General features: G+C 40.3%; 3 protein-coding genes across 7 annotated transcripts; 2 read left to right on the top strand and 1 right to left on the bottom strand.

The window, feature by feature from the left end:
* The first annotated feature begins 14,196 nt into the window (after window positions 1–14,196).
* On the top strand, window positions 14,197–39,372 carry RTCA (RNA 3'-terminal phosphate cyclase). Of its 3 annotated transcripts, XM_047725608.1 has the most exons (11): window positions 14,197–14,461; window positions 14,550–14,650; window positions 16,432–16,575; window positions 21,944–22,067; window positions 22,465–22,523; window positions 23,880–24,021; window positions 24,621–24,745; window positions 26,707–26,765; window positions 33,443–33,537; window positions 35,756–35,860; window positions 39,014–39,372. In XM_047725608.1, exons 1-11 carry the CDS (start codon window positions 14,417–14,419, stop codon window positions 39,113–39,115), a joined length of 1,101 nt encoding a protein of 366 aa, XP_047581564.1. In that variant the 5' UTR covers window positions 14,197–14,416; the 3' UTR covers window positions 39,116–39,372. The 3 variants fall into 3 exon arrangements, with proteins under 3 accessions (XP_047581564.1, XP_047581566.1, XP_047581565.1); XM_047725610.1 differs by lacking the exon at window positions 14,197–14,461 and having other exon boundaries at window positions 16,417–16,575; XM_047725609.1 differs by lacking the exon at window positions 14,197–14,461 and having other exon boundaries at window positions 16,354–16,575.
* A 7,967-nt stretch (window positions 39,373–47,339) lies between these two features.
* LOC125098885 (S-phase kinase-associated protein 1-like) lies at window positions 47,340–48,170 on the bottom strand. Its single transcript, XM_047728111.1, has one exon. It carries the CDS (start codon window positions 48,133–48,135, stop codon window positions 47,731–47,733), a length of 405 nt encoding a protein of 134 aa, XP_047584067.1. The 5' UTR covers window positions 48,136–48,170; the 3' UTR covers window positions 47,340–47,730.
* Window positions 48,171–62,893: 14,723 nt separating this feature from the next.
* On the top strand, window positions 62,894–237,868 carry CDC14A (cell division cycle 14A). Of its 3 annotated transcripts, XM_047725779.1 has the most exons (16): window positions 80,393–81,032; window positions 81,834–81,924; window positions 102,710–102,785; window positions 109,001–109,045; window positions 117,268–117,360; window positions 146,782–146,861; window positions 165,062–165,128; window positions 168,581–168,643; window positions 181,778–181,865; window positions 189,665–189,895; window positions 198,148–198,286; window positions 219,550–219,709; window positions 231,158–231,273; window positions 233,065–233,112; window positions 235,322–235,444; window positions 236,137–237,868. In XM_047725779.1, the coding sequence occupies exons 1-16, from the start codon at window positions 80,984–80,986 to the stop codon at window positions 236,585–236,587; spliced, it is 1,920 nt and encodes a 639-aa protein (XP_047581735.1). In that variant the 5' UTR covers window positions 80,393–80,983; the 3' UTR covers window positions 236,588–237,868. The 3 variants fall into 3 exon arrangements, with proteins under 3 accessions (XP_047581737.1, XP_047581735.1, XP_047581738.1); XM_047725781.1 differs by lacking the exons at window positions 80,393–81,032; window positions 109,001–109,045 and adding an exon at window positions 62,894–63,018; XM_047725782.1 differs by lacking the exon at window positions 109,001–109,045 and having other exon boundaries at window positions 80,396–81,032; window positions 236,137–237,866.
* The last annotated feature ends 26,610 nt before the right edge of the window (window positions 237,869–264,478 follow it).

Below are 264,478 nucleotides of genomic sequence, written 5' to 3'. Positions count from 1 at the left end.
TTTCATACGTGTAGTAGAAATGGAGACTGTTAAGGGAGCAAAAAGGAAGACTATTACTCGGAGAGAGTTATGGTGAAGACCTGATGAGTAGGAAAATACCCGCTTTCAGCTTGTATCGTACCCGCCTTGATTACAGAAAATGCGACATTTCCAAACTTTGCAGCAAGGCTCTGTACCACTAATCGAGTCACAAATCTATGCTGGAATCCTACCCAGTGACTGGTATTCTTTACTCCCATTGAGGGTTCTTGGTGACCGAAATTGCCTTTTCAATTTTTTTGTCCTACAGAAGATAAAGGTTACCCTAACGTCTGAAATAAAGATACTAACATTATCTTTTCTTCTTAGAGAATGTTGTCAGATGCAGCTGCCCAGCGTATACAATATATATCACAGACATATATAACCTTGATTTACTTGGCTCTTGGAGAATGTCAAATTCAGGTCAAGTTGATTGGGGGGGAAATATGAGATCAGAGTTTTAACAGTCAATCTTTCTCAGAGCAACTAGGATAATAATTACTAGAAACTGCCAGGATGACATTTGCATGGTTTTTGCCCTCTAGATGAGAAATAAAATCTGTACAGATGTCTAAAGCATTAAAGCCCAAAATATGGGAACAAAGAAATTTTAAATCCTCAATATTCAAGGTTAGTGACTGGAACAAATTCTCTGTTATTTCACAAATTTGCTAATATTACCCAAACTCACACTTTTTTTTTTTTTGCTTTTCAGTATATTTCACATACAAACTATTGTAAGCAATACATTCGAATCATTACTTTTATTTTATTTAATTTTTTTTTTTAAGATTTCATTCATTCACTTGACAGACAGAGATCACAAGTAGGCAGAGAGGCAGACAGAGAGAGAGGAAGGGAAGCTGGATCCCTGCTGAGCAGAGAGCCAGATGTGGGGCTCGATCCCAGGACCCTGAGATCATGACCGGAGCCAAAGGCAGAGGTTTTAACGTATTGAGCCACCCAGGTGCCCCGAATCATTACTTTTAGAACAATATCTGAAAAGTCAGAAGAACTTTAATTTTTTAAACTTTCCAATTAACAAAACATTTTATAAGCACTGTTTATTTGATATTCCCAGTAGTGTGTGTGTGTTTTAAAAAGAAGATGTGGGCAGGGGGTGCGGGGGCGCCTGGGTGGCTCAGTTGGGCTCTCTGCTCGGCGGGGAGCCTGCTTCCCCTCTCTCTCTGCTTGCCTCTCTGCCTACTTGTGATCTCTATCTGTAAATAAATAAATAAAATCTTAAAAAAAAAAAGAAGAAGATGTGGAGTGCCTGGTGGCTCAATGGGTTGAGCCTATGTCTTTGGCTCAGGTCATGATCTCAGGGTCCTGGGATCAAGCCCCACATCGGCTCTCTGTTCAGTGGGGAGCCTGTGTCCCCCTCTCTCTGCCTGCCTCTCTGCCTACTTGTGATCTCGCTCTCTGTTAAATAAATAAAAAATCTTTAATAAATAAATAAATAAATAAAAAGAAGATGTAATAGCTGTGACTTTGAAGTGAATTATTTTCTTCCCAGGGCCCGTATACCACCTTCTTCCTCTTAACTTTCCCTTTATTTATTTTTTTAAGGATTTTATTTATTTATTTGACAGAGAGAGACACAGTGAGAGAGGGAATACAAGCAGGGGGAGTGGGAGAGGGAGAAGGAGGCTTCCCTCTGAGCAGGGAGCCCGATGTAGGGCTTGACCCCAGGACTCTGGGATCATGACCCGAGTCGAAGGCAGATGCTTAACAACTGAGCCACCCAGGTGCCCCAACATCTCCTTTTCTAATCAAACATTTGGGGTCATAAATTTCTCTCATGGCACAGCTTTAAGCTGCAGCCCATAATTTTGGTGTGTTGTGTTTTCATGACCTGAGCTGAAGACAGACACTTAACGACTGAGCCACCCAGGCACCCCTTAACTTATCCTTTAATTTTACCTTCTTCCAAGAAAATACTTGATCATTCTTTTCTTTTACCCTCTTTTGACCTCAATGGATTGAGTCCACATTCAGTATTGTGTGTGTCCTTATCTTTCACCATCAACTGTTATGCCACCTACATACTAGTTAATCCATTTGCTTGAGTTCAAAAGAACCCTTTTCCTAATTAATAAATAACTGATTATGACCCATCAGTTCCACTGCTAGGTATCTACCCAAGAGAAATGAAAACATATGTCCACACAAAGACCAGTACAAGAATAATGGCAATAGCATTGTTTTTAATAACCCCAAACTAGAAACAGTCCAAATACTCTTCAACAGGTGAACAGATGAACAAAATGTGGTATATTCACATAATAAAATATTATTTATCCTTAAAAATGACTGAAACACTTGTACATCTGTGGCATGGATGGACCTCAAGAATATTATGGGAAGTAAAGGAAGCCAGATCTGAAAGGTCATACATTGCATGATTCTATTCATATGAAATGTCCAAAGAAAACAATCTACAGAGACAGAGCAGATTAGTGGTTGTGTGGGCCTGAGAATAGGAGTGGGAAATGGCAAATGACTGGGAATGGGAAAAAGCTTTTTATGGTAGTGGAAATTTCCTATTACCAGATTGTGGTGATGGTTGCAGAACTATAAAATGTACTAAAAATCATTGAATTACATACTTAAAACAAGTGAATTTTATGGTATATAGCTCAATGAAGCTGTTAAAATTTGTGTTACATAGTATATTTACAAAGAATAATGTAACATATCAGTAAGTCGCACATAGTAACAAAAACCTGGAGCCCATAACCCAATTTATTTATTTATTTATTTTAGATTTTATTTATTTATTTGACAGAGAGAGATCACAAGTAGATGGAGAGGCAGGAAGAGAGAGAGAGAGAGAGAGAGAGGGAAGCAGGCTCTCCGCTGAGCAGAGAGCCCGATGCGGGACTCGATCCCAGGACCCTGAGATCATGACCTGAGCCGAAGGCAGCGGCTCAACCCACTGAGCCACCCAGGCGCCCCCCATAACCCAATTTAAGAAATAAAAGCATTTCTATTCTGGTGAAGGTCACACTGTCTCCTCCTCCTCTTAACCCCTCCTCGCACTGGAGGTAAATTATCCTGCATGTGTGTATAGCATAACTTTGTTTCCATATGTTATATATGAATCTCCAACAATATCTTGCTTACCTTTGCTTATTTTTGAGTTTTATAAAAATGTCATCAAATTGTATCTTTCTGCAACTAGCTTTTATGTCTGTACCACAATTTATTTATCCATTCTCTGTGCAGTGAACATTTGTGGTATTTCCAGTTCTTTTCTATTGCTATTACAACTATTACCACTACTGCTGCTACATACATTCTTTTCTCCTGGTACATGTGCAAGAGTTTCTTTAGGGCAGTGCGTCTCAGATTTAATGAACATTCATATCATCTGGGGATCTTGTCAAAATGCAGATTCCCATTCAATAGATCTGGTTGAGGCCCGAAATTCTGCATTCCTAACAAGCTGTAGGTGATACAGTTGCTATTAGTTAGCCAATTACACTTTGATTAGTGAGACCAGGATATATGCTTAAAAATAGAATTGTGGAGGGGCACATGGCAGGCTCAGGTGGTGGAGCTCTTGATCTCAGGGTTGTGAGTTCAAGCCCCTTGTTGAAGGGAGAGATTACTAAAACAGACAAACAAACTTAAAAAAATGGAATTGTGGAAACTTGGATTATACTTACCCCCCCCTTTTTTTAATTTTGAGAGAGAGCACGAGTGGGGAGAGGGGAGAGGAAATCTTAAGCAAGCTCCATGTTCAGCACCTACCCGAACACAGGGCTGGATCTCACGACCCTGAGATCATGACCTGAGCCAAACTGAAGATTGGCTGCTTGACCAACTGAGCCACAAAGGCACCCCAAGATTATACCTACCTTTAACTTTACCCAATATAGTGCTATATTGTTTCCCAATATGATCATGCAAAATACACGGAAGCTATTAAGAGATTACCCATTGTTTCTGATTTGATATTGTCGCACTAAAACCAAATTAATATTTTTCCCAACATAGTAGTTGTAAAATGGTATCATGTTCTTAATTTGAATTTCCTGATTGTTAATAAGGTCAACACATTTTCATATATTTATCAATCATTCTTAAAGTGCCTGCTCATGTTTTTAGCTTTTTTTTCCCCACTATCGTGTGTATGTCTTTCTCTAGATGATTTGTGTGGAAGTTCTTTATATATTTTAGATTGTAATGTTTTTTCATTTATTTGTGTTTTTGGTATCTTTTTCCTTGTCTTTACTCTTTTATAAGAGTCTTTGGTGTACAGAGTTCCTCCTTTTAACATGGTTGAATGTATCTGTTTGTTTGTTTGTTTGTTTGTTTTTTCCTGTATGGTTAGTGCTTTTTCTGTCTTAAGAAATACTTCTCAATTGGAGTAGCTGGGTGGCTCAGTCAGTTAAGCCTCCAACTCTTGATTTGAGCTCATAATCTCAGGGTCCTGGGATTGAGCCCCATGTCAGGCATTGCACTCAGCATGAAGTCTACTTGTCCTTCCTCTGCTACAACTCCACTCACTCTTTCAAATGAATAAATAAATAAAATCTTTAAAAGAAAAAAAAAAGAAATGCTTCCTTATCCAAAGTTCTGAAGACAATCTGCTATATATTTCCTTCACATTTAAGTCATTGTTGGTTTTGTAATTTTAAACTTGAAATATCATTCACATACCATGAAACTCGCCCCTTTAAAGTATATAATTCAATGATTTTTAGTATATTCATAAACTTGTGTAACCATTACCACTATCTAATTTCAGAACATTTTCATCACCACAATGTGAAACTTCATACCCATTAACAATAAATTCCCATTCTGGAATTCCACCCCAAGCTCCTGACAACTACTAATCTATTTCCTATCTCCACAAATTTGCTTATTCAGTCATTTCATTTCATATAAATGTAATCATACAATATGTGTTCTTTTATGAGTGGCTTCTTTAATTTAGCATAATGTTCTTGAGGTTCATCTATATTACACATTTATCAGTATTTTATTCCTTTTAATAGCTCAATAATATTTCATCGTATAGATATAGTACATTTTTGTTTATCCACTCATCAGTTGATAGACATTTGGGTTGTTTCTGTTTTGGAACTACTGTGAATAATAATGCTATGAACATTCTTGTACAAGGTTTTTTTTCTACTTTTTTTTTTCTTGTACAAATTTTTGTGTGGACATAGGTTTTCATTTTTCTTGGGTATATATCTGACTGGAATTGCTAGGTAGGATGATAACCCTATGCTTAACTTTATGAGGAACTGTCAGACTGTTTTCCAAGTGACTGCACCATTTTACATCCCCATTAGCAGTGTAGGAAGGTTCTGGTTCAATGCCCTCACCAACACTTGTTATTACTGGTCTTTTATTTTAATGTCATGCTAGTGGGATGTGAACTGTTATTTCATTGGGGTTTTCATTTGCATTTCCCAATGACAAGTGATGTTAAGCATCTTTTCATGTGCTTATTAGCCATTTGAAGAAATGTGTATTCAAATCCGTTATGCATTTTAAAGTGGGTTATCTTTTTATTTTTATTTATTTTTTTTTAAAGATTTTATTTATTTATTTGACAGAGAGATCACAAGCAGGCAGAGAGGCAGGCAGAGAGAGAGGAGGAAGCAGGCTCCCTGCTGAGCAGAGAGCCCGATGCGGGGCCTGATCCCAGGACTCTGAGAAGACAGCGGCTTAACCCACTGAGCCACCCAGGTGCCCCTATCTTTTTATTTTTGAGTTGTAAGCATTCTTTATATATTCTAGATACTACACTCTTCACAGATATATGATTTATAAGTATTTTCTCCCATTCTGTAGTTTGTCTTTTCACTTTCTTGATGGTATCTCTGAAGCACAAAAGTTTTTAATTTTAATTAATTAAAGTTCAATTTAATTATTTTTTTAATTGTTGGGGCTTTTGGTTTCTCAGAAACCATTAACTAATCCAAGGTCAATGAAGATTTATATCCATGTTTTAAGAGTTTTATAGTTGTAGGGGTTTGCTCAGTTAGATCATGCAACTCTTGATCTCAGGGTCATGAATTTGAGCCCCACGTTGGTTGTAGAGATTAAGTAAATAAAAATAAACCTTAAAAAAAAGAGTTCTGGGGTGCCTGGGTGGCTCAGTGGGTTAAAGCCTCTGTCTTCGGCTCAGGTCATGATCCCAGGGTCCTGGGATAGAGCCCCGCATTGGGCTTTCTGCTCAGCAGGGAGCCTGCTTCCTCCTCTCTCTCTCTGCCTGCCTCTCTGCCTACTTGTAATCTCTGTCTGTAAAAAAAAAAAGAGTTCTACAGTTTTAGTAGATTTAAGGCTTTGATCCATTTTGAGTTAATGTTTGTACATAGTGTAAGATAGTTAAGTCTTTAAAACATCTTGAAATAGTTTTTATGTATGCTGTGAGATAGAAATCCAATTCCATTTTTTCCTTATGGTTAACCCATTGTTCCAGCTTCATAAACTGAGGAGTTTCTCTTTTTCCAAAGATCTGCCATCTCATCAGCTTAGAAATCCACTTCTGGGCACTATTTGTCTGTCACTACGCCAATCTCACATTATCTTAATTACTTAGAAATTCAGGATTTTGAGATGACAGGTGCCTTCATCCTCATTCTTTTTAAAGTTATTCTTGCCTTTTTGTTCTTTCATATAAATTTGAGAATCTGCAAATCTATCTCTTTAAAAAAGGCCCCCAGGGGCATTTGATTGGAATTTTCATTGAAACTATGTTTTCAATAATATAGTCCATTATCTTTTTCTTGTAAATCTTGCTAGACTTCCATCATCTGTTGAAATGAAGCCATGATGTGGGCATTCTTATCTTGTTACTAATTTTAAAAGGAAGATGTCTAATGTTTTACTATTACTTACTATTAAGAAGAATGAAATTTACTGTAAGGTTTTCCAGATGCCCTTAATCAGTTAAGGGAGTTTACATTTATTTCTAGTTTTGACCTTGTTTAACCATGAATTATTTTAAATAGATCTTGATTTTTTTTCAAATGTTTTCTCTTCATTTATTGATGAAATCTTAAGTTTTTGATAGATCATCATAACATTTTTCTAATGTGAAACTAATCTTCATTCCTAACTTGGTCATAATATATAGTATTTTATAAACATTGTTGGATTTATTTGTTAATATTTTCATTGATACTGGTACATTTAAATCAATCAATTAATTAATTTTAAAAGATTTTATTTGTTTATCTGAGAGACAGAGAGAGCATGAGAAAGAGAGAACATGAGCAAGGGTGTGGGAGAAACAGACGCTCCACTGAGCAGGGAGCCCAACATGGGGCTCAATCTCAGGACCCTGAGATCATGACCTGAGCCAAAGGCAGACAATTAACCAACTGAGCCACCCAGGTACCCCTAAATTTATAAATAAAACTGGCCTATAATTTTTCTTTCCCATGTCATCTTTCTTTGGTTTTGGTATCAACGTCAAAAGAGGCTTGGGGCACATGCACCCCAATGTTTACAGCAGCATTATCAACAAGAGCCAAACTATGGAAAGAGCCCAAATGTCCATCAATTGATGAATGGATAAATCTTCTATATATTGGTACATATATACAATGGAATATTACTCAGCTATCAAAGAGACTGAAATCTTGCCATTTACAATGACATGGAGCTAGAGTGTATCATGCTAAGCAAAATAATTCAGAAAAAAAATACTGCATGATTTCACTCATATGTGGAATTTAAAAAACAAAAACACATGAACATATTGGAAGAAAAAAAAGAGAGGGAGAGAAAGGGAGTGAAGCAAACCATAAGGGACTCTTAATGATAGAGAACAAACTGAGGGTTGATGAAGGAAAGTAGGTGGGGAATGGGCTAAATGGATGATGGGTATTAAGGAGGGCACTTGTTTATGATGAGCACTGGGTGTTATATGTAAGTGCTGAATCACTAAATAAAATAAATAAATAAAATATTTTTAAAAGAAACAAAACAAAAACAAAGTCATATTTGTAAAAAGAATTGGGGTGTCTTACTTCTTTTTCATATTACCTGGTAGAACTTATATGAATTCATGGTCTGTTCTCTATATATGAATATCATCTGTTCCCAGAAAATTTGGATATCTTGTCAGTAGAACACTCTGACTGCCTTTCCTGTTTCACTCTCTCTCCTTGAGTTCAGTTAAATTTCTTAAACAGTTATAGTATAAGTAGGTCTCTATATTACTTCTCCTTCTGTTCTTTTTTTTCAAGATTTTATTTTTGAGAAAGTGCACCAAGTGGCAGGGAGGGGCACAGAGAGAAAGAGAAGCAGACTCTCTGCTGAGCTCAATGTGGGGCTTGATCCTAGAACCCAGGACCCTAGGACTCTGGGATCATGACCTGAACTGAAGGCAGACCTTAACAGACTGAGCCATCCAGGTGCCCTGTTCCTTCTTCTTCTTCTTCCTTTTTTTTTGATCATACGAATTCTCAATAGTCTCATTTATATTAGAGATTCTTTATATTTTTACAGTTTGTTTCAACCAAGATCCAAAAAACTACCACTATTTGTTTTCCCTACACAATTTGCTTGTTGAAGAAAATGGGTTTATCTCTTGAGCCAGTTTTAGTAAGTTATATTTTTCAAAGAATTTGTCTATATCATTTAAGTTTCAAGTTAATGGGCAAAAGTTGTTCAGAGTATTCTCCTGCTTTAAAAAAAAAAAAAAAAAAAAAAAAAAGGTCTGGGAAGCCTGCGTGGCTCATTATTAAGCGTCTGCCTTCAACTCAGGTCATGATCCCAGGGTCCTGGGATTGAGTCCCACATGGGGCTCCCCGCTCAGTAGGAAGCCTGCTTCTCCCTCTCCCTCTACCTGCTACTCCCTCCCCACCACCCAGCTTGTGCGCTCTCTCTCTCTCTGTTAAATAAACAAATACAATCTTTAAAAAAAAAAGATCTGTTGTATCTGTAATTATGTGCTCTCTTTTCTTTTTAGATATTGTGCATTTGTACTTGCTTTTCTTGATCAGTCTTTTAAGAAGTTTGTCAATTTTATCAGCTTAAGGAACTAATTTATTTTGTAGTTTATTAATTTCTGCCTTTGTCTTTATTAGCTCCTTTCTATTGACTGATTTTTTAATTCTTTTTCTGACTTCTTAAGTCAATTTTCAGTCTTTATTCCTTAATAATAGTAATATCTAATGAAAAAATTCTTTTGAAGTACTAGTTTCATTGCATTCTTTAGATTTTTGGGTCACCTTTAAGTATTTTAACATTTTTTTATTATCATCTCTTCAATTACCTATGATTTATTTACAAGTGTTTGTACATTTTTAAACGTACTTGTTCTTTGCTTGTTGTTTTGTTTGACCTCTTTGGAATGAATTTCTAACAAAATTACATTTTGGTTAGAAAATGTCACCTGTAGATACAAGTTTTTTGGACATTGTTTAGATTTGCTTTTTGACTTAGTCATTTTTATAAATGTTTTATGAGTTCTTTAAGAAAATATATAATCTATAATAATTGACTGAAGAATATATATATGGAAATATATATGTATATATCATTGCCATTAAATCACACTTATTTGTTGTTTTGTTCAAATCATCCTTATCTTTTCTAAATTTTCACCTGCTTGATCTAGGGCTTACAAAGTTTTGAAGAGTTATATTTTCCTGGTGAATTCAACCTTTTATTTTGTAGCTACCTTTTTTTGTTGTCAATGATAATGCTTTATGTATTAAATCTAATTTATCATTAATATAGCTATATCATCTTTCTTTTAAAAGTTGGCATTTATGGGGGCGTCTGGGTGGCTCAGTCATTAGGTATCTGCCTTCGGCTCGGGTCATGATCCCGGGGTCCTGGGTTCGAGCCCCGCATTGGGCTCCCTGCTCCGCGGGGAGCCTTCTTCTCCATCTCCCACTCTCCCTGCTTCTGTTTCCTCTCTCACTGTATCCCTCTCTGTCAAATAAATAAATAAAAAAAAAATCTTTAAAAAAAAAAGTTGGTATTTATCTGGTACATCCTTCCATCTTTTTTATTTTCAACTTCTCATGATCCTCAATATTTTAAGTGCATCTCTTATAAATGGATTTTTAAAAAAAGGTTTTATTTATTTATTTGTCAGAGAGAGAGAATACAGCAGAGGGAGCAGCAGGCAGAGAAAGAAGCAGGACCCCACTGGGCAAGGAGCCCGAGGTGGGGCTCTATCCCAGGACCCTGGGATCATGACCTGAGCAGAAGGCAATCGCTTAACTGACTGAGCCAACCAGGAGCCCCTGGAATTTCTTTTTAAAAGATTTTATTTATTTATTTGAGAGAGAGAGAGAGAGAGAGAGAGCACATGAATGAGGGTTGGGGAGGGATAGAGGGAGAGGCAGACCCCCTCCCAGGACCTGGAGATCATGACCTATGCCAAAGGCAGATCCACTGAGCCACCCAGGTGCCCCAAATGGATTATTTTTTAAAATACCAATCTCTGGCTTTCAACCAGAAAATTACTTTACGTTTTACTTTTATTAGTTGTATACATGAACGCATTTCTACTTTCTTGCTTTAGTGCTTTCTTTATATCCTGCTTTTTTATGCTGATTCAATTTTTCTTTTTTTAAAAACAGAAGTGTGTTTTCCACTTAGTTCATTCTTCCTTTCAGCTCGTTTAGAAGTTATATACAATGTTACTTTATTGATTACCCTTGAATTTTAACTTGATACTTACCTTTAAAAAATATATATTTTATGAGAGAGAGAGCATGGGAGGACACGAGGTAGAGGAAGGAACAGAAGGAGAAGGACAAGCAGACTTCCCACCAGGCAGGGAGCCAGTCCCAGGACTGAGATCATCATGACCTGAGCCAAAGGCAAATGTTTAACCAATTGAGCCACCCAGACACCCTGTTTGCATACTTACCTTAAAGTCTTTAATCAATTTATGTTTTAACTCTATGCCCAAAGAAGATCTTAGAATTCTTTAACTTTAGTCATCCACCTCTTGACTTACACTGACACTTTTGCTGTCTGGTGTTATTTTATGTAATGCTTTTTTAGATAAACTGATATGTTTATAATTTCTTTTTCATTTTTCTTCTTACATATCAGACTTTCCCTCTGAGTCAATTTTTCCTTTTTCCTTTTTTTCTTTTTTAAAGATTTTATTTATTCATTTGACAGAGCGAGACACAGCAAGAGAGGGAACACAAGTAGGGGGAGTGGGAGAGGGAGAAGCAGGCTTCCTGCTGAGCAGGGAGCCCGATGGGGGGCTGGATCCCAGACCCTGGGAGCATGACCCCAGCCGAAGGCAGACACTTAACGAATGAGCCACCCAGCCACCCTAATTTTTCTTTTTTAAAGTTTTTTGTTTTTGTTTTTAATTTAACAGATCAAGAGAGCGTGCACAAGCAGGGAGAGCAGCAGGGAGAGGGAGAGTGAGAAGCAGTTTTCCCACTGAGTGGGGAGCCCGATGATGCAGGGCTTGATTCGAGGACACTGAAATCATGACCTCAGCAGAAGGCAGAGGCTTACCAAACTAAGCCACCCAGGTGTCCCTGATATTATTTTTCTTTTCTGAAGTACATCCTCTACTAAGTATCTTAAACTCCGTTTCTATGTATCTGGAAACTATTTTCTTCATCTCATTCTCATTCTTGAAAGACAATTTTGCTGATGACTCAATTCTATGTTGATGGTTACTTTTTTGTCAGCATTCTGAAGATATGAATCTATTGTCTTTTTTTTCCTTTTTTTTTTTTTTTAATATAAGTTCTATGCCCAATATGGGGCTTGAACTCATGACCCTGAGAGCAAGAGTCCCATACCCTACCCACTGAGCCAGAAGCCTCCCAATCCATTATCTTTTCTACTTCCATTGTTCTCTTGAGGAATTTGTTGTGGGCTTAAGTGTCTTTTCTCTGTAGATAATTGCGAAGACCCAGGATCTAACCCAACTATACCACTTGTTATGTCACCTTGGCATGTCTTTTGATTCCCTAGGCCTCAGATTCTTCTTTTTTTTTTTTTTTTAAGATTTTATTTATTTGACAGAGATCACAAGTAGGCAGAGAGGTAGGCAGAGAGAGAGAAGGGGAAGCAGGCTCTCTGCTCAGCAGAGATGCGGGTCTTGATCCCAGGACCCTGAGATCATGACCTGAGCTGAAGGCAGAGGCTTTAACCCACTGAGCCACCCAGGCACCCTAGGCCTCAGATTCTTGTTGGCCAAATGGATACAGTAACATCGACCTCACAGCTTCTAGTGAACATTAGTACAGATAATGTATATGAAAGCATTATATAAATGCTTACTATTACTTACTCTTGTCTGGCTAGTTTCTCCATTATCTTACCATCTTGTTCACTTCCTCCTACAACTGGAAGTAGTTAGAATGAGACGAATGGATCAGAGGCAGGATTTCATAGCAAAGTTAGGAATGAAGACCAAGGATCCTGAGAAAGTTAAGTTTCTACAATAGGATCTAAGATGTCAAATAGGAGTAGAGCTTTACTATTCCATCCCCACTGCTACTGCCTTTCTTCAAATTCTTATTATCTCTTGGGACACCTGGCTGGCTCAGTTGGTTAAGCTTTTGACTCAAGATTTGGCTCAGGTCACGATATCAGGGTCCAGGGGTTGAGCCCCTGCCATCAGCTCTGCACTTATCAGGGAATCTGCTTGAGATTCTCTCTCTCCTCCACCTGCCCCTCCCTCTGCTCTGTGCTTACACACACACACACACACACACACACTCACACTCAATCTCTCTCTCCTTTTCAAATAAATCTTTAAAAACAAAAACAAAGACCCACCTTTCTACACTTGATCTCAGTCAAAAGGCCGAGAAGTGATCCCACCTTTCTTTAAAAAAAAAAATTCTTATTATCTCTTGTCTAGATTATTACACCATTGTCATTTTTCTCTTCAGCCTCTTAGCCCTATTTACCCACCATGCATTGTCAAAATCAACATTCTAAAATGCAAACATGACTACTTCCCTGATTAATGTCTTATGGCTAGTTCCTGATATTACAGTGTCTCAGATTTGGTTAAGTATACAGAGTATGTGTTCCCAGAACATATCTGTCACAAAAGTGGCAGAATAATCTCTTAGGATGAGTTATTAGGATTAGGAAACAATGGTAGTTACATCAGATCACCCAGGTTCATGTTCCAGTCTTCTAGTTAACAACTGTGTGGACTTGCAGCAAATTTTTAACATATGCAGTTGTAAAGCAGAGGTAAAAACACTAAGTACTTCAACAGGTTGTGAATGCATGCAGTGCATGGCACTCAAGTAAATGCCTAATGAATGTTGTCTGTTATTATTGTGGTTTACCATATTCTAATTTCTGTGCCCTCCTATTTAACTCTAAGATTAGTATATGCTAAATATTATTTATATTACCAGAGTATAACGCAGTAAATGATTACTTCTCAGTGTCCTAAATATACCACCAGTAACCTCATGGTTGAAGCTGCCTTACTCTTCTTTGCTTATCTAGAGGCTTGCATATCATGGGATACTCAGTTCCTGCAGGAACTAGCCACAAGCACAATCAAGAAGCTGACTGTTTTTTTCTGCCATCGTCTGAGGTGAATGACGTTAGTTCAACTGTCATGAACTTGCCCTTGCTCTTGGACAAGGTAACGTAACTAGTTTTTTAGAACATTATATCACTGATTCCAATTCTGCCCTTTCCCACCCACCCCCAAATAAATCATGCTTCAGAAGAGAAAAAGAACGCTATTACTACGACTACTACTACAATACTACTACTACTACTACTACTACTACTACTACTACTACTACACTATTACTACTACTACACACAACCCTGTGACCAATGACGGGCTCACAGGTATTAAAGGGCCATCTGCAGAAGAGGCAAACCCGACCAGGGAGAAGGTGGTCTATGCATTGCAGGATCCAGACCTTTCATCCAGCTTCAGCTCTAAAATTCGTCAGCTCTGGAAACAGCAGCATCCTTGAGAAAAGAGATAAACACAGATGTTTGCAGAAGCCCGCGAGACAACCGGAGAATCTGGTTTGAGTTTCTTCAGTTTGCGTGTTTTGCCGTGCTAGGGGGCTGGTGTTTTCAAGCGACGAATCTACTGCGGAGCCCCAGGGTGCCTGCCAGGCCGCCGCCGCCTAGCCGGGAGAGTGTCTGATTTGACGGCATCTTTTGGGCACCGCCTTTATAAGCGCCGTGGCGCGCACGCGTACTGCCGCTGGGCCCGGAGATCCCGGGTCCCCGCGCGGAGTGTCAGGGTTTGTTTCAGCTGCTTCCGGTTTCCCGGGAGCCGGCGCAGCTTTCGTGCTTCCGCAAGCCCCCGCGGGCCCAAGCGGGGTCGGAAGTTTCGGAGCTGCGGGGCCGGGGCGAGCATCTTTTCTTCCTCCCATTCCGGCAGAGGCCTTGTCGCTGCGGGCCGGACCGCAGGGCGCCCCCGATGGCGGCTCAGCTGGTGGAGGTGGACGGCGGGATCATGGAAGGCGTGAGTGCCGGGCAGGGCCGGTGGCGGAGGGAAGCGAGCTTCCCCGTCTGATGTTTTTTCTCTCCTCTCCCACCCACACCCTTGGCAGGGCGGCCAGATCCTGAGGGTGTCTACAGCTCTGAGCTGTCTCCTGGGCCTCCCTTTGCGGGTACAGAAGATCCGAGCCGGCCGCAGCACGCCTGGCCTGAGGTGAATCGGGGCGCTGGGGGGCGGGGCCGCGGGACTAGGGGGTGCGGGTGAGCGAGCGCCAGGCAGGGGAGGGGGACGGGCTTCTGTTTCGGGGCCTGGGGTTTGGGTCGCCCTGTGTGGCTGGGGAATTGGCAGCCCGGGTGTGACGCTTGTTAGAACCGGCCCCAAGGTTGAGGAATTTGAAGCCAGCCTCAATGATCCGGGGCACCACGCTCCAGCTGGGGCGTTTAGCGGTAGTAGGGGCTGTGCGGTCTTGACAGCCTGAAGGGGCAAATTGAGAAAATAGGCCCGCGTTCATTCTATATAGCTAAAGTTCTCTAGTCTCCTGATGAGTTGTCTTTTAAATGTTTTCTCCCGTCATTGGGCTTATTAAGTACCTGGAGAGGTTGCGGCAAAGGGCAAGAGGGTTCAGGACAGCACAGCCGGGAGGGCGGTAGGAAACCCCACTTTTTAACCAGTGTATTCTCTGCTGCTGCACATTTCAGAATCCTAGCTCAGGCAAGGACCCTAACATATTATTCTAGCTTACATTCAGACCTCTAAGAAGTTACGCGTACAATCAGAATTACCAGTTGTGGACAAGGAACCAAGTTGACCCTTGAACTTGTTTCGTTCTGCCTGCAAAACCAAGCAGGTCATAGCTAAGTTTCAGGCATAGGCACCTATTAGAAGGGGACCCAGGTTGAAGCCAAACTGATTCCTTTGGACATTGTAATAGATGAGCAATCTCTTGGTCTTTTATTTTATCCACATTCCATTTTGAAATTATTAAAAGGCAATTATTAATGTGTGCAAACATTAATTACCTTATTCATACCAGTTGTTTGCAGCAATCAATTTCACCAGAAGGAAAATCCAATTTATTAAGAATGTGTTAGGTACTTCATTAGTTTGCTAGAGCTGCCATAATACCAGACTGGGTAGCCTAAACAACAGAAATTTATTTTTCTCACTGTTTTGAAGCCTGCAGGTCCAAGATCAAGGTGCTGGCAGGGCTGGTTTTCTCTGAGGGCCATATGGGAAGATTCTTTCCAGCCTCTCTTCTTGGGTTGGAGATGGCCTCACTCTTGCTGCCTCTTCACATGGTCATCCTTGTGTGCATGTGTACCCCTGATGTCTCTGTATGTCCTAATCTCTTTTTATAAAGATACCACAGAGAATAGATTAGGGCTTACCCTAACTGCTTCTTTCTTTTCTTTTCTTTTTTTAAGGTTTTATGTTTAAGTAATCTCTACATCCAACATGGGGCTTGATTTAACAACCCTAAGATCAAGAGTCCCATGCTGTACTGACTCAGCCAGCCAGCTAGCCAGCCAGCTGTCCCCCATCTTTTTTTAACTTAATCACCTCCTTAAAGGCCCTAACGCCAAATAGAGTCAGAATCTGAGGTATTAGGAGTCAGGGTTTCAACATAAGAATTTTGGAGGAACACCATTCAGCCCATAACAGGTTCCATAGATTATTCAATGACATGCAAGTGAGATTGGTGGCCCTGGGATAGGTTTTCAGCTTTCCTCTCTGTATACTTCTCATTTGCAACAATGCATCGATGTATGTGCTTTTAGCTAAAGTAAGTGGTTTGGAAGGAACCAAATGATGCCTTCAAGCAGGTAGTCTGGGTCCCTAAAAACTCAAAAGAAGCTCTGACACTGAAGATATGGCACTTGTTGTGGTTAGACCTTGCTCTTTTCTTGCCATTGCAGTTTTATAAATGGGTCATAAAATGTGGGGCTATAGGCAGTCTGAATACACACGTTTTGATGCAGTATTATGACCTGAAGGCCTCAACATTTATCTGGACTGGAAATGATTCGAGATTTGTGTGGTGGGCAATTGGAGGGAGCAGAAATCGGCTCAACAGAAATAATATTTACACCAGAGAAGATTAAAGGTGGAATCCACACAGCAGATACCAAGACAGCAGGGTATGTATCACTTATCTTCCACTAAAGTATGGGTTTTAGGGTTAGACCTGGATTCAGGTGCAGGTACCACCTACCATTACTAGACAAGTTGCTTAACTTCTTTGGGCTTTAACTTCTTCACTTTTATTTTTTTATTTTTTTTTTTAAGATTTTATTTATTTATTTGACAGACAGAGATCACAAGTAGGCAGAGAGGCAGGCTTTCTGCTGAGCAGAGAGCCCAATGCAGGGCTCGATCCCAGAACCCTGGGATCATAACCTGAGCTGAAGGCAGAGGCTTAACCCACTGAGCCACCCAGGCACCCCACTTCTTCACTTTTAAAATGGAGATAAAACACTAACCTTTTAGGGACAGAAATGATGTAGTTTTGGGTATCTAATTGCTTATTAATTTTTAAATCTAGAATTTTCCTTTGTGCATGGTATAGCCTGTTTGTTTCTTTTTATTATTTAGAAATGGACTGTGGGAAAATGACCAAGTTTTTATGCTCTGTATTAAGAGTAGTTTTTGCATTGTATGTAGCCTATCTAGTTCTTGGCTTGCTGCTATTTATGGACCATATTCTACTATTAGTCTAGGTATTTTTGTTGTCTTTTAATAGATACTTATGCTACCCTGTTTAGAAATGTTTAGATCTGATCTTGGGGTCCCCCCTTTGGAAAATGGATATTTAACAATTAAATTGAGCCTTTATCCTTTTCCAAGAATTCCTCCTTTTATTGATAACACACAGAGAGCACATTTTTTTGTTTTCTGAGTTATTTGGCTGATTGCTATTGTAAACCGTATTGTTTTACCAAAATCCTATTTTTACTGGGAAATTTGATAAAACAAGAACTAGTAATGTAAACCTGATGCTACTTTGTATCAGAAACTGTTTTAATAGATTTTGATTATTTTAGTTTATGAAAATGTTTAGTGGGCACCTAGGTGACTTAGTCGGTTAAGTGGTTAAGCATCTGCCTTCGGTTCAGGTCATGATCTCAGAGTCCCGGGAAGAAGCCCTGAATCAGGCTTCCTTCTCAGTGGGGAGCCTGCTTCTCCCTTGCCTTCTGCCCCCCCTTCACCCTCCACCCCCACCCTATGCTCTCTCTCTCGCTCTCACAAATAAATAAAATCTTAAAAAAAAAAAAAGAAAATATTTAGTGATAAGTGAGACTTGAGTATGGTGTGAATAGACCTCTGTGAAAAGAGACCTGCTGCCAGGCCTAAGGTGAGGTTTTCTGACTGAGAACTTTCTAAGGAGATTAAGGAATTTTGAGGTATCTTTATTTATAGCCAGCATGTTATTTTGGATATTCTCCTGTATAGGAAGGGGGGAAGTTAGATAGTTAACCAACTATGTAAAGATTAAAACAGAATTACAGAATTTTGAAGCTGCAAGAAGGAAAATAGAAACCATCTATTTCCAGTTCTTCCTCCACTTTGTGAATGAGAGAATAAAGAGCCTCTGGGGTTGAGTGATTTACCCAATGTCATGGAGTCAGGGACAGAACTAGATTAGAATGTAGGCCTTCTGGCTTCTAATCCACTAGACTATATGGGAAATGAGTTTAAAGTTGCAAATCCAGCTCCATTCATGAGACTTAAACTAAGCTTTTTCCTAGCAAGAAATGTATCTTACTTATTCACATTCTAACATTTTTATCTTACACTGTGATTATAGTACCATGTGTTTTCTCAGGTGTCTACCCTTGTTTTTGCAATTTCTTACTCTCCTCTAATTTCTTTTTTTTAAGCTTTATTTATTTATTTATTTATTTGAGAAAGAGATGGAGAGAGCAAGATCGCATGGTGGGGAGGGGCAGAGGGAGAGGGAGAGGCAGACTCTCCGCTGAGCATGGAGCCCAGTACAGGGCTAGAGCTCAATACAGGGCTCGATCCCAGGATCATGACCTGAGCCTAAGGCAGACACTTAACCAGCTGAGCCACCCAGGTGTCCCTGAGGTTTTCTTTACTATTCTTAGAATCTGATTTTATCTGTGGAGAGGGGAAAACACTTTAAATTTCGGAGTCCTCAGAGGGAATAAACACTGAGAAATTAAGTAGTGTTAACCTTATGGTTTGCTATAAACTAAACATTTCCAGGTTTTTTCACTTGCTCCTCACTTAACTCCTTAAGAACAGGGATTATGTTGTATATGTTTTCTCTTATAATACCTAATATGTTACGCAGTCAGTAAATGAAATGCATTGTCAGTGACAGAAACTGTTTATTTCAGTACATGTGCGTTGTTAACATGAGAAGGTTAAGTAAAGGTCTGTCTTTTGGTATTAGAGGCTATGTCTAATCTGTACCACAATCTGTATGAATGTGACAGCTCATGTAGATAATCTGACCAAGGGTTTCATTTTATAAAATACTGCATATTCTAGAATTAATTCATGTGATTTCTCACATTATTTTACTATAATGACCAGAGGTGAGTTACAGCAAGGATTATTTCCTTTAAACTTACTTCAATGTAAATTAGTCAGCTGTCAGTCTTTGTAAAAGATTATTCTGTCATATCATAAACTCCAGGATGGTAAGTACTGTATCTTGATATCTGGAACAATGCCTTGTGCATGGTAGAGATTCAGATGTAATTATTTAAGTATTTCTCGACCTCGGCCTTGATTTGTGTGTGTAACTATTTGTCATTGTAGAAAAGTTATTACAATTTAATTGACTCTGTTTTCTTCGCTGTATTTTTAGGCTTTAGCTATATTAAATGGATTTTCATAGATCGCACTTTCAAGAATCCTTTTATAAAAACTATAAGAACAGTTTTATTTAAAAAAATTCTTTTTTTACTTCTATGTAACTTAAAGATTACTTGACTAATGAGGTAGATTCAAACCTAGATTTGCTGATCATTTAAGGCCCGTTCCTTCTGTGAAATACTGTCTTTCCTTTTATTTATTTATTTGAGAGAGAATGAGAGAGAGCAAGCATGAGAGGGGGAAGGTCAGAGGTAGAAACAGACCTCCCCACTGAGCAGGAAGCCTGATGCGGTACTTGATTGTGGTACTCCAGTATCATGACCTGAGCTGAAGACATTCGCTCAACCAACTGAGCCACCCAGGTGCCCCAGAAATGCTGTCTTTAAGATTCAGGATTTCCTTAGTTACTGAGGTGTTTTGGTTTTTGTTTTTGTTTTTTAAGTAAGCTCTAGAGATACCTGGGTAGCTTAGTCAGTTTCGCATCTGCCTGGGGTCGTGGGATTGAGCCCCACATCAGGCTCCTTGCTCAGCAGGGAGTCTCCTTCTCCCTCTGCCTGCCGTTCCCCCTGCTTGTGCTCTCTCTCTCTCTCTGACAAATAAGTCTTTAAAAAAAAAATAAAGCAAGATCTACGCCTAGTATGGGGGTTGAACTCATGACCCTGAGATCAAGAGTTGCATGTTTCCAAGAACCATAAGATACCTGGGAATAAACCTAACCAAAGAGGTAAAGGATCTGTACTCATGGAACTACAGAACACTCATGAAAGAAATTGAAGAAGACACAAAAAGATGGAAGACCATTCCATGCTCTAGGATCAGAAGAATAAACATTGTTAAAATGTCTATACTGCCTAGAGCAATCTATACTTTTAATGCCATTCCGATCAAAATTTCACCGGTATTTTTCAAAGAGCTGGAGCAAATAATCCTAAATCCTAAATCCTGGAATGAGAAGAGACCCCGATTTGCTAAGGAAATGTTGAAAAAGAAAAACAAAACTGGGGGCATCACATTACCTGATTTCAAGCTTTACTACAAAGCTGTGATCACCAAGTCAGCATGGTACTAGCATAAAAACAGACACATAGACCAGTGGAACAGAGTAGAGAGCCCAGATATGGACCCTCAACTCTATGGTCAAATAATCTTCAACAAAGCAGGAAAAAATACCCAGTGGAAAAAAGACAGTCTCTTTATTAAATGATGCTGGGAAAATTGGACAGCTATATGTAGAAGAATGAAACTCGACCATTCTCTTACACCATACACAAAGATAAATTCGAAATGGATAAAAGACCTCAACGTGAGACAGGAATCCATCAGAATTCTAGAGGAGAACATAGGTAGTAACCTCTTCGATATCAACCACAGCAACTTCTTTCAAGATATGTCTCCAAAGGCAAAGGAAACAAAAGTGAAAATGAACTTTTGGGACTTCATCAAGATCAAAAGCTTTTGCACAGCAAAGGAAACAGTCATCAAAACAAAAAGGCAACCTACAGAATGGAAGAAGATATTCACAAATGACAGTACAGACAAAAGGTTGATATCCAGGATCTACAAAGAACTTAAACTCAACACGCACAAAACAGATAATCACGTCAAAAAATGGGCAGAAGACATGAACAGACACTTCTCCAATGAAGACATACAAATGGCTATCAGACACATGAAGAAATGTTCATCATCACTAGCCATCAGGGAAATTTAAATTAAAACCACACTGAGATACCACCTTATACCAGTTAGAATGGCCAAAATTAGCAAGACAGGAAACAACGTGTGTTGGAGAGGGTGTGGAGAAAGGGGAACCCTCTTCCACTGTTGGTGGGAATGCAAGTTGGTACAGCCATTTTGGAAAACAGTGTGGAGATTCCTCACGAAATTAAAAATAGAGATTCCCTATGACCCAGCAATTGCACTACTGGGTATTTACCCCAAAGATACAGATGTAGTGAAAAGAAGGGCCATCTGTACCCCAATGTTTATAGCAGCAATGGCCACGGTCGCTAAACTGTGGAAAGAATCAAGATGCCCTTCAACGGATGAATGGATAAGGACGATGTGGTCCATATACACTATGGAGTATTATGCCTCCATCAGAAAGGATGAATACCCAACTTTGTATCAACATGGATGGGACTGGAAGAGATTATGCTGAGTGAGATAAGTCAAGCAGAGAGATTCAGTTTATCATATGGTTTCACTTATTTGTGGAGCATAACAAATAACATGGAGGACATGGGGAGATGGAGAGGAGAAGGGAGTTGAGGGAAATTGGAAGGGGAGATGAACCGTGAGAGACTGGACTATGAAAAACAATCTGAGGGTTTTGAAGGGGCGGGGGGTGGGAGGTCAGGGGAGCCAGGTGGTGGGTAATATAGAGGGCACGTATTACATGGAGCACTTGGTGTGGTGCATAAACAGTGAATTCTGTTACACTGAAAAGAAATAAAAAAAAAAAAAAAGAATTGCATGCTTTACTGTCTGAGCCAGCCAAGTGTGCCCCCTCTTTTTTAATGGGGTGTTTTTAAACTTTAGACTTGTGGTTACATACCTGCCTTCCCAGTTGTCTGTGCTCGGCTCATTTTGATGTGTAGTAACACCATGTTCTTGAGACTTTAAAAAGAAAATGTGGCTAATCCTGTTTTGCCTTCTTAGGAGTGTGTGCCTCTTGATGCAGGTCTCAATGCCCTGTGTTCTCTTTGCTGCTTCTCCATCAGAGCTTCGTTTAAAAGGTGGAACTAATGCTGAAATGGCACCACAGATTGATTACACAGCTATGGTAAGGGCCTTTGTTGTTGATGAACTGAGATGATCTCTCATGTATTCTTCTGAATCTCTATCCTCTATTTAATATATCCTGAGTGGTTTGTGTGCATACCTGTTCATTTCTTCATGGTGTCTAGTTCTTTTGTGGGAGAGGGTAATGGATTGTGTTTAGATTTTGTGTTGTATTCTTAGAACAGTGTAGATAGTGAACAATTAAATGTTAAACTTTTAATTTTGGTTTACATATCAGTTATTTTATTTGAAAAATAGAACTCTCCTATGTATTTTTGTATCAATATTTATCCATAGTGCCTTCTTGCCAGCTCAGTGCAGAGCACTTTTGTTTAATAAATATGCGTGTTGAATCAGTGAGTATTTGTGGTTTAAGTAACAATAAACTGATTTTTCAGGTTTTCAAGCCAATTGTGGAAAAATTTGGTTTCAAATTTAATTGTGATATTAAAATGAGGTAAGTTACGTATTTGTTAGCCCTTCGACCCACTATTTATACTTAAAATTGTGAGAAAGTGAGACATTAGAGAATTATTCTGGACCCCACTACTTCTTGTAGTAATTAGGAAATAGAGTTTATAGGAAATAATTGTGCTTCCTGGGCTTAAAAACAGAAAGCAGCAGGGGGGCATGGGGACTTGAAAGCAGCCACATATGGTCTTTGCTTGTTTCTAGGGAGAAATATTTTCAAGGGAATCGCTACACTGAGGGACCTTCACATCTGGTGTTATCCATGCTCAGCACAGACTGAGTACTTTCTGTGTGCAGAAGGTGGATTAAGCATGGCAGGGTCATAAAAGGGACTCTCCTCCACAATGCAAATCAGTCATTTTCCAAAGAACACATTGATTTTTCAGATTTTTTCTCTCCAAGGCTTCCCTTCTGCCACATAAAAACAAGGCCAGATTTCTTCATGAGGCATTTAAGTGTGCTACAGTCTTGGTCCTTTGTTCCAGTTTACCTTTCTAGCTTCATTCCCTGCACCCCCATGCCCCATGTATTCTAACACACATTTACTTGCTCTTTAAACCTACTCTGCCTTTGGGTTTTCATTTCTTTGTTCATGTTTTTCCTTTCCTGCTCTCTTAAAAACTAGAAATCCTTTATTTTTTCATAGTGTAACCTGTAATTTCTTGCGTGAATTGTCCATGAGTGTTTCTCTGTTGGAATTCATATTTGTACCTCTCTTGTGGTCTTTTTTACAGCCTGGTGTGGTCTAGTATGTTGTCTGTGTGGCCATGTATTTATCAGATGGGGAGATCCTTGTGGATAGGAGCTCTGTTACTCTCTTCTTTATGTTGCCAGTGTCCTCTGTAGAATAAAGTGACACTCAGTATTTGAGTTACAATTTTGTTAGTGTTTACCTACTTCAGTATTCATCATATATTACTGAGGACCTCCACCTTGCCAGATGTTATTTTAGGGCTCTGGAATATAGCAGGAACAAAACAGACAAGGTGCTGCTGTCAAGGAGCTTATATTCTAAAACAGCACGGTCAAAAAGAACTTTCTACATTGAGGGAAATGTTCCCTATCTGCCCAATATAGTAGTCACTAGCCACATACGACTGTTGAGCACTTGAAATGTGGCCAGTGTGACTTGGGAGCTGAATTTTAAATTACATTTAAATTTAAATGGTCACATGCAGTCTGTGGCTACCATATTGGACAGTACAGACCCAAAACATTACTTGGAAATTTCAAACATGAACTCTATGTTTGGAAATCATTCACGTGTTATTTTGTTGTAAATGTTTAGCTTTATTTTTGTTGTACAAGCAGTTTATGTGAGTGTTTGTTATACTTTCTGTAGGGGCTACTACCCAAAAGGGGGTGGTGAAGTGATTGTCCGAATGTCACCAGTTAAACAGTTGAATCCAATAAATTTAACTGACCGTGGCTCTGTGACTAAAATATATGGAAGAGCTTTTGTTGCTGGTGTTTTGCCATTTAAAGTAAGTTGTCTGGAAGTGTATGTGGGTTTTGGTATTACGTCATATAAATTTTGAAATTATTGAAAGCACTCAATTTTTTTTTTGAAGATTTTATTTTTAAATACTCTGTATGCTGAACATGAGCTAGAACTTAAACACTTGAGATTGAGAGTTGCATGCTCCAGTCCATGGGGTGCCTGGATGGCTTAGTTGGTTAAGTGTCTGCCTTTGGCTCAGGTCATGATCCCAGGGTCTTGGGATTGAGTCCCTCATTGGGCTCCCTGCTCAGTGGGAAACCTGCTTCTCCCTCTCCCTCTATGCTCTGTTTCTCATTCTCTCTCCAGTAAATAAATAAAATCTTAAAAAAAAAAAAGAAAAAAAGAGTTGCATTCTTTACTGACTGAGCCAGCCAGGTCCCCCTAAAGCACATAATTTTTTAATAGATTTTTTTTCATTAAAAATTTTTCCTAAATATCTATGCTCTTTACTCTTGAAAGTCTAGTTTTTATATAATGCACATAAAAGTTATTAATTATTGTGTGTTCCTTTGAAGGCTTGAAAATAATTGTCAAAATAATCATTAATTTCTTTTATTCTATTTTTCTGTCTTGCCACAATAGGTAGCAAAAGATATGGCAGCGGCTGCTGTAAGATGCATCAGAAAGGAGATTAGGGATCTTTATGTTAACATCCAGCCTGTTCAGGAACCTAAAGACCAAGCCTTTGGCAATGGAAATGGAATAATGTGAGACAATACACTTTTTCCTGGGTACTGATTGAGAGCTCTGAAATAATTATCCTGTTTAAGTGAAAGATCTGTAGTTTTTAGTTTTTCTGTTGAAATAGTACAGTTTTAAAAAGGCATATTTTTACAGACATTCCTACCTAAAACAGCAGTATGATGAATTAAGACCATTATTTTATTCAGAATTTTCCTCTGGGTATGGTTTGCTTTTCATTACATTGTAAGAGTTCTTTCACTCTTAAGATGGCTCTTAAACTAATCAGAAGTTAGTCTTTGAAGCTGATCCTAAGAGAGACGTTTCCAGTTGTTTTTCTGTACCTCAAATGTGAAGTCCATTGACATGTAAATGTTAGATCTGGCAAAGATCTATTTAGAAAATAATTATATTAATTTAATTAGGAGTTATTGATTTAAATATAAAAATGCTTTAATTTTTTGAAGTATGAGAGTGTCTCTTGTGGATAAAAAGTATCTTTCAGAGTTTCTATTAAAGGATTTAAATGCATGTCATACATTTGATAGTTCTATCTAAAAACTATAAAACAGGGTATTTGGGTGGCTGAGTGGGTTAAGCATCTGCCTTTGACTGAGGTCATGATCCCAGGGTCCTGGGATGGAGCCCTGCATCAGGCTCCCTGCTCGTTGGAACGCCTGCTTCTCCCTGTCTCTCTGCTGCTGCTCCTGTTTATGCGCGCTCTCTCTCTCTCAAATAAATAAAATCTTAAAAAAAAAAAAGTAAAAACTAAAGCAAAACCAAACATCTCTGTAGAAAGATCTTTCCTTTTTTTAATTGAAGTGTGGTTGGCATTGAGGTGTATAATATAGTGATTTGACAGTATGTTATGTTTTGCTCACCATGAATGCAGCTTCCATCTGTCACCTTATGATGCCGTTACAGTACCATGGACTGTATTCCCTATGCTGTGCCTTTCATCCCTGTGGCTTACTCATTCCATAACTGGAAACCCTGTATCTCCCACTCCCCTTCTCCCATTTTGCCCATCCCCCATCCCTTCCCCTTTGACAACCCTCAGTTTGTCCTGTATTTATGGATCTGTTTGAGCTTTTGTTTTTTAGATTCCACATATAAGTGAAATTGTGTGGTATTTGTCTCTCTTTGACTTATTTCACTTGGCACACAAATGGCAAGATCTCATTTTTTATGTCTGAGTAGTACTCTATTGTGTATATACATACCACATCTTTAGCTATTCCTCTATTAATGGACACTTGAGTTGCTACTGGCTTTTATTGGTAGATATATACTTATTGCCCTTTTGTTAACTGTTTTCTGGTTGTTTTTGTAGTCCTCTGTTTCTTTCGTGTTCTTCTCTTGCTCCCTTTGTGATTGATGACTTTTGGGTAGTGTTCTTTCTCTTGGTGTTTTCTTTATTTTCTGTGTACCAATATTTTAGTTTTGTGGTTTCCATGAGGTTCATATAAAACATCCTAATTATATAGCAGTCTATATTAAGGGAGTGGGAGAGCCTGAGTGGGGAGAGAGGCAGAGGAAGGGGGAGAGAGAGATCCCAAGCATACTCTGCCCTGAGCTTAGAGCCCCATATAGAGCTTGATCTCCTGACCCTGAGTTGGTGACTGAAATCAAGAGTCGGATGCTCAATGCACTGAGCCACCCAGGCGCCGCTCATAAAATACTTTATAGTATAATAGAAATGGTATCTTTTATTGTGGATGGCAGAACTTCAAGGAGAGTCATTCCTTGCATGTGAAACGGTTAGAATCTTGTGTGACTTCTTGTCGGAAGTGCTGAAGGATACTGATGCTCTGATGAAGTTGGACTATGCTAGTTGTGCTGCTCCCTATATGAAGAATTTCACTTTTGCAATTTATTAGATAGATCTAATTCTACATACTTAATAATCACTATTCCACTGTATTGTATTTGCATGTAATTTTAGAATATACCATAGATAGTAATACTTTTTTTTTTTCCTATATAGCATTATTGCTGAGACATCCACCGGCTGTTTGTTTGCTGGATCATCGCTTGGTAAACGAGGTACAGATAAATGAATGGGGGTCCACAATTTCCAGTGCTAGTGTAAAACTTTTCAATTATCTGTTAGGATTTGAATGTTATAGCATGATTGATGGTAAGTGTAAAAGGATATGGTTAATAGATTATGCTTTAGAGTCAGTTAGACTTTCAGTCTTTCTGCCAACTTTATACTTAGAAAAATTTCAAAGTTATAGAAAAGTTGAACAGCTAATGAACATCCATCCGCTGTTCTCCAAGATTTACCAGTAGTGAACTTTTAGCTACAAGTTTGTGAATTTCTGAACTATTTCAATGTAAGTTGCAGATACTGTCTTACCCTTGAATACCGTAGCATGGATGTCCAGAGAGTAATACCTAAGTAATCACAATAGCATTTTACACCCAGAGAATTTGTCTGTTATATTCAGATATAACCAGTTGTTTCCAAAATATTTTTTACAGCAGTGTTTTGTTTTTTTGACCACTCAGCTAATTGGTCATGTCTACTTAATTTCTTTTCTTTTCTTTTTTTTTTTAATTTTTAAATTTTTTATTAACATATAATGTATTATTAGCCCCAGGGGTACAGGTCTGTGAATCTCTATACTTAGTTTCTTTCCTACTACAGAATAGTTTCACCTTGCTTTTTCTTTCATGATACTGACATTTTGAAAAGTCCAGGCCATTTTCTTATAGGATTTCCCACAATTTGGATTTGTCTGATTGTCTCATGATTAGATATATTCAGGTGAAACATGAATTTATATTTAGTAGGAATAGGTGCATTCCATTGTATCATAACAGGGTAGGTGATAATGTCAGTTTGTCTTTTATTGATAAAGCTGGCTGTGATCACTTGGTTAAAACAATGTCTTCCAGGTCTGTTGGCTATAAATCCTTTCCCTTTTTAAAAGTAATAAAGTCATCTGGGATAATACTTTGAGACCATTTGATTATCTTATTCCTCTACAGCTTTCATGCAGTGGTTTTAGTGTCTATTGGTGAATCTTCCCTGCATTAGTTATTACATTGGTGATTTCAAAAAACTGAATACTTTTGTGAAAGGGAAGTGTAGTTAAGATTTAGTATATTTGGGAGAGGAGATATGTGTATACATTGGATTGTAATATTTGAAGTTACTTTTGCCACTGAGGTCACTTCTAGTTGGACTCCTTCTTACTTGTGTGGTAGCTGCTTACTTTATCGCTACTTTGTAGATCTTTAAAAGGTACTTCACCTGGGCGCCTGGGTGGCTCAGTGAGTTAAGCCTCTGCCTTCAGCTCAGGTCATGATCTCAGGGTGCTGGGATTGAGCCCCACATCAGGCTCTCTGCTCAGTATGAGCCTGCTTCCCCGCCTCTCTCTGCCTGCCTCTTGTGATCTCTCTCTCCGTCAATAAATAAGTAAAATCTTAAAAAAAAAACCAAACGGTACTTACCCTTGCAGTTCTGTTTATCCACATTTATTACTGCCAAAAATAAAAAGTTTCAGGTAAATCTTAGTCTGCTCACTTGGTAGATATAGATACCAGTTGGGTATCAGATCTTATCAACATAATGGAATAAGTAAAATCATAATGACATAATGAATATGACATAACTGAATTCTATTTAAAACTGTGCTATATAAAGTGTGATTGGTGGACCAGCAGCGTATCAGCATCATCTTGGAATTTGTTTGAAATACAAGTTTGGGGGTTTATTTCATACCTATCGAATTAAAATCTCTGGAAGTTGGGCCCAAGAATCTGTTTTAACAAGCTCACTGGAGCCATCAGAAAAGATGAATACCCAACTTTTGTATCAACATGGATAGGACTGGAGGAGATTATGCTGAGTGAAATAAGTCAAGCAGTGAGAGTCAATTATCATATGGTTTTACTTATTTGTGGAGCATAAGGAATAACACGGAGGACATTGGGAGATGGAGAGGAGAAGGGTGTTGGGGGAAATCGAAGGGGGAGACAAACCATGAAAGACTGGACTCTGAGAAACAAACAGGGTTTTAAAGGGGAGGGAGTGGGGGTATGGGTGAGCCTGGCAGTGGATATTAAGGAGGGCACGTATTGCATGGAGCACTTGGTGTTATGCGCAAGCAATGAATCATGGAACACTACATCAAAAACCAACGATGTGTTGTATGGTGACTAACATAACACAATAAAAAATAAGTAAGTAAATAAATTTGGAAAAAAAAACAAGCTCACTGGATACTTCTGATGTACAATGAAGTTTGAGAAGTAGTGATCAAAAATACATTTAGAGTATGCTAATTACTTGTTAGATATGGGGAGGAATCAATATGGATAGTGAACCACATTGATTCTTCCCTGTACCTAACAGTCTTGAGAAAGCAAAGATAATGGAAAATATAAAGCAGGGACTAGAAGCCCATGTTATACGTGATAAGTGCTAGACAGGCATTGGGTAGAATATGACTTCATTGGGTACCAAGATGTGCCAGGTAGTGTATTCTATGGTCATGGTGGAAGAGCCACTGTCCTGCTTCCTGGCTTAGTCTGGCAGAGGAGACAGGACAGTATGATTTTGCTATTCCCAAACACAGGGGAAGAACAGCTAATTCTCCTTTGGGGGCTGATTGACTCCAAATATGGCTTCTGCCATTCAGCGATCCTCGAAAGGGTTCTGTAGATAAGTGGAAATTAGCCAGATGACAAAGTGAGCTAAGGAGGAAGGACATGGGACAGTGCTGACATAAAAGAGTTGTATTCTCTGTTTGGGCAGTACAACCAAGTATGACAGGTATAGGAGTGGGGGAGTGGAGATGAGGTTAGAGAGATTAACAGAGGCCAGATGTTGAAGCACTTCATAGGCCGTGGAAAGGACTTTGAGTTTCATCATGAAAACATAAAGATTTTACAGAGGAATGTAATATCAGATCTTTAGAAAGATAATTCTGATAGATATGTGGATGATAAGAAGAAAACCATTTTGGAGGCAGGAGGACAAGACTGTTATAGCTGTTCAGGTCAGAAATGGTGAGGGCCTATATGAAGGAAAGTGGTGACTGGGACTAGAGAAGGGAGTTCCAAAAACAAGGGTATTAGGACTGAGAGTAGATATTTGGTGACCAGTTGCATATGGGAAGTGAGGAAGGCTAGCTTGGCTAACTGAAAACACAAATTGTGATATAGGAGGTGGAGTTAGTTTGCCAGCGTAGATGATAGTTTTAGATATGTTGCATTGAGATTGTAAAGCGACTAGTACTCTGTTATCAGCAACACCTAGAATGAACTTTTCCAGTCAGCTCTGAAAAATGTCTACTATTCCATCAACACTTTTCCTTACTTCGTCATATGAGACCACTTATACTTTGAAGTTGTCTTTGGACAATACAGTTTCAGAGTGCACAGTACTTATTTCTAGAGTTATAACAGAAGGAGGGAATAGATGATAGGGCAACATACTTGCTCAGAGTGACTGACTCCTGCTGGTGCTCTCCCTTGTTTCCTAGCAGGCATAGATGTTAAATGAGATGTCATTAGTTAATGTCAAGGCAGCTTGGGGTCTTATCGCTCAGCCTAGGTTGCGTATATATTTAAGGATGTCAGAGAGAATGTCGTAGCTTGCATTGTTCCCCTTCATTTCTGATGGAGAAAATGTCCCCTTTCATTTCTGACTGAAATTAACCAGAACATTACCAGACCCTGAACGCTAACGTCTAAGAGTTATTACCTGAAGCAACATTAGCTGCTTGTCCATGCCGTTGGTTGTGGTAGGAACAGTAACCTGTGAACTAGTCATTTTTCACTGTCTCAGTCACTAAAACTAATTTGATCTTCATTTCCTTATCTATTGAGTGAGAGACTTAGCCTGGAGAATCTCTCAAGTCCTTCCAGCTATAACATTCTCTGATGTTGTAACAAAAGTGAGGTTTGGTTTTGTGTGAGAGTCCTGGGGCTTTGGATGGAGGCATTGTATTTTAACAGAGCACCAGACTGAGAATGAGAGGACGGAATATTCAGTCCTGCCATGATTCTGCATGGCAACTCTGGGCTCTCCTTTTCTGAAAAATGAGATTGGACCACTAGCTGTATGTGAGGACCTCTTCCAACTTTATATGATGGCAGTATGGACGGGATATATTTTGTCTTTACATTGTTGTGTATTCTTTGCTTGCTCTTGTCTTTCAGTTAGTTATGTTCTTTAAACGTTTTTTTCTTAATTTTTATTTATTTTTTTTTAGAGGGAGAGAGAGAGTGAGTGGGGGAGAGGGGCAGAGGGAAAGGGAGAGAGAGAATCTTAAGCTATATGCTCCATCTCACAACCCTGAGATCATGACTTGTGCTGAAATCAAGAGTCGGACGCTTAGCCGCCTGAGCTGCCCAGGTGCTGCTCAGTTATGTTCTTTGCTGTGGTGGCACAATGGTCAGCTAAGATGACTTGTGCCTCTGGTTATCAGTCCCTGTTTCCTGCATGTGGAAATTGCCCAGGTTAGAGTAAGCACTTTCCTTCCCTCCTTCAGTTTATGTGGTAATTCATGGCATCCCTCTAATGTCCTAAAATCAATCCTTTGACCTTCTCTTTTTAATCTATAACCATTTTGTAATATTGTCCTTTTTATAAGCTAGAAAACACCCAAATCATTGAATGCAAATTTTAATTTGCTGTTACAAACCATCAAAATTGAGACCTTTTTAAGAAATACCCAAAATACCAGATGATTATTTGTCCATAGAAAAACATTAACATTTCAGAGGAAATTAGGATTTTGCTCTTTTGTGTGGAATAGTACTAATAAGCAGATTTCTCATATATTCTTCATTTTGTTGAGTTGCCACAGACCTCTAGTAATAGCTGGTAATGATGTAAATCCACTTGTACCGTTATTCACTATCAAGGCAGCTGGGTGAGAGGGAGTGTGAACGGCTCTGGGAAATACTTCACCGCTTGGCAGAGAAATCTTAGCCCATCTGCTGCTCACTAATACTGCCAAGCCAGAAATTCTTTCCTTCTCCCTCATCCTCTGTGCAAATTTTAGCCATTCTTCAAGAACTCACGTTGAGTCCTTTATGCTCCATGAAACATTCTCTAATTGTTCTAGAAGCTATAGTCTTTTCCTTTTCTGAACTTTCATTGGGGATATTGTTTATACCTTACAGTTTAGTACCTGCTTATCCTCTGATTCTCTAATATATGAGTATTTTCTTATGTTGCCTTACCAAAGGAACCAGTTACTATTACTTAGTGGTGGGACACACATACTAGGTACTCAGTATTGACTTATTATTAATAGTTTATTATGAACCAGTCACGGTAATATGTGCTTTATAAATATTACCTCTAATACCTGCAACAGCTTTGCCACTTTTATCATCTCCATTTCCATCTCCACTTGGAAGAGGAAAGAGAAGAGGTTGAGTAGTTGAGATTCATACCACATGTTCCAAGTCACTTCATTCAGTTATGTACTTGACTGATGGATATTGTGAAGATATTTATTATAGTAACCATTGTAAGGAAAAACAGTTAAAATATTGAAAATTCCACTTTTCTGGGAAATCTTACTGAGGCATATATGTAGTCAAATGAATTTCCAAATATAAAATAGAAATAAAAACTAACCACATTCTCATGCCTTAAAAGACATTTTTATTTGTAGCCAGGGGCTTCTTCTGGTTTAAAGTAAATACTTTAAAAGAATCATTTGAGGGGCACCTGGGTGGCTCAGTTGGGTAAGCAGCTGACTCTTGATTTCAGCTTGGGTCATGATCTCAGGGTCCTGGGATCCAGTCCTGGGTCAGGCTCTGTGCCCAGCAGGGAGTCTGCTTGAGGATTCTCTCCCTCTCTCCCTCTGCACCTCCCCCTGCTCATTCTTTCTTTCTCTGAAATAAATATACAAATCTTAAAAAAAAAAATCATTTGATATTCTACTACTTTTGACAGCCTTATTTTGTATTTAGCGTTGTATAAAGATTTGGGGCATGTGGAGAAGCAGGGAGTAGGGGATGGCAATAAATATTCTGTCTTATTTTCAAAATAAGATAATGTCTGTTTAAGTCTTAAAGGAATAAAATTTTACAATATTTAATATGAGAATTTTTTTTGATATGAGAATTTTTGTCTGTTCTTCCTTAGATGAAAATTAATTCTGACTTTTAAAAAATTCTTTAATTCTAATAGAATTGCCTGCAGACTAATTATAATACATATAAACTGCAAATTTTAAATTTGAAGTTGAGGCATAGCATTATGGGATCATAACTTGGTTATAAATTGGTTTCACAATTAGTACTTTTTTTTTTTTATTTTTTAAAGATTTATTTATTTATTTTGAGAGAGAGTGTACAAACAGGAGGGGCAGAGGAGAAAGAGATGCAATCTCCAGCAGACTCCATGTTGAGTGCAGAGCCCCATGTGACCCCGAGATCATGACCTAAGCTAAAACCAAGAGTCAGACACTTAACCAACTGATCCACCCAGTCGCCCCTCATAATTAGTACTTTTAAAACAGGGCCAAAGCAGCCTGGTTTTTCCTCCACTAGGTTCATTTAAAGATACAAATGATTTGCCTGTGCTAAGCTCCCAGAAGACTAAGTATTTTAAAGGTCTTATCCTAAAAATTGCATTGGGTGAATGTAGAGGCCTAAAAAAATGTTACACCAGTGCTAACTGGGATATATTAATTCAACTTTTTGCCTCTTCATGATTTAGTTTTTTCCCATCGTGTCTGTCATAGGTGTAAATGCGGACAAGGTCGGAATTGAAGCTGCTGAAATGCTCTTAGCAAATCTCAGACACGGTGGCGCTGTGGATGAGTATCTGCAGGACCAGGTAAGCATGCTCACAGGAGAGAGACCTTGTAGATCCGGAACTTCATCATCATCATCCTCTCCAGTAAAAAGCAAGTGGTGCTTTTCCATCCACAGATTGTTTGGGCAGCGCTTCAGCCAGTCTTCTTAAACTAGTCAGACTGTCTGCACCAAGTTGGCTTAAGGTACTGGGTAGCATTTCCGTCAGCTGCTTTGTCTCAGCATGGACTGTAATGGTGGTAAAGTGTTCGCTGCCAGCGATGCCTGAACTTTGGGGTTGTTAAAGTGGATCACTGTTCCTTGGTTTGTGAACATATTCACTTCAATACTAGCGATAGTATTTACCCCTAACTTCTTTAAGGAGAACTGAAGTTTTTTATCATCTGCTGTAGGGGTTTTATGAACCACCCTCTTCTTTCGATGAGCAGTTCCTTTCCCACCAATGCGCACTTGTGCTTGCAGTTTGGCGAGTTTCTCCTGGTTCATGATAGTTTGTTTCATCTTGTTGGAGCGGAAGTGGGACTGCGTGGGGAACTAGGGTTGGAGCTCAGGGGTCTCAGGTAGACCAGCTGAGATTAGGTCTGAATATAAATTTTAATCATTGACTTTTGAAGACTAATTGGCATGTCCTAGTTCCAGTTTTTAAATATTCTGGAATTAACATACCTCACATTTCAGTTTTCAGCTTGACCTGGCTACAGCATTTGGCCCAACGGGTCGCTCTTTCCTTCTTGAAATATTTTCCTCACTTGCTTTCTTTTTTTAATTTTTAAATTTTTTAGAGTCGGTGGTGGGTGCAGAGGGAGAGGGAAAGAATCTTAAGCAGGCCCACGCCCAGGACAGAGCCCGACACAGGGCTGGATCTCACAACCCTGAGATCATGATCTGAGCCAAAATCAGGAGTTGTATGCTAAACCAACTGAGCCACCCAGGCACCCCTCTCACTTGCTCCCTGAAACATTATTATCTTTCTTTTCTCCCTGGCTGTGTATTCTAGTCTTTTTGCTAGTTTGTTATTACTATTGTTTTCATCTTCCCAACTTCTAAATTTTGGAGAATCCCTAGGCTCAGGCTCATGCATCTTTTCTGTATCTGTATTTACTTCCTCAGTTGTTTCGTCCCATGTCACAGCTTACGTACCATCTGTATACAAACAACTCCCAAATTTATGTCATTGGCTCAGGCTTTTCTCCTTAACTCCAAATTCATATCCCTTGCGCCTGTCAGTATTTCCATTTGGATGTGTCATAGACCTCTGAAACTTAACATATCTGCTTATATGGAGAGATACTGGTGAATGTTTCCAAGTAAGATCTTTTTATGGTCCACTGTCTTGATAGATTTTCTTTTTTTCTACCACACTTTTTTCTCCTTAATCTCAAATCAGCAATCTGTATTTAAAAATATACTCTTCAGGATTTCTTAACCAGTTTCTTCTTTTCTTTCTTTCTTTTTTTTTTAAAGATTTATTTTTAAGTAATCTACACTCAGCGTGGGGATTGAACTCACAACCCCAAGATCAAGAGTTGAATGCTCCTCTGACTGAGCCAGCCGGGCGCCACCCCCCACCCACTGCTTTAACTAGTTTCTTAAGACAATTACCCTTGTTTCTAGTCTCTTCTTACCCTGGTGTACTCTATACTCCCAGTAATTCTGTATTAGTGTATTTATTTACCTGTTAAAATGTAATTTTAGAGAGTGGAAGAAGTTTGTCATATTCCAGCTTGTAGAGACAGTTGGTCTGATTAAATAGATTAGCTTTTAACTCTATATTTTATTCTTTTTTTTTTTATTTAAATATTTTTTTTTATTTATTTATTTGACAGAGAGAGATCACAAGTAGATGGAAAGGCAGGCAGAGAGAGAGAGAGAGAGGGAAGCAGGCTCCCTGCTGAGCAGAGAGCCCGATGCGGGCCTCGATCCCAGGACCCTGAGATCATGACCTGAGCCGAAGGCAGCGGCTTAACCCACTGAGCCACCCAGGCGCCCAACTCTATATTTTATTCTTAAACAGTAATTTTAGCAAACCTATGTTAATGACTGCTGCTAAGCATTTCTGTATGATATCATAGACTGCAGGTGACACAGGTTTTTTTATCATCTTCAGAATGATAATAGAAGTAGAAATTATTTTAGCTCTTTTGATTTCTAATAGTATTTTTATGTGGTAAGGAGTAGAATTTTAACTCCAAATACTAGTAAACGTGCGAAATTTTTCTTCTTTGTTCTTTTTTTAATAGCTGATCATTTTCATGGCATTAGCCTGTGGAGTTTCCAGAATAAAAACAGGACCAGTTACACTCCATACACAAACGGCTATCCATTTTGCTGAACAACTAGCAAAGGTGAGTATTCCATTAGCGAGAGTAATTGATTTTTATTGTAGCCAGTTTTGAGTCAGGTTGTAATAGACAGAAAATTTAATGATTATCATAATTGGTGTCACTCACCTAGTACTTCCTGTGTGGCAGACATTGAGCTAACTCAGCAATTTACTTCATCATCTTATTCTGCATAAGCACTTTATTATTTATTTAAAGATTTTATTTCTTTATTTGAGAGAGAAAGAGAGAGCGAGTGAGCACAGGCAGGGGGAAAGGCAGAGGGAGAGGAAGAAACAGGCTCCCCACTGAGCAGAGAGCCCAATGCGGGGCTCGATCCCAGGACCTTGAGTTCATGACCTGAGCCAAGGCAGAGGCTTAACTGACTAAGCCACCCAGGCACCCCATATTTACTTATTTGTAAGGTTTCATTTACTTATTAGAAAGAGCCAAGAGCTAGGGAGAGGGACAGAGGGAGAAGGAGAATCTTAAGCAGTCTCCCCGCCAAGTGTGGAGCCCGACGTGGGGCTCAATCCCAGGACCCCAAGATCACAACGTGAGCCGAAATCAAGAATCAGATGCTCATGAGCCATCCAGGTGCACCTCTGCATAACCATTTTAGATGGCTGTTTTTTATTACTCCCATTTTCCATGTGAATAAAGTAAGGCAGAGGGATTCAATTAATTGCTCAAGACTGTATAGTTTCTTAGTGGCAGAACTGCACTTTGATGTATGCCAGGAAGGCATACATCAGAGCCCACATGTGGTATAGCCTTACAGAGTAAAGATGTTTTGGTGAGAACTATGAAATCAAATCATAGGGGATTTATAATTGGTCATAAACTTAAATATTTATATAATAATTTAAATGTTTCATTTTCTTGTGATTCTGTGGTAGAATGGAATATTTGCTGAAATTTTCATACCAGTCCTCTTAACTTTTGTTAAGACTAGATTTACAGTTTTTTGTGAAATAAGATTTAGTATTGTATCTTTTTTAAAAAAGTGACTTTTATTGTACCTTTTTTAAAAAAGTGACTAACATGTTAAATCTCACCTGGAACTAATATAATTTCTTTATAGAAAATTTGGAAAATAAGGGGAAAAAAGTGCCATAATTCCCTTTTGCTAGTAAAACCACTGTTGACCTTTAGGTATTTTCCCCTGAAAAGTGTTTTCTCTTTGTACTTTTTTTTACACTTAATGCACACAGCTTCATTTCTTGCCTTTTCCAGTAACTTTGCATAGTTCCATTTTGCTATATATAGTCTTTGTAATTTCATAAAGTGATATAAAATTTATAAGTCAGAATTTTATGAAGGTGCTGACCTTAAGTAGTTTTAAAAATTATAAATCACACTGTTTTTAAAAAAAGCCACTGTAAACGTGTACTAAGCACAAAGTCACTGTTACCCTACTCCCTCCAGTTTATTTGTACGATTTTTAATAACATGGGGGCATAGATAAGGGGCACCTGGGTGGCACAGTCCGTTAAGCTTCCGACGCTTGGTTTTGGCTCAGGTTTTGATCTCACGGTTGTGAGATCGAGCCCCACATCAGACTCTGCACTCAGTATAGAGTCTGCTTGAGATTCTCTTTCCCTCTCCCTCTGCCCCTCCTGCTTGTGCTCTTTCTCTCTCTCTGTTTCTAAAATAAATAAATAAAATAAATAAAATAATAATTAAAATAAAATAAATAAATAAGTTTTTTAAAAAAGAAAAAAGCTTGGATAAATTTTGGTTCAGTTGTAGGAAAAGGCTAATAGGAATTAAAAGCAAATTATATTTGATATCAAGAGATCGTTAGCTGTATTTTTTATTTTTCCATTAATGCTGTATTTCCATAATGCTGTATTTCCATTAATGCTGTCTTTCTTTGTGGACTATGATCTCCTTGAGAGTAGGGACCAAGTTGTATTCATTTGATCTTCTGTTTTATAGTACTTTGCATGTAATAGGCGCTGACATGTTATTTGAAGTGAGTACCCAGTGAAAAGTACTGTGACCTGGCATTTATAGCTCTGGTTTCTTTTTAGCTTTGGTGTCTTTTAACTGAGGGACATTGGGTGAGCTGCTTTGCCTTTCAGTGCCTCTGTGCAGATAATTGATCTGTAAAATCAGAGACTGGTGCATAGTCCCTTAAGACTCCTTCCAGCTCTAAATTTTTGTAGTTTTCAATATGTTTATATATAGGTTAGAAATGGTTTCCTTGACTGTTCCTATGTTTCATGTTTATATAATGCTTACAGTGTGAAGAAATATTTATGCATATGTAGTTACATAAATAATTTGGCTATATAGCTCAGAATTCAGTGTATTCTTTCAGCAATAATTTTCAGTATTACTGTGTATCAGTACACTGCCACATAAGACTAAAACTGGAATAATTTGTGAATATTATTATTTAACAGGGCCCCAGAGTGATGGTTTTCAAATGGTGTTTCATAGACTCCTAAGGTTTTAGGCACCCTTGAAATCCCTTTGCTACAAATTAAACCCACTCAGTTGTTTTGATTTTAATTGTTTTGTTAGAATGAACACAGTAGCTTTAAAAAAAAAATGTTTCCAGAATACAGTAATGGAGATTGTATATTTCAAAGCCAAACTTGAATTCGTTAACAAGTCAAAAATAACACTGTTAAGCCAGTAAAGATGAAGAGCCTCCCCCCACCTTCCTTCTCTGAACTAGATTTTTTTTGAATAGCATACTTAGGGAATAAAATTGGCAAGAAAAATTTGAGGGAAATTGAAAACTTGATACTTGACAAAATAAGAGAAGTATAAATGCTTCAGTGCCCCGTTTTAGAAAAAATTTAGGAAGTAGGTAGTGAAGGTATGTTACAGTTAACAGTTGAGATTTTAAAAATGATTATTGCCTAGCCTACAGACATCCTGGGATTTTGATTCAGTGGTTACGGAGTGGCTATACATTCTGGCAGGCTATACATTCTGACAGAACTGCACAAGCATTATTTCTGAACAAGAGTCATGGTTCTGGAGCAAAATATTTTATATCCAGACTACTGAATTTCTCATGAGTCATTTGATCTTTGTGCCTCTAGCTGCTTCAATAAAATGAGTTAGATATTAATTACCTGACTTTTTAAGTAGGATTTGTGGGCTCTCCTTTCATCCCTCCTCATATTAATTATATACTAAACACTTCTCTGGTTTCAGGCTAAATTCTCTGTGAAGAAATCAGAAGATGAAGAAGATGCATCTAAAGACACTTATATTATTGAATGCCAAGGAATTGGAATGACAAATCCATATCTATAGGGTATTTGCCTTTTAAATAATACCTCAATGATTTATTGCACTAATCCATAAATACTAGAAAATAATGAATAAGAAGTAACTTATTAAAGAACCTGACATAAGCATGGAGATGAAGTACAGAGTGTTGTAGATTTGCTGAGAATTCTCCATCAAATTAATCTTACTTTGACTATCTCCTGAGATAAGGACAAGGAAATAAAAGAGCTGATGGATGTGTATGATAGCTGATTTCAGTATTAAAGTATTGAAATAGAACATTCATTCCACCTGAAGTGTGTTTTTCTTCTTATATAATAGATTAAGTCAGGGATGTAGATTTGGTCTGTAATTTGGATCTCGTTCTAATCACTTTACCAGAACATTAATTAAAGTATGATGAGGCAACTTTTTGCACAAGTACTTATTGTGTCAACAATAACATTTAATAAGCACTTTCTCAAATTATGTGTACCTTCTTTACAACGGACATTTGGTAAATATTGATTTTGAATCTGTGGAATGTTTTAAAATCTAACAATGAGGATTGCAAAATTTGAACCCTAGTAAATTTGTCCAAATTTTCAGCCTTGGTATGTTTTTGTTTGGCTTTCAAAACATTCAACAGACTCAAAATCTAATTAAAAAATAATAGAGCACCTTTAGAACATAGTGTGCCTTTCATCACACTTTATTATCTTACACCTAGTTGGCTTCCTCACTGAGATTATTTCCTGGTTGCCGCAGGCAGTTGAGGTTGTGACTTAGATGACACTGGTTTGGTGTTATCAGCTAACTATGCTGTCCTGTAATACAGTGAGGAAGTCTTTTAAACTTGGTTCTGTTTTGGACTTTATCCAGGGAGGATTAAAACAGAGTCCAAGATATGGATCCCGGGGATGGTATTATAATACTTTCAGAAAGTGCTGAATTAGTCTGTAGAGAACAGTGTAATGAAAAACATTACTCCGGTGTATATAATCATGATTATGATATCGGTGATTTGTGTGGCTTCAGATGGTTGGGTTGAATTTGCTCTGAAGATGTGATGATGGTATCACTTGCTGATTATGTTGTCATGAAGTAGATGAATTTTATGAGCTCATCTCTATAACAAATGAGATGTGGAGTGTCTTTCTATGTTAGAGTAAAACTGTACTTTTAGTGTAGTTTTCGGAGAGATTGTGATAAATTTAATGGGTCTTTAGGGTAACATGACCCTTGCTGCTTCTGGCAAGGCATGTGGCAGGGTTAAATAGGAGGCTGGAACACAGAAATTGGGAATTTTGGAGGCTCCTGGTTGGCTCAGTCTGTTAAGCGACTGCCTTTGGCTCAGATCATGATTCCCTGGGTCCTAGGATGGAGCCCCATGTCAGGGTCCCTGCTTAGCAGGAAGTCTGCTTCTCCCTCTCCCTCTACTCCTGTTCTCTCTTGAGCGCCCACTCTCTCTGTCTCTCAGATAAATAAAATCTTAAAAAAAATGAAATTAGGAATTTTGTAATGAGAGATTTAAGGTCAGCTGTGTACATGATGAGTTTATGATTAATCTTGGCTTCAATGCGTCACTGTTTTTGAGCCTCAGCTCGGGTAAAATGAAGGTTGGACTGCAAAGAAATTTTTGCAATGTCCTAGAAGTGATTTGAATTTCTATTTATTTTTCCCAAAGAAAATTATTTTTCTCTTTTTTCCCCACTCTCATTGTTGGTTTTATTTTTTTTCTTTTATAATCTTAATAATGCTATGTGCATTTTCTTTACTAACTCTGTTTGTTGTTGTCAATCACTCTACCTTTGTAATTTAATTTCTGTTGTTGTCTTGATGCCTTCCTGTTTTACCTATTTATTTATTTAAAGTTTATTTATGTTTTTAGTTCTCTCTACACCCAACATGGGGCTCAAACTCAGGACCCCGAGTCAAACATGTTCTTCCCAATAAGCTAGCCAGGTGCCCCCTTCTTGTTCTTTTTATATTTACTTTGCTTATATGCTATTATTCACTATCCATTAAGCTCCTGCAATGTGCTAGTCATAGTGCTAGGCAGGGCTGGCAGTAATGTTGGGGAAGACAGACTGTTGTCCCTGAGTTGGAAGTTGTATTACTGTTTCTACTTCTGTGTTTTAAAGTCTCTTTCAGATATTTCTTTTTTCTGTTTTTTAAGACCTCTTAATACAAGTAATTTTGTTGATTTGGTGCTATATGTACAGTGGTCGTCAAGAATATTTTTTAAACCAGTAGCCTTCAAGTGGCTTGAAGTTTCACAGAGCCTTCCCATGAATTTCAAGTTTGGAGATGACAGTAGTTTTTTATTTCTAAATTTCTCTGTTAAAATACATACTTCCACCTAAAATTGAGTTGCCTGCTGTCAAAGAAGGACTTTGCAGGTTCTCCTTTTTAGCTTATTTCTCAAAACTACCATTTAACTCTTTACAAAAGAAAAGTGTATTTTTTAAATCCATCCTATTTTTACAACAGTGCATTCCCCAGAGTATAAGAAAATCTCCAAGGTACCAAATAAAGGGACAATTTGAAATATTAGTCTCTGAAAATCCTATTCAAACTAAGATATAAACTTGCATCTTATTTTATATAGTTGCATGATTTTAAGTAAGGAGGTGAAAGCAGCAGTATTTACTTCCTATAAATCAACCTTACATCTTTAAATAAAACATTTTTCTGATTGTTAGGAGAAATATTTTCATTAGCTTTGCTAGAGGCTACTAGAAAGTTTAAATCTGTTTTTTTGTTTTTTTAAACTTTGGGAGTTTATTGCTTAGTAGGAATTATCAGTTACTTCTTTGCTTTCTATTCATTCCTACCATATGGAGTGTATTTTAGCATCTCTACATTTTTAACATTCTGGAAACATGCTCATAATTATTAATATATAGATTTTTAGCTCCACACTTGCTCAGTAACCTGTTTTGCAATTGATTTCTGGTGAGCTCTGCTTCATCTCAGTACCACAGATACATGTTCTAATTTTTTAAAAAAGAGCTTCAATCTGGAGTGCCTGTTTGGCTCAGTCGATAGAGCATGTATCTTGGGGTTGTGAGTTCAAGCCTCACATTGGGCATAGAGCTTACTTTAAAAAAAAAAACAAAACAAAGCCAGCACCAGGGAGCCTGGGTGGCTCAGTCAGTTGAGTGTATGACTCTTGATTTAGGCTCAGGTTATGATCTCAGGATGGTGAGACCAAGCCCTGAGTCGGCTTTGTGCTGAGTATCAAGCCTGCTTGGGATTCTTTCTCCCTCTCCCTCTGCCCCTCCCTCCTCTCTCTCTCTCTCTCTTTCTCTCAAATAAATAAATCTTTATTTTTCATTTATTTAGTTTTATCTTACTGATTTATTTGAGAAAATGAGACAGAGAGAAAAGTGCATGAGTAGGAGGAGGGGCAGAGGGAGAGGGAGAAGGAGGTTCTGTGCTGAGCTATAATCCTAATTCAGGATTCTATCCCAGGACCCCAGGATCAGACCTGAGCTGAAGGCAGATGCTTAAGTGACTGAGCCACCTAGGAGGCCCTAAATAAATCTTAAAAACAAACAAACAAAAAAATCTAGCAATCAATCTCATTAAGAGATCTACATCCATTAAATTTTACTTTTACATTCAAAACACATTTGTAAGGCTTATCTTTATAGTAATATGAATTGTAATTAATCAAGCCAGGATAAATTTAAAACACTTTTAAGAGTCTTTTGTTCTCTGAATGTTTTAAAGCAATGCAAATTAATATGCATATTTTTATTGCAGAGAAATAGGACAAGGTAAACCTTTAAGCATAAAAATATAAAATTATGAGAGAATTGGAATGTGTTTCTTTTATTGGAGATAGTGGATATCAGTCCAGTGGACAAATTTGAAAGTGATGGAATAGTTTTATTTGAAAATGGCCATATTTATAAAATGAAATGAGATTTTTTTGCTATAACTATTGAAACTTAGGATGAAAAATTTTGATGCCCCGGTAATTGGTAAAAGATTATTTCTCTGTATATCTGTGAGGGTATTTCCAGAAGAGATTAGCATCTGATTTGGTGAACTGAGTAAAGCAGAGGGTCCTTCCCAGTGTGGCAGGCCTTATCTAACCCACTGAAGACCTGAATAGAACAACAACAATAGAACAACAATAGAAGGTTGAATTCCCTCTCTGCCTAACTGTTGGCCCCAGGTCATCAATCTTCTCCTGTCCTTAGCGCTCTTAGTCTTTAGGTCTTCTTGTCCGGACTGAAATCTCCACCATTGGCTCTTTAGCTCAGGCCTTTGAACTACACCACTGGCTTTCGGGGGTCCCCAGTGTGCAGATGGCAGATTGTGGGACTTCTCAGCCTCCATCAATCTCTCTCTTTCTCCTTTGTACATGTGTGTATAAGTTTCTCTGGAGAACCCTGACTAATACAACTGGTGTCACCAGAGCCTGTGAGTTTGAAGGAGGTATTCTCTTGGAGCTGATGATCAGATTTCTTAAGAAGGGGTACATTTTAGCTGGTGATGAGATGGCAGGAGCATTGCAGCTGGTAGACTCTCAAGGAGAAGGATGCCCCCAGACAGGTGCCCACGGCTTGGCCCTGCAGGTGAGGGAGCACAGTGGGGCGAATATTCCTGCTGCCAAGGAGGCACTGCAGACTATGTGGCAGGGCCGCTGTTGCTGGAGCAAGCCTGACAGGAACTAGAAGGAAGAGTTTTTTCCTCTCATCTGTCTTCCATGCTCCACCCAGTTTTCCCTTTTGTGGAACCAAACCAGAAGCCAGTGGGCATAGGAGTCTGGAAATTATATAATTTACATACAAAAACAGAGTTGGATAGAGCTTTGAAAGGTATACTTGGAGCTGAGAGACCTTAAATAGCAAGATCTATCATTTTGGTCATTCATTATCCATTTACGTGTTTCTGTCTTACAACAACATTAATGTCTTTTTGCTTTTGCGTAGCAAGATACAACCATCCCTTTTACCAAGTTTTTTCCATCTTTTTCCTCAGAAAAGAGGCCCAAAGTCCCAGCAGTCACCATAGCAGTCTCTGAGTAGTGTTATTTTCTATTTTATTGAATCACATCTGAATATTCTATAACATATAGAGTAAATTGTAAAGTTAACCACCAAGAGTACTCCTTATTCAAACTAAAGAGGAGAAGTAAGTAAATATACGTCAGTATGTACGTGACAAACAAGGAAGAACATTTCCATAACTTCTACAGTCCTGTGTGCTCATGCCTGCTATACACTCTGTTCCCTTAACCCTCAAAGGGCACGGCAGCCAGTCGGGGCTTTGTTCCTGGTGGAGGTCATCCAAACCCCACCCTCCTTCCCAAAGGGTCTAAAACTTTTTGGTCTGTCTCATGTATTGCTGTAGTTTTACCATAGCTTTTACTACTACTGGGTTAGAGAATACTCTGAGTGCCTCAGAGAAGGTCTTGGGCTCCAGACATTGTCCTTCTGTGTGTCTAGTGTCAGAGCAGCCACTCAGTTTACCCTTAGTAATTGGGACCAATTGCCCCAGCAAAAGCAATGATCCCTCCTTAGTTATTTCCATAGCAAGTGAAGCTCTCCGTGGCCAGTGAAATTCTCATTTTCCAATTCTTTGGTGCCATTGTTGCAACCTCTGGCGGAAGCATTTTTCTCTGGGGGATGAAAACCTCTAACCCAGCAACAATCAGAGTTTCAGGGATGGGAAACAAAATTTGGGAGATTATAATGGACCATGATACTGGGGGAGCCGCTCTCTCTACTTCTTTTTATCCACATATCCTGGCTGTGGAAGGAAGAGTGTCCCATATTTGTCTCTGGTCCCAAGAATAGCCCACGTTCTATGGGATAGTACTCGAACTTTTCAGAGTGTTTTTTCCCAACTGGCACTGTAACTGAATCTTCAGCTCTGTTGCATCTGAGGGATGTCATACCTGGCAAGACCAGCACACTCTATGGGAGAGGTGAGTTCCCTGATCAGAAGCAGTATCGCGTAAAACATGCGTAAGTCCTCAGATAGCCATTATATTTATCTTTTGCTGGATCACAGACTGTTTCAAAACTTAACAGCTTAAAACAACAAACATTATTTCATAATTTTTGTTTGTCAGGCACATAGGATCAGCCTAACAGGGTTGGTTCTGGCTCATGGTATCTCATGAGTTTGCAGTCAAGCCAAGCCACTGGGTGGAGCTACAGGCATCTCAAGACTGGCATGGAGTTACATACTCACTTTCAACCTCACTCATGGTTGTTGGCAGGCTTCAAACAGGGCTTCATTCAATTCCTTGCCATGCCACATGGGCCTTCTTCCCACAGGACTTCTCACAACAAGGCAGCTTGTTTTCTCCATATGAGTGGAGAGAGAGAGGAAGCAAGGGAGAGCGAGCAGAGGAAAGCTCCCCAAATGGAAGCCAAAGTCTTTATAACCTAATCGCAGGAGTGCTATCCCCTCATTTCAGCCCTATTCTATTAATGAAAAGCAAAGCCATTAGTCCAGGGGATACCGAAGGTGCCAGGATGATTCAAGGGCATGGAAAGCGGGAGGTGGGGATCATTGGAGGCCATTTTAGAGGCTACCTACAAAAGTCATGCTACCAGAAACCCCGGCTGTTAGGGTTTTGGAATAGATAACTACTTTTTCAGAAACCACTCTTGGTTTGCTACTGGGCCCTGGTAGAGACTGAACTGATCTGGGACATTTGGAGATCATGTAACCTAAGCTAAGATGAACTGGGTGTTTCCTGACCCACCAAGATACAAGGTTGGTTGACAGTATCAGCAATCCAACATCAAGTAGAGACGGCATAAATGAGATTAGATGCACAGTGAGGCTAGCTCCTGAATAGAAGCTCGTTGCATGAGAGCTGATTCAGCCTCCTGCACACCTACACTTGCTACATGGCTGTCTCTTTCCCCAACCTATGACCTTGAAGGGGGGTAGGTAGTTTCTGAGGAAGAAAAAGCTAAAGCCTCATTTACAGGTAGTTTTGCACAATGTGTTGGCATCATCTTGAAGCAGCATCTCAGCCCCATTCTGCAGTGGTCCAGTGATGCAGTATTGATGGGAGATCCTCCCAGCGCACAGAACTTGGAGCAATGTGTTTGATTGTCTGAACTGAGAGATGGCCAGAAGAATCGGTAAACTGATCGTGGACAGTGATTGGCAATTTGGCTGAAATGTTGGGAACTCAGAAAACAAAGATATGGCAGATGGTAGCAAAAAAGATAAAGGGAGAGGCACATGGACAAGACTTTCAGAATGACCATAATGTGTGAAAAAAAAAATCGTGCCCCACGTGGATAGTATGCAAGAGAGCATCCACAGTGAGGAGACTTTCAGTACCCGGGCAGACAGAGTGAACTTGTCTGTGTATGACAGTCAGCATATTTCTGCAGTTGCCTTAGTGCTTGCTCGGAAGCCACAATGGTGAGGGTGAGGTGAAACATGGGCCTCGCCAGAGCTGGGCCAGCCATCCTCACTGCTGAGTGACTGACCTACCGAGAGCAGAAACTGACACTGGGCCCTCTAGACCGCGCCTTTACCCCAGAAAGACCAGAAAACCACCTCGTGGCAGGTGGATCACAATGGAGGCAGCACTTTGTCCTCACTTGGAAGAACTTACTCAGGTGTGGATTTGCCTTCCCCGACCACAACGCTTCTGCCAGTATAACTGTCTCTGTACTAATGGAAGTTTGACAAAATATTGCTTCGGACCAATAAGTCGTCCTTACATTAGGAAAAGGCAGCTTTCTTTAAAGAAGGAAAAAAAGAAAAAGAAGAAAGGAAGAAAAGAAAGAGAAAAACGAGAAGGTAATATGTCAAAATGTTAAACTGTCTAATGGGAATTAGGGTAGTATGTATGTATATATATATATACACATATATATATGCTATTTGTTTCAATTTTTTCCTTTTTTCCATGTGATGTATCTGGAATAATACATTGAAATAAATTATAAAGGTCACTGAAGATTTTTTTTTTTGATTATTTGTCTTTTTTAATCGAAAAGCTGACAGACTGGCTAGTTACATTTCCCCCCGAACCACAAATTTAGTAGTAACTCGGTTTCTAGCCAACATATTCAAAGCTGAGAATTAAAAATGCAAAAACAAGTCCTTAGATCCAATTAAGGGAGCCCTGCTACATACAGGCTAATCAATACCAGTGGTACTCCTTGACTCCAGGAAGCTGGAAGACACCCTAATAATCCCACTCAAAACATTTACCTCAAGTAGCCTTTTTCCAGTTTCCAACTCATGAATAAAGATAATACGTTGTTAATTCTATTTCAGAAAACTTTTTTTCAACTTGTTTTATTTACAATGCCAACTTTTAAAAGGTCATTAAACTAAAGTTAACTAGACAATAAACTAGGCAGAAATCGCTTTACAAAGAGAGGGAAAGCCCAAAATGCCACCTTCTACAGAGAACTCACAGTTCAGGTTTATTTAGAGCAAAGAAAAAAAACTTTTGATCGTACTAGAAGAAACTCAGCCATAAGTTTGGAATCTGTACTCAAACTACACATGCGAGGAGGACAATATTCTGCTTAAACAACTGATTTGCTGCTGCCATTTGTCTACTGTTTGTCTAATATTAACAATTATAAACAGAGCAGTGCAACTAGTATTTGGAACAATCCTTACAGTGTTACAGTGTCAGGCATAACATTTCACTTCTCTTCACACCACTGGTTCTCTTTGCGTACCTGGGCTTCCTCTTCTTCAGTAAAGTCATTTTTGATATTGAAGGTCTTGCGGATCTCCTCAGGAGTTTTCCCCTTGATCATATTGGCAACAGTCTTGCATGTTACATCAAGCAAACCTTTGATGTCTAAGTAGTTCGCAGCCAGAATAAGTTCAAACAGTGTTCCTTGGTCAACTTTCAGGAATTCTTGGTCCCAAACAGGGATATCATCTGTCCGCTTTTCTTTGTTCTCATCATCCTCAGGAGGAGGGGGGTCATCCTTGTGGTGGGTGCACCACTGAATGACCTTTTTTAATATTGCTGCATTAACATTTGGTAGAGGAACTGGATCATCATCTCCTTCATCGTCCATTCCCAAATCTTCCAACATGGTCTTGATAGTCACAGACTATTTGGCGATTTCAACATCAACTTCAAATATCTCTCCATCGGAACTCTGCAACTTAATTGAAGGCGTGGTGCTCGGTCTCAGGCCGACTGCGGGTCGGAGGCTGATAAAAACACAGCGGCCTCGGGAACGTGGAGAGAAAAAAGGAGAACAAGGCCACTACGCTGAAGATATTTTTTAAACTGCATTCCTGAAAGATTGGTTTCCCGACTAAGAAAGGATTGGTTGGAGGCTACTCTATTTTAATCCTGATTTCAGTTCTCCTGTTTTCAGGCCACCCAGACCCAGACTGCTGCAGTCGGAGCTAATGATATTTCTCTACAATCTTAATGATTCTCAAACTTCTGTGAACATAAGCATCTTCAAGGAGACATAAAATGCGAACTCCCAGTTCACCCCCCTGTTCTGGAAATTGGGTAATTCTGGGAGGGACCTAGGAAACTATATATGGTTGACCCTTGAACAACTCAGGTTTGAACTGCACAAGATATTTTTCAATAAATACAGGACTAAAAATGCATTTTGTTTTCCTTATTATTTTCTTAATACCATTTTCTATAGCTTACCTTATCGCAAGTATATGATACATATAACATAAAAAGTATTTGTTAATTGACTATTTCTGTTATCAGCAAGGCTTCTGGTCAACAGTAGGCTATTAGTAGTCAAATTTTTGGGAAATCAAAGTTATACATGGATCTTTGACTGCATAGGAGGGAGCCAGTGTCCCTAACCCCATTCCCACCCCTGTTGTTCAAAAGTTAACTATATTTTTTAAAGGTTTATTTAATTTTTATAATTTATTTATGAGAGAGAGAGAGAGCAAGCAGGGGGCGCAGCAAAGGGAGAGGGAGAAGCAGGTTCCCTGCCAAGCAGGGAACCTGATGTGGGGCTCGATCCCAGGACCCTGAGATCATGACCTGAGCTGAAGGCAGACACTTAAGTGAGTGAGCCACCCAGGAGCCCCAAAATTTTTTTTTTTAAGGATTTTATTTATTTCTTTGTGAGAGAGGGAGGGAGAGGGAGAGAGATAATAATAAAAAATAATTTATTTTTAATAAATAAATATTAATTATATGTGGGTGGGAGGGAAAGGGAGACTGACATCAAGCTGACTCCACAGGGAGCTAGATGTGGGGCCCGATCCCACAACGGCAAGGACCTGAGCTGAAACCAAACCAGCTGAGCTGCCCAGGTACCCTAAAAGTTAACAGTATTTTTAAAAGGGGCCCCAGTGAGTGATCCCTATTTAGGTGGTTCCCATAATATGGTTTAAAGGACACTGCTTTGGATTTACAGGAGGCTCCAAGGCTGAGGAAAATCTGGGAAGAATTCAAGTAGGACTGAGGGGAAATACAGGTGCAAGTTGTTATTCTGTTGTCAACAGGATCAGATTCCAGAAACACAACCCAAAATCCTTTTTGCCTTTGGTTAGCATTTATTCAAAATGTACGCGTCATTGCACTCACATTACCACTCTAGTATACAGAACAGGTCTCTATCTGCATGAGAAAGGCTACACAACAGAATGGGTGCTGGTGTCAGATTGCTCTTTCATGACCCTATCACAGCTCCCTCCAAAACTGGCGGAGACAAGCAGATCGGAGTTTGAACACTAGCTTCATCATTCTTCATTGTTACTTTTGGGTGAAATGACTAAGCCCTCAGAGCCTTGGCTTTTCCATGGGAAAAATATCTTTGAGCTTTTTTAGAAGTATGACTTAAGTTGAAATATGTAATCATTCTAGCCTTAAGTTCTTATATAGAATAAAGAAGACAAGAACCTCCGATATTCTCTTCAGCTCTAAAATTCTTTGTATGTTTTACTAGGATCCTGTTTCTGTCATAAACTAAGTGAAAACATGCAGGTGATACTTGCAGAAAACATAAAATCACAATGTTGAGGTAAAGGTCATGAAAATAATTCTGTTTCCTTGGGTAGAAAATTTTAAAATAACCAGTATATTCCTCAATTGAATGATGATGGATAAGGCAATGATTACTGAAGGTGAAGTGAGACTTCATGGCGAACATGAAGGGTTTCCCCAACTGAAGGCAGTCTTTGGGGCCTGCCCCCTAAGGACTGCTTATCAGATGAATTCTGTGAATGTCCTCAGGGGACTTCCTGTCATGGAAAAAGAGTGTCCAGTGATGAGAAACTGGAGTTCTGTCACAGGGACCCTGAAGTTAGTGGCTCCAAAGTGGGGTATATGAAGAGCTGATGACGCTAAATTCCTAAGGAGCCTTTGAGCTAAATAAAATAGGGCATGGCGTCTCATCTCACTCCTGATGTGTCTCAGATTTCCCTTCCTTGCTGTCACCACCAGAGAATACAAAGCGGAAAGATTTTCCTGTCAAGGACCAGGGTCCTGGAATCCAGCCTTTTCCCGCTCTCCCTTACTCTCCTGGCACCCACCTTGTCCACTCCAACACACACTGTTCAGATTTATGTAGACAACTGGCATTTATCGCATAGTGGGGATTCTGAAGTACAAACAAGCCATAGCTGAGATTTTTTGTCTCAAGTGCACTTCGTATCATTCAGTTGGCTTTGTATGGTTATTAAACCTCCCAGTTATGCATGCTGGCCAAACAGACTCCCAGGCTTAAAGTATTCAGCAGAGGGGCGCCTGGGTGGCTCAGTGGGTTAAGCCGCTGCCTTCGGCTCAGGTCATGATCCCCGGTCCTGGGTTCGAGCCCCACATCGGGCTTTCTGCTCAGCAGGGAGCCTGCTTCCTCCTCTCTCTCTGCCTGCCTCTCTGCCTACTTGTGATTTCTCTCTGCTAAATAAATAAATAAAATCTTTAAAAAAAAATAAATAAAGTATTCAGCAGAGAGTCTTTTTGGCGGTCCACTTAGCCAAGTGGTCTCTATGAGGACCCCGCCTTTGGGAGTATGGTTGTTCTGATGGCCCTTTTGCCCTTTCCATACCGTGTGCCTTTCTGGGTTTTTTTGTTTTGTTTAAGATTTTATTTATTTATTTGACAAACAGAGATCACAAGTAGGCAGAGAGGCATGCAGAGAGAGAGAGGAGGAAGCAGGCTCCCCGCAGAGCAGAGAGCCTGATGCAGGGCTCGGTCCCAAGACCCCAGGATCATGACCTGAGCCGAAGGCAGAGGCTTTAACCCACTGAGCCACCCAGGCACCCCTGCCTTTCTGTTTTGTGGAAGACTTCTTTCTCCTCACTCTGAGAGGTAGCAGATAGATGGCATCACTGAGTCAAGGAGAAACAGAGTGAGTACGTAAGCCAGGTTCAAGAAAAGGCCAGGAATGAAGTGCAGTAGAGAATGGTGAGCTACTCTCGAATCACATAGTGAGAAAGACTTTGTGAGAGTCAGGGGTCATGGAGCAGTTACAGGTTAAGCCAGGAGGGCACGCAGGAAACCACACAGACAAGAAGACCTAGAAACTGAGCTGAAGTCTACTGCAGAAAGGAAGCACCATATAGTGTTTTCTTTTTGTTATCTCATGGCATTCTTGCTGAATGAGGGACCTAGTTGACATGCTCTGCCCGACAGGCTGATCCAAAGCAAGGCTGAAAAACATACCCTGCCCTCTCTGAGAGAATTGATTCCATCCTGTTTGTGATCCAGATCTGTACCATTATTAATTCTAATACTGTGTCTGTAGATTCCTTTGTCATATTATCATATGTCATATTGTCTGCGAGTAGGGGAAATGCCTCCTTCCTAATCCCTTTTACCATTATGTTTTAAGCAATCATCTGTTGAAAAAGGATTAGCATGAATCTGGTTATAAAATGAATAATAAAGAATTCGAGACTTCTGCTATAAGGCTCCATCAATGTAGACAACTGCTTTCTTTCTTTTTTAAGTTAACTATTTTTTTTTAAGATTTTATTTATTTATTTGACAGACAGAGATCACAAGTAGGCAGAGAGGCAGACAGATAGAGAGAGAGGTGGAAGCAGCCTCCCTGCAGAACACAGAGCCCGATGTGGGGCTCGATCCCAGGACACTGGGACCATGACCTGAGCCGAAGGCAGAGGCTTTAACCCACTGAGCCACCCAGGCGCCCCAAGTTAACTATTTTTTTTTAAAGACTTTACTTATTTATTTGTCAGAGAGAGAGAGAGAGAGAGAGAATGCACAAGTGGGGAGCAGCATGCAGAGGAAGAAGCAGGCTCCCTGACCCAGGACCCTGGGATCATGACCTTAGCTGAAGGCAGACGCTTAACCGACTGAGCCACCCAGGCATCCTGCCAACTATATTTGCTCACATCTACCAAGATGAAGATCATGAATGGTCATGAACTTGTAGCCTAAAAGGTTCTTTAATAATTAGGTCTTGAAGACTGTAATTTCTGGTTCTGTGAAGTCTCTTTGAAGTTATTAAGGCAAACTTAATTTATTAATTTATTAATATTAAGGCAAACTTTGAAGGTTATTAAGTTATTAAGGCAAACTAACACATTTCCCATAAAAGAGAAGCAGAGCCTGTATATTTATTTAGTATGTATGTATGTGTTAATTTAGTTAGTTAGTTTTAGACAGAGTGCATGCGCACAGAGGGTAGAAGCAGGGGCAGAGGGAGAGGGAGAGAGAGAATTTCAAACAGACTCTGCTCTGAGCTCAGAGTCCGACTGGCCTCCATCTCATGACCCTGGGATCATGACTGGAACCAAAATCAAGAGTTGGACACTTAACCACCTGAAACACCCACGGTGCCCCAGAAGTCTTTATAAATTGGGACCAAAGTCTTAAAAAGATAAGGTTTATTGATCTTTCCATTTTCTTTATCCCCAGGTGGCTGCTGAATCAGAGCCTAAGCTTCTAGCCCTACCTAAAGTGGATATTTTGACATTTTAAATGTATCTTCTCTCCAGCAAGCAGGACTCTAGTTCTTTGACTCTACCAGTTGAGGGGCTGCTTAAGTTGGGAAGAGGCAGGGGAAGAGAATCAGGGAAACAAGCTAGGGTGGGCAGGGCAAGTGTAGCTGGAAAGCAACTCTGAGTTGTGGTGAAGATGGAGCGAAAGCAAACAGTGAGGATGCTGACTTTTCCATAAGCATTAAATTTGGGGAAAACAGCAAAATATAACAAAATACAAAAATAAACTCATCCATGGTTCAACCACCACCAGGACTTAACATTTTTTTTTTTAAGATTATTTATTTATTTATTTATTTGACAGAGAGAGATCACAAGTAGATGGAGAGGCAGGCAGAGAGAGAGAGAGAGGGAAGCAGGCTTCTTGCTGAGCAGAGAGCCCGATGTGGGACTCGATCCCAGGACCCTGAGATCATGACCTGAGCCGAAGGCAGCGGCTTAACCCACTGAGCCACCCAGGCGCCCCAGGACTTAACATTTTTATAGGAGTATTAAAATAGAGATGGATAAGTAAACATTTTTAAAAATAAAATTGGGATCATAGTCAATATAGTTGTGTCTAACCCCTCCCACCCCCACTTCATTTATAAACCTTGAACATTTCCTCATGGAAGTATACATTCCTTAAAAATGTTGTATTCAGAGATGCCTGGGTGCCTCAGTTGGTTAAGTGTCTGCCTTTGGCTCAGGTCATGATTCCAGGGTCTTGGGATCGAACTCCGCATTGGGCTCCCTGCTCAGTGGAGAGCCTGCTTCTCCCTCTCCCTCTGCCTGCTGCTCCGCCTACTTGTGCTCTCTATCAAATAAGTAAATAAATCTTTTTTTTTAAAGATTTTATTTATTTATTTGGCAGAGAGAGATCACAAGTAGGCATAGAGGCAGGCAGAAAGAGAAGGGGAAGCAGGCTCCCTGCTGAGCAGAGAGCCCAATGTGGGGCTCGATCCCAGGACTCTGGAATCATGACCTGAGCCAAAGGCAAAGGCTTAACCCACTGAGCCACCCAGGCACCCCGTAAAGAAATCTTTTTAAAAAATGCCTTCAAATCCAATAATCCAGACCAGAACCAGAGTTCACCAAACAGGACCAAGGTGACATCTAGGCCACAGAAGAGTCTAATTCCCTCGGGGTAAGCAGGACTAGAAAAGATACCAGAGTAGCAGGGATGAAGGCTGTATTGTTGTTCAGTTGACATGGAGTCTTCCCAGGCCCCACCCCAAGATGTTGTAAGAAACTGGAGCCGCTCCTTGAAAAGAGACTCTGTGTCCTTGTCTGTCCTCTGGGTTTACTCTTCCCCGAATGAAAGTCCTAGACCTGAGACAAAGGCACAGCTTTTCAGGTAAGGAAAGAGAAAACAAGGAATAAGATAAAAGAGGAAAAGAATAAGGTGATGTTGAGGGAAAAGAGAAGTAAGGAAAGGACCACTGTAGAGGAGAGGGTGAAGGCCACCCTGTAGACTTTTTGCTTATTGTTTGCTGTAAGAAAAGCAGGTGACAATGAGAAGAATCTTGCTAACCACTGGAAAACTGGGTGGTTTTGCTCATTCTGACTTAGTTACAGAGTCTGCCCTAGAAACTTGAACAGGAAAAATCATCTTTCCTTCATGTAAATGGGAGGCAGACTACAGTCATTGAGTCATAATGGCAAGTAATGATTCTCATTTCTCGTGTCCAAGTCTGCCTTCTTTCTATAGGAACAACCCTATATTTTCAGTCATCAGCTCTGCATTTTCATTTTAGTATGCTGCTTCAAATGCAATTTGAATAAAATTAAATACATTGTCCTACCTCTGTCCATCTTCCCTAATTTTTACATTTTATAGTTTTTTTTCACTTAAAAAGACATATCTTAAATCATAAGAGACTCTAAATCTCAGGAAACAAACTGAGGGTTGCTGGGGGATGAGTTGGCTGGGTGATGGACATTGGGGAGGGTATGTGCTATGGTGAGCGCTGTGAATTGTGTAAGACTGATGAATCACAGACCTGTACCCCTGAAACAAATAATACATTATTAGTAAAAAAAAAAAAAAAGACATGTCTTATATATCTGTGTTGCAGCTAGATGCTATGTGAGGCACAGGCTAAGGAGAAGCCTCTCTGGTCTCGGGATTTACAGCCAGTTGGTGGGGGCATGGTGAGTGACTGGAGAGACACCGTAGAAGTCAAGCCACTGAAGTGTAGTTATGCTGTGGGACCAGAAATTATCCTGAACTTCTGAATATAATCCACCAATTAACATCTTCCTCTCCATCTCTCAGCTCTAGTCTGAGCCCTGAACACTTTGGCCTGGATAACAACATGGCTTTTCTTTTCTTTTCTTTTCTTTTTTAAGATTTTATTTATTTATTTGTCAGAGAGAGAGAGGGAGAGAGAGCAAGCACAGGCAGACAGAATGGCAGGCAGAGGCAGAGGGAGAAGCAGGCTCCCTGATGAGCAAGGAGCCTGATGTGGGACTCGATCCCAGGACGCTGGGAACATGACCTGAGCCAAAGGCAGCTGCTTAACCAACTGAGCCACCCAGGCATCCCCAACATGGCTTTTCTGATGGTGTCTCTGTCTCTGAGTTTTCCTCTCAATCCAACCCAGCACCACTGCCGAACTAGTCTGTACACAGCTTTCAACAACCTCAGTGAGTGTGGAATCAAGTTTATATTTTTCCACCAGTTCTTGAAAGCTTTGTGACTTAGCTTCATCAAAGCCAGCCCAAGACTTTCTGTCTTGTCATTGTGGTATCTTCTATGCCCTTAGAAAATAGTATTGAAGACTTGCCAGGAAGAATGACGATTGAGATGAAGCCATTGGATTTTGCAGCAATGAAATTATTGGTAACTTCCCAAAGTAAAATATGTTTATAATGATTGTTTCAAAAGCCATTAACAGGTGTTTTAAAAAAGTGAGGGATCAAGAAAGAGATGCACAGATTGTAAACTGTGCTAGGAATTTTGGCTGTGAAATAAGAAGGAAACTGTTGTTAAGTGTTTTGGTCATCAATAATGAACACTATATTCAATACAAAGCCTAGAGGACTTTTTAATGAAATGTTTCTCTTCTTCCTGTCACATATAATATATCCAATTTGGGGTCAAACTTCTTGTGATTAAAAATGGCTTTCAGAAAATGTAGCTACAAAATAAAGTTAATACTAATGTAAGTAATAAAAATATAAAACACTTAGGAGTACCTGGCTGAGTCAGTAGAGCATGTGACTCTTGATCTCAGGGTTGTGAGTTCAAGTTCCACATTGGGTGTGGAGATTATAAATAAACAAATAAATAAAACACTTAAATGGTGCTTACTATATGCCAAGAAACTTTCTTAGTGTTTTACATGTATTAACTTATGTAATTCTCACAATTGTAAGAATTGTAAGAAATTAAGAAATAGATTAATTAACTTGCCCAAGGCCACATAACTAGTAAATAGCTATGATCCAAACCTAGATGGTGTGGCTCTATAAGCCAGGCTCTTGATTACTTCACAGTACTGCTAAGATTCAGTTTACCTTCCTGCATTCCTCTGATCCTCTCAAGGCATGGTCTGTGCATAGTGTTCTTGGTCAATGAAGCCTTAGGAGCTCAGGAATGAGTTCAAGTTCCCTAAGCTTTTCATGCTTAGGTGTATATATAGAGTGCTTTTATATTGTCTTGCATGACTAACTGTTATTTTGGATGAAATTGAAAGAAGTTGACCAAGAGCCCATGGAAAACCTGAACAGAAGTGATTTCTGGGGCTGACTTAGGTAGACATAAGTTGTAAAAGGAGATTTTGCTTAGATGCCTTCCTCCTTCCCTGGTAACTTTGCGTCCCAAACCAGTGCCAGACTGTGGGGTCCTAGCATAAGACGGTTCTTTTTTTTAAGTGTGAGCTCTACTGGGCTCAAAGTCATGACCCTGAGATCAAGAGTCACATGTTCCACTGACTGAGCCAGCCAGGTGCCTCTGACAATTATTCTTGAATGTTGAGAGATCTCAGCAGAGGATAGTGCCACCTATTATTATGCCTTCACAAGAGTATTTTGGAGAAAAGAAGATTTTCTGGTAAGGATCAGCACACCTTTCCCCTCAGGTAGGAACACAAAGGAGTCTAGAAGTTGGATAGATTCAACTCTAAAGAAAAGAAAAAATAACAGGTTATTTCACTGAATTCTGTACTAGTTTCCATCCTAGCAGGGATCTGAAAGGACCATGGGTTTGAGAACTTCTTGGATTTCCTAATCTTTTTAACACTCTCAATGTTTTTTGTTTGTTTAACTTTGGCATTTTCCTCTCAATTTCCCTAATGTTAACAGTAAAATCCTTATAAATAGAAAGTTCTTGTGTTTTTCTTTGAGGGCAGCAAGGTGGAGATAGGCAGAGAGACCACAGTCAATTCCAAATTTTGTGCCATGTGATAGGATCTTAAGAAATAGTGTAGAGAATGTCTGCAGACAGGGTCCAGTGCAGGGTAAACATGACAAGCACTGAAAAATTCTCTGAATCTAAGAAGGAGCTAAGATGGAGGGGTAGAAAGATGGTCATGGAATTTGACTTGCTATTAAAAATAGCATAAAAAGAACATACAAGTCAAATTCATATGGAGAATGCCTAAGGAAAGTGTGGTACACTCATACAGTAGAATAGTATATAGCAGGAAAAGGAATAACCAATGAATTACTGCTATATGGACAAATATCAAAACAGCTCTTGAGTTGAGAAGGCAAGTCACAGAGACATACATCCAGTGTAATTCCCTTTATGAACGTTTCAAAAACATGCAAAACTATACTTTTATTTTATTGGGCTACAATAAATCCGAAATTAATGGGAGAACTCAATTTTTAGAAAAGTGACTGTTCTGGTATAGAGGGGGGAAGAAAAAATAAAGTGCACAGAATGGGTTTCCAAAGTGCTGGTGATTTCTATGACTTAAGCTTGGTGGTAGGCACATGAAATTTTGCATTGTTATTCTAGAAAATATACACAGAAGTCATTATGTGTATGATATACACATAATGTATACACATTATCTGTATATAAATAAATATATTTATATAAAAATATAATGTTTATATCATAGGGGCATCTGGGTGGCTCAGTGGGTTAAAGCCTCTGCCTCTGGCTCAGGTCGTGACCTCAGGGTCCTGGGATCGAGCCCTGCATCGGGCTCTCTGCTTGGCAGGGAGCCTGTTTCCCCTCTCTCCCTGCCTGTCTCTCTGCCTACTTGTGATCTCTGTCTGTCAAATAAATAAATAAAAATCTTTTTTAAAAATATGTTTATATTATATATGTAATGTCTTTCGTAATAGATTTCACAATAACAGAAAGGATTACTCTGGTAGTTATGTGGAAGAGATTAATAGACTCAAGGAGACAAGTAAAGCCGTTGATGCAATAGCGATAAAAAAGGACAACAAAGGTCACATCCTTTTTGAGATAGAATTAAGGACTTCGAATTAACTGGATGTGGGAGGTTGGAAGAAAAGAAAAATTTGACGATAATTCAATTTTTGAGCTTGTGAGACTATAAATTTTTAGAAATTAACAGAAAATTTCTGAAAGGGTAGTTATGAACTAGCAACAATGTTCTTTTCTTTTCTTTTTTAAAGATTTTTTTTAATTTGAGAGAGAGCGTGTGAGCAGGGGTGGGGAGGTGGTGATGGTGCACAGGGACGGGCAGAAGGAGAGGGAGAAGCAGACTCCGCTGAGCAGGGAACCCCAAGCGGGCTCTAACCCAGAACCCTGAGATCATAACCTGAGCCCAAGGCAGACACTTAACTGACTAAGCCCCCCAGACACCCCAACAACAATATTACTTTCATTGGAGAAGTGAATGGTTCCAGGCAGGGAAGAAGGGAAACGTCCTTTTTTTCACTGTCTCTCTAGAATTCTGAACCACAGTTGTGTATTACTTGTTCTGTAGTAGCAGTATGATGATGGAAATGACTCTGCCTGTGTTCTGTGATCCACTGATGAATTAAGGTAAACAGTAAACCTTTTGTATTTACTCTAAGTCAGGGTGGGAGTGAGGTCTGACCACCTTCTGGTCAAGGGCTGACTCTTGCTGAGGTAAAACATGCGTGCTAGCGTAGTGCCTTCAGTAGGGCTATGGGTGGGCAGTCATCGTGATCGACGTGTTTGGTACAGCATCACAGAGAAAATGTAAATACTCCCAAGGCATTCCTTGTGGCTGCAATAGCACCATTGAAAGGTTATGAGTAGAGGCTGGTCCTTGACATTCTCTTACCTGCCCTTTCTGTGTTTTTTCCTATCAGGATCCTCTCCTGAATATATACATGTTAGCTGGTCCTCAGTAAACTGCTGACTGATAAAGCCTTAAAAACACAGAAAGGGCAGGTAAGAGCATGTCAAGGACCAGCCTCTACTCATACTCCAAAGTGTTAATGCTCCAAGGGGGGGGTCAAAAATCCTAAAAACAAACAAACAAACCAAAAAAACCCCAAAAAACAAAAACCTCAAAACTCAAATAAATCCAAATGTTATTGTGAGTTTTCTAATATTTATGTCTTTTCCATTGTACTGTTTGACTAGTGACTAAGTCTGATCCCACCTCTCACCTTACGTCATTTATGTAACATAAACATTTTGATCGTTGTTTTCTTTAATTTTTATTCATACCTCACCTCATTTCACAAAATATTTGAAGTGCCTTATGATCTGCCCATACGATAAAAATGATGAGTTTCAAATAAGAAATTACAAATCAGACCCAGAGAAATAAAAACTAGGGGAGAAAGTTATATCCAGGCATAAAGGTAGAACACAAGTGAACCATTAGAATCGCGTTTTAGGCTTGATCTAAGATACCTGGCAAAAGAAAAAAGGGAGACATGACAGGCTGCTAGTCATCTGCTCTCCCTCCCCCCACTATCCCTCCAAAGCCCACCATTTCCTTAAGGGAAGTATGTAGTTTTTCCTAACACATGATCCGAGAAGAAACCTCTCACGTGGGGCTGTAATGTTTTATTATTACCTCTGAGTCTGCATACCTGTGCACAATAAAGGACGCAAAGATCTGAAGAAAATACACTTTGGTGGAATTAAAATTGTGCAAATGGTTAACTTGTGCGTTGGGCAATGCAGGAACAGTAGACGGAGCTGACCTGACTTGAGAGAGCTATGTATTTGTTTACCAATTTATATCTCAGTAGCAAATAACCAGGGATTTAAGAAACCTCACTTGTGTGCTTCAGAAACATCATGCAATCACCTGTTACAATTGCATCATTTTGGGGGGGTTCATGTGAAAATAGGTGAAGTGATGTTCACAAGAAAATTCTGTTTGCTGGACTTTGTGATTTATGTGTCATTTTATAGCATATTTAAGTTGTTCTCTGCATGATTAAACACCTTCATTTAATGGGCCACTGGGGAAATAATCTTAGTTTCTAAGGAAAAGTTTGGTTCAGGTGTTTATCGATGCTCTGGGTGAAGGCAGAGTATATTGATTGAAATGGTAATGGGCACAAAGCTGGCTAATTCAAACACAAGCCAGGTCTCATTCCATCTTGGGCCCTTAAATGACCATATCACAAGTTATCTGAAACAAATTCAGATCCAGCCAAAGACATTTCTGTCTGTCTGTGGAATTTTCCCACACCATTTCCTGTTCTGAGCGTCTGTTCTGTGTCATGCTCTGTGTCCCCACTGGTTCAGCCCCTCTCATCCCAGGATTTTGCTGCTGACCTATTTGGATCCACTTCTCCAGCTATGTCCTTGGCGCTGTTTCCTGCAGATGATCTGATGTTCTGACTTTGGCTCTGTGCCACGAAGCTCTGTAGTAAAGGTGCTCCTGCCTTCCCCTGTGCCTGTGAGCCTGACCCAGTGTGGCCCGGGGTGGTGTGTTCCCTCATGGTATGGGAGTGTGTGGGGTGTGACCAGTGTTTGTCTCCTTTGTGTGTGGACTGGAGTCAAAGAATGAGGAAACCTAAATGCTCCTCAGAGTTGCTTCACAAAGTGAAAAAGCTCCAAAGGGTATTCATTCATTTACCATTCATTCGTTCATTCATTCATTGTCCATTGTGTGCTGGGCTCGGAGAACACTGAGGTAAAAATGACAGAGACTGTCTGTCTTCACAGAGTTGAATTAATGGCAAGGGAGGAAATAATGTTAAGGCGGCTTCTTTTTTTTTTTTTTAAGATTTTATTTATTTATTTGACAGAGATCTCAAGTAGGCAGAGAGAGAGGGGGAAGCAGGCTCCCTGCTGAGCAGAGAGCCCAGATGCAGCTGGATCCCAGGACCTTGAGATCATGACCTGAGCCCAAGGCAAAGGCTTTAACCCACTGAGCCACCCAGACATCCCCCCCCTTTTTTAAAGGCAGCTTTTTTATGTGTGTGATTTCTTTACTATTTAGTTACACGGTGGATGTAGCTGATTCAGGTAAGAGCAATATGACCAAGTTGGGCTGTTCTTAACGGCAGCTATTAATTGATCTCACAGGGTGATCCTCAGACCGGGGTGAATTTGCCTCTCACCCCCTGCCCCAGAGACATTTGGCAATGTGTGGAGACACTTTCGGATGTCACAATTAGGGTAGTGCTACATGGTGGTTAGAAGTCAGGAATGTTGCTAAACATCCCACAATGCATATCAAACAGTCACCCATGACAAAGAATTATCAAGTCCAAACTGTCAATAGTACTAAGATTGAGAATTCGTGGCTGGTGTATGTGTCAACCGGAATGTTATTATTTTTTTTTTAAGATTTTATTTATTTAATTGACAGAGATCTCAAGTAGGCAGAGAGGTGGGCAGAGAGAGCAGGGGGAAGCAGACTCCCTGCTGAGCAGGGACCCTGATGCGGGGATCGATCCCAGGACCCTAAGACCATGACCTGAGCAGAAGGCAGAGGCTTAACCCACTGAGCCACCCAAGCGCCCCAATCAGAATGTTTTTGAGAGAGTAACTATTAGGAAGACTTTGTTTAGCCTGATATTCGTTATTATTATGAATGGCTGACGTTTATTGAGCCCGTACTATATGCCAGGCATTATGGTAAACACTTTAAATGGATTATCATCTAAAACAATACAGAGTGGGTATTATTACTAGCTCTATTTTACAAATGGAGACAGGTTTAGTGGGGTTAAGAAACGAAAAAATTGTCCTAAGATCTTCTTGCTAACAAGTGGCAGAGTAGGGAGTTGAACCCAAGAAGTCTGGCTCTTCAGTCTTCACTACCACAAACAGTTAGCATCTCTATCTTAGAGGCCAAGCCTCCCTTCAGCTGTTCCTTGGCCCGTTAGAAATCGCTTTAGTGACAGACTGAGCTGGCTCAGCCCACTCTCCTTCATAGGCATCTCCTGCAAGCCAGAGGGGAAAGAAAGTTTGACATGACAGTGTATAACTCAACCAATTTGGAAAAGAGACTTTAACCTTACCTTAAAACATCAACACTTGGTTTATGATTAATGGTTCTCCCACATGGGGGTGCAGCTGGCACATTAATCTGACCTAATTAAAGAGAATCAACCAAGACGGTTAGTCATATCGAATTCAGCTACAATTGTGTTGACACAGAATAAACCACAATACTATAAATAGCAGAATCGAGCTAACAGGCTCTGAGGCCATCAGCATTCATGATCTTACTCTTTGGTTTTACTTTTCATTACTTTACTCTTCTGTTTTACTAAGAGCTTCCAGGCAGTTTTTGGTAAAAATTTAGGATCAGGTCACATTTTTTTGTTTTGTTTTGTTTTGTTTGTTTGTTTTTGTCAGTTGGTGTTTTCTGAAGGCAAAGCGGCAGTCATCCATACCTTTACTTGCATAACAGTGCCGGAAGACTCCTACACTGTAATTTGAACTAGTTCCTCGACCCTATAATCTAACTGATAGAACGTAATCGAACACTGTGTCTGCCCATGTGATAGGGCAGAATTCCTCTGTCTTCTCGCCTGAGTACAACAGGCTTGTGCCACCCAGAAGAATGAAAAGGTAACTCGGAATATGTGGGGTCCTTATAACCCAAGCGGATATCCTTATGAAGAAGAGGAAGTATGGGCCCCGCAAATTGCAGGTCAGTGTGGAGGGAGGGTGGTTTTGGCCCCAGCAGACTTCTGAAATGACTTGCTTTGAGAAATATATATGTGGATATCCACGTATATATGAATATATATGAATGTATAAATGAAATGTGTAAATGTATAAATGAAACGTGGGCTGTTTTATTTTGAGGTCCTGGAGGTATGTGTGGGTGTGGGTGTCTTTTTACAAAAAGTCACTTCCTTGGAATTTATTTCTGGTGGGTTGACCATGAAAACACCCACTGTATGCAGTGCCAGTAGTGGGTTAAATATCAAGAATGTTGATTTTTTTTTATTATTATCTCTGTAGTATGAACTGTTACGTAACGGGGGGGTTGACAGGTGAAGAGTTTTTGTGGGGAGGTGCCTTTTTCCTTGCTTGTCATTAGTACTGGTATATTACCTTTGTCCCGTATAATTCAATAGATCTCATAGACACTGATGAATCACAGACCCATACCCCTGAAACAAATAATATATGTTAATAAAAAATGTAAAAAAAAAAAAAGATCTCATAGACACTATTGCATTAACCTCCTTTGAATTCCTGGGGAATGGCTGCCTGGCGTTTTTTGTTTGTTTTGTTTTATTTATCCTTTTGTCCTTTACAAGTTAGAGAGAGGTTACATATGTTCAACTGAGTGGTAACACAGGGCGGCTACCATTTATTGACGGCAGTGCGCCAAGGTCAATACAGATCTGCCTTACACGTGCTCTCTCACTTCATCTGCAGGACGGGTGAAGTCTTACTGATTCTTTTACTTATTTATCCTCCTTCTACAGGGAAGTGAAGCTTTCTTAAGTAATAGGTTGGGTGAAGGCAAGGAGCTGGTTGGAAAGCAGCTAGACGGGGATGTGAATGCCGGTCGGCTGCAAGATGTGTATGATTCACTCCTCTCCTGCCCGGGCTTCCTTCTTAGGCTCGGGCTTTAGCTGAAGGGTTGTAGCCCGTGGAGACAATGGAGTAAGAAGTGAAAGAGTAAGAGTCGTGGGAAAGGAGTGGAGATTTCTTCTAGAAGACCGATTGGATATCAATTTGTTTCTCATTTTTCTCAGCCGGGTTCTGCTTCTGCATTTCACAATGATTCTGAAAGTGGCAAATTGCCCTAGGAAGACGGATGGCACTTTCCGGATAGAGAAAACAGTATTTGCGAATTTCATTTTTAAGGGCAGACACTTAAAACGTTTTCCTAGTGTTATCGATCTCAGGCTTATTTCAGATAGAATTTCCTACCCTGTCCTGTTCTCATTATGAGGCAAATAGAAACTTAATTAAGACTCTTAATTAAGAGGCTTAATTATGGGGCACCTGGGTGGCTCAGTCAGTTAAGCATCTGCTTTTGGTTCAGGTCATGATCCCAGGGTCCTGGAGTTGAGCTCCGCGTCCAGTTCCCGGCTTGGTGGGGAATCTGCTTCTCCCTCTGCCTGCTGCTTCCCCTGCTTGTGCTCTCTCTCTTTCTCTGTGTCAAATAAATAAGTAGATAAATAAACAAATACAATCTTAAAAAAAGAGCCTTAGTTACTACTGGTCATTGAATTATAATTTCTATGTAAAATTTTAGATGTCTTTAGAAGGATGTTTCATAATACTTGGGCTGTGTGGTCTTTACTCAGACCATAAAACTTTAGGAAAATAGGAAATGTAGATTCTTGAGTGTTTTCTCATACTTCTTGACTTTTATCTGCTTTTGACTCAGCTGTTACACCTGCAAAATTTTCACCTGATTCATCTGCAAAAGGAGGTTGTAGGGTTGGTAGGGGGATAAGCTGGTGCTTCACTGTAATGTATAGTAACCACTAATATTTATTGAACACTCAACTATCTGGCCCTGTGTGAAGGCTAGGTACTTTACATCACATTACATCATTCATCCTCACAGCGCAATACATGGGTATTAGTTCCATCCCCATTTTACAGATGATAAAACAGACGCATAGAGAGGTTTGGAAGCTAGGTCAGATCACACAGTTTGTGACAGTCTGGACTCAGTCACAGGTCTGATCCAAGGGTCAGCATGCCCATCTTTGCCTCAATGGTGTCTGGGCTTCAGAGGAATGAGGGTGACATGTATGACAGCATTTTTTTCTTTTATTTTCTACTAAAAATCTGAATGCTTTATTTTATTTATTTTTTTTAAAGATTTTATCCATTTATTTGACAGACAGAGATCACAAGAAGGCAGAGAGGCAGGCAGAGAGAGAGGAAGGGAAGCAGGCTCCCCGCTGAACAGAGAGCCAGACGTGGGGCTCGATCCCAGGACCCCGGGATCATGACCTGGGCCAAAGGCAGAGGCTCAACCCACCAAGCCACCCAGGCGCACCTGAATGCTTTATTTTTAACCCTGACGCAGACTTATAAAAAACACTAGTAGCCTTCTTTACTGCAAATGGAAGGTCGAGCGATCAGGAAGCACAGGTTTGTGCTGCCACAGTTTAAATGCCTCGGCCTGGTGTTAGAAAGTCTCTTATTTTTCTAGTTTCATATCCCTGAACTTCCTTTCATGCACCCATTGCTCCAGCCACCCTCAGCATACCCCAGACATGCTTCACCTTTTTCTGTAACAAACTTGTCGAGGATTTAATACATGCAAGGCACCCCTTAAATTTGGGGAAATTTAAAGGAGCATAAACAGTCCACTACCTAGGGGGAATGGTAGTCATCCATTGAGATGCCTTTATTGCAGATTTTAGTATGATAAGCGTCCCCAAAGAAAAGTACAGATAAGTTTCTGTGGGAGCTCAGTAGAGGGAATAATGAAGTCTACCTAAGTCCTTGGCTTCTATGTCTCAGTAGCATTTGAGCTGGTCGTTGGCCAAGAGGATTTTGGCAGGTGGAGATGGTAGAAAGGGCATCATGGAGGACACTGAGCTCTGAAGGGCATGGGGTATCCAGGAAGAGACATCGTTATGGCATGGAAGAGGACAGTATAAAATCAGACATAGAGGAAGATAAGCTTGCAAGGTGTTGGTGGAGAGAGGGCCAAGGGCCTCAAGTTCCTGATAAGGAAATGTGGATTTGGTTCTCTAGGCACAGATACCATTAAGCTCCAAAGAGCTTCCCAAGGCCTATAGATTCTCTAAGATCTGCTGCACCCATCGTCCTTACTTCCCTTCTGCTCTCACTCCCTACCCTTCTCCCCTTCGTTCACTCAGCTCCATCCATCCTGATTTTCCTTGACTGCTCCCAAAATGCTCAGGGCTCACTGGTTAGCACTTGATGTTTTCTCTACCTGGAAAAATTATTCCCTATTTATTTGCATAGCACACTCCTCTTTTCTCTTTTAGGTCTTTGGTCAAATAACACTTCATCAGAGACATTCCTCTGACTACTGTTGACCTTAAAAGTAAAACAGCCTGGGTGCCTGGGTGGCTCACTTGGAAGGACCCAACTCTTGGTTTCGGTTCAGGTGGTGATCTTGCTGTCACAGGATTGAGCCCCAAGCCTCTGGAGATGCTTAGAGTGCTCACCTTTTATCTTTTCAACTTTTTCTTGTCTTTTAAGGCCATGCGCCAAAGCATCACCTGGAATGCTTGTTTTAAAATGCAGATTTCTAGTACTTACCCTCTGATATAATTATGCTAATAATCCCAGATCACATGTTTAAAAACAGTAAGGTCTGTGTCATTTTCAGACTCTTATGTACTAGTCACAGACACTAAAACTCAAATGGACTCAAAAGGAGAATTTAGTGCCTCAAAAATAAAAAAAATCATGTGTAGTTTCTTCCTTCATAGTTGACCTAGCGATGTCACCAAGTCCTGTTTCTATTCCTCTCTCTGCTCTGCCTTTCAATGGGCTGCCTTTATTCTTGAATTCTACTTGGTGGCAAAAAGATAGATACAGTTCTAGATGTTAACTTTTCTCCCCACATCATTCACGATTCAGCTTTTTGGAAGTTGCTCTGGCACAGAATTTGGGATTCATTTTTGCTCTTCAGTCCGTTCTGCAAAAGACCTAAGGAGCTGTAAGGAGGAAGAAAGGGGCGGCAAGTCTAGCTTGATAAATGTTTTTTTTTTTTTTTAAATATTTTATTTATTTATTTGACAGAGAGAGATCACAAGCAGGCAGAGAGGCAGGCAGAGAGAGAGGAGGAAGCAGGCTCCCTGCTGAGCAGAGAGCCCGACGTGGGGCTCGATCCCAGAACCCTGAGATCATGACCTGAGCCAAAGGCAGTGGCTTAACCCACTGAGCCACCCAGGTGCCCCTGATAAATGGTTTATTAAGAGGACTTAGGGACAGAAGCATGTCTTGGGGAGCTGCAAGATGAGCAGATCTCCACCCCTGCACTCGGTAAGCCCCTGCTTTTAAATCCTAGAGCCTGGGTCCTAAGTGCTAGGAGACCACTTGGGAGGAAATGTTTGACTCATAGTCCTATCTCCAGAGCAGATCAAGGATATTATGCCTACAGGGTATACTTAAGGGTGTGGTTAAACAAGAAGAAAGAATGTGGTGGGGTCCTGTGCTCAAGAGGGCTTCAGGTGATGGAATGATTTTCATGGCAGATTTGTCCAAAATGGCGTGAGACTGGTTCACACAGGCCAAGACCGTGTTCCTTCTTCATTCCCAACTTAGTCGTTGCGACCATTATGGGGGATAGTATATGCCGAATGGCTAAGCCAGCCAGAACCCATGTCTAGAGCGGAGGGGGATGGCTGAGGTTAACGCTGCCACAACCACATATTTGGTAGTGGTTGAGGGGTGAATGTTTCAAAAGCAGATTAGGGTGCTGTTGGAAGAAGAAGGGGAGAGGGAGGCAGCCAACGTAAGACTAGCTTCATGAAGTCTTTCTCTTTTAGATAGTCGACTTCTGTTCCCAATAAAATGTCCTGATAAAGCACAATGGTGTGGGTTGGTTTCTAGTCTCTATTTGGCAATATTTCCCCCTACCCCTTTCTGTATTTCTTTTCTTTTCTTTCTTTTTTAAAGATTTTATTTAGTTATTTGTCACACACACAAACACACACACACACACACACACACACACACAGAAAGCACAAGCAGAGGGAGTGTCAGGCAGACTGAGAAGCAGGCTCTCCCTCTCATCAGGGAAGCCTGATGCGGAATTCCATCCCAGAACCCTGGGCTCATGACCTGAGCCAAAGGCAGATGCTTAACCGACTGAGCCACCCAGATGCCCCCCTTTCTGTATTTCAAATATTTCAAATATTCATCACTCTTTGCAAAAGCCCTACCTTGTCCCATTCCCCTCTTAGGTGATCCCAACTTCTAATTCATAAAGAAAATAGAGGTAATGAGAGGCAAGTATACCATTTCCACCCCTTGCCAATCCAATTCATGAGCTTAAGTACATTTACTCTCATTCATACCACCTCCTCTCTAATCGTAGAGTTGGAGTTGGCAACCTACAGTCTGAGAGCTTGCCATACATTTTTTTTTAAGATTTTATTTATTTATTTGACAGAGAGAGATCAGAGATCACAAGCAGGTAGAGAGGCAGGCAGAGAGAAAGGGGGAAGCAGGCTTCCCACTGAGCGGAGAGCCCGATGCGGGGCTCAATCCCAGGACCCTGAGATCATGACCTGAGCCGAAGACAGAGGCGTTAACCCACTGAGCCACCCAGGTGCCCCTGCCATACGTTTTTGTATATAAAATTATATTGGACGACATCTATGCCCATTTGTTTATATATTATGTATTGTCTATGGCTCTTTTTGCAATTCAAAGGGGAGTTGAATAGTTGCAACAGAGATCTTCTGACCTAAAAAGCCTAAAATATTAATTATCTGGCTTTTTAAAGAATTTGCTGTCCCCTGTCTTAGAAAATTCAGTGATCCTCACATGATCAAGGCTAATCTTTCTCATTCTTAATCTTTTCCTCTTCCATTTCTTCAGATTAGTTAGGCTTTCCATCTGGCCTTGGCCTTTGCAACTCCACTCTCCTCTATCCCTCTAATCTATCAGTGTGTTCGAAGACACCAGCCTTAAAACAATAAAACAAAACAAAGCATTCCCTTTGTCCTTCAACACTCTCACAGTGCCTGCCTTATCTCTCATTTTCCTTCTGACCCAGGATTCTTGCAAGTGTTGTTTTCATGATCTCTCTCATATTCCTCACCTTCTAGTCACTTCTCAAACTGCTTAGTCTTACTTCTGTCCTCCCCGGTTGTTGTTAGTTCGTCAATTAAACTAATCAGTTGATTGAATTAATTATATTTAGTGAATTAACTAAAATATTTGTTGGGGTACCACCATGTGCCAGGTTCTGTTTTAGACTTTGAGGACACAATGGCATCAAATTGGCAGAAGTTCTTGCCATTTGAAATTTATACTCTAGAGGGGGAGGCAGACATGGAACAAAATAAGTAAAATATCCAGTATGTTAGAAAATGTTAAGTGCTATGGAGACAGATCAGTAAAGGAAGGGAGACAGGGAGCACTGGTGGGGGATGAGAGGTTCAGATTTTAAAAGTGGTCGTGAAAAGATTCTCTGAGAAAATGACATTTGAGCAAAGACTAAAGGGAGATGAGGGTGAGTCCCTCCCTGCCAGAGGGAACAGGAAAGGCAAGAGCCCTGAAGTGAGAATGTGTCTGGAATGTTCAAGAAACTGCAAGGACCAGTGAGGCTGGAGTGAACAGGAGTAAGGGGCAAAATGATAGAAGGTAGAGTTGGAGGGGTAATGAGAGACTGTGTCCTGTCCCTTAGAGCTTTTTTTCATGCCATTTTAAGACTTTTGGCTTTTACTGTGAATGATTTGGGACGGTATTAGAGGGTTTTGAGCCAAGAAGTGATAAGATTCAACTTAGCATTTTATAGTATGTATGTATGTATGTATTGAGAAAGGTCATGTGCACGGGGCTGAGTGGACAGAAGGAGAGGGAGAGAGACTCTTAATTAAGCAGACTCCACGCAGAGCATGGAGCCCCACGTGGGGCTTGGTCTCACGACCCTGAGATCATGACCTGAGCCGAAATCAAGAGTCAGATGCTTAACTGATTGAGCCAACCCAGCCCCCCTGACTTAGCATTTTGATCCTTCAGCTGCTCTGTTAGGACTCAGCTGTAGTTAACACGGGCAGAATGAGGGAAGCCGGTCAGGAGATTGCTGCAGTTCTAGATGATGATGGCTTGGAAATGGTTTGGTAGTGAAGAACTGTTCCGGTTCTGAATATATTGTGAAGGCGACAGTGAAATCACCTCTAATGCAAAGACACTTGTCACTTCTAATTTTCTTTTTCTTTTATTTTTGACACTATGTACTCAACACCTCCCCTGGCTATGAGAGAATTAACCTCCCCAGGAGGAGCCCTCAAACAATAGCTGGTAGGAGGTGGGAGATAAATATCAGAGCTCCTTTGATCTTTGGGTGAATTGGGAGGCAAGTGGTTATATACCATGACTCAGTGCATCCAGGGGGATCAGCTCCAGTTGCCTCCTATGAATGGTGACTGGGTCTGAAGACACATGGGATACTGGTTGCCTTCCCTTTCCCGCCCCATTCTTCCACTCTTCAGATAGCATTCTCGACTCCTCCCAAATAGATGGCCGGTGCTTGATACCTTCTCCAGAATCCGAATCCTGTGGAAACTGCACATACACTACGCTGCGTATTCAGACACATTCTAATAATTAATAAGGCCTCAATGGACCCATGTTATGCTATAAATACTGATTTTCAATTTACAGTTCACATATTTGCAGTTAAAAGCCCCTTCTTAAATAGTTTTGGGCAATTATAAAATGGAAAGATTGAGAAAGCTTCCTATCCCAAATAATCCTGAGGCTTTCCTTTTCCACCTGTGAAAATAAGAAATATATATTTTATCTTCTTCCCATTTCTTTTAAAAAATTTATTTATTTATTTATTTATTTACTCATTTATTTAGAGGGAAAGCGTGCATGAGTTGGGGGAGGGTCAGTGGGAGCGGGAGAGAGAGAACCTCAAGCAGACCCCACGCTGAGTGCAGAACAGGAGGTGGGCCTCCATCTCACAATCCTAAGATCATGACCTGAGTGGAAATCAAGATCAAGAGTCTGTCTCTTAACTGACTGAAGCACCCAGGAGCCCCAGTGTTCTTCCCATTTCTGACCCAGAGCTTCTAAGACTTCAGAATTTCCTGAAGGATAGGAGTGACAAGAGCATCTTTGCTTATTCATAACAACTCATACCTGAGTTTATGCTACGAGGTGATTCCTGGGGGGCTCCTAGGTTGCCTCAGGATGGGGCTGGTTACCAGAGGAACAGACCATATGATTAGAGAGTTGGAACTTTCAGCCTCATCCTAGACCTCAGGGGGAAGGGAAAAAGGCTGGAGATTGACTTTAGTCACTAATGGCCAATGATAAAAATGGAAATCAGAAAGCTTCTGAAGTTGGTGAACACATGGAGGTGCTGGCAGGGTGACACCCCCAGAAAGAAGAGGGAAAGTCTGAGCCCCTCCCCCATTCTTGGTCTTATGTATGATTTGGTGGTTCCTGATTTCTATGCTTTGTAATAAAGTGGTGATAGGAAGTAAAATGTTTTCCTGAGGCCTGTCAGCTTTTCTAGGAAATTATTGAATCTGAGGAGGGGGTTGTGGGGACCCCCGATTTATAACCAGTTGGTCAGTACAGATGGACTGGCATCTGAAGCAGAGCTGTCTCTCGGAACTGAGCCCTTCACCTGTGTGGTCTGTGCCGACTCCAGGTAGATAGTAGCAGAAATGAAGCTGGTGTCTGCTGAGAATTGGACAATTGCTTGGTTTGGAAAGCAACCACGTATTTGGTGTGAGAAGTGTTGTGGATAGAAACAGGAGAGAACCACCAAAACCTAAATTCTTTTAAAATGGTATGTTTCCTGCATTTGAAAGGCATTAGCACACTAGGAGCTCTGCTTGCTACTGGGACGAGAGCAAAGATCTGAATTCAGACCAGGTATATTCATTCTATGTGGTTTCTAATCATGTAAAATCTAGGAAATTATTAATTAGACAGTAATACTCAGAGCTTTTAAGAGATTTTCCTTTTGGAGCACTTTAGAAAGTTATTCAACCTAGAATCTGAAGTAGATTATTTTATAGTCAAAGTAGTTAGGGACAGCCAACATGTCATATAAGAAATCAAGTAATCAGGGTGCCTGGGTAGCTCAGTGGGTTAAGCCGCTGCCTTCGGCTCAGGTCATGATCTCAGGGTCCTGGGATCGAGTCCCGCATTGGGCTCTCTGCTCAGCAGGGAGCCTGCTCCCTCCTCTCCCTCCGCTGCCTCTCTCGCTACTTGTGATCTCTCTCTGTCAAATAAATAAATAAAATCTTTAAAAAAAAAAAAAAGAAATCAAGTAATCAAATCATTTGTGTTAATTTATTATTTCTAAAAGTTTTTTAAAAAAGTTTTTTAGAAATCAAATGCTTACAAATCCTAATTTATTTTGTCAGTTAATTAAAATATTTTAATCAAGTGTAATTCTTGTATATCCTATTTTTTACATTTGCTTAGGGTCTTTGTACTAAAAATACTCTCAGTATAGAAGAAATATATACTGTCTTATCCACATTTACCTCCAATATATGCAAATTAAATTTCAGGAATCTCAGACAACTCTTCCCTTTATGCACCTAAATATGTTCTGTAAAAAAACAGGCGAGTTTGGGGCGCCTGGGTGGCTCAGTGGATTCAACCCTCTGCCTTCGGCTCGGGTCATGATCCCAGGGTCCTGGGATAGAGCCCCGCATTGGGCTTTCTGCTCATCGGGGAGCCTGCTTCTCCTCTCTCTGCCTGTCTCTCTGCCTACCTGTGATCTCTGTCTGTCAAGTAAATAAATAAAATCTTTAAAAAACAACAACAACAACAAAAACAGGCGGTTTCGACTTTGTCTTTTTAATAGTGAAAGCAAAAAAAAAAAAAAAAAGAAAGAATGGAAGATCCTATTAAGTGAGCCAAAGTCTGTATTCTTGTTATAATTCTGGTTCTTTGAGGATTAATGGAGTAAGCTCCAATCTGTTTACAATTAGTTTAAATACTTCGCAGACTATTTCTGGCAATTTTAAAATCTCTACCTGACTAGGCTTTGCCTACTTAATATATTTCATTTTGGGGCCCCATTACCCTCTGGATAAAGTTCAAATTTTTAACCTTTTGTACCAAGATTCTTTTCCCTTTCCTCCCACTTCATTCTCTATGCTGGAGCCAAATGGAACTTTGAACCAGCCTTTTCTCTATTGCATCCCAGCCTATGCACACCTCGTTCCCTCAGTCTGGGGCTTTGACTTTGTGTCTTTCTCCTTCCCATCTTCCTGCCGCCTTCCTCCCTCTATAGGATGGCTTCTTCCACCTGGTTAGCTCCTATTCAACCTTCAAGTCTAGGATTCTCTGGTGTTTTTGTTTGGGCCGTGTTCTTGATTTTATTATTTTTTTTATTTTAAAAAAATTAAAAAAAAAAAGACTTCATTTATTTATTTGACAGAGAGAGAGATCACAAGTAGGCAGAGAGGCAGGCAGGGAGAGAGGGAAAAGCAAGCTCCCTGCTGAGCAAAGAGCCCGATGTGGGGTATGTGGGGCTCCATCCCAGGACCCTGAGACCATGATCTGAGCTGAAGACAGAGGCTTAACCCACTGAGCCACCCAGGTGCCCCATGTGTTCTTGATTTTAATCCTAGCACTTGGCACAATACTAACTAACTAACATGGTACACAGTATTTGCTAAATTAATGGATGCATAAATATGAAAATGTATATTTGATGTTATGAGAAATAAAACATAATTATGAAGAGAAATATTTAATCTAAAATATGCTGACATATTTTAGGATAAGCAGAAATTATTTTTGTTTATGTGCATGTCAAATTATTCATATCATATTTATCCCAAATTCATAAATACAAATTATACTTCAGATATACTCTGAAGAATGACATAGATCCTAATGTAGGCTTGGAAGGCCTTGGAAGACATAAAGTATATTTTTCCTCCATGGAAATCAATGCAAGTATAGGTGTTAATGACAACAGCAAGAATAACCATCAGTTCAGTGATTATACAGTATTTTGTGATTGGAAAAATGGATACCAAGGGCTTCCTGTTAGTTTACGGAAAAGATTGTTTTCTCCTGGAGTTGCTACACAGAGGTGGGCACCAGAAACCTAGAGTTCCAAAGGGGCATCAAGGGTCCCCATGGGAACTGTAGGGAACAACATTTGTGCCCCAGGCTTCTGGAACAGAACGATTAAAAGAATGTGAGCCAGAGTGGGGGAATTTAGGAATCCACTGAGGATGCCTGAATGGAGTCGTTGGCCCCCATTGCACTCTAGGGATAGTACCATGGCTACAAGCAGTCAGAAATGAAAGACAATGTTAACTTGTGCCTTGTGGGGATGTCCTCAGTTGATAAAAAGAACTTCTCTGTGAGTGTCTATTTTGCTTATGTTATTGGCGAGGGGTAACTTAAGCAAAAATACCTAGATCCAAAGAAATATAATAGTTTGAGGCTTGTGAATATCTGATTTTGGAAATAATTTTATATTTAATATAAGCTTTAACATTAATAACAAATATTTAGATAATGGTAGCACATCATGGTACTCTTATTTAATTCTACAATTATTCCTGTGAATTAGAAATTATTATAATATCTATTTAATATCAGAGGAAACAGTCTAAGATTATACACACAGTTGGTGATAGAGCGATACCTGAAACCTGGCTTCTGATTATAAATCCAGTATTTTTCCCACGACTCCAGCTGCAAATGACTGCTTTACATATTGAAGTGATTCAGGTAAGTTCATTTCCCAACATTTTAATTACTCATTTATCTAGTCATGCTCTACATACTTGTAGAGCATCCATTTTGTGGCAGTTTCCTCATCTGTAAAATGGGAATAATAATAGTACTTACCTCATAGGGAACTGATGTGAGAGCTGAGGTATAAATTGCGTGCCTGGTTTTCTTTTTTTTTTTTTTTTAAAGATTTTATTTATTTATTTGACAGAGAGAGATCACAAGCAGGCAGAGAGGCAGGCAGAGAGAGAGGAGGAAGCAGGCTCCCTGCTGAGCAGAGAGCCCGATGCGGGGCTTGATCCCAGGACCCTGAGATCATGACCTGAGCCGAAGTCAGCGGCTTAACCCACTGAGCCACCCAGGCGCCCCTGTGTGCCTGGTTTTCAATAAAACTTAACTGTTATTATTTTTCTGATAGAAACATATACAGAATATAGTAGGGACATAAATTAAATGGGCATGTGAAGGAACATTGGAAACTTGAGACCACAATATGTCACTAAATTGATGGTGATGAGGAGTGAGGAGTGGCACACAGAATATTATTTTATATATTTTTGGAGAAAAAAATGTTCACCTTTTTATTTCCTCCCCCAAAAAAGAGTAAAAATGACAAGTGTAGATGGATAAATTCTGTAAGTTTTGTTAAAAAAGTTTTATTTATTTATGAGAGAGTGTGATGGGGAAACGGGAGAGGGAGAGCGAGAAAGAAACTCCCAAGTAGACTCTGTGCTGAGCATAAAGCCTGATGTGGGGTTTGATCTTATGATCCTGAGGTCAGGACCTTAGCCCAAACCAAAAGTCAGATACATAATCAACTGTGCCATTTAGGCACCCCACATTCTGTAAGTTTTAAAACTGTATTGAGTGTTAGTCTATTTGAAAAGTGTGGTAAATTGGGCAGTAAATTGAGCACCGTTAAGTTTATCGACCTAGCCATGGAACTTTCTTTCACCTTCTAAAACTATGTCATTCTTTACCGGCTGCATCAGTCAAGGATAAGATGATTATTGAATTGAATTTTTATAGTTAATGTTCACTAAATTTCTCAAACTATGTTCTATAGAATACTGGTTATGCTATTAAAAATAGATAATTCAGATTTTTAGAGAAGCCATATGACAACAAGAGATAATGCAACATCTCTTATTTTTCCATTCTGAGCTTAAATTATTTCAATATTTTCTCTAAAATCTTGAAGAAAAGATATTTGGCATATACATTATTATTGCTTGACATTTTATCATCTCAAAAGTTTAAGAACCCATGAGCTAAACAATGTAAGATGAGCTAAGTTAGGAGAAAACTGAGAAAAGATTATTGGTATTAGCACAAATAATGAATACTGGTCTTATTTCTACCACGAGTCAGCTATGTGACTTCAGAAAATTAATTACCCACCATGGACCTCAGTCTCTTCTCTTTTCTTTCCTCTATCTGCCCCATCATTTTTTTTTTTTAAGATTTTAATTTTTTATTTGACAGAGAGAGATCACAGTAGGCAGAGAGGCAGGCAGAGAGAGAGAGGAGGAAGCAGGCTCCCCGCTGAGCAGAGAGCCCAATGCGGGGGCTCGATCCCAGGACCCCGGGATCATGACCCGAGCTGAAGGCAGAGACTTAACCCACTGAGCCACCCAGGCGACCCTGCCCCATCATTTTTTACGAGTGGAATATTTTGTAGTAGCTCTGCATGCCTACCCAGCACTCTCCACTCCCATCCCCAGGTAGGGCCTCTGCTACCTTAGGCTCTACCAGGGTGTCTGTTTGAAAACTGGAACTAGCTGATCTGCCAGGTCTTTCCAGGTTCTTACCATCTTTGATTCTGGTTTGGAGTTCTTAAACATGCATTGGTGATCAATGTGATGCAGAATATGGCTGGGTCAGTCCAAGATTTTAGCATCTGTGGGCAACTATTTCATGGTCACTTTATCTATATATTTTTGGTATTCTGATTGTTCTCTAATAATAGTTTGTGATTGTAACTATATATATGTATAAAGCTAAAAATTGCTTTAAATTATTTTTGGCACCTGGCAAGCAATCAAAATATTTAAACAATTCAAATTACTTTGACTTTTAAATTACTCAGAAAGATAGGTTTCCTTGTTTCATAGTTAAACTGAAAATTAAGTTTTAGAAAAAATTCAAAGTACGTATTCTAAATATTTTTTTACTTGCTTATGACTGAAAAAGCAACTAAAAGAGCACATTCCCATTATATATTCTAATAAGAAGTGATGCTTTGAATAGTATAATAAATGTCACAGTTATCAGGTCTTTGATTAGCCTAAGCAACTTTTTCCTTGTTGTTCTCCAACAAGAGAGAAGAGTATCCTTCTTTTTGCAGCTAAATGATAAAATTTGGTTCTTTTACATTTTTCATCACATTTGTTCCATCTGAATCTTCTATCAGTGCTTTTTTCTGATCTTAGAACTAGTCACACTAGGTCATCACTGGCCTGCATTCAGTTCTGGGACACAATTTATAAGGGATGTAGACAAATTGGAGAAGAAAGTAACCGGACTTGAAGCCATGCAATTTAAGAAAAGGTTGGAAAAAAATGAGGATTTTAATCTAGGGAAGAGTAAGAGGAAGCCGTGGCCCAGAGAAGCTGCCTTCGCATTTTTGAAGAGGTGTTATGTGCAAGAATGACTAAGGGTGTTCAATATGGCCCCAAGGGGCAGAATTAGAACCAGATATATTTTGGTGACATATTTTGGAGCTAACTCCTAGAGTGAGTTTTCTAGTTCTGCAGGTACACACACTGGTCCGTACACTGCCTCTCAGTGCGTGAGAGACAGGATTCAAGTGATGTTTGTAGAGTTACTGTTGTTGAGACACTTTTGTACTGAACTGCTAGATTTCTCTGTATAACATTACCTTCCTTTTCTTCTTTGAGTGACATCTTAATTCTCTCAGTATTTTCTTTATGTGTGAAACGACTTTCTTTATTGTTGTTTAAAATTAAAGTCATTTCCTAACATTTTTTTTTTTTATAATTTATTTATTTGCCAGAGAGAATACACACAAGCAGGCAGGGAGGCAGGCAGAGGCAGGAAGAGAAGCAGGTTCCCCGCCAAGCAAGGAGCCCGACGCGGGACTCGATCCCAGGACCCCGGGATCATGACCCGAGGTGAAGGCAGAGGCTTAACCAACTGAGCCACCCAGGCATCCCGTTTTCCTAACATTTTTATTAAGTTGGATGATTGGAAAAAGTTTCTTCCATTATCTTCCTCCATTGACTGAAATCATGCCTTTATTATGAAACTGCAGCCCATAGGAACACTGACCTCATGATAATTGAGGGAATAAAGTGTTTTATGATGTCATTAGAACCTTGACGTGGATGTGAGCTGTGTGTGCACTAACTTGTTTACAGTTTTACTTGTAGAATATTCCATATCTTTTACATTGTGCAGATTTTGGTTTAGAGAGATTTGATTATACTGATAATCACTTATTTGTCTTTTGTGCAACATTAAAATATTAGAAAGTCCTCAAGAATTTCATTATAATATCCATATTGTAAATATGCTAAGGAAAAAGAAAGTTTTTCATTTTGAGTTCTTAATTTTAAGAGCTTCTATTTGTTCTGGTTGTAATTCACTTTTCATGACCAAGATTTCTGAGCCAGAGAATTATATGAAAGGTTTTTGTAAATTCATTTTAGAAAATAACAAGAGGAAGTTCAGTTAAAGTTGTTTTCTCTGAAAATGCAGATTTAGAGTTCATTTCACTAGACTATATCATGAAATTAGAAGTTTATGTGTTGTATGAGAATTGAACTTCTTTTTTTCACTCAATATTTCTAATACAGTACTGGGATGAGAGGTTTTTCGGAAATTTGCAAGTGAATTTAGATTCTACACAAATGTTAAATAAGCAAATTTGGAAACAGATTACCACCGCTGAATTCAGACTTCTGAACAAAAGAGTTAAGTTTACTGAGACATTCATTTGCTTTCCTTTGCCATCTTTCACATAAAAAAAAAAAAAAAACTGTTAGAAATTTTCAATACAATAATTTGATTTGGCCAACATGGTTGTTAACACCAGATTGTAAGACTGGGGCAATATCAGGCAAAATTCAAGTAATTGTGTGAGCGTGGACAACATATTTGAGAGATGTTTTCCTCTTTTAGAACTCCATAGCCATTGCCAGTGGCCTGTAAGACATGGAATGCATCTCAACACAGAACACTCACTACAATTCATCTTTCAGGACTTTTATAGTTTCAAAAACTCTTGAGTTTTTTGTTTTTTTTTTTTTCTTCACATGAAGATTATAGACGGTGCTGTTGGGGTATAGGGTATCGTAGGTGCTCTTTAATGATTCTTCCAGCTTTACATTTTTGTGGTCTAAAGAATTGGATGTTAGGTTTTTCTTTTTACTCTCTTACAAGGACATGTTTGATTAGAATTGAGATGTTCTATTTTTTCTGAATATCTACAAAATACATACATATATTTTTCTTATTCGAGCAATTAAAAAAAAAATCAAACCAATCAGGCTTCCAAAAGCACCTTCTATTTATTTTCTGTTACTGTTTCGCTTTTTGGAAGAGTCAGCAAAGCTGACTAACGAGCTAAGACCAAGGAGTTGAGTTCTCCACGCTCGCCTCAAAGCGCTTCTTCCAAGCTGGCGGGGCGGCTCTTCACTGGTGCGCCCCCTTTCTCCCAAAGGCGGGCGCAAATCCCTCTCTGGTTCTGGAGAAACCACTCGGAGCGCATGCTCTTCTGATGATGGAGCCGTAGCGCCATTTTCATATCAAAGGGACTGTCCTCTAATTAGGCGCGTCCGCAGGGCGCCCGGTATTAAAGTTGTTCAGTGTGAGGAGCTTCACAGAAACAAGACAAGGGCTTTTTGAGACGACCCACTCCCTGCAGCGCTTCAGCTAAGACTACGTAAAGAGATTCTTTTGTGTTAATTTCCCCCGTGTTCAAGTGGCCCTCTCCTGTGTCGCCTGTTCCGCCGGTCTCGCTCCCTTGCCCCCCTCCTGAGCCGAAGCAATGTAGATGTTAGGCATTTTGCGCCCTCAGTGGTGGCCCCACTGAGAGGACGTGGGGGATCGGATGGGAACGTTTTCCCCCGTGAGAACAAAGCACAAATTATATAAAAGTCCAGTGTGTGTAGAGGAAATCGGTACATGTTCTTTTGAGCGAGGAGGTAGCCCTTCTTTTTAAACTTTATCATTTTTTAAATACAGATGAAGATCCGTCAGTGGTGGAGGGAATGCGGAGTGCTTGAAAGATTTGCTAATAGGAGGCAGGGCCGCAGATCTGAGGTCTTTAAGTGTGTGTGTGTGTGTGTGTGTGTGTGCGCGCGCGCGCGCCCAAGAGTTTAGGAGAACGTGGGTGAGGGGGCGAGAGAGAGACAGAGAAGAAAAATCTAAGAAGACTTAGTGGGTGCAGAAAAGGGGGCGCCGGAGCATCCTTGCCAGTGAAGCCAAAAGAGCGCCCTTCCCGACATCCACTCCCTACTCCACCGTTTCATTCATAAGTTTCTGTTCTGGAGGCCCCGCCCGGCTCCCCTGGGCCCGGAGCCCCGTTTCCTGTACAGCAATTGGAGGACGGCAACAAAGCCTTAGCAACTGGCTCCTAGTGACCCGCGGGGCGCCTGGTAACTGGGGCGCGGGGCCCGCACCGAGAAAGGAGCGGAGCTGTCCCTTTAAGGGATGGCCGCAGAGCCGTGAAAGTGGAGGGGGCTGAGGGAGGGCGGGGAAGAAGGTCTGAGGGCGGACCTAGGGGGAGGAGGAGGAAGAGTTGCTGCTGAAAGGAGGTGGCGAAGGAGGAGCCGGAGCAGCTGCTGCCTGCCGGCGGGCACTAGAGTCCTGCCCGCTGTCGCACGAGTAGCCACGGGCGCGATCGGGGCCAGACGTCTCCTCCTCCATGATCACTTTGGGAGCGGGGGGAAGACTTTGCCCGGCCGTGAGAGCGGGTCTGCGTTTCCCTGGCGCGGCGGCAGCGGAGCAGCGGCAGCAGCCGGGTCCGAATCGGAGCGGCCACAGCCTGGGGCGTGTGCGCCCCGCGCGGAGCGGGCTCGGGTTCCCCACGGAATGTCCCCGGGGCGCCCCGCGCGCTGACCCCCCAGCCGCCTCCGCCTTTGGCGCCTGCTGCCTCTCTCGGGCGGGCTCGGTGTTCGGGACTGCAAGCTTCCCGGCTCCTGGGCGGTGGGGAAGCCCCCGGGGGCGGGTGACCTCAGCTGGCCACGACCTAGTCCTCTCCCGTGCGTATCTCGCTTAAGATGGCAGCGGAGTCAGGGGAACTAATCGGGGCTTGCGAGTTCATGAAAGGTGAGCAGCAGCCGCCCCGCATCCTCCAACCCTCCCTCGCCCCCAACTCTTCACTTCTATCCCTACGTCCCAACCGCTGTCTCCGGCTTTCCCCGGGCCCCTGGTGTCCTGCAGCCACTGCGCGCGCTCTCGTCCCCTCTCCGTACTACCTTCTCCCCGAGGACCCCCTGCTTCCGGCTTCTCTGTCTTTCTTGCGTCCCTGGTTCCCTCTGCAGCTCCCTCGGATGGCCTTCCCTCCTGGTAATGGGACAGCGCCGGGTTCGGTCCGGCTTCTGCACACAGCAGCTCGTGGGGATCCTGCTCCGGTTGATTTTTTCCGCCTCCTTTATCCCGCTCTTGATCCCCTCGGTTTTCGGGACACCCCCCAGTCACACCTCCCTGTCTCTTCCTCCCTTCCTCTTCTTTAAGTCTTCGGAGCTGCAGGCTCGCCTCTCTTCCCCTTCCGCAGCTGCTGAGGTCTGGAGATTTCTGAGCCAAACTTGCATCTCCAGTTCTACGGGTACCCCCAGCTTCTGTCCGCTCCTGCTGGCCTTAAACAGGGGAGATGTGGGAACTCTGCCCCCACCCCCAGCCCCTAGCTGAGTGTCTCATTTGGGTCCCCTTCTCACCTCTCTGTTGTGCTCTTGGGTCTCTGGGTTTCTGGGAGAGATCAGGTTTCTGCGAGAATTCCACGTGTTACTGGGGTCTTTAAATAATGGGTAGCAGTTATTATTTTGATCTTTCGTGTATTACCACCACTCTCCACGTTCAGCTGCCCTACTTCTCATATGTTTTCTCCCGTCTTTTAAACTTGTCTTTCAGATCGGTTATATTTTGCTACTTTAAGGAATAGACCAAAAAGCACTGTAAATACCCACTATTTCTCCATCGATGAGGAGCTGGTCTATGAAAAGTAAGTTTCTATTTTTTTTTTCTCAACCTTTTAGCCTGTTGGCTCTTTGGTGAGGGAACCCTATGCACCTTTATGGCAGTTTTATTCACTTACCCCCCCTCCACAAGTGGTGTAAGTAACAATACTATTTTTTAAAGACTCAGGTGCTTGGTAAGAGGTGCAGGCAAAGTTAACATAATGTGAACCTGTCAACAGCCCACTCCTTTTAAACCTTTGTCTGTATTAGCTCTTCTTGCCACCACCACAAATTGCAACCTTCTGTTACCTAACACTCCCCAGAGTAGGACCAGGGAGACTCTCTGTCCTTGCTAGCCGCTGTAATTGGCCTGTGAATCAGCCGGGGAGTATTTATGGGGCAACCACAGAGTACAGGGAAGTGTGTGTATTAGGAGCACTTCAGCTTTTCAGTTCACAAGGCTTCTGTTGTCTCGCAGGATGTTTTTGTTTCTGCAGCTCGTTTTTGTAAAGTGGGACATGTTTGGCTGGAGGTAGCTGTACCCAAGTCTTATCTATGAGTAAGGCTTTACCTGTGTGAGAAATTGTTGGGTGATTTTCTTTGGGTGCCCCCAAGCTTCAGCCCTTCAAGCTTTCTTTGTCTTTGAGGAAGTGGTATAGGAGTGCTGATTTACTTTCTTTGGTTACTTTGCCTCTGTGGGATTAGGATTTGAGAGTGTAAAATAAAAATAGGGAACTGTTTTCTGTGAAAGGCAATTAATTTACAGGGAAAGGATTATCTTAGTACTTTTAAGGGCAATAAAAATTTAATTAAAGAGAGATAAACCTCCACTCAATAAAAGCAACAGATAATAAAGAAAAGGAAGGCTGAACTGACTTGAGTGTGTTCTCCTTAAAAGAGCTGGTGTTGCAGAGTAGTCCAATATATTTTAACTTAAACATTTTTATTTGACTTTTGTTGTTTAACCAAACATGCAGTTACATGAACAGAGTTTAATGAACCATAGTAAGCTTCCTCGGACTTGTCACCTTAAAAGGGATTTTGGCCGATCTGCCTAAGGATTTGTAGGTACCATCCAGGCATTTGAGGAGTGAAAGTATTCTCTACTTTTAGGAGCATTATCTTTTATTTGAGAGCAAATCATCTTTAACTGTCACTTCACCATAGGGATTCTTGAAACTGGTGTCTTGGGAATTTCTCCTAGTGGTGCTGGAGGCAGGATGCTTCTTGAATGGCTGAAGGCCGAAGTGGGAATGAAAGAGCCCTTTGCTGCTGCTTATGAATGCCCAGAGTTGCTGCGGCAATGAGGTCTAAATCCGTGGTGTCAGATTACAGCTCTGCCCCTAGACAGAATGGAGGACTGCCCGGCCTGCTCCCTGACCCGGGGTACCTGGATGATGTCATTGCTGTTTATTGAGTGTGCACTCTGTTGTTGGCAATGAGCATTGTTGTGGCTTTGTTTTCGTGAGGTTAGGGTTTGGGGACCTCTTGTGCGTCTGAGGGTAGGGACTGTGTATGTGTCACGGTGTTCCATTCTGCAGTGACTGACATGCCAGAGGCTGTTAATATATCACAGAACAAGCTTCCGTCGTTGAGGTCTGAGTTACTTCTTTAGGGATGGCTAAGTGGTAGATCTAGCAGGAAATGGCCTTTAACCACTAAACACAGTTGCTGGATGGTTTTTTGATTGTAGTATTGAGCAAATGTGAGGAACTGTTTTTTGTGTATTTTAATATTGGTATTTTAGGATAGGGTGATTCCTCTCCCCATTCCTCTTACATTTATTCTACTGTATTTCTGGTGTCTTATAAAGAAAGACTCGCTGGAGAGACCATCCCATTTCTATTATAAGTTTCGATGTCATCTGAAACTATGACGAGGACTCCAGTATGGGCAGAGCATACATTTCTCTTGGTTTGGACTTGCCTAGCTGCCTTGCCACAGCGGTGGCCATGGTTCTGATTAACCATGATTCCATCTTTTCTTGTGACCGCCCCCCCCCAACATATTACTCATGGCTAGGTGCTGGAGAGTATGGCAATGATGAATGCGCATAGGACCTTTGAGGAGCTACAAGCCTATAGGGAGAATAACAGTAGTGCAGTGAGCAGTACAGACAGAGGACTGTCTTCAGGTTAACATAGGCCCTGTGCTAAGAGGAGTTCCCAGGCAGGTGGGAGCACATTTGGTTGAAGTGTTTAGAAAAGGGCTTCCTGGAGGACTTACAGTTGGCTTGAAGGATGGACAGAGTTTTATCAGGAGAGATCCCAGAAACAAGAACAGCAAGGATGAGAAAGGAGGCTCCAGAGTGGGTTCAGGGACTAGTAAGTCCCCCAGTTTACCTGGTATGTATTCAGGTCCCATGGGGGTGTGCAATATGAAGTTGAAAGGTCAGCAGGGTGTAGACTGAATGGTGGGGCGGGGATCTGCCGTATCATTGGAAGCCTTTGGACTCCTGCATGGTTTTGGGGAAGTCCATGGTATGACTGGATTGGGGCTAATGGCAAATAATGGCAAACATTTACTGAGTGTTTAAATGCATGCTAGGTGCTGTTCTAGGTGTCCCACAACTATTAATCATGAATTCATTTTATTTTCTCAACAATTCCATAAGGCCGGTGCTATTATCATCCTTAGTGTGCAGAGATGATGAGAGTTAGAGTACAGAGAGGTTAGGTAACTTGCCCAAGGTCACAGAATGAAGACGTAGCAGAGCTGGAATTGGAACCAGACCCTCTGGTTCTGAGATACGTATATCTTCTCTCAAAAAGTTAATATTATAGTATCATCTAAGATGGGTTAGTGGAAGTAGAAGCCCACTTAGAAAAATTCTAGAATGTTCAAGGGGAAGAAATAAAGGCCTAGAGTAGGATTGGTGGCAGTGGTGGTAGAAAGAAGAGCTCTGAATCCATGTGATTGGCAACAGTTTAGGTGGGTGAGTTGGGGGTTGCTGAGGCAAAAGAGGAGGCAAAGAAGTCCTTAAGACTACCTCGGTCCCAGGGAGCCTGCCGGGGCCATTCACTGAGCAAGAAGTAGTGTGGAAGAATTGGGATTAATGGGGACATCAGGCATTCCATTTTGATCATGTTGAATTTAAGGAATTTAAGGGCCATTGCGTAGACTTGACGTTCTTAAATTTGGGGAGTTTTCCCCAAAGGGTTGATAAAACTGCGAGAATGATGTGATTTGGGGGAAGACAGAGGAGATGTCAAGGTACGTATTTCACAGGCAGGGCTAGGAAAAGAGGAGCAAGGGAAGGAAGAGGAAGTAAATAGAGAAAGAGGTGGATAAACGGTGGAGAGAGAGAAGAAAAGAAAGAGGGACAGAGGCCTGGGAATTCATCTTGTCAGCACTGCTTCTTTGGGAAGCATAGGATGAGAGATTCTACAAAGCCCCTGGAAGCATGTATAGTAACCTGTGTTCTCTCTGTGGAGGATGTCCTATGGGGAGAAAAGTCTTGACTGTCAAATCATACTGTACACCTCTACAGGGAAAGGAGTGTGTTTACATACATTATCACACAGGCCTTGTATAGCCTTATAACTGTGTACTTACTCACTGAACGTATAAATGAAATGCCACCTCTCTGGCTAAATTATCACCTTGGAAATGCAACTATTATTTTTGAATCAGGAAGTAGACTCTAAATATTAGGCTGTCGGTCCTCTGGATGCAGCTGTGTTTTGCACAGGTGTTTAGTTAGTTCTAAGAGGAATGATAGCGCTCCACGATTGTAATGGCAACCTTCTGAGAAGCCGGTGGAGAAAATTTAACAGAGTGGCACCATGAGGTGAGGTGATTTATTAGAAATGAAAGTCTGAATTTTCTGTGTGATTTTTTTTTTTTTTTAAAGATTTTATTTATTTATTTGACAGGGAGAAATCACAAGTAAGCAGAGAGGCAGGCAGAGAGAGAGGAGGAAGCAGGCTCCCTGCAGAGCAGTAAGCCCGATGTGGGGCTCGAACCCAGGACCTGGGATCATGACCTGAGCCGAAGGCAGCGGCTTAACCCACTGAGCCACCCAGGCGCCCCTTTTTTTTTTTTTTAAAGATTTTATTTATTTATTTGACATCTGTGTGATTTTAATACAGAATTTATCACCTTAATATAAGGGCCTGAGCAGTTTTAGTAAAATATGGTTGATAAGAAAGCCATACATTTATCCTTGAGTTATGATTTCACAGATCAGGATTAAAATCAGAGTATAGGCTAACACACCCATGGGACAAAAATAGCCCCATAAAAAGGGAGCCTTTCAAAGATTTATCTGTATTTGATTAAGCTACAAATAACACGCAGCTCTCCAGAAAGGCTAATTCTTTGGTTTTGGAATGGGGCCCTGTAATCCAAATAGAGGCTTACTTTTTATAACTTGGCTCACATATTTTTGGCTCAAAAGTTAGGGAGATGAATTTTGTTAATTGTTGTAACCTTTGTAATGCCCCTCCTGACTATGATGATGGGAACAGGGTTGGATATTAACACATGGAAAGCCAGTTTGCTGTGAAGGATAGTGTAGAGGGTCTCCATTTCCAGCCTTGTCCACTTTTATCTCTCCTCTCACTATGTTTGCAAAGGGAAGGTATTGAAAATGCAGGAGAGAACCTTTCATGGACATACTCTGGGGACTGAATATTAAGCAGTTTCTGAAGTGACTCGAAGCATTTCACCCACTGTTTTAGTATGGAAGAATGAGCAGCCTCTAATGAGGACTAATTAGCTCAATTGAAGATTTAAATAATTTAAAATGTTCAATTTTCATTTAAACTCTATTAAGGCACCCTGATATTAATGCAACCAGGGATTCTTGGGTAAATAATGTATAGAAGAATGATAAGAATAGTCTATAGAAGAGGTATGAGTCAGAATGTGGATTAGGACATCTTTGAGAGAAATAGAGAAAAACTTCCCTTGCCTGGAAATATTTGTGGGAATGGAGTGAGAAGGAACCCTTTTATTTTTAATTTTTGTTTTCAATTTAGTATGTGGCAGGGGTGCCTGGGTGGCACAGTCCTTTGGGTGACCGAGTCTTGGTTTCGGCTTGTGTTGTGATCTCAGGGTCATGAGATCAAGCCCCTTCTCAGTTCCTTGCTCAGAGGGGAGATGGGTGGAATTTCTCTCTCTCCCTCAGCCTCTGGCCCTCCTGCTCATGCTCTCTCTCTCTCTCTAAAATAAACAAATCTAAAATATTTCAAATAATATGGCAAGTAGATTAATTTAATGGAAAGGCTAATGCTTTTTATGGACATGCTCAAATATATGATCTTATAGCATCTTAGGGCCATCATTTGGTACCCCAGCTGTCATTATCAGTTGCTACGATAGTGAAAGAGGAGGAGACAGAGTTGAATTTTGGAATAAAAAGCAAATCATAACAATAGCTTACATTTATAGTCCCGTGCCAGGTAGTGTTCTTGTGCTTTGTATGCATTCACTGAGGCTTCAGAAGAACCCTGGGAGTTAGGTGCCATTATTATGACCATTTTACAGATGAGGAAGCTGAGGCTCAGAGGTCACTGAGCTGGTAGTTAAGTTGTTGAGCTGGGATTCAGGCTGTGGGTAATTGGCCCTGGAGTTCATGATCTTAGGCTTCTAGCAAGTTCCCAGTTGTCTAGAGCCGGAGGCTGGTGGGGAGGGTATAGAAGGGCTTCCTCCCTCCCTGGCAGGCCTGGCCCTTCTAACTTGAGCGGCGATGGCTTTGGTTAGAAGCGAGCTGCTGACAGTGTGGGCACCAACTTTATGTCTAGGCCGTATCTAGGAATGTGTGCTGGTAATGAAAATGATTTTTCCACTTCCACTTTTGTGGGTGTAATTTTGCTTTTTTTTTTCCCCTTTCAGTGGACTAAATAATAAATAAATTGAATTAATTATCATTCTATATTAATAGGATGGATGAAAACAAAAGAAGCCCAGCTTCTGAAAACTTCTTTTGCAGGCTGTCTAGTGAAATGTTGTTGGTTCTTAACTGTTGTAATTTAAGATATAATTGTTTCTACATAGAATTCTCCTAAAAACTCAGAAAGAAAACTCTTTAGCTCTAAAAGATGACGTGTTTACCCCTTTCTTCTCCCTTTCTCCTTTCTTCCATCCTAACCTTGCAAAAATAACCCAGCAGTGTTCAGTGCTACCTTTTCTCCTCCTCTGTTTTGAACATGTAAGTTTTAGGTGTGTATGTATGTGTGTGTGTGTGTGTGTGTATAGCCACCAAGAGTACCACATAGTATATGTGATGAGGAAATGCACATTTCTGTGTATACACAAACCAGCCAGTTCTAAATTCAGTGGCATACTAGAGTCAAATTTTACTTTCTAGGTATTGATTTAATTAAATACTTGCTGTGCACTGGTGGTGCAGTCTGTTGGGCGGCCAACTCTTGGTTTCAGCTCAGGTCGTGATCTCAGGGTCATAGGATTGAGCCCTGAATCAGGCTCCCTGCTCAGTGTGGAGTCTGCTTGAGTTTTTCTCTCCTTCTGCCCCTCTCTTCTGAGTGTGCTCTCTCTATCTCTAATCTTCATAAGGACAAATTATGATTCAGTTCTTTCAATTTGCCTGAGAGGAGCCTGACAAAAACACAAAATTGTTTTTCCCAACACAATTGTTTTTCACAACACAAGCCGAAACCAAGAGTCGGTCACCCAAAGGACTGTGCCACCCAGGCACCCCTGCCACATACTAAATTGAAAACAAAAATTAAAAATAAAAAGGGTTCCTTCTCACTCCATTCCCAAAAATTTTCCCAAAATTGTTTTAAGGTGCTACAGACTCAGTTAAAACTCAGTGCAGTCTTAATCAGGCGGCCTGACAGAGGGATCCAAATGGGCTGTCGGAGTGTCCAATGGGGAGCTGTCTGCCGTCCAAGTTCTTTCTATGCCAAATCACCATGGGGCGGCTTCATTATTTTGTTTGAAGTAGATTCCTAAGACATCAGATGTTCTCATTTGTAAGTTCATAAACACATTCCAAAGCCCAAGACAAATGACTTTTACTTACCCACAGCTTTAATACACCTTTGTGCTTAAAAGAAAAGGAAAAGAAAAAAGACCCTTGATGCATTTTCATAGGAAGTGAAAAAAACGAAACTTAAAACTTAGAAATGGTTGGAAATTGCTGGAGAAGGAACCACCATTTAGGTGAGCTAGCTTTCAGTGTGGATTCTGTGCTAAAGCTTTGGGGGAACACAAATACATAAGGCACTGAATACAAACACAGTGAAGGGCAAAATATGGCAAAAGCTGCAAAGGTATTTTTTAGGAATCCAAGAGACATGGAGATTATTACCGCTCAGGGTGATAACAACTTCATAGAGGGGTTTGAATTCGCTTTTGAAGGGCACAGAAGAGCAGAGTGTATTTTACCATCTCTGTGAGGACATGTACTACCTGTTTTTGTTTACCATTGTATCCCTACAACGCAGCACGGTGCCTGACGCATAGCTGGTGCTCAAGAAATGTTAGCTGAATGAATGAATGAGTGAGCAGAAGAGGAAGGAAAGAAAGAGATTCCAGTGTTTGGAGTTATCAAGATTCTCTTAGGTGAGGCAAAATGTTTGAATGCATAGAGGTCCCGGGTGAGGCTGGACACATAGTTGGAGACTGCATGGTAGAAAGCCGTTTGGACCTCTGTTGTGTGGGTTTATCAGTGGCAGAGAGCTCTGGTTTAGGCTGGGAAGTGGGGGTCTGGTTAGGCTGTGGGAGGACTGAATTAGGGTTGTAGCAGTGGGAACAGAAAGGCCAGAGGGAGAACAGGGGGAAGAAGCTAGAAGGGATGGATTGCCTGTATTTGGGATTGACCAGGTCAGGGAGGGGGGTGAGGAATTGAACATGTAAGTTCAAGGTTTCTGGTCTGGATGACTGGAACGAAGAGATACATTATAGTAGGCAATTTATGTAAATCAGAGAAAGGTTTGCCTTTTTAGTGCTTGGTTTTGTTTTGGGGATAGGGAAAGGAAGTAAAAAGGGAGGTTTATAATGAAAATAAAAGGAGGAATCTTTGTCTTTTGTGATCTTTAAGGAGAAAACAGACAATACTTGCTCAGGAGTTTTAGATATTTACTTGTTTAAACACTGAGAAGGTGGATGGGACAGTGATCTGAAGTTCCTTTCTGACTCCCTGATTTGAACTGGGCTTTCTAAGCTACGTGTCAAATTCATTGTTTCTTTAAAAACAAAAAAAAACTTTTTTTGAGCTTTACTTTGAATTTACCTAAAAAGAACTTGAGTTTTGTTAATCATCTAAGTACTTCTAGGACCACCAAAGAATCAGATGTTGAATGAGAACCATCAAAATATCATCTTATTTATTGAAAGTATGTACTGTTTATTTCTGGTTCTGACAACTTGGAAACATCTGGTGAATGATCACAGTTATTTATAATTGACAGTGAGTTCCTTTATAAGAAATAGTGTGTGTGAATTATAGTTTTTGAATAAAATGTTTTTTTTTTAAAAGATTTTATTTATTTGAGAGAGAACGAGCAGTGGGAAGGGCAGAGGGAGAGAGAGAAAGAGAGAAGCAGACTCCCTGATGATGTAGGGCTCCATCCCAGGACCCCGGGATCATGACCTGAGCCGAAGGCAGAGGCTCAACCAAGTCAGAGCCCCTGAATAAAATGTTTCATGTATTAATCTATACACTTTAATATTTTGGTCTTAAAGATGTTCACATCCTATTGATGAAGAATTTGCTGGTTTGGACTTGTTCTTTGGTTATAAAATTTAATTTTGTTTTGGAGAACCAGGAAAGATGGTTTATTTCACATTTGTTCTCCTTGATGGGTATGTTCTAGTAATGCATTTCTCTGGTTGTGTTTGGGAATGTGGCATTCTAGGGAGGCAGCTCTTAAAAGTGAGTTGGGAAATCAACATCTTGAAATATAAAAGCAGCATTATAATTTGTGGAACTTTTCTAAGGTGAATCTGCATTTCCGCCTTCTTGAAGAGTTTACTGCTTATGATTTACCTTTTGTTTTTCTGTAATACTCAGACTCTATTACTACAAGTTCATTGGTTGTACAGTTTCACTGTAATTCAGGGATGGTTTTAGCTGCTTCTAAGGAATGAAGGGCTCTCTGTTTATGTAGCAGATGGTGCCTGTTTGCTAAACATCTTGTTATCTTTTAGTGGTTTTAATTTATTCAGTCAGTTTTTATTGATAGCTAACTACTAGGAGTTGAGTACGTTTTAGGTGCTGCTTACTATTGGGTTAGCTTTTGACATTACTGTCAGTGTAGCTGCCCCTAATCGCTTCCTCCTCCCTATGGTCTTATGAGTCTAATATACTATGGACGTAGAAACCAGACATCATATTTTATTGGCCTTTGGTACAAAATAAGACTAAATAGACCCTGTGTGAGAGTAGAACTTTCTCATAAACATGGCTAAAGGGCGTGGATTTTGGGGCACCTGTGTGGCTTAGTCGGTTAAGCATCTTCCTTCCGCCCAGGTCATGATCCTACGGTTCTGGGATCTAGCCCCACATTGGGCTCTCTGTTCAGCAGGGAGTCGTCTTCTTCTCCCTCTTTCTTGGTGCTCTCTCTCCCTCTCTCAAATAAATAAATAAAATCTTAAAAAAAAAAAAGGGCATGGATTTTGTGGCAGGCTTTAGAAGAAACAATATGACTTTGTTTATTGGCTTACTTATAATTCTCATTTTTATTTCAGATTGGGATTTCTGAATTGGGGATCCTTGAATAACTGATTTATTTATTCATTCATTTTTTTCCTCCCTCCCTCCCTCTCTCATTCCTTCCTTCCTTCCTCCTCCCTCCCTAACCCCTCTCCCTCCCTCCCTCCCTCCCTCTCTTTCTTTCTTTGCCTTCCTGCCTGCCAGCCAGAGGGGGAGAAGGGGATAGGGGCAGAGGGAAAGGGAGAGAGAGAATCTCAAGCAGGCTCCATGCTTGGTGCAGAGTTGAATATGGGGCTCAATCTCATGACCCTGAGATCATGACCTGAGCTGAAATCAAGAGTCAGCTGCTTAACTGACTGAGCCACCCAGGTGCCCCAAATAACTGATTTCTTACTGTATACATTTCTCTTTAAGAGGGCATGGTATTGATACAGCATTTACATTAGTCTTGGTAGTTAGTTATTGATTCTCTGCAGCTGGATTAGTCTGAAATGTTAAAGACTTTTTTTTTTTTTTTTCCTTAATGTGAGATAAAAGGGTTTTAAAAAGGCCTCTTCTAGGAAGCTGTGAATGATGGGCTTGTAAAAGAGTGCCTTTCCTGTTCTGATAGCCCCTAACTAGGGTCCGACTTTGCACCTGTTTCACAAGCCCCACAGCAGATTGGCTGCAGCTCTAGAAAACCCGAAAGTAAAGGCTTAGGATGATTTAATGGGCAAAGCTCTCAGAACTGAAGGGGCTGCTAAGACAAAAGGAATTGAGGTGATGTATAGTCAGGGTAAATCTTTTCAGACTGGGGGTTACTTCTGGAGCAGGCCACCTGGGGAACAAGCCCGTGATAAAGATAAGGCTGAAGGGGGGTGGTGGGGCTGACTCTAGACCTTTCCCAGCAGTAGAGAGGTGGGCCATCCTGCTGTTCTCCTTCCCCTTTACCGCCTTTACGTCTTAGGTCATTTTTGTTAATTTTGTCCAGTTAGTTTTATTATGTGACCATCGATAAATAAAATGTAATACCTGATATCTCTCCCCACATTAATCTGGCGTATGGCTTAGAAGGATTAAATGGAAATAGGCAGGGTTTTTGCAGATGAACCAACCACATCTCAGTCTTTCATTCCTTACTCAGTCATTTCTGTGCCAGGTGCTAGGGAGGTAACATGGCAGTGAGCACATTCGAACCCAGCTCCAGGTTCCTGGAGCTTCTATGGTCCAGTGGGCGATAGGGAGGATACTGGTCAAATATTCAGACATAGGATTATTTGTAAGTACTCTGAAGGAGAGATCCAAGAAGCACATAACAATGGAGCCTGGCCTGTGCGGGTGGGGTGGGAGCGTGGGGGGATGTGTGAAGTGAGGTGAGGCCCGAGGTAGGTGTGGGATCAGGGAAGAAGTCTCTGAGGAAGTGTGAGAAGAGCGGACACCTAAAGGGTAGGTAGAAGTTAATTAGGCCTGGGAGGGTGAATGTGCTAACGGCCTGAGGCAGGGACTAAAAGGAATAGCTTGGCTGGAGCTTACTATTAAAACCAGGAAGATGAAGCCCCAAAGAGAGAGAGAGAGGTAGGGGCTGCACCAGCCTGGGCCTCACAGGCAAGTATGAAGGTTTTGCTTTTAATTCCAAGTGTTTAGAGGGGTAATATGATCTTCACTGGGTTTTAGAGTAATTGTTTTCCTTTCCCCTTTTTTTTTTTTTTTAAGATTTTATTTATTTATTATTTGAGAGAGAGAGAGATTGAGAGAATGAATAGGAGGAGGGGCAGAGGGAGAAGCAGACTCCTTGCACATTCGGTCTTAAAGAGCAGAGAGCCTGACGTGGGACTCGATCCCAGGACCCTGGGATCATGACCTGAGCCGAGGCAGACACTTAACCGACTGAGCTGTCCAGGCGTCCAGTTATTTTCCTTTTCAAGGCCTTAGTTGCTTTATGAAATGTGAGGAGGGTACATTCTGTCTTCTATCAAAGCTGTGAGTATGCTGTCTGCAAGGTCCTCTCTCCCTCAATATCTGCCATTGAATAAAGAGGTTAACTTATACTGCTTGAGAATGTTTCTGTGGGAGTGAATTTAATTTTGCCAGTGCATTCCTGAAGAAATCTCCTATTGTTTTTATTACTGTGAGCCTCAGAGGGGGTTTTCATTAATTGACTTGCTCCAAAGAGGGAAGTCACAGAATGACTGGAAGTTTCTTCCAGTCATTCTTTCTTCTGATGCTGGAAGTTTCCTTGATACCATCTAGTCTGTTGTTTGGCTTTAAGGCAAAGTGGCAACACTAACCTATTTTACAGCAGCAGCATGGGCTTGTTCCTTGCCCCAGGGAGGGAAGGTACTAAGCGGAGAAAACTTCCTCATATTTCCGGTGTTGTGGACTTTCCTGAAAACCTAGAATAATGTACCAAACACCAGGAGTCAGAGTCAATACTGGCGTTCTCCCCTTCCTTTATGATCTCAACAAATGTCAAACTTCATGCAGGCAAATAAATGGTTATGAGATCAAGCTTCCTACCTTATGAAGCCACTTTGTGGTCTGTGGGTTTGTTCCCCAGCTGTGCAGAAAGCCTAGTGAATTTCAGGGAGGAAACTGAGGTTCTTCCCCTTCTTTGAGGAGATACTCTGAAGGAAATGCCTTTGTACCCAGACTCAACACACTGGGAGGGTGGAATGCATCCATTAGGGCCTGTAGCCCTTGGGAAACATGTGAACTGTTGTATGGGTTTGTCCAATATGTATAACTAGAATCATAGACTCTTTTTTCTTTTTTTTTTTTTAAAGATTTTATTTATTTATTTGACAGAGATCACAAGCAGGCAGAGAGGCAGGCAGAGAGAGAGGAGGAAGCAGGCTCCCTGCTGAGCAGAGAGCCCGATGCGGGGCTCGATCCCAGGACCCTGAGATCATGACCTGAGCCGAAGGCAGCGGCTTAACCCACTGAGCCACGCAGGTGCCCCCTCTTTTTTCTTTTTAAAAGATTTTATTTATTTATTTTTGGAGAGAGAGTGCAAGTGAGAAAGAACATGAGCAGAGGGGAGGGGAGGGACAGAGGGAGAGGGAAAGGAGAGGGAGAAGCAGACTCCCTGATAGCAGCCTGATAGGGGACTTAATCCCAGGACCCTGGGATTATGACCTGAGCAGAAGGCAGATGCTTAACCAACTGAGCCACCCAGATGCCCTAGAATCTTAGATTCTTTAGACTCTAGTATATATGCATACACACACACACACACACACACACACACACACACACACACAGAGTATATATTATATCAAATAGCCTATAATGTATATAATAACTAGAAAGCTGATATATGATATGATATGATATGATAAAACATTTGGAAAGAACTTTAGAAGCCTTAATTCAGCAGCTTCATCTGAGATGAGGATGTGGAGTCCCATAAGGCACCAGCCCAGAGACACTGAGTGATCAAGTTGGGATTTGAACCCCTTGCTTCCCAGTGGTCTTTAGTTTTCTATCAGACTCTATCTGACTGACATGGAGCTGGGTAGTTTCTCCGATGTGCCATCTCTCTTCCCTGGAAGTCAATGTCAGTGTGTGGTTTGTTATGCCATAAGGGCTTGAATGTAAGCCTTGAGTTACAAGGGCTTCACGGTGTACTTTGATCTTAGATTAGTGTTTGCTGAGCAGGTGAAGCCTTTTTGAAATTTGGTTATTATGAGTTTCAGCCATATTAAGAACTTCATCATCTCACTGGAGGGGTGTGGATAATATTCCAGTTATAGGGAAAATATTAGGTGGTGTGTAGAGCCCATGGACTGCACTGATTAGTGTCACCAAAATTTTATACATATTCACACATATATATATAATCTCACTGTACTTTGGAGGTACTTACTGTATATAATCTCATATCTCACTCTACTTATGCTACTCAGCATTTATCACACTGTGATAATGTTTACTTCTCTTTTCATTAGTTGGTGAGCTCCTTTTAAGTAGGGAATAGCAGTCTGCAGGCTTTCAGTAAATATTTGAGTGAGTGAGTGAATGAATAGACAAAAACTGTCAGCAGTGCTGGTAAAAAATTGAAGAGTTGGTATGCCTTACAATAATCTTATGGAATTTTTCCATCCTATTTATAAAGAAGTTAAACAGTTTTTTTGTGGGGGCTCCTGGGGGCACCTGGGTGAGCATCTGACTCTTGGTTTTGGCTCAGGTCATGATCTTAGGGTTGTGAGGTTGAGCCCCACGTTGGGCTTCACATTCAATGTGGAGTGTCTGCTCAAGATGATCTCTCCCTCTCCCTCCCCTCTTGCCCCTCTCCCAAATAAATAAATTTTTTTTTTTGCATTGTCAGTACTCTGATGAGTATACTAACTTACAGTGCCTTGCCCAGAGTAGGTGGTCATAAACTTTGTTGAATGAATGAGTGCTGCTTGGAACATGGCTTATCCTTTTGCTGAGGAGTTGAAAAATTTTAGATGAATCTTCTGATACATAGAATAAGATACAATAGTGCTTTAAGGAACGGTTTCTCTGAGAATGGGCCCACTTAAATTAGAGTTTGTTTGAAAAACCAAACACAAAATAATGATATGTCATATACTTCATTAGTCTATGAGAAGAGTTAGACATTTTGGGTATAATCAAAGGGCTTCTAGGCCCAATTTATATTTTACTTCACATCTGTAGGGCCAGCACTGTGGATGTTAGGTGACCCTGTGGGTATTGGGTGACCCTGTGGGCAGTGGATGACCCTGGTAAACGATTGCCCTGATCTTGGGCTCCCATTTCTTTTTTCTTCCCAGAAGGAGATGACTCTCCCTTCCCTACTTGCAAGACTCCAATTCTTTTTTTTAATTTATTTTTATTTTTTTAAATTTTATTTTTTATAAACATATATTTTTATCCCCAGGGGTACAGGTCTGCGAATCTCCAGGTTTACACACTTCACAGCACTCACCATAGCACATACCCTCCCCAATATCCATAACCCCACCCCCCGCTCCCAACCCTCCTCCCTCCATCAACCCTCAGTTTGTTTTGTGAGATTAAGAGTCACTTATGGTTTGTCTCCCTCCCAATCCCATCTTGTTTCATTTATTCTTCTCCTACCCCCAAACCCCCCATGTTGCATCTCCTCTCCCTCATATCAGGAAGATCATATGATAGTTGTCTTTCTCCGATTGACTTATTTCGCTAAGCATGATACCCTCTAGTTCCATCCACGTCGTTGCAAATGGCAAGATTTCATTTCTTTTGATGGCTGCATAGTATTCCATTGTGTATATATACCACATCTTCTTTATCCATTCGTCTGTTGATGGACATCTAGGTTCTTTCCATAGTTTGGCTATTGTAGACATTGCTGCTATAAACATTCGGGTGCACGTGCCCCTTTGGATCACTGTGTTTGTATCTTTAGGGTAAATACCCAGCAGTGCAATTGCTAAGACTCCAATTCTTTTAACTTCTTTCCTTTTGAAACGGGAAAGAATTTGATTTTAGCTATTTATACTTACCAAATAAAAGACAGATTGACTGATTTTTACTGAATAATTCACAAGTTTCATTCTGGTTCTTGGCCCATAATTTGCCAACCTACAAGGGAAAATTTACAAATAGATAAGAGAGATTAATTTGTTGGTTTGTTCCTTCATTGCTTTGGAGGGAAAGCTGAAGGTATCTGAAATAATCAAATAATATATCCACGGTTTTCCCTGCCCAAATGAGCCCAAATGAGACCAGATTACCCCGCCCCCCCACCCAAGAAAAAGTGGTAGCCATTGCTTGACTGTGGCTCTGGAGGGCTCTTCCTGGGAATTGCCAGAATGGAGAAGACTCTATCTAGTGTCATTGACTTCAGGCTTAGGAGTCCCCTCTGTCCTCAGGTTTTTCTTTCTTACATCTCTGCAGGGCTCATCTCTGCCATTTTCCCTCCTCTTTCACTTTCCCTGGGTTGATGACTTCTATTTCTTTCCCTATACTCTGAGCCCAACTCCTTACAAGTTGCCCAAGTACATATTTTATACTCTCTAACACATTTGATTTATTTCAATTGATATCAATTGGTTTTTGTATTTTAATGTTTCTCTCTAGTAATGGTCTGGCTTATTAAATGTGTTTCCATTTTCCCCCACCTCGGGTGAGGAGGATTCTTATAAAGAAGCACGTTGTTGCTAGGTATTTACCCAAAAAAATACAAAATACTAATTCATAGGGATATGTGCACCCTTGTGGCTTACAGCAACATTACCTACAATAGCCAAGATATGGAAATAGCCCAAGTGTCTGTTGATGAATGGATAAAGAAGGTGTGTGTGTCTACACACACACACACAGAGGAATATTACTCAGCCATAAAAAAGAATGGAATCTTGCTACTTGCAATGACATGGGTAGAGCTAGAGACTATAGCCAAATAAGTCAGAGAAAGACAAATACCATATGATTTCATTCATATGTGGAATTTAAGAAACAAAGCAAGTGAGCAAAGAGAAAAGAGAGAGTGTGGGGGGGGCAATCCAAGAAAACAGACCCTTAACTATAGAGAACATACTATGGAACCATAGAGAACAAACTGCTGGTTACCAGAGAGGAGATGGGCAGGAGGATGGGTGAAATAGGTGATAGGGATTAAGGAGAGCACTTGTGATGAGCAGCAGGTATTGTGTGGAAATGTTGAGTCACTATATTGTACACCTCAAACCTAATACTCTCTGTTAACTAACTGGAATTTAAATAAAAAAGTAAAGAAAAAAAAGAAGCTTGTTGTTGGAAGGTGTGTTCTTTATTCATGGCGCTTTATTGTATCAAAGTTGGTGATAACCCAGAACAGTGTGAGCAGCCATGACCATTTCCCCCCCAGTGATCTTGACATTTTCAAAATGTATTTAGCTAGTCAGAAAACAATATAAAAACATAAAACTATATTATTATAAATACATATATATTCTTAGAAATGCCAACACTTATGAGGAAGGAATATATAAAATGACCTTAAGATAGAGTTTGTTGGCTTTGTATTTGCCTGCAACAATTCTGATTTTTTTTTCAAAGGTTTTATTTATTTATTTGACAGACAGAGATCACAATTAGGCCGAGAGGCATGCAAAGAGAGAGGGGAGGAAGCAGGCTCCCTGCCAAGCAAAATGCCTGATGCAGGGCTCGATCCCAAGACCCCGGGATCATGACCCAAGCCGAAGGCAGAGGCCCTAACCCACTGAGCCACCTAGGCGCCCGAACAATTCTGACTTTTGAAGACCTGTTTTAAATTGCTTTTGGCCGTGCAAAGGTTTTGACTGCATTTCTTAGTATGACTTGAGGCTCATTTCCCTTTTTGTGAAATATGAAAGCTGGCCCACTTAGCTTTAAGATCTTGTGATGTGGGAAACTCTGGGTTCAGGTTGCTTTTCATCTACCCTTTACCTGGTGTCGTGGTCAAGATGCAGGTATAGCGTCTTCTGTGTAGCTGTCTGATGCTCTTCCCGCAGCTTGTTTCTTTGAGGGACAGTAGAGGAGAATGGGGCCAGGATCCCTTCTATTTCTCTCCTCCCCTGCTCTAGGTCTCTAATTGTCTTTTTGGAAATATGACCTCCTTGAACAAAAGGGGAGAGGAATTCCCAGAGCCTAATTTCACTGTTGGGAGCATGTGAGCCTCTGAAGGGGAAGGACCTCAATTTCTTCAAAGACTTTATCCTTACCTCACTCAGGTTATTTGGCAATTTCTCTAGTGTTTTATACTTACTTTTGTTCTCCTCTTATCTTTTCATCTTGATTGGTGTTTTCTGTCATTGCAGAACATTGTCTATATTTTCATTTTCCAAATCAGTAGCCATTGCTACATGTAGCTTTTGAATGCTTGAAATGGGTTACTTAATATGATGGGAGAACTGAATTTTTATTTTATTTAACTTTAATATTAATTAAAATTTTTTTATTTGAATATAGTTGACACAATATTCCATTAGTTTTAGGTGTACAACATAGTGATTCAATATCTCTATACATTATGCTACAGTCACCACAATTTGCTACTGTCAGTCACCATACACACTTTTACAGTACCGTTGACTATTTCTCCTGTGTTGTAGCTTACATCCCCATGACCTTTTCATTCCATAACTGGAAGCCTGTATCTCCCACCCCTCTTCACCCATTTTGTTTGCTCTCTGGTTCTGCTTTGTGTTTGTTTATTCATTTGTTTTTTTAGATTCCACATATGAGTACAGTCGTATGGTATTTGTCTTTCTCAATCTGACTTACTCCACTTAACATTATACCCTCTAGGTCCATCCATGTCGTCACATATGGTGTGATCTCATCCTTTCTTATGGCTGAGTAATATTCCTGTGTGTGTGTGTTGTGTGTGTGTGTGTGGGTGTATGTGTGTCCATACACACCACTTTTTCTTTATTCATTCATCTGTGTGTGTACGTTTGAGTTGGTCCCATATCTTAGCTGTTGTAAATAATGCTGTGATAGAAATATATAGGGTGTATAACTTTAATTAATTTAAATTTAAATAGCCACAAGTGGCTAGTGGCTACCATGTTGGAGAGTACAGATCAACTTAAGGACATGGTTTGTATTTGATGTACTTTTTCCTGTCTTATTGGAATATACTAGTTTATTTATCTGATGTTTGGTGAAACAGGTGTGTTTGTTAACCATATTGCTTCCAAAAGTACAGGTGGCTACGTGGGCTCTGCAGTTAGAAACTATACAGTTTGAAACTGTAGTTGAAAATGAAGTTGGCTTCTAATGGTTAGTACGAAACTGGAATTAGATGCTTCAGATTTTTTATGCTTTCCTGAAATTTATTCAAAGTGAATCTAAAAAGCTGATAGAACCATAACTAAAAATTCTAGATTCACCTGATCTTTAAGCATTCATGATTGAGTAGGAAAAAACAAGATATATTAGCCAAGAGTGTTGCTTCCAATAACTCAAGGACAAAGAAATCTTTGTAATAGAAACAGGACTGTTTTCATCATGCTGGGAGGTGCTTATTTTTCGATTTTTTTTCATTTTGATTCATTTGAGTGGATTCATGTTGACCATCCAAGACGGGTCAGTAATTAGATACAATAAAACATAGTTCATTTTGGATTCATAGGTATTTTGTTTATACTTAAAACACAGCAGTACACCGGGAACTTTAGAAATATATCAATAACTTTTTACATCAAATTATTGCAAGTTTCCTTTTTTGGCAACTCTGTGTTTTTAACTCTCATGAAGCTTGTGTATAGGGACAGCTAATTTTGGTATTACCTAGAATATAAGTTTCAAAATATTACCAACTTGATTAATGTAGATAAAATATGCAAGTTTAGGGGCGTCTAGGTGGCTCAGTCAGTTAAGTGTCTGCCTTGGCTCAGGTCATGATCTCAAGGTCCTGGGATCAAGCCTAGATTCCTCGGGCTTCTTGCTCAACAGGGAGTCTGCTTCCCTCTCTCTCTCTCTCTCCTCTGCCCTTCCCCCCTGCTCATGCTTTCTCGCCCACTCTCTCAAAATAAAATAAATAAAATCTTAAAAAAAATATACAAGTTTAGTATTCCTATGTAAGACAAGTGGCTCCTGGCAGATTTGATGTAGTGTAGTGACATATCTATGACACTCTAATTTAAGTAGCAGAAAAAAATGTAAATGACTCCCTCAAAGTGAAGGTCTTTGGGGGGTGGATTTTTTTGGAAACTTGTTGATATTTAGTAAATTTATGGTCTAGTGAAATTGAACCTGAGCATTAATGAGCAAAATAGTCATAAGGAGGACTCATTTGTTGAAGTTCTTTATTATGAGCAAGATACTCTTCTCAACCTATATGGATAAGATACAGCCCTAGAGAGAGAGGCTTACTCTGTAGTTGGGCAGGTAGGATCTACACTTTAAAAAAAAAAGCTAATTCAACATTATGTAATAGTGTCTCAGATGGTAAGTTTTGGGAACTTTGAGAGAAGGGTAGTTTTTCCTAAGGGTGACTGGAAAGGTAGGATTTGAACTGGATTTTGAGGAAGTTAGAGAGGAGCAGAAAGAGGAAAAGGAGGGCATGCCAGCCAAGGAGACCAGTGTGAGTTGAGGCTTGGATTAAGAATATGCCATGGAGTATTTGGGAATAAGGGATGGACATGGTTGTTGGAATACAGATCCTATATGGAGCCCTTCAGGAGGTAAGGTCATCCTGGAAGCTAGAGGGATGAGGTGTAGGGCTTTGACTGCTGGGTCAAGGAATTATTCTGAAGGGAGCAAGGAGCCATTAAACATTTTTGACGTGTGGGAAGATACATGAGAAGTGAGATATTATGAAGATTAATCTTCAGAGTGTAATACAGGATGATTGGGCAGGGGAGAGGCAGAATTTAAACATTAAGGATGTGAGATGAAGAGGCTCTGGCCTTTCGTGGCTAACATAGGAAATGGACAAGCAAGGGATGACTTAAGAGTAGTGGCTTTTCTGGTATATGAGAATTAAATTGATATTAATTTGTTGCCCTGTTGTGATTGCAAGTTTTCCTGCCTGAGTAACTGTCAGAAGCAAATGTTTTGAAGGAAGGATGGGTTGAGTTTTAGCTGTTCTGAGTTCCAGGTGATGGAAGGACCTGTAAATGTGAGGTTCGGAGGTAGTTGAAGATGAAAAGGCTGATGCTGGGTCTCAAGTGTGGAAGCCGTCCACCTCTCTTCCATAGGGTTATCCGTGAAATTCATGATAGTAGGTACGAGAGAACCGTGGACTGCTGACTGTAGCCTGGAGATGTCCCAGGTGGGGAGAGGGAGAAGGGTCTGTGTGTCACATGATGCAAAGTTCAAGGAGAAGGAAACGAGAAAGAAGACCACTAGATTGAAGATCCTTGAGAACTGAGAGCAGTGTTTGAGGAGAATAGTTAGAATTGGTGACTGAGGAGGTGATAAGTACAAGGAGGAAGTGAACATACGTGTTATGTTCTTGTTGCTTCTTTTGTTGCCTGCTTTTCAGTCCTTTTCCTGAGTGTCCTGGCAGGGAGATAGGAGGAGGTAGAACTCAGAACTGTCTAAACAGTTCCCTGTTAAGAGACTAGAGACTGGTTATAGTGATTTGTGATCCTCTGTAGGGTGAAACCATGAGTTATTTGGGCTCTACGAATCAGTTATATATTGAACCTTATTCTTGATGATAACTGAAATTTGTTTGTAATTTTAATGAAAATGAAAATGAGTATTGATGTTACCGAAAATCATATTTCTACTAAATACTACTTTTTTATTTTAAATCTCAGTTTTTATGCAGATTTTGGACCTCTGAACTTGGCAATGGTATACAGATACTGCTGTAAACTAAACAAGAAACTGAAAGTGAGTATTATGGTGCTGTTTATATTTTGGTATTAAACATTGGGACTTTGACCACTGGGATTGCTGTGCACACACCATTTAGTTAGGTCATCTTGATCTTTGGATATTTTTATGAGTAGTTCACCCAGAAGTTGAAACTGATCCGCCTGAGTATTCCATAAAGGACACGTTAACCTCTTTCATTTTTCAGGATGAATTGAAATGTGAGCTGGAATGAAGTCATTGGAATAGTGATCTAAGAAAGAAAGCTCAAATCCTTTTAGGTTGTTGTTTAATGAGTCTATCAAATTCCTTCCTAGGATGATTTTTCTGAAACCAGGTGATAAAGGGACTCATCCCTGCATGGCAGACGCTCTGGAGCCTTTCCTGTCTGATCAATATTGAAAATTTTACATATTTCTTGTAGGTCATCTTTGTAGAATTAACAGCTGAGATTGATGAACTAGTAGTGATACAATAGGGACTTTACCTGTTATGACAGAATTTGGGTTATACATGCGGTGTTCATCTATATTTTTGATTTTACTTGTTTTTTTTCCTCTTTAACTCCCAACATATATGAGGAAAAGCAATATGTATATTCCTGGTTTTGGTAAATTTATTTCATCACATAGAAAGGAAAGAAACATTTCTCTTTTTCTTCCAGTTTTCTAAATGAGGATCTTAAATGTAATGTTTCGGTTTGGAAGGTCAAATACCACCTAGCATGCTGTTAAAGATGGCTGGTAAATTACAATGCTCAGGTCATTTATTCTTTTTGCTGGTTAAAATGTTACTGATGTGACATAGTACAGTGCCTTGTACATATTAGCTGCTTGGTGATCATCTTTTGATTTGATTGATTTATATTGAACTTAGGTATAAGACAGTCTGTGGTAGAGAATTTTCTGTAAAATATGTTGTGCATTCACAGATTTTTGTCATTGATCTGAAAATGCTAAATGGTCATGAATGAATACCAAAGAGATATTTTTTTTAGTCAATCATTTTATAACACAAGATCTGTTGGAATCAACTGTTTAAAGAATTAATTTATAAAGTATTATCTGACTTGAAAAGATGTATGTAAATTCCTTTAACTGATCTACATTCTTCAGAAAAGAAGCTACTGCCTAGAGTTTAGAAATTAAAGTTGAAACTTTTGTAATCACCGAGGAAGCAAATAATATCCTAAAAAGGATTTAATATAAAAACATAAAGTGAATTTTTAGTAGATGAATTAACAAGGAAAGGATAGTTCATAAATATTTGAAGCTTATTTCTTCCTTTTGAGGACGTAGGAATTTTTTTTTTTTTTGCTTTCTTGATTAGCCCTCTTAGTATGTAGTTAGTATGAACTGGGTATTACAATTAACAATTTGTGACCTGACTATTATTTAGAAGATTGAAGAGAAGAGAATCATTATTTTGAAAATAAATTTTTGCTCTGAATTGGTGTTCTATTTACAGCAGTTACGTAAGAGTAGTTGGCTTGAGTAAGGCTATTTTTCTACCATATTCAGTACCAAACCCTAGAGGTAAGTGTATACATGGATCTGTTTCAATTTGTTTTCATTTACAAAGCTTTCTTTCAACGTTATATGAAAGCTTAATAGAGTTTAGCAATCCCTTGGATCATTTCAGCGATCAGGTATTCTGATGGATTGCAAGAAGGACATTTTTAGCCTTGATACAGCTGTTGGGCACCCTGTTACTTGCTGAAGGAATGAATGTTCAAAACCCGAAAGTTAATAAGTCATGGGTTATTTCGAAGCATCCAAGTAGAATCTCTATATTAGGAGAAAAAGACTGACTTTACCAATCCAAAGCTACAGTTGCTTCAGCCTTATGGAATCTCAGTTTCTTTAGCTATAACTCTGGGATTATCAAGCTCCCACAGAGGGGTGGTTAGGATTATATTAGAAAATATACTTAAAAAGTGTTTGCAAATTGTAATGTCTTATGCTGAAGAAAGTTACTAATGGAACATTTATGACCTTGGGTAAGAAATAACAGTAAGAGTTTTTCAACCCAGTTTATGAATGCCTTCTCAGCTCCCTAGCTATTATTTCCATATTCAAAAGCTATCTGAAATAATTTTAGGAGTTGAAATGACCATTTAGTCCAGCCAGCTAATTTTATCGGTGCAGAAGGGGAGGCCCGGGAGAGGCAGGTGACTTACTCAAGGCTGCAAAGTAAAGTAGGGGCTCCATTTCAAGGCTCTGGACTTACTCCTGCTCCTCTCCACCTTCTTTGCTAGCGGAGCTGCTGTGGTTTATAATCTTTCCAGGTGTGCTCACAGCACTGCCCCAGCTGAATTCACCTTGTCCCACCGGGGTTTTGAGACTCCTCTGCCTTGTTTGCTCAGGGGACTGTGACTGCCACTCCAGCTGCTTTTCTTCCAGGAACCCAGACTCCAGACTTTGTGGCTTTGAATGGACCCTTCTCCTTCCATAGCTCCTGCATTCTGTCTCCCTCACCTTCATGTAGTCTCCAGGCCCTCAGCCTCCCTGTTGGTGTTTCTTGTCTGCAGCCCATGTTCACCCGTCTTGGTGAGACCTTTGGGCACCTTGCTTCCATGCCTTTCGTCTTGTTTGCCTTGACAGCTGCCACCCTTGGTGTCTTCCCCAGTGGATGATTTCATGCACTAACTCACTGATTTCCTGGAGATCACAGTACCCCCGCGACACCTAGCCGCGCACTTTACCCTGAGCCACAGCGGTTGCTCCACACGATGCCTTGTGACGTCCAGTCTGACTTGAATACCTTTTCTCTGGTTTGGTCACTCCTTGTTCTTTACGCCTTCTAGGATCTCCTCATCCTACGGGCGAAGGTGGGAGGTGCCTCCCATTTTCCCAGAATTCTCTGTACAGATCTCTATTACTGAAGAATGATAATTACCCATTGGCATTGCTCTCTCTCACTAGACTAGACGCTCCTAGGAGGTGGGGATATGACATATAATTCTGTGTCCCCAGTGCCTGGCATAGGGTCCCCAGACACACTGAAACTTCTGTTGATCTTAGCATGAACTTCATGATCCCACTCGACTTAACAGGTCCTCTTTTAGCCTCTTGCCTTTGGTGGTTTCAGAATACTCTGCCCTCACTGTTGACATCCTCACTATGCACTGATTTCTTAATCCTTTTCTGTCTCACTTTTGCCTTACTTACCCTGCTGAAACCGCTCTGGTGACCTTTTTCTTTTTAAGGTTTTATTTATTTGAGAGAGAGAGTGCACACGAGCCCGGGGGAGGGGCAGAGGGAGAAGCAGACTCCCTCCTTAGCAGGGAGCCCGGTGTAGGGCTCCATCCCGGGATCCCAAAACCACGATTTGAGCCAAAGTCACACGCTTAACTGAGTCACCCAGGTGCCCTGATTGGTGACATTTTAAACACCAGATATGACGGTGTTTACTTGGTCATCAAACTCTACTTCTCTGAATAATTTGGCACTATTTTAACTGATTACAGCTTAGAATAATTCTGTGGTGTGGTTTCCTAGCTCTCTTAGGCATGTCTTGTTTTCTACTTCGGTAATTTTTATTTCTTACAATAAAGCTTTTTATGTTTTTTTCCTCCTTTATTTGATACCTTAAGTAGATAGGTAATATTTTGCAGTGCATTCTAAATTTTTAATTTTTATATTATCAAAAGGTAATTTTTTCAGGTTGATGATTTGAGGTAGTGATTTATTGCTATTTTTCATGTGCGTCAGTCAATATGCATTCTATTCCCAGTGACTTTCATTTTATTTTTTATTTTTATTTATTTATTTTTTTTTTTAGATTTTATTTATTTATTTGACAGAGAGAAATCACAAGTAGGCAGAGAGGCAGGCAGAGAGAGAGGAGGAAGCAGGCTTCCCGCCGAGCAGAAAGCCCGATGCGGGGCTCGAACCCAGGACCTGGGATCATGACCTGAGCCGAAGGCAGCGGCTTAACCCACTGAGCCACCCAGGCTCCCCGTGACTTTCATTTTAATTATATTGATTAGAATGGAACATTATCCATCAAACATCTACTTAGATTAAAAAACCAAAAGTAGGGGTGCTTGGGTGACTCAGTTGGTTAAGGGTATGCGTTAGGCTCAGGTCATGATCCTGGGAGGGAGCCCCATGTTGGGCTCCCTCCCTGCTCAGCCTCCCTGCTCAGGAAGGAGGCTGCTTCTCCCTCTTCCTCTGCCCCTCCCCCTCAGCTTGTGCTCTGTCTCTTGTTCTCTCCCTTGAATAAATAAATAAAATCTCAAAAAAAAAAAAAACAAAACCCAAAACCAAAAACCACAAAGCAAAAACCAAAAGCAGAAATTACTACCATCAACAAAAAAACCTATTTTAAAAAATTTTAAACTGTATTTAAAAATGTATCAGCACTAAGTGTTGTGCAGTGATAGGTTGTAGTTCGCAATTTCTGGTCAGTAGTTTCTGTAATGAGGGAAGCAGTCCAAAGAAGGAAGATTTATTGAAGTGAGAAAAATTGGTAAAACTGTATATGTTGTTTAATGTAAAATGCCATCAGTGATTGACAGGCTAGACCAGAACTTAGTAATTTGGTATTTTAAGAGATCCATAAACCCCTGAAATTATATATATAATTTTATGTGTATTTACATTTTCCTCTGAGAAGACTCATAACTTTTAAACCAGTTCTTAAAGGGATTCTTGCCACAGACAATGGTAACAACACAGGGCTAGAATATACAGGCTTCTAAAAGGGAAGATGGTTTCTAACAACGTAGTGATGTTTTAAAAAACAATACCTTCTTCATACTTAGTCATGTAAGAAAATCTTTCAATGACTGATACAATAATAGGAAAGTTTTATAAACATATGATTGAACTAGCTTTTCCTAAAATGGTCAATACGGGTTTTTTTCTTTTTTTCTTTTCATTCTTTCTTTTTTTTTTTTTTTTTAAAGATTTTATTTATTTATTTTACAGAGAGACAGATCACAAGTAGGCAGAAAGGCAGGCAGAGAGAGAGGGGGAAGCAGGCTCCGTGCTGAGCAGAGAGCCCGATGTGGTGCTCGATCCCAGGACCCTGGGATCATGACCTGAGCTGAAGGCAGAGGCTTTAACCCACTGAGCCACCCAGGCGCCCCGGGTTTTTTCTTTTTTAAAAAAGATTTTATTTATTTATTTGACAGACAGAGAGAGCACAAGCAGGGGAAGTGCCAGGCAGAGGGAGAAGCAGGCTCCCTGCTTAGCAGATATGGGGACCATCCTAGCACCCTGGTATCATGACCTGAGCTGAAGGCCGATGCTTAGCTGACCGAGCCACCGAGGTGCCCCAGTGGTCAATACAGTTTTAACTGTTGATTTCACTTTCCCTCTGAGAAAACAAAAACCTCAGTCTGTGGGGAAAAAAAAAAAAAAACCTAAGAGCATCACTGAAAAAAGGGGACATTTTCTAGGGCAGTAATTTCTTTTTAATACTGCTTTTACGATTCAGCAGGACAATTATAGTAATCTTGAGGACTGCTTTTAAAAGGTTTAGAAGAATATTGATAGAAGTGTAATTTTAAATGTACAAAACATCCCACATAGCCCTTTCAGGGTAAAAGGAAGAGGGGGGTGGGCCTGGTGAAATGGACGATTGTATTAAAGCATTGAAAGTGCCTGGCAGATGGTGGGGGCTCAGGGACTGTCCTTGTTGCTGAGTGAATCAGTGCAGTAATCCTATCCACTAACCAGGCACCTGCTATGGTATCAGGTGATTATACACAAGAACTCTTTTGATATAATGATCAGACCACCCTCTTATTATAACTACAAAAACGTGTTGAGATTTCTTCCTGAGGTTATCTTCTATTTCAGGTTCATAGGCTTTGGGGGGAAGAAAAGCAAGTTGCATTTTGGAGATAGTTGATGTAGTTTAAAGAGGTATCGCGTTCTAAAGCAGTGTTAATTCACATGGGAGTGAGCGTATGTAAAGTTTGCAAGGCACGGAGTTCTTCCTGATTTCCATTTAGAAATCTTGAGGCAAGAAGATCCCCTTTAATGGAGAATCCCCAAATTTCATCAACCAAATTATCATCATGGTCAAATAATCCTTATGAGCAACTTTTCTCTGACGTGTTCACTTCTGCTCTGATCAAATGTGCCATTTCACTGATGAAACATACTGGGTTTGAAATAAAATGGACCATACAGAGACATCTTTTTCTTTTTAAAGAAACTACTCAACCTATTTTGTTTTAGCTCAAAATAAAAACCTAAACCATATTTTGTTTTGTACAGCCAAAGAAAATTTTCAAGAATATCCCTTTCCTGGGAAAGTTGGAGGTAAAACATGTAGAGGTCATGGCTGCTGACAGGAGGACCTGTTCATTTTCTCGCTTTTGCAATGAGATGACAACTGATTGCTTTGGAGACGCTGATTGCTGCGGCCATTACTGGGCTAGCCTAGCCACCTGTAAGAGAATGATGCGTTGGTCACCACGGCCCCCGAGCTATAATCTATTTAATCTGAGCACCATCACTGGCCGAGCTTGCTTGTTTAGGGAAGTGCATGGGCTCTATTTTTTTTTTTATTATTAATTAAAGAACATATTGTCCAGGCTGCACTAATGTCTTCCTTAGCTCTATCAGGCTCATTCACACGGTTTAATTAAACATGGTGTTCCAACCAAATAACTTGAAGATTTTACTTCTAAGCATGGCAGACAACTTTACCAAAAGGCTGCTTAAAAATCTGTGTTTCTAAATTATGCATTAACTCTTTGTGTGTGTGTGTGCACGCATGTGCACGAGCTCATTTTGGCTTTGAGCTTAATTACACCACCTGGCGCCACCTCTTGTTTTTGAATGGTTGAGTAGTTTGTGGTCTCCTGCCCTACACTGAACAAGTGCATGATTTGTATATGGCACCGCCATCCGAGGATAGCCTGGGCTCTCTGTGATTCCTGTAGCATGTCAACATTTTCTCTCTCTGAATTGCCGTGGCTTGTTTTTCTGCAGGAGTGAGGTCTCCAGAATGCAACCTTTTACACAGTGTTCTTTTATGAGATAGAAAACGTCTGACTGGGGTCAATACCCTTATCTTAATTTTTATTGTTCTCTCGTAGCCGTCGGAGTACTTGGGTTTACAAGTACCGTTAAACATTTATATGCTAGATTGCATGCCTGTCATGATTTACATACAAGTGGTAAAACTCTGACTCTCAGGTAAGCAGTCCAGCTCTGGAAATTTCTGGAGGTTTGATCGTATTAATTGATATTCAATACTATATTCTAGATATACTGTTCAATAGATATTCAATACTGTATTCTATCTATTATCTATTCTTTTTTACCTTGCTAAAGGAAATAATTGCTGTCCCTGTAATTAAGATCATTCCATTGGTCTTTGCTCTGCGATGACTGCATCCCTAGATAGTTGTTCTCTTTTGTTTGTAATAAGCCTTGGTCAATATTTCCCCCTTGGTTAGCATCAAATATTCATTAGACTGGGAAAGCTTATGAGGCTAGAGACTGAGGTTCTGCTCCCTTGTTATCCCATCGTTCAGCACCGTCTTTGACACGTAACAGCTGCTCAATTCATGCCGATAAAGCCAATAGAACTTTCTTAAGCCACAGTATCTCGGCACACAGATCCGGCAAACTGGTTGCCTATGGGCTGCATTCAGTTTAGTAGTGTTTTCTTGGGCATGAATGCTGTTTAAAATTTTTGAATTCATGGTTAACATCTGTAATTTATGAAAATTTCCATTTAATTCTGGATTTTTGGCTTCTCTTAAATATTAAAGTTCGTGATTATGGGCCCAGATTCCTACATGGGAGTAGGAGGTTGGAGCTAAGTCTGCTTGGGATAGGGCATGCTTTTCTAGTTTACCAACTTACCCACTTCAAATTCTTGGTCCCTGAGGGCATCTGAACTTGGAACCTCTGGAATAATGCCATTTAAGGCAGCTCAGTTACTGAATCATTAAAGGAACTTTCTGTAAGGTGTTATCATCTGGAATGCAAGAATTTACAAATTGTGATACATTTTTCTGAGGAATCTGGGGAAATGTGTTTTTAATAACATGCTTTTAAAAGGCATATGGAATTATTTGGAGTTCCTAAGATAATTTAAATATGTCTTTTGGGGCTACTCGACCAAACGGACAGTGTTTTAGGAGCCGTGTAAAACATTTCCAGGGGTTGACCAGTCACATTTTCATGTAGCATAGCAGATTATCAGTGTGCTGTCCCTAGATCAGCAACGTCAGCATTACTGAGGAACTTGTTAGAAATAACATTCTTGGCCCAGCAATCTGTGTTTTAATAAGCCCCCTAGGTTACCCTAGAAGCAGCCTGTTAACAAGATGAAGTATAATAATAAAATATAATTTAGATTGATATATTTTTAAAGATTTTATTTATTTATTTGACAGGAGGAGAGAGAGACAGTGAGAGAGGGAACACAAGCAGGGAGAGTGGGAGAGAGAGAAGCAGGCTTCCCACCGAGCAGGGAGCCCAGTGTGGGCCTCAATCCCAGGACCCTGGGATCATGACCTGAGCCAAAGGCAGACGCTTAACGACTCAGCCACCCAGGTGCCCGATATTTGTTTTTTATTTCTGAAAAGTTTTAGTAATAATTAATTCAACCAATTCTTTTTTTTAAAGATTTTATTTATTTATTTGATAGAGATCACAAGTAGGCAGAAAGGCAGACAGAGAGAGAGGGAGAAGCAGACTCCCTGCTGAGCAGAGGGCCCAATGTGGGGCTTAATCCCAGAACCCAGGAATCATGACCTGAGCCGAAGGCAGAGGTTTTAACCCACTGAGCCACCCAGGTGCCCCCAATTTTTTTTTTTAAAAATGCACGTTTACTTCTTTTTTCTTAAGATTTCTGTTTTTAAGTAATCTCTACACCCAGCAGGGGGCTTGAACCCACAGCCCTGAGATCAAGAATCACATGCTCCTCTGACTGAGCCAGCCCTGTTGGCAGCCCTGTTGGCCTGAGAATTATTTAAATTTTGAACGTGAAACTTGTTTTGGCCTTATAATTGGGATTTACACAAACAAACTCAGCAAGAGAGTTCTGGATTTCTTCCATCTACCATACTCGCTGAGAGAACCCCACTCTCTGGGACCTGACATAGGAGAAGTTGGCCTAGTGTGATAAGCCAGTCCCTCTCTGGCTCTTAGCTTTTGTTCTCTTGGTAAAAGAGAGACACAGAATTCTCATTATACTTAAGCCTTGCCTAGGACCTCTGGTTTGGGAGTCACGCTGGTCTAGTCAAATTGGACCCCTTTGGTAGTGTTTCTATGCTTTAGGGAATGATAGAATGTAGCAGTAAATGTTAGCTGTCCTTGTTAGAGAGAGCTGGCTACGTCCACTTAGGTTAAGAGTGTTCAGAAGGCTGTGTATATGTGAATGGGGGGGCTGCAGGTTATTTGTAATTGGTCATATTCAGGCTTGCTGCAGAGCAAGCAAATAGTCCAGAGGTCTTAGTATTCCTTCTGTGACATTCTCCTCTTTATATTTAAGACTACATTCGTTTACATCAGGTCCTAACTTTGTTATCGTACAGTGTTTTTGTAATCTCTGAACTTCTCATGTAAAGCAAAAAGTGTCTGTAATAGAGCAGGTAGCTCACTGAAGCTAGAGGCGATGGTCTAACTTTGCTCTCCTTTTTCTTTTCTTTTTTCTTTTTTTAAAGATTTTATTTATTTCTTTGAGATAGGGGAGAGAGAGAGAGAGAGAACAAGTAGGAGGAGCGGGAGGGAAAGAAGCAGGCCCCCTGCTTGCAGGAAGCTGATGTAGGACTCAATCTCAGGACTTGATCTCAAGACCCCGGGATCATGACTTGAGCGGAAGGCAGACGCTTAATCGACTGAGCCACCCAGGCGCCCCTGCAAGTGCTCTCCTTGAAGGGCCTGGTTAGCATACCAAACCACAGAGGAATTGCCCCAAAGTAAGGAAGACGCAGTTCAGTTTGGAGGCATGAAGTTTTTTCTTGGTATTAGGGCAGAATCTGAGAAAATATCTACTGGGCTCATTTGTAAATCAGAGTCCTCTTGTCTCCAGTCTGTATCTTTCTCTTCCAATGGTAAGTTCCTCCAGGAAAGATCTTGAAGATCTTTCTTCAGGGATGTTTCTCTAGAGGGACTTGAGTCATCGGTGTCTCCAATGGATTGTATTGTTTCTTCTGGAATGCTTTAATATGTAGTAGGTCATTTTTTAAAACTTTTTTTTTTTTTAAATTTTTAAGTAATCTCTACACCCAGTGTGGAGTTTGGATTCATGACCCAAATCAAGAGTTGTATGCTCTATTGACTGAGCCAGCCAGATGCCCCATCCTTGAAATTTTTTATTCCAGGACCAGAATATCTGCTATGTTATGATAACATTGCTGGTGTAAGACTGGGGCAGGGTGACCTATGAGAGGAAGGCCTGGCCATGGTTAGGAAGGAAATTAGGACAAGGCCAGTAAGACATAAGAGTTTTCTCTGTTATCATTTATTGTGAATTAGTTTTGACTCCTTGAGTGAGAACTGAAACTTTGTGATCTCACCTGGGACTCACTGGCCAACCTTCACTAAGCGGATCATTTTTTGACTGTAATGCTTATGAGACTTCACTGAGAAAAACAATAGAAGTCCCAAAATATCTATGCATGGTAAATGCTAGCAGCTTAAAAAATTTTCCTGAAAGTTAGAAAGTTGTAGTTAAAAAGTTAGTTGTTGTAATGTACACCATGATGATCTTAGTTAATAATACCATATTGTATATTTGAAAGTTGCCAAGAGAGCAAATTTTAAAGGTTCTCATCACAAGAAAAAAATTCTGTAATTATGTATTGTGATGGATGTTAAAAAAAAAAAAATCTGTTTCCATCCTATAGGCAGCTTCCAATAGGAGATATTTTAAAATAGTTAAAATTTGAAGGTGTATTTTGTGAGAATATTCATTATCTGATGTAATTTCTGAAAGCTTATAAAGTTGAAAAATTCTTCTAAAGTCCTTAAAAGTTGAATTTGTATTATATTTACTTTAAAAAATTTATAGGTTTTAGTGAAAAGAAAGTTTCCTTTAGAATTTCACTGTCTAGCTTCATTATAAGATGGTCTCTGCAACATATACTAAGGTATATCCCATGCACTTTAAAAGAAGAGTAAAAGAACAAAAACCAAGCAAATGCAAAAGGTTTGAAATCAACCAAAAAGACTATTGGTGACAAAAGCACAGCCTTATGAGTTTGTCCCTTTTGGTGAATGGATTTGTAAAATAAATTTAATTCCACATTATTAAATAATAGCAATAGTCTGTTGTGAAATGTAAATTCTTCCTGGAAAAGGGCATCAAAACAGACAATCCAAACTTCTAGATCAGTTGTGGGTATTTTCCTACCCACAGGTGTTTTAGGGAACCAGGAAATGTAATTAGTGACAGGCTGGGAGCCAAAAGAGCTGAGTCCTTATGCTGAGCCTGAATCCTGTTTGTGGATGCCCAGCCTGTAGAAGGCAGTCTTTAGGTTTGGGATCAGACACCACAAAATCTGCTTAGGTTTTGTGGGCCTTGACTCTCTTTTTGGTAAATCAAGCCTAACTTACTGATGGAGAACAATAAATGGCAAAAACATGCCAACAAATACTAAAATAACAAAAGGAAATGCCCAGTGGACAATAGTTTCAAATGGAGGAAGCAGGGCGCCTGGGTGGCTCAGTCGGTTAAACGTCCAACCCTTTTTTTTTTCCTTTTAAAGATTTATTTATTTATTTGAGAGAGAGAGGGGGAGAGAGAGCAAGTGAGCAGGGGAAGGGACAAAGGGAGACGGAGGGGAGAGATCTCAGGCAGATCGCAGGCAGCTGCAGTTTCCACTGAGCAGGGAGCCCTACATGGGCTCAGTCTTACAATCCTGAGATCATGACCTGAGCCAGAACCAGGAGTCAGATGCTAACCATCGGAGCCACCCAGGTTCCCCTAAACATTGACTCTTGATTTTGGCTCAGGTCGTGATCTCAGGGTTGTGAGATTGAGCCCCATATGGGGCTCCTTGCTCAGGGGTAGGTCTGCATCTCTTCCTTTCTCTCTCCCTCTGCTCCCTCCCTCTGTCCCCCACCCCTGCTTGTGTGCTCGCTCGCTCGCTCGCTCTCTCTCAAAAATAAATAAATAAATAAATCTTAGAAAGAAAACAAACAACAAATTGTGGAAGCAAGGAGATATGTGTCAGCACCACTGATAGTGACCTTGAAGTCTTTAGATAACTTAAGTGCATTGACTGAACTGAATTGAATAAAATGTATTTTTATTTTTTTTATTTTTATTTATTTTTTTAAATATTTATTTGACAGAGAGAGAGATCACAAGTAGGCAGAGAGGCAGGCAGAGAGAGAGGGGGAAGCAGGCTTCTTGCTGAGCAGAGAGCCCGATGTGGGGCTCGATCCCAGGACCCTGAGATCATAACCCTGGCCGAAGGCAGAGGCTTAACCTAGTGAGCCACCCAGGTGGCCCAATAAAATGTATTTTTATTTTATTTTATTTTTTTTATTTTTATTTATTATTATTTTTTTAAAAGATTTTATTTATTTATTTGACAGAGAGAGATCACAAGTAGATGGAGAGGCAGGCAGAGAGAGAGAGAGAGAGAGAGGGAAGCAGGCTCCCTGCTGAGCAGAGAGCCCGATGCGGGACTCGATCCCAGGACCCCGAGATCATGACCTGAGCCGAAGGCAGCGGCTTAACCCACTGAGCCACCCAGGCGCCCCTAAAATGTATTTTTAAAGCTTTATTTCGTAGGGGTATTTTCATAAGCCCGTCTGGAAATGAGGACTTCGGTCATGAGACCCACTTTGAGGCAAACCCTTCCTTTTTGAAGTTCACTTTAAAAGAGCAATGCCATTTTCAGAATAAGCGATTCTTGATTAGGAAAGAAATACCTAAAGGGATGGTGAGGGTTTCCAGGCTCATCACTGGGGTACATATAGCTGAGTCTTCTGTGGTTTCATTAAAGCTGGAACATTGCAGCTTCATGTAGAATAGATGTCAGAACTGGAAGAGTTTCTTTTCCTTGTAGAAAATCGCAGGGTGAATGAAGAAGGGGAGGTAGTCGAGCTCTCTCACATTTTTAAAGGGGCTGTAAAAGCAGGTACTCTGTGGGTTGTGGTCAATGTTTAAGGTATAAAAAACTGCTTTTACAGTCAGTTTGAATTTACAGACATATTAAAACGTACCTATGTATCTGTATTTTGAAAACTATTTGTCAAAATGCTGTAACTGTTTTGACATACGAGGAAAATGAGCAGATTTCATTGAGTTGCATCAGGTTCTCATTGTTTTATGTTTGAGTTTGATAACTACTTTGATTTCATTTTAACAGCTTTTTACTTTTCATGTTTAGCATGTACACAGCATACCAAGCTGCTAATTTTTGGATTTAGTTGAATACTTGAGCATGCGGCATATTGCATGGTATAGAGCAGGTGCTTAATAACTGTTTGCTTGAATCTGTGTATTGTATTAAGATGTTTGCTGATCCCACCCTTTTGATGCTTTGTCTTTTCCCATTAACCATTTATTTTCAGATAAGTAAAAGCGGACTTTTTATAGAACATTCTAGAAAGAAAATATGAGTATTGATGCTCTGTTAATATTAGTATTAGTGCTCTTAGGAAAATAGGACGATTGACGCATTTAAAAATAAACTAAAATATGAAAAGTTCAGATAACTTTTCTGGGAGTGGGTATGGTATTTAGGGAAAGAAAAATGATGAATAATTACTCAGCCTTAAAAAAGAACTTGCCATTTGTGTCAACATGGGAGGACCTAGAGGGTATTGTGCTAAGTAAAATAAGGCCGAGAAAAACATATATCATACGATTTCACTTATATGTTGAATCTAAAAAACGAAACAAATAAACAAATAACAGTAACAACAAAGACCCCCCCCCACAAACAGACTTATAAATACAGATAATGGACTGGTGGTTGCCAGAGAGGAGGAGAGGTGTGTGGGGCGGATGGGTGAAGTAGATAAAATGGGTAAAGAGGTGCAAACTTATAAACTAAATAAGTTAAGAAGATGAAAAGTGGAGCGTAGGAAATATAATCAATAATGTATTAAAGTTTTACAGTGACACCTGATAACTACACTTATCATGGTGAACATTACAGAATCAGTATGTTGTACACCTGAAACTAATAAAACATTGTATGTCAACTGTACTTCAATAATAAAAATTCAAAAAAGAGGAAAGATGATTAGATTTTACATATAAGATTAAGTTTTCAAAAATAGTCCCACTAGTAAAGACACCAGTAATTTAATTATTTCCCATTGCATGTCTCCCTTCTTGGAGAGAAATATCTGTTCTGTTGTCAAATTTGCATCAGGATTGGGCTGCAAAAAGTCTATGGCCAGTAACCTTCCACCCTCATGTACAAATGGCATGGAAACGAAAGTTGAAAGTTGGTACATTTCACTGATTGTGACACATCTTGGAAGTTGAGATGTTTATCTTCTGTATATTTTAACATTGTCTCTATAGTTACACTCTTTTTATTGCCTCTTTTTAGTCATACAGTTTATCAAGAAAGAAAATAGTGCACTACACCTGTTTTGATCAACGGAAAAGAGCAAATGCGGCATTTTTGATAGGTGCTTATGCTGTAAGTACTTTTTCATGATTATTTTCTATATTCAGGCCAAAGGAATGCTACCACTGTCACATAAAATCCAGGCCACTTTCTCAGTGGAATTGGGAGATGGTGAAAATTATTAACATGCTGGGAATGGATGGGGACTACTATCCATGGGGTGTTGGAACTCCCAGATTTTATTTCCTCGTAGCTAATGAGAGAATTTTAGAACCGCAGTAGGTAGCTTGGATCCCGCAGTTGTATAGGTGTTTCTAAAAAAAGAATATCCAGAAAGAATATTTCTAGGGAAAAGAATATATAGTAGAAGATTTTTATTTTTATTTATTTCATTTTGTTTATTTTTAAAGTAGGCTTCATGCCCAGCATGGAGCTTGAACTTACAACCCTAAGATCAAGACCTGAGCTGAGATCAAGAGTTGGACATGTAAGGGACAGAGCCACATGGGCACCCCTATAGTGGAAGGTTTTTTTTTTTTTTTCCCGAGAGGGGTGGGAGGGGCAGTGGGACAGGGAGAGAGAGAAAGTTAAACAGGCTTTCAGGCTTCATGTTGGGCTCAGTCTCACAACCCTGATCATGACCTGAGCCGAAATCAAGAGTTGGAATACTGAACCATTTCAAGTGCCCCAGTATAGTGGGAGGTTTTTAAAGACTGTTGATGTGTGCCTCTTGCCAAAGAGGAAATCATAGATTGCATGGGGATGGGTTATTAGTATTATTTTTATCAATCTATTTATTAATCTGCACATGTGTTTGCAGTAGGCAAACTATTTATAAAGCCTCCATGTATTACAACATCCCTAAGAACTAGATAGGACTTTCCCAAAATAATTTTGATTAGAATTTTTATTCTTTGTAATTGCTAAAATGTAAATCTGAGTTCCATGTGAATGTGCTGGAAAGTTTTGGTGTGATTATTTCTAGAATTTTCTATCTATACTGGGATTGCACAAAACTTGGAAGGCAGAAACCATTAACGCTAACAATCCTTTGGAACCTGTACTAGCTTTTTAGGGACATATGTGATACCCACTTAGGTGTATGTTGGTCTAAAGGCAGGGGACAGAGGTGTCCTTTCCGATCATCCTTGGGGGGAGGGTCTGTGCTTCTCTGAAGACTGGAAGCACATGCTGTGGGAACCTTTCAAGGGCCTCCTTCTGAAGATCTTGACGAAAGGGGGTACCAGCTACTATCCATCAGATTCTGCCACATCAAACCCGAAGCCCTGGGGGGAAAAGACCAAAGGTGGCATTGGAAAGACTTTCAGTTATTTTAGGGTGCAGGCTGAGAATAGTGACCAGTGGACAGCCTGATTACAGCTTGGGGCCTTGTTTCCAGGGCTGAGATGTCCAGCTCTGCCCCTGATGTAGCTCCAGTAAAGCCTGGTACCATCCCTTGTAGTACTTTTCCTTCTCACTCTGTAGGCAGCACGGTATAATATCAAGAATCGTGACTAAAAACATTTTTTCATCCTGAAGCGTCTCTGGGATGATGGCTAAGCCACTTTATCTCTCTTCACTTGATTTAGTTTCCTTATCTGTAAAATGATAGGGTTGGCTATAGTGACCTCTAGGTTTCCTTCCAATTCTGAGGATACGAGGATTATTTGCAGTGGTAGCCAGACTATTGTTTTTATTTTAAAGGCGTGCACAAAAAGCTGGCTGTTGGCATGAAGCTTCAGTGAAGTGTGCTGGTAAGCTGAATTAAGTAGACAGACTTATTTTTCACTTTGCGTTGATAATTATTACTCTTTTGAAACTGAGAATTGGCACCGTTTTTAGAATATGGAGCGCTTGTAATAGCCTCTGGATTCCAGCCATGTGAGCAAGCGTGTCTTTCCTGAGGGGTTTTGTGATATGCGAGCATGTTCTCTGTCATAAGGGATTGCCATCAGGAAGAGGTCACCCGCTGCTCTCTCCTCTCCTTCCTCTCTTCCCCACCCTCTCCTCCTCCCTCTCTTCTTTTTAATGCCCAGCCTTCCTGTCTCTGGGGTCATCCTTAATTCCATCAGTGGTACCTCTAGAGTTTTGAAAGGAACCTCAGTTACAACAGATGCATTGAGCTTGGGATACGATACATCTACCGCAGAAGTTTCCACCACATTAATGCAACCAGATGAAGGAAGGATAGTCTCAGCAGGGTTGAAGAAGTGCTGAGGGCAGCACAAGCTAGGGTTCCACGCTCATTATAGTCTAGAGAAGCCATGTAAAGTAATTATTCTTGTGCCGTTCCTTTCCTAATTGATTTTCTTTTCCAATTTTGGAAATGCATTCCCCAGAAAGCTTTTTGACACAACGCTTAAAAAAATGAAAACCAAGAGTTATATTCTTTCCTTAAAGATATTTTGGTGCCTTACTTCGTGTTGTGTGTATGCACTTAATGGTTGGCACAAGTTTTGTAGGAAGAGAGTCAGTAATGTGCCTTATACATATATCTCAATGAAGTTACAGATGTATTAAATGTTGCTATTTGGATAAGCTAGAATCTTCTGGGGATCTTCCTATTATTAAGGTCAAATATCCAACTGCATGTTTGTTATCTCCACATTATATATTTAAAAGATATCTCACACTTATTTATTTTTTTAAAGATTTTATTTATTTATTCGACAGAGAGAAAAATCACAAGTAGGCAGAGAGGCAGGCAGAGAGAGAGGAAGGGCAACAGGCTCCCTGCTGAGCAGAGAGCCCAATGTGGGGCTCGATCCCAGAGTCCTGGGATCATGACCTGAGCCGAAGGCAGAGGCCTTAACCCACTGAGCCACCCAGGTGCCCTGATATCTCACACTTATTCTGGCAAAACAGAACTTTTATTCCTTTTTTCTATGAACCTATTTATTGCCACAGTCACTGCCTACTTAGTAATTGGACTACCAACAGTGATTTGCTGAAACAAGGAATAGTAGTCATTTTTATTCCTTCTGTTTCCTCTTCCCACATTATACTCATCAGTAAGTTTGAACAGCTGTGCCTCTAAAACATATGTTGAGTCAGAATACTTCTTTCCATCTCTGTTGTCCCCTAGCTTTAGTCACTGTCGCTGTTCACCTGGATGACCACCAGAGCATCATACACTGTTTCCTTTTTACACTCTTGGTTTTGTTTAATCACAGTTGCCACACAATTGTCAGAAGAATCTTTGAAAAATATAAATTAGATCATTCACGGCCCTGTTTCAAATCTGTCTAGTGCTTGCTCACTGTTCTTGGCATTAAATTCAACCTCCTTACCAATGCCAGTAAGATCCTCCCTGATCTGGCCCTGCCTACGCCTGTGTTATCCTTGCTCAGGATGCCCCCATCACGCTGGCTTTCTAACCATGAAAATCTCAAGCTTATTCCCACCAGAAGGCCTTGATGTTTCTGTTCTCTCTGTCTGGAGCATTTTTACCTAAAACCTTTGCCTTCCTGATTCCTTGTCATGTCACTTCCTCAGAGACGTCTTTTCAAGTTTTACTCTGCCCTCCCCAACCCCTGTCACCCTCTAGTCCCTTATTGTTTTGTTTTCTTTATAGCACTCTACTCTTTGAAATTATCTGATTCATTTATGTATTTGCTTGTTTATTATCTCTTTCTGAGACTAGAGGGTAGGAACCTTGTCTGTTCTGTTCATTGCTTGTCTGGGAGGGGATAAAACAGTTAACAAGGGGTTAGGCCCAGCAGTTGGCCACTTGAATTGGAAGCTGGCCACCATGGAGCCTTCCTGTTATGCTGAGTCATGGGGAAGTCCAGCATGGGGGGAGTCCCAGGGAAGAGATGAGGTGGCCGGTGTGGAGGGGCATGGGATGCTGCAGACCGCAGCTATTTACCAACTGGTTGGGAACTATTTCAGTATTTCAGCACTGGGCATCAGCTTAGAACTGTGCCCTGCACATAGTAGGTGCTTTGTGTCTACACAATGAATGAACAATGCGATGACAAAATATGGAAGAAGGAAGGAAGGTAACTCCCTTGAGGTAACTTCAGAGGGAAACAGAATGATCATATCGGACATGAAGTGTAAAGTGGTATCTTCATCATTACCAGAATGTTGTGATCTTGACTGAGTCCACTCTGACCTTTAAAGATGTAAAATCAGGGGCGCCTGGGTGGCTCAGTGGGTTAAGCCGCTGCCTTCGGCTCAGGTCATGATCTCAGGGTCCTGGGATCGAGTCCCGCATCGGGCTCTCTGCTCAGCAGGGAGTCTGCTTCCCTCTCTCTCTCTCTCTCTCTCTCTGCCTCTCCGTCTACTTGTGATCTCTCTCTGTCAAATAAATAAATAAAATCTTTACAAAAAAAAAAAAAGATGTAAAATCAAAGCAGAGATCAGAGTCCAAGGGCAGTACCCACTACAAGTCACATCATTACCTTGCCTTTTTTCTGGATGAACTTTTTTTCCAATTTTTAAAATTATGGTAAAATACATACAATTTAAAATTTACTGTCTTGCCCTTTCTTTCTTTCTATTTATTTACTTTTTAAATATATTTTTTAAGGACTTAATTTATTTGTCAGAGAGAGAGAGAGAGAGAGCGCGAGCGAGCATAAGCAGGGGGAGGGGCAGGCAGAGGGAGAAGCAGACTCCCCACTGAGCAGGGATCCTGATGTGGGACTTTATCCCAGGACCCTAGGATCATGACCTGACCTGAAGGCAGACACTTAACTGACTAAGCCACCCAGGAGTCCCTTTAATTATTTTTTTAATTGAAGTATAATTGACATGACATTTTATTACTTTCAGGTGTACAATGAAATGATTTAATATTTGTGTATATTGAAAGATGATCACCATGCTAATAAGTCCAGTTAACATTTGTCACCATACATGGCGACAAAAACATTTTTTTCCTTGTTTTGAGTTTTAACTTCTTTCAGCATACAGCTTGGTAGCTTTGAGTACATATGTATTGTTCTGCAGCTGTCCTATCTTGCTTGTGAGTGTGACATCTTGTGCCAAACACGCACGTACAGACTCACGGCTTTGCCTGTGTTTTCTCTGTTAGATTAGGACTTTAAGTATGTCACACAAGCTTTTGCGTTTCTATTTTCTTATCTCGAAGTGAGGGAGAGCCTTTTTACATTTTATCTCATAGCACTGTCATGAGTATTAAACAGAAGATAAAATATAGAACACCATGTTCAGTAGGAAATCCATAAACCCTTCTCTGTGGGTGATTCTAATGCCAGGGTTGCTGGAATGATGTGGCCCCTGGAGATTACAGTGAGGCTGAAGTGATACCATTTCAGGGAAGTCCCTCCCCATGAAGTATCTCTTTACTCCTGAGCTGTGACATCATCCTTCTTGAGATGAAGGGCACAGGTTTTAAGAAGAGATCAACTAGGTCAGGAAGATGTTTGCCTTCCAAGACAGTACTCAGGGTGGAGCTGGAGTTGGGGGTCAGGATGCTTGGACCATAGGGGCACCCATAGTACTCTGACCTGAGTTTGAAGAGGACAGCCTGAAATATGGCAAGCATGAATTGATTAGGTTCTTGCTATATGCTTAAAGACCAAATCCTTGCTAGTTACCATCTTGCTTTCATTTCACAGAAGTATGATAAAGAGGTCAAGGACAATTTGGATCAGGCCCATGATGACCAGAGGATTAGAAAAGTAATATGTGTGAGAAGTTACAACAAATGTGATAGTTTAGCTTAGAAAATGAAGTTTGGAGTTAAAGAATTAAGATTTTTTGTTTTTCCCTCCCAGATTTGTGGGGGATGCTTAAGCAGAGGTGGTAACCACAATGTATTTTCCTTAACCCACTTGTTAAGTCCTCACATTGCTAAATAAGGGGTCTAATTATGGATTAACTGGAACTAGGCTGAGCCAGATGTCATGTCTGAATTAGAGATGACAAGGCTAAGGTCTGTAGACTTTGTAATCATGTCTGTGTCTGCTATTTATTCTGAAGACTACACTTAACGCCTTAGTAGTTATATTCTACTCTAAGTCTACTACTAATTGCAGAGAAGCCATTCTCCATCTGGCATAGTAGTTGAGATCAGCGACTTGAGCAGAGAGCCACAGGTTTGGCCTTGAAGCCCGCTTGGTAGTTTTATGTCTTGAGCAGGTTCTTTAACTCAGTGAAATTCCTTTTTTTTTTTTTTTTTTTCATCTTTAAAATAGAGATAATAACACCCCACCTAACATAGTTGTGGTGAGGACTGCTGGAGGTCATGCTCATGCAGGTGTCCTGGGGCAGGGTCTGGCATTTTAAGCATTTAGGAATGGCTGGCGGCTGGCAGAAAAGTGTGGCCTCCCAGAAAGATTTCTGAGCTATTGTCTTACCTCCCCCGAAGAGCTGAAGCCTGTTCCTCCTTTCTACCCTGTTTTATACTTACGCCCTTCCTTGGCTCAGTGACTCTCAGATGGTTGTTTATCTGTTGATTGCTTAGGATAAATCACTGGAAGGTATAGGATGAGATTATTATTATTTTTTTTTTTTGTAGGATGCTATTTGCATTTTAAAGGAAGAAACTTTACGAACCAAGCAGATTTCTCATTTTTGAGATGTGTATTCAGGCATTCTTTAGTTCAGTAAATATTTATTTAGCTCAGATGAGCTTGACCTAGCAACCCAGCGCTGTGGTGGGCTCTGGGGAATACAAAAAGATGAAAAATAGAAAAAAGAATGAATGCCTGGCTTAAAATGGGGACAGATAAGTAATAAATAATTGAGAAAAATGTGCAGTGGGTGCCAAATTGGATAAATAGAAATCAACAAGTGTTTTTCCAGCCCTTATACATGAGGCCTTGTTCTGGGAGTCGAGGATGCTAAGCTGAATAACTCTATGCCTTCTGGGGAGGGTGTTTGGGGACCAGGGTCAAAGAGGGAGGGGCCAGTGATGACCAACCCCAGTAGGCCAAGTTGGTGAAGGAATATTGAAGGGGGTGGGGGAGAACAGCATGGAGGGGAAGATGTTCTCTTGGGGGAGGAGGGGTTGGGAAATGATTAAATATATTTTAAATATCTAGTTTGAAAAGGGGATACCTCAGTGAATTTAATTAAAAAGGTTTTTTATTCCTTTTTAAAAAATTGCTTATTTTTTCTTTTATTAACATATAATGTATTATTAGCCCCAGGGGTACAGGTCTGTGAATCGTCAGGTTTACACACTTCACAGCATTCATCATAGCACATACCCTCCCCAATGTCCATAACCCAGCCACCCTCTCCCTACCTCCCTCCCCCCGGCAACCCTCCGTTTGTTTCGTGAGATTAAGAGTCTCTTATGGTTTGTCTCCCTCCTGATACCATCTAAAAACGTTTTGTTTTGTTTTGTTTTTAATTTAAAAAGTGGCATAACCCCCTTATAGAAGAAAAGTAGAAAAATCCTCCTGCAATGACATTATTCTAAACCTGAATAGTCACTGACGTATAACTGCAATGTAGTTTTGTTAGCCTTTTTTCACTTGGCCTCCATATGTTTTGCCTTTTTACTACTTAGATGATGAAATGATATTCCATTTAGAGGGCATACCATTGTTTGTTTAACATTTTAGATGCCTCTGCAACATTTTGTTATAATGTGACAAATATCATTTGGCATTATAGGTATTTCTTGTTGTGGATTTTTGTCTTTAGGTCACCAGAAGTGGGATTAATAGATTTTTTAAAATGTAAGCATTTTATAAAAAGATTTATTTATTTATTTGAGAGGGAGAGAGAGAGAGCGTGTGTGCAGGTGGAGGGGAGGAGCAGAGGGAGAGAATCTCATGCAGACTCCCCGCTCAGCGTGGAGTCCAATGCTGGGCTCCATCCCATGACCCTTAGATCATGACCTAAGCCATAATCAAGAGGCAAACGTTTAACCCATTGAGCCACCCAGGTACCCCTAAGCATTTTTTAGGTTCTTGGAGCATATTACCATATTTATGCCAGTTTGTACTAGATTTGATAGTCTGTGAAATAAATCTCCTGTATCATATATACCTTTGCATATTGGCTGTAGACATTAAAAATCTAGAAATACAATTAGTGAAAATGATACCTCATTGTTTTACTAATCATTTTTTGATTATTAATGAGATTTATTATTCTTGCATTTATCTGTAGCTTTATTAACTTTTGACTAGTTGGTGTTTTACAAATCTGTTTCCTGTATTTGGACCACTAAAAGTTGAAAAATAGGGCGCCTGGGTGGCTCAGTGGGTTAAAGCCTCTGCCTTCAGCTCAGATCATGATCCCGGGTTCCTGGGATGGAGCCTCACATCAGGCTCTCTGCTCGGTGGGGAGCCTGCTCCCCCCCGCCCGCCTCTCTGCCTACTTGTGATCTCTGCCTGTAAAATAAATAAATAAAATCTTAAAAAAAAAAAAAGGCGAAAAATAGGGGCACCTGGGTGGCTCAGTCATTAAGCGTCCGCCTCCGGCTCAGATCATGATCCCAGGGTCCTGGGTTTGAGCCCCACATCAGGCTCCTTGCTCAGCGGGAAGCCTGCTTCTCTCTCTTCCACTCTCCCTGCTTGTGTTCCCTCTCTTGCTGTGTGTTCTCTGTTAAATAAATAAATAAAATATTTTTTTAAAAAGTTGAAAAATATCAGTCTCTTCTTTCCTCCAAGAAAATCATTTGTTTTGGGACTCCTGGGTGGCTCAGTCAATTAAGTGTCTGACCGCTGATTTTGGCTCAGGTCATGATATCAATCAAGCCAAGTTGGGCTCTGTGCTCAGTGGGGAGTCTGCTTGAGATTCTCTCTTTCCCTCTTTCTCTGCCCCTCCCGCCCCACACTTGCTCTCTCTCAAATATATATATATAGAGAAAAGAAGTCATTTCCCTGAATCTAATTTGTAGCAATAGATGTAGACCTCTAGAAATCACACCCATCAGTCCAAGTTTCTGCAAGAAATTAGGAAGTCCATAAACCTTCTGTTTAAGTTCTGTTACTTTTCAAAAATGCTGTTAATAAGTACATACATCTGAGTATAAAGGAACTGCTGATAATGGATCTTGATTATTAAACACCTAGTGGTCTACTGAATACACAGAAAATTATATTCAGAATAGTATTATTTAAAAGTGGTTATGTAGATGTGCTTTTACTATTGAAAAATGGTAATCTAGGTCAACTAACTCTGAATTTGTTTTTGTTTTTATCATTTGGGACAAACATTTTAGTCTTCTTAATCTCTAATGTACAATTCATCTGTAAATTGCAATTTCAGAACTGCTTTAACTTGTCATCAAAAAGCTATAGGTTAAGCACGTGTTATCTAAAAACAGGTGAAATCATCAAGAAGAATGTTGGTTCAAAATAATAAAGGCATTTACCTTAAGTATTCATTGAAATAGTAATAAAGCGGATGTCAGCTGGTAGTGTTCTGCCCACCTCTGTGGTTTCTCAGTACATCTAACAGATAGCGTTTGCTTCTTCTGCTTATGGAAATTGTGGAGAGGAAGGGAGGTGTGGCTCAAGGCTGGGGCAGGGCAATTTCCTGTTTTGCAGTTCCTTCCTTTCAGAGCTTGATAGGCAAGAATGCTTTTGTGATGTTGCCTGTAAATGGGCCAGACAGGCTTTTATCGCCCTGGGCTTATATTTTTGGTGGTTTTAAAAACAGGTGAGGCTCCCTAAGATCATACAGCATTTTCTATTTTAAACTCTTTAAATTTGGAAACTCTGTTAGTTTTCAGCATTTAGGAGGAGCAGTATTATCTTTCATTCAATCCTTCTGCCCACCCTGCGTGTGACATTTAGCTGTGGGCCAGGAAAATCAGCTGTTTGCTTTTGATTGGTGAAAGGTGTGTTTCTCAAGTTTAACTGAATAAATCTTTTCAGTTTTTTTTTTTTTTTTCCTATTCTCCTTTTGGCATCTTGGTAATGAACTTCCTCTGAGCTATAAATAAGCTCACACATTTATATAAACATACATCCATACACACGCGCGCACGCCTGTGAGCACATTGTATTTAGTACATAGATTTAAGTGCTGATTCACTATGCTTGCAGCAGTGTACCCACCGATTTTGAATCTTAGTAGCCATGAAGAGGCATATACTTTCTCTATGACAAAGCTTATGTCCATAAAGCTTATGTCCCCCCTGTATATACTGAATTAAGGGGACGTACTTTCTCACTGCTTAGAATTGTGTATTTACCCGTTTATCTTTCCCTTTAAGGGATGGAGCTGTGTTTTAGTTCCTCACAATAGCCCCAGCATCTAGAACACTGCAGGACACATCCTAAGTGCTCAGTAAATATTTGTGGCTTGAATGGCTGAATGCTTAATAAATAAATATGAATAACATTGATAAATAAAAGTTAATCTTCCACCATTCCTGAAAGTTTAATATGGAGTAACTTAAAAGCTGTAGTACATAAGAATAAATTATGAAGTCAGGACTAATTGTAAAAATAATAGCAAGAATCCTAGGGTCTTGATGTACTAATTTATGCTTTTAAGGTTACTGAGTAAGACAAAATATTTTATATAACTCTGCAATTTTAAGACTGAAATGGGCTTTGTTAATATGGATAACCATTTGATATCAGTATTATAGATGAGAATCTTAATTTTGGCCACTTGAAATATATTTGTAATACCTGATGTGAGTGCAGGTGATTGGCCCATCTGGGTTAGTCTGCAATTAACATGCCCTATGTATGTTTGTCTGGGACTCACCTGGCAATTATGCAAGTTGGAGCCGTCTCTGCTCAGTGTTATACAAATATCTGGACAGAACAGACTGGCATTTAGATGTATCCCCAGTGAAGCACTGTAAACTTCCTGCTCAGTGAGATATTTATGAGCATATATACAGAATTATATATATATATATACTAGAATATATGCAGAATATAAACCTCTGGAGGTAATACGTCCAAGTTCTATGCAAAATGAAGTTATTTGGCTGCTGAACAACTGCCATGGTGATTTCCGCCATGGTAAAAATTTATATTGGATCCGTTGGATTGTGTTTTTTGTTTTCTCTGTTGTTGTTTATTGTGTCTGTTGTCTAAAAATAGATGTATGGTAATTTAGAAAAGTAGACTCACTTTTGCAGAACCCTGAAGGTACCACTATAATAAATTGACTAGGAAAAACTCTGCTCCAGTTCTACTTCTCATGTTTCAGTTGGAGAATCTGAGCTCAGAGAGATCAGGTACCTTGCCCAAGGTCAAATCCAGTTAGTGAGAAACTAGAACCCAAATCCCCAAGTTCCTAGTTGGAGCTTTATCCATTCACAGCATGTAACTGAGCAGTGCTAGTCTTGGAATAATGCTACAGCTACACCATAATTTTCTGCAGAAGAATCAAAATTGCATGTAGTGTGGAAGGGCAGAGCTTTCCAGTTACAAAGCAGTGTATCACTCAGTCATGCAGTTTCTTTTCCAGGTAGCATCTGAGCTTTAATTCTGGCTAATGGGATTAACACTCCAAACACCTTAATGGAGTGGCAAATGCAGTGGCAGTTCTGCTGATGCTTGCTTTGGGGATCTCCATGGGTGGCTTAGACTAGGTCTAAGTGTCAGGAGTGATAGGAAAACAGGAGAACCAAGGACTGACATGAAGCAGTTCAGGCTGGATCTCAGGACAGTGCTTTCCAAGCTTCTTTCACTATAAATACCCCAGTAAGAACCATATTTCACACTGCCCTTTAGTACACACTATTCACATGTATAACCGAAACAAAATGTTCATGAAACAATTCTTCCCTTACAATGGGTAAGGTAAATTGATTTTATATTCTGCCCTATTTTATGAAAAAAAAAAAAAAAATCTTTACCCTATTAAATTGATTTTGCTACTCAATAATGGGCAGTTACCTTCTGTTTGTAAAACACAGCCATTGCAGAATCTGTGCTTTGATCTGAAATGTATGTGCATGTTTTTTAAGGTACCAGTTTTGGCACCGAATATCCAGGTGATTGTTTGGCCCGTCTGGGTTAGCCTGCGATTAAACATGAACAGCTAAAGGAAAATGGAAAGTGCTCTGAACTCCTCAAAAAGCCCCTCTGTCTAAATATCAAGATGTCCAGCTGGCTTCCACATGACATTGATTCAGTTGATAACTTGATGGCTGGGAAAAGCTGAGTCTTGTTTTAAGACCTCAAGTAACTGCAATCTGTCTTTTCTTATCTTACTTTCATTTGAATCACTATGTTTCCCTCAAACTCTTACACATCCCCTTCTTCCTGGCAGCCAAAAAGTGCATTTATTCACTTGTGACAACCTTGAATGAGAGAAGCCTGTGCTCAGGTCAGCGCTGGGGGGCCTGGGGAGCCAGTGCTGAGCCCCGGTCTCTGGGTCTGTTATGGGACTGCCTTGTCCAGTGTAGTTTCTGTATTCATGCTGATGGTATGTGATGCCCTATCACTTCATGACATCTAATCTTAAACCTTAGGTTTGTAAGAGTTTCTGAATGCATAATTTTAGTCTATTAAGTTTCATTTCAAGAAATCTCTTCTGGGGCGCCTGGGTGGCTCAGTGGGTTAAAGCCTCTGCCTTCAGCTCAGGTCATGATCTCAGGGTCCTGGGATCGAGTCCCACATCAGGATCTCTGCTCAGCAGGGAGGCTGCTTCCTCCTCTCTCTGCCTTCCTCTCTGCCTACTTCTGATCTGTCTCTGTCAAAGAAATTAATAAAATCTTAAAAAAAAAAAAAGAAATCTCTTCTGTTTGATGTAGTGAGTAAAATAGCCTTTGTCCCCATTGTGGACAGTGAATTGAAATAAAAAGCCCTCTCCATATGTATTTTCTGAAATTTTAAATAAAAGAGGAGCTAACTGGAGCTCCTGGTGAGGTTACTGTGTGTTGAGTTATTCCTAAGACCTTTAGTGTCCAAAACATGGTGACTGAATGAGGAAGCTTAGCCAAGCCCATGTCAGCTACTAGGGTCCCCTGTTAGTGCCGCCACTCTGCCCTGTGTGTCTTTCTTAGTTCTCTTCTTTGTTGCTCCTCTGTCCCAGCCTTGTGTCCCTTGTGCTTACCCCCCTCACCCTTCAAGACAAATGCTTGTAGAGCCCCTAAGTTTTCATTATGGAAAACTAAGCCTTTATGATGAGGACCGGAAGCTAGGGATATAGTTAGCAAATTCAGTTAATCAAAGTGAATAGTGGGACTAGGAAAGTGTTACCTCAGTCTGAAAGAACTGTTTGGAGTTGCTACAGTACCTCAGAGCCTGACTGAATAGGGGAGTAACATTCATGGTCCATAGTTTAAAATTAATGAGTAGACAGACAAGCCTCTCCATATGAACGTACGCATCGTGGGATGAATCAGATGTTACACTTGTGTCGAGAGGTGGTGTGTGAGTCATTTAGTGGGGCTTGCTTTGAGAAATTTCTAAGTAATAAGAGAAAACTGTAATTCCCTTCTCAGAGAAATCTTTCCTGATGTTTTTTCCATAATTTGTTTGCCTACTCCTTCCCTACTCCCCATCTGCTTATTTTGTCATTTCTTAGTATTTGACCCACAAGGTTAAGCAATGCTAGCTTTTCTTTTCTTTTCTTTCTTTCTTTTTTTTTTTAAATTTTATTTATTTGACAGACAGAGATCACAAGTAGGCAGAGAGAGAGGAGGAAGCAGGCTCCCCACTGAGCAGAGAGCCGGATGCGGGGCTCGATCCCAGAATCGAATCCCAGAATCCCGGGATCATGACCTGAGCTGAAGGCAGAGGCTTTAACCCACTGAGCCACCCAGGCGCCCTGTAATGCTAGCTTCTCTTACCTCATCTTACAGTTGATTATGTCCAGTATCAGCTACTAGAATAAACTCCTTGCAATCACTTGCTTTGCCATCTCTCTCCCACTAGAATAAGCTCCTTGAAGGAACGGGTGACTCTTCCTTCTGTTTGTATCCCCTTGACTTCTCACACCAGGGTCTTGGCTGCAGTTCTTTAATTTGAAATCAACTGCTTGTTAGAAGTTATGGGAATGGACCCATCCTGTACAAAGAATTGATGGATATGCTGTAACTCCTCTAATAGCGTTGCGAGGTATTGTCTGCCTTGGAATTGGGGACACTTAAGATGCTGCTTGTTGGATGTGATAAGATATTTCTGTTCCCTTCAGAAATGTCTGAAAAGTTGAGAAAATTCTCAGTATCTGCAAGTGAGTAGTAGTTTTGGCAGCAAACTACATCTTTTACCCGGAGCCACATTTTACATTTTTATTCTTTTCCTGGAAACACATCTGTGAACTAATGGAAAGAGTGACAAAATGGGATTAACATTTTAAAACAGTTTCTAAAATCATTTTGCTTGCTTGTTTCCAAGCAAAAGTATGAATTAAAAAACAACCACATCCACTTTTAGGACATCCTGGCATCGGGCTATGCCATTATTAGCATGGAGTTAAAAAAAATATATTAGATACTACATTTTATACATGTGTACTCACTGATGACAATATTTTCCTTCTGAATTCGTGGAAGAGGAAGTCAGATTTAAGTTGTTGATTAAGATCCTTCTATTACAATAAAGAATTTTGGGATTTACCCAGAATGTGGGCCACTGGACTCTTTCTATAAACTCTATTTTACTTTTTTAAAGGAATATTGGTTGACCTAGATCTAAAGTTAAATACAAAGACTGCAGGTTGGGATTCTGGCTTTTACTGTTTCTACTCTAGCAATTCAAAGAATAATTTCTCTTCTGAAGAATTGCTCCAGTGGAACTGTGTACAGAATAGTGATTCTTCCCTAAGTTCCAGAAGCAGACAGATCTTAGAGAGCGGTCCTTCCTTTGCCCCGCCTGCCCACTCCTACCCTTCCCCACTCCTCCTCCGGACTGCGCTAGGAAACCCAGAGAAATTAAGGAACTTGACCCAAGAGGCAGAACAGGGAGGGACCAGAACTCCCTTCCTTTTGGCATTTCCATCCTTCTTCCCCATTCGTTAGCATTCCCCAGCTTACTGAGGCGCCGAGAGTCCCAGTTAGCACCACTGTGTGAAATAACCAGTTACACTTTTCTTACACTTTGCCCTTGGCTTCCATTTATGGCTGTTACTCACCTACCACTCCTAGTTATCTCCATGTGGCTCTCCTTCATCTTTGATTTTTCCCTGCTACTTCCACCCCTTTCTACTCCCTCTGTTTCTGATCACTTCTCTCCTGTTGCTGGTTACCTTCCTTTCCCTGCTCCTCCTTTCCTCATTGGCTCCTATGTAGAAAAGCAGTATTGTCATAATTTGAGTTTTATGGTTACATGTCACAGAAATTGGCTCTGACTTGCTCACACTTAAAACTTGAATTTTTGTGATTTTCCTGTTAGCTTAGTCGAAAGAGGGAAGTAGAGGGCTCCTGTAGCCTTCATTGAGTTTATATTCTGCTGTGGGATAGGAACTCTGTGGTAATAGCATAGCGACTGGCTGGCTGCTTCAGATTGGGAGTTGAGAGAAACCCTCCCTGAGGTGATGACTGTTAATCTGATGAAGAGGAAGAACATTTTAGGCAGAGGGAATAGCATGTAGAAAGCCTTTCGAGGTGGGAATGAACTTGGTATGACTGAGGATGCAAGAGAAAGCTGAGGTGGCTGGAACACAGAGGGGAAAAGGGGCTGAGGTCTCCGCAGGGCTGTTGTATGAGGGGAAGAGTTTGGATTTTATTCTCCACGAGGGAAGCTGTTGGAGAGTTGAAATGATCTGTTTTGCACTGGAAAAGCCTTTTTTTTTTTTTTTTAAAGATTTTATTTATTTGACACAGAGAGAGTGCGTAAGCAGGGGAGCAGCAGGCAGAGGGAGAGGGAGAATCAGGCTCCCTGCTGAGCAAGAAGCCTGATTTGGGACTCCATCCCAAGACCCTGAGATCATGACCTGAGCTGATGGCAGATGTTTACCCGACTGAGCCAGCCAGGCGCCCCTGAAAAGGACTTCTAAAACTCATCTTTCAGTACTCTGCTTAAAGCTCTCCATGGTACACTTGGCTCTGGGTTTCAGATTTCTCTTATGCTACCATGCCATAATGGTCTGATTATTTACATGTCTGCCTTCCCTACTGTCTTCATTTCTGTGTCCCTAAAATATAACTCAGTCCCTACTAGTAGATTTGTCACATGGGTTGTCAAGGGCATAGGCAAAAAGCCTTTTGTTGTACCCTTGGAATTTCACAGAGAATATTGGCCTCCTTATCAACTATCACTTAAAGCTAATGAAATAATATGTATTTGTAGTTCTGTGATAAAATTCAGGTATTTAGCCTCACTTCTATAAGGCTTATTATTATAATAGTGGCTCTAAACCATGATTTTGTGTCAGAAATACCCGCAGGCCAGACTTCTCATATCTGGTGAATCGGAATCTCAGGGGAGAGAAATCAGGATATCTATATCTTAAAACAGCTTTGAAGGTTTTTTCTGAGGCATATTCGAAGTTGGGGATCCCCTGGCTTCTATTAGAAGATACGAAGTTAAAAAAAAAAAAAAAGAAGATATGAAGTAATGTAAAAGGGCTACTCCTGAGGTTAGGAATATAGCTGACTTGTTCTTGGTGCCTGGTACCAGTAATTCTTTCCTGAATGAAGAAATGAACCACCTGCGTATAAAACTGTGGCAAATTCTCTGCTCATCTACTTCTTTTCCTCTCTTCTTCCTTATTTTCCTTACTACGAGTAAATCTGTCCTCCAGTCTTGCTGCTGATCAACAGATAGGTTATGAAATCACTGAGCAGAGTGAAGGAGGGGGCTTTCTGAAAGCAGTGAGCTTTAGCTATATCAGTGAGCTGGAAGGGGAGGGAAATTTCCAGTAGCTGCAGGGAAGGTGGATAGACATCCTATATGTTACATATATTGGCTATGCATGCAATAGATCTGTTGGTTGGATTTAAGTTACTTTTATTTAAGGTGGAATCACCTTCAGTTGTTTCAGTTGTACTGTGTGTGGAATTAATAAACTTTCAGGGAACATGGTTACTTCTTTAAAAGATCTATACACATTTCAGAATGATTAATTCCATTATGTTCTTGAAGGACAGTTCTGTCATATGGCATATATTTGAACAGTTTGGGCTAATACGCAGAAAAATGGCCCTGGAATCCTTTCTGCAAACACCTGACTGATGGGCAAAGCTCTTGTTTCTCCTGCTTTCTCTAAGCAACAAATCTTTGTAAATACTAGAAGAGAACAACCAGTTCCTTGTTTGTGTTCATTGTTGGTTTTCTATTCTTGAGTCAATTCAAAGAACAATAGCTTACAAGTTACTAGGAGATTCTAGATCTGAGATTTAGTTCACATGCTATGTGGATTCTGTCTTAGAAGTTTGGATGACATCTCTTCGACAAAACTTCTTCAATGTGGAGAAGGATAAGATGCCTATATTCAAAAAGGCTTTTTTTTTGTCCCTCAGGTGCTTGCTCTAGTTACTAAAATGAATACATTTAGTTGTCTGGTCTACCTCCTACCCTCTGCCTAAGCTGCTGTAATTTGCTGGAAGTTCAGAGGAAGCAAGCCATACTTTGGTCATATTGCTTTCCCTTCCTGGTTGGGTTCCATTCCTGTCGAGTTTGGCAGTCTTCCCCCTGTGTTTGACCCGAAAGTTTCTGACCTTTCTCATCCACTTTCTTTCCCAATTATCTCCCTTTGGTTACAGCAAGAAAATCTTTCTCCTCTCGTATTTGCCACGACTCCTGTTGCCTCAGATTTGGAATCAGTCCTAATCATAATGCCAAATACTGAGGAAAACTCTGCATTTTGAAGTGAAATTAGATACATCAAAATACCAGTCAAACATTTGAAATAATTCAAAGTTCACTTTCAAGTCATTCAAAACATGTGTGTTGGTTTCCTCGTGTTTTATTTTTCTAATCCAGGCTTTCCTCAAGTATTAGCATTGAGAGAAGAGAATTTAAAAAGCAAACATGCCTCTTTAATTCAATTATTTTGTTTTAGTTTTTAGTCTTTGAAATCATGTTTTCCACCACAGTTTATTTTAGATGTATGTTTTTAATGATTATCATGGACTCCATGATCATTTTTGGACTAGTCTAAGAGACAGACAACCATAAGGTTTTATCTTTGGGAAACTATTTCCAGAGATCTAAATATTAGCCTTTACAAATATACTTTTGGAATATAATTTAGCTGCAAGTTGAAGACATTCTATAATTGGTTATAGGTGTTAAGAGAATTCAAACACTGATGCTTGGTCTGTTGTAGATCTGTTATCTACATCTTCATCATAAAGGAAGTTATGATCTTTTCCTTCTAAGCCTAATCAAATTCAGTCCTTGCTTTAAGGAACACATCACGTTTTTTGCCTTTCTTTCTTAATTTGAGAGCTTTTATGAAATAAAATTCATACTATATCCAGAAATAATCCGTGAAACTCAGCATGAGGAATTTTTGACATGTATCCATTCCATTTGAGAGTGTTATTCAATTAATGCTCTGGAGTGAGTCTTTTTCTATTTCCTATAGAGACTGGCTTCTGATGGTGACACAGGGTTATGTTTACCTGTGTGTCGTACCATAACAGCATTATACTCAGCTTGTGTGAGACTAGGGACTTGGGTTTTCTTGGGACCAAATATTTTTTCCTTTTCCCTTTTAAAAGGGGCTCTTTAGACTTCTGCGTGCTGAGAACATTGGCTTAGTGTTTCCTCGGTTTGCTTTAATAAGGGGCTGAGCTAGTTCAATGAGGTCCAAGCAGCTCCGCGACGTCTGTGTTGGAACATGAGCCATCTCCAGACAGGAGAAGCCTGAGGTGTTACTGAGATTGGCTAGCAAGGGATGTGTGTTCATCCAGACTGTAGATGTCAGTTCTGGACGAATATCTTTGCAGGCTGCTAACATTCCACTTCCTGTCAAATTAGGAAGACACACAGGGCTAATGTTGTCTACGATCTTCCTAAATTTCCCATCAAAGGAGCTGCCAGTGGTTTCACTCTCTTCATGCCCACGAGAGGCAGAGATAGTATTTTTGTTCTAAAAATGAGTTCTCAAATAAATAAAGTCCACTGTGTATCAAATCTTGAATTCAAAATAAAATGTAAAGAGATGAACTTGAGACTATTTCAGAACAAGCAACATGTCAGCCAAAGAGTACGGTCATCCCTAGACCTTGTTCTCTTAAGGATGCCGGATGAGTATTAAGTATTTTTAGGGCAGAAATAAGTGATGGGGATGGAGGCCTGGCATCAGATTCTGCCTGACTTCTAGACTTAGCATGGCCTCCGTATTTGTTTAGCAAATGCGTTGTCTTTGCAGGCCTCATAATCTGTGATCTATAATAGACTCAAAACTGGAAGAACAGGGAGAACGACTCACCTTGCTTTATAATGTGTTAAAGACAAGGTGCATTCATTCTTGTTTTAATTAGGCTATTCAGTACAACAGATTTTAAATAGACTGAATAAAATAAAGGCTGTTTTAAATATTCAGTTGCTTTTCTGGTTTGCAATCGGACTTAACTATCTAATTTGTAAGTGATTGTTTAACACTGAATATTTTTATTTCCATAAACAATGAGAACAAAAAGAATCAATGTGCATTTGTGGGATGTTTGGCTTTTTTCTTTTTTTTTTTTTTTTAAGTTTTAAAGCTGAATGTTGATATTGTTTTCTTAGTCACTGATTATAATGAAAGGAAATGATTAAGAAGAGAAATGTTGCTAAAAAGAGTAAAATTAAACATTTTGTTTGTGCTTGCATATGACGGTTAAACTTAATGCTATCTTCAGGAAAAAGCGGTTTATAAATTAAGTGCCCCGACACTTAAGAAGTCTGAGAATCACGCAGGACGCCTGGGTGGCTCAGTGGGTTAAGCCTCTGCCTTCGGCTCAGTTCATGATCTCAGGGTCCTGGGATCAAGCCCCACGCATCGGGCTCTCTGCTCAGCGGGGAGCATGCTTCCCCCTCTCTCTCTGCCTGCCTCTCTGCCTACTTGTGATCTCTGACTGTCAAAATAATAAATAAAATTAAAAAAAAAAAAGAAGTCTGAGAATCAGTGTTGGGAGCCAAGGAAGAGACTTTAAAAGGTTTTTTTTTTTTTTTTACGTTTTTCTTTTCTTTTTGAATTTTATTTTATTTAATTTATTTATTTTTAAAATTTTATTTATTTATTTATTTGACAGAGATCACAAGTAGAGAGGCAGGCTGAGACAGAGAGGGGAAGCAGGCTCCCCGCCGAGCAGAGAGCCCCATGTGGGACTTGATCCCAGGACCCCGAGATCATGACCTGAGCTGAAGGCAGAGGCTTTAATCCACTGAGTCACCCAGGCACCCCTATTTTATTTTATTTTATTTTTTTCAGTGTTCCAAAATTCATTGTTTAGAAGTTTTATGTTTCAACTCTTTGCAGAGTTTCTCACCTCATGGTGTATTTTTGTAGATGTTCATTTGATGGGCTTTGGTGGCTCATTCTTTGCTAGTTACTGGTAATTGCTTTCCTCTCCTAAAAATAAACTTTGCCTAGTGTTCTTATTCTTTTGTTCATGAGAAGTTCACATAAGGAAAAATGAGTACAGCATCAGTTCTCTTCTGGTTACATGTACTTTGCTGGGGAAAGATGTGGGCCACCTCAAGGATCTTCTGGTTATTTTGACAATGGATTTGATAAAACGGGGTCCACAGCATGTATTTTCTTTTTTATTTTTAAGATTTTATTTATTTATTGACAGACAGTGAGAGAGAGCATGAGAGGGGAGAAGGTCAGAGGGAGAAGCAGACTCTCCACTGAGTGGGGAGCCCAATGCAGGACATGGTCCCAGGATTCTGCGATCATGACCTGAGACAAAGGCAGTCGCTTAACCAACTGAGCCACCCAGGTGCCCCACAGCATTTATCTTATGATTGTTGGTTCTAAGGCACCAGGAGATGCACAAGGCCATTTGAAGAGGCAGAACTAAGAGTAGGGTCAACATGGGTACTTTAAAATGAGAGGGCAGAGTTAAATGGTGGTCTGTATGTTACAGTCTTGGTATCTAGCCATCATGGGGGACGTTTACAGCCTCACGTTTCGATGTTTGTACACATAGACAGGCCTTAGGACTCCGGGGTCAGAAGTAACAGTTGTGGATCCAGATTCCCGTGCATACAGGGGTCAAAAGGAGAAAAGAAATATTTTGGGACCAAAGTTTATCTCCTTTCTGTGGTCCCTTGCTATGGAAGAGCTGTATGCGTAATACAAATCTGAGCACTTTACATATCATATCAATTCATTAAATCTTCCCTACAGTCTCATGAGGCAGTTACAGTGCTTATCCCTATGTTACAGGTAAGGAAGTAGAAGCACAGAGAATTCATGTAATATGACTCTGTGAAAGAGCCTGGATTTGAATCCAGGCAGCTTGGCTGTGGACTTGGGGTGCCTGACCACGGCACTTGATCACCTATGCTCTATCTAGCTAGGTGATCCATGTCCTGTGACCACGTCACACTTGTTCTCACATAAAACACACCCTTTCTCTCTGCTGTTTGTTTGTGCATCCGTCAGACATTTTTTGAGTATGGGCCACGTGCCAGGCAGTATTGAGTCCTGCGCACAGAGAAGAGGCAAACGTCCTGCTTGACTTATAGTCTAGGCAGGGAGACAGACTGAAATCACCCCGGAAGACTAACTTGGGTAAAAATTTGAGGGAGGAAGGCAGCACACTTTGAGAATGGAGGAAGGGGCCTGATCTCATCAGGTTGTGGAAGAAGCCTGCCCTACCAGAGTGGCTTAGAGCTGTGGTCCCAAGGAAGGGAAGAGGTAGCCATCCAAACGTGACCATGTTGCAAGGAAGGCTTGAGTTGAGTCAGGGTCCTTTGCCGACCGTTCCCCAGTCCTCTTTAGAGCCCTTGTTGTCAGCAGTTTTGAGTTCCTTAACGAAGTTGCAGACTGTCCCCATGTCCTGGTGTGTATGCAGGTTCCCCTGCAAAACTGTAAGCATTAAGTACAGACACATTGATCCTTGGTGACTTGCGTGTTCTCTTCCACCTCCTGCTTCCTGCCTTTTACCAGGTGTTGGGAGTGGTAGAGGGTACATTCCAAACAGACACAGGGGAACTGGGACAGTGAATGTCTGGGTCAGGCAGTGTGCTTGGACCCTTGAAATACTTCGTATAAGCTAATGCATGTCATCTGAGCTAGAACTCTTACTTGTAGAATCAGTATCTGTCTTACCTTTTCTTTTAGTACATCACTGAAGAATTGACTACATCTTGTATGATGCTCTCAAATAACTGGGCTCTGAAAGTTAATTTCACTAGCTCCCTTGGGCATTATCACTAAAATTGTAGGGACACATTTAGAAAGTCTCATTCACTTGATTATTATTTAAGCTAAATTAACTCTCCAGGGTGGCTGTACTTGTAGAACCTTACATGTTTAAAGCTAAACATATATTCCCAGAGCATCTATCTGATAGGAGGCATCGTACGGCTTATAAAGGTATAAAAACAATAAAAACATGTCTATTGCACTTAAGGAGCTTTATACTTGAGTTTAAAGGGAAATAATTACGACAGAGCTGTCAGGAGCCCATCAGGAAGTGGTTAGGAGGGCTGTGGGGAGCCAGACTGCCTGACTCCACCACACCCTAGCTGTGCGACCTTGAGCAACCCATTCTCAGCATTTCATGTATAAATGGAAATGGGTTAATAATGGAACCGACTTCAGGGTGATTGTGAGAGGATTATTAAGCCAAATTATGTCAAGTGCTTAGAATAGCACCTGGCACATAGTGTGCACCCTGTAACTTTTTATTATTACCGTCGTTATCGTGGTCATTATCATTCTTATAGTTGAATCTAAGGAATCGGAGAAGGGTTTCTGAGCTTAAGAAAAAATGCATGGCAGAGGTGGTATTCAAGTTAAGTCTGATGAAATAGGAAGAATTTTAATAGCGTAGATGGTGTGGAGTATCCCAGAAGAGACCTCAGATGAAGGTGTCAGGTATGCTTCTGGAATGGTGAGGCATCGGTTGGCACCTTGTCTTGGTGAAGGGTGGGCAGTCTGGCTGGGGTTTTTGGGCAGGATTGAGACTCTCAGAGACCTGTTCCAGAGTTGCTGGAGTAGGCAGGAGGGGAGGAAGAAAGAAACCGTGTTAGACCTAGAGTGTGGTGAGAAGGATTTGAAATAAGGTGATGGTATAGTCATGACAGAAAGGTCAAATGCAGATTCACCGGAAAACTAAATGCAGTTAAAGATTTAGGGCCCTTAACGTGGTTGGGCCTCTCTCTCTCAGGTCATTAGAGGGACCTTAAGTGGTGGTTTTATAAAATCTGAAAAGATACTTGTATACTTTCTTTCTGTCCCCAAATCTTCTGTTTCAGCCACTCAGGCTGTAGAGACTTTAGACAAAGAATCAGTCTGGATATTGATTGGATGAGGATGGATGCAATGAAAGAGAGAGGCCAGGGTCACAGGTGACTTTTGAGATTGAGTTTGGTGGACCAGGAGGAACTCCAGATGACAGACACGGGGATGGTGGGAGAAGCCAGTGAGGGAGCAGTGCTTTCAAACTAAGTGGGGGCTCTACACTGATTAGCTTCACCAGGGAAACATTCTCTTATTACTTCTGCCCATCCCTGTCCTCAGTTGCTGTCTTGCAAGTACGATAAGTTATATGGGGCTTGGGAGAGAGGCCTGTGCACGACTGTTAATTAGTGGAATAGAATCCAAAGCACATATTCTACAGAGGGACATCTTTGTAATGTCCCCATTTAGTACTCTGTGTATGCTAGAACTACCTGTCAGAAAATTTTAAGGAAAATTTCTCTTTTGGTTTAAGTCTTTCATATTTAGTAAATTTTAGGGCTTCTAGACTGTTTTTAACATCTGTTTTCTGGTAACTTTTCTATTTTGAAGAAATTTAATTGACTCAGAAGTGGTCAGACTGCTAATCTCACAGCTATCATGTCAGTGTTCTGGTGGCGTACCTGAAGGGGAAAGACTGTTCTCAGCATTTGTTTCCTCTTTTATAAACAAGCAATGTAGTAAACCAATAACAGGAAATCAAATGCCAAAATTAAAGAATACTCTCTCAGATGACCAAATCAAATCCTCAAGAGTATTTCCGCTTTACAGGTCACAGAATGTAAATATAATTAAAATAGGGGCACAGGTTTCATCTTTAGCTGTATATGGGATGTGTGTCTGTGTTGCCTTTTATAGTAAGTCTTTTTTGGAGAAATAATAACACCTAAAAACACAGCTAAAGACAGTTAGAACTGAGGCAAATGTCCCCAGAGAAAGACCATCAGCCAATTTGTGACTAAAAGTCTGGTTTAGCCCTTCTATATTAAGCCATTTGTTGTTTGAAGAATCACTTTTTATGTATCAGAGGGATTAAATGATCTGAATGGAGAAATACCATTGTAAATTTCAAAATGCTTCTGAAATTTATGTATATTATTTCTGGACAGGCTTTAAAGATTTAATGACCATAGGATTTAATAAAAAGAAGTGATTTAGAAATATTTTTGGATTAATTTAAAGAGGATTTTATTTAACTTCACAGATTGGCCTGCTATTCTTCTATAAAATTAGCCCAAACATAATATTTTGAAGCATCGTTTCTCAATGTGTGGTGTGCACAAACTTTTAAATATTGTAAATTATGTATTTTAGTATTCATTTATGTCTAGAAGCTACATGGCAGATGATACTGGTTTTCTGTTAACAGCAATGACATAAAACACTTCAGAATAATTGATTTAAAAGAGTGTGTCTGTTTAAGGAGAAATAATAATACATGGTCCTATGTATGGTGTCAGAAGTTGGAAAAGTTGATGTAATGATTTGTTGAAGTGTAAGAAACATTGCCTTATTGGTAAATCATATAAATTATATCTTATAGTACTATAACTTAAGTGATTTTTTTTTTAAGATTTTATTTATTTATTTGACAGAGATCACAAGTAGGCAGAGAGGCAGGCAGAGAGAGAGAGAGAGAGGGAGGAGGAAGCAGGCTCCCCTCCGACCAGAGAGCCCAACGTGGGGCTCAATCCCAGGACCCTGGGATCATGACCTGAGCTGAAGGCAGAGGCTTTAACCCACTGAGCCACCCTGGTGCCCCATTAAGTGATATTGTTAAATAAAAACCTCACAGCCATTGGTTGGTTGGTTGGTTATTTATTTATTTATTTTTAAATACTGGCTCTTTAAGAATCTTTTAGTAAAGAAATTGAGAGAATTATTTGGATCCTTGGTATCTGGCATTAAAGTTGATTAAGCAAAAACTCAATCACTTTATTTTATTTATTTATATATATATATTTAACGACTTTATTTATTTGATGGAGAGAGTGAGACAGCGAGAGAGGGAACACTAGCAGGGAGAATGGGAGAGGCGGAGGGAGAAGCAGGCTCCCCACTGAGCAGGGAACCTGATGGAGGGCTCCATCCCAGGACCCTGGGATCATCATGACCTGAGCCAAATCCGAGCCACCTAGGCACACCAACACAATCATTTTAACAGGTTAGCTTCTAGTAAGTTAAAAATAAGAACGTGTCTGTCCAGTGCTATTCTATTGAGAGGTTTCTAGGAATTCCTGGCAAGAGTAGTATACTTTGATAAAAGGCATGTCCTCACTTCTCCAGGGGTAACTTAGAGTGGTACATACATCAAGCACTATGCAGAAGGCTTTTGTTAGTTTTACCTATCAAAAGTTTGGGGAGATTCCTTCAGTTTGTGTTTATCTATGCTAATATCTAGTGAGGAGAGTAGACAATGTATTTTTTTCCCCTGGGAGGCAGAAAAGGAAAATTAAAAGATTTAGAAGATGCTTTGAAATTAATTTTATTCAGAAAATATTTTTTAGAGATATTAGAATATCTGACAACCAATTTTTTTTTTTTAAAGATTTTATTTATTTATTTGACAGAGAGAGATGACAAGTAGACGGAGAGGCAGGCAGAGAGAGAGAGAGAGAGGGAAGCAGGCTTCTTGCTGAGCAGAGAGCCCGATGTGGGACTCGATCCCAGGACCCCGAGATCATGACCCGAGCCGAAGGCAGCGGCTTAACCCACTGAGCCACCCAGGCGCCCCCTGACAACCAATTTTTGATATTAAATGTGGTTTTATTTTTATTATATTTTTATTTTTTTAAAAGATTTTTTCATTTATTCATTTCAGAGAGAGAGAAAGAGAGCACGCTTGTGCAAGCCAGAGAGCATGAGCAGGGGGAGGGGAGGAGGGAGAGAGAGAAGCAGGCTCTCTGCTGAGCAGGGGGTAGATACAGGCTCTATCCCAGGACCCTGTCCCAGGACACTGAGATTATGACCTGAGCCTAAGGCTCACGTTAACCGATTTAAGCTCAGGCTTAACCAGCTGAGCCACCCAGAAGCCCCTGGTTTCATTTTTAAAAAGAGTAGACATTTACTATTTAACTGATTTAGTTACTCTACATTTGAAAAACTAATCTATGTCTGTACCAAATATAAGACGTGGAGATAGTAGAAAATGTCAAGTAGAAAGTATTCCTTTCTTCCTCCAGTCCCTTTCCTTGCCCTGTTCCTCAGACGCAACTACTGTTACCAGTTTGAAGTCACCTAGTTTTAAGAAGTCAAGTGGTCGTGATCCCAGAGTCCCAGGATTGAGTCCCTTATCTGGCTCCCAGCTCTGCGGGGAATCTGCTTCTGTCTCTGACCTTCTCCCCTCCCATGCTTTCTCTCATTCTTTCTCCCTCTCAAATAAATAAATAAAATCTTAAAAAAAAAAAAAAGTCGGGGCGCCTGGGTGGCTCAGTGGGTTAAGCTGCTGCCTTCGGCTCAGGTCATGATCTCGGGGTCCTGGGATTGAGTCCTGCGTTGGGCTCTCTGCTCAGCAGGGAGCCTGCTTCCCTCTCTCTCTCTCTCTCTCTCTCTCTCTCTGCCTGCCTCTCTGTCTGCTTGTGATATCTCTCTGTCAAATAAAAAAATAAAATCTTTAAAAAAAAAAAAGTCAAGTGTAATGGTGTTTTAGGAATTTGGAAGAATAGGAATTTTTTTCCCCCCATTTGTGCTGCTGTTGCGTTATGTTTATATTTTTTAGCAGATTACCGACTTTGGAGTCGGATCTTTGTTTGAATTCTAACTGTCAAAGAGCAGCAGTGTGAGTTTGGAAAGTTCCTTGCCTTTCTAGGCTTTAGATTCCTCAGCAGCAAGGCTTAATAAATGTTTTTATTATTCCCAGCTTTAGTCAGGCCTAGATTGTCTCTCTGTCTCACTTTCTCTTTTAATAGGAGACATATCTCAGAAGATGTAGCATTAAGAATCTTTGACAAAAAAATATCCGTGACATGTTCTTTTTTAGGAGTAAATTTGGTACTTTAATGACCCTAGCATGCATACAGTAAGGCACTCATTTATTACGTTTCACCGATCATCAGGTTGTAAAAGGTCATTGTATTTACCTGCCCCTGGACCCTTCCGGGAATTTAGATGGACTTTGCTGGGTTTCATTTTGCACTTATTAATAATTTAGCACTGGGATAAAAATAAAAACAGACTCTCATCTTACAGTGTGAGAACATGGGTCATGTGTGCTAAGTCATGCAGGTAAGATGAGTAGCTAAACCCTGTGGGGTATCCAGGTTAAAGAAGTATTTCATGTGGTCTTTTGCCTCTCTTGCAGAATGGCTGCCCTGAAATTAAAGGGAATTAATGTAATTGCTGCTGAGGAAGGAAATGTATTTTTGCTTTTCAAAGGTTGCTGTCTGAGCTTTAATTATGTCATGCAAACACAGAAGCATTTTCCAGCAGCTTTCCCTTTTAGCAGAGGTAGTCAGCTTTCCAGTAGTGCTGCATCTTTAGGCTTGAGAAATCACCGCATTATTACCGTCTCTATTTATAGGGTATAACCTCCCATTAAGGCACAGCAAAATCCTGTTTTCATATTGTTTACTGAAAGTGGGCTTTAAAGCCAGGGTTGATTTAAGTGGATTTTTCTGATTATTGGAGATGCAACTAGAGCTGTGATTCTCTTGTAGAATGAGTGACTCACGCCTAGATCATTCTTTACAGTGGTTTCATTTTCTGGGCTGTTCTTGTTTCACATTCAGTTGGCTTTGGTTGGTGTGTCTCTATCAGACGGTCAGGCTTGCTTGTCAAGTAGTACAGAGCTTTCTTTTAAAGGCTTTAAGTCTATTTTATATATTTATTTTAGTTTTCTTTCTTTAGAAGACAGAATTAAGATGTTTTCTAGTCCTGAAAATATTAATAGTTAAAAATGCATGTAATATATTGCTAGCGGGCTAGCTTAAAACTCAAAGGAGATTTGCAAGTAAAGAGGAAGGCCCTGCTTTTTAAGAACTGAGACCCTGGCACTCTTGCTGAAATGCACAGAGTTTTGAAATAATGCCATTAATTCTAGGTAGAGAGGATCTTTGGGAATAAAATTTGATTCAAACTATAGAGGAAAAGGACCAATGTTCTCAGCTCAAAGTTAAGATATTAAATTATACTTAGAATATAATTGGAGTCTGCCTATGGTCTGTATTGCTCTGCACAATTTGGCCACCACTTGGTTCTCCTTCCCACGTCCCAGCCACACTGAGGATCTCTCTGTCCAATCACCAAGCTCTTTCCCTCAGCAAGGATGGTGCCCTCGTTATTCCCAATGCCTGGCAAGTGCTTCCTCCTTTTCCTTGCTTTTCCATGGCATGTGCCCTGCAGATCTTACCCTATAAGTCTCTGAGGGAGCCTTCTCTATGCCTTCCCTCAAGCAACCCCTTTCTATTCTCTTTCCAGAACCCTGTTTATTTCCTTTTTAGCACCTATCTCAGAATGTGTTTGTTTTTGTTAACTATTGTCTTTGTCGCATAATGTAAATTCTATCAAGAGAGGTACCAGTACCATACAGTGCCTAGCACATATTATATAGTCAGTATGTTGATTAAGTTGTTTATTGGTTTGAAGAGCTCCTTTTTGTTTCTTTAAGATTAATTTATCATGCTGGGCCAGAGGGATTTAAGTATCCTCGGTATCAACAGTCAAGCCAGTGTGTTTTCTAGTGCTCTTTTTTAAAAAAAATTCTTTTTGAATATTTTTATTTATTTTGTTGAGAGAGAGAGAGAAGAAACCCAAGCAGACTCCACACTGAGCATGGAGCCCGATGTGGGGCTTGATCCCACAACCCCAAGACCACGGCCCCAGCTGAAACCAAGAGTCAGGGGCTTGACTGACTGAGCCACTTGGGCACCCCCGAGGGTCTCCTACCCACATTCATATGTGTTGTTGTGTTGTGATTTGATTTTACTGCACTTTATTTTATTGTACTGTGAGTACACAGTATAATAATGAAAGTAGAATTGTTCTGTTCCCAAAAGGGAAAACTCTGCCATTGTATCCATTCAGTGTGCCTTGTAAACACTCCTGGATGGCCTCTTTATGGGTCTATGCGCCGTCCCGAAGCTCTTACCCGTTTCTAAGCCCAAGGTGGCAGCTCAGCTTCAAGCTGAAAAGGAAATTTTGGTGGCTTGGTTGCTGTCCTTTAAAGGTTAGCATTATCACCATGACTGATAGTTGTCAAAGTGGAAAAAGGGAAATGCAAATTTGGTGGGTAATTAAATTAGTTTTGTGTCATTCTTTGGTGGTGTTCTAAATGTTGCTATTTATCTGTCTTAGGTAATCTATTTAAAGAAGACACCAGAAGAAGCCTACAGAGCACTCCTATCTGGCTCAAACTCCCCCTACCTTCCGTTCAGGTATAACTCTTGGGAGACTTGGGCTAATAGCGCTTGGTTAGACAGCAGCCACTGTCGAGTTGGAATACCATGTTTTTAACTGTCTTAAGACTGTGACCACGATGTTATACAGAATGAAATGAGTTGGTAGTTCTTATTATTTTATTTTTGCGGAGTTCTTTTCCCCCCCTCTCTAGTAGGAATAAAATAGCATTTTCCTTTTAGGAATTAATTTTCTCCTTGAATTCCTTTTGCATCTTGACCTTTCACACGGAGTGTGATTTATGAGCTAATAACCATGTGAAGACTTGATTTGTTAGATTTCAGTACTCTACATCATTGATTCATCCATTTATTCTTTCGCTTCAGAGCGTGAGTGAGCCATGACTGAATGTGGGGTCTGGGGATAGAGAATAAGACCCTCAAAGTACCTTCCCAGGGGCATATGTTCAATGGGGACCCAAAATGACCTGTTTAGTCCATGAATCTAGCTTATATCTTGAGGAAGGCTGTTTCTTATTACAGTGTTAGAAAATACTATCTAAGTATCAGCTGAAAAAGGTCATTTAAAAATTTCAGGTAAACTTGAACTTGTTTAAAAAATGAAAGGGAACATACAGCCAAACTCCCACGATGGTCGTTTCTGTTAGAATTGTGAATATTGATAGATACATATGAAATGATGTATTGTATATATATTTTGTAATTGCTTATTTTTGTATTCAAATCTACAAGCATTTGTAATTCTTTTTTTTTTTTTTTAAAGATTTTGTTTATTTGAGAGAGAGTGTGAGCAAGATAGCACAAGCAGGAGGAGGGACAGAGAGAGAGAGAAGCAGACTCCCTGCTGAGCAGGGGGCCTGACATGGCGCTTGATCCTAGGTCCCTGAGACCATGATCTGAGCCGGAGGCAGACACTTAACCAATGTATGTATTTCTCATTGCTGCTAATCTCATAATTGCCAACAATAATGAAAGAAAGGAAGAGTGAAGATTGAGAGACCTCTTTGTCAGTCTTCCTTACTCTCCTGTGAACTCACAGAGGGCAGGTCCTGGTGCCTGACACTTGAAAGTGATTTTAGCAAATATTTGAATGAATAAATCAAGGCTAAATCTCTTCAGATCCAAGGGATTCTCATTTCTGTTTCTCAGGCCATAGGAGGGAGTGTTAATTAGGTGCAGGGTGGTGTTGAGGTTGGGAGGAGGAATGGAGGAGATACTGCCTAATGTGCTTAATTTGCTTGATCAATGTTTGATAGTCTCAGTGAAGTCAGAGAAAAGTAGTGAGTGGAAAATATCTTCCAGTTCTAGGGTATGAACTAATTTGCTATTGAAGGGCACATAAAAAGTGACTGATATGTATTAGGAGCATTTTAACATGGAGACAAAGCTTGTTTTTTACTTCCACTTCTAATGACTTCTATAATTTGAAAGCCTTTTGTAAAATACAATTCTAATTTTTAGAAAAGGGTAATTATTTTGGTCAGTTTAGACTTCTGTAACAAAGTAGAATAGACCAGTGGCTTATAAACAACAGAAATGTATTTCTTAGTTCTGGAGAGGGGATCAGGGTGGTCATGGGGGCAGACTTGTGTCCTCACGTGGTGAATGGAAGGCAAGAAAGGTCTCCGGGTACCTTTTTTTTTTTTTTTTTAAGATTTTATTTATTTGAGAGAGAGAAAGAAAGAGTGGGGTGAGGGGCAGAGGGAGAGGGAGAAGCAGGCCTCCAGCTGAGCCCCGAGTTGGGAGTCCAACTCAGGGCTCTATCCCAGGATCTGGGGATCATGACCCGAGCCAAAGGCAGACACTCAGCTGACTGAGCCATCTAGGTGCAGCTCAGCTGAGCTTTTAAAGATAGATAAGGGTGTTGAGAATGGAGGGGGACAGATTAGGCACAGGTATGCACTATGGAAAACCCTGGAGTTGTGAGGTTTCTGAGTTGACTTCAGAAGTTCTCTGTGGGAGGAGCATAGTGTCTGTGGTGAGATAGGGGCCATGTCTGCCTGGGGATCACTGAGGCACTTTTCCCCAGGACAGTGAGGGCCTATTCAATTTGTTTGCTAAATCGGAAATATGTTTGCAATTTTTTGGTTGTTAGTTTGAAAAATAACACACACCTGGAAATTATAATGCTGTAATATTTGGAAAATTGTAATGCCAGTCAGTAGGCCCACTGGACAATGTAACTATTTAAAATTTTTAAGTAGAAAATGTATATTAATTTTTATGCTGGTGATATTTTCCATTCAGAAGTCAAGGGAGATGAATTTCTGTTTCATGAGCTAGATGACCCTTGCTATCCTTAATTGTCAATTTAAGTGAAGATATTGGAAGAGGAGGAAAGAATAAATTCTTCTTTTAAGCATAATTATATGTTTAGCTTATATGTGCTAGGTAATTAGTTTCCTGAGAACTAGAATTTTTGACTAATTAAGATCAGAATGGAAGAAAAGATAGGAAGAAAATTATTATTACCTAACATAGAATTAAGCAATAATTATTATAATTGTAGCTTATTCTTCCAAATTATTTTTATTTAAATATTTGAAAATATAAATATATTAACATGGCTCAGAAATTTAAAAAATTTACAGTGAAAACTCTCTCTCCCACCCTTGATCTTCCTCTCTAATTTTTTCTGGATAACTTTTGGTATTTGTTTCTTCCATATCCTTCCAGAATTTCTTTATGCACATATAAGCAAATAAAGATATATGTACATTTAAAAAATTCCAGTATAATTAGTGTACAATGTTATATTAGTTTCAGACATACAATATAGTGATTTAGCTATATAATATATAGAATATATGTATAGAATATATATATATACATATATACATATCTATATATATATAGAATATATATGTAATATATAGAATGATAATATATATAGAATAATGTATAAAATAATAATATATATATATAACTCTATGATAGTAATATGTAGACCATTACTATACATTACTCAGTGCTCATCACCATAAGTGTACTCTTAATTCTTTTTATCTATTTCACCCATCCCCCCGCATCCCCTCTCCTCTGGTGACCATTAGTTTGTTCTCTATAGTTAAGTCTGCTTTTTTGTCTCTCTCTCTCTCTTTGTTTTGTTTCTTAAAATTTACATATCAGTGAAAACATGTGATATTTGTCTTTCTCTCACTGACTTACTTCACTTAGCAAGATACCCTCCATATCCATCCATGTAGTTACAAATGGCAAGATGTCATTCTTTTTTATGGCTAACATATATATTCTTATTTTTCATTTTTAACACAAAATGTAGCCCAAATGTAGCCCACTGCATACACTGTTCTATACCTTGATTGTTTTTTTCACTTAACTTGCCGTGGGTATCTTTCATATCAATACACGGAGAGCTTCCTTCTCCATTCTGTATTATTTCTGTGTAATATACAAGAACGCATGTAACCACTCTGACAAGGTAGACATTTAGGTGGTTTTCTATCATTTCAGTTGTAGCTTTTCAATTCACGTGGTCTGAAATGTATTTTAGAAGAAAGAAACTGAGACACTACTATGGAGAAAACTATAGTGTGTGGTTAGATATAAAGGGATTTTAGTAATCTGTTTGCATAAAGGTACTCATTATATGAAAAAAGAATGCTTAATGAAAAGATGAGGCATTTGTTCCTGGTTTAGGCACCTGTTTCCTGCCAAAAGTTTGACTGTAACTTGAATGTAACTCTAAGTTTTATCTTTCTGATAACCTAAGAAATCAAGAGTTGTGTTTATATTAACCTATGTTTCTAAACCCGACTCTTCATAAACCATACATTTGAAGCAGAAAATACCACAAAGTGGTGTATTTATAATTTAGTAAAAAATGTAGTTGAAGGAATAGTACTGATTTTCTGGAATTTGACTAAAGAAGCTTACTTTTTTCCTAATGCTAAGGTAAGATGTGAGTTGATTTTAGTCTCCAGTCCAGACTAACTAAGGCTAATCTAATGTTAACAAGAATCATCTTACAGTTTTGGTCAGCCATCATTGCCTTGGCATTTATTTGTAATCTGGATTCTGTGATCCATGAAGTTTTTTTATGCCATTTGTTGTTATACTTCTATCTTCATCGTCTAGATTTCTTTTTATTATGCTGTTGCAGTAACACTTTTACTTAAAAAATAAGAAGGCTTAAAGGGACTTCATTTAAGTGTAGTCATTTTATTGTTGAAAATTTTTTAAGGGGTGCCTGGGTGGCTCAGTCATTAAGTGTCTTCCGTCAGCTCAGGCCAGGACCCCAGGTCTTGGGATCGAGCCCTGCATTGGGCTCCCTGCTCCGCAGAGAGTCGTCTTCTCCCTCTCCCACTCCCCCTGCTTGTGTTCCCTCTCTCTCTGTCAAATAAATAAAAAATCTTAAAAAAAAAAAAAAGAGGAAAAATTTTAAAAAATGAAGACCAGTTTGAGGGCTTCTCAAAGTGTGGTTTGCGTCTTTATATGCCTTCTTAGACCGAAATGCCTGTTTCCATTTGTTCTCTAGATTCTTAGTGTCTTTCTAGTAAAAGGGTTTTAAGTTTGAATGAGTTTGGATATGAGTTTGAATAACGTTGTTCTTGGAGATTTATTCATTTAACAAAAATTTATCTAAACAGTCTCTTCTGTAAAGGCTTTCCTCATTTTTCTAGAGAGGGTTGGCAGGTCTTTCACCTGTAATTCCCTATTATATTTTGGGCATTGCATTTTGTGCAGGCTCCTTCACATTTGCCACATACATGATTAGAACAAATATCTTGGGGCACCTGGGTGGCTTAGTCGGTTAAGCAACTGCCTTTGGCTCAAGTCATGATCCCAGGGTCCTGGGATCGAGGCCCACATCAGGCTCCCTTCTCAGTGGGGAGCCTACTTCTCCTTTTTCCTCTGCTACTCTGCCTGCTTGTGCTATCTCTCGCTCTGTCAAATAAATAAATAAAATCTTAAAAAAAAAATAAAGCAAATATCTTGGGGGCACCGGGTGGTTCAGTCAGTTAAGCATCTGCCTTCTGCTCAGGTCATGATCCCAGAGTCATGGGTTCGAGTCCCACATTAGGCTCCCTGCTCAGTGGGAAGTTTGCTTCTCCCTCTGATCCTCCCCCTTCTCGTCTTTTCTCTCTCTCACTCTCTCTTTCTCTAAATAAATGAATAAGTAAAATTTTTACATTGAGATGTAATTGACATCAGCATTTTATAAGCTTAACGTGCACAGCATAATGACTTGACATACATATATTGTGAAATGATTATATGATAAATTTAGTTAATACTCATCACTTCATATAGTTATAAAAGATTTCTTTTTGATAAGAACTTTTAGGATCTATTCTCTTTGCAACTTTCAAGTCTACCAGACAGCGGTGTTAACTGTAGTCATCATGTTGTAGATGACATCTTCAGTATTTATTTTATGACTGAAAGTTTGTACCTTTTGACCACCTCCACCCAGTTCCTCAATTTACTGCTTGTTCTTGACTGCATTAATTATAGCAGACTTTAGAGATAGTTGAATTTCTGACTTGGTATGACACTCAAGGAGTGTTTGTTGTGATGTTGCTCTTTGCAAGTCAGTCTTAGTTTCATTAAGTTAATGGAATTAAGTTCCATTTAATTGCAAAGTAGTTGTGTCCAATAATGTACCTTTGCTTGTGTTGAGGATGACCAGTGTGTGTGTCTAGAGTGACTTTGGCTAGGGGAACCTGGGTGGCTCAGTTGGTTAAGTGTCTGCCTTTGGCTCAGGTCATGATCTCAGGGTCCTGGGATGGAGCCTCGCATCAGGCTCCCTGCTCAGCGGGAAGTCTGGTCTCCCTGTCCATCTGCCTCTCCCTCTGCTCATGCTCTCTCTCACTCTCAAATAAATAGATAAAATCTTTATAAAAAAAAGAAAGAGTGACTTTACCCAAAAACTAGAGGACAAGAGTATTTTTCACCTACTTCAGTACCCTGAGTCCATCCATCTTTAGTGTTGGCTTGGCAGTTGGCCTCAAGGGAACAAAAGGCTGTTCAGTTCTGGGGTCAGAGTCAGCAGAGTTTGAATTGGCAAGCCTAGCCTTAATCTTTTTAGGTACTTTTCCTTTCACCGTGTTACCAAATTTATAGTCTATACTATTGACCAGTTGTTCCATGAACTCATCTTACTTGTGCTTGTCTAAGGCCTCATGAGACTACCAACTCTTAGTGGAATTCTCAGATTGTCTTCTTGGCAGTCAATGGCCATGGTTTTCAAATCCACCTTCTCTGATGTTCGTAAAACAGTGTTGGTGAAAATGCTCAGCTTCGTAAAACACGGAAAATTGCACAACTCTTCTTTTGATTTCTTTTGTGCTTTTAAATTCATTTTATGAAACTTACTTCTTTGTTTATGGGTCAAATGGGGCAACGTGGTAAGTTTTTTTGGTATTTGATGATGGCTCATAGATGTCCTGAAATCAACTTTTTTATGACATATAATATAAAATGGAGAATTTAACTGTACAGATAATAAATAGCATCCAGGCTCCCAGTTTTGATGACAAATATAGAAAGCAGGATTTGAGAAAGAATGAGTAGGTGTAGAGGTGAGGTTAAGGTAGGGTGCTGTGTTGACACCCACTGGAATCAAGCTGGTTGGACATTGAATGTTCTGTCTCCAGCTGTCTATTTAGTTTTTCTTTTTTGGTGTTGGTTTTTTGCAGGTCTCCTCCTGGATAGGTCCAGGAATGCATTTTTGTGTGACTGTTTTATTTTAGGTTAGAGAGGAGGCTAGAACTTAGAGGTAGTATTTCCCAAAGTTATGTTGGTTCTCATATTTGGTTTTTAAAAGACTGAGAGGCTTTAAAAAACGCTGGTGCCTGGGTTCTATTCCCAGGAATGTTGACATAATTGCCCTAAGGTATTGGGTTTGGGTATTGGGATTTTCAAAAACTTCCACAAAATTCCAGTATGCTGGTAAGGTTGGAACTACTGCTCTATACGATCTACCATGGCAAAATAAAAATAAAAATAAAAAGATTCAAAGAAAAAGTTTAGAACTCTTGGGGATTTAGAAAATACATTCTCATTTTAAAGATTTTAAATGGTTCTGTGTAATAAAGGAAACTGTTTAACTTTAACTCAGACTTTTCCAGAGTACTTCATCCTGAACCCCTTTCCACTCCCCCACCCCAATTTCTGTTAATATCCGGCAGCACCAGTGTTCTAAAACACTCTAGGACACATTTCCGGATCCACACCTGTGTGGAACAAAAAAAAAAATCGCTTGGGATTAGAATAATACGCTACCATTTAATGGAGCTGTTTTTGTACTATTTCCTGAGAATCTTGGAAATAGATGGCTTATCAAATAATGGCATTTTATCTACTATGAACAGGAACCTGCAGCTTTTCTCTTACAAGAGCAGGTGTGAGGCCAGAAAACCTTCCTTACCGGAGGGCCCACAAACTTCCCACCGGCAGTCCTTTAAAGACATTTGACATTGAAATGAATCAATACTGTTTGTATTAAGGGAGAGGTTTGTTGTGTTTTGGGGATGACCCCTAGTGATATCCCTGTTGCTGAGCTGTGTCTTAATGTGACTGAGTCTTAGTGGGAAATCTCTGAAGCAATTACTCTGGACCATCTGGGCATGCCAGAACTTGTAGGTCTCTTAACAAAGGCTCAAAGGGGTCAACCACTTAGAACTTGGCATTAGGCTGCCTTCTTTCTTCTAAAGCAAAATAAACATGTGCTTGTAGATGTTAGATCTAATTATAAAATCTATGTCTTCACAGAAAATGTTGAACTAGATATTTGTTAGCTTAAATATGATATTGTGATTTTTGTTAAAGTTTATTTAGCAATTAACTTTGTATTTCAAAGGAACAGTTTTCCTTACCATGTTTTTCTTTGGAGTATCAACAATGTAGAAACAAAATTTATTTTATGCTTTCCAGTGTATCCTTATGATGGCTACCCTTCTGCTTCGCAGTTTGATCTTTGGAGTTATTTCTGTCCCCTTGGATCTTTAATAAACCTTTGCTTTTAATGCTTAGTGTGATGAGAAAGATCCACATTAGTTTTTTTTTTTTTTTTTTCAGAGAGAGAGAGGGAGAAAGCAAGCACAGATAGACAGAGTGGTAGGCAGAGGCAGAGGGAGAAGCAGGCTTCCTGCCGAGCAAGGAGCCCGATGTGGGACTCTATCCCAGCACGCCGGGATCATGACCTGAGCCGAAGGCAGCCGCTTAAGCAACTGAGCCACCCAGGCGTCCCCCACATTAGTTTTGATAGTGAGGATATATATGCTAGTTTCCCAAGTTTTGAAAATAGGTGGGAGTCGATGGCTTATCCATTCCAAACTGGTCAAGCTGTTCTCAACAGCTGGAATGTGTTGAGTAACTTGGACCACTATGAAAAGCAGACTCAAAGTAGTAAATAAATGCCATTAGACAGGATCTGAGAACAGAAATAACTGTCAGGGTCTCTATGACTCACTAAATACACGTAAGGAAGTGAGTTACACCTATTCTATTTTTTTGGAACACAGCAGGTGCTTCAGTGGTTTGAGTTGTGAAAGCTGGTTCTTTGTTATTCCTATTTTGATGGTCCCAGATCCGTGTTACCAAGTTTCTATAGAAGAGTCAGTGCCAAGCTTTTGTACTCTTTATATAGTACATTTCTGATAGCCAGTCTTAGTTGATAAAGGTGGTTTAGAAAAGTACATTAATTTAATGTATTCACATTAGTTTACCTTACAATTACAGTAATGAATTACATTTATGTTAATGAATGTAATTATTTTGTTGAATGTCTTGTTGAATGTCTATTCAGTACCTAATCTAAAGGCAATTTGCTACTATTTATTATTTTTTAAAAGATTTATTTATTTATTTGAGAGAGAAAGCACACGTGCGTGCATGAGCAAGGGAAGGGGCAGAGGGAGAGGAAGAGAGAATCCTCAGGCAGACTCCTTGCTTAGTATGGAGCCTGATGCAGGGCTCTATCCCAGAACCCTGAAATCAGAACCTAAGCCAAAATCAAGAGACAGCTCCTCAACTGACTGAGCCATCCAGGCGCCCTCTATTTACCACTGTATTTATCTGTAAAGCAAAATTTGTGTGGTTACATGGTGTCACTCTAAAAGGCTCAGAGCACAGTGCATGGTCCATTTTTTTTTTTTTTTTTTTTTTGCGCCTATTATTGCTGGTTCTGGACAGAGTCTATTCTGCTGATTTTATGTGACCTTTTGAGCCATGATTTAGAGATGAATTTTTACATATCTATTTCTTTGGATGAACAGAGTGATTAGTGTGTAGCCTTATTTTCAGTCTGAAAAGTGGGAGATTCTGTGTTCTGGTTTTTGTTAAGTAGTGGTCATGCTCACCTTTTGGCGCTGCCCTATGAAGCCATTTGATTTTGCTCTTTGAGTGGTAGATGGCTTTGTGCTTCCCATGAATGCTCAGCAAATACCTTTTTTATCTTGTAGGTTTAGATGATAATAAGCAATCAGCTCTTTCTTTTCCCTGGACCTGGTTCACATGTGTCATGGATTTGTTCAGTGGTTGGAAGTCAAGTATGATTTGGATAATTATGTGTCGTATTTTGGGGCATTGTCTACTTACCAAGTATCCATTCAGTATAATCTAGAGCCGAACTACCCGGTACAGTAGCTACTAGCTCCTAGCTATGTGTGCTTTTGAGCATTTGAAATTTGTTTAGTCCAAATGTTTTAAAGATTTAGTAAAAAAAAAAAAAAAAGTAAAATATCTTCTTTGTAATTATGTTGATTATTTGCTGAAATGATAATTTTTCAGATATACTGGAATAAGAAAATACATTACTCATTAATTTTACTTGTTTCTTTTTACTTTTTTAAATATGGTTTTGAAAGAAATTAAGATTACATATTTGGCTGTCTTTTGTGGATGGCATCATATTTCCATTGGACATTAAGCTCTTCACTGTGTTTTTTTTTCACTTTAAAATGTTATTTTTAAAAAATTGATTTTATTTTATTTTTTCAGTGTTTTAAGATTCATTGTTTATGCACCACATGCAGTGCTCCATGTAATACATGCCCTCCTTAATAGCCACCACCAGGCTCACCCATTCCCACATCCCCCCTTTCCAAAACCCTCAGTTTGATTGTGTTTTTGCTACTGTACATAGTTTATGACTAAATATTGTTTTGTATGATTTTTGCTTTGAAAGGTCAGTAGCTCCCAACCACTAGAGTTGTTCGAATATAAGTTTAATGATCTCCTGGTAATGATTGTTTATTCATTCGTCAAACATCTACAGCATCTTAATGTCTCCAACACTGTTCTGGACTCTGGGCATGCAGAACATAAAGGACACTTTCTCAGTTCTTAAGAAGCTCATGATCTTCTGGCAGTTGTGTAGATGGGATTCAGATCAGTGCTTGGAAGGATGCTTTCATGACCTTTGAGATCCTTTCCAACCCACTGCTCTGCAGATATTTGCATACCTCCTAACCATTTGTTATCCAGAGAACTGGCAGAGAATTTTGGAATCAAAACATATGTAGATCATAGCCATCCCCAATATTTCTTCATCCATTTACTGCCAGGTCTTTTTTTTTTTTTTAATGATTTTATTTATTTATTTGACAGAGAGAGAGATCACAAGTAGGCAGAGAGGCAGGCAGAGGGGGAGGGGGAAGCAGGCTCCCCGCTGAGCAGAGAGCCTCATGCGGGACTCAATCCCAGGACCCTGAGATCATGACCAGAGCCAAAGGCAGAGCCACCCAGGTGCCCCTATTGTCAGCTCTTTACTCTTTGGATTAGTCTCTGTATTTTAAATCCTGTACCTCTGTTGTTCATTCTTTCTTCATTTCAAACAACCTCATTACCAGAAATGCTTTCTCATTGCTTTGTGTGAATATATTCTTTTATCTTCGGTTTCATCTCTTCATTGTTAACATTTACAAGGTTGCTTCTTTCTGAGTGATGTCTGGATGTTTAGGTACAAGCAGTGGTATGTTGGTAAACTGGCTCTGTAAGTAGAAGGTGTTTCTTGATTTCTGTGGTGTAAATACACCCACCAGTGCTGATGTGGGTTCTCAAAATTCCTGAATATTCAATAATCACTTACGGGAGCCCACAGGAGACAGTTCTATGACAAGAGTGGATTAAGCCCTTTCTCTTTGTACCTAGTTGTACATGGTGGTTCTTGTTTTCTTAAATTTTATTTTTCTTCTATAGCTTCTCTGCAAAATAGATGCAAAAATGTAAAAATAAAAAAAGTCCCAACTGCTTCATACTCATTCGTTTAGTTTTTTATTCAACAAGTATGTATTGACTGCCCGCTGCTCGCAAGGTCAGAGTTACTGGATTTTTATAATCATTTCATAGTCACTTTGTGGTTCAGTTGACTATTATGCTGGATGTCACATTTAAAAAGAGAGTTGTTGGGATAGATGGAGTTTAGATGGTCAAACATGAGGCTGGGTTAAATTTTTTTTTTTTTAAAGATTTTATTTATTTATTTCTTAGAGAGAGAGAGAGAGAGAGAGAGGGAGCGAGCGAGCATGAGCACAGGCAGACAGAGTGGTAGGCAGAGGCAGAGGGAGAAGCAGGCTCCCCGCTGAGCAAGGAGCCTGATGTGGGACTCGATCCCAGGATGCTGGGAACGTGACCTGAGCCGAAGGCAGCCGTTTAACCAACTGAGCCACCCAGGCATCCCAAGGCTGGGTTAAATTTGTATCTGGATGTGTGTAGACAGCTGTTGGCAGTAATATTAGTCTTCCATATTGGGGCTAGAGACATATGATTTATTCTTTAGCAGAGAAGAATGATTAGAAATCCTGGGTGTTTGGGGTATTAACTTATCTCTGAATGAAGAGCAGCCTTGCATTTACCTGCTTAATAGAGTTAATGCAATGCTTGGCCAGACTATCCTGACAGACACAGGGAAGACCTGTGGTTGTTCCAGGCTATGTGGTGAGCCCATACTTCCTCCTGCACTTGATGTCTGTGGACTTCAGTGGTCCTTTATGGGGGAGGTTACAATACAACATGCTCTCCTATTCAACTCCATAAATATTTGGCTCAGTAAGTATAGATGAGTGAATGAATAAATACATGGATAAATGAGTAAAAAAGCAAACCAGGAGTTAAGAGTTGGGAATTATAATTGCAATAAAAACTGTGGGACTTTAAAACTTTCTATTCACATCAGTATCTTGATTTAAGTTCTAAAAGCTCTGTATAGTCTCTCCAAAGTGTCTGGGTTAGAATAAAGGTGTGTTTAATACCACTTGATAAGCTCCTTTACTTCATTGAAGTGCCTAGTCGGCATCTATTTTGTGCCAGGCAGTATGTCAGGTACTAGGGGGAGAAGAGCTAGTAAAAAAAATGTATAGAGGGGCGCCTGGGTGGCTCAGTGGGTTAAGCCGCTGCCTTCGGCTCAGGTCATGATCTCAGGGTCCTGGGATCGAGTCCCGCATCGGGCTCTCTGCTCAGCAGGGAGCCTGCTTCCCTCTCTCTCTCTCTCTCTGCCTGCCTCTCTGTCTACTTGTGATCTCTCTCTGTCAAATAAATAAATAAAAAATCTTTAAAAAAAAAAGTATAGATCCTGCCTTCTTTGAGACTATTACAGAGAGAGCGGCAGAGTCAAATAAGAATGCCACAATATACTATCAACTATAGTTAAGTCCATTAAAAAGAAAAAGCTGGGGACCTGCTCCAGCTAGGGTGGCATTGAGATTTGTCCTCAGAGACTTTGATCTGTGTGTGAGCTGGGCTCTGAAGGCTAACCTAGTCAAAAGCAAGTGGGAGGACATGTGACTAGCAGGAGCAAAGGAACTGTGGTGAGTGCAGAGGGCTCTATCTGAGGGGTTAAGCAAGGCCTTGTGATGGGCAAATTGTGTGGGATCATGATATGAGGAGGCCTAGGCAGGCAGGGTCAGATACCCACCAGGCCTTGTATTTGTTGACGATTTGAACTTTCCCATGAAAGCAATGAAGTCAGTGAAAAGTGACCGGATCAGATTTACCTTTAAAAAAATATCCTCTGGCTGCTGTGAGAAGCCTGGTCAGGAAGGTGAGGCATGGGTGTGGGAAGGCTGTTGCAGGAGTTCACCTGAGAGGTGGTGGGGAAATTGAGGAGAAGTCTGTGCAGGCAAGAGGCAGTTAAGAGGGAGAAGCAACAAAGCATGATGGCAGACAGGATAAGGGGAATGAGATCTGGAGAGACATCTGGGCTCTAACTTGAGCAATTGTGGAAGCCGAATCTTTTAGGGGACAGACCGTGCTGGAGAACTGGTTATTGTTGTTGCTTTGAGGTCGGGGCAGCTGCAAGAGAGTCTTCTCACACAGTGAGGTGCCTTAAGACATCCAAATGGGAAGGTCACGTATGTGGTTGGCTATCCTGTTTTTCAGTTTTAAGGAGTTTGTGCTAGAGAGAGCAATTTGAGGGTCATTGGCAGACTGATGGCAATTTATATGGATGAGATTGTGTTGGACAGTTCTCCAAATGTGCTCCTTCCCACCAGCAGCATCAATAGCCCCTGGAAACCTGTTAGGAATGCAGATTCTCCAGTCCTGCCCTGGATCTGTTGGATCAGGACCTTGGGTGGGGCCCAGTAGTCTGTGTTTTGGGAACCGCTCAGGTGATGCTGATGCATTCCATCTAATTCTGGGCTAGGGAGAGAACATGGAGTGACAAGAACTTGAGTGTGGGATTGAACCTTGAGAAGCTCTAACTTTTAAGGATGGGAGGTGAAGGATGTCTTTGCCAAGGAGACTGGGTAGGAGCCATGTCTGGAGAGGTAGAAAAAAAATCCAGGAAGCCAGTGAAGAGAGTATTCAAAGGGGCGAGATACTTGTCGCCGACAAGTTCAGTCAAATAATGCTTGGGAAATGTCCCCTGGGCTTGGAAGAAGCAGATCTAGAGAGATAGAATGTAGATTACTTACTGCCAGGGGTTGGGAGGGAGAGGGAGCAGTTACTGTAAATGGACACAGAGTCTTTTTCAGGGAACACAACCGTTTTGGAATTAGTGGTGATATGAATTGTGAACATATCAAAAGCCACAGCATGGTGAATAGACTAAAAGAAATCACCGAATTGTGCACTTTAAAAAGGCTGAATTATGAATTTTATCTCAGTTAAAAACGAAGCCCCCCTGCCACCCCCAACTTCGCAATGTGGAGATAATTGGTGACTTTAGTGCAAAATGTTCATGGCATGGATGAGAGAGGATACAGAACAGAGGTTCTTAAGATTCGAGAGGAAGGAAAATGGAAGCCAGGAAAGAAGTCATCCTTCAGAGAAGTCTCGTTTTAAAGGGGAGGCCAAAGGGAGGGTGGTGGTTGTGGGGAGATACCAAGTCCAGAAACTCTGGGATGGTTTTTCTTCTTTTGAAGATGGTAGGACGTGAAAGTGTTTAGATTCTGTTGGGAAGGACCCAGGGGAGAGATCTGGAGAAGAAAGTGATCATCAATTGTGTTGAATAACGATACAGTTTCAGAGTTGAAGGGACTTCTTTGGTTAATGATGTTTTCCTAACCTGGATCTCCATTTCATACAACAAAGTAGGCGAAAAATAATCCTGAAGCAGTCCTCCGATTCAAACTTGAACATTGCATGGGGGTGGGAATCCTGCTGTCTTCCAGGGCCAACCATTCTATTTTCAGATGGTCTTGACTATATTAGGGGGTTGAGAGAAATTAGCAGGGAAGAACTCATTTATCAGATGGGAGATAATGTTTCTTTTATAGAATAAAACTTCTCTTCTTCTGAAATGGACTTTAATCTTATTTCCATCATCTCCTTCATTCCCACTCCCCAAAGGACCCAGTGCTGCCAATTCCTGAGCCTTTGGGGAAGTTTCTAGTATTTGTTGGGTTGATTCTCTTTTTCACTGGTACCTTAATATTCAGTTTTCTTGGTTTTGTAATTTATCACCACTCATCTCTCTGATTTCCAGCTTTTGGGATTTTATTGCTACTTTCCCCTCTCTTCTGAATGTGTTGGATTCCATTTTTTAAAAAGCCTTTAAAAATTCTCTTTTTAGTGTGGTTTTGATAGATATTTGTGTCCAATCTGCCACCTCTACCTTCTCTCTCTCTTCTTTTTAAAGATTTTATTTATTTATTTGACACAGAGCACAAGCAGGGGGAGCAGCAGGCAGAGGGAGGGGGAGAAGCAGGGTCCCCATTGAGCAGGGAGTCCAATGCGGGGCCTGATCCCAGGACCCTGGGAGCATGACCTGAGCCGAAGGTAGCCGCTTAACTACTGAGCCACTCAGACTCACCCTACCTTCTCTTTCTCTCTCTCTTTTTCTTTTTTTTTCTTTCCACCAGAGGACATGTAACCTGTTTTTGTATCCCTTCACTTTTATGGTTACTCTCCTTTGACTAAGTAGGAGGTGGGTTCTACTAATTAGCCTTTTTTCTTGCTTGGTACGGGGGCAGGTTTTGGGAACCCATTGTCTTCCTGCGCCCTTCATGAGGATTAATTACCTTGAGTAATGGGTATAATCTCCTTTGGTGTTTCATCTCCTTTCCCCCTTTCTGAGAATGTGACCTCATTTTATTGCAGCACTTACTATATGTCAAGCTGTAAACTTCTCCCTGCCTTTCCAGCCAGCTGTGACTGCTTCGTGTCCTGATTCTGTGCCATGGCATGTTTAACTGGCCCTCCTCTCTCTGGTCTGCAGATTTGATCATCAGGTCACCAGAGCTCTCTTTTCAGGCCCTGGGAAAAACTGTGGCTGGGATAGGACAGGAGATGTCATGATTGTCTCACCAAACTTTGCAGACAGAAAGACTGGGTGATTTATTTATAATCATTTCTTTTTCTGATGATTGATACATGTGAATTTATTTAGGTGACTCTAGGCATAGGAAAATATATTTCAGAGAATAAGGAGTACATCCAATTCCTAAAATTGTTTTACTCTTTTAAATAAAAAGAAGTGTTTTTTTTTTCATTTTCTTTACTAAAGCATTTTTATTCTTCTTATTTATTTATTTACTTATTTATTTATTAAGATTTTGTTCATTTATTTGACAGACAGAGATCACAAGTAGGCAAAGAGGCAGGCAGAGAGAGGGGGTGGGGAAGCAGGCTTCCCACTGAGCAGAGAGCCAGATGCGGGGCTTGATCCCAGGGCCCTGAGATTATGACCTGAGCTGAATGTTTAACCCACTGAGCCACCCACACATCCCATAAAGCAGCCATTTCTAATCTAAGGTCTGTGGAGAAATTTCAGAGAGTTGCTGAATTTGTATGGCCAGAAAAGTGTCTTTGTTTTCACTAATCTTATAACTGATAAGATTACATTCAATTATAAATGTTAGAAATAAACTATAGTAGTATTAACAATATGAATGACTATCACAATAGAAATTACAGATATTCTTATATCCCATTACAGTTCTTGCCTACATCTTATATATTTCACATATCTTATTTATGTTCATTCATTCTTTAAAATTAGTGTCATTAGTAGATCTACTAGATCTTATTATATATTAATAAAATAAATTATTAAGTAAATATGGTATTGTAAGTTTTTTATATTTTGATAAATTTGACTGGATTAGTTTTCTGCTATTCATTTATATTTTATTTTATGTCTTTAAAAACACTATTCTGAGAAAAGGGGTTCACAGGTTTTATCAGATTGCTAAGGGGTTCATGACACACAAAAGATTCTGAACCCTGTCCCAAAGAGACAAGTGCCTACAAAGGAATATGTGATTATTCATATAAACCATTTTATCTTGGATGTCCAGCTATACCTTTCTCTGTTTTTGTCCATTAAAATTTGCTTCTTAATATGTGGTTTATGTCTTTATAAGGTATTTGGAAAAGAGGCTGTTTTGATTTTCACTGACCCATGAGTTCAGATGGCATTAAAAAAAGAAGTCTCGAAATCAGATTTACTTATCAAGAATAACCCTTCCTATTTCTTTAGGTTAACTGAAGTTTCAGGACTTAAGCATTTCTGTTAAGTCCCTTTGCTAACTTACTGTTTTTATATGAGGTTGTCAGGATGCTGAAACCCAGTGATGTTGAAGCAGTCATAGGGTCAAGTTCCCTAGGATGGTTGTGATATAAAACTCAGTTTTATGTTAATTATTTATGTTATATTTTATGTTAATTACGTTAAAGCCCTTCAGGGTCATTTTCTCTCCATGGACATCATCACCTGGCACCTTCCCCACTGCTGCCCTTGGACTGACTTTGTGTGGTACATTTGACTTTGTCATTGGCAGGTCCCTCCCTGATAGCTCTGTTCTTCTGGGTCAGCAGTGGGGGCTGGGCAGAGACACAGAGCCTTGAGGTCAAGTTTCTTGCCTTGGACACCTTGGAACACCACTAGTGCTAAAGCTCCAGTGCCAGTTCTTGCTTCACTGACCTGAACTTGATACTTCAGTTTTATGTTGCCTAAAGCAAGTCTGCTAAGTTGCTCTAAAAACTTAAATAAAGTATGAAGTACTCAATTTTCGGTGCAATAGATTCCTAATCCTTTTGATACAATACTTCATGGTGCATTAGAAGTTCCCATGGATCCTGAGGGGAGATTGTTTGGAAGCATGACTGCATTTTCCATAGTGTTTTGTGGGGGGGGGGGGGGGGGGGGTTGATGGAGAGGTGGCATTTAATCCATGAAAATAACAGCTAGTTTCTGTTGACCTGCCTGCGTTGTCCTCCTTACATATTTATGCTCGTATTTACTATATTCCTGATGGGTGGTTGTTCCTCTGTATGAATACCTTTAGTGACTGTGAATCTTTTCCTTAGTGAAACAGTCCAGTTCGCTGTTAGTAATATTAAGGAGAGTCATAACATTTATTAGGGGCTTCCTGTATGCTAGGCTCTTATGGAGGACTTTATATTTAGTAAATGCATTCTGACAACAATCCTATGAATGGTAGATACTATCAGTAACATCATTTCAGAGATGGGAAACTCACAGAGGTAAAATTAACTTGCTCACGGTCCCAGGCAGTATGTGGCAGAGTTGGAATTTGAACAAAGGCAACCTGACTACAGAGCTCAGTCTCTTAGATCTGGTTTTCTTAATTCTGCCTATTGGATTAAAGCAATTTCAGAAATGCTTCAGTTAAGCTGTAAGGGTAGTTAACTAGTAGGATCTGATGTGTTACATTAATTTACCATTAATTAAATTAATTAAAGCTGTGAAACCAAACAAGCAGTCTTCAGTTGACTTTGTTATGTTATTATTTGAATATTCTGAATGTACATTTTTAGTGTCGTTTCTTTTTTGTGTGTGTTTATAGGGATGCTTCCTTTGGAAATTGCACTTACAATCTCACCATCCTCGACTGTTTGCAGGGAATCAGAAAGGTAATAATAATTCTCCTTGCTATAGTTGGTGCAGATGTTTCAAAATATGAAAAAGGAATAATGTCAGTATCCTTGCTTGTCACTGGAGAGAAGACAGGCAGTTAGCAGAAGGCTTTCCACTTCTTGATGAAATGATTGATGTGTAAAATATAGACCATCGGGCAAATTGAAGGGTGTCTGGGGTAACTCTGTAACTCCTGATTGAAGTAGAGGGGGTTTCCCTTCCTTATTTAAATTATTCCTCTTCCTGGGCAATTGTATGACTTGTGTCTGTCTCTGTGCCTGTGACATTGCTTTGTCACTGGGTCAGCTTCCTTATCAAGCCAGCACTTGGTGTGGGAGAGATAGGAAGCCACTGCACACCTCTGTTAGTGTGGAGGGGAACATTTCCATGTTGGTTTCCTACCTGGATTTTGTTACAGTAGTAAGTAGGCCAGATATTATTATCTCATTATTATAGATGAGGAAACAACCCCAGGGAGGTTAAGCCACTCTTAGGGCTACAGGGAGCTATTAGCAGGGCTAATTCTAACTCACATTTCTTTATCAATTTGGAGCTTTCTAACATCCTATCAGGGCATCTTATAAATCAATGGTTTGTCAAAATGTGGGGCTCACTAGAGATGCAAATTCTCAGCCATCCTCCGAGACTGACGGAACCATAAATTATGGGAGTGGGGCCGTGCAGTCTGTGTTTGACACTCTGGGTGATTTGATGCACTTTACAGTTTGGAGGCATAGATTAGTTATTCATATGTATAATGGAGAAGTGAATCCAAAATATTTTTGAGAACTTTTAGAACATGTTCTAAAAGCATTGATTTACTGAGAAGTCATGCATGCTATCCGGTGAAGTTCTTTTTAAAAATATTTTTGAAGATTTTATTTATTTATTTGAGAGAGAAAGAGAGAGAGCATGAGCAGGTAGAGGGTCAGAGGGAGAAGCAGACTCCCTACAGAGCAGGGAGCCCATGCAGAGCTCCATCCTAGGACCCTGGGATCATGACCTGAGCCAAAGGCAGACACTTAACCCACTGAGCCACTCAGGTGCCCCTATAGTGTGAAATTCTAATGAAGTTTCAAAGTACATCATTCCATCTTGAACATATAGCCATGATGTATCACTCAGGAATGTACATGTTGCATAGCCTGTGGACAAGGGTCATTATGGACTATAGATACACCAGGAGAATGATTCTTGTTCTAGTTTCATTTCTGATGTAAGACTGATTTTGTTACATTTTAAGTTGAGAAAATTGGTATGATCAGTATGCTACTTTTATGTATGTTTGTTTTTGACTTCGATATTTCATTTAAAAATGAATTTAAACTCTGTGAAAGTTTAAGATAGTTCCAAGTATTTTTCTTTCCATTTAAAGTCTGTCAGCATACTGTAGCCCCCCCCACCATAAGTAGTGTCTCCATCCTAGACTTCTAGTAGCACAAGTTAAGAACTTGTATGGAGAGATAATTCAATATATAATCCACAACTATAGCATTAAAAAAGTATGCCCAAGGGGGGGGAAATGTAATTTATTTATTGTTATTGTTGTTGTTGTTATTTTGCCTATTCTGCCACCTGGTACAGGCTGTTTCTTTTATAAATGTATGAAGTTCAGAAAGAGCTAACATTGGAATATCCTCACCTATTATGGTAACTTGGTAACTGGGTATAGAAATTTATGACATCCTTCCTGTTAGAGAGGAAAGGTGTGACTTTGTTCATGGATAAGGTCTTCTGTAAATTTCTTGTTTCATCGAGAGCTGGGGCTTCTTTTACCCAAACGTAGATGAGATTTTAGAAGATCTGACAGATGTTCAACATGTCCTTAAGCAACTGAGATACTTATCCCCCTCCACACTTACATAAAGCCCTGTGTTGTGGGCAGTTGCGTGGCAGTGAGGACCATACTCCTAAGAGTGTAGACAGAGTATGGCTGCATGTTTGCCTTGTTTGGAAACATATCTTTCTGATTTTGTTGCATTGGCATCATCATAAGCATGGTTTTACCTGGGTGTGAACTACACACAGAAACATAAGCAAACACACACTTCAAATGAAGAAATAAGGAAGGAAGGTTATAGTCCTGGCTCTGTTTTTCTCACTTCTTTCCCGGGAATGGTACAGATGGATCTACTAAGTTGCTATATTTAAAGGTGAGATAATTTAAATAACTTGCTTTGCTTATAATAGTAGGGGTTGACTAACTCAGCAGTGTCAGGATTTATCATTTATAAGAATCGCCTAGAAGGCATATTAACATGTTGATCCTACCCCCAGAGAATCACATTTAATAGTTCTGGGATATGGGGTTTAGGACTCTGTATTTTAAATCTAAATTACTGAGGTGCTTCTTTTGCAGGTGATTTGTGTTCTGCATTTTTTTAAAAAAGATTTTATTTATTTGACAGACAGAGATCACAAGTAGGCAGAGAGGTAGGCAGAGAGAGAGGGGGGGGAAGCAGGCTCCCTGCTGAGCAGAGAGCCCGATACGGGGCTCGATCCCAGGACTCTGAGATCATGACCTGAGCTGAAGGCAGAGGCTTAACCCACTGAGCCACTCAGGCACCCTGTGTTCTGCATTTTAGAAAATGCTGGTCTCGAATGTATTTTTGAAGATAGATGTCCTGGAGCTTGGCTTCATAGTTTCTTCAATTTTTAATGGTTCGAATATGTAACTTTTAAAAGTAATAGTGGTTTTGTATTCTATTACAATCTGTACAGCTTCATGACTTATAAAATAAAACATTGTCCTCTTCAAAATATTATATCTGAGCAAGCTAGATAGTTTTAAAAAGTTCTAAGTCATTAGTTATAAAAAAGAGTAATGAATGTGTTCTTTGTGTTGTTAAAAAGTACCAGCTCTTCCTCTAAATTGTAAGAGCAGACAAGTACACTTTTACTCTGTCAGTAACTATGACCATAAAACAAATGCTCTCGAGAAGTTTTAGGAACAAAGGAGGGCCTATGAAGTAAAAATGCCCTTTTTGCTAAGTATCTCATTGATGATCAAAGGAAAACAAAACCTCCCAAGAATAATTGCTTTTTCTTCTCCTATCTGAAAAGTTAATTACTGTTATATATCCTATCATAGTTTGATATGAATTAATTGCCTGGTTCCCAATAGGTTTTAACTGTACATTTGCTAGTATGTTCCATTTTATATACACAATTAATTTACTACATACAAAACTAATGTAAATAAGGACTCTAGATATATTTTGCAGGACAAATTTTCATGCTTTTCTAAGTGTTAAGTCCCACTTGTGAGAAGGTCTCAATGCACACTTATCAATGTTAGAAGGTGATTTCTAGATACACATTTTAAATGAAAGGTTTCAAGCTTTTCAAACTTCAGATTAGTGAGAATCATTTGTGAGCAGGAATTCTAGGAATGGCTAGAGGACTTACCAATTTGGTGTGGAAAAACTAATTCAAATTCTGCTTCTAGGGATTACAACATGGATTTTTTGACTTTGAGACATTTGATGTGGATGAATATGAACATTATGAGGTTTGTACATTTTAATTTTTTACAAGATATAATTTCATTTAATTAAAATCCCCTGTGTTCCACTCCCCCGCCCTGTTCCCTCCCCGGCCACAACACTCAGGTATTGCAAATTGAATGGCTCCTAAAGTAAAAGCATTCTGGGGGGTTTCTACAGCTGTCAGTTTTGTCCTTTCAGCTTTGGTTATTGCCTTTGAACCAGGAATACCAGAATTTTAGTTTGGGAAAATGTTTAGTTTGGGAAAAGGACATTATCTGTGATGTCCTTTCACTAAACTTCCATTAACAATTACTTTGCACATTTAATTTATAAGAAAAAATAATTTCAAGATATAGTTTGATAGAGAAACTGAGTTACTGTTATTTTAAAAATTCAGATTCTGTTTAAAACAAAACTTTACTTGTAATATTTTTGTTATATTGTAATATTTTTTGACTGCATAAATTTAATTTTTAAATATGGCTGAATTTACCCAGTTCTACGAATTGGCTGAATTTTTTTTCCCATTGCATCATGGAGGTTTTGAATAATGTCTTGCCTGTTCAGTGATGCAGAGTTTAGGCAAGGGCTGTCCCAGCTAGGTTGCTGTATAAGGAGATGTTGAAGAAACAGCTTTTCTGGAAGATGAGAAGCCTGTAGAATATGAGTAGGCCCAACATTCTATGGAAGTGAACTCACCTGTTGGGGTTCTCCAGATGACTTGTGAAATGTATCACTACTCTTAGCAAGAGAGGGCAGCCCTTCCCCTTTGCACTCTAGTTCAGGATCTCTGTTTGGATATCCTTCTTATAAGTTAAACTTAACCAGTCTGAAAAGAAACTGACCATCTTTCACTCCACTACGGTCTTCTGCTTCATTCGTCTGTATTAATGGTACCACCTATCCTGCAGTTCACCCAGGCTCAAGAATAGGAATGCTTCTCTTTCCCTCCCGAATCGAACCAGTATTTGAATTCCTGGTGTGTGTTTCATCTTCCCTGTGCTCTCTGTTCTCCCTTCCTTCCCTCTGGCTCAGGTGTTGTGCCCTCTCTTGTGGACTATGAGAAGCACTCTCTAATGAGCATGGGTCCTTCTCCTTTTGGTCTGTTTTTCATCCACGTGACTTGAGTGATCTTAGAACAGAACTCTCATCATTCTTGGCCCCAGACTGCATTGCTTTGCAGAAATGGGGATGACCTCCTCTGTGCTGGCATTCTTAGTATGGATGGGCTTCAGCCCACCTCGAGAGCCTTGTCTCTTGTTTGCTTACCGTGCGCCGTCTGCCTGCCAGCCCCACAGAGCTGCATGCTCACCTTTTCCCCGAGTGTCCCTGTGTCCTGGCTGAGCTTCCTTTCTGCCACATGCCCATCCCTCTAGCGTTTCCCCTCCTCTGTTTTGTGTGGGTCACATCTACACAGAGCATTACTCTCTTGAGTATTTTCTCCCTTCAGTTTCATGTGTTACAATTTGTACTTTTCATGTTTCCTGTATCTTGGTTTTATTTTTCTTACTGGATTGCAAATTCCTTGTGGATAGGACATGACTAAGTGGAAAAATATATACTGAATACTTGGATAGAAAGGTTTAATATCATAAAACTGCTATTTCTCCTCAAATTAATAAATGTATTTATTTATTAACAATTTATTAAATTGTTTATATAAATAACGATATTTATATAAATAAATATAATAATTTATTAAAAATCTTGAATTTTTTTTAGCCATAAAAGCATGGTTGTCATGGCATTTTTAGTAGCAAAAAAAAAGAATCCCCCCATCAAACCCCACCCCCACCCCCAGCTAGAAACAGAGACTGTGCACTCATAAGGGAAGGCTGAATGATTTATAGTATATACACACCATAGAATGTTATGTGCTGATGTGAAAAAGTGAATTTGAGCTATACCACTTGTCTTGGAATGATTTCTATAATACATTGTTTAGAAGAAAAGATACAGATAAGTGCTCATAATATAATCCACTCCTTTAATTAACAGTAATGAGATCCCATTTCACCCATATATGTATATCTGTATTATGTGAGCAGAGCTGATTTCCTGTGATGCTATTAAAACTGAAATTTTAGAGGACCCCCCCCACACTTGTGTGGGCATCTTTTAAGGCCCTATACCTAATTTTGTATTCATAATTTTGTATTCTTTTCTTAAAGTGGACTTCCAAATTAGATGTTTCATGCTCCATATATATGAGCATGGAGAAAATGATATGGCAAAATGCGAAGTCCATTTCCATTAAAGGAGATACTGGGGTGGACACTCAAGAGGAGGAGGAAGGAACAATACCACAATAAAAAGAAAAAATTAGTTGGCATTTTACTTATTCCTTCATCTTTTTTTTAAACCTTAATGTGGATGTCGAGAGGTAGTTGGAAAAGCTATTGAAAAACCTGAGACAGTAGAGTTTAATTCTTGCAAACCAACCAACTGGCCAACTAAAAAAAAAAAAAGTCTGTTAAGAATGTGGTCATACCGGGGCTCCTGGGTGGCTCAGTGGATTAAAGCCTCTGCCTTTGGCTCAGGTCATGATCCCAGAGTCCTGGGATCGAGCCCCACATCGGGCTCTCTGCTCAGTGGTGAGCCTGCTTCCCCTTCTCTCTCTGCCTGCCTCTTTAACTACTTGTAAAAAAAAAAAAAAAAAAAAAAAAAAAAAGAATGTGGTCATACCCTCGCCTGAGTAAACGAACAACCATAACAACAACCACAACCCAGGTAATAATGGGAGGCAGGAGGCAGTTGGTGAACATTTGAAAAGTTTTCTGTCAAATTACTTCCTTTCTGAGAATGATATATCCATTCTATCATAAAGCCCAGGAAAAGAAAATCACAAAGAGAAGTATGCTTTTTGGGGAGTGAGCATGTCATGAATGCTACTTAATGAATAAATAAAGGAACTCTGTTCCCGACAGTCTGTGGGCCCGATACTTTCTTGTCATAATTTCGCTCACTCTTCTCTCACCTGCCTTAGTGAGTTTGGACAATGGGTGAACTTGTGGGATAGCTAGAGACACATATTTTGTATTTTCCAACAAAGTCGGTATTCCAATGGAGACATTGTGGTTTTCAAAGTAAAATTTTATCATTGACAGCAAATTAGGAGACTGTAAGTCTTGGATTAGTGGGCAACGTTCAGGATGAAGTTTTTCCAAGACACTTCTTGACAGAACTACATTTGATATATATATTTTGGCTCAGGAAGAAGCCTATATTAATGAGACTGCATCTCTGTGTGAGATTGAAGGGCAGTTTTATGATAAGAATGCCAAACGTGGGGCGCCTGGGTGGCTCAGTGGGTTGGGCCGCTGCCTTCGGCTCAGGTCATGATCTCAGGAGTCCTGGGATGGAGCCCCACATCGGGCTCTCTGCTCAGCGGGGAGCCTGCTTCCTCCTCTCTCTCTGCCTGCCTCTCTGCCTGCTTGTGATCTCTCTGTCAAATAAATAAATAAAATCTTTAAAAAAAAAAAAAGAATGCCAAACGTTAATGACAAGATCAGCAGAACATAAGAAATACTCACTTTATAAAGTCTACAGGTAAATCTCCGGCCATTCTGCAAAGGGTTATATCCATTTTCCTCCTGTGATTCATGGGTCTAGAGCAGTGCTGTCCAATAGAAATATAATGAGAATTATAGATACTTTAAGCATTCTAGTAGCCATATTTAGAAAAAGTAAAAAGAAATGATAAAATTAATTTTAATATATTTTATTTAATCCAATATTCCCAAAATATTTCAACATGTAATCAGTATAAAAATTATAATAAATAATAAATAAATAAATAATGATAAGTTAAATAAATAATAAATATTTATATATATAAATAAATAATAAATAAATAAAAACAATAAATAAATAAATAAATAAAAATATTAATGAAGTATTTTACATTTTTGTTTTTGAACTAAGCCTTCAAATCTCAGCATGTAGTTTGCTCTATGGCACATCTCAGTTTGGACTAGTCACTACTAGTCACTACTAGTTTGGACTAGTCATTACTAGTCACTACTACTACTACTACACCCAGTATGGAGCCCAGTGTGGGGCTTGAACTCATGACCCTGAAACCAAGACTGAGCTGAGATCATTAGTTAGAAGCTTAACCAGCTGAGCCACCAGGTGCCCCTGGACTAGTCACATTTCAAGTGCTCAGTAGCTACATGTACCTAGAGGCAGATTCTGTGGGGACGGTCTTGACCATGAACTATTGGAGTTCCTCAGAATGACATGGAGCCTGGGATAAACAGAACAGTTTATATGGCCTTGCTTTAGGTGATCTAATTATTCACATAAGAGTTAAAGCCCTGTCATATTTAGAGGGGTTTGGGTAAGATATCTCAGACTCTTGCTCTATTTTCATGGGACTTGCAGAATGGTCCATTAATTATTGATGAACAAAAGTATCTTCCAAAATGTGGTCTCTCAGGTTCTGTTGAACTGTGCATTCTTCACCTTGGTGCTGATCAAATAGATGTAATTCTGACAGCTGTGCCGTGAAGGTCCCATAAAGTAACTGCAAGAAGATAGCCCCAAAACTTGCCCTAAGAATCAGTGTCCAAACAATCATACTTTTCCAACAGGTTTCTCAAGGTATTTTCTTTTTCTTTTTTTAAAAAAGATTTTATTTATTTGAGAGAGGGAAAGAGAGAGCATGGTAAAGGGAGGGTCAGAGGGAGAAGCAGGCTCCCCATGGAGCAGGGAGCCCCATGAGGGACTCGATCCTGAGACTCTAGGATCATGACCTGAGCTGAAGGCAGTTGCTTAACCAACTGAGTCACCCAGTTGCCCCCTATCTCAAGGTATTTTCAAACAACTGAGAGAGCAGTCACTCCTGTGAAACGTGGCCATTCATGGGTTTACTTGAAAAGTGGAAATAGACCTTTGGCCCATGGGAACAGCAGTGAAGATGAAAGAGCTTGAATATTGAAATTATGTTTCTGTGGGTATGTGAGGAGCTGTACCCTCACATACCTCTATATGGTAACTGCTCGTGTAGGATAATATTCTGCTTGTGAGGCCCTGCAGTAGCATCCATACACAGAGTCCGCCTTCAGTCAGCCTTTTTAAAACTCTTTTTGGGGGAACTTTCCTTACCTTGCCGAAAACGAATGGTGCTGCTCTTAGGCATTATTTTAAGTCATTATTCCTCAAAGAGAGCTTGAAGTTGTGTCTTTTGTTTGTTATTTGGATGTCTCTGAGAGGCTTTCTATTGTTGACCGGAAGTCTGCCGTCTTTGATGATGTCTCTGTGTTGGCCACACACAGACTCCCAGAGCAGCATCCTGTCCCCGGGAGAGGGGAGGAACAGAGAGGGCCAAAGAAACAAGCTTCAGGGGCAGCATGTGGAGATGCCTACTTATTTATTACCCCATCCAGAACTTGGCCCATGTAATTGCAAGAAGTTGCCTTAAATACTCTTTTGGGGATTAGATGGAGTTTCAAGTTTATGTAACACCTGCTTCAAAAATGAAGAAATTACATTGACGTCATGCTTGGACTTATTTTATATCTTCCACTATCTTTTTCTACCCCCTGTGAATCATTCCTTTTTTGAGAAAAGAAAAAAAAAGTGCTTTCTGTGAAGTAGCATTGTCAGTGTGAGGATAGTTCCCAGAATTATTGACTTGACACTTTGCTTTCACAAGCTGCCAACCCAGGGCCACTTTACCAGTGGTTACTTGATGGGTGCGGTTAGAGTTGCCCCTGGTTACCGCAGGCCGGGTGCCGGACTGACGGGTTACTGCCTGCTTGAGCGTGGAGACACAGTGCGGGGCCTTCTCTTGTTTCTCTCATCAAGGCGCACGTGGAAAAGGATAATATTTGCTCAGCACCCTGTGATTATAGCTCACAGCTGTCGATGACTGGCCTGGGGCCTCTGGCTGCCCTGGTCCCTGCCCAGGCAAATCCATTCTGTTTCACTGGGTGGAAAGCTTTGTCCAAGAGAAATAATGATGTACAGATCAACCTTTGTTATGTGAGGGTCAGGAAGCTGTATACAGTCTTTATGGCCTCAACTTGATAACTTTTCAGTTTGTTTATTGAAGGATGTTTATTAAGTACCTCCTGTTTTCTCAGTATATTTGCTAGGTCTAATACTTTCTTTCTTTCTTTTTTTTTCCTCAAGAGGTTTCCTACAGTATCATCTCTTCATGTGTGGGATTAGAGCCTTTGTTCTTATCATCTGCTCTCTTAGAATCCATATATTCTTGCAGAAGTTATCATGTCTGACCTTTGTCACAAGCCCCATCTTCATGTTTATCAGATGAGTTATCTACACAAAATTTCTCCTTTGTCCATGGCAGACTGAATGTGGAAAATTTTGCTCCTGAAATAGTCTAGTAATTAATAAGTCATTATTATTGGCTATCCACCTACTGGGTGTTCTTCTGGGAAAAGAGTATTGCTATTCTAGGTGACTTCACATAATCTTAGCCACATCACAACAAGCCCACGTGGGAACTGTTTATGAGAAAGTGTTGGTCAATTCTGGATGTCTGGGAGTGGGTCTTGACTCTTGGGCCTCTTCCATATTACTGTCAGAGTGTATATCTTAGAAATTGAGTCTGATTATATCAGTCTCCTGCATTGGGTCCTCTATGGGCTCCACGCTAACCGAAAGTGTGGAGGAAATGCAAACTCCTTAATACGGTCCCAAAGGCACCCTTGACGTGGGATTTTCCTTCCCCTCCACTCTTGCCCTTTTCCCTTCCCTTCCCAGCCCCAACACCACATAGCTTCCCAGACTGCAGCATTTCACGCTGTTGTTCCCCCTCATGCCTGCAATCCCTTCTTTCCTGCCCACCATTTTTACGTAGATGTGTCTAGGTCATTCCCAGCTCTTTGGGAGCTCTTCTCACACAGTGTTGCTTGATGCTGTTTACACATCTGTGTCTTCCCTGCACTCTGGCTCCTTGAAGTCAGGAACCATGTCTTATTCATCTTAGTATGAGTAAGTACTCAGTAGTGTAGTATACTCATAGTGGGCGCTCATTAAATATTTGTAGAATGAAAGAATAAATAAATGATTAAATGAATACTGAAAACAGAAGTATAGCACCTTCCAGGATATTTGATATAATCTGTTAGAAATAACTACTTTTCAGTGGAAAGTGACCACGACTTATTAATGAAGAATGCATTATGATTTTGTAGTACCACTCCTGGGGAAGAAGGTACTGACTATGGCAGACAACATCTTTAAATGATGTTTCTTTCTTTCATTACCAGCCAATCTATGCTTCAGGAGTGAGTTTTTGTTTTTGTTTTTAAAGATTTTGTTTATTTATTGGAGAGAGAAAGAGAGCACGAGTGGGGGCGGAGGAGCAGTTGTGGGGAGAAGCAGATTCCCCACTGAGCAGGGAGTCCAATGTGGGGCTCGATCCCAGGACCCTGAGATCATGACCTGAGCTGAAGGCAGGTGCTTAACCAACTGAGGTACCCAGGCACCCAAGAGTGAGTTTTTTTGTTTTTGTTTTTTTTAAACCTGTTATGTGCAACACAGATTGCTAGGTATTATAGTCTTCAACCAGGCTGTCTCTGTAACATCAGTTTAGTTTAATATATGAATAGAGACTGTCCCCAGGTTGACTATGTCATCCTTCATTGCAGTTAATAAGTAAATTGTCAAACTGGGTGGTGTAGACTCCTCAGGTCAGCCTTCTGTATATACGTTGTGCACGAAGCTTAGGTCTCCCATTGCTCTATGCACCACCTCAGGTCACCAGTAGAGTTACTGCTGTTGAACACCTGAGGTATGTTTCAAGGCTTTGCTTTGGATTAAAGTTTGTCTACCAAACTAGAGTATAATCCAGGTGTTGCTTGCTTGGTCTGTCCTCTTGTTCAAGGATTACTGAACTAGAAACATGGCAATTTCCGCCCTTGTTATTTCTCATGAATTCCTGCCACAGGACTGGAGTTAAGCAAGCTCCAGAATGTAGGTAGGTGAGCACGTCCTCACCACCTGGAGGCACCATAGAAGTATGCCTCCCACAGGGATTTGACTACTCAACTGTTAGAAGCATCTTCTGAAGCTATCCTGCAGTACTGATTATACCACTCAAAGGCTCCAAGTTCAAGGGAGCAGAACGCCTTCCTGGACCCTGCAGCTACTAATGTGGAGGGACCCAGTATTGCCACACCTACTGATCCACTATGCCCATTCCTGGTTCAAAGATCATGTTGGTTAACTCTATAAAATGTTTTGAGGTCTACCTTGTCCTAAGAATTTCCCATGGTTTTTTCCTTCCTCTTTAATTGCTGTTTGGTTTCTGTCCAAGCTTCTTAAGAGAGCAGCCTTGACTCTGTTATTAGTCAGTCAGTTGGTGATGGTCTAGTTTTTACCTTTGTGAGTCTCATGAAATTTCCTTGCCCATAGAAGAGTCAGCAAACCAGATGGTTGTGTTTGATTTCCTTCCTACTTGATTTGTTCTGTGGCCACTCTCTAATTCTGGACACCCCCTTTCTTTCCCTAACTTCTAAGGTTCCGTCCCTTGCTTTTCTCTTCCTTGCATCTCAGGCCATCTTTCTCAAGTTTCCTTTGCAAGCACTTTCTCTTTCTTCGCCCACCTGAAATGCTGCCCTTCCCTAGGGCTCTGGTTTGTTGTTGAACATGCTCTCTGTGAGTGAGGGCACCTGCTTGCAAGTTTCAACAATCGTATATGTGCCTGTGGCCTCAGATTGCCATATCTTGAGCAGTAGCACCTGCAAACATGCCCTGGGTTGCCTGCTGCCATCAGCAGAGGCATCACTGGCCTGGGCTGCTGGTTTCTCCCACACATGTCTCCCCACCCCAGCTGGAGTGAGCAGAGGTGAAACAGTCATCCACATGGGGCCCTCCTCTTTCCCTCCACCACACTGTCTCTCTCAAAAGCGAATCTAAATTAATAATCTAGAGTTTAATTATCTAAAGCCAGATGGCATGGCATTTTAATTTAAACCAAATAACTCAAATATTTACTTTGCTTTGAGAACATAAAATGCCAATTACTGCAGCATATTTGCATTTATGTAATACAACTATACCATCAACACTATTTTATTGTTTCAGAAGTTAGGGAAATATAAGGAAGGTACTTTTTAAACAAATAAAGGGAGACTTTGTAGTTCTGCCTTTTTGATTTTTCAAATAGTCTTGTACCATCATTACACCTCTTATATGCTTCTATTATAGCTCTTTTCAAAGTGTAATGCAACTTTTTTTTTTTTAATTGGTATCTTAGTCTCGGCTTCTGTAACAAAAGTACCATAGACCAGGTGGATTAAACAACAAACAGTTATTTCTCACAGTTCTGGAGGCTGGGAAATCCAAGGTCAGGGCACCAGCAGATGCAGCGTCTGGTGGCCTTCTTCTGTGGCTGCATTCTCTGTGTGTCTTCTCATGGTAGAAAGGCAAGGGCGCTCTCTGGGTTCTCTTCTATAAGGACGCCTATCCCATTCCTGAGGACACCATCCTTATGATCTGATTGCCCCCCAAAGGCCCTACTTCCAAATACTATCATACTGGGATTAGGTTTTGACATATGAGTTTTGAGGTGGACACAAGCATTCTGTCTATAGTAATGGGTACAAGATAGAGCTAATAGCACCCACCTCATAGGGCCGGTGCACGAAATGAGTTGCCTATAACAGAGTAGAGCCTGGCACACAGTCAGAGCTATCTATGTATTTGCATCTGTTATCATTACTATTCTTTGTCACTCCCACTTGCTTTCATGAAGGCTCCTTAAGAGCACAGAGAAAATACTTTTTTTTTTTTTAAAGATTTTATTTATTTATTTGAGAGAGAGACAGTGAGAGAGAGCATGAGCGAGGAGAAGGTCAGAGAGAGAAGCAGACTCCCCATGGAGCTGGGAGCCCGATGTGGGACTTGATCCCGGGACTCCGGGATCATGACCTGAGCTGAAGGCAGTCGTCCAACCAACTGAGCCACCCAGGCGTCCCGAGAAAATACTTTTTATCATTTTATGTGTGACATCAAGTTATAGTCTTTGAACATAATAAAGGCTCAGCAAATGTTTTAAGGAATGATGAATTGTGCTTAAACACTGTTTGTCCATGTTGTCCTAGAAAGCATATCTGTTGATAAAGGGAATCAATCCTGTAATTGTTGACCTCAAGGTCTGTCTTTTCTGTTTTATTGTCTGTTTATTACAATGGTAAAATGACAGGTGATTTTCAGTTTTGGGACTGAAAAATATATTTGTGACCATTACAACAGAGGCATGCCTTACCAGCATAGATACATTTCTTAGATGTTATAAAAATTTATGTTTTCAAGTCAAATTATGTTTACTTTTTTATTTTTCCAGTTTTAATACTTATTTACTTTGTAAGAAAACTTGATTTTTTTCCAAAACTTTATTTTATTTTATTTTATTTTTTTTAATTTTTTTATTTTTTTCAGCATAACAGTATTCATTATTTTTGCACCACACCCAGTGCTCCATGCAATCCATGCCCTCTACAATACCCACCACCTGGTGCCCCCAACCTCCCACCCCAAAACTTTATTTTAAATGCAGCAGCGGAGTTAGATATTTCAAAGAAATCTGGTTGTAGACTGAATCTTTTGTAGGCTGAAGAATCCATAGTAAAGTGAGTATTGACACTTAAGTATATGTTTCAGGAATTCAAACTTTTATTTTTATTTTATTTTCTTATAGTAAGAACAGGTGCAGTTTTCCTACATAGTCCTTGGTAGGCAGGAGGCTTTGGAATGTAAGACATAAAACCATCCTCTTGCCTCATCCTTGCTGAGATGTTTGTAAAATATGGTAGGGTTGGAAAGTACCTTCAGTTCCTGTCTGACCTAGATTTCTTTGAAGTGTGTGTGTGTGTGTGTGTGTGTGTGTGTGTGTGTGTGTGTGTATTTAATTAGAAAACCAATTTGTGTCCTCTTAAATATTTTATTATTGATAAATATTGACATTTGTATAATTCACTGTGAAAGAAGGCACAAATATTAATTTGGGAAGCTTACCGAAGTAAGCTTATATTAGTCAGTTGAAATCTGTAACTTTCTTATTGTTTTTTTCAGATTTGGATCTAAGACCCAAATCTCATTGTTTACCCCATCAACCTTATCCAAGCTACTGAGTATAGTCCAATATTATCTAATGTTTACCTTTTTGGGTAGGCAGATTTGCAAACATATTCTTTTGGTTTTGTGAGTGATGTATCTTAGTAAGTCTACTTTCTTTCTCCATATGATTGATTATAAAAGGTTACTGTTTAACCAAATGTCTATAATCCAAATAAATGGATGTAGCACAATATATTTGTCTGGGCTTACTTAGTGGTCAAGGATACAGAAACAGTGAACATAGAAACCAGTTTTCTTTTACTGTTCATAAAGAATTGCCTTTAGCCTTTTGGTGATTAGAGCATACCTTTATTTTGGAATTTTTAAATAGTGTTTTAAGTATATTAATTACTTAAGGAGGGATATTGGGTCATTAGAGACTGCTTTCTTTAAATAAGAAAAAGTTTAAGTATCATAGAGAGTTATATATTAGATTCTTTATTCAAATTGTTATGAATAGATAGTTTTGCCCGAGATACAATTTGGTATGTGGAATCATAACACTCAGTAGCTCTGAGATTTTATTTCTGGTATTATGCAGATATTACATTTATTATAGTTAAGATGAATGCAATTCAGACATTTATAAAGAGTCACTAAAGTTTCATTTATAACGTCTTATGACTGAAAAGAAACATCTCATTTTAAACATAGAAATTGTACAGCTAAGTTTTGATTTTCATGAAAGTTGGAAATGGTAGTAGTAGCATAAGTAATTAAAGTAGAGGCTTCAGTGTCCGTCATGGTGTTACTCCAGTTAATCTAACAAATACTCAGAAGTTCTTACAGTAGAATGCAGACTGTATTTGGTACCTAGTCCTGCCGTTGAAGTGTATGCCATGTGGCGGTGGAGGAGAAAGCTTTTCTAATGGATAGTCTTGGCCCAGTAAAGAGAACTGCTTTCCTTCTCAGCCTGTGGAGGTACCTGTGCAGTGCTAGAGAGCCCGGAGGGTTGAGATGGAGACTAGAAGCTGGCCTGGTGGTGGGATGGGGGTGAGGGTTGTGGGTGGGCTAAAGAAGGCTCATGTGAAGAAGTGATGCATAGGTTTTACGATGCATTGCACAGATGTTCTCCACTTCCCTGCAAACCTTGGGTGTCTTCAGCCCTGCCCCAGTGTTCTATGGGTTTAGAGGCACATCGGGAAGAGGAGGAAATGGAGGAGATCATGGAGCAGTGGGAGGATGCTGGGCCCCTTCCCTGGTCTCCAAGCCTTTTCTGAGGATCCTATAGAGAATGTAGACCAGAGGTTGACAACTGGTGATCGAAGTTGGGCCACAGGTGTGTTTCATTTGGTTTCATTTTATTTAAAAACTTAACTTAAAATAGTCAACATGAGGTATAAAGAGATTCACATAAAAACCCATTCAGCAGGTCAGCCACATTCAGTTAGCCTTTCCTGCAGGGCGACTCTTTAGCCGGAGCTGAGGAACCACCGGCCTTTACTTAGGTCTCTCACCTGGCCTGTGTAGCTGTTTGGGTTTGCAGCCCCTGCCGGAGACCGTGGTGGACTTGTTTGTGGTATACCTCGAGGGTCTGATGATCCTCTGTTCTTCACTCCTGCCTCCTTCCATTTCCCAGTTGAAATATCAGCATTGACAATAGTAACGACCTATACAAACAGAAAAAAGGAAGTGTGTTCATTATGACCCTGATATTTATAATTTTTTTTCATTCTTTAAAATATGTTTACCATGTTCATGGAAAGTGCTGATATTTCCTTTTATCTTCTCTCCCTTTATTTATTGTGAGGATAAGCAATGTTTGTTTTTATTTCATTTCATTGCAGGATAGCTGGGAGACAAAATTATTTTAAGCAAAGTACCTCCACTTTAAGGTTTTTTAAACTTTTCAAACAGTCTAGGTAATAAAGCTTTTTCTAAAGAGGATTGAAGTATCATTTTGAGAATCAGATGCATGTTTTTATTTTAAGTTGTTTAACGTTGCCTTCATGAACATTCAATAGTACTAACAGAATGAAAAGCAGTTTTATTTGTAAGGGTTTCCTAAATTGTATAAGAATTATAAAATATTTTTCTTCTCTTTTCTCACAAATTTCTACCAGCGAGTTGAAAATGGTGACTTCAACTGGATTGTTCCAGGAAAATTTTTAGCATTTAGTGGACCACATCCAAAAAGCAAAATTGAAAATGGTAGGTTTGTTCTTTACTTTGCCATCCAAAAATTTATTTCAGTTCATCTTCAATTTCTTAATTTCCTCAGATAATCCTTTCTTTTGGTACTATTCCCCAAAGAATATTTATTTATTAAAAAAAATTGAGCTGTAGTAATTAGTGTGTTAAATATTACAGTTTAGTAGGTGGATTTATAATCCTGTTTTAAAACTAGAAAATTTGGGGGGCACCTGGGTGGTTCAGTTGGTTAAGTGTCTGCCTTCAGCTCAGGTCATGATCCCAGGATCCTGGGATCGTGTCCCGCATTGGGCTCCCTGCTTCTGCCTCTGCCTCTCCCTCTCACTGTCTCTCATGAGTAAAATTAAACACACACACACACACACACACACACACACACACACCTAAAAATAAATAAATAAATAAATAAAACTAGAAAATTTTTAAATTGCCATTAAAAAGGCACTTTACCTGACCCAGTTATCAAAGAACAATCTGAGAAGCAAGCTGGTCAAACTAGTAAATAGATTGTTGAATTCTCTCAGTGGTTCTGAGATTTATTTGGTGGTAGAGTGCTACATTAAGGTATTCTTTGGGGAACATCATGTAGAACAATAACAAGGGTGATGATAATAGGCGTCATTTATTGAGCAGTTGCTATGCGCTAGTTGCTATCTAAGCAACACATTGTCTCATTTAATACACACCTCTATGAGATACAGGTACATGTATCTCCATTTTGCAGAGGGAGAAACTGAGGCTTATGAGTAAGGAATTTGCCCAGAGTAATAAGGGGAAACTGGTTCTCCATCCCAGAGCTGGGCACCTAAACATTGCCAGTACACTGATCTGTTTATTTCCATTATGATAATGAGAACAACTTTCTAGCTCCCAGTAATTAAATTACTCATTGCTATATTTATAGCTAGGGGCATACGTACTCAGGAAGACAAAAAAAGCAAAACAGTGAAACAAAATCAGCTATGTAAGTTTTCCCATTAATATTTTCTATTTTTTTTCATCTACCAACATTCCTAGAAGACAAGTAATGATCGGCACCAAAGGTTTAAGAACAATTTATGGGAGGAGTGCATAAAATTTAAAAATTTCACCTGTGAACATAATAGCTTCCCCCCGCCCCCCCACCTTTTTTTTGTTGCTCTTTATCTGGTCATAGATCTGGGACATTAGTCTTTTAGGGAACATAATCTGAAACCCCAAGTTTAGATTTATTCTCCTTTTATCACCATCATCTTCCTAAGGATTAATTCTAAAATCTAGTCCATTGTATATTGTGAATCATGCATCCAGATTTGCTGATTTATTTGAGCTCCCACAGATATGCTGCTTATTTCATGCCTAGGACGTATCTTCCAGAGAACTCTGTTTGAATCATGGATTCCCTGTGATGGGTGATGCAAGTCTAGAGAGTTAAGCTACCAAATAGGAGCCCTGTGTACTGAAGCCAGAATTACATCTTCTCATTCATGAGTCTGCTAATGAATCTATTTTATTCCAGACATTGATTAACCTCTGTCACGTTGGGTTGTCATGAGTAACATGTTAAGTGCCTAAGGAAACTGCTTTCTGGCACTTGGTCTTTAAAGGCAGAATTGATTTGATTTACCTTTGGCCTTCTGTGCAAAATGATCTGACTCAGACCCAGAAAATCTTAGAAGGTGTTTAGTTTCAGTCGTGGCTTTGTTGGTGGGCGTTCGTTTCATGAAGTTGAAAGAATTTTGCCATTTAGGATTCCTGTGATTTATGACATTTTCTTCAAGAGAAGATGAGAAGTGTAACTTATGGAATCATTTAAAATCTTTTTAGAGAGCTAATACATGCTTATATTAAAAAAATCAAAAGCAGATGAATTAATAAAAACCACATAAGGGTGACCTATAATTCTACCCAAGTTTTCTAGGGCTAAGAGTTGGTGGTGGGATTATGGGGGTTTTAATTTTCTTTTCACCTGCTTCTCTGTATTTATGTGCACACATTTTTTTCCTCTTCCAGTGAACACATACCCACACATACACACTTAAAAAAATAAACTTTTCTTTCTTTATAAGCATAGCATTGTGATTACTTTTTTAAGAAAAATTTTGTTTTAGAGAGAGAGAGAGAGATAGAGGGTGAAAGAGGGGAGGGGCAGATGGACAGGGAGAGAGAGAATCTCAGGCAGGCTCCCTGCTGTACATGCAGCCCCACACGGGGCTCGATCTTATGACCTTGAGATCATGACCTGAGCCAAAATAAAGAGTTAGCCGCTTAACCCGCAGAGCCACCCAGGTACCCAATGATTACTATCTTATATCAGCTTTTTTCACTTAACATATCACAGACTTCTTTCCATGGTAGTAAATGTTGATTTTCATTTTACTTTTCTATGACTGCTTTGTATATTATTCAGTAATGTGCCATAATGCTGTTACTTTTTGAATGAGATCTACACTGTTTACAGTTTTTCACTTTACATGGTTGGCAGATGTTCATACATTTCTTTGTATTTCTCCTTTTCTCTCTAAATTCTTAAGTAGTCAGATCAGTAGATAAAAGGCTGTGAATATTTTGTGTGACAGTTCTTTTTTTTTTTTTTTTTTGGAAGAGCAGTTGACCTACAGTATTGTATTAGTTTTCGGTGTACAATATAGTGATCGGATATTTTTCTCCATTAGGACATGGTCCCCACATTCAGTCTAGTTATCATCTGTCAAAATGCACAGTTGTTACATTATTAGTGACTATATTCCTCTGGCTATATATTACATCCGTGTGTCTTGTTTTTTTATAACCGGAAGATTGTACCTTTTAATTGTCAAAAACCTTTAAAAATTCCTTTTGGTTCCATATTATAATGTTGGGAAATATAGCTACATTTGCTTATATGTCAGGAATGGGACTGATAAGACTTTTGCGCACGTATCATCTCTTTAAGAATCAGAACCACCCTCTAGGGGAGGTAGGAGTTATTTTTTGGAAGAGAAGGTAGAGACTCAGAGGAGTTACCTCGCTTTCCCAGATTTACACAATCAGAAAGTGGCAGCATGTGGATTCAAACACAGGTCTCTTTGATTCCAAATTTGGTGTTCTTTTTCATCTTACTGCAGAGGAAGTATATGTTCACTATAGAAAATTTAAGCAATATGGAGAAAAAGTCACCTGTAATTATTTAATCTAAAAATAAACACCTAAGATGCTGCTCTATGCGCATCTTTTTTTTCCCACCTATGCATCTATTGTGCCCTCTTACATTGAGGGAAAAAGGTCTGAAATAATTTTGTGATGGAATTAATAGAATTGATCCAATTACAGTGAAATCTCGATGCTTATTTTTTGTTTTGTTTTTGTTGTTATTTCTTTCCTTCTTTTTTTTTTAATTTAGAAACTGTGTTTCTTGAGGCGGCTGAAAGTCATGTTAGGGGTTTGTTAATAGAAAAGGTAGATTTTACAGAAATTAACACTCAAATAGCTGTTGCTAGGATGTAGCCAAAGAAGCCTTAAAATCCTAAGATGGGGCAAAATGTGTTGTAAGAGTCTTAAGTGTGTGTTGTGTCAACAAAGAATAAGTAGAGTTTGTTACAGTCATCTTTGTTCACTTGTTTTGGTGGTGGGGAAGAGAAGGGCTCTAACTTTTTTTGGTTTAATAAATTTGAATTGATACATGAATAATAAAGCAGTAGAATGAAACATATTTTGGATCTCCAGTTTTCCCAACTATACCCCAAACTCTCCGGTGGCAACGTCCTTCTCCTCTCTAAAAAGAAAAAAAGAACCCCCCCCCCCCCCCCCCCCACAGAAGACAGCCTGAGGCAGGGACTGGCAACAATTTGAAGCCTGTTTAGCTTGGTCATATAGTTAGAGAAGCAGGTGTGCAGGGCTTGGGCAGTGGAACCTGACTGTGCCCCTTACTGGTTGCATGAACTTCCCAGAGCTCTGCAACTTCACTGAGCATCAGTTTCCTTGTATGTCAAACTAGGGGAAATAGGATGCACAAGGCAGGCATCTAGTGACGATCAGAGATACTAGATGAAATGTCTTGCACAGTGTCAGGCACTTAATAGGTGCTTACTAACAGATATTCTAATTACATTTTTCTCATTAATGAGTCTAAGTAAACATATTTTATTGCTTCCTACACTTACCTGCCCACTTTGAAGTTTTAGCTTTAAAAATTTTTTTTTTTATTTATTTGAGAGAGAGAGATAGAGAGAAAGAGCTGTGGGCAGATGGGGGTTGTGGGGGGGAGAGGCAAGGAGGTGGGGGCAGAAGCTGACTCTCCTCTAAGCAGGGAGCCCATCCTGGGAATTCCATCCCAGGACCTGAGCCAAGGGCAGATGCTTAACGGATTGAGCCACCGAAGATCCCCAGATTCATACGTTTAACAATGACTGGGTGGACTAGTCATTTGACTGCTGTTCTTCAGCGTTCTAACTTTAAATGAAGGGCTAGGAAGAGAAGAATTTTTAAATCTCCCCGCTCTGAAATTCCTTGTTTGGTCGGCTTTTGGGCTCTGCCGGTGCTTACTGATGCCAGGGCGCCATCTAGTGGCCAAATGGAGGAAGGGGCTGATGAATGCTCTGTCTTGCTCTGCACACTGCTAAAACCAGTCCCAAATGCATTGATAATGCCTGCAGACAGTTATCCAGGGTCATAGGATATTGTCATCGTTGTTAGTTATAATCACTTGAAACAGTTTTGAAGATTTTAAATAAACTTGCTTACCAACTGTAGGAAGCGTAGCCCCTAATGTTCATATAACGTTCCATTATTTGGAGACCTAACAGAGGCAGGTTGGATCTTCCTTGAAATGGGCCCCAGTGCAGGACCCGGAATCTGAATGCCAGGATTCAAATGCTGCCTCTGTCTCTTACTGGCTGTGTGTGCCTGGGCTAGTTTACTTTTCTAGGCAGCAATAACTGAGTAATTGCAAGGTTTAATGAGATGATCCATATGAAGCACTTCATTTAGTGCCGGGCATATCGTAATGCTTAGTAAATGTTAGTTACGATTATTATCATTATTGTTATTATTCCAGTGTCCTATTGCTACATTTGAATAACTGTCCAGTTTTTTTTTAATCCAGATAAACACATAGTTTCTCTTAATGGTTGGTTTAGGTATATTTATTCCTGAGAGAGATTAATATACAAGAAGAAACTTCTTCCTCCTCCTCTTAGTGGAGGAAGAGAGGGGATAGACACCAAACCAACCATTAGCACGTCTGGTGACAGGTGCCATCCCAGAGGTGCCAGGTATGCTAGGAACCTAGGGTCAGAAGTGCTCATCAGCCACAGCAGGGGAAGACTTCTGTGTTTATGAGCCCTCTCCTTCCCATTCTTACACAATAGAAAAGCTCATTTCCTTATGCCAGTTGATGTGCTTTGAAGTAGAGTCCATAAGCCACCAGCCAAGAAGGAATTCTTGAAATGTTTCCAGTAGGAAGAGGTATTTTTACTATAACCTGGGGACAGGACCTGTGGGCAGAAAGATCTGCCCCGGGATGGTGAGGAGCAATTGATCAGATACTTTGGAATTAGGGGAGGTAAAGAGAAAGGAAATTTCCAAGAGGATTTTCGTGTGTTAAAGACTTACAGGATGCTGGAGGCCTAGCTATTGTCTACCTCAGGTTGTTTTCTACTCTAGCAAATCATTGAGACAATGCTTTGGGAGTTCCTGGAGGAATGTCTTACTCAGCCTATCTCAAGTATTTGTCAGTGGGCTGCAGGTTATAAGGAAGCTGAATTTTATCTACATTTCTTTCCTGCCTTTGTTTCCTACATCACCAACCACAGCTCTTTTCTCCTTTAGGTTTTAGATCTTTAGCTGGAAAATAATTTGAGTTAAGTAGGAGAACAGACTTGTTTTTTCCAAGTAGAAAACTGCATCCATTTTCTCTAAATGTGTGTGTGTAAGTTACTATTTCTACACAGAAGATTGAAAATAAGCTCTGTATTACCTATTTGCCTGGAAGCAGCATGGCCCATGAGAATCGTGTATCTGGGCCATGGAGTAGTTTGATCTGCCTTCCAATTCTGTCTCCATCCATTGTGTGACCTTGGCCAAGTATACCAGTTAGGGGTCCTGGTTGCAGGCAGCAGAACCAACTCTGGTAAAATAAACCAAAATGGCATCGACTGGAATGATGCTGGGGATCTCACAGCCCCCAAGGGAAGGCTAGAGAATGAAGCCCAGAAAAGGAACAGGATCCAAGGGAGATAATGTCTCAGCAGAGTCCAGGCAAGGAAATAGAAACCACACCATTTCAAACAGAGGGAATTTAATACAAAGGATTTGTTACAGAGGAGGCTAAAAAGGAAAAGGGCAACACTGAAGAATCCAGAATATTATGGAGGAAAGAGCTCCTGCCTTTAGAAAGGTAGGAAGTGAGGTCACCAGAATCAGGGGACTTGGAAGGGGAGCCAGACTGGTATTGGGAGCCCTGAAGGGAATGCCACCCAACTAGTGTGTGCATCTGGGGACTAAGGAGTGGAGACCAGGTAGCTGTGGGGCAGATTGGTATTGGGAGTGCCACGCTGAGCCAGAAGCTCTGGGTGCTCCTGACTCCTGTGGCTGAGGCCTTGCTGGCCCCCACCCAGAAGCCCCTTCTTCTTCTGACCTCTGGTCACTCCATTCGTGCTTTGGGCCTCCTGTGTGTTGAACTGACAGCGCGAGCTAGCCACAAATGTCCTCTGCAGACCCCGGCCCCAGCATGGGAGGGTTGGCTTGCTGCTGAGAGAAAATAGGAAATAACCAGCATATGCAGAATCGAGGCAGTAGGAAATACGGCCAAGGGCACAGTGCGGAAATTGCTGGTTAACTTTCTGGGCTACTGCCGCCCATACACTCGGGACCCACCGTCATGAATGGGTACTGAATGAGACGGTCTCACCCAGTATGCCGTGAGTCAGTGAACCCTGCACACGTTACAGATGCGGCCATCAGGGTGCTGAGAAATTAGTACCCTGTGAATCCCTGGGGCTGTTGGCCAGGTCTGCAGTGGCCAGAGCAACCCCCTACCCCCACCCCACCCTGGCAGTCACCTCAGTTGACTGGCCAAGTCTAGATCACAGGTCTGTAACCCAGCGGACTCTGTAGCTCCGGGGAATACTCACACGATGATGGATCCACTGGAAGCAGAAGGCGGTTTAGGGGCTGACCCCCTGTGCCCCCCCACCCCACCCCAAGTGAGAATGTCTACAAAAAATCACTCAACTTGTTTAGTTTCTCCATCTGTTAAATGGGGTTTACTATTCTTACCTTAACAGGCTGTTTTGAGAATTACAGGAAATGATATACAGTGGTGACTTATACATGGTATACATGGTAGGTGCTCAGTTCATCTATTTAGTGGGGGATTGTACTGTAGATCTAAACGAATTACCTGGCAAAAGTCTTTGACTGTAGTTGACAAGTATTTGTCAAGTGGAAGAAAAGGCACAAAGAATCATGCCAGCAGCCATCTGGGCACCTCTGACCTTTGAGTGTCCCCAGAATGTCTTTGTTTTGGCTTGGGAGAAGTGTAAGCCCCCGGGACTTGAATCCTCTGGGTCGAGGTTTCAGATTTTCATGAGTGATTTCCAATACTCAGAGGTTTCTTTTCAAACCCTTCTGTGGGGTGTGCGTGTGTGTGTGTGTTTACAGCTCTTCAGACTGCGGCTTTAGGACTGTGCTTCCACCTCTTACTCTCAGGAAAGGCCCGGTCCTCCTAAGACCTTGATCATACACTTGATTCATACACTTGATCATGAAGCGTTTTTTGTGTTCCCGGGTGTGTCAGGCGGAATGCATGCCTTTTGCTCACAGCTCCTTTTTCCCTTCAGGCTATCCTCTTCACGCCCCTGAAGCCTACTTTCCTTATTTCAAAAAGCATAACGTGACGGCAGTCGTGAGGCTGAACAAAAAGATTTATGAGGCGAAGCGCTTCACGGACGCGGGCTTCGAGCACTACGACCTCTTCTTCATAGACGGCAGCACGCCCAGCGACAACATTGTGCGGAGGTTCCTGAACATCTGCGAGAACACGGATGGGGCGATCGCGGTTCACTGCAAAGGTGCGTGCGGCCCGGCGGCCTCCCTGGAACGCCAGGTGGCCGACAGCAGCCAGTCGTGCGAAACCAAACCAGTCAGTGTCTTTGGGAAAACAACACAAGTCTTTTTGTTTGAGAAAACTGGAACACAAACCCATTTAAATAACCCCTTTCTGAGGCAAGGTTTGCTTGGATGTGGATAATCGGTGGAGGTCTGGCTTGCCCTGGCCTTGCCTTACCCAGCGGCTGCTCGCGGACACCAGGCAACCACCACACGCCCGTCTGTGGGCCGGCAGGAATGCCTTGACCAGGTGTCAAGAGGCAAGGGTTGTTAGTGCCCCCCCCCAAACTGCTGATCTTCTTTCTACTCTCCTCCACCCTTGTGATATTTAATGCTCTCCTTTTACAACTCAGCCATCTGGACCCCCATTTTGTCCTCTACTCCGCACTTATCTTACCGGTCTTTTGCATAAGGGACCAGAGTGTCTTCCCTGCCCATTGTTAGCGGATGGATGGCAGTGTCTTGCTGGTGAGCTTGCTTGCTGCAGATATGTTAACTGTTTCTTTGAGTGAACTTGGTTATGTAAAGACTGGGTTATATAAACGAATCTCTGCTCGCTGGGGTGGGTGCTTTCTGGGGCAGAGGTCTTTCAGATGATGGGAGCCCTAAGGTTGCCAGATTCAGCAAATAAAAATACAGGATGCCTCGTTAAATTTGAATTTTTGATAAACGCACCAATACTTTTTTAGTATGTTTCCAGTATGTCACGGAACATACATTCTGCATTTTATCTGGCAACCTCACGTTGGCTACTCAGAAAATGTGAAATAACATTTTCTCTAAGCCTGGTTGTTAGACTCTGAGGAGGATCAAATTACATTTTAGATTTTCCAGCAACATGCAAGGGTCTTCTACTGGGGTCTTTGGAGTGACCAGAGCCATCTCTGGCCACGTGGGGATGGAGACTAGTTCCTCACACGCAGCATCTAGTCCTGCCACTGGGTGGCGCTGCTCTCACGATTTTGAGTCCGATGACGGGTTTCTGTGGAGTTTATGCTAATTGTCTAGTAGGTGTTGGGGATTGTACTGTTCTTTTCAAGTGCCTAGTGCTGCTGTAACTGACTTATTCAGACAAGCATGGCTTTGGTTCTGACAGAAATTAAAATACCATTTTGTAGGCCTTTGTTTCTATGTTTAAGATTTGAGTAGGCGGAGGTACTTGGCTGACATGTGAGCGGCACCGGGAAGCCGCGTTTTGCCTGAGACCCGGGGAGATGGCGCTGAGCTGCACATGGCCCCGCATCGGGTGAGGGCTCTGTCCACATCCGCGGAGCCGCCGCCACCCCTCCTCTTCCCGTTTCTTAGCAGGATGGGGCCCTGACGTGCAGGGCATCCTATCTCTCCGATGGGGTCCACGTGGGGAATCTGGATAGGAAGCTGTCTTATTTGCTCATCGGAGAGGGCTTTCAGTTCTAATCAGGTCGCGGTGGGGTGGTGGTGAGCTGGCCGGTCCTGGCGAGCTGGCCGGTCCTGGCTGGGGTCCATCTGCACTCTGAATTTGCCTTTCCAGCTCGTTTTGCTAAAGATGGCCCAGGGCTGAGAAAAAGCCTGCATTTCGCACATTTCAAATATCAGTGGACCTTGAGAGCTAGTGGGACTGTAACAGCTACCAAAGTTCCGTAGGAGATGTTCGTGTGCTCTTTTTCAAAGTTTGTTTTTGTGTCACAAAATTCGTATTTTTCCTTCAATTAATTTGACCTTATTTCCTGGTCAATTGATTTTATGATTACCAAGTCATAGAGCTTATCTGTGTGTCACATGTTGGATCGACAAATTCGTGGAAGAAGAAATGCAAGACTGTCATTACAACTCAGTATCTATCTCTCTCTCTCTTTTTAAAGATTTTGTTTATTTATTTGACAGACAGAGATCACAAGTAGGCAGAGAGGCAGAGAGAGAGAGAGAGGAAGGGAAACAGTCTCCCTGGTAAGAAGAGAGCCCTATGCGGGGCTTGATTCCAGGACCCTGAGATCATGACCTGAGCTGAAGGCAGAGGCTTAACCCACTGAGCCACCCAGGTGCCCCAGTATCTTTCTCTTTTTAACTGAAGTATCGTTGATTCACAATGTTATATGAGTTTCAAGTATACAACATAGCGATCGGACAAGTTTATACATTATGCTTTGCTCACCACAAGCACAGCTCCCATCTGTCACCATAAAATGCTATTATAATACCATTGACTCTATTCCCTCTGCTGTGCCTTTTATTCCTGTGATTTATTCATTCCATAACTGGAGGCCTGTACCTCCCACTCCCCTTCACCCGTTTTGTCCCTCCCTTCATTCCCCTCCACTCTGGCAACCACCAGTTTGTTCTCTGTATTTATGGGTCTGTTTCTGCTTTTTCTTTCTTTTTTTTTAGATTCCACATATAAGTAAAATTGTATGTTATTTGTCTTTCCAACATATTTCACTTAGCATAATAACCTCTAGGTCCATCCATGTTGTCACAAATGGCAAAATCTCTTTCTTTTTTATGGCTGAGTAATATTATGTTATCTATACATATATATCTATATCTATATATATACATACATACATATACCTATCTCTGTATATACATATATACTTCCTTATTCATTTATCTATCAATGGACACTTAGGTTGCTTCCATATCTTGGCTCTTGTAAATATTGTTGCAATAAACAGGGGTGCATGTATCTTTTTGAATGAATGTTTTCATTTTCTTTTGGGTATCTGCATCTCTCTTGACAGCATTTCTCACCTAACTGAAATTATAAGAATGAAACTCTATGATGTTCAAAATTCTTATTACAGGTATTTTCTGTTTTATATCTTAGATTTGTGAATGTTAACATTAAAAAAAAATACAGTATGGGCATATGAGTTGTATGTGTGTGTGTATTTTATACTGCAGAGGTTTATATATTTTTATTTAAAATCAGAACTGTTAGCATTGAGGTGAGCTCTTCTATGGGAAGGTCACATTCACATGTGGTGACATCTTTTGCATAACGTTATTTCATTTGCTTCCACTTGTACACACATGTAGGACTCCTTTATAAAAATTATACCTTCAGTTTAATTACAGCTGTATTGCTTTTAATAGCATACTTATCTACTAGAGGCCTGTTAATTATTTTGACATCTGCCCTAATTAAGTCAGTTTAATTTTCTGGGAATTGAAGCATCACTGAGCATTTTAACTGAAGTACAAGGAGGAGGGAGAGAGAATCTTAGCCTATGCCGCATGAACTTCTGTAGGTGCTGGAAAGGGAATGAAGATGTTGTGCCTCTACATAGAGTGCTAGATAGACAGACTAGAAGTTGATTTGCGGGGAACGTGTGAAATCTTACTGAAGAATTGGTATCTATAGTTCACTTTCTGGTTGATAAAAGGGATGGCTATTAATTTTTTTGAAAATTTCTAGCACAAATACTAATTTTAAAAAAAATGGGAACGCTGTGATGTTCTGGTATGTGATTGTTGATATTCTGTAGGATTGCAGAAAATGCCGGGAACTATAAGGGAATCAACATTTAATTTGGTATAAATAGAGTACTTTTCAATGTCTTGTCTTGCTGTGTCAGGGAGCCCTTTAATTATGAATGCTTTAAGAAATTTGTTAAAGTTTTTATAGAAACTTGGTGAAATGTTCCTATTCTGTTGAATTGTGGTAAGAGCTCCGAACTATTGAGTGCTAAGTACGTTCTTTTTATAGATCTAAATTATAGACTCTTTTTAAAAGGGGGAAGCAACCTCAGTTTCAGAGAAATTTGAAAATTTTCTGCACCACCTTTTTTGGTTGTAAGTGTGTGTGACTGGGAGTCTAACCGAGGGAATGGGACAGCCCCTTCTTCGCACGGGGCGGGGAGCAGGAAAAGGTACGGCTGCCTCCAGAAAGACCATTTCCTCTCCAGACACCCACCCACCTTGGTGGCTCCAAGGAGGGACACTAGAAAGTCCCTGCACGCTGGTTCCTATGCAGGTTCCTACAGCAGGCTGTCTTGCTGTGTTTTATCCACACGATTACCTATAGTCTTGTCAAATGTCTGAGACTTAAGAATTTGGCAGAGGCAGAGAGTATCTGCTTTGGACAGAATCAGAAAGGCAAATTACTCTTCACTCCAAGATCCCCACTGAGACCACATATTACTCGTTTTTAAAGAATGTTGACATTTGGTCTGGGACAAAAGGTACTTCAGATGGAAACAGGCTACACACATGCATGCACACACATGCACACCCCTATCTACTGAAGCATTATAAATATAATTTTTAAAAAGGCTAAATGGGAAGGGAATGTCAAGCATCTGTAAACATGAGCTTGATTGTAATTTCATTTGCATTTTTAAAATAAAGATTTTTATTTTTAAGTAATCTCTATGCCTAATGTGGGGCTCGAACTCACAATCCCGACATCAAAAAAACAGTAGCATGTTACTCCAACTGAGCCTGCCAGGTGCTGCTCATTTGGATTTTGATGTGTACTTTCAACCTGGTATTGTTGCCCCCAAAGAGGGAGAATTTTTTCCCCCCCAGGGGTGGGTTGTGAGGAGGAACCATTCTTTTTCTGTGTAAAACACACATTTACATACAGTACATAGAGATATGCAGTTACTGTGGCAGTAGCATTTCATGGGAGACCATCAGGAAAAATGTCTTAAAGAGGCTCTTGGAGGAGGCAATAAGGAAAAAAAGATTGAGAAACACTGATTTAGAGACCGCTTTTTCACACTTTTAAATTTATGGAACTAGGATGCATCTGAAAATTGGTAGCATGTCATAGTTTAATTTTTTTCTTACTTAGGTGGAACTGAACTAATGGTGCATATCACACTGTTAGGCAACTTGATGGTATCTTAGATTTGCTGAGACACCTGTGTATTTCCAAATACTGGAGAACTAGAGAAGATGCTCTTTATTATTTGACCAGCAAAATGGACAAAAGGGCTCCTCCTTTGGGGGGAAAGGTTCTTAAGCATATTAAAAACAAAGCTGTCTACTTTTCATTTCCTTTTCTAACTGAATGTTTTCATGGATGAAAATGACCTTGGATCACTTTTCCAGGCCAGAAATATCAGTTATCTTTGATTTTCTCTGTGACCCAGTCCACATGTCTTTCTAACTCAGCCCCTCCTTTTTACCACCACGGTCAGTCCAGCCCTGTCTGTGCCCCTTCCGGCCCCTCTGTGCACCCTCCTGCCCCAGCCTCCAGCTGCTTCCCGGCTCCCCACTCTGTATTTTCCAGCATTGTCCGTGTGCTGCTTCCAGATCTGTCTGCTTTTATCACAGCACTTTCTTGCCCCCAAGGATATGCAACTTTATTTTGCCCTTTCCATTGGTTAAAGGAAAAAATACTTGTTTTTTACATGATAGCAGTTGTATGTTTATTAGCTATTGATCATATCAGGAATTCTGTAATACTTTTAAAATAGTTGAATTTTGTTCATGAAAGCATCATCTATGTATATCTAAGGAGTAATAATGCACATACCCAGGAGATGGGACTTAATCCATGCTCAGAGCACAGTGGACCTGGCTTTGGGGACTCCTGATGATAACTCAGTGGTCCTTTGTGTCTTTGGCCTGTGACTGGGGACCTATTCACCTAAACCTGGGCTCTTCCACTTGACTCAAAGGTGATCTTTTTCCTGGTCTTTTCCACCCATCCGACCTTATTCTGCACTCTGACACACACTGACACGTTCTTCAGCCAGGCTTTCATTTATCACACCCTTTGCTGAAAATATTCTGTGACCTTCCTATTTAGAGTCTGCTAAAGTCCATGTCAGCAATGACACCTTCTTTGAAGACACCAGCAGCTCCCCCAATACCCACCTCCTTTCTCTGAGAGCCCAGTTTCAGTTCAAACTTCATTTCTTTGTTATTTTTTCTTGCTTAATATTCTGCAACTAGTGTGATACTCATTGTAGTAAAAAACTATATCCAATACTTGCTTATATCCTTGTCCTTTGAGCAGAACCCTATCCTGGGCATCTTGAATAAGCATTTGAACAGCTGAATTTAATGTTTAAAAATAAAGAAAGAGCTACTTTCTTTTTCTTTTCTTTTCTTCTTCAAAAATTTATTTATTGGGGTGGTGCAAGTATGAAAGGACAGAGGGGCAGAAGGAGATAATCTTCAAGCAGACTCCCCCTTGAGTGCAGAGCCCAACATGGGGCTCAATCCCGTGACCCATGAGATGGCGACCGGAGCTGAAGCCAAAAGCCAGATGCTCAACTGTCTGAGCCACCCAGGCAACCCAGAGCTACTTTATTCTTCTATAAGAAAAAGTGCAGGGACTCCTGGGTGGTTCAGTTGGTTAAGTGTCTGCTTTTGGCTCAGATCATGATCCCAGAGTCCTGGGATTGAGGCCTGCATCAGGCTCCTTGCTCAAGGGGGAGCCTGCTTCTCTCCCTGCCTGCTGCTCCCCTGATTGTACTTGAGCTCCCCCTCTCTCTGACAAATAAATAAAAACAAACAAACAAATAAACAAAAGAAAGGTGTATATGATACAAACAGATTTTTAAAAAGCCCCCCCCCTTTTTTTTTTTATTTATTTGACAGACAGAGATCACAAGTAGGCAGAGAGGCAGACAGATAGAGAGAGAGGGGGAAGCAGGCTCCCTGCAGAGCACAGAGCCCGATGTGGGGCTCGATCCCAGGACACTGAGACCATGACCTGAGCCGAAGGCAGAGGCTTTAACCCACTGAGCCACCCAGGTGCCCCACAAACAGATTTTAAATAGTGGAAAAATAACTGCATACTGTAGAACTTACAGTACTGAATCTAACTCCAAGAAGCCAGATATGGAAAGATTTAGAAAATGTTTGTAAATGAGCATTATTGTTCAGTCCTGTATACTTCCTGAGGTAGGCATCCTGCTTATCTTCATATTTCTGTTTCCAGATCTTTTATGGTGCCTTGTACACAGTGTGTCTCAGTCAGTACCTGTAAAATGTGTGACAGGATGTGAGCCAAGAGTGGAAGGAATTCTGGGATGAGAAGCAGGACTGTGGGGGAATTTCAGTCCTGAATTTTGTACTCACTTGTTCTGAGTCAATTGGTTGCTGTCTTTGGGCCTTCATTGTTCTGGTATAGGAACAACCACCACTATCAAGAACCTGTGACTTGATAAAGTTTTTGAATATTTTTGCAAAAGGAGGAAGCCAGTGTGTATTTTTTTTTTAAAGATTGGCTAAAATGCAAATCAGGTCCTATCACTTTTATTTCTTTGGAGAGAGGGAAGGACATACATCAATTGGTAAAAACACTTTGAAGAAATAAATCAGAGTTCACAGTAACCAGTATTTCATTGAAAGTCATTTTTGGAAAGTCATTTCTAGCCATATTACATAATCTTATGTACCAGAGAGTACATTCAATGTAAAGAACATAAGCTAACACCAAAGTTCTTAGAAAATGCAGGAACCCCGGGGAAGTGAGATTTGAGCACTTGTGTTCGCTTTGTTCTTCCTCAGCAGACTGTGCGCTCTCCCGAGGGCAGTGACCCTCTCTCTTTTATTTGTCACTGTGCCCTCTAGCTGCTAGCATGTTTCCTGGCAGGTCTCAAGTGCTCCATCCATATCTACCGACTGAGGCAATCATGAAATCCTGGGCTCTGATGGAGTGACAGGGAAGTCAGACGACCATCTGCTAGAGGTAGTATTGAAACAGCTGTGGACTAGGGAGTCGGTGAGGCTTGATGACATCCGTGGCGTCTTCCAACTTTGATCCTGTGATTCCTTATTCTATGATGAGTTAAAAAGAAACTAACCATTTAAACAAGCTCTAACATGGGCCATGATAATATGATCAGTTAGTTACACGGCTGACTCCGATCACACAAACTGTGAACTGTAGATTCATCACCTGACAGGTGATATTCTGCAAATGCTTGTCATGGGACCCGCATTGTCTTAACAACATCCACAATGACAGGGATTCCCAAAGGCCCCCAGGGGTTGAACTTGGTCGTTTATCAAGACCCTTGCTCTGATATGGGTATGTTCTTATATAGGCTTATTTGAATTGTATGATCTATTTTTAGAAGATTTTTTTGTGTTAGAATTATCTCTTAACTCCACATCATGTAAAAAAGCATTGAATTATTATTTGGGTTTAAAACACTTGTGTTATACTCAAAATCATTGCAATTTTGGGGCAGGGGTTGATTTCGGTGTTTTTATGAGTGCCTTTGCTATATTTTGTCTTTCTTGGTCTGTTTTCTTTTTTTTTTTTTTGCAGCTGGTCTTGGAAGAACAGGGACGTTGATAGCCTGTTATGTCATGAAACATTACAGGTTTACACATGCTGAAATAATTGCTTGGATCAGAATTTGCCGGCCAGGCTCCATTATAGGACCCCAGCAGCACTTCCTAGAAGAGTAAGTATATAGTCTCCATTATCATATTATGTCCTCGTTGTGATCATTTCTACCTCGTGTCCTCCTGGTTGTGGACTAGGTCAAGCCTGTGCTTATAAAATGGCTGCACTGTGTGAGAAGTCTGTGCCTCTAATGGAATATTGTTGATTTGACAGCTAATGCATTCTAACTTTGTACCTTTTTTATCTCTCAGATCAGGTGAGAGAAGAAAATCACAGAGCCATCTCTGCCTACCTTTTTTCTGTCATTTTCTATGTGTGATCTGGCTACGGTGCAATTTTCTTATGTCATCCTACTTGACACTTTTCATTCTTTTCTTTTGTTTGCATGTCTAAAAGCAGAATGAAAAAAACCACAACTAAGGTCCATCAGTGATGCCGGTGACATTGCTGCTTTCCTGACAATGAACTAAACTGCTAGAGTAGCTGCAGGTTATGAGTTACCAAGGAAGAAAAAAAGAGAACTGGGTTTTAGTCCCAGCCCTGCCACTAAATGGCTTTATGACCGTTATTTGGAAGAATACTTACAAATCCATCCATCTGTTCATTCATTCACCCTCATGAACTGTTTGTCAAACCCCAGCCCCTAAAGTGGAGAGATTTAACTCGTAAGGGAACGATCCTTTCTGGTTTCCCTGTAAAATTTTAGAAATTACCACTGATTTATCCAGTAATAAAGGGAGGAGATGAAGTTAGCATTAGCTGATTTAGGTCCAGCTCTAAAATGTTACTAATTATTTCTTATACAGAAATTTCATTTTTTTCCCTTTTTATTCTCTATGGCTGTATCTTGAATAGCATTCTTTTTAATATAATTAATTCTTGTTTAAATCATTTTCTGTTGGTGAGAAACAAATGATTTGTGACTTTGACAGGAGGATGCTAAAAGTGAGGCATAAGCATCTGAAACGGTTAAAAGGATTTGAGGAATCCTGCTGAGGGTTTACATTAGTTGTGTGTGGAGGGGGGGTGTAGATAAGAAAACAGTGCTGGAAATGTGAATTGATATCTTTACCTCGAAGAATGAAATGGAAGTGTAATGAATACACAAAAAAATACCAAGAAGCAGGATCATTAAGAAGATAGAGGTTCCTAGGGTTGGCCTATGAGACAAATAAAGTACTTCCAGTATTTTAGAGATTTATTTTTTATCAGCTTCTCAGTCAGGGTTTCTGCTATTTTGCTTTCTGTGCGCCTAGAGCGTGGAGCCCGGTGCCGTGTACCTACCAGCTGCTTTTACTGCTTGCTCGCCGAAGTTAAATAAATGGCTTTAGGATTAGGAAACAGAAACTAAGACACTACTAAGCCTGGTTCTTTTAAGATGTTCCACTGTTAAAACCATTGTTGGGAAGATTGTTCCTTCATTAGGTACCTAGTGAATACTCATCTTGCTCCAGGTGCGGCTCCCAGGGTGAGGAGTTGTAGCTGAGAATTGTACCTCGTTTTTTCCCGGGGTGTGGGATACCACAACTCTCCTGCTGTGTGCCTGTGCATGTGCACCTCCCCCCAACCCCATGCCTTCTCTGTGCCACATCTGAAAATACCAACGGAAGAAATTAGGTTATGAGGTAGGGCACTCTATACTGAAGAAAGGTTTCTTTTTCTTTTTTTTTTTTTTTTCATTTCTAGATACTTAAGCTAGGAAACTCAAAGTATTTCCTTTGGTGTGAGTCCATATTACAGTTTTCTAAGTATTTTTCTGTAAGAACTGAGTTACAGGAATGACTTCCTTGCATAAGTGAAGCATTAAAATCAGTCATAATTACAGTTATTAAATTAAAATCAGGCCTAAAATAAGTCATTAATGCTTAGATCAGAACCTTCCTGAAGGCAGGTTCTCTGTCTGAGGCACTGGGCCTTCCATGCGTTGCAGTATTTCTTACAGAACTAGTGTGGGGAAAATGCCTGCCTCATTCCCAGGCTTTCCCGGGCTTTATCAAATCACCTCCAACAAGGTGAGGGTCTAATCTGCTTTGTGCTTTGAGTGGTACCAGAGGAACTATTGCGCTAACTGGACTATGTATACTTCTCTTCTCCTCTCATTTTTTTCTTCCCAAGCCTATGTCTTGATGTCCCCATAGCAGAAGACATTGCTTAGTGCATACATGATGTTCATTATTCTGACACGTGTTCCATGCACACCCTGTCAGGCCGTGCTCTTGGGCCTGGGGTTGCAGCAGGGAACTTGCCAGACAAGGTCCTTCGTTCCCCGGTGTAATATTTCTAATGGAAGGAGCAGACCATAAACAAGCATGTAAGTTTATATACAAGATAATTTCTGATGGTGCTATGAACGATGGAGACTAGCGGTGGGGGGAGGGGCGATTACAAAGGTCGGGAGAGCCCTTTGGTCAAGGAGGTTTCTTGAAAGAGAGCCAGAACGTCGAGGGTGAGAAGGAGCCAGGGCTGGCAGTCTGAGCTGTGTCCTGGGTAGCGGACATGCAGAGGTTCTGAGATGGGAACACGTGCAGCATTTCTGAAGCCCAGAAAGAAGGCTGGTGTGGGGAGAATATAATGAGCTGCGAGGGGGTGGTTTGAGAGGTCAGCTCGCCCAGTTTCTGCAAAGTAAACACACCCATGTAACCACTCTTCAGATCAGGAAATAGAACAATTAACAGCATCCAGAAACTCCTCTTTGTGCTCCTTCCATCCACTCCCCAGTTCTTTGGCGCATCTAGCCATTACGCTTACTTCTAACACCAGAGATGAGTTTTGCCTTATTGTAACCTTGCACAAATAGAATCAGTATGTATGTCTGGCTTCTTCTAGTCAACATTATTTTATTGTTACGTGTAAAACTAATGCGTTCATTTTCATTGCTGGATAAAATTCCATTGTTTGAATATGTAATATTTTAGTTCTTCTGTTGATGGATATTTAAGTTGTGTCCAGTTTGGGGCTCTTTCCTGTCTTTGGTCCATCTATCTTTTGGATGAATACCTGTGAGGCGTTCATTCAGTTTTATAGCGGTTATCACTAAAGACTTTTCCAAAGCAGATTGCTACTGTGGATTCCTATCAATAGCAGGTGGAATTTCCACTTCCTTCACGTGATTACTAAGACTTGATATGGCGGTCTTTTAAATTTAAGTCATTATACTCTGCTTGTAGTGGCAATTCGCTTTGTAGTTTTAATTTACTGTTCTCTGTTAACTGATGTGGTTGAACTTTCCATGTATTTGTTGGCCATTTGTGTTTGCCCTCTCTTTTTTTTAAAAGATTTTATTTATTCATTTGAGACAGGAAGAGAGAGAGAGCATGAGTCAGGGGGAGTGTCAGAGGGAGAGGGAGAAGCAGGTTCCCCACTGAGCAAGTAGTCCGATGTAGGACTTGATCCCAGAACCCTGGGATTATGACCTCAGCTGAAGGCAGATGCTTAACCATCTGAGCCACCCAGGCGCCCCCGTGTATTCTCTTTTATGAAACACATTTTCAGATCTCTTACCCCATCTTTCTAGCGGCTGTCTTTTTCTTGTCGTTGTGTAGGAGTCTCAGTATTCTGGCTAATGCACACTGTCCATTCTATGTAATGCAGATATATTCTGCTTCTCTTGGGGGTTGCTATTTTACTCCATAGTGTCTTTTGAATAGAATTTCTTGTGAGAATTTTTATGATCTACTCTCTTAGAACTTTAAAATATGCAAATACAATATTATTAACTGTAGTCATCCTGTTGCCTATTGTATTCTCAGAACTTATTTATCTTACAACTGGAACTTTGTAGCTTTTGACCCTCTCCACCCATTTCTCCCACCCCCTACCTCTGGCAGTCACTAGTCTGTTATCTGTGTCTGTGAGCCTGTTTTTTGTTTTTTAGATGCCACATGTAAATAAAATCATATAGTATTTGTTTTCCCCGTGTGACTTATTTCACTTATTTCACTTATTTCACTTAGTGTAATGCCCTCAAGTTCTATCCATGTTGTCACAAATGGCAAGATTTCCTTTGTTTTTATGGCTGAATAATATTTTGTTATATATAAACGCATTTTCTCTATCCGTTCATCCACCAGTGGATGAAGCTTAGATTGTTTCCATGTTTGGCTGTTGTAGATAATGCTGTAACGAACGTGGGGGGGTGCAGATATCTTTTTGAGTTAGTGTTTTCATTTTCTTGGGATGATTGCACAGAAGTGCAAATGTTGGATCCTGTGGTAGTTCTATATTAAATTTTTTGAGGAACCTCCATACTGTATTCCATAGTAGCTGCACCAATTTACATTCCCACGCACAGCACACTGGGGCTCCCTTTAAATCACTTTCTGGTTTCTAATGCCATAGATTTGTTTTATTTGCTCTTGGGCTTTGTTTTCTTCTCAGAAAATTGTTTTTCAGATACATTCATGTTCAGTATGTCAGTAGTTTGTTTCTTTTTATTACTTAGCATTCCACCTTATGAATGTATCACGATGTATTAACCCGTACAACTGTTGATGGGTATTTAGGTGATGTTTCGGTTTGGTTGTTAGGAATGAAACTGCTGTTTCTATACAGTCTTCTGTATAAGTCTTTTTGCAGACATATGTCTTCATTTCCTTTATTTAAATACCTAGGAATGAAGGTCACTGGATCATAGGGTTAGATATAGTTTAACTTCATGAAGAATGATTTTCCAAGGTGGTTAAATCATTTTATATATTACTTGTCGGAGTATGAATTGTAACTGTTCCACATCGTTGCCAACATTCTGTTGTGTAAACTTGTTTTTTGGGCAGGAGTGGAAGCCATTCTGGTTGGTGTGAAATAGCGTCTCAACTTATATTTTCCTGATGACTAATGATGTTGAGCATTTTTTTCACACATATATCTATCTTTTGTGAAATGTTTGGCCAAGTCTTTGCCTATTTAAAATTTTTTTGTTTCTGTTGATTGTAGTGGTTCTTTACATATTTTATGTCATTATTTTATTTTATTTTCATTTTCAAAATAGTTTTTGTTTCTTTCCCAAATGTTTTTGCAGAATTTCCAAGGTATTATTTTATTTGAAAAAAATATTTGTTGAAGTTACTATAAAACAATTATTTTTCACGGTACTATATACAGAGTCGATGGAAAATACATTGTTTTTCTACAAATTATATAATATTAGGAAGAGCAGTTAAAGTTGTATGTCACAGCTTTACAACAGGTATTTTTGCTTTTCACTGAGATTTGTTTTTTAAACAAATTTACTAATTTAAGAGAGAGAGGTAAGGAGCACAAATAGAGGTAGGGGCAGAGGGAGAGGGAGAAGCAGATTCCCAGCAGAGCAGGGAGCCCAATATGGGGCTCCATGCCAGGATCCTGAGATCATGACCTGAGCCAAAGGCAGATACTTTAACTGACTAAGCCACCCAAGCACCCCAGTGAGATTTTTTTTAACTGAAATGTAACCGACATATAACATTATATTAATTTCAGTCATACAACATAATGATTTGATATTTGTATATATATTTTATTTTATTATTATTTTTTAAGATTTTATTTATTTATTTGTTAGAGAGAGAGAGAGCATGAGCGCAGGCAGACAGAGTGGTAGGCAGAGGCAGAGGGAGAAGCAGGCTCCCCGCTGAGCAAGGAGCCCGATGCGGGACTCGATCCCAGGACGCTGGGATCATGACCTGAGCCGAAGGCAGCCGCTTAACCAACTGAGCCACCCAGGCGTCCCTGTATATATATTTTAGATACAAGTCTTTTTGCCAAATACATTGTGCTGTATGTCTTTTAATGAACAGAATTTAAAATTTTGCTGACCTTGATTTTTGAAAATTAACCATGTATCTTGCAACCTTACTAATTTCATTTATTAGTTCTAGTAGTTTTCCTTATTGCTGAGATTTCCAATACAGTGTTAGGTAGGGGTGGTGAAAATGGACATCCTTGTCTTGCTCTCAATATTAGACAGCATTCATTCTTTCACCACTCAATGCGATGTTAGTTGTGGGGTTTTCACAGATGACTTTTATCTGAATGAGGAAATTTCCTCCCAGTTCTAGTTTATTGAGAGTTTCTATTAACAGTGGGTATTGAATTTTGTCAGTTTTTTCTACATCTATTAAGATAATCGCATAATTTTTTCTCCTTTATCCTACTAAATGTGAACTACATTGTTTTTCTAATGTGAAGCCATAATGGCCATGATGGGCTTTTATGTCTTCGTATGGTGGATCTGATATGCTAATGTTTTCTTAGGGATTTTTGTGTTCTTGTCATGAGAGGTAATGATGTGCAGTTTTCTTTTCTTGTAATACTTTTAAGTTTCAGTATCAGGGTCATGCAAACTTCATAAGCTGAATTGTGAAGCATTTCCATCTTTATTTTCTGAAAAGAGTAATATAAGATGGTATTACTGGATTTGAGGGATGGCTGGGAACTTAGGAGATATAAGTGTTATTTGGAGATAAGGGCTAGTTGATGTTGGATGACCTTGAAAGGTTGGTCTTGTGACCAACAGGGGTAAACCAGGGCACGCACTATGAGGGGTTTGGTTCTGAAAGTCTTTCAGAGTCTGGTGGGTCATCAGTTGAGGCCATGGGCTATGGGCCATCAGAAGACCTTCTATTAAACAGTTCCTGGGGATATGGTGGCCAAGGGGCTGAGCAGAGATCCCCATTGGGACTACTTGCTTAGGTGTCTAGGAGGGGAGAGTGGGATACCTATGTAATCTTTGCTGCATTGCACGGTGGTGCTGTAGCCCATTGGGGCTGCTGCTGGGTCACTGGAAGCTTGAGGTGCCGTGGTGACTACACACTTCTATTCACTTCCTTCCCTATTTTTTTAAAAAAGATTTTATTTATTTATCTTTTTATTTGAGAGAGAGAGAGAGTGAACAAGTATGGGGGGGGAGGGGGACAGGAGAGGGAAGAGAGAGAATATCAAGCAGACTCTGGGCTGAGTGTGGGACCTATCTCGGGGCTTGATCCTAGGACCTGAGATCATGACTTGAGCCGAAACCAAGAGTCAGAGGCCTAACCTACTGAGGCACCCCCTGACTCTTTTTTAACCATCCTGTCTGGAAAGTTTATTTCACATTTTGCATGCCTTTCTCTAACCATTCTAAACATAACCTCAACCCTTCTCCTAAGCTATATATATATATATATAGCTATATATATATATATATATATATATATATATATATATAGCTTATACACACACACACACAAACACATACAAACACATACACTGTTAATTAAAGTTTTTATTTTGCAGTAATTCTAGATTACGTACATTTATAAGAAGTAATAGCGAGGGTTCCTATGTATTTACTCACTTTCCCCAAATGTGAACATCTTGCAAAATTATAGTATAACATCACAATCAAGATATTGACGTTGACAGAGTGAAGACACAGAGACCTGTCACCACTAAGAGTTCTTCACATTGCCATTGTACAGCCACACTCATGTTTTTCTTGCCCTTATCCCCTCGTTATCTTCTGACAACTGCTGATGCAGTCTCCATTTGTGTATTTTTCATTTTGAGAATGTTACATATATGGGATCATAGAGCATGCAACCTTTTAGGGTTGGCATTTTCCGTTCAGTGTAATTCTCTGGAGGTTCATTGGGAATGTTGCATGTATCAGTAACTTGCTCCTTTTTTTTTTTTTTTAAAGATTTATTTATTTGCTTAGTTGAGAGAGTGCACATCCATGAGTGGGAGGAGGGCAGAGGGAGAGAGGGAATCCCAAACAGATTCCCCACTGAGCACAGAGCCTGGCCCAGGGCTCGATCCCATGACCCTGAGATCATAACTTGAACTGAAACCAGGAATCGGGTGCTCAAGCTGTTGAGCCATCCCGTGCCCCTCACTTGTTCCTTTTTATGGCTGAGTAGTATTCCAGGGAATGAATGTAGTACTGTTTGTTAACCATGAAGGATCGCTGGGCTGTTTATGGTTTTTGGCTATTATGAGTAAAGATGCTATAAATGTTTGTATATAGGTTTTTATGTGAACATAAGTTTTCATTTCTCTGGGATAAGTGCCCAAGACTGCAGTTGGTGAGTTGTATGGTACATGTTTAGTTTTATAAGAAACTGTCAAATTGTTTTCTAGAGTGGCTGTTTCATTCTACGTTCTCACTAGCAATGTATGAATGATTGAGTTTTTCTTTATATTTGCCAGCATTTGGTGGTGTTGCTGTTTTTGTTTTAGCCACTCTGATAGATATGTAGTGAAATATCATTATAGTTTTAATTTACATTTCCTTAGTAAATAACAATAAGCAACTTCTCATGTACTTATTTGCCATCCATGTATCTTTTTGGCGAAGTGTCTGTTCAGATCTTTTGTGCATTCTTTATTGAGTTGTTTGTTTTCTTATTATTGAGTTTTGAGAGTTCTTTCTTTTTTAAAAGATTTTATTTATTTACTTGCGAAACAGAGAGCAGAGCAGGAGAGAGAGCGCAAGAGAGAGAGGGCACGAGTGGTGGGGAGGAGCAGAGGGAGAGGGAGGAGCAGACTCCCCGCAGAGCAGGGAGCCCAATGTCAGGCTCCGTCCCATGACCCTGAGATCATGACCTGAGCTGAAGGCACAGGCTTACTGACTGAGCCATCCAGACGTCCCTTGAGAAGGTCTTTATACGTTAAAGGTACTAATTTTTTGTCTGATAAATATTTTGAAAATAATTTCTCTCAGTCTATAATTTGTCTTTCATTCTCCTAATAGATTCTTTCACAGAGGAAAATTTTAAATTTTGATGAAGTCCCATTTATCATTTTTTCCCTTTTTTAGATAGTGCTTTTAGTATCAAATCTAAGGTCTCTCTGCTTAGCTCTAGATCCCCATAATTTCTCATGTTTTTTCTAAAAGGTTTGTAGTTATGTGTTTTTAGTTAAGTTGATGATTCATATTTTTTTAAAGATTTATTTATTTATTTGAGAGTTGCGAGCAAGCATGAGCAGGGGCAAAGGGGCAGAGGGGCAGAGGGAGAGAGAAAGGGAGAAGCAGACTCTCCACTGAGCAGGGAGCCTGACCCAGTGCTTGATCCCAAGCCCTCAGGATCATGACCTGAGCCAAAGGCAGACGCTTAACCACTGAGCCACCCAGGAGCTCCTAGCGATTCATTTTGAGTTAATTTTTGTATGAGGCATGAGACTTATGGTGCATTTTTTTCTTTTTGCGGATGGATGTGCTCTGGCACTATTTGTTGAAATAGTTTTCTCCATTGAATTGCTTTGACATCTTTGTTAAAAATTAGATGGGCATATGTATGGCTCTATTGCTTTGTTCTTTATTCTGTTTGTTCCATTTGTCCTTCTTCTAATAGCACACTGTCTGGATCCTGTACCTATATAGTGAGTGAGCCTTAATGTTGAAAGAGTGGTTCCCCTACTTTCTCTTTCTTTAACAAAATTATCTTAACAATGCCAGATCCTTTTCTTTTCTGTGTAAATTTTAGAATAATCTTGTCCATGTCTGCAAAAAGTCATGCTGTGATTTTGATAGGAATGTGTTAAACTTCTTTATTGGGAGAATTGACATCTTTAGTACTGTTAAGTCTTCCAATCCCTAAACACAGTATGTCTCTTCATTTATCTAGATCTCCTTTGATTTCTTTCATCAGTAATGTGTAGCTTTCAGCTTTTACAAGTCCTGTTTTGTTAGACTTACACCTAAGTATTTTGCTTTATTTGCATGATTATAGATAGTAATATATTTTACATTTCAGAGTCCATGTGTTCATCACCAGTATGTATAAATACAGTTGGTTTTCTATCTATGTTTATTTTATATCCTGAAATTGTGTGTGTGTGTGTGTGTGTGCGCACACACACATGCACACACATGAATTCCTGGGGATTTCTACAAAGGCAATCATGTCATCTACAAATAGGGACAGATTTATTTCCTTCCTATCTGCATATCTTGTCTTGTCTTGTCTTTTCTTTTCTTCCCTTCCCTTGGTGCATAGTCTGAACTTTTAGCACTATGATGAATAAGAGTGGTGAGAGCAGACATTCTTCACTTGTTCCTAATCTTGGGGTTGGGGGGAAGCATTCACCATTATATTGAATGTTAATTAGAGGTTTGCTATAGATGTACTTTACCAAGTAGAGGAAGTTCCCCTCTCTTTTCTAGAGAGTTTTATCATGAATGAGTATGGAATTTTGTCATGCTTTTTTTTGCATTGATTGATCATATCTTTTTCTTTGTTAGCCTGTTTATTTGGTAGATTGCCTTAATTAAAAAAAACATATTAAGTAAGCTTTGCATTCCAGGAATAAACCCTACTCAATATATTATTAATGAGAGTCTTGCAAATGTGATCAAGTTAGGGATCTTGAAGTGGAATGATTGTCCTGGATTAATCTGGTGAGTTCATTCTAATCACAGGAGGACATAGGAGGAGTTAGAAGAAATGTGATGATAGAAACAGAGATCTAACTGACGTACTTTGAACATGGAAGAAGGGGCCATAAACCAAGGAATAAAGGCAGCCACTGGCAGCTGAAAAACCAAGGAAACAGATTCTCCCTGTAGAGCCTCCAGAAAGAATCAACCCTGTCAATACCTTCCTTGACTCTAGCTCAGTGAAACTGAGATTGACCTTTAGACTTCCAGAACTACGTGGAAGTAAATATGTCTTCTTCTGAGCCATGAGGTGTGTGGTAATTTGTTACAGTAGCTTTGTGTAGATAGGAAACTCCTGTATCTGCATAGTGTACCAGTAAGGAAATAGGTATAGTAAGATACACAGATCCTCTGTGAACATGGGCATTCTGAAATGCTCTTATTCATCATATTTCTACTTTAGGCTATTCAAAGTAGGAGAGTCCTCAGATGCACATGTTATTTAAGGAATACTGGGCTACAGCAATGTGTAAGATGAATCAGGTGGAGGGAGATTGAAAAGAGACTATTGTCATCTAAAGAGGTCAGCTCCTGTTGAAGGGGCCAGAAGTTCGACTGAGGAATTAGAGACAGGTGGGGACCAGGGCATCTCAAGGAAGTCAGTCTAAGGCTTTGAAGCCTGACTAATGGTAAGAGAGACGAAGGGCTTTGAAGCCTTACTAATGGTATGAAAGATGAAGAGAGTGACACCATCGATGACGCAAAAGCATGATTAAGTAACACATTCATTAGGCGAGAAGTAAGAGGATTAAAAAGTTATCTGACAGGTTTTCATCTGTCAAAAATGACTGCATTAGGTTAGAAGGATTGTATTCTTTCAGAGGTGAGAAATCCAATCGTTGCCTTTGGGTAATGTTAATTCTAAATCTGTGACTTTAGGGTAGAACATCCTGTTAGTCCTTGAAGACTAAAATATGGCCAGGTGTTTGATTTCTGCGTCTTGAAGAAAATTTCCCCTTATCTTACGCTAGTAAGATAAGATCCTTGTGAGTTGATGAATTTATGTATTGGCAGATCAAGACCTTTTCTTTGTTATAGTCTGAAATCTTATATTTGAATTTTTTCCTAGGATATAAATAAAATTGTTTACAAACCATCAAGTGATTTTTTTCTTTTACTTCTAACTATTGTTCTTAAGCTAAAAATTCCATTCTGACCCCAAAAATATGTGTTCTACGAAGCATCCTCTTAGTTTTAAAAACGAGGCACAAACACATCTCACTTATTGAGTGAAGTCTAAACTCATTCTTTTCAGGGACAGCCTGTGGAAATACAGAGGTGGGATCAAGCTGCTTTTATGACTTGTTTGATTCTATTTGTTGAATGTTCAGTTGTGGTGTATGATGACCTCTGGATCATGATCTGTTAATGCTTTCGTTCATAAGAAAGGAAGCCTTCAAGGGCCGGTACTGGGTTCCCACGGGGACTTCAGCCCACAGATATTTACAATGATGTGTGATATAATGATATTGTTTTATTTTTGTTTATGTATTTATTTTTAATTTAAAAATTTTCATTAAGATATAATTGACATAACATTATATTAGTTTCAGGTATACAATGTAATATTTGATATTTGTAAATATTGTGAAATAATCACCACCTTAAGTCTAGTTAACATCCATCACTAAGTTTATACCTTTTGACTTTCTTCAGCCATTTTCCCCACTTCCCATCCCCCATTTCTGGCAACCACCAATCTGTTCTCTTTATCTATGTATTCTTTTTCTTTTTTTTTTTTCCTTTAGAATTCGTATATAAGTGAGATCACACAGTGTTTGTCTTTCTCTTTCTGACTTATTTCACTTAGCACAATGCCCTCAAGGTCCATCCATGTCACTGCTAATGGCAAGATTTCCTTCTTTTTTATGGTTGGATAATATTCTTTATGTATGTATTATGTATATTTTGTATGTATATATGTATTTATGTATATATTATGTATATTTGTGTGATTTATATATCTGATTTTGTGTGTGTGTGTGTGTGTGTGTGTGTGTATTCACACTTTCTTTATTCACTCATCTATTAATGGACACCCAGGTTGCTAGTGTGTCTTTGTTGTTGGAAATAATGCAGCAATGAACATAGCAGTGTATATATCTTTTCAGATCAGTGTTTTTATGCCATGCAGAAGTGGAATTGCTAGATCATATGGTAATCCTATTTAAAATTCTTTGAGGAGCTTCCATACTGTTTTCCATAATGGCTGCACCAATTTACATTCCCACCAAGAGTGCGCAGAGGTTTCCTTTTCTCCACAATCTCTCCAACACTTGCTATTTCTTATTTGTTTGTTTATTTGTTTGTTTTGATAATAGCTATTCTGGCAGGGGTGAAGTGATATCTCACTGTGGTTTATATTTATATTTCTCTGATAATTAGTGATTGTGAGGCTTTTCATGTACTTGTTAGCCATCTGTATGTCTTTGGGAAAATGTCTATTCCGATCCTCTGCTCATTTTTTAATTAGAATGTTTTTTTGCTATTGAGTTGTGTGAGTTCTTTGTATATTATGGATATAAACCCCTTTCAGACATGATTTTCAAATATTTTCTCCCATTTGGTAGGCTGCCTTTTCATTTTGTTGGAAACTTACTTTAGTAAGCTTGTTGGAAGCTTTTTAGTTTGACATAGTCTCACTTGTTTATTTTTGGTTTTGTTGCCTTTGCTTTTGATGTCAGAGCCAAAAACTCAATGCCAAGGCTGATATCAAGGAGCTTATTGCCTGTGGTTTCATCTAAGTGTTTTATGGTTATAGGTCTGATGTTCAGTTCTTCAATTCATTTTGAGTTGACTTTTGTGTATGGTATAACACAGTGGTCCAATTTCATTCTTTTGCATATGGCTGCCCAGAGTTCCCTGCACCATTTAAAAAAAATTTTTTTTTAAGATTTTATTTATTTGACAGACAAGTAGGAAGAGAGGCAGGCAGAGGGGGTGCGGAAGCAGGCTCTCCACCGAGCAGAGAGCCTGTTGTGGAGCTCAGTCCCAGGATCCTGAGATCAGGACCTGAGCTGAAGGCAGAGGCTTAACCCACTGAGCCACCTAGGTGCCCCTTCTCCGCACCATTTATTGAAGAGACTGTACTTTCCCCATTGTATATTCTTGGATCCCTTGTTATAAATTATTTTATCTTATATGTGTGGGTTTATTTCTAGGCTCTCTATTCTGTTTCACTGATCTATGTCTGTTTTTATGCCCTTACCATACTGTTTTGATCATTTTAGCTTTGTAATATAGTTTGTAATATAGTTTCCTGATCATACAAGAAGTATGATGCCTCCAGATTTGTTCTTCTTTCTCAGAATTGTTTTGGCTATTTGGAACCTTTTGTGGGTTCTATACAAATTTTAGGATTGTTTATTTCTGTGAAAGATGTCATTGGAATCTTGATAAGGATTGCATTGAGTCTGTAGATTGCTTTGGGTGGCATCAACATTTCAAAATTACTTCTTCCAATCCATGAGTGTAGAAGTTCTTTTTACTTTTAAGTTTCCTCCTGACACAGAGAGGACTCACGTAAAAGCTAAATCTGGACCCTGCAGGGAGTTTTGTCTTTGTAAAGTAGAACTTCCATTTTGAATAAAGTCATCTTTAAGGGAGCAACAGTTTTGTGGTTGGATTCTCTTTTTATTCCTAAATTCCCAAATCAAAAATTCCCCCTTTCTGCTTTATTATCAAAGATAGTCTCATCAATGTCCAGTCAGTTGGATATTTGTCAACATTCTAATTTAGCTGTAAGCCTTCAGTTGTCTTAGTGCTTCTTTTTTTTTTTTTTTTAAAGATTTTATTTATTTATTTGACAGTCAGAGACCAGAAGTGGGCAGAGAGGCAGGCAGAGAGAGAGAGAGGGGGAAGGGGGAAGCAGGCTCCTGCGAGCAGAGAGCCCAATGCGGGGCTCGATACCAGGGCCCTGAGATCACGACCTAAGCCGAAGGCAGAGGCTTTAACCCACTGAGCCACCCAGGTGCCCCTTCTTAGTGCTTCTTAAATATTATAGTGTGTAAGAATCACTTGGGAATCCTATTAAATGCAGTTTGGGGTTCACCAGATCTAGGGTGGGACTTGAGATTCTGCATTTCTAATAAGCTCCCAGGTGATATGATGTGGCTGGTCCTCCAACCACATTGTATAACAAGGGTCCATGGGTCATTCTTACTCCGTAAATATCACTTGTGCTACGTTGTTTGGTGCTTAGAGAATGTGGTAAGTTTCACATTTGGAAAGAGCAATACTAGAAATTAGTAGTTAAACCATTCCTTTTTATTTTAGGAAATTACCAAAAGTAAAATGGAGAAAACCTGCTCAAGAAAAAATGGAAATATTCTTGAAAATGTCTAAAAATAATGGCTTGAGTTTTTAATTATAATTGATTCCTACTGTTTCTTTTGGTCATTTTTTTAGATATAAGCAGTGGTTCAAGGAATATGTATTAACATTTTGTATAATCTATTTTAAAGTTTTAAGAATTTATCTTTCCTAAAATACAGAAATTGAAACTTGAACTATTATAAACTGGAATTTAAAATAACCATAGACAATATCATGTTTTACTTATAAGAATAACAAGCACAGGGGTGCCTGGGTGGCTCAGTTGTTAAGCGTCTGCCTTCAGCTCAGATCATGATCCCACCCTGCCCAGCTGGGAGCTAGCTTCTCCCCTCCCCACTCATGCTCTCTTGCTATCTCTCTCTCTCCCTAATAAATAAATAAAATCCTTAAAAAAAAAAAAAAAGAATAAAAAGCACATTGCATAGGTTCGAGTTTACACTATTTGACAGTCACATTTTTGCAGTAACACTCATTTATAAACCTCTAAATTGCTCTTCATTTTATTCATTTATTGACTACCAATTGTATTGAGTTTGTTGGCTAAGCAAAAATTAAACCTTTGGGGCACCTGGGTGTCTCAGTGGGTTAAGCCTCTGCCTTCGGCTCAGGTCATGATCTGGGATCCTGGGATCGAGCCCTGCATCAGGCTTTCTGCTCAGTGGGGATCCCACTTCCCCCTCTCTCTCTGCCTGTCTCTCCCCACTACTTGCGATCTCTCTCTCTCTCTCTCTGTCAAATAAGTAAATAAAATCTTAATCTTAAAAAAAAATTAAATCTTAATGTGGGTCCAGTATTAAGGATATGGTATATATAAGATTTGTGGGCAATGTGACATCAGAAATTTGCCCTGAAATACTCATGTCAATTACTAAAGACAGGCGATTGAGTGGTTTTTGTTTCATTTCTTGTGTAAAAAGGGTTTGAGGTGGGAAAAGAATGTCTTGTAAGCAATAATGCATCCGGTTTAGTTGAAAAGTTTATATTTTGCCATCATACCACCGAACCAGCTTCTGACTGTGGAGGTCTGTACCTAAACTAGAACTAGCTTTGGGAACTCTTGACTCATTTCTTCTCTTCCAGCTACATTTTTCATGTGTGTTTCGGAATCAAGAACCTTCCCTTCTACCCTTAAATTCTGTTTAAACATCTTCCTAGTAAATCTTCCATTTGTACTAAAGTATGAGTAGAACTCCTTGAATATCTGTTTCCACTTCCTGAGCCTGTGGTACTGCTTTCTGGCCTATCTTCCCTTGATACCAGGTTAGACCATTTCATTAGACCAGTTTTTTAAACCGGGAACCATCTCGGTTTCCATAATAGCCATGGGGCAGTGGAGTAGGAGGCATGCAGGGCAGACTGGTACCCTAGTCACCGCTAGAGTAGGCCTACCTCAAGCTACAGCATGGGCTGGGTTTCTATATAGGATTGCTGAATGGTGGCTTTGCATGGACACTGAGGTCGGGTATGCGTCTAGGATGGAAGAAGTGATGAAAATGAAAACGAAGAGTTAAGGTGGTAGGGAGATAGGCTTAGTTTGGACTCCAGGATGTGAAGGAGAAGTCAGCTACAAACAGAAGAAGCTGCACCTGACTATCATTGTGTTCTGAATTCAAAACCAGAAATAGCTGTGACAGTGCAACTGAGCAGGGGAGGGGCAGAGGGAGAGGGAATCTCAAGCTGCCCCTCACTGCCCCCGTCTCCCTGCCCCTGCCACTGAGCACAGAGTCCATCATGGGGCTCCATCTTGTGACCCCAAGATCATGACAGCCGAAATCAAGAGTAAGACGCATAACCGACTGAGCCACCCAGGTGCCCCTTGAAGCAGATTTTTAAAAAGAAGGCTGTGACTTCACTTGTAATGAAGCCAAGTTAATTATTTTCTTAGGTCTCAGGCCTGACTAACCAGGGCCAGGACTCGGCCAAAAACTCTTGACCCCCAACACTGGCTACGTCTCTCCAAAGGCTCTGTTTAAATCAAGACAGATCTCTTCCTGTTATTTCAAAGCCCATGCTCTTTTGGCAGAGGGTTGGTAATCTCATACTGTTTTAGAAAATCCACGATATTACCTGTGGATTTACTTTGTGCTGGTGTGTTAACTTTGTAGGATTTGATTTTTAAATGCTAAATACTTAAAAATACATGTTCTCCTTCTTGTGTTTGAGATGAGGCTTTTAAGGAGTAATCGACACCACAATAAAAGCCAGCGGGGTTCCCTTGTCAATAAAAAAGGGATTTGCGTGAAGTGCTGCTTTTTCATAAGAAGCACTGCATAGAGCATCACTTAGCAACACACAAATCAGCTTTGACACCTAATTCATCTTTAATATTCAGGTTCAAATCAAGTCTTTCCCGTGATGGGACAGATGGAGTCTTTGAAACCAAGCAAGCGAAAGGTGTCACTTTGTAATTTCCATCTTTAGGTTGGTAGCAGCATCAGAATCTTCATTTTGGAATTGGAATTTTTTCAATTTCCAGATCTACATGCTTCAGTGTGCCGTGCAGGGTCCGTCATGCACATGTTGCTGCTTGCTTCTGTCATAACCTCTGTTTCAGCCAAATCAAATGGCCCATTTTCCAAAACATGCTGCGTACTTTGATATCACTATTTCTTCAAGCCTGTGTTATTTCTTTGCTTTGGGAAAATTCTTTGCTGGCTAAGTTCTGCTAATCTTTCTAGCTACTTTTGAATTCTCAGGGACCTTGTCTCTGATTCTTTAAGACTGAGCTAAGGGCAAATCTTGGTCATAGGCGTTAATACTGGATTTCAGTTGTTTGCTTTCCTTATACATAACTGGAACTTTTGAGGGCCAGGAATTCTGTCGTTTATCTGTATATCCCTATCCTTTCTGTATGTTTCATTTATCTGAATTTCTCACTGTCTGTGGCAGAGCTGAGTGTTCTCTCCCTGTGAAACAGTAGTTCTTTATTACTGAGTCCTTTGACCAGAGGCTCAACATATTCATTTATGAATTTAACAGTTATCTTTTGAATTGTTCATAGTGTGTCAAGGACTATGCTATATGTTTACTTCTATTTTGGAAGGATGTAAGAATCAATCAACAGATAAAGAGTTATACTAGATGTAGCATTAAGTGGAAAAAATCTGGAGGAAACAAAAAAATTAAAGCAAGGATTTCTGAAAATGCAAGGTAGCAGGGAGGCTATACCATGGTTTTATGAAGTTTTTCACAAAGGAAGCAAAACTTAAAGTGGTTTTTGAATACGGATTTTTACAGTTGGTACAGAAAAATTGAAAGTGACTCAGTGATTGGGGTAACCCCATCAATTTATATATCTTAAGCTGAGAAAATATTCCTCAGTGGTTTGCTTCCAAAAAAGTACCTTATGCCATAATAGAAGGCAGATACCGCCACACTCCCTAGTGAACTGGTATGTGTAGATTTCTGGAGTTTTTATTTTATTCATATCTTTAAAATTCCATCGGCTTTTGTTTTAAAATTTAATCCATTTTAAAACATGCTGGAAATTTATTTATTTATTTAAAAATATTTTATTTATTTATTTGACAGAGAGAGAGAGAGAAAGAGAGAGACAGAGAAGGAACACAAGCAGGGGGAGCAGCAGAGGGAGAGGGAGAAGCAGGCTTCCAGCTGAACAGGGAGCCCGACACAGGGCTCAATCCCAGGACCCTGAGAGCATGACCTTGAGCTGAAGGCAGACACGTAACGACTGAGCCACCCAGGTGCCCCCATGCTAGAAATTTCTTAAGATAATTTAAATGAATTCCAATTTTAGAACAATGCTAGGAGTGTTACATTAGTCTTATATGTGGACAGCATATTATATATCTAAAGCTTTTATACTGTCTGTCTCAGAAATAAGACTAAAAGTGTTCCCTTTTGCTTTATCTGGAAAATACTGAAAAGTAAACAAAAATTAAAAGAAAAAAACACCTCTTATTTGAAAGTGGAGTAGGATATTATATTTATTTTATTTTATTTCTTTTCAGTGTTCCAGCATTCATTGTTTATGCAGCACACCCAGTGCTCCATGCAATACATGCCCTCCTTAACATCCACCACCAAGGTCACCCAAATCCCCACCCCCTCCTCTCCAAAACCCTCAGTTTGTTTCTCAGAGTCCACAGTCTCTCATGGTTTGTCTCCCCACTCCGATATCCCCCAACTCACTTCTTTGCTTCTCCCAATGTCTTCCGTGTTATTCCTTATGCTCCACAAATAAGCGAAACCATATGATAATTGACTTTCTCTGCTTGACTTATTTCACTCAGTGTAATCTCCTCCAGTCCCGTCCATGTTGATACAAAAGTTGAGTATTCATCCTTTCTGATGGAGGCATAATACTCCATTGTATATATGGACCACATCTTCTTTATAGGATATTATATTTTTTAAAAAAGAAAGCTTCCCAACCATCCAGTCCCATCCCACACTGTTAATCTTTGGACACTTAGTAAACGGACTCCTTTCTAAATGTATTTATAAATACTATTGTTAAAACAATGTAGTGATGTGCTGTCTGCTGTCTTTTATGACAGCAACTTTAAAGGTTCCTTTCCATACTAACACTAGCTTTGTTCTGCTTTGATCTATCTATCTATCCATTTATTTATCACTTATTTTTCTTACAAAAGCACATGAGTCACATTGTTTTAAAAAAGTCCAAACAGCATAGACATGCAGTAGAAAGTAAAAGTTTCTTTTTATTCTTGGGAGTAACTGGTCAATATGTTGCTGTATGTTCTAGATAACTAAACTTTTGGTTAAATTATACTTTTTTAATACAAAAAATGACATCATACCTTCCATTCTGTCACTTTTTTCTTTCACGAATGCTTTATTTCATATCTGCTCTTCTGTTCTTTATTACTACGTGGAGGTCCAGCCCAGGGCTTTTTATTGGCTGTATAATATTTCACAGGGTGCATGAACTCTTAATAAGCTTGTTAGTCCATTCTGTATTTCCAGTTTTTTTTTTAAATTACAAATAACACTGCACTAAGCATTTTTGTATCTTGTATACAAGGATGTAGCTATAGGGTGATACCTGTGTGGATATGCTTGGTTGGAGGCATTGCACATGTAAAATTTTGCTGTATAACTTAAAACTTCAACTTTTCTTAAAGACTTTCAGCAGTATTTAATCATAAACAAAAATTCTGATTTGTGAGTAAACTCTTTTAAAAAGGAACGGTGGATTCCTTTCTTGAGGGTCCAGTGAGAGTACAGTTCAGGGAGGATATTTTGTCATGGTTTTTCTCCTCGTGTTTTTGCCCAAATGTTATTTGGAATCTTTGAGAGAAAATACTCCTTGGTCTTTCTATTGCCTCAAAAAATAAATCTATGTTCTTATTGGTAGCATCTCCTTGATAATGCTATTATTTCCCTGGATGTTGATATTCCTTATGATGAGTCATAAGTTTAGCTTAATTTTCTTTTGTCCAGTAAGATGTAGAATAGAATGAAAACTATCTAATGGGTAGTTTATCTTAAAAGAAATGGATGAAGGTGACTCTAACAATAAAAATTTTAAACCCAGACTGTCATTTTTGTTTACGTATCTTAAGTTCTTTTCCTATAACCTTGAAAACAGTTAAAATTGTACCTTATCGTATAAAAAGAAAACTTACCGATGATGCACATTTTCTGGTTCTTCAAGGATAATCTAATTGAGGCTGTATACCTTGATTTTGGGTGGTAAGAGTGGGTTTCTAGGGGCACCTGGGTGGCTCAGTGGGTTAAACCTCTGCCTTTGACTCAGGTCATGATCTCAGGGTCCTGGGATTGAGCCTCAGCAGGGAGCCTACTTCCCTCCCCCTCTGCCTGCCTCTCTGCCTACTTGTGATCTCTGTCAAATAAATAAATAAAATCTTAAAAAAAAAAAGAATGGGTTTCAAAAGTTGTGTTCATGCTGCCATACACAATTAAGGATTTCGTAGTCTTTCAGGTACTCTCTGTTTGATTCCAGTTTCTTCACCTGCATCTTTTTTTTTTTTTTTAAAGATTTTATTTATTTATTTGACAGAGAGAAATCACAAGTAGGCAGAGAGGCAGGCAGAGAGAGAGGAGGAAGCAGGCTCCCTGCTGAGCAGAAAGCCCGATGTGGGGCTCGAACCCAGGACCTGGGATCATGACCTGAGCCGAAGGCAGCGGCTTAACCCACTGAGCCACCCAGGCGCCCCCTTCACCTGCATCTTTGAGTCCAGTTCACTCCGGCTGTTTTTAATAGACATATCAAATTGCCACTTGAGAATTATCTTACAGATTTCAGATTCATGTGTAAAAGGCAAATGGGCTCACAGTCTTTTTTGGTTATTGTTGTTGTAAGCATCTAAAAACCTCAATAGGCAACTCATGTATGGTTATGTAGACATATATTGGAAGCTATATTTGTTTCATATAGCACTTTAATTTATTTAATTTAATTCATATAACTTAATTCTGACTTTCAGAAAATGACTTTTAAAAAAAATCTCAGATTTCATAATCTTTCTAGTCTGACTTGTAAAGGTTTATCTGCTAATCTTTTTATCTCTAAGATATTATACTAATGAGGAGATGATAGTAATTTATTTTACAGATTATTTTGTTTTCTCTCCTTTTTCCAGAAAACAGGCATCGTTATGGGTCCAAGGAGACATTTTCCGATCCAAGCTGAAAAATAGACCATCCAGTGAAGGAAATATTAATAAAATTCTTTCTAGCTTGGATGATATGTCTATAGGTGGAAGCTTATCTAAAATACAAAATGTGGACAGATTTGGAGAGGTGAGTTTTCCTCAAGAAGATTTTCGTGCCTCCTTAGGACTAAAGTTCTGTATTTCTTTGTTTCCCAGCTGAACATATATCACATAGCAATACCTCTTTCCTGAAATGCTCAGAGTACCAATATTTTTAGGTGTAGAGTCATCTACCTTTAAAACAAGAATCCAGAGCAAAGAAAGCAATTATCCTTAGAAATAAAAAAGCTGTAATTTAAGGAGCACAGTTATAAAGGAGGCCATTCTGGTTTGGAGACTATGTACAAAAAGGAGACACAATAGCAAATTTTCTATTTGAAGATGGAAGTGGATATAAAGAAGAAAGAATTAATGTGGCAATTGAAGACACAGCATAGGGGCGCCTGGGTGGCTCAGTGGGTTAAGCCGCTGCCTTCGGCTCAGGTCATGATCTCAGGGTCCTGGGATCGAGTCCCACATCGGGCTCTCTGCTCAGCAAGAAGCCTGCTTCCCTCTCTCTCTCTCTCTGCCTGCCTCTCCGTCTACTTGTGATCTCTCTCTGTCAAATAAATAAATAAAATCTTAAAAAAAAAAAAAAAAAATTATGAAGACACAGCATATGCCACAAGTGGTTTTTCGAAAGTCTCAAATTCATATTGATTTCTAAAATCCAGAGTTGCAAATATCATTAGGAGCAAATTTTTTTTTTTTAATGTGGCTCTATTATAAACAAACCATTTTAAACAGCTGACGTCTGTGGTCCCATTTCATCTTTACAACTAGCTAGCGATAGGAAAAATCAGCAATATTACCTAGGCAATATGATCTCTAGAGCAAGGAAATTGAATGTCAGAAGTTCTAACTTTGGTGCTTCCAATCCACATCTATCCGATTCGGAGTCTGTGTTTTTTCTGTTATACCCTGCTACCTAAAAATGGAAGTGACTTATAACAGGTAGGATCATGGGCATTTTTGGAGCTGGAAGCAACATTGAAATAATTTGTTCTACTTCCCCTTGTGTGTGGATCCGAAGCCAGGGGTCCCACCGAATCCCATGACTTGCTTAAGGTCATGGGGTTGTTTAGTAGTGAGACCACCTTGAGACTGGGAATCTCCCTCCTGGTTTAGCTCTTTCTACCACAGGATGAAACCTAGCACTTGGTTTGTAGTTATATTTTTATATCCCTGAGGGAGCAAAAAGAGCTGTTGAAAATATTTAAGCAGTGGGGCATCTGGGTAGCTCTGTTGATTAAGTGTCCAACTCTTGGTTTCAGCTCAGGTCATGATCTAGGGGTTATGGGGTCGAGCCCCATGTCAGGCTTCCTGCACAGTGGGGTGTCTGCTTGAGATTCTCTTCGTCTCCCTCTGCATCTCCCTCCACTCAAATAAATAAATCTTAAAAAAATATTTAGGCAGCAAGTGTGGATTTGCATTCTATTAGGCGGTGACCTGTTGGAGCTGGACAAGGGTCTTGAGCAAAATACTATGGTTCAAGTTTGGCCCTCAGGGAACCCAGAATGGAAGGGATGCATCTTAGCTGCTTTAGGTCAACAAGTGGCATGCCAAACAGAGTGCTTGGCAATAAGGAGAATAGGCTTCCTTCAAGGACACAGGATGGAGACTGCCAGAAGAACCAATTTTTCAACCCTGTGGTCTCTAGTCCAGGACAGCCATTGAAGAAGTGGCTAAGTTTACTTGTATGAATCATCTGTCCTGACAAAATGTAAATCTTAGTCAAGGTCATGTTGATGTTCAGAGCCCTTGTTGACTTTTTCTTGTCTCTGTGTTGTAGTCTGGCCTATTCAAAGCAAACAAAAGGATCTGAACTGACATTTTAATGTGATAATATAGCAAAACAAGAATGCTTTCCTTGCTCTGGTCAGCATTTCCTTCTTAGGTTTGTTCAAGTAAACAGTGCTTTGAATTATGACCTCTGAAAAGATACACATACAATCTATCCATCCATCTGGGAAACATATTTATCTTATAGGAATATAATGTTTTCTATATCATAATCCCCATTAAACTAACATCTAATAGTTAGAACATTTTGTTCTCATACTTTTTTAGATCTCAATTTGTTGAATTTAAGACTAACATTTATTTATCACTGAAGAATGAAATACGAAATTTAAAGTAAGTCAGTTTTAAATATGAGCATGTGTTCAGATATTGGGCTGTTTCTCTTCCTCTTTCTTATTCCTTGCAACCCCAGATTAATTACTTTAGCTCTAGCCATTCAGAAGTGGTATGATTTTTGAAATTAGAGCACAGAAATACAGGAATTCAGAAATACCACAGAACAATGGTGTGGTTAAGATTTCAGACAGTGACATATACATATAAATAGGTTTTGGACCACTATATAGTTAGGTGAGATGCATTGCATAAATAACACTTTTAAGCCCTTTTCTTGCCATTCTTATCTGGTGCTGGCTCCAGAACAGTACATGAATATGGGGAATTAGTTTACTTAAAAGTGAATGTAATAGAGGTAGTAACATCTTTGTCATTCTTGTGAATTCCAAGTGGGAAAAGAAGTTGAGAATGCTGCAAGGATTTTAATATTTTCAAGTTCCAGACCAATGTTCAGGATAGAAGCCCATAGAAATTCTGGGTTTATTAGTTTGTACATAAAGTGCAAAAAGGGGAGGTTGCTTCCCCCCCATTTTTATAAGTAATGTCAAATTGAAAATGAGATGCTAAATTATTTTTCTGATTCCCAGCCCTATAGGGATTTTCCTGGGGTTGGTTGTTAGGAAGCTCTGTAATTACCTGATTGGGAAGGTTTGACTATGTAGTTTTTCAGTGCCCAAGAGGTGGGCAAATAGGCAAAAAGGATCAACCAGAAGGATTCAGGCCTCAGGAATGGGTGAGGCTGCAGCTGTAATGAATTCTCTTTGCCTACTTAGAGTTATGAAAAATCTTTTAAAAATAGAGGCTTTACCTTGATTGAATCTGGTCTTCAGTGCTGGGTTAGGCACTGTGAAATACACCCAACCCATCCTATGGGGATGGGTTAGGTTCTAGATTAGGCTCCCTCCTCGGTGCTCCTGCCTTGCACTGTATTTTTCCTCCACGGTCCTTACATCTCCTCCCCGGCCTGGTGATACTCATTTTGTGAAGATTGAGGCTTCTGTCTGCCCACAGGGCCTTCGTAAATGGTGCTTGAAAGAATGAAGAAGGCTTATGGTTTCATCAAAAACAAACAAGAAAACAGACATGAAATTGATAATAATCCAAGCTATCCAAAGGTAGTCTGTGCGCAAATACAGCATAGTACCAGCAATAAGTCCTCACTTAGACATGCCAAGGCCCAAGGGTCCATCATGCATCGGGGTTATTAAAAAATGGTTTTAAGAAGATGGAATTTAAAACACTTTATTTAAGGGATCAGTACTTAAGGAGTTAAGTGAGGAGCTTAGAATGTAACAACCACCTAAATAGCACCTACTATGTGCCAGGCACTGTTCTAGGCACTTTACATGGATTCATTCTTTTTTTCTTCTTTTAAGATTTTATTCATTCATTTGAGAGAGAGAGAGGATGAGCTGGGAGAAGGGGTTGGGAGGAGCAGAGGGAAAGGGAGACGCAGACTTCCTGATAACCAGGGAGCCTGACACGGCGCTCCATCCCAGGACCCTGAGATCATGACTTGAGCTGAAGACAGACGCTTAACCTGACTGAGCCACCCAGGCATCCCCTACATGGGTTAACTCTTAATTCTTATAACAGCTATATGAAATAGGCATTGTTACTAGGCCCCCTTTAACAGATGGCATGACTGAGGTAGAAAAAGTCAAACTGTCTCTCCAAGATCCCAGAGTACACAGTAGAGGTCTCAGTTAGGCGTAGGCGCTCTGGCTTGCTTCAGAGTCTCCTGTCAGCCACCCACCTGAGGCCCCTCTCCGTACCCTGCTGCTTCTCTATGCGGTCCTAAGTGTGGCTTTAGTGTGTTACATCAGTCAGTTTGGACAGAACTTTAGCCAGTCTGTCGCAGTAGATTTCTCCTGGAATTGTGATTATTGTTAACTTTTCCTTCTCCAGGGTGATAATCCAATAGTAGCACACCAATCAATCAGATGCTCTTGACTTAGAGATATTAATTAGGTACAGGTGCTGCCCATTCCACCAAGATCACGTAAATTGACAGGTAAATAAGAATATCATGTTTTAGTTAATTATTTAATTAATAATGTTTAAAGATCTTGTTTTTAAGCAATCTCTACACCCAGCATGGAATTCAAACTCACAACCCCGAGATGAAGAGTCTTGCGCTCCACCGACTGAACCAGCTAGGTGCTCCAAGAATGTAGCGTTTTAATCACGTCACGGAGATACTGTGATTTATAAAATCCTTTGCTCTTTTATACCAAATGCCCATGTATAGGGTATATCTTAGAAAAAGAAAATCCATGAAGTAAAAAATTAACTCTCTAAGACTCTTCTTTCAAGCACTGTTCTTTCCACTCTTGGGACCACTGTGGCATTCCAGTTCCATTCTGAATGCCACTGGGATTCGGGAGAGGTTCTAGGACGGGAGAGTGACAGTACAACAGAGAGCCAGAGTTTGGGCAGACTTCCCTGGCTGTGAAGGAAAGGGGTGCTGGGGCCTGTATGGCCAGGGGTGGGAGACCAGGAAGTTGGTGAAGGGGGAGTGGTCCCAGGGGATAAAGGTCTCAACAGAGGCAGCCGAGGAAGGAGAGAAGACAGACTTGGGGGCTCTGATAAATCCAAACTTTATATGATCAGAAGCAGCTTGTTATGAGATGATATCTTTGCCTTTCCTCAGCTTTACATCTCACAGTTTCTGCATCTGAGAGCTGAAAGAGTTTTGGAGATGACCCAGCCACCTTTCCTAGCCAAATCACTTAAACCTACTAAAAATCCATTATCATCTTTCTCTTCCAATCCTTTCACTTCTATTTTTACTCATTTCTATTTCAAACTCTCTTTTTATGTCATTTTTCTATTATAAGTCTTCCATCTTTTTTTCCCTAGTGTGCTATATTTTGTCTAATAGATTTTTTTCTTAATGGCTCACACCACTGCCTCCCCAGTGACTTACTCTGTCACCATCGGATTAATGCATTGGTCAGTCATTACTTTTCCTACTGAAATCTATGCACACATTTTATTTTCTTTTTCATCTTGTCTATATTTAGAGAACAACCGATGGCATAAAATAAATCTTTCTATTTTGCAACTATTATTTGTTCTTTAGCTAGACCATCATCTGTAAATAAGTACATCTTTTGAAATGGTCTTTCTTTATGTATTTTACTTTGCTCTCATTTTCCTGCCTTTATGTAGGGCAGGCTGGTATCTGAAAGAAAGAGCTGGTACTTAGACCCTCCAGAGGGCAGTGGGGAGTCTAACAACAGACTACCTCTTTGGGGAGCAAAGATATGAGGGTCTTCCCTGGACTAGGCTTTTTTTTTTTTTTTAATTTTTTATTTTTTCAGCATAACAGTATTCATTATTTTTGCACCACACCCAGTGCTCCATGCAATCCGTGCCCTCTACAATACCCACCACCTGGTGCCCCCAACCTCCCACCCCCCACCCCTTCAAAATTCTCAGATCGTTTTTCAGAGTCCATAGTCTCTCATGGTTCACCTCCCCTTCCAATTTCCCTCAACTCCCTTCTCCTCTCCATCTCCCCTTGTCCTCCATGCTATTTGTTATGCTCCACAAATAAGTGAAACCATATGATAATTGACTCTCTCTGCTTGACTTATTTCACTCAGCATAAGCTCTTCCATGGACTAGGCTTTCTGACTTTGTTCCACCAGCAACCATGTGACTTTGTTTCTTTTTTGCAGATTTTAGGGGATTTAAGCAGCTCAGGGCCAGAGAGGATATGCACGGGGACTCTGAGGGGAGAGGAGCTGGAGCACAAAGGAAGCCTAGGCTAGGTTCCCTGCATTCACCAGTTTTGACTATTTATCAGTTATTTTAAGGAATAAATTTGGTAGAAAGAATGAGACCTCCCAGCACCTGTTGAGAAGCCTTCAAATGGCCAGTGGCAGGTCTACCGTTTCTCGGGATTGATTCATGTCCTCATGAGAAAAGGAACTGTGTTTCCTAATATTTTTTCCCTTCACTGGTGTTTGTGTTCTAGGTGCCCTGATAAATATAGAGCTTAGTTCTATTCATGTATGTCATACTTGGGATTCCAGAAGGCCAGGGTCCTCTTTCTTACAGCTCTCTAGTTTCTTAATTCTGTCATTTAATTTAAATGTATTTTGAATAACATTGTAAAACTTTTTGTCAAGATTTTGAAGGCCGTTAATCCCCTACCGAGAATTTTATGGCTTATATGTTCTGTACCTCTTAGTCCTAAAATGCCTGAAGCTTCATACAAAAGCCACAGAAATAAAATAAAGGATGATACACTGAGATAAAAAAATTACGTGATTCCCCCCTTCATTATTCCCTTCCTCCTCCTAATGTCCTCCATGCTATGCTTACGTTCCACAAATAAGTGAAACCGTATGATAATTGTCTTTTATTGGTGACTAACATAACATAATAAAAAAAGATGACATGATTTATATTTTAGTAGATTTCTTCAGACCAGTATCACATGTCTGGATCTTTTCCCCTCCCCCTTCCATCCCCAGGTCCTGATTTAAGAGTTCTCTCACACCTAATCCAGTCTATTACCTGTCACCAGACCTCTGCAGGAGCCACTAAACTGTGTCCCATTCCCCTCCCAAAGACTTATCCTTCTCCCGTTCATTCTCCTCGTAGTCACCATGTAGGAGAAGATGTTTGCTACATATTCAGATTAGGGGTTGTTTTTTTTTTTAATGTAAAGAATGCCTAAAAATCAGTGTGCAAATGCCCCATACACAAGTAAAACAAAATAGGAATCCTCATGGCTGGTACACACTTTCTTTTATTTCTACTTCCCTAGAAATTAAAGAAACACAAATCTAAATGACAAGATCCTGTTTCTGCCTCTCAGATTGTGTGAGATTAAAGAATGTAGGCAATATTAGCAGGTATTTGGGGAATAAAAACTAAAGGTTGCCAGTTGGAGTTTGAAATGGAGGACCGTTTGAAGAAGCATGGCGGAAGACTGTACCGTGCGTTTAGAGGTTCCACTTCTATGAATCCATCTTAAGACAGTGTTTAAAAGCCATAATATAATAGGACAGTGTTTAAAAGCCATATGTATAGAGGAGGATGTTTGTTGGAGCTGTTTATAGTGATAAAAGACAGAGAACAGCCTGAACCAAGGGAAAATAAATGAAATTTGGTGTATCTAGACAATGGAATTTTATGGAGCCACAAAGAATAATAATAGAGAGGTTTTGGGGGTTTTGGTTTTTTAAATTTATACTGAAATACTTCCAACAACGTATCTTTCAGGTGAAAAAGTAAGTTATAGTGCAGCATATATGTAACTCAACCTCTTTTTGTCAGGAAGAAGTATGTTGGGGGATGGTATGTATAACATGGGGGGAAATCTGGAAGACTATATGCCAGAATGCTAATGGGTTTTGCTTTTTGATGATAAATATGTTGGTGGTTTTAATATTTTTTACACTCTTATCTGTATTTTGTCATTACATACAAACAAGTATCATAGGGAAAAAATAAATATATATATTTATATATTATTTTATATATAAAATAAATATATGTATATTTATTTTTTCCCCATGATACTTGTTGGTGTATTTGTGTATATATATATATATTTTTAATTTTTTTTTCCCTTTAGAAAATACATGGTTTCCTTCTCCAGAGGTTGAGAGGAGCTGAGACTTAATAAGTAATATTTTCTTTTTCTTTGAAAGCTAGGGTATTTAAGTAAACTCCTTAAGAGAAGAAGCTTAAGGGGTGCCTGGGTGGCTCAGTGGGTTAAGCCTCTGCCTTCGGCTCAGGTCATGATCTCTGGTCCTGGGATTGAGCACCGCATCAGGCTCTCTGCTCAGTGGGGAGGCTGCTTCCCGCTCTCTCTCTCTGCCTGCCTCTCTGCCTACTTGTGATCTCTGCCTGTCAAATAAATAAATAAAATCTTAAAAAAAAAAAAAGAGAAGGAGCTTAAGTAGAAAATATGTTAAATCTAGCTAGTTAGGGGCGTGGCTCTCTGTTGCAGTGTTTTCATTGTTTTCTACATTGGAAATGTATTATATATATATTTTTAAAGATTTTATATATTTATTTGACAGAGATCACAAGTAGGCAGAGAGACAGGCAGAGAGAGGGGGGAAGCAGGCTCCCTGCTCAGCAGAGAGCCTGATGCGGGGCTCGATCCCAGGACCCTGGGATCACGACCCGAGCCAAAGGCAGAGGCTTTAACCCACTGAGCCACCCAGGCACCCCGGAAATGTATTATATTTAAAAGATTTTACCTTTCAGATGCATAATGAAGTGGGAGAGAAAATACTTGTAACGTAACTATAATGTAAAACGTACTTTTTTGTTGTTTAATTCTGTATCTTGTTAAATTAGTATTTATTTTTTCCAAGTAATATGTGATCACACTTTTAGAAGTGTCAAAAATTACTGAATTCTAATAAAAAATATCAGTCCCCTATCCCACCTTTCTATTCTCCTAGACCAACTCCCAAACCCACCCGCAGAAGGGGGAACCTCTAAGCAAATGATACCAGCATTTTCACTACCATATTTCTGCACACCAGTGTCTTGCTTGTAATGCTATTTGAAACAGTTTATTGATTTTGGACATTTTTTGATTGCCTCCTGGTTGTGGTGGATGGGATTTTAGCTTCCCCCTCCCCCGAGATGTTACTCTCACTCCCCTGTGCTTCCCAGTACAGCTACATCATAATTTTGGGTTAAAACCAATAATATGTCTTACTATGTAAGAATTGTTCACTCTTGAGGTTGGTAGTCTACTCTGTTTCCTTTGTTGAACCTCTCTTTGTTTTTCCCAGAGTTAATTACCTGTTTTTGTGGTGTTTTATATTTATTTATTTATTTTTCATTTACATACAGTTGACACAGTGTTATATGAGTTCAGATGTGAGTTAATTGCCTTTTTTTTTTTAATTTATTTGACAGAGAGATCACAAGTAGGCAGAGAGGCAGGCAGAGAGAGAGGAGGGGAAGCAGGCTCCCCGCTGTGCAGAGAGCCCGATGCGGGGCTTGATCCCAGGACCCTGGGATCATGACCTGAGCCGAAGGCAGCAGCTTAACCCACTGAGCCACCCAGGCGCCCTGTTAATTGCCTTTTTATTTGCAGAGTTTTCTGTGTATTTTTTCCCTTGGGGAAAAAATAAGGCTACTCCCTCCTCCCCACAGTTGTGCTAAGAAATTTAAAATTTTTTCAGAATCTTGACACAGCAAAAAAACTTTACCAAGTTCATTCTTTTCCCCAAGAGGCTTCTCCTTTCCAGCCTGGATTGATTGTTCTCTAGCCCTACTCTACAGTTCCAACCTGAGTCCTTCTTTTCATAGTCTGCAGTTGGAGTCCTAATTTTCCTGGATTTCCTTCTGTCTTCTTAACTTTTCCCCTGACATACATTCTGTAATAGTTTTCTCAGAGAGATTGTGTGGGAGGTCAATTTTTGTGTATTTGTTCTACCTTTATGTCTGTTGGGTTGAATTTTGGAATTTCAGGTTGAAGCTCACTTTTCCTTAGAATTTGAAGGTACTGGTGCCTGGGTGGCTTAGCCACTAAGCATCTGCCTTCCGCTCCCATCATGATCCCAGGGTCCTGGGATCGAGCCCCGCATGGGGCACGCTGCTCAGCGGGAAGCCTGCTTCTCTCTCTCCCACTCCCCCTGCTTGTGTTCCCTCTCTCACTGGGTCTCTCTCAGTCAAATAAATTAAATAAAATCTTTAAAAAAAAAAAAGAATTTTGAAGGCATTTCAGAGTGAGGAATACAAAGATCCTCCTGGTTGGAAGGACAAAGGAGCTTTCCTGGCTTTCCCACAAAGGTGCCCATTGGACAATGAACCTGACCAATAAGGGTGAGGATCCTGTCAGGTCATTCAAGAACCCAGTCCCATAATCTAGAGACTCCTACTGTGTGCTGGTCCTTCCGTCAGATACAAGTAACTGGTAACAACACCCATGTTAATGGCTGGGTGAAGCTAAGCCCACCTCCTCAGGTGTGCCATCCTGCTAGCAAGCCTAGCCTTCAGGCTTGCCTTATTTCTATTCCCACAGACTTCCTTGGGTGTAATGGATTCCTTCCCACTGGGGTTGTATGGTCTGAGATAGTATAACCAATTCCTGAAGACTTTGTAGATGGGCAACCTATGACTTTAAGAGAATCTTGTCTGAATATAAGCTTCCATGAGCCTGTGACAGTTGAACTGGTGTTCTTTGCCAGCAGGACCCTTCCTGTGATCTTGGTCTTCTTCACTCCATACTCATTCTTCAATACTCAGTTAAGGGATTTCCTCCTCTAGGAAGCTTTCTTCTTCATTATTTCTTCTTTCCTTCCAGGTGTGTGCTTCGTATGTCTGTTTTGCTTTTTCAAGCTCTGAGTTAAAGTAGTAAGGTGTCTTTTTACCCAGGACATGCCTAGAGACCCCAGATGTAGCCATGCAACCCAACCTATGTGGCAGGGAGCAAAGAAGTGTTTTGAGCCAGGAATGGCTATCAGAAATGACTAGAATGTGACAGAGGGAAGTATATTTTTGTATATCTTTCATCAAATAAAAGTTCTAGCTTTAAAGAGGGGAGAGGACTTTTATGGCTGCAAGGAATTAGCAAATTCAAGGCATATGAATTATTCAGGGGAGGAAGTGGGCAAAATAAAATCTTTACTGGTGTAGTGTTAGTGTACTGTTGTATTTGGGGTCAAGAAGTCTGATTTTAAAATCATAGCTGTTATGAAGAGCTTTGGGGAGCTTGGGCAATATTCTTCTATGAGCACCTCCTTTTTTTCATCTTTAATGGGCAACAGTGTCCTCCCTGCCCTGAGTTGTAAGAATGAAATGTGAGCTAGCATGTGGAAAGACCTTGTATGGTACTTCTATTTTTCAACCTACAAGACTTATTTCAGCAGGAAATGCTTTCCCAATCTAGTAAGCTTTAACTCCTTCTGGAAAGGTCTTGAGTGCTTTTACTGGTGTTAATCGATCCTAGTAAATTGTTGTCTAGATATCCTAAATTGTTTTAGCTTTCATTTTTGTAAACAAGTTATAACATTTGCAGTGACTGATCCTAGTTGTCTCTGGAAACATGTTTGTAATGTATCTATTGAGTCAGCCTGTATCTGAGCTATATTCCAAAGCATGATTTTGTTTCCATGAGAGTCTCTTTGGCTGTGGTCCATTGTAAGAAAGAGCTCCTTTTAAATTCTACCACATTCATAACAATGCTTTGATTTGAAGTTTGACCAGTATATTTAATTGATGAATAGTTGAACATTCTTTAGTATGTGTATATGTGTGTGTGTGTGTTAATCTATATGAAATATATGGTTTATAGTCTATTAAGAAATCTATGTAAAGCAAAATTTTTCATAATAACCTTTCTATGGAACATGCATTCTTTTTCCAGAATAATTTAGAAGAGGATGAGGATGTGGAAATGAAAAACAGTATAACCCAGGGAGACAAACTACGTGCCTTAAAAAGTCAGAGACAGCCACGCTCCTCACCATCCTGTGCATTCAGGTAGGATCCATTTTAAACTTTTAAGTTTGTATTGTGCCTCCATTTGTGGATAGAGCATTTACTCTTCTCTTTTGAATATCGTTCTGCAAGAGCCATGTTTACCTCTTGTTTTCTGGTTTATTACTGTTTTGTGTGGTTTATTATCCAGTCACTGTAGGAAGCAGCTCAGTTTTAGAAGCTTACAGACAGCAGCTCCTGCAAACTCTCAGCCTCTGGAATCCCACCTGAAACTGCGGTGCCCTCGGGTGTCCCTGGGACTGTGCTCAAAATTCTGTTTGGAATTCTACTCTTCCCCCACGAGTGGGTGTCCTGTCTTACAAGTGTGCTGAGGCTTTCGTTTTGAATCTAGAGAGGGCAGGAAAGTACTCAATGCCAAGCTTTGGTATATCCTCGCTCCTTAGCTTAATGTTCCGTATCTGAGAACTGAATAAACAGTTCTTACCTATTCTGTAAAGTTATAACCATCCTGAGTTTGAAGTCTAAAATTACGAACCAGAACCAAGTGATGGAACCTGACCTGTGATCACACTATCTGGAACGTGCTCATGGTTCGGATTAGTTAAAAAAGAAAGTCTTCAGAATCAATGTAGGTGCAGAAATCTGTGAATATCTTCCAGATTCCTTACTGTAACATATGGGGTGGTGACAAGTTCACAACACAAATGATTATAATGGGAAATGGCTACTTTTTAAGTGAGAGACGGGCACAGCAATAGGGGTGTTTTGCCAGCATGATAATGTGTCAAACAGCCTCACAGAGAGTTTAGTTTTCATGTGTTATCTGGGAGGATTAGAACACTAGTCAGATTAGGTCTGAACTTTGAGTACTGGTTCCCTGACCTGAGGAAAGAAGGTTTATGTGCCCCAAATCCAAGGTGATCGTTTTCTATAGCAACAGGAAAAGACAGGGTAGCAAGGCTGGTGCTTAGTAGTAACCACCAGCTGCCACAGAAAACTGAAGAGACGTATCATTCACTGAGTAGCTCCTATGGTCAGGAGCCACGGTAGATGCTTAGTCTGGATACGAGGATTAACTGAGTTAACACAAAAGGTATGTATCATCACCCACATCTGGGTAGGTTGCTTGAGGTTAGAGAGGTTTGATCTCTCCCCGGTGGGATGGAATTGGAATGGAGCTGCTAGTCATACCCCGTACTGGGCAGTGTGTGCTCTGCTCGCTGTGGGTACCATCGACGTCCGTGGAAGGTTCTTCAAGACCACTAATCTCTTTATTTGCCCTGTTTTCCCTTGAAACGCTTAAGAAATGGCTTTATATTGCTTCATTAATTTCAAACAGTTGTAGATTTGATTCTGAAGAAATCATAAGGGGCAGGGAGGGATAAATTGGCATATAACTTGGCACATAAGTAGGCAAAAAAAGCAAGAGAATCTCCACTACACAAATTTTAGAAGGCGATTCCAATATGATTTTTCTGTTTTTTTTTAATTCTCCAAAATTTTTTCATTTTTTTTAGAATTCAGTTTTTCCTAATGGTATCATCATTGAACATTTTTTTTTTTTTAACCCTGAGTGGCTGCAACACCACCTTCTGATTTAAGGCAATTTGCTGTAAATTAAATTCAAGATGAAACAAAATGACTGAAAGGGGTTTCCTGCTGGTTTTAGGATTTTTTTTAGAAATGGGATGAGTGCTGATATCCATTTGGGAGGTTTCTCCCTTTTGCAAATTTAGTATTTTTACTGGTCTGACTCCACATGCTCTGCCTTTTGGCCTTTGATTCAATGTGTGAACCCAGTGATGCATGAGCATTTGTCTTTGATTTCCGTAGGTTGGATGATATGAAAGGGCACCCAAGAGCAGTGTCCCAGCCTATCAGGTACTGTTATTGAGGTGAATTTCTAGTAGCTTGTAAGTAAATGCTCCCCTTTAGATACATTTCCCAACCCTAAAACTGGTGAAAATAAATTGCATACAGCTTTTCACTTTTTAAGTCCCTTCCTTTCTGTTCCAGATTGTTACGCTACACCTTATTTTAACGCTCATCTGGAAGGGGATTTTGGTTTTCTTGAGGTACCCGTAGATGTGGCTGTGGTAGTGACATCAGTGCAGTCTGTGCTTCCAGCACGTTCTGGGGTGTCTAAGAAACTACGATTGCTTGGCAACGTACCTTTCAATCCAGTGACCGAGTTTGCCTTGAGGCTTTAACATTTTTGTTAGCCCTCTTCCCCCCTCATTTTACATGTGTTTGTCCTTTATTTTCTAGTTTTATTTCCTTCCCTGTGCTCCATCTGAAGGGGAAACATTAGTGTTTGTCTCTGGAAAAAATGTCCCCCAAATAGTCCTGGGTTGCTTTCAAGGCACCAGTGTGCCATACAGGCCTTGATGAGGGCTTGAACATGTTTGCCAAGACTTTTGATAAGATAGGGGTGGAAAGCTGATTCACTTCTCACCTCTGACTCTTATTCAGCCCAAGGTTTTAGGGTTGTTTTGTGTGGGCATTTCTGAGAGGGCTCAGACTTCTCCAGAAACTTGAGCTGCTTCCTTGTACCACTTTTCCCATTCTTGTTTTAGAGACAAAACATGTACTTAAAATGTTGTTTGTGGGGAGGATGATGAAGGAAAGAGTCTACAAGTAAGTAAGCTTTTCTAGAACAGATAGGAAAGCAAGGTCTAGGTGCTTTAAACAGGTTTGGTATTAAAACCGTGACTGGACCCTACATGTCCAGGTTTGAGTCTGTTTTCCCTCAAACATTAATGAACATCCTCGTTGAGTCTGGCACTGGACTAGCCACTGGGAATAGAAATGAGAGACAGTCCTTTGCCCTCAGTGGAGCTTATAGCAAAGAAAATAAATACCAGACAATGAAATATGGCGTGAGGGCTATGATTTACTATGAGAATATATGATGAAACAGGATGCTTACCCTGCTTGGGAATTCAGTGCTTGCTCTATAAGGTACCAGCTGATTTGACCAGCAAAGTTATAAGCAATGGAACGAGGCAGATGGAGGTGGAGGGGGAGTAAGGGAAGGAATGCTCTGGCAGGAAAAACAGCATATGCAGGCTGGACACAGGTGTGAGTGCTGTCCATTCAGGGAACTCAGAACAGTTTGTGTCGCTGGAGGAGAGATGTCTAGTGGGAAAGCGTGGAAAGAAAGGACCTGTTCACAAAGGCTAATGCCAGATAGGAGGGTTTTATAAGTCAGCCAAGGAGCTCAGGCTTTCTGGGCACTGAGGAAAGATTAAATGGTTTAAACAGCAGAGCAGCATAATTAAATATTTTAGATTCTACTGGAGGCTCTTCAGAATTTGAATTTTAAGGAATAAGATTACAAGATGTTGCTAGTAGCCACGAGGAAGGAGTAGTGATGGCCTCAGCTAGGGCAGTTGCAGAGTGGAAAGAAGACAGATTTAAAATATAAAGAAGTAGGGGTGCCTGGGTGGCTCAGTGGGTTAGGGCCTCTGCCTTCGGCTCGGGTCATGATCCCAGGGTCCTGGGATCGAGCCCCGCATCGGGCTCTCTGCTCTGCAGGGAGCCTGCTTCCTCCTGCCTCTCTGCCTAGTTGTGATTTCTGTCAAATAAATAAAATATTTAAAAAATAAATAAATAAAATAAAATAAGATATAAAGAAGTAGAATCTAAGGAAGTGCAAAGAATGAACGCCGCCATCAAAGAAGGGACGACCAACAGGGCAAGATCCCGGTGATGGACAGGACTTTGGACCCTGGATTGGAATCCCAGCTCTGCCCCTTGCTCACTGAGTGACTTTGGATGAGAAGCTTTTCCTTTGTGGCTCTGTTTGCTCACTTGCAGAATGAGGATTGCTGTCTCAGCTACCTCACAGGGCTGTTGTGAGGATGAGCCAATTACCCTCCATAAGGTCCTCTCAGAAGAGGACCTTCTCAGAAGAGAGCCTGGCACAGAGAGCAAGTGCTCTGTCAGCCTTGACTGCTGCTCCTGTCACTGTTATCATGACCTACTGAGATCTCTTTAATGTTAATAGTTTACCGTGTCTTAGGTGATTGCTGAATATTAAGATGACACAGCTCTTGTGTGACATTTTGCCCTTTTTTTCTCCACAAAGATTGACTTCGTCCCCACAAGGATCTGCAACTACTTTGAAGACCTCAAAAGTGGCTTTGTCCCCTTCAGCGATGGCCAAGAGGATAAACAGAGGTTCTTTGTCCTCGGGTGCTGGTGTAAGAAGGTAATTTTTCTCTGCTTCTCAGATACTGGTGGGAAGTTGAGGGAGGTTGTAGCACACAATGAATTTGGCTGAAGTTTGTCAGAGAAGGGGATCAGGGAGAAGAGGAGGAATCACAGACGGCTCTGTGACCCTCCGGGGCTTCTGTTCTGTCTCACGTGGCAGGGGACAAGGCTGTGGAGGGAGAGCCGTGTGGCTTCCCTTTCTGTAGTGAAGCTCCAGCTTGCCTAACGCGATCAGGAAATTGGAGTTCCGTGGCACAGACTAATGCTATGTGGTATTGTCGTTTCTCTTGTGATGGGCAGAGACATTAGAATGAGTACGTGTAAGTTAAATCTTACACTGAAGTCTACATTTTGCTCTCCTGTTATATGGCCCTCTTCATTTACTCTCTACCTCAGGATGCATAGAACCCCCAGATGTTCTATCTCAACATATCCAGTCAGAGTGGTTAGGCCAGCTTCTTGCATCTTAATTAACTGCTTAGACAGGAAGTTAATGTGTGTAACTCAAGGCCCCATATGATACCATCACCAAGAGCGATAAGGAAGCCAGTCTGTCGCCATGTGCATTGATCAGAACTGTCTGCATCCCATTCCCCTCATGTCCTAATTATGTGTTTTAGAAACATGAACTCCGCATGAGTCTACATCGTTGTCTATATCCCCCCTCCCCAACCTGTGTTTTCCATTCAGCTTTTCCATAAACTCCCGGCTAGCCAGTTCTCTAGGCAACTTGAATGCCGCAACACAGGAGCCAGAGAACAAAAAGTCCTCCTCGTCCTCTAAGGCGGGTTTCGTAGCCAGTCCACTCACCAACCTCTTGAACGGCAGCTCCCAGCCGCCTGCCAGAAATTACCCTGAGCTCAACAACAACCAGTACAGCAGAAGCAACAACAGCAGCGGGAGCACCCTGAGCAGCCAGCCGAGCCCCCACAGCGTCAAGACGGAGGAGCACCCCACCCTCCTCCGGCCCTCGTACACCGGCCTCTCTTCTTCCTCAGCGAGATTCCTGAGCCGTTCGATCCCCGTAAGTTCGCAGACACCACCTCCTGGTCCTCAGAACCCTGAGCGCAACTTTTGTGCCTTGCCTTCCCAGCCAAGGCTGCCACCCAAGAAATTTAACAGCGCCAAGGAAGCCTTCTGAGCGATGCCTTCCCTCTGTGCTGTGAAACTGTCTATGCACGTCCATTCTGCTGGCTCCTCTTCAAGTAAATGCCAAGTTTCAACTGGGGTTTCTTCCTTCCTTTCTTTTGGTTCTCCTCCTCCCACTCCTTTTTAGGTGATCTCTCTTCCAAGGGAAACAGCTTTCATTCCCTTCGTTGTGGACACTGTTGACTCAGGTTACTTTTCAGTTAAGTTTGCAATTCACTCAGGGTAGCTGGTGCCAAGCCAGGAGCTGATTCGTTCAATAGACGGTATTGGCTTTGGTTGTGGTGGTGGTAGGAATCATCGCTTTTCCACATCATATGTTAATGAATGAATTTTGGAGTATTAAATGTGGAAGGTGCTGAATGAATAGGACCTTTTTCAGAACTAGCCATTAGGTCCCTGAATAAGTCACTTCCTGCAGGGGACTGACCCTGCAGAATTAACAAAATGGCAAACGGAAGGTGTTGATAAGGAAGGATCACAAGTCGGTATCTGGGATGTAGGGGAGGGGAAGGCAGAGTATCAGGAAGATGTTTAGAATTAGCCATCACTCTTCCAGAGACAGGATGAAAGATCGCCAAACACATTCTCCCCATGAGCTCGGGATTTAGGTTGCCAAGTACTCCCCCCTCTTTTAACCAGAAAACCCTGTTCGGTCAAATCTGTTGCTTCACCCCATGCTGTGAATCACTTTAGTCACATATTTTGATTGCCTCAAAGGGAATAGAGATCAGATCTATGAGAATGTGAGCTTTGAGTTGAGAGAACAAGAACAGAATGGGAAAGAGAAATCAATCTCAGAGATCAAAGAAATATGAATCGGAATGATTCCAGTCCGGGCACAAGGCAGCTCCAGAGTCCTGGGAGGGCTGGGACCCGGACTCCTTCATGCCCGCTATTCTTCAAACATGTCCTCAGCCATTGTCCAGGGAGAGGCTGATTTCTGTAGGGGAGCGGGGGGAGGGCAGCGTGCCTTTCTTGGGGAACAGTAGCCCCATGGGAATAGTTAAGGAGACCCACTTTTCTTAGATGGTGGTTTAGGGACCACCTTTCCTAACACAAGGATGCAGTGCATGTGTGTGTTGGTTGGACACATTACAACTCACATCCCTACCTCAGCCTTGCTTCGGAGGTTTTTCCCGTCTTCTGTGCACACGCGGTCCTTCCTGTCACATACAGTTGACCCTTGAGCAACACAGGTTTGGACTGCAAGGGTTAACTTATTCACGGATTTCTTTCAATAAATACAGTACAGTATGTTTTCTCTTATGATTTTTCCAAATAACATTTCCTTTTCTCTAGTTTACTTTATTGTAAGAATACAGTATATAATACATATATTAATTGTTGATGTTCTTGCTAAGGCTTCTTGTCAACAGTAGGCTATTGCTAGTTAAGTTTTAGGGGAATCGAAAGTTTTGGGGGTGCAGATTTTTGACCGGGTTGGAGCCAGCACCCCAACCCATGCATTGTTCAAGGGTCAACTGTATAATTTTCCCCATAAGATTTTATTCCCCATGATATTTTTCAACATTATTTTAGATTCCTGTGTAGATCAGGGCCCCAAACAACTGCCAGCCCACTCCACCCCGTAATTTGCCTCTGATCCCACTCTATTATGGGTATAGGTATATTGGTAAAACTTTAATCTTAGTAATTCGGGGGTTCGATGGAAAATTATAGGTATTTCCCTTTTCACAACAAGGTTTACAAATCATGTGCTTCCCAGCTGGAGTCAAAATTGTCAGCATTTTCGTATGCGGATTGTGGGTCAGCCTCATTTTTAGACCGGAGTACAGATCTGTTCATTTTCAGAAACAGTGTTACACATACAGATATGTAGGTAATTACATACATATCTCGCTGATTTTGTGGCTAAAGAGTTAGTGAAATCTACATTTGCAGCTGAATACTGAAAGCATCAGGAGCTTGACAATGAATAACGTTCTACTCTTTCTGGAAGAGTAGTTTCTGGATCTCAGTTTTCCTCTTGGTTAGTTGAAGTATGGGGATACATCTCTGGGTGAATGTTGATCTCCCCACCTCCCATATTTATATAATTTAGTTTTTGGTGTCATTCCATATTTTATTATTTGTCTTCACCTCACCTCCTCCTCCACATCCCTCTCCTGGCCCGAATAGAATGATTTTCCAATAATTAAATTTAAAGTAATAGTCTGTGTGGGCAGCTGCTGCTGTTCCCCTCTTCTGCCTCTTAAATTTGTCATCTTATTGTAAAGAGAAGCATTTATAAATAGAATTGCCAGCATGACAACATTTTCCTCCTTCTTGCCCTCCCGGGAAGTAAGAAGTCGCAGGTCTCTTAGAGCTGACTTTTTGCTCCTTTATCTTTGCCTAAAAAACCTCTGTGGGAGGGAAGGCTCCCAGGTCCTACCCTGCTAGCTTGCTGGTAGAAAGTCTAAATTCAGATGGAAATTCCCATGTTATGTGGAATAAAGCGGGAGGTGGTGAGTTGTTTCCCTTTATCGGTCCAATACAGCTTTTCTCACTGTGGGTTTCTTGCCTAAAGAAGGTGGTCTTTCTCTCCAGGGCTTCCTAAGCTGTGGGGCATGTGGCCCCTGAAGAGCAAGGAATAAATCACTCAACAGAAATGTTTTCAAATCCTTGGGTAGGAAAGGAAGTCTGTATAGCAATATCCTCCCAGCACCTTTAAGAAAGACCCAGAAACTCCTAGGGGATGAGGGTGACGTGTGTTTAGAGGGAGTCTAATATTTTAGAAGCTGCAATTAGCATCTCTTGAAAGCTGCAATTGCTCTCTCACTTTATGCGGCAGTTCAGCCCCCAGAAAAATGTAAAAATGATTTCCTTGTTCTGTCATTAAACGCTTTAACACAGAAAACAAGAGCAAATGTTAAGGAATTCTTCTGGTGGTGACAGAAAGCTGAGAAACCATCTGATTTTATTTTTCTTTATTTGGCCTCTTCTGTGAGCCTCAAGGTTTGTACTGCCCAGGGCAATGCACAAGGTTTCATATTTATTAACCTACTCACTGTAAAAAAAAAAAAAAAAAAATCAGTTTTCCCTCCCTGACATTCAGAGGAGTTTTCAAATGCTTAAGGAATGAGGGACGTGTGACTATGGTGTGGGTGGGGTGGAAGTATTTTATTAAATTAAAATTACTTGCAGTATCTGTCTTGAATATTTGCTCTGTTTTATTTTTAAGAGACTTGCTGCTGAATTGCTATTCATCTCCACTGTCCTTACCTGACCCCTGGAGTCTGGGTTAGGTCGTGATCCCTTCCCCATAAGCTCTTCTATACCCTGCCTTGGTCTAAATCAATACTCTCCTCACTCTGCATTTTAACCGTCTGTTCATTTCTCTGTATCCCCCACTAAGACTGTAAGCTCTGTGCAGGCAAGGACTGTGCCTCTGTTTTCTATGCCATAGTTGTATGCTCTGTGCCTAGCATACAGTAGGGACTTGTTAAGTATTTCTTGAATGAGTGGTTGGGTGTTTACATGAGTCAATGTGTTAAAAATTATTGCCTCCATTTTAAAGATTAAGAACTTAAGGGTTTGAGAGGTAAAATATTTTATCCTAGGCCTGATTGTACCATGAATATGCAGAGGCATAATTTGTACCTAGGTCAGTTTGACTCCAAAAAGCATATTCTTTTTGATTATATTATGTCATACATACTGTGGCAGGTGTTTAAAAGACAGGGTTAGCTAAAGAATATCTCATTGTTTCAGGAGAGGTTAAGTAAAGATGTGGAGAAAGGGTAACACTTTAATTGGGGTTTGGAGGATGGATAGGAGCCTACTGGAAATCTGGTGATGAAAATAGGAAGAGGAGAAATGGTCATTGCAGGCAGCATTGCAGTCTATAAGACCAGAAGGGCAGCCTTGTACTATAGTTAGACTCTAAGCTTCTGAAGACAGGTAGACATGGGTTCAAATTTTCTCTCTTGCCATGTCTTATAGTGAATATTTTGGCAGGTTATTTAACCTTGCTGAGCCTCAGTAAAGTGAATAATGGGAATGAAAATAAACAGGGGCATATCTAGGTTTTGTGCACCCTGAAGCTTATACAATTTGGTGGGACCTATGTAAGATAAAGAAGGCAAATAAGAATTTTTGCGAAATGGGACGCCTGGGTGGCTCAGTTGGTTAAGCAGCTGCCTTCGGCTCAGGTCATGATCCCAGCGTCCTGGGATCGAGTCCCACATCGGGCTCCTTGCTCATCAGGGAGCCTGCTTCTCCCTCTGCCTCTGCCTGCCATTCTGTCTGCCTGTGCTTGCTCTCTCTCCCTCTCTCTCTCTGACAAATAAATAAATAAAATCTTAAAAAAAAAAAAAAAGAATTTTTGCGAAATTTACACAACATAGAGCTGTGTACTTGGAAAGGAGTTTGTGTGACAGTGGGGCCTTGAAGGGTATGGGGTAGTGATCATAAAATCTTTGTAATAGGGTGGTTGATCATTAGCTGAGGAGGTAAATCATATGTAGTAGTTTACCCAGTTGCTTACAGATGGTGCTCAATTCTTGCTAGCTATCATTGTTTTAAGAGCAGTGAGTGTTCCAATGTAAAAAGTCAGGGGAAGTCACCTGTAGATGAGGCCGGAAAGTTAAGCTGAAGCCAAACCGGGAAGTGCAGCATGAGTGGTCGGAATCTTGTCAGCAGAGTGACTTGATCAGATCTGATCTGATAAAGACATTTCTGGCAGTCGTGTGCAGGACAGCTCTTGGTGGAAACCCTCAAGGCAGGGAGACTGGTTTGAGCCCTGTCTGCTGTCCTCCGTCTCTGCTTCAGCAGGTGTCCTTGGGTAAACACTGTGCTTGGTCAACAATTATTGCATGTTTTATTTACTGTACACAATAGTATTGATGCTATTAAATAATCGTATATGACCAACAGATCTACCATATTTTATAATTAATTTTTAAATGATGTATTTATCTTTGTAAATGAAAACTTAACTACCCAGAGGAAAATTGTGGTCCTTAGTAAACATCTTTTTTATAGATGTTTTTTATAGATCTTTTTTATACAGCGAGCTTTTTGAGGAGTTGTAAAATAATGTGCTTTGCTATAAAATATATATACATACAGATGTATGTATATGTAGTCAGGTTGGTTACGAAGAACTTTTCGTCAATTTGGTCACGGGGTCACATTAAGCTTTGCTGTATGGAGTGGCCTTTTGGAATAAGCTTTTGTTGTATTGATGGGTAGGGTATATAAGTATAAATAAGATAAGCTGCTCTGTGATAAGGTTCTTCTGAAAGCATCACATATTAAAACCCTTCTGGGCATCACCTATTAAAACCCTTTTTGTGATTTTACTACTGTTCCTACGCAGTAGCTTATACGAAGCTTTGCTACTCACTCGTACATAGTGGTCTTCGGACATTTCCAGAGATGTTCTCACGACGACGTTGCAGGAGATGTCGATGAGGCCATTCACTGTCTCTTGGAATTTCCCCACTTTCTTCTATTCTGCTGCTCTCTCATCTTTGCTTTTGGGTTAGTCTCATGGGTGATCTTCTTAACTCAGTCTCTTCATTAATTCGTACTGTAAGTAGGGGCCCAGGCTCTTTCTGTCAAGGGCCTGAGAGTGTTTTGGCTTTGTGTCCCAACTCTTCAACTCGATACATAAACAGATGGTGTGGTTGTTTCTCAGCGAAGCTTGATTCACAAAAATAGTGGATGGGCTGATTTGGCCCCTGATCTATAGTTCTCCAAGCCCACTTTAAAACACTGTCAGGTAAGAAAGAACTGATCTCATCGTTATACTCACCTGTTCAAAAGTGACCAGGAGGGGCACCTGGGTGGCTCAGTGGGTTAAAGCCTCTGCCTTCGGCTCAGGTCATGATCCCAGGGTCCTGGGATCAAGCCCCGCATCAGGCTGTCTGCTCAGCAGGGAGCCTGTTTCCTCCTCTCTCTCTCTGCCTGCCTCTCTGCCTACTTGGGATCTCTGTCTGTCAAATAAATAAATAAATAAATAAATCTTAAAAAAAAAAAAAAAAAAGGGTGACCAGGACCCCCAGTGCTAGGACAGTAATCCTGAATTCCTTTGCTGAGCTTCCAGGCTTTTTTCCTCAGGTCCCCTTCTCGTATCTCTGTACCTTATTTACCCTGCTTGTCCCTGAGTGGGTTCCCTTGGCCTCTTTCCCCACTAGGTTCTCATTATTGCCCACCTCTTGGCCTTTGGAAAACCCTTTCTTGAACCCCCCCCCACGCCCTCTTCACCAGTTTCTGATTCTTAAAGAGATATGCTACCTTCCACCTACTCTTTGAAGCCTTCCTCCAGAAACTGGCCCCACCCAACGTTTTCCTTTTTAACCTCTCTTTTGTTCCTGCCCGTGATGCATATTTAGTACTTCATCAGTAGGTGCTCTTTTTATTACATACCTGAGCCTCTGTGTCAGTTTACCTGTTGTCCAAATATATGAGACTTGTCTCCAGCTTTTAGACTTTCTTTGAGTGTCAGTATATTAAGTTTCATAAAGTTCTTCTATAGTTTATGGTTTCTAACATACTATTAGACACAGGAAGGAATTAAAAACTATTCCTTTGGTTTGCATTTGAAAGGAAAATTGAAGTGAACTATTGTGTGTCTATTTACTGTTTGACCCTAGCATTCTCCTTATGTTGAAATTGTCATGAATGCTGTCCCCTGAGTGAGAGGGAGCAGCCGTGTTTGTACTCCGCTGGTTAATCTGCTCTCTGTGGATGCAAATTTATTTATTTTTTGGTAATCATAAGGCAACTTGAATTTTTGCCTCCTTTTTTATTACTTTTGTATTTTTTGTCCCTTTTTACTTTTTGTATTACTTTTTGTCCCTTTACATTTATTTGTTGGTTATCGCGCTTCTTTTTTATTGACGTGGACACATGGGCACACATGGTTACATTATTTTCAGGTGTACAACAGTGATTTGACATCTCTATGCATTCTGCCATGCTCACCACGAGTGTAGCTCCCATCTGTCATCATACAATGCTATGACAATGCCATCGATTATACTCCTATGCTGTACTTTTCATCCCTGTGACTTACGCGTTCTATAACTGGAAGCCTGCATCTCCCACTCCCCTTCTCCCATTTTGTCTGTCCCTCACCTACGTCTACTCTGGTAGGGAGTAGTTTGTTCTCTGTGTTCTCTGTCTCAGATTTCACCAGGGCCAGACCAGCCCTGATAGCCTGTGAGTAGGTTAAGTTCTTCTGTGTTCTGGCATGAGTCAGAAAATATATATAAATATAAATATAAATTATATATTTTTACTTATATAAGGTATTAATGATCCTTAGAGTAGGACTTGGAATAAGATCAAAATACTGGATCCAACTCAGTAAAATGCCCAGTTTGGTGGAAATCTGAGTGATCGGCATGTGCATGAGAGCTTGCTTCATTTTTACTTTGGAGTAATGTTTGTGTGACGGCGATGAGCTACTTATTGTTTGAACATTCGTTCCCAATAAAATGCTTCCACTTTCCAATGGGATGTTAAAATCCAGCTTTTCTGGATTTAACCTTCATGTCTTTCCTCTCTGTCTGTTCCCCACTCTACAAACTGTCATCCAGTTGTGATTTTAATTCTTTTTTTTTAAGTTTTTTTATTTATTGGACAGAGAGAGATCACAAGTAGGCAGAGAAGGAGGCAGAGAGAAGGGGGGGGGAAGCAGGCTCCCCGCTGAGCAGAGAGCCCGATGCGGGGCTCAATCCCAGGACCCTGAGATCATGACCTGAGCTGAAGGCAGAGCTTAATCCACTGAGCCACCCAGGCGCCCCCCAGTTGTGATTTTTAAATATGATCTTGAATCACAAATCTTAAAGATTAAATATTACATTTAATACTAAGGATCAGTACCAGCTTTCTAACCCGTATAAACATTTAAGTTGCTGTGGTTTTCCCCTCTTCTCTCTGTGTTGTGGCATTACCTTAAATGTGATGGAATTTTCAGCTAAAGGATGTTACTAATACCGAGAACATGAGCTCCATCTTTGAACTGCATCTTTGGCCTTTATTCGGCATTGGTATTCTTTTGTTCCAAGGGACTGAGATTGTTACTTGACAAAGCATCAAATTGTTTGAGGTCAGCGTGGTTCAGATGGTGCCTTTAACTTTGCATATAAACTGTTAGGTACACAACGTGTTTGTGGATACAGCTAAGGATCTTTTCAGTTTCCAGGGTTAAACCATGGTTTACATTAATTTGCTGTACAAAGCCAGTCAGCTGTGTTTAACTCTCCATTTGAAAGGACTCTTTATCAAATACAGAACTTTTATCTCAAGTACATCAGAATTATTGCCTTCGTTGTTCAATTTAATTTGACACCTTTCTTAGGCGATACCAAAAACACTGCTAAGTCAATAGAAAAGAGTCATTCTAATCTTGCTTTATTCGTTAATTTGGCCAGGAGCAGAGAGATTTTTATATATGTATAAACACTTGTCCAGTTAAAAAAATTATCTACTATATATATGTCTACCATAAGTGCAGTATTTTTTTAATGGAGGAACGTGAAAGACATATAAACCATTGCCTCCCACTAGATGGAAACTCCATGAGGGCATCTTCTGGCCTAATTGATCGTCTGCCCTTGTTTTTCTGGTCCCTTCTATCTGGCTTTGCAGTACTGCCAGAATCTGCTTGAAATACCAGTTTCCTAATGTCCTTTGCTTAAAAAGCTTCTTTGGTTGAAGAACAAAACCAATTTTTCTGAGATTTGTCTCTTTTCCCCTGAAGTTCTACAATTTCACCATAATATACGTAGGTGCAGACTCAGTATAGTTTCTCTTTTGGAGCCTCAGTGTCTGCTTTCAATCTCAGGGCTGCTGGCTTGTTCAGTAATGGAAAGTCCTTAGGCATTTTCTTCTTGGACATTACCTGCCTGTCCCCTATTTCTCCTTTTGTGACACCCCATAGACTTATGTTCAGTCTGTCCTCAGCATTTCTTACCTTCTGCTTTACATTTTTAAATTCAGTTGCTCTGGTTGTGTTCTGATTGGATTCCTCCTGCTCTTTCCCAAACCATTAATTCTCCTTTAACTGTGTCCATTCTGGAAGGTATCCCCAACCTACTGACCTTTTGGTTTCAATGGCTCTGTCTTTTATTTCCAGCGTTTCTATCCATTCTTTAGGACAGCCATCTGTTTTTCTTTGGACCTGCCTATTTTTATTTTGTAACTTCTCATCCTTTTTATGGGTATTCTTCATGTTTTCACCTTGAGGATCTCAGATGTCAGGTCATGATGAGATGGTTTCCTTATTTGCATTTTAGCAATACGTGAGCTTTCCTCTCCTGGCTGGAGGCTTTGCTAGTTCTCTTGGTGTTCATGTTCCTTGTGTCATGAATTTTTAGAATTTAGAATTTTAGAATTATCATTTGTAGGTTTACACTGGATAGAAGTTTTTGCTTCTCTCCCCTCTCTCTGTGATTTCCCTTCCTCACCCACTGGCTTTCTTCTTGGTTCCCCTTGACCCGCCGCCCCCTCTCCCCCCAAGCCCGGGTCTTTGAGTCTAGAAACAGAGCTCAGGACCCAGGCTCTGTCCCTTGCTGAGCCCCGCAGGCTGGCTTCTTGAGGCAGGGATGCGGCGCTGCATAAACCCTGGCCCCAGGGCGGTTGGTTGCCTCTTCTCCAGCCCCCTTCCCAGGTGGGAGAGCCTGATCCCAGCCCCAGTTTCAGTCCTGCGGCCTGGGGCCTGTAGACCCTCAGGAATGGAACACAAGGCCACCACTGCTCCATGGCCAGTGACCTACCACCATGACTTGATTTGTTTGTGGGCCATAAAAAAGCTGTTTTTGTACCCTGTTGTGCCTTTTCTCCCGTGCATTTTTTAAAAAAAAAAGATTTTATTTATTTATGCGGGAGGGAGAGGAAGAGAGAATCTGAAGCACTGAGTGCAGACCCTGACGTGGGGCTTGATCTCATGATCTGAGCCAAAACCGAGGGTCAGCCTCTTAACCGACTGTGCCAGCCCCGTGCCCCTCCCCCACACTTTATCCTCACTTGGCTTTGGGAGGGTGAGAGAGCTCTCTCTCTGGGCCTCAGTTATAGGAAAACTCATCCCATTCATGGAGTGCCCACTCTTAGGACCTCATTGTCTCCCGAAAGCTCCCTCCTAATACCATCCTACTGCAGATTAGGTTTTCAACACGGGAATTTGGAGGTGGTGGGAAAGACAAACATTAAGACCGTCGCAAGCAGTAAACTAAGAGAAAATTAAAATGTGTCTATTTGAAAGTGAGCAAAAGAAGGTTGCCCTATTCCAGCCTAATTCCCCTTATTCACCCCCTAAGTTCAAATTGCTTTCCCTCTGGTAACTCCCAAATTTTTACGGTGAGAGGTAAATGCTGGCTTCTGACGTTTTAAATACAGACTTTAGACTCTCCTCTCCTTTGAAAACTCCACCCAGTGATCTCCTGCTCCTTTTGTCCCCATCACTGCCATCTACTTACCTTCATGCCTTGAGGACTCTGGCTTTACTTTGCAGCTACTGCTAAGTTTCCCTAGAACGTCTTCCTGATCGTGACAGTCATCTTCATCGGTGACTCAGTGAGTCACTCCGCTGTGCCAGGCATTGGACTAGCCGCTTCCTATATACATTATCTTATTGATTTAGTCCACAATTTAAAGATAAGGATATCAGGACTCAGAGAGTCAGTGACGTGACTAAAGTCTCACAGCTACTCTATTTTAAACTTTCTTAACTCGGGTGATCTTTATTTTTATTCACTTGGAAGTCCATTTCATTGACCTTTTCATCACTCAGCACATTGCTTCTGGTACCTTGAATCCTGGGAGGCTCTTCTCAGACAGTTAGCCCACTACTAACCCTTCCCCATGATCTCTCTATGACCCCTGCCTGCCTCCCCAGCCCTCTCCGTTCCCTGCCTTCTGTGACCCACAGAGTCCTTTCTGCTTTCTCTTTCCAACATTCTGTTATACTTGGGACTTCCTTCTGTAGCCACTTGATTGCTAGCCTCCAAAATAAGATCAGTCCGACCATTTCCTGTCTGTTCTGAGTCTTTCTTTCTAAGCGCAATTGGTGAAAATGCCATCACCTGGCTGCCAACTGACTCCATTTCAAATGAAGTTCTAGTGCCTGGCCCTTCAGTGCTCATGAGTACTTTAGTTATCCCATTTTGGCTCCCTTGCTCTTCCTCACACCGGCTGTTCCAAAACTTCTCAACATTCATTGTTAACACTGTCACTCCAGCCTCCCGGGGCTGGTTGCTTTTGCCTTGAATCCCTTGAGAACCTAGAATTTATCAGGAGTGATTTCCCTTTACTGTCCTCTTTACCTCAAAGTGTACCTGCATCTGACTTGTCCTTTTTTTTTTTTCTTCCCTTTGGATTATAGGAATCATTACGATTGACCCATGGTAATTCTAGTCCCCTGTATTGTTCTTCCCAAACCATTCTAGGGCGTTGCCTCATCCACTTCCTTCCTCCTTTATGTCTTGAGTCTCTTACCCTCCATTTTCCTATCTCCTCACTACAAACAGGTATATCTGAATTGGTCAGAGTGGTCTCGCCAATCACTTCCCTCAGTCCTGTCACCTCTCACAATGTCTCCTTTTTTTTCCAGATAAGATTTCACTTATTTATTTGATGGAGAGAGAGCTAGAGAGCACAAGCAGGGACAGGGGCAGAGGGAGAGGGAGAGGGAGAAGCAGACTTCCCACTGAGAAGGGAGCCCCCACGTGGGGCTCTATCCCAGGACCCTGGGATCATGACCTGAGCCAAAGACAGATGCTTAACCAACTGAGCCAACCAGAAGCCCACAACGTCTCTTTATGGCCAAACTTGGGGCAAGAGAGGCAACCCCCCATTCTGGTAAAGGTATCTCCTACAGGCTGCCCTTGACTTCTTTAAGGCCATATCAGATGATCTCCCTCTTAGTCTTTCTGCAGCATTTGACAATGTCAACCACCCTTTTTGTCCATTATTTTTTGTCTCCTTTGAGTTTTAGAATGCTATTTTCCCATTTCTTTCCCTCCCTCTCCTTTAAACTATTACCTGTCTGTCTTCCTCTGCCTGCCCCTTCATGATTTTTCCCAAGACTCTGACCTTGGCCTACATATCATCTCCTGGGCATTGGATCTACGTGTCTAATTTCTTATGGGCATTATCTGGGACAGAATACATGCTCCTTCAATTGCTTGCTCCTCCTTTCATTTCCTGCCTTAGTAACTATCACCCAAGCTAGAAATCTGGTATCTTCTTTGACACTCTCCTGCCTATCCCTCTGCACATGGAGCCACTCAGTCCCATCAGCCATCCCTCTGAGATGTCTGGTTTTTGCTCTTCCATTCTCATCACTGTTGCCTTAATTGAGGTCTTCAGAACTATCAGAATAGCCCTTTAAATTTTCTTCCTGCCTTAAGTGTCTCTCAACTTCCATCTTTTCTCTATACTGCTGCCAGTGTTAGATTTGTAAGACACACTGATTGAATCGTTCCTATGTTCCAAATTGTTCATTGTCTCTGCTGGGCCTGTGGGGTCCTGTCTGGAACCTGTGGCCTGCCACTAGAGCCCTTCCCAGACAGACCTTGTGCCCCACCCCCCACCATCTCTCTCCAGCAAATCCCGCCAGGCATGCTGGGTACTCTGCAGGAGCACCACATCCTGCCTCATGCCCGAACCCTAGTGCATGCTGGTCACTCTGCTTTTCCTCATCTCTGTGTGGTTTTAGAATTCCTGGCCTGGTTCCACAGTTATATATATATATATATATATATTTTTTTTTTTTTTTTTGAAGATTTTTATTTATTTATTTGACAGAGAGAAACACAGAAAGAAAGGGAACACAAGCAGGGGATGTGGGAGAGGGAGAAGCAGGCTTGCTGAGCAGGGAGCCCAATGCAGGGCTCAATCCCAGGACCCCAGGATCACGACCTGAGCCAAAGGCAGACGTTAACGACTGAGCCACGCAGGCACCCCTACAGTGACCTTTTTGATGCAGCACTTGTGACCCATCTTTCTCCACTCTCGTGGGGCTTCGTTCATAGCCCCTCCACCGCTGCTCTCATATTCTAGTTAAACTGTATGTGATTCTCTCTTCTCTCTGCTGGCTTTCAAGCTTCTTAGAGGGCATCTTTGTTGTCTCAGGTTCCAAAGTATAGTGAGTGCCTCATAAATATTTATTGAACTAAAGATTGGATAATATATCTAGGACCGTGAATGCAAAGCAAAGAGCGAAGGTGCTTAGGAGCCCATTATCACCCATAGCACAGGAAGCACTAACAGAACAGAAAACAGATTTTCAGTTTTAGCTTTAATATACAGTTATCTGAGAGGGTTTTTTTTTTCTTTTCTTCTAGAAATGTGGCTTTACTAAAGTAAGAGACAATACATTTTAACCGAGCTTGCATCAGTGTAATTTTAGAGTTCAAACGAACTGGAAACACTCACGAATGGTTGGCTGAGTCAAATAGAGTGTCAACAACAATCTGTCATCTAACAATTGAGCTTTTTGTGATTGTTGAAAAGCACAGATGAAGTTCACTCAGAAAAAAAGAATCTATTAAAAGTTAGGTAGGAAGGTGAAAGAATATTTTATATAGCATTTTATTTAACCGAAATTGGCTTGTTAAATCTTGGGGTCTCCGAAATGCTTCGAGAACACTATAGAAAAATGCTTGCACCTCCTTCAAGGCTGATTTTATAAAAAAACCTTAGCCTCTTTGTGTTAATATAATGCCAATAAAACCTTATCCAGCTATGTTTCTCTACTAGTGTTATTGGAGAAGTATTATTATGTTAGCAAGGGCAAAAACTTCCAGTACTCTGAAAACACATTTGTGGAAATGGGTATCTGTGAGCACATTTTGTGTGTTGGTAACTTTCAAGCAGTACAAAAACCAGAAACTCTTTCTTGCAAAGCCATAAAGGACCCCAGAGTATAGAGGCATTTATAGATAACCTTATTATTCCTCAGTGCTTATTTTTTCCCCGTTTGTTCATTAAAATTCAATACTGGAGTTATATATAAAATAAGATACCATATTGCCAAACGTATTTTTTTTTCTTTCAATTATCTATGCCTTGAAAACAAACCACTTTGAAAGGTGCTTTTTGCCTCTGAGTTAGAACTGAAACCAAGGGTAGCAAAGTAGACTACTTTCTCTTCCTTAAGGGACTTGGCAAGATGGGGAAATGCAGGAAACAAAAGGTCAGTGTGGCAAGAGCCCATGGTGGTTGTGAGTCAGGATACTGACCTAGCAGGAAACTCACATTCCAGGTCATAGGGCCTTTGTTCTAAGTTATTTGAACATAAAGACGTCATTTCATTCATTTGGTAGCAAAGACCTAAATTTTTCATTATTCTTTACAGCTTGCTGTTTTTGATAGTCATGCATAACTGTATTTATTAACCATCTTACAGTATTTATATCTGTAATTATTAGACATTTTTCTACCATGATTAGGTAACTGGGCTGTTTAAAAAAGAAACACCTCCAGAACAGCTAAATTTTTAAAGTCACTACCTACATCTGCCAAAACAGATTAGTAGCAAATTTCCAGAACAGAACAAATTGTCTTGATCTCCTTACCTAACACTTTGTTTTATGTCAAATCTAACTGCTTTCAGGGAACAAGACTTCTTGATGGAAGCTTATATTTTGACATAAAAATTTTGGGGGCTGCAAGTGTAAGGTAATTTTATCCTTATTTTGCAGGCTGAATATTACTGTATTATTAGTTTTATGGTATTCACACTATAAAAAACACCATATATTCATGACAGACTTGATCTGGTCTTAGCTTAGGTCAAACTTACTGGCTCAGGAACTTGAATATCCTGTTTGAGAAATTAAACATTTATAAATAAGCGCTACCTTGTAAAGTAATATTTACACCTCAGGTGCCCCTTCTTCATAACCGTATCCATTGTCATTCCTGAATTTTTGTAAAAATTTCAGATGCATTGGGTATTAATTTTTATGATGAACATTGGCCAAGCAGAATTATAACTTTAATCGGAGTACTTAAGCTTAGGTATTTTTGTAAAGAAAATTTCTTTTTAGCATATTCCTGAAAATTACTTTGAATTCGGTCCTAAAAGGATTTTTCATTTTAAAATGTTTGTATCTCCTTAATAGTATTATACATACTGCTTTCTCTTTTTGTAATTAATATTTCTTTTCTCACCCAGGCTCATAGCCTGCTTCCGGTTATTATTTTTCTATGTTAGGGTGGCAGACGATGTCCAGTTGACTATGCAGTGATCACAGGACAAAAGCTAGAAGTGTCTTGAGGTGTTGTACTGTGGTGTCCAGAGGTTTGGGCTTTAAGCCAGACTGCGGAGCTCCACCACCTCCTCCTTGTGTGACCTAGGGCAAAGCCCTTCACCTCTCTGTGCCTCAATCTCCTCATCTGTAAAATGACTCATTTTACATATATAAATGTAATACATATAAAATGTTTAGAACTGTACCTGGTATGTAGGAAGTACTCAGTAAGTGTCTATCATAGAGTAATGGACCTCTTCAGTCATAGCTCTAGTTTATTAAGAATTCCAGACAGTGGTACTTTAATCTATTTCCTGAATAATAAAATCAATAGTTTTTTCAAATGTTTATGGAGTACAAAATACATTTGCATCTTTGCTATAAAAATTAGCAATGCTAATAACTGGTTATTGTGTTTTCTGGGCTATTTATTGGTAACTTTAGGATACAGCTAACAGACAAGCCAGAGGCCCTCGACACAGCCCATCATGGAAGCGTGTGGAATCTAAATTCCACTGTCATCCCACAAGATTGCTTCCGCAGTGAAAAGGCCTTGAAATACTAGTTACGGTTTTTTCGAGTGAACACATCTCCTAGACTTTAACAGTTCTCTTTCTTCCCTAACTCCACTTCCATTAAGATTTTTGTTTTAGATTGAAAATGAAAGGAAGGTACTTGTTCCGAAATGCTGATGTCAGAATAATTTGTTAAGCCCGATGTATTATTTCCTTTAACTTTCTTTACACCATATAAAGAAACCATGGAAGAATCTGGGTCTCTTATTTTTATCCCCCAGGGCCAAATGTATACTGTTGCTGTTTAATAATGATTTGTTGAATGAATTAACCAGCATGACAGAAGGTCCATTCTTCAGCCAAACTATGTCTTTATTTGTTTAAGGAGGATCCAGAGCCAGTGAGGCAACATGAAGTGAGCACACTGGGTGGGAGGCGAAGGGAGGCAGTAGGGATTGTGGGGGACAGTATCTGCAGGTTGGATTAAACAGCAGCCGGGTTTACGATCTCTGCTGTGTGTAAGGAGAGGCTTCTGCCCGGAGGCAAATGTGAATATTTACTTCATACGTATGATAGATATCCCTAAAATTATTCTAGACTGTTTGTTTTCCAGGGGCATCACGATTCCATAAAAGAAAGAAAGATAGGAGGGGTGCCTGGGTGGCTCAGTGGGTTAAAGCCTCTGCCTTCGGCTCAGGTCCTGGGATCGAGCCCCACATTAGGCTCTCTGCTCAGCAGGGAGCCTGCTTCCCCTCCTCTCTCTCTGCCTGCCTCTCTGCCTACTTGTAATCTCTGTCTGTCAAATAAATAAATAAAATCTTTAAAAAAGAAAAAAGAAAGAAAGATAGGTACCCACACATATTTACCCCCTATATATTGATACATATTAAAAATACCTTACCTGGAAGAAAATTTAACAAAGGCCACTTGCCTGGTGTCTGTTCATTTGCTAGATCTCTGTCTATTGAGAACTGATGGAACTTTAGGGGTGCTTGCAAAAACAACTCTGTTCTAAATTTATGGCAATCTGAGGAGCTACGTAATTGCTGTCAGTGGTAGCATGAATAACTTTTCTAATTGGAACAAAAGCCACATTTAACTATTCCTATGAAAGCATTGGCCCGCGTACAGCATGCACACTTTGCAGTCTTGCCGCTGCGGAGACCCTACGGCTCTGCCCTCCCTGCCTACTTGCCAGGCTTCAGAAGAAACTAGGAAAAAGCAGCCAGAAAAGTCAGAGTCCACTTTGAAGCTCTGATTGTTAGGAGGGCAACTGGTGGGCCTACACGTTAAATGTACGAGAGCTTCAAGACATTAGACTTTTTTTTTTAAGATTTTATTTATTTATTTGGCAGACAGAGATCAGAAGCAGGCAGAGAGGCAGGCAGAGAGAGAGAGGAAGGGACACAGGCTCCCCGCTGAGCAGAGAGCCTAATGTGGGGCTCAATCCCAGGACCTGAGCCGAAGGCAGAGGCTTTAACCCACTGAGCCACCCAGGCGCCCCTATTATACTGGTTTTATTGGACTTTCTGGCTTACCTCTTGGGCTCTCCATGAGTTCAAGTCTACTTAAAGGATAATGCCCTACTTCTTCTTTTTTTTTTTTTTTAACATTTCCTAACATTTCCATTCTCCCTCTTCACATTTCCCCTCTTCCTGGAAACTTGCAGCCTCAGAAACCACTCCCCTCCCCAACCTTCCCTTCCCACTCCTCGCCTCCTGCTTTGCTTTTGTACAATGTTACTGGCACCCTCTGCCCATTACTGAATGTTGACACCTCTGACTTTTCACTCTGTTTGTGTGATGGTGTGGGCTCTTGCCGTCTGAGGGCAGGCTGATAGCTTTTTGACGCTGTAAATGGCCGCCCACAGGGTATAAAATTCACAAGGATTGTGAAGCAATGAGAGTGAACAAAGAGAGTTTGAATCCTTTTGTAGATGATTTGCCCAACAGATTATTTTTACTGATATGCCTACTGTCAACAAAATGCACTAGTCTCAGAATTGAGAAGACCTGTGAATACCAGGCTGCAGATAAGTTTGAAAAAGAATTATTGGGGGAGGAGAAAAGGACCTTTGGTAGCAAATCAAGTAATCTTTGTTGTTTTGAGGTGCTAGATAAGAAGAATTGTACAAGAGAATTTGTTCATGTTTAGACTGATTTATGTTCCCTCTTTTTTTTTTTTTAAATTTTTGTGTTCCCTCTCTTTAACTGCTGTTTGCTGCTCAAAAATAAGTATCTGGCAAATTTTTTCGAACTATCTTTATCTTTTCCTGGTTAATATCTATTATCAGTGCATTCTTTAAAAAAAAAAAAATCTCATGTATTTATTTGAGAGAGAGAGAGAGCACATGTGCATACTGGATAGGGGCAGAGGGAGAGAAGGAAGCAGGCTCCCAGCTGAGCAGGGAGCCCAATGTGGGGCTCGATTCCAGGACCCTGAGATCATGGCCTGAGCAGAAGGCGGAGGCTTAACGCACTGAGCCACCCCAGCACCCCTTATCAGGGCGTTCTTGATTACCTATCCCCATCGTGTTCATTATATGTGATTATCTAATATGATGTGGGAGGGATTTGCGTTATTTATTTTTCTCGAAAGCTGCCCACTATTGTGTATGACTGCAAGATTCTTCTACACAAATGCTTTTGGGTCTTAAGCTTAGATTTCAAAGCTAGTAGTGCTCTGTATCCCCCTAGATGGAAAGGATTTGTAAGCTATCTATTAAATTCAAGCATTCTTAAGGAACTTATTTAAGTGATGGCTAATTCTACTGCATTAGAAGCACTATTCGATATGCATTAGATGCAACAAAGTATATATAATCTTACAGTATATTCTAATAAACCTCAATTCAGTTACAGGTGTCGTTTAATATCTTTGAGTCAAACTTAGTATTATTGCATAAAAGCTGAGAAGTGAGTTTGATGCCACCCACCAATTTGCATATAACACTCAATTTTTAACTGCTACGAACAAATCGTAAGCCTTTTAAAATACGGTTTTCTTGCAATCACATCACATTCTTATTCTTAGCAAATGCTTTGTGGGTTTTTTTTCATCCTTTTCTGTTTTCTTCTCAGTATATTTCATTGATCTTTTATATAATAGATGCAAACTGTCTTGTGTTGAAGGAGGAAGCTGCAGGTGTAAATTCCAGTTTCGCATGTGATGGACTTTAACCTGGGTTTCTGTCTCTCCCCCACACAGTCCCTTCAGTCTGAATATGTTCATTACTAAGCCCCCGCCACTCCGGTGAAGGCGCTCCGCTCTTAGACACCAGGTCTTCATCTGGACAAGCAATGCAGAGAGAGAGAGAGAGAGCAGCTGCTTGTCAGAGGAGTCTTTCTGCCTTCCCGCCTTAAATTAAGGAGAGCGCTAACATAAGACCTTCAAGAGACTTGAAACCAGAAAGACTCTGGCTAATGACTACACTAAATGCACTGAAACTAGGTTTATGGAGCTGTCAACACTCAGACAGTTGTAACGTTGAATTTGGTATCTTGAAAGGTTATTTTTAATGTATTTCGGTAATACATCTGTTATTACAATTACATGTACAGTGTTACATTATGTATGTATTGTGAATTTTAAGATACTATTTTGATAAATTTATACATATATAAAATTATGTAAAAACTAGACTATATTTTGACTTAGATTTTTCTTGCTGTTTGCTACCAAAAATTTGTATTTTGAATTTGTTTAGTATGGTTTTGTCTACAACAAATACAATAATTCCTCTTTGTGAAGAAAAAGTAAGGGAGAAAGTTTTTAGAAAGTGATTTTTATGTTCCCATTCTGAACAGGGCATATCAGTTCATCCTTTTGGGGAGTCAGTCAAATATGATGAGTTTATCCAAGCTGATCTCTGGGGAGAGGAGGATGATTTGTTGATGGGACTTATTTAGACTACTTCTTTTCCCTTTGTTTTTGTTGCCGAGCCATTTCATTTCTCATCCTTGGGGGGCTTTAAAAAAATTTAACATCCAGTTGGAGATCAGAACTCTCTGAATGTTTCTCCTGAAAACACAGCTTGTCTCTGTGTGAAATGACTCAACATTCCAAATGCCTTTTTTTCTCTCCTCCTCTCACAAGAGCCCTGACCCCAGTTAGGACATTCCACGCTTGGTACGAGGTTGTTGTCTGTAAGCACACATGGTCTGGCACCTGTTTTAAATCAATGAAGAGAGAAAACTGAAAAAAAAAAAAAAAAAAAGATGCTGCTAAGTAGTTCTCTGTATCACAGGAGATATCTACGAAACAGATGACAAACACCTACCACACAAGCTAGCATATCAGAAGCCCAACATGAGAATGAAGGCCCTCCTTACAGGTGTTCAGGGCCCATTTATTGAGTATAATCTTGTGTTTTGGCCTCAGAAGCCCAGAGGCTTCATTTCTCCAGACAGCTGGGAAGCCTTCGATGCTAATTTTTTCCCATGCTGCCTCAGAAGACACCTCACAGAGTTAAATGGATCCACATGAAGTGCTCTCCTTGCTACCACTGAGTTATTTATAATCTGTTTATTTGTAGGGGGAAGGGGTACCCGGAGGCCATTACACATGCTTCAGCAAAACATCATGTCCGTGTTTTCCATTTTAAAAAGGCATTTGAATGACTGTTTGGCTCAGGTTCATGACTTAAACTTCAGTAATGCAGTACCAAATAATTGCACTAAAGCTGACGGAAAAAAAAATGAATTGTATGTTTTAGGACTCAAAAATTAAAATAAGTGGAATGAAATCATATAGCTTTTCTAAAGCCAGAATTGTAACATATTTTATTATGAGTTGTTAAAAAAGAAAAAAAAAAAGATTGGTTAGTTGTATAGGAAGATGGTAGTATTTAAAAAAAATTATCTGTGGAAAGTAATTCAGATGACATTCAAGAAGTGGGGAAAAGGGAACCATGTTGACAGTTTGAGTTCTGTGAACACTAATTTGTGTGCAGCTATTAAAATGATTGTAAAATTGACTACTATAAATTTTCCATGATTATGTTTGTATATTAGTCATAGGTATCTACATGTGTATGTATTAAAATGATCGGTACACATGTAGATACTGAGACAAACCAAGAAGTGTATGTATATAATATAGAAAGTATATAGCAAAGTAATTCTACTCCAAAAACAAAAATTGTTGACATGTATTTTGTTATGAAGTTTACCTTCCAAAAGAGATTTTGTTCTATTTTAAAGTGTAGAAGAATGCACTGCTAATAAATAATAAATGTTTTATGCAATTTATGTTTTCCCTTTTATAATTTGAAATTTGAGTTATCAATGTACTGAAGTCTCTTTGTAATTTTATGTTTGATCCAATCTGGTTGGTGCCTTTCAAGTGTCTCAGGCTCTCCATTCTGGATTTTTAGTTTATCTTTCATTGACTTTCCAGGTTGTGGCCATTTTTTGAAGTGTATGACAATGAGCACAAAGAAATCTTTGACTTTGCCTTTCGCAAAAGTCGGATAACGTCAGGCTCTTGCTGTCTTTCTCTCTTTCATTTTCGTTTCTGTTAATAAAACACTGATTGTGATCCGAGTTTGGGTCCTACTTGGTCATTTATGACTATTGGGTGATCCACTGGTCATCAGTGCTTTTTGAGAAGAATGGCCTTTTTTCTTAAAGGAGAAATTATGGAAAAAAATCAGATGGAACGAACCTCACCACTTGGATGTATGTCCTGAAGAGCCAGCTTGAGAAGAAGAAGCTGCACTCTTTATTCAAGATACTTTATGCATTAAACTGGATCTCTTTGGGTTGTGATGTTTCTGAGGTTTTGCCCTTCTCTTTTGTCTTTCAAAAATTTTTTTCAGCACACATAGGAAAGGGTGTGAGTGGGAAGGTAGTTTCTCTTCTTGAGTTGAAAAGCTGCCAATTAGCAGTTCTCACAACACTGCATGAGACAGTTGGGGTATGGAGGTTGTCATAGGACCACATCTGAGGGAAGAAGAGTTCTTAGGAATTCATGAACCTGTGTAGAAGGGCAGAGAATCTTTTTCTTCAGATTTAGATCTTATGAAAAAAAATAGTAAAACTAATCCGTTAATTCCAACAGATTTCTTCACCTAGCCGTCATGGAGTTCACATGGTTTTGTTGTCGATGTTCATTGATTTATAAACCTCCAGACACATCCAGGGAGGTTAACCCATGTATATATTCAGCTGAGGTGCAGCTAACAGCAGGAACACGAGTTTACCAACGATAAGCCACAGAAATGTATTTTCAAAATTGTTGGCACTCGTATGCTTCCCTTTGTGATATTTCTGAAACCGTCAATATGCTCAAAGTTTCTGCTTGAACCAATGATTGGTCTGTCAGCTGAATGGTACTCTGGTGTTTCATGTTGTAGATGGAATCTGTGCTCTTTCCCAAAGTACCCTTGGAAGGCAGAGTTAACCATGCCCGCAGAAGCCTTACAGTCCTCTCTATAACACAGCAGAGCGACAGTTCCATCCCTGCCTGTCTCTCGTCTGAAGACTAATTAAGGAAAGTTCCAGTTATGGCAAGACTGAATTTATAGCATAAGATAAAACTCCCTTATTTACCCATAGGTCTCACAGTAGTGGCACCCAGGGCATAGAAAGTAGAAAATAATTGTATTAAGTTATTTTGAGCTGGATTGAAATGTTAATATATTCCCACCCAGTTCCTTCTCTATGGATTGAATTATGATAATCCTATCAAGAAAGAAAAACAGCTTTCCTAGGGAATTTTAAACTTTTTCGGTGAGGGCAAGTAGAAACTTCTAGTGAAAGACTGCTTTTAAGGCAGCCTACAGTTCTTTGGAACCGGTTTTAAATGGACAAACGTAAGTTAACTGACCTTTTCACTCACCAGACCTTGCTTTAGCCGGCAGATCACTGAAACAGAGATGATTCGCGTCACCACTCGCTGTTTCTCCTTTGGTTCAAATCAAGTGGACTGAAGCTGTTCGGAGAGGTTAGGCTGCAAGTGAAAAATGAGTTCAGGGTAGTAACTGTGGAAATGACCCCAGCTGCAAATGTTTACCTTGACATTAAACTTGGGATTCGGGGGTAATGATCTATCAAATATATTTTGTTTATTTATATTATGGGTCTCTCCCAAAAGGATTTCAGCTGGCTACAAAGAATGGACCAGGTGTACAACAGAGGAGCAAGAAGGGGCTTCGGACACCCAGTTTTTGAGGCAACTGATGCTGGGGCTTGAAGCCGAGTTGAATAGCACACTCAAATGTCATAGGATATTGGTTCTCACGTCCTAGGCTGGGCAAATTTAGAACTAAATGCTCACCTTCGGTCGCCTCCAGGACTCCTTATGGGAATTTATTTTACTCAAAATGTTAAGAATAGTACAGTATGTGATTATTAACTGTAAGTTCTATCCTGGTCAGTAGATCTCTAAGACTTACTCATCTTATAGAACTAAGACCTTGTACTCTTTGACTAATTTCTAGGAGGGTAGATCTTAGCTTAAGTGCTTTTGCCACAAAATAGTAATAATGACAATTATTATAAGAAGATGGGAGGAAACTTTTGGAGGTGATGGATAAGTTTATGGCCTAGATCGTGGTAGTGGTTTCATGGACTTTCATGTACTTACCTCCAAACCCATCAAGTTGTATACGTTAAATCTGCACAGCTTTTTGGTTGTCAATCGTGCCCCAATAAAGTGGTTTAAAAATGTTTCGAGGGATGCCTGGGTGGCTCAGTTGGTTAAGCAGCTGCCTTCGGCTCAGGTCATGATCCCAGCGTCCTGGGATCGAGTCCCACATCGGGCTCCTTGCTTGGCGGGGAGCCTGCTTCTCCCTCTGCCTCTGCCTGCCACTCTGTCTGCCTGTGCTCGCTCGCTCTCCTCTCTCTCTGACAAATAAATAAAATCTTTAAAAAAAAAAAAATGTTTCGAAAAAGAGATGATCTTCAAGTGAGATTGTCAATCTCAACACCCAGATCTCCAAAAATGATTGTCAGGTACATAGAATAGAACGTTGAAAAGACAAATTGAAATCAGGGATCAGAATGGTATAATGATAGTCTATAGAAGTATCTCTCTATCATTTATCTAGTGTACGTCTGGCCTTTACTGAGAGCTGATGGAGATGAAGGCGGGAAGTGTAAACTCTGCCTTTTTGTATTTAGAAGTAAAACCTGGAAGATATGGGGGTCTTGGAGATGTGAGATTAAAGGAGCCAATCTGTTCTTGTCTTAGAAAAATAAAGTAACACTCGGGAGGAAATGAGGTTTTGCCCTTCTTTTTAAAAATCCAGGTTTCAGGTGCCTGGGTGGCTCAGTGGGTTAAAACCTCTGCCTTCGGCTCAGGTCATGAACCCAGGTCCTGGGATCGAGCCCCACATCGGGCTCTCTGCTCAGCTGGAAGCCTGCTTCCTCCTCTCTCTCTGCCTGCCTCTCTGCCTACTTGTAATCTCTGCCTGTCAAATAAATAAATAAAATCTTTAAAAAAAAAAAGTGTAAAAATCCAGATTTCTTGCTGGCAGAGAGACTTTTCACACCGCACACTGCACATTCAGAGAGAGATACCCAAGAAGCAGGTTTCAGGCAGTGTTTTCGATTCTAGAAAGATAATTAGCTTCTAACGTAGCTTGGGTTGTAAATAACATGGCATCTCCTGACTATGACCAGCGGGGTTTTGGATAGGCCTAGTCTTTCCTGATTTGAGAAAAATATACAATATTCACTTCTCTCCCTTGACCATTCTTTACATTAATTTCCTTCACAAGTACAGCAGCCAGCCTGAGATTTTCCAGCTGCTTAAGGCTGAGTTAGTACCTTACTTTATCACTTAGATCACATGCCTTCAATGACCATTGAGTCGTGGCCAGGGGCCGCGTCAATGACAGCTCTGCGGAAACCGTAAAACAGAGCAGAGACCTCCAGCTCCAGAGTGTCTTGGGTACTGGCAGCACGGAGCGCCGGCCTCGGGGTTCTCCTTCTCAGACGCTCCACCAGAAGCTGAGTGAGGGACACTGGCTTCGAGATGACTATCCAGTCGTGATGAGAAGTGAGAGACCCTGACACTCCCCCAAGCTAACTAAGATTTTACAATAGTTTGATCTATTTTAAAGTCAAATCCGTTGGGAAAATTATCCCTAATTAAGGATTCCTAATGAAGTGACAGGTGGTTGGATTTTTGGTAATCCGAAAGAGGAAAAGTTCATCCATCTGGTCTGGAAGAGCTGAACGTCAATGACTAAGCCAGGAACTAATTATCAGCCATTCTGGAGCTAGGAGAAGGCCTGTTTGTCGGGGTCCCCAAGGTCACACCCTCCTACCACCACCGCCCCCGCCTGTTTCTATGATTTTTTAGGATTCATATGACTCAGCATATGTCTGCATTCACAGCTGAGATTTATTACAGTGAAAGAAAACAGCAAAATCAGCAGAGGGAAGAGGTGCATGGAATGAGGTCTGAAGGACGCCAGGTGCAAGCTTCCAAAGGTCCTGTCCCAGTGGAATCACATGGGATGTGCTTCATTCTTCAGCAACCAGTGGTGACAACACAAGTGAAGTGTTGTCCACCCTGGAAGCTCATTAGAGACTAAGCACCAACGGGGTGCTTATTATTGGGGGCTGGTCGTGTGAGCGCCCTCTAATGATTAGCACGAACCAAAATTCCAGACTTCCTGAAGGAAAGCAGGCGTTCTGCATAAACCTCAGCATCTGCACGGTCTGGGCACAGCGAACCGCCACTATCATTAGGGGACGTCAGGGCAGGAAGCTGTTTCCAGGTGGAAGCCAAGGCCAACCTTGAAAACGGGCCTTTCTGAGGACAGCAGTCTCGTGCCCACTATGTAAACACATTCTTTTTTTTTTTTTTTTTAAATATTTTATTCATTTATTTTTCAGGGAGAGTGTGCAGAAAACAGGGAGAGGTGCAGGCAGAGCCAGGCGGAGGGAGAAGCAGGCTCTCCGCGGGGCAGGGAGCCGGAAGTGGGGCTCGATCCGAGGACCCCAGGATCATGAACTGAGCCAAAGACAGACGCTTACTTGACTGAGCCACTCAGATGCCCCAAATAAACATATTTTTGTACACTGTACTTTAGCTAAGTTTGTAGTAATCAAAGCCCATTTAGATGAGTGTACAGTTTTACTTTATGAAGTTGATCCACAGTCCCTGTTTCTGAAGACCTCTTTGTGGAGGGAAGGAGTTGGGATCTAGTAGAAAGGAATGCTGTCCTTTTGGGTCTTCAGTGCTCCAGATGGGCCAGAGTTCTGTTTTCTGTTTTTTTTTTTTTTTTTTTTTTTTTCAGGGAGAGAGCCAGAGGGAGGGACAGAGGGAGAAGGAGAGAATCTTGAGCTGAGCTGAGAGCCTTGCCAGGCAGAGCACAGAAGCCGAGGATAGATCGCTTAATCAGCTGAGTCTCCCAAGTGCTCCTCTGTTTTTTTCTAAACAGATGAAATCAAAAGTGGTTTCCTTTCAGGGAAAACTAGAGTAGGAAAAACGTCCTGAATCATCTTTAAGAAATAAACTAGTCTCGAAATTTTGCTCCTAATATTTACCTGTTATTTAATAGGTGAAAGAAATTTTAAAAATAGGTTAATACAGCTTTTTTTTTTTTAAGATTGTATTTATTCATTTGACAGACAGAGATCACAAGTAGGCAGAGAGGCAGGCAGAGAGAGAGGAGGAGGCAGGCTCCCCACTGAGTAGAGAGCCCGATCCGGGGCTCGATCCCAGGACCCTGGGACCGTGACCTGAGCTGAAGGCAGAGGCTTTAACCCACTGAGCCACCCAGGCACCCCAAGGTTAATACAGCTTTAACAAATCATGACTTCAAAAATATTGAAGTAAAAAAGTGATTGAAAAAAATTAAAGCTAAAAAATAGCGACCTCAATATAAATAAAGACAACAGTGAGGTTTTAAAAAAGGTACACTTAAAGCTATAAAAATAGAAATTAAAATGATAAAACATTGATACAAATTGCTAAGCTGCTTTAAATGAGGTAAACAGCAAATCTAAAGAATGAGACATCGAAAAAATAAAGCACTTAGGCACTAAAAATTTAAAAGGATGAGCTGGAATAATCTAAAATAAATGAAGAATAAATTTTAAAAAGACCTGGATTTTCCAAAAATTAAAAAAAACAAAAGCACCAAATAAGAAGTTTATAACCTTTTCAACAAAGCAACAGGGCTGCTTGTGCAGAGAATGTTACAGATGTCCACAGGCTTCCCACTTCGCCTGATCCCCAGGTTGAGCTACTCTGGACAGGCATTGTGCAAGTCAAAATTCCCAAGAAAATATTCTAGAGAAAAGACCTATGAGCCGGACATTTCGTCAGCTCAAATGATCCCAGTTATATTTCCAACCTGCTATCCGCAGACTTTTCGTAAGATTTTATTTATTTGAGAGACAGAGAAAGAGAGAGAGCACGAGAAGGGGGAGGACGAGAAAGAGAGGGGGAAGCAGACTTCCCGCTGAGCAGGGAGCCCGATGCGGGGCTCAACCCCAAGACCCTGGGATCATGACCTGAGAGCAAGGCAGACACTTAACGACTGAGCCACCCAGCGCCCCCCCTCCACCTTGGGGGAATGTTAATAATAGGTTTTTTGAGATTTACTATAAGCCAGACAGTGCACTAGATGCTATAAATCTATAAGTAAATCCATAAGTTATCTTGCTAGACATTACTGAGAGGTTTTAGGTGGAGGAAGCGGACATGGAGAAGTGAAAGACTTGCCTGCGCAAGGTCATACAGCCAACAAGCGGTCAAGCCCAGATTTCAACATGGCCTTAATGGCAAACCCCAGTTCCTGACATGTAGCCAGTCTGATGGATGTGAAAGGGCACATCAAAATAAAATAACCAGAAACATCTCCAGCAAGGCAGCTGTCAGCATGTTAAAGCTTCAGGCTGGTGTACACATTGCCAAACCCAGAAAAAGTTTGGTTAAAACATGCTACGGCTTTGAAAATAGACCATGTTTGGGGGCAAGGAGCTTCGAGACATATATAAAATAATAATCTCTTGCTGGTTCTCAGCTAGCAGGCAGAAGCTAAAAAGTCCAAGAATTCATACCCTGGGACCTGATGTAAGAAAATGCAATTCTTAAAATTGTAAAAAAAAAAAAAAAATTTGTTTTAATGTAACATTGAAAGGATTAGTTGGCCAAAAGGCAGAAAGTTCAGATTTGAGATTTCTACAGCAACCGGCCCCT

This window comes from Lutra lutra, chromosome 4 (assembly GCF_902655055.1).
Source record: "Lutra lutra chromosome 4, mLutLut1.2, whole genome shotgun sequence".
Lineage (NCBI taxonomy): Eukaryota > Metazoa > Chordata > Mammalia > Carnivora > Mustelidae > Lutra > Lutra lutra.
The sequence above is the reverse complement of the archived record's forward strand: the minus strand, read 5'-3'. Positions and strand labels throughout refer to the sequence as shown.

Bases quoted from the DNA above. Each gene is read 5' to 3' on its own strand.
- LOC125098885 (XM_047728111.1), bottom strand. From the start codon at position 48,135: ATGTTGGAAGATTTGGGAATGGACGATGAAGGAGATGATGATCCAGTT.
- CDC14A (XM_047725779.1), top strand. From the start codon at position 80,984: ATGGCAGCGGAGTCAGGGGAACTAATCGGGGCTTGCGAGTTCATGAAA. The intron at 189,896-198,147 runs GTGCGTGCGGCC...TTTTTTTTGCAG, and splicing joins GATCGCGGTTCACTGCAAAG to CTGGTCTTGGAAGAACAGGG. The intron at 219,710-231,157 runs GTGAGTTTTCCT...TTCTTTTTCCAG, and splicing joins ATGTGGACAGATTTGGAGAG to AATAATTTAGAAGAGGATGA.
- RTCA (XM_047725608.1), top strand. From the start codon at position 14,417: ATGGCGGCTCAGCTGGTGGAGGTGGACGGCGGGATCATGGAAGGC. The intron at 16,576-21,943 runs GTATGTATCACT...TTGCCTTCTTAG, and splicing joins GCAGATACCAAGACAGCAGG to GAGTGTGTGCCTCTTGATGC. The intron at 22,524-23,879 runs GTAAGTTACGTA...TACTTTCTGTAG, and splicing joins AATTGTGATATTAAAATGAG to GGGCTACTACCCAAAAGGGG.